Source organism: Lithobates pipiens, unplaced genomic scaffold (genome assembly GCF_037356315.1).
Source record: "Lithobates pipiens isolate NorthernLeopardFrog02 unplaced genomic scaffold, aLitPip1_a1.2 Scaffold_1, whole genome shotgun sequence".
Lineage (NCBI taxonomy): Eukaryota > Metazoa > Chordata > Amphibia > Anura > Ranidae > Lithobates > Lithobates pipiens.
Window position 1 is genome coordinate 152569350 of NW_027507685.1, and position 288358 is coordinate 152857707.

At 44.2% G+C, this 288358-nt stretch overlaps 2 protein-coding genes across 6 annotated transcripts; one reads left to right on the top strand and one right to left on the bottom strand.

Annotated features, from left to right (window-relative positions):
* Window positions 1–20216: 20216 nt before the first annotated feature.
* Window positions 20217–81441, top strand: ZDHHC12 (zDHHC palmitoyltransferase 12). Of its 2 annotated transcripts, XM_077478681.1 has the most exons (5): window positions 20217–20385; window positions 35726–35859; window positions 49880–49966; window positions 72996–73162; window positions 80661–81441. In XM_077478681.1, the coding sequence occupies exons 1-5, from the start codon at window positions 20289–20291 to the stop codon at window positions 80974–80976; spliced, it is 801 nt and encodes a 266-aa protein (XP_077334807.1). In that variant the 5' UTR covers window positions 20217–20288; the 3' UTR covers window positions 80977–81441. The 2 variants fall into 2 exon arrangements, with proteins under 2 accessions (XP_077334807.1, XP_077334809.1); XM_077478683.1 differs by lacking the exon at window positions 49880–49966.
* A 2833-nt stretch (window positions 81442–84274) lies between these two features.
* Window positions 84275–173431, bottom strand: PKN3 (protein kinase N3). Of its 4 annotated transcripts, none has more exons than XM_077478684.1 (21): window positions 173280–173431; window positions 156181–156472; window positions 149289–149443; window positions 141287–141556; window positions 140539–140749; window positions 140269–140448; window positions 137639–137748; window positions 137396–137539; window positions 136894–136969; window positions 133564–133723; window positions 131466–131604; window positions 126213–126280; window positions 123914–123980; window positions 123654–123745; window positions 122335–122511; window positions 122186–122248; window positions 108773–108849; window positions 104577–104719; window positions 101375–101482; window positions 90169–90249; window positions 84275–87590 (listed from the first exon to the last, which is right to left on the bottom strand). In XM_077478684.1, exons 2-21 carry the CDS (start codon window positions 156458–156460, stop codon window positions 87378–87380), a joined length of 2814 nt encoding a protein of 937 aa, XP_077334810.1. In that variant the 5' UTR covers window positions 156461–156472; window positions 173280–173431; the 3' UTR covers window positions 84275–87377. The 4 variants fall into 4 exon arrangements, with proteins under 4 accessions (XP_077334810.1, XP_077334812.1, XP_077334811.1 ...); XM_077478686.1 differs by lacking the exon at window positions 173280–173431 and adding an exon at window positions 163410–163429; XM_077478685.1 differs by lacking the exon at window positions 173280–173431 and adding an exon at window positions 156603–156789.
* Window positions 173432–288358: the final 114927 nt, after the last annotated feature.

The following is a 288358-nucleotide window of genomic DNA, read 5'->3' on the forward strand; positions in this document are numbered from 1 at the left end:
GCTGGAGGGGGCCATATGGGAGGATCTGTACATCTGTCCATTAAATTGTGCTACTTAGCAATGCTAAACGGGAGCAGTGAGCTTGTTAGACAAATTTATGCCTGATTCACACATATTGCTGGTGCATTTTGCGTGTTTCAATGCATGTTTTTGATCCATTGAAATCTATGAAACCAAAAACCAGACAAAAGTCCCTGGCCCTTTCCATAAAATGCACAGATGTGAACGACATCCATAGGAAACCATGTTAAATGGACTGTAGTGTGTTTCTGCAAAACTGAAACCGCACTAAAAAATACATAAGTGTAAACCAGACCTCTCTACAAGATTGCATTGCCATCGGGTGCTGTTTAAGGGCTCCTTCATTTTGATAGGCAATTAAGCCCATCCTCCATGCAGATCCATGCACCCACTCTTGTCCGCATGTCAAACTTTGCCCATCCGAATGAGCCCTAATAATGGCATCGGACCAATAATTGCTAAGCCAGCTCTGACTTAAAGTGGAGTTCCGACTAAAAAAATAAAAATAAATATTAACAGTCAGCAGATACAAATACTGCAGCTGCTGACTTTTAATAATCGGACACTCACCTGTCCCAAGGTCCATCAATGTGGGGGAACAAAGCCCTGCTCGCCTCCCCCTCCTCTCTGTGGCGCCGGCATTGTCACTGTGGGCTCCCAGCTGTGGCTTAGCAGCTGGGCACGCACTGCACATGCGCAATCCATGCTATGACTGGCTGGGCAAACATCTGGGACCAGTGACGTGTTCCAGATGATTACTAAAAGGGAGGGGGGAGAGGTGAACTTACTTCTGGTGCCACAGTGCCCTGGGAGGAAATGGGAGCTGGAACCCTCTAAAACACAGATGTCAAACACAAGACCGTGGGCCGAATCCAGCCCTCCAGGCCATTTCATGTGGCCCTCGCAACTCTCCTGCAGCTGCAGGAGAGCTCCAGCCCTCCTCTGGTTCTCCTCCAGACCCCTACTTTCTACTTTCAAGCAATGCATCCAGCTTCTTCCCAGAAGCAGAATAAGGAAAGGAGGTGTATTGTGATGTTAGGGAAAATAGGGGACTCAACTTCTGATGGTGGGTTGGCTCTTCACACCTAATGCAAGGGGAGGGGATGCGCTGGACATCTAAACTAACAGATACAACCGGCCTTTTGAGGACAATCGTAATGCTGATGCCAATCACGATGAAATTGAGTTTGACACCCCTGCTCTAAAAAGAGCCTTTCCGTGCCCCCCCCCCCCCCCAAAAAAAAAATGACATGCCAAATGTGGCATGTCAGGGTGTCATCTTCCCTTGAAGCAGAAGTTCAATTTTTGGGTGGAACTCCGCTTTAAAGCAAGTGGCAATAACTGAGGATGACAGCACTTTACAACACTCTACTACGCAGTAGCTCCACACAATATAACTGAGGGGGTGAAACCAGGACCATCTTAATAGCATTATAGGCTCCTGGGCCCATATCAGCCTGCCCCAATTTACGCACCTACTCTCAAGAATTAAAGTATAAATAGTTGATTGATTTAAACATACTATTTATTAGTGCTTTCAATAAAATAGATTTGAAACAATAAGAAAACTTGCTATAAATCAAAGATTAATCAACACAAAGAGCACAGTTCAGGAGGAGGCAGAAGTACGGGGGAGCTGGAGGGCACAATACTGGGATCAGGAGGGCATAACACAGTTTATGGGATGCTGCCCGAGATGCAGCCATCCCGGGACAGCTTAGTAAAAAGCATGACTGTACGGGCAAATCCAGGACAGTTGGCAAGTATGATGTAATGCAAGATTATCATAGGGCCCCCATGCATCTGGGGCCCCTGGGTAGTGCCCAGGGATGCCCATGCATTGAGACAGCCCTGGGTGAAACCACCATTCACTACAGTTCTTTAGATTTCTGCGGAAGCTTATTGTTTCTAAAGTGTGCTCCCCTCCAGTGTTCATCATCCATTAAAGCTCCCTTTCAACTACCCGATGCCAAAATGTCTTTGGATGACAGCACTGTTCACTATTTAGTGCTACGGTTCTGGCACTGAGGATTATGGGAATGGGATAATAGGAGAGTAATATTAGTGTTTACAATGCAGGTTCAGTCACTTTTTTTTAGTTGTGCACAGAGTGGGCTAGTGTTGGAACCCCTGTCAGGTTTTTATTGCTTGTTAGAAGGCTAATGTTTGGTAGATTAATTATGGTATTAAAGTTAATTTGTTCAGTATACTTATCTGTTCTGTGTAACCATATTACACAGAAAGGATCCTCTTCTGCCAGTCTCGCCAGTGCTCTTGGCTTGTCCCTTCCCCCAGTGCCTGCATAGCAAGCTGGTTGCCTAAGGAGGCACTCGTGTGTGTGTGTGCGCTCCTGAGCCAGGCTGTGTGCGTCTATAAACACACACAGCACAGATAAGCCACACTTCTCACCTCCTCACAGGAGTTTGACTGGCAGCAGCAGGATCCTATGGGGTTGCTGCCATCTATGTCTCCTGCAGGTAGTGAGGGGAGTGGTGAGAGGAGTAAGGTGAGGGGGAGGGGTGCTAGGACAGCTAGTGGGGTGTTTTTACTTTTATACAAATAATTATTTCTTCTCTTTATGGGAAGGCATATAGGCATGTAAAGTTTAACGCTGCCCCAGCCAGGAAGGTTAATGTTAATTGTATTTCCCGGTTCTTTTCTTGGCAGGTTTTCCTGTGTCTGGTTCACCGATTCTGTGTATTATAAAAGGGGCAGGGGTCCATACCCAGGGGGCTTGAGGAGTTTCTTGAACGTCTGCAGTTGCTGTTGGTTCCTGGTTACTTTTTTTGGTTACTTTTCTGTTTACTGATGCTAAACAAGTCCTTGTCAGCATATTCCCCAGATTTTGAGATGGGAACAAGGGACACCTATTAGCAAAAGTATGCAGGCATATGACACACCCTCTGCCAAGTCCCCTGAAAGGAGAATTATACCAAAAAAGACTGGTTAAACCCCTAATGCCCCGTACACACAATCCGACTATCTGGCTGACCGTGTGTGGGCTCCGGCGGACGTTTTTCCCCCAAAAGTCCGGCAGACTTAGAAAGAAGTTTTGACTCAAAATTGTCCGCCGGACTCAGTCCAATCCAGCCGTCTGTGTGCTAGTCCGCCAGACTTTTGAATGAATGAATGAAATACTTGTATAGCGCACAATGCGAACTGAATCGCCTCTATTTTGAAATGAACGCACTTGCCCGCACACGGAGAAAAGTCCATTGATTTTGAATGCAGCTCCAGGTAGACGGGACTAGCGAAGGAGGTCAATGTTGCTGCCTCCATCGGCGAGATTGACACCTCATTGGCCCCGTCACCGCCTCTTCTTCCGACTTCGGGAGTCTTGTCCCCCTCTGTGGTTCTTCTTGCCAGGCCTCCGCTTCCTTCTTCCAGCTCTTTTACTAGCGGTGGCCCGGTCTTCTGTCATCGCCGCCACCTTCTCTTCACTTCTTCCTTGAGATGTTGACTCGACGCTGTCTCTGGCCGCAATGACAGGGACGCATTGTGCGGCGACTTATATAGGGACAATGGGCAGGGTCACCGGGTGATGTCACATGGTGACCCCGCCCCTTATGATGTCACAGTCTCAGCATCCTCCTCCCAAAGCACCCCCCCATGTTGAGGGCACGCGGCCTGGTGCGGCCCGGGGGGGGGAGCGCTCGCTCATCCTCACACCCTTTCCTGACCGGCCGGGCTGCGTGCTCGGATAAGGGTCTGATATGGACCTTGGAGGGGACCCCCATGCATTTTTTTCGGCGTAGGGCTTCCCCTTTAATTCCATACCAGGTGACGGGGCCAGCGAGGTGTCAATCTTGACTTCCTTAGCTAGTCCCGTCTACCTGGAGCCGCGTTAAAAATGAATAGACTTTACTCAGTGTGTGGGCAAGTCCGTTCATTTCAATAGTGCGGCGGGTTGTCCGCCGCATCTAGTCCGCCGGAAATGTCCGGTCGTGTGTGGGCAGATCCGCTCATTCGGAAAGTCCGGTGGACCTCCGCTTCAAAGTTCGGAGGTTTTTCCGCCGGACTAAGTCCACCGGATAGTCCGATTGTGTGTACGTGGCATAAATGTTACTATTCCTTTATACTTGCTTTTGAAATTTACAAACGCAGCAATTTAGAAAGTGAATGAAAGGTTTAGGACTGAGAAACACCTTTTGTAAGATAATCAGTGCATTTTATATACAACTATATAGATCAGACCAAATTGAGGGACAAATGAGGAGGAAAGAGGGTTTCAGATCGGGGTTAGTCCCTCGAAATAAGGGGCAGTTGGGAGCTATGTTGTCAAAGCATGGTGGTCTTCAACTCCCATGACCATACAAGTTAAACGGAAAATAGTCTGCTTCCTATGGACTCTGATCACAAATTTGAGGAAATCTGGACTTCATAATTAGTCTACTATTTTCCTGATTATTTGTATCACACCTTGTTACCTCAGATATACTGTAATTAAACGTACTTAGGCGATGATCCTGCCAGAATCCACACCCCAGCTCTCCCGTTCCTTCTCTACTATTTTCCCTCACTCTTTGGATGTAACAAGCTAACCTTTTTTCCTTAACATCTTGCTTGGTCCCTTTCTCCTACTCTATCCCTGTCTTTATACATGTAGTGTCAGATTCAGACGCATGCACCCAACAATATTACTCAAACATTTCCTTTACCTTAAAAGTACTCCGTAGTCCCAAGAGCTTGTGCTTAAATATTGCTATTACTACTATTCCAACCATGGAGTTTTTTTCCCCCCCAAAGGCTCTAGGAAACCTATTGATACCTCTGGGAATAACTGCTTGAGTCCATGGTTAAAATGCATATCTCTGTAGTTAATGGATATAGATCCACAGTTGACCTTAACTGCTGATATGCGAATTGTTGACTGAATTCCTGTATTTATTCTGTATCAATCTTTTTATTAAGATTTTAGGTAACAGCAAAAACATTACAAGGTAGCTAAATCAAGTGCAAAAGGGAACTGTCATCATAATCAATATATCGGACAATATATGTCCACAAGGTTTAGGAGTATGTCTGTGGAAATGTCTGACCATTCTTCCAGAAGCGCATTTGTGAGTTCAGGCACTGGTGTGGATGAGAAAGCCTTGCTCAAAGTAAACATGTTAACTCCCCTTCCTGTTACAACACGACTGCGCACCAGTGCACAAAGCAAGGTCCATAAAGACATAGATGACGAGGTTGGGGTGGAGGAACTTGACTGGCCTGCACAGAGTCCTGACCTCAACTCGATAGAATTGGAGTGGAGGCCACCTGTGCAATTTGCTCCAGAGCCGCTCCAGAGATGTGTTAACAGGCTCCATTGAGAGCCGGTCACAATTTCCTGACATGCGGGGAAACCTGTATCCAATTTGCAATAGTGTGAACCCAGCCTAAGGCTGGGATGCCATTAAAGTTCATGTGTGTGTAAATGCAGGCATCCCAATACTTTTTGGTAATATAGTGTGTGTTCGGACATGTTCTAAGAAAAGGCCTTGCATTACACCAACATTTTCAGGCCCAGCAAAGAGGTCAAGCAGGACTACACCCACCCACCCTACCACCTGGGCAGGTGATGATAACCATAATAATGCAAAATTAACTATAACAAATATAGTAGCCACAATGCCACCAAACTGTAGGCTTGTACTGTATCTACTGTATCATGAGATCATAAAAAAAGATGTATTGAAATCAGCATCATATCCTTTAAAGTGGTTGTAAACCCACTTTGAAAAACAAAACAAAAACTAACACCTGCAAGATAAAGGCATAATGAGCTAGTATGCATAGCATACTAGCCCATTATGTAATACTCACCTGAGATCGAAGCCCTCGCTGTGGTGCCCTTACACAGTACCGGCCGGCAACATCACTTCCGGTTCTCGCAACTCCGGCACTGTAAATTGGCCAGAGCCGCAATGACATCACTCCCGCCAGGTAATGGCACATTCACTTCAGTTTATGTCAGTGCGCATGTGCCGATGACGTTGGCACATGCAAATACAGGGGATATCTCCTAGATCGTGCAGGTTTAGAAGCTATGCTGGGTAGCTACAGGTAAGCCTTATTTTAGGCTTACCTGTAGCGAAAAGTGGTCTGTAAGGGTTTACAAACACTTTAAGGAAACTTGTCGCATATAAAACCTAGACAGAAACCTTAAATCTGGAATAGAGGTCCAACTAGAGAACCAAAATTGCCCCAGAGTAAAGGGATAGGAAAAGGGAACACAGGAAAGGAAATCCTGTATTTTTCCTATTATTACCATTTATTTTTATACATATTTATATTGTTACTTTTTCTTTTATTATTATTATTATTATTATTATTATTTTTTATTCTATTTTAACTGAAGGCCTTCAATAAAAAATGCACTGAAACAAAATCCAGATCCCTTTATTTATTGAGAACCCCTCCCTAGTAACAAAAAGGTTTAGGAAACATAAAAAAAGGAAAAAAGGTAATATACTTACTTAACCACTTAACAACCGGCCCATAGCCGAATGACAGCTACAGGGCGGTTGTTTAACTCTGGGAGACCGTCATATGACGTCCTCCCAGAATTTCGCTCTCGCACGCCCCCTGGGGCGCGCACTCGAGAGCATCCGTGACCACCGTTTACCACGTGATCGCTCCGTCAAATGACGGAGTGATCACTTGTAAACAAACCGGCGTCATGTTATGATCGGTACAGCGGAGGGGGAAGAGATCGGTGTCAGCAGCGCTGTGGGCTGCATCTGCAGTGCTCACATCGCTGCTCACCGAAAATTAACCCCATCATACCCTGCCATTACTCTGCAATACTCTGCTGCAATACTCTGCTGAAATACTCTGCAATACCCTGCAACACCCGCCAACACCCTGCAACACTCTGCAATACCCTGCAACACCCGCCAATACCCTGCAACACTCTGCAATGCTCTGCAACACCCGCCAATACCCTGCAACACTCTGCAATGTTCTTCAACACCCTGCAACACTCTGCAATGCTCTGCAACACCCGCCAATACCCTGCAACACTCTGCAATGCCCTGCAACACCCGCCAATACTCTGCAACACCCGCCAATACTCTGCAACACCCGCCAATGCCCTGCAACACTCTGCAATGCTCTGCAACACCCGCCAATGCTCTGCAACACCCGCCAATACCCTGCAATACCCTGCAACACTCTGCAATACCCTGCAACACTCTGCAACACCCGCCAATACGCTGCAACACTCTGCAATGCTCTGCAACACCCGCCAATACCCTGCAATGCTCTGCAACGCAATACTCTGCAACGCCATACTCTGAGATACCCAGTCATACTCTGAGATACCCAGCCATACCCAGCCATAGTCGGTGATACCCTGCAATAAACAGCCATAGACATTCCCCCCCACCCTCCCGCCACCCTCCCGCCACCCTCCCGTGCTTCTACCGACTCGCCAATACGATCAAAGCCAAAATCTTTTTTTTTTTTTAGGCTTCCCAGCTTAGAGGTGATATGTGGGGTCTTATTGACCCCACATCTCACTGTAAAGAGGACCTGTCATGCCATATTCCTATTACAAGGGATGTTTACATTCCTTGTAATAGGAATAAAAGTGATCAAAAAATTTATTTTTGGGGAAAAAAATGTCAAACTAAAATAAATAAAGTAAAATGAACAATAAATGTTTTTTTTTTTTTTTTAAAGCGCCCCTGTCCCCATGTGCTTGCATGCAGAAGCGAATGCATACGTAAGTCCCGCCCACATATGAAAACGGTGTTCAAACCACACATGTGAGGTATCGCTGCGAACGTTAGAGCGAGATCAATAATTCTAGCCCTAGACCTCCTCTGTAACTCAAAACATATAACCAGTAAAAAAAAATTAAATCATCGCCTATGGGGATTTTTAAGTAGCGACGTTTGGCGCCATTCCACGAGAGTGTGCAATTTTGAAGAGTGACATGTTAGGTATCTATTTACTCAGCGTAACTTCATCTTTCACATTATGCAAAAATTGGGCTAACTTTACTGTGTTTTTTTTTTTTAAGCACAAAACAGTTTTTTTTCCAAAAAAAAGCATTCGAAAAATTGCTGCGCAAATACCGTGCAAGATAAAAAGTTGCAACGACCACCATTGTATTCTCCAGGGTGTTTGCTAAAAAAAATATATAATGTTTTGGGATTCTATGTAATTTTCTAGCAAATAAATGATGATTTTTACATGTAGGCGAGAAATGTCAGAATTGTCCTGGGTGCTCCAGAACGCCTGATGGCGCTCCTTGCATGTTGGGCCTCTGTACGTGGCCACACTGTGTAAAAGTCTCACACATGTGGTATCGCCGTACTCGGGAGTAATAGCAGAATGTGTTTTGGGGTGTAATTTGTGGTATGCATATGCTGTGTGTGAGAAATAAACTGATAATATGACAATTTTGTTTAAAAAAAAAAAAAAAAAAAGTCAAAAAAATCTTGATTTTGCAAAGAAATGTGGGAAAAAATGACAACTTAAAAAAACTCATCATGCCTCTTACTAAATACATTGGAATGTCTTCTTTCCAAAAAGGGGTCATTTGGGGGGTATTTGTACTTTTCTGGCATGTTAGGGTCTCAAGAATTGAAATAGGCCGTCAGTATTTCAGGTGTGATCAATTTTCAGATATTGGCACCATAGCTTGTGGACTCTATAACTTTCACAAAGACCAAATAATATCCACCAATTTGTACTTATTTTTACCAAAGATATGCAGTAGTATAAATTTTGGCCAAAATTTATGAAGAAAAAATTACTCAATCTGCTAAATTTTATAACAGAAACAAAGAAAAAAATCATTTTTTTTACAGAATTTTGTGTATTTTTTCTTTTATAGCACAAAAAATAAAAAACCGAGCGGTGATTAAATACCACCAAAAGAAAGCTCTATTTGTGTGAAAAAAAGGACAAAAATTTCATATAGGTCCAGTGTTGCATGACTGAGTAATTGTCATTCAAAATGTGAGAGCACCGAAAGCTGAAAATTGGTCTGGTTATTAAGGGTGTTTAAGTGCCCAGTGGTCAAGTGGTTAACTTTTATCCCCAATTCCACCTGTGCTCCTAGGTAAGGGTGGGCCATCTTTCCTTCAAAATCCTGGGGAATGCTGAGTAGCCAAAATGTAAATATGCTCTGGGCTATAAAGCCTTTTTTGAGATTGGAAGGATGGTGATGTCTTCCCTTGCAGTACAGAAACTGGGAAGTACATAAGTATATTTACAATTTTTTTTTATCATTTTTACTTTTTTTGGTGCAGCATGTTGGCATAGGAAAGAGTAAATAAGACAAACTTCCTTCTAGTGCAAGGTCCACTTTATTTTTTTCTCTGTTCTAATTTTTGACTCATAAAAAAAGTGTGCCTACTTATATTTTAAATGAGAACTAGTAACCAGTATGTACAGTACATTTCTCTATTTGTCCAGGAGGAGGTGGACAAACATTTCTTTTGGAAGTTGCACTGAGGAAAACTTAAGGTGTTATAGTTATAACTAAGGAGGAGTCTAAGACGTTTCTTTCACCACTTCTTCCCTCTCCCTAGAGCTGAGATTCCTAGAATTCCTAGGAGGAAGCACAGTCTGGCACCTCCTGCCCTCCCACACCTACAGGCCAAGAGCACACAAAGGTGAGGCATAACAAATTTATCAACACCAGTAACTGGGGTGAACAAAGTGCACAAGAACCAGTGCTGCAACTATTGCTATTCCAGATATCTACTGTATGAGACACGACACAAAGCTTTATTTTACATTGTAAAATTACATTGTACGTCCAGGGACATATTGCAGCAGAGAGTACTTGAGTTAAAGAACGATTTACGCAGTTCAAGAAGCAAAGTGGTATGTGTAATGGGCAATGGTCATAATGAAAAACAACTCAAATTACTGCAATAAAAGATTGTGGTCAAAAACAGTGGTTACTCAAACCCAACTGAGTGGGGTTGACGCAGGTAAATTTGGATAAATTATTATATACAAATTTATTAAGTATCTTTACTAGGTATCACAAATATTGCCTCCTCACTGCCAAGAATACCTATTTTATCTCTCTTATTGACACCTTATAATCCCATCTCCGTCAACTCTTCTCTACCTTCGACTCTCTACTTCGTCTTCCATTGTCTCCACCCACCAGTTCATTCTCTGCCCAGGAGATTGACAATCACTTCAAACAGAAGATTGATAGAATTTGTGAGGAGATCTCTACTGTTCCGTTAACCTCCACCCTACACTTCATGCCTACAGGTACAATAATTACTTCCCTCCTTCAGCCCCACCACTATAGACGAGTTTGCTAAACTACTTGCTAACATTTCATCTTACCATCTGCCCTCTGGACCCTGTTCCCTCGCAATTGCTACGTTCACCCTCTGGCTCAATTCTACACTCTTTAACCCACATATTTAATCTCTCCCTCTCTTCTGGCATCTCCCCCAACTCTCTAAAACATGCACTTCTCAGCCCCCTACTTCAAAAGCCCTCACTGGATCCATCCAATCTTAACAATCTATGCCCCATTTCCTTGCTCCCCTTTCATCCAAACTCCTTGAAAGTCTGGTCTACAACCAACAGAGCATCCACCTTGCTGATAGTAACCTTCTTGATCCCCTTCAGTGTGGATTTCGTCCTCGTCACTCCATAAAAACTGCTCTCCTAAAACTAGCAATCTATCTACTACTACTGGACACTCCTGGATCTCTCTGCTGCTTTTGACCATTAAAAAAGGCCATGCCTTTGGTCTCTGTGACTGTACTCTTCGCTGGTTTACTGCCTACTTATTCAACCACGCCTTTAGCGTTACTTACAATTCCACTTCCTCCTCTCCTCTTCCTTTCTCTGTCGGGGTCCCCCAAGGTTTTGTTCTTGGACATCTCCTATTTTAAATTGACACCTCCCCCCTAGGTCAGCTCATAGCCTGCCGTGGCTTCCAATACCACCTCTACACTGACGACACCCAAATCTATTTCTCTACCCCTCAGCTCACTCCTTCAGTCTCCTCACGTATCACTATCAGATATATCAGTCTGGATGTCACACCACTTCCTCAAACGTAATCTATCCAAATGGAACTTATAATTTTTTCTCCCCCATCTGCACCTTCCCCTGATCGCTGTCAAAATCGATAGAACAACTATAAGCCCATCCCGCACACCAAGGTCCTAGGTGCCTAGGTGTAGTCCTGGACTCTGAACTCTCCCTTAAGCCCCACGTCCAATCACTGTCCAAATCTTGCAACCTCAACGTCCGCAACTCCAAAATACGCCCCTTTTCTACCCAATGACACAACAAAGCTCTTAATTCAGCTCTTAATTCACTCCCTGGTATCACGTACCTTACAGCGGAGTCAGACTGTTGAGGGTGGCCTCTCGCACGGTTCCGGTCTCCACGCCCCTGGAAGTGGGAACAGGGAGCGTGAAGACAACGAAAGGGTGCAGGTGCCTGCAGGTGGAAGTTGAAGACCTGGAGACGCTGGGTCCTCACGGAAGAAGAGGTGTAGACTGGTCACGGAGGTAGGCAGCGGAAGTTCAGCAGGTATGCAGGAAGCACTGCGTGTCTATAACAGGCAAGGTCGGCAACTGGCGGGCAATGCGGTACAGGAACAAGAGGCAGGTGCGTAGTCAAGGACAAGCAAGGGTCTGGTAACGTGCTAGCAAATGAGGTACAGAATCAGGAAGCAAGCCAAAGTCGAAAGTCCAAGCCGAGGTCAGTGGTAGTCCAGGAGATCGTAACAAGGGGTATCCAAGGAATGGGTATCAGGAACAAGGATCACAGGAACAAGGTTACAGGAACAGCGATCAGGTCTCTCAGTTAGTAGCTGAAGACGATCCAGCACTGGTGTCAGGCCAGGATCCTGTTTATATAGAGGGAAGTGAGCCAGGATTGGTGGAAGTGGCCGTCCGTGCGTGAATACGTACATACGTTCAGTTTGCGCGGATGCCTCCGCGTGTTCGGATTGGTGTACGTCCACATGTTCGGATTAGCGTGCGTCCGTTCGTCCCGGAACTCGTACGCCTCTGATGGGGACACCGCACATGGCGCCTAGAACGAAGAGGAACTGCTGCTATACGGGGACGGGCATACATACGGTGAGTTCCCTGACACCTGGTCATCTCTCGCCTTGACTACTGCAACTCCCTCCTCATTAGTTTACCTCTACATAGTCTATCTCCCCTTCAATCCATCATGAATGCTGCTGCCAGACTTAACCCCTTTACCAGTCACTATGTGTCAGCTACCCAACAAATTCAATTCAAAATACTAACAACTATTTACATAGCCATCCACAATTCTGCCCCCAGCTACATCACTGACATAGTCTCAAAATACCAATCTAATTGTTCTCTTCGTTCTTCTCAAGACCTCCCGCTCTCTAGCTCCCTCATCACCTCCTCCAATGCTCATCTCCAGGACTTTTCCAGAGCCTCTCCAATCCTATGGAACTCCTTACCCCAATTTGTCCTACTCTATTAGCTTTTAGACGATCCCTGAAAACCCTCCTCTTCAGAGAAGCCTATCCTACCCACACCTAAAAACTGTATTTTCTTTTTCTCCATCTGATCATCCCCCCACATCTATTACCTTTTGTTCCTCCTGAACCTCCCTTGTAGATTTTAAGCTCTAATCAGCAGGGCTCTCTGATCCCTCCTGTATTGAATTGTATTATAACTGTACTGTCTGCCCCAATGTTGTAAAGCACTGCACAAACTGGTTGCATTCTTCAATCTTTCTGGCACCCAGTTCTGGACTTCATCCATCACATTACGAGGTATACCTTAGCTGGTAACATGGCAGCAGTACTTCTCCATCTAATCCCCCATGTCCTGCAAAAGATACTAGAAGTCCATGCTGCTCCAGCTACTAAATGCAGCTAAAGCATGTATTCCTAGCTCCTGGAAGAGTTCATCCTCACTAATGCTGAGACATACGTTTGCTAGAGTGAATGAAATTAAAGAGATGGAGGACCTTAAAGCAGCTCTCAAAGACACAAAATTGCATTATTGGAATGACTCTATTCTCCTCTAGATACCAACACTTACTTGTCTAAAATCGACTAGAGACATTAGGTCGCTAGCCTGGATTCTGGCCTTGTAACAAATCAGGTTTGGACTGGAATGATGGACTAGGGAATGTTACTGACATTCTTGATTCTCAGTTTAGCCCGCCCTACCTTTTTCCTTCTCTTTTTCCCCTCTTCCCCCCTTTTTGAGCGTTTCCCTCAAAGAAAGTCCCATACCTCTCTCTTTGTTCTTCTCCATTTAGTTCCTAATTGCCTTCAGTCTGGGGTACCCCCTATGACATCCGATGTTTGCCTTCTCTCTGTGGTTAAAATATTGGAAAAGCAGGGTAGCATCATACTATTGTATGTTATGCCACATTGTATATGACCTGATATTTCACCCATTCAGTCACTTTCTTTCTATATAAATGCTATTTTTCTTAAGATGTTTGTTTGCACTTTGGCCTACGTACATGATGGCTTTTGGCCTTAACAGATGTAACAGATGTAAATTTCAATGTGTCTGTTATGACGCATACCCCTTAAAATAAAGAATTATTTAAAAAAAACACAATCAATATGATAATTATAAAATGAATACCCTTCATTACACCAACAGTTATTAAGACCAAGTTTTTTTGGTCCTGCCCAATAGTTTATACATTCTGGTCCAAAGTTGACTCATACTTAGCCACTATATTGGGCTTACCTAATATCTTACATCCTAAAAACAGTTTGCTAGGCATTTTTGGTGAATTGACTGTTTCTGAAAATGTGAAACATCTATTACGTATACTGTTTTTATTTGCCAAGAAGACTATACCCCTGTCCTGGAAAGGAGCCTAATTTAACCACTTAGCTTCAAGTGATGAATGATAGTTTACCTTTGTATACGCTTACTTTTGAACTTGAGAAGGAACCACATTTCTGATAAATTGTGTCATTAATGGATATCTAGCCCCCTTACCCTAATATCTCTAGATCTAGGAAATTAGTATGATCCCCTTTATTTATATTTCATTACTTTCGATATTGTAATGGCACCCTTTGCTTCACTATTGCCATACATGTAATGTAATTCAATGTAAACCACCGTTTTCTTTGTTATTGCTTTTTATACTGAGACACGGGAGGCATGGTCTGGTTGCGGTTGTAACCTGTTTATTATCTGTTGTTTTCTGTATAATACTTGAGACAAGAATTTGTTTTGCAGGAACGGAAGTCTATTGTTTTTAAAGTGAGTTTCCTGGATAAAGGCCACCTCCGTGTGGGATTTCCTAAGGTCTTGTAGGAGAATTCGTCTTTTCTCTTGGGTATTTAAGCCCTTAGCATTAAGGGATGTCACCTTGACGGAGCTTACCGCCATGTCTCCAAGGGAAGGCGGAAAGAAAGAGGGAAAGGAGGGAACGGAGGGGGATAGGGAATACCTCGCCAGGGGGGTGGGGGGGGAGAGGCCGAGGTGCGAGGGGGGGAGGAAGAGGAGGGGGGAGGGGGTTGGAAGAGGAAGTGGGGAGGGAGGGTAAAAGGCTACAGCGACCTCTGGGCTCACACCCCACAGAGAGTGGGGGATGCATGGGTGGCTAGGAAGGAAGGGGTGAGGGGAGAAACTAAGTGTTCAAGTCAAAAGCTTGAAATGTGGGCACCCCACGAATGGGAGACCACATGGGCCTAGGTGGAGTGAGGGAGGACAACAACCGGCAAGCAGAAGCCCAGGCCGCCGCCCCCGGCATCTAGAAATTGAGCCAAGTAGGCGCACAGTTTCCTGAAAAGAAATAATAACGTATAACGGAAACATTAAAATAACAGCAGCACAACATATGACCTTGCAGAACTGTATCGGGTAAACATATTCTAGGCATTTTGTGAGCACGACAGTTCCCACCTCCCCACAACACCCAACACGGATTCGGCTTGCCAAGTTCACCTCAAGGGTGGTGCTCCTCCAGGCATGTCTCCCGCTACCAAAAGGTTGCTCTAATGCATTCTCCCAGCTCCCCTCAGAACCCTCCCCTAGTCCATCCCCCCTCGATCCATGAGTTCAATAGAGAGTCTCCTAGCGGGTATAGCTCGCTCGTTCCCAGCGGAGTCCAAGGAGGCACACAGGGACTCAGTCAGGAAGGGCATCTCGGCCCTGCTCCCCACCACAGGCACAGTATCCAAGATTCCCCCCCCACCCAGCCCCGGACTAAAGCTCAGGGCCCAGAACTATAAACAAGGCAGTAGCGTTTGACATAGGGGGCAAAGCAACTCCTCCCACCCCCCTCAGAGAAAGGGAATCCCCATAAACAAACCCATGGATAGTAATGGGTAACGCATGCATACAGCAGGATCTATAGTTCACCACATGTGGTAACGGAAGTCCGCGTGGGGAGGGTGGGGTGTGCAGCCTTGCCCCTCAGGGGACGAGTTCCCTCCCATGTCATGGGCAAGGTAATCCCGGGGGGGGTGTAGGGAAGGCAAAGAATCAGATAGAGGAGGCAGCAGCAAGCCCTCCTAGGGAGACGTTCGGGCAGGGGGGCCCAGGACAGGGGCGCTCACAGGGAGAGCTGTGGTACCAGGTCACAGCCGTCATTGTTCTGAGTGGGAGGATCAATCGGTTGAGGGACCCCAGACAGCAGCAAACAGAGCGGGAGAGACAGATATGTAAAATAAAAAGTCAAAGCGGCAAACCAGGGACAAAGAAAGGTGTGTGGGGAAGGAGCCAAAGCACTCACGCCTCCCGGTGTCCCTCTCCTTGAAAGCGTGCGGGAACGACGACCTGACCGTGGGGTGCGTTGTGGACGTGGGTCGGACATTCTCCCTGTGCTCTGTCGTCCCTGGAATCTCAGCAGATAGCCCAGCCAATTCGGAATAGGGATCCGATCCGCTTCCAGGAAGGTAAAAAGAGCAGGTAGGGCCTCTGGAGGAGTGTGAACGACTTCTGCGCCTTGATGAGTCACCAAAAGTGGGAACCCCCAGCGATAAGTGGCATTACAGCTCCGTGCAAGTTCCAGGAGGGGTCTCAGCAGGGCCCGGCGGTATAGGGTGGGTTTGGAAATATCAGGTAAGATTTTAACAGTTGCTCCATCAAATTCAATGTCGCCAGCTTCCCAGGCTCCATGGGATATTGCCTCCTTATGGATGTAGTGATGTAGCCTGCATATAACATCCCTTGGTCTCGACAGGTCAGCAGATCTTAGGGCTAGGGCTCTATGAACCCGGTCGATTTTGAGCCGCTCCAGGATGTGTGGGCCTGCCACCCGCTTAAAGATGTCTGTCACCATCGCTTGGAGGTCCGCCGGACCCGTTGCCTCTGGCAGGCCCCGCAACCGCAGGTTGTTTCTTCTGCTGCGGTCCTCACCCTCCTCAATACGGAGCTGCAGGTCTATCGCCGCTCCCTCCTGCACGCTCTGCCGTTCCTCCAGGGACTGTACCTGCAGTTCAAGGGCTGCTAGGGAGGATTCACCAGTTGCCACTCTGGAATTAAGAGCCACCACATCTTGCCTGACCGCACTCGGCTCCTTCCTATGGGTGGCCTCTACTTTACCCACCAGAGCCTCTATGTCCGCCTTGGTTGGCAGGGACAGCAGGATCTCCCTGTGCTCTCCGGGTCTAATTGAGGAACCGCCAGAGAGCCAGAATATAACACCGGGCTGCGGGAGCCCCTGGGAGATGCAGAGCTCCCTGACTCATCCTGGAGCTGTAGGGTAAGGTCACGTGGCACCGCCATGTTAGGCTCCTGTGAGGCGGTCCGAGAGGCACAAAAAGCTGGTGTAGATCTCTCGCAGCGGGGGTTTTCAAGGCCGGGCTGGGTCTCTGAGTGCCCCGTTTGTTCAGCCGCTTTCTGGAAGTGTGCATCATGTAAAATTGATGAAGAATGCCGGGGATGGGGGGTCAACGGCTGGGAGCTCCAGCAAAACACGTCCTTACCCGGCCAAGTCGTGACCACGCCCCTGAATAGCTGGTTTTTAAGGAGCAGGCTAGAAAGCCAGCCGCCGCGTTCTTAAAAACTGATGAGACATCAGCTGTCAGTAGGCTTCCCAGCTGAAAGCTGAATGCAATAAAAAAAAAAATCAGGAGAAAAATGGCATGGGGTTCCTCCCACAATCCATAGTAGGCTCTTCGGGTCTGGTATGGATTTTGAGGGCAAACCCCCCAAAGCACCTTGTCCTCAGGTTGATGAGGAAAAGGGCCTCTTCCCCACAACCCTGGCCAGTGGTTGTGGGAGTCTGCGTGCGGAGGGCTTATCAGAATCTGGAAGTCCCCTTTAACGAGATCCCAGCCCTCCTCTATGTGAATGAGTATTGGGGAACATAGTACCCTTACTCATTCACCAAAAAAAAAAGGTTTAGTGTAAAAAATAGCAGTAGGCGGTGTAGCAGAAGAAATTATGAGAAATCACAGCACATCCAGTCAGTTTGGAGGCTTGGGCAGAGCTGATACAGTCTGTACAGGCTCAACCTGCAGCAACAGTAGGGTTGCAACCTGTCTGGGATTCATCTGGACAGTCCAGGTTTTGAATCATGTATCCGGGACACATTATTCAGACCAGACTGTGGCCCCCCCAAGTAACCAAGATAGTTGCACACAAATCTGTTGCTGTTCGGGAGCTGCGGGCAACTGTGGGGGCAGGTTTGGCATCACTGGGGGGGGGCAGGGCGATGTCAATGAGCAATTTAGACACACACTGTTCACTGCAGCACTCTATGTGCACCGCATTACTACTCTCCTCACTAAAGTGTTTGGGCTCGGCTTGAAGAAAAGGAGGTAATCCAAAAAACCTAGCTTGTTAGTGGGCCCTGAGGATCTGGAGTGCGTGTGCTCAGCGTCATATACAGAGGTTGTCTTTGAGAAATAGATATATATGTGCTGCCAGCATTGCTGCAAAGGTTGAAAGGGTGGGGGGGGGGGGGGGGTCAGCCTGTCAGTGCTCAGACCATACGCCGCACACTGCATCAAATTGGTCTGCGCGGCTGTCACCCCAGAAGGAAGCCTCTTCTAAAGATGATGCACAAGAAAGCTCTCAAACAGTTTGGTGAAGACAGGCAGACTAAGGACATTGATTACTGGAACCATGTCCTGTGGTCTGAGGAGTCCAAGATAAACTTATTTGGTGCAGATGGTGTCAAGCATGTGTGGTGGCAACCAGGTGAGGAGTACAAAGACAAGTGTGTCTTGCCTTCAGTCAAGCATGGTGGTGGGAGCGTCATGGTCTGGGGCTGCTTGAGTGCTGCCGGCACTGGGGGCTACAGTTCATTGAGGGAACTATGATTGCCAACATGTACTGTGACATTCTGAAGCAGAGAATGATCCCCTCCCTTTGGAGACTAGGCCGCAGGGCAGTATTTCAAGATAACGACCCCAAACACGACCCCAAGATGACCACTGCCTTGCTAAAGAAGCTGAGGGTAAATGTATTGAGCATCTGTAGGGCATCTGTAGGGCATCCTCAAACGGAAGGTGGAGTAGCGTAAGGTCTCTAACATCCACCAGCTCTATGATGTCATCGTGGAAGAGTGGAAGAGGACTCCAGTGGCAACTTGTGAAGCTCTGGTGAACTTCATGCCCAAGAGGGTTAAGGCAGTGCTGGAAAATAATGGTGGCCACACAAAATATTGACACTATTGGCCCAATTTGGACATTTTCACTTAAGGGTGAACTTTTGTTGCCAGCAGTTTAGACATTGATGGCTGTGTGTTGAGTTATTTTGAGGGGACAGCAAGTTTACATTGTTATACAAGCTGTACACTCACTACTTTACTTTATATTGTAGCAAAGTGTCATTGCTTTAGAGTTGTCAGATGAAAAGACAGAATAAAATATTTACAAAAATGTGAGGGGTGTACTCACTTTTGTGAGATACTTTTCGTGTGTGTGTGTGTGTGTGTGTGTATATATATATATATATATATATATATATATATATATATATATATATATATATATATATATATATATATATATTATAAAGGTGAGAGTTCTGTGAACACTGAGGTGTCATATGGAGATTGGATTAACTGCACAGCTTTTTTTTTGTTTAATAAATGTTTATTAAAGATAAACAACAAACATATACTGTTAAATCCACATACAGCACCCAGTCCCATAATCTGCACAGCTTTTACACCTGGGGGTGTGGGGCTTTTAATCACTGAAGCATTACCTGTCACGACTGTGGATTGTTGGTTTATTATTATTTACATCACATCTATCATGGAGAATTGAGGCTGAGACGGACACAGCCTTTTTTATTGTGTGATTCTTCTTTTATGACACCAATGGTTATACTAATACAGACCTCAAAATTTCCACTCGCCTGCACGCATACAAATTGCTGTTCTGTCAGCGGGAAAGATATTGATCTTGTGTTCCTAATAAGCAGGAACATGGATCTCTGCCTTCCCATAGTACAAGCACCTCACAGAATTTAGTAAAACGCACAGAGATAACCCTTTGCTCGCCCCTGATGTTAACCCATTCCCAGCCAATGTCATTAGTACAATGACAGTGCCTATTTTTTTTTTTTAGCACTGATCACTGTATTGGTGTGACTCGTCCCCAAAAAGTGTCATCGTCCGAATGTCCGCTGCAATATCGCAGTCCTGTTATAAGTTGCTGATCGCCACCACTAATGGAAAATGTTTTAAATGAAATAAATTCCATCCATTTGTCTCAGCAGCTCCCTGTCATAGAGGCTGCAGAAATAATGAATTAATAATGTGCACAATCGGTATGGATTGGGTCATATCTGTGCGGTGAGTTTTGCACGTCATGTATTAGGCCTGTTTTAGGCACACTACCATTGAACTCCATTAGATCACGTGCTTTGATGAATGCACCTGAGAGCCTTGCATGCCTAAATACACATGTAGAATGTGCCTGTAATGTGAGGCGCCTGTAATGTGAGGTGCCAAAAATTCAACACAGAGTCGTTAGCTAGCCCTATATACACATTTGTATTTAGAACTGAGGTATTACAGCTCATTTCTATGTTATTACTTCACTGTCTCCAACACTACTATTCTTTATTACTGGGAAAACAGCTCTTCCTCAGTCATTACTGAGGAAGGAGCACAGGTTCATAGAGAAAGCTTCCCATTCTCACAGCCTGTCCATATAATCAAAAGCACTTTCTGACCGCAACTGTCCAATCACATATCAGAATGAGCTGGCCAATTGCAGCCTACGTTGAGCCGGCCAATCACAGCCTACGTTGAGCTGACCAACTTGCCTTTCATAACCATTGCAGTGAGCTTCCGCGTTCCACGGCGGTGTCCGGGTTTCCGGGTGGGGAAGGGGAAGAAAAATGGAGCATGGTGTGCCGGGCACCGGCTGCCTGGTGAGGACGGGACACTCGCTGCTCACCTGGGGGGTAACACTGGTGCTGTTTCTGCACGACACTGGCAAGTATCCGGCGGGGCCAGGGACTGTGACACCGCCTGTTATTAGCATGCCTCCTGTATGTGAGCAGTTGCTAGGATACAAAGGGGTTTATTTACTAAAGGTGAAGAGTGCAGATGTGCATAGAAACCAATCAGCTTCCAGGTTTTATTGCTAAACCACTTGCTGACCAGACCCTTTCTGCAACTTTTTGTTTGTTTTTGCTGGAAAGTTTCTTATCCCCAGGGAATAAAATGGCGATCTTTGCAACATTTTATGTCACAGTATTTGCGCAGGGGTCTTTCAAATGTTATTTTTGGGGAAAGAATACACTTTAACCACTTCCCACCCGCCGTATTGTAAAATGACCGGCCGCAGCAGAGATCAGTTATCCTGACTGGGCGCCTTATGACATCCAGCAGGATAAGCCGCGCACTCACTGAAATGCAGTGTGGCACACCACATCTCTGATCTTGCCTGAACTGTGCCTGATCACATGGTAACCAGGAAGTGCCGTTTATCGGCTTTTCCTCTATTTGTGCTGACAAAGCGTGGCTAGAGGAGAACGGATCAGTAGCTCTCCTGACATGGGGGGGGGGGGGGGGGGGGGTCCTGCACTGCTAATTAGTGCATCGATTATCAGTGCAGATCCTTCAAGGATGACCATTAGGGATATCAATCAGTGCCCATCAATAATGCCTATTAGTGCCACATTTTCGTGCCTCATCAGTGCTGCCATATCAGTGCCCATCCTTTTTTTTTTTGTTTCCAAAACGTTCGGTTTAGCAAAAAATAAAAATCCCAGTGGTCATCAAATACCATTTGTTGGAATGACAAAAATGTTAATTTGGGTACAGTGTTGCGTGACCACGCAATTTTCATTCAAAATGTTACAGCGCTGAAAGCTGAAAATTGTCCTGGGCAGGAAGGGGGTGAAAGTGCCCAGTATTGAAGTGGTTAATTAATAAAAAATAAATTAAAGTTAGCCTAATTTCTTTTGTATAACATAAAATATGATGTTACGCTGAGTAAATAGATACCTAACATGTCATGCTTTAACTCTGTGCACACTCGTGGAATAGCGACATACTACGGTACTTAAAAAAATCTCTATGGCCAACATTTTTACAGGTTACCAGATTAGAGTTACAAAGGAGGTTTAGTGCGAGCATTATTGCTCTCACTCTAATGATCACGGTGATACCTCACATGTGTGGTTTAAACAGCGTTTAGATATATGGGCATGACTTACATATGTGTTTACTTTTGCACGTGAGCACAGAGGAATGGGCGCTTTAAAAATGTAATTCAATTATTTTATTTTTACACCGTCCTTTTACTTTTTTTTTTAATCACTTTTATTCCTGTTACAAGGAATGTAAACATCCCTTGTTATAGAAATAAGCGTGGCAGGTCCTCTTTATTAACCACTTTAAGACTGGCTCACGCTGATATATGTCGGCAGAATGGCACGGCTGGGCAAAGTAACGTACCTGTACGTGCCTGCTGCAAGCTCTGGGACCGTGCGACCCGCGGACTCTATGTCCGCCGGGTTCCCTGTGATTGTGTCACGGAGCTGAAGAACGTGGAGATGCCAGTGTAAACACAGCATCTCCCCGTTCTGCCTAGTGACAGGACACTGATCGTCTGCTCCCTCTCATCGGGAGCAGCGATCAGTGTCGTGTCACTGCTAGCCCCTCCCCCAGACAGTTAAAATCACTCCCTAGGATACACTTAACCCCTTCCCCGCCCCCTAGTGGTTAACCCATTTACTGCCAGTGACATTTTTACAGTTATCAATGCAATTTTATAGCATTGATTGCTGGATTAATGCCAATGGTCCCAAAAATGTGTCAAAATTGTTCGATGTGTCCGCCATAATGTCGCAGTCATGATAAAAATCGCTGATTGGCCACCATTACTAGAATTTTTTTTTTTTATAAAAATGCCATAAAACTATCCCCTATTTTGTAGACGCTATAACTTTTGTGCAAACCAATCAATAAACGCTTATTGCGATTTTTATTTACTAAAAATATGTAGAAGAATACGTATCGGCCTAATCTGAGGAAAATAAATGTTTTATATATTTTTTGGGGATATTTATTATATCAAAAAATATTAATTAAATTTTTTCAAAATTTTCGCACAATTTTTGTTTATAGCGCAAAAAATAAAAACTGCAGAGGTGATCAAATACCACCAAAAGAAAGCTCTATTTGTGGGAAAAAAGCACATCAATTTTGTTTGGGAGCAACGTTACACGCGCAATTGACGCAGTGCCGAAACGCAAAAAGTTGCCTGGTCATTTGGCAGCCAAATGGTCCGGGGCTGAAGTGGTTAAGAGATCTGGGGTCAAAAAGATCTTTAAAAGAAAAAACACTTGACACTTTGATTTAAAAATGAATAAAAAATAAATATAAAAAAAATCTCCTCTCTCTCTCTCTCTCTCTCTCTCTCGATATCTCTCTCTCTCTCTCGATATCTCTCTCTCTCTCTCGATATCTCTCTCTCTCTCGATATCTCTCTCTCTCTCGATATCTCTCTCTCTCTCGATATCTCTCTCTCTCTCTCTCTCTCGATATCTCTCTCTCTCTCTCGATATCTCTCTCTCTCTCTCGATATCTCTCTCTCTCTCTCTCGATATCTCTCTCTCTCTCTCTCGATATGTATCTCTCTCTCTCTCTCTCTCTCTCTCGATATGTATCTCTCTCTCTCTCGATATGTATCTCTCTCTCTCTCTCTCTCTCTCGATATGTATCTCTCTCTCTCTCTCTCTCTCGATATGTATCTCTCTCTCTCTCTCTCTCTCGATATGTATCTCTCTCTCTCTCTCTCTCTCGATATGTATCTCTCTCTCTCTCTCTCTCCATATGTATCTCTCTCTCGATATGTATCTCTCTCTCTCTCTCTCTCGATATCTCTCTCTCTCTCTCTCTCTCTCTCTCTCTCGATATGTATCTCTCTCTCTCTCTCGATATGTATATCTCTCTCTCTCTCGATATGTATGTATATCTCTCTCTCTTTCTCGATATGTATATCTCTCTCTCTCTCTTTCTCGCTATGTATGTATCTCTCTCTCTCTCTCTCGATATGTATCTCTCTCTCTCTCTCTCTCTCTCTCTCGATATGTATGTATATATCTCTCTCTCTCGATATATATGTATATCTCTCTCTCTCTCGATATGTATGTATATCTCTCTCTCTCTCGATATGTATGTATATCTCTCTCTCTCTCGATATGTATGTATATCTCTCTCTCTCTCTCAATATGTATCTCTCTCTCTCTCTCGATTATATATCTATATCTCAAAAATTACTCTGCCTGATTACAAGCCAAACAGTAACAGCGCTCCTAAAAACTCAATACAATATATATATATATATATATATATACATACACACACAATCTGTTCAGCGCTGGGTTCAGGGATACTTGGCGCAATTTCTAAAAATGTTTTGTCCTGCCTATCCACCCCTTCGGATCACTTCCGGGTTTACTGACTGCTTCCGTAAACCTGGAAAATGACCAGAAGTCGGCGGGAGGGGGGCACCTCTAAAAGTGATCGTGTGGCGAATCTGCTGCCAGGATCACTTTTATCAGATACTGAATCGCCCACAGAAAATTGTCAAAGTAATGATGTAAATATACTGTGAGCTGTTGGCAATTTGGTAACTGAACAAGCGTAAGTTAGAAGCTGATTGGCTACCATGTACAGCTAAACCAAATTCGGAGTGCTCCAGTTTTAGTATTTTTATTTTTATATAATCTTTATTGTTTCCAGAGACGGCTTAGCTAGAAGGGCTTATTTTTTGCTTAATGAGCTCAACATTGAAGCCCCCTCCACCCCCATGAGTGGGATTCTAGTGTTGTGGAACTGACTATGATTTGTAATGTAGGTGGACAATCCTTCCACTCCCACTGCAGACCAAGAGAAACTTCAAGACAGATGGCCACCCTCGTCATCCTTCCCTTATGGCCTGGCTGTCATGGACATACGTTTTAACGTGTGGACTGTGCCTTCACGTGGAGTCTGTAGGCATAGTGCAGCTGGAAATGATGGTGGGCAGACTGATCTACTTAAAACTGAGCTAAACTCACCTTTCCTTCCAACAGTCCCTGTCCCACCATGTTCTGCTGGGCGTTGGCCTTCGCAGGGACTGTGTTTGGGATGTAAGTTGAGCAGCACATGCTTTACTCAGTTTACATGCCAGAGAAGACAGCAGTGAGCAGGCAGGTAGGTGTATTTTACTGCAGGGGAGAAACTAGGGGAGATTTACTCAGAATCTTGTGCAGCTGTGCATAGTAACCAATCGGATTCTAACTTCAGCTTGTTCAGTTAGGCCCCTTTCACACAAGGTGGACTCTGTAATGCGTATCCACCTGCTCAGCAGAGGATCTCTCTGCTGGTCCCTGCTAAGCAGGCGGATGACAGGTCCCTATCCGATCCGCTATGCAGAATGGACACAGCCCTGCTGTTCTCTATAGGGCAGTCAGATGGAATGCCCCTCCGTTTCCGTCCAACTGACATCCGATCTGCCCGACAGATGGGGAATGGATCCCCCATCCATCTGTTTTTGGTGGATCAGATCGGGTGCCTGGCGGGTGACATCTGCCACTCTGTAGAGAACAATAGCTGGACCGATCAGGTCCACCTGAAAAACTGACAGGCAGACCTGATCAGAAGACCGCCTGTGTGAAATCAGCCTAAAGCTTTGATAATAAAGTCTAGACGCTGATTGGTTTCTATGTGCAGCTGCACCTGATTCTGTGAGCCCCAGGTATAGTAAATTTCCCCATTGCATGTCTCTTCTGCAATAAAGAGCCTGCCTGCTCACAGTTTGGGAAAGTGAATTCTAGTTCCGCTTTAATGCATTATCTAGCTCCCACCCGCCATGTTTTTTTTCCCTCTTACCTGTATTCCTATGTTTTTTTCAAAACACATACCTGCGCAGTGAGCCATCATTGTCTTGCTGCGATTTGCTGTTTGGTGGGTGGCATACACTGGGCCCACACTGCCATCCATATCCACTTCAGCTGGCTGCCTTTTCTAGGTGCAGACAGCCAGTTACCAATGATATGCTGGGCCTACCCTCTGGCCATTCTGTGTGCCCCTATTTTGCAACCTCCTGGAAGATGTGATACAAGTTTCCCAGGAGGCTGCTGGACCAGGGACACGTCATTCTGGCCTAGTTCAGAAAGGCTGCAGGGGTTGCAGTGTTTAAACAGAACTAACCATTTTGGGTTAAGTTCCACTTTATCTCTGCTGCCGTAATGATCCCATTGTGGTTTAGACTACGTCAGCCATAGTGTGCCCTGTGGCTCCTTACACAGCCAGTACTTGGAATGAAGATTAGACCCTGGGATGACATCAGAAGCTTAGATAAAAACATGGTAATAAAAAAAAAATAGCATGGGGTAATAATTTATGGGGATGGTTTTGGAGTTGGCCATTGAAGAAGGCCTGTACTGAGGAATAATGAAAGCTGCCAGTCCTGAGCTCCTTTTCAGCTGATGAGAGAAATCCGAGTACAGGCTTCTGATCAGCATGAAACAACTGATTCAGCAATGACAGCCAGGCATCTAGCAAGATGATTTCAAGAAGGAGGGATCAGCAGTGGCAGCCTTTATACAAACTTAATACAGGTTTCTTTAATTGCCTTGTCTACCCAACTGAGAATTCCCTTTGCTGCTTGCTAAGTTGTCTCTGGAAACAATTCCAATTGGTAGCTGATTACTTAGAATTTAACAATAGTTGAGGCCTCAATGATCTGGTCTAGCTATTAGACATTCTCACTAATTTGTGGGGTAGATGAGGGTTTGCATTTGGGATGCTGCTCAATAAAATGGAGTAGTTCAGTACCTTTATTTTTTTATGTTAATAAAAGTGAAAGTGTTGGAAAAAAAATTACCAGAAGTTGGCCTCCCTCACACATTTTACTAACGCCACAAAACTGTGTGGTGTCAAACAAAGGGGCTTAGTTGACATTCAGAAGGAGCCAAACAGCAGCCATCCTGTATTCTGTAAAGGAATATATAGAACCACAAAGGAATTTTAAGGTGCCAGACACAAACAATATACTACATCATGATCCATATCAAATTTTATTTGGAACATTTTTAAAATACTTTTTGTAAAAAGGAAATATAAGAATGAAGATGACATGCGATTCAGGTTTATGGTACAGCCATTATTGCTCAACATGTTTCACCAGAAGATGGCTTCTTCAGGAACTTTAATTGCTGTACGGAATATGCACCGTGAAGGGTGAAGATTGGGTCTGTTGGTTTTACCACAGAAAACCCTGTGGCGGGAAAGGCAAGTGGAGTTTTCTAAGGAATTTAAAAAAATTTCTTATGAAATGTGTCCTTTAAAGTAAATGTTGCCCCAGGCAAAGATCAGCGCCATAAAGGAACTGATTTAGGTGGTCGATGCAAGATCAGTTGTTCTATTAAACTTGAGGTTGTTGGGAAAGATGGTGGCTTTATTCGAGGCCGTTCCTTATGCTCTGTTTCATTCAAGACTGCTGCGAAATATTATCCTATTGGCTTGGAACAAAGGGTTCAAGCTCTAGATTCCCAATGTGTTTGATTCCAAAGCCTATGGCTACATCACCCTGAAGGCGCCCAACCTGTCTGATCTTGAAGGCTAAACAGGGTTGGGCCTGGTTAGCACCCGAATGGACCACCTGGAAATACCAGGTACTGTAGGCTGGGTACGCCGGAGCCTCAGTTTATGGTTAATATCCAAAAATCTGCAAAGGTGAAAAAATCCTTCCTTCAGTTACCACGGAAGTGGCCCAGATCAGAAATGACCTTGCCCATTATCATTCTAGAAATTCAGGCAGAGCAATGGCCTATATTAATCACCAAGGGGGCACAAGATGTTGTGCGGCCCAGAGAAAGGTGAATCATATCCTATCTTGGACAGAAAACAATGGACTTTGCCTATCGGCGGTCTTTATTCTAGGAATAGAAAATTGGCATGCGGACTACTTGAGTCGCTAGCAGTTCCTGGGAAAATGGTTCCTTCACCCCAATATCTTCCTGTGAATATATCAAAGATCTAGACAGATCTGTTTACGTCCCAAGTTCAACAAAGAAATCGACAACGTTGTGTCAAAAACAAAGGATCTGCTAGCATGCAGGCCTTGCTATTCCCGTGGAATCGGTTCTCACTGATTTATGCATTCCCTCCTATTCTGCCTGCGTCCACAACTTCTTTGCAGGATCAAGCAGGAAGGGAAGTCAGTGATTTTTGTGGCCTCCAGTGGGACCCAGGAAATCTTGGTATGCAGGGATTGTGAAGATGACAGTAGGGGACCCATAGACCCTACAGCCATGGCCAGACCTTCTTTCACAAGGTCCAGTATTCCATCCTACTTTACAAATGCTAAATTTAATAGTTTGGCTACTGAGACCCACACTCTGAAGAAACGTGGGCTGTCAGGATCCGTGGTTTCTATCTTGATTAATGCAAGGGAGCCGGCCTCCATAATGATATATATTATGGACTCTGGGAAGCATATGTCTCCTGGTGTGAAACCAGGGGTTGCACCCCAGGAAATCGGTAAAAGGTAGAATCCTTGACTTTCTACAGATGGGGTGAGAAATAAAGCTGGCCTTAAGTGCTTTCTAAGGACAGGTCTCTGCCTTATCGGTAGTATTTTAATGACCACTTGCTTTGCTTTCTTTGGTTCGTAACTTTATTCAGGGGGTAACATGGCTTAATCCCCGGTTAGGTCACCCCTGATGGTGGCATTACAAAGCAGCCTTTTTTTATTTATTTTTTGGACCAATACGATATATACCCTTGGTCTTTTTTGACATGGAAACTATTTTATCTGGTAACCATATCTGCTGCAAGAAGGATTGGTTGCTTTTTATTGTAAAGAGTCATATTATTGTTCACAAGGATAAGGTAGTATGGCGTCCTCATCCTAACTTTTTTTTTTTTTTTTTTTTTTTTTTTTAGAACCCTGTTCTATGGAAGAAAATCACTACATTCTCTTGATGTGGTGAGAGCAGTCTACTTAAAGACAACTGCTCAGATTCCGAAAACTGATATTTTGTTCGTATTGCCTGAAGGTCCTAAAAGAGGACAGGCAGCATGGGAATCTACTATTCTAAATGGATTAGACAAGTAATCGTTCTAGCTTATGGTTTAAAGAGGTAGTTTCTACCCTCTCAAATCAAAGCGCACTCCTCCAGGGCTGTTAGTGCTTCGTGGGCAGTGCATCACCAAGCCTCCATGGCTCAAATCTGCAAGGCCCCAACTTGGTCTTCAATCCATACATTTATCAGATGGATGTAAAAAGACAGGAGGATGTCGCCTTTGGGAGCCGGTATACTGCAGGCAGCATAAGTCCTCTGATCTCATGGTGCCCTAATTTTGTGGTCTCCCTCCCCTCAGTTGGCATTGCTCTGGGACATCCCACATAGTAATTACTATGGCTCTGTGTCCTGTGATGTACAATTAAAGAAAATAGGATTTTATATAACAACTTGCCTGTAAAATCCTTTTCTTCTGAAGTACATCACAGGACAGAGGTCCCGCCCCTCTTTCTGGTATACACGTGTATTGCTTTGCTACAAAAATTAGATGCTTCTGGTATGAGAGGGGTTATATAGGGAGGCAACTTCCTGTTTAGGGTGTGCCAGTGTCCAGCACCTGAAGGTGGACTATAACCCACATAGTAGTTACTATGGCACTGTGTCCCATGATGTACTTCAAAAGAAGGATATTACAGGTAAGCTGTTATAAAAATTCTATTTTATTTTTTCTTGCATGTATTTTCAGAAGGCTACTGAAAAGTCAAGATCCTCACATAGTTCTAAGAGAAAGTGACAAAGTGCGCCTCTTGTAGGGACACCCTAGGGCAGTGATGGCAAACCTTTTTGAGCCCGAGTGCCCAAACTGCAAACCAAAACGACTTATTTTTTTCAAAGTGCCAACACTGCAATTAAACCTGACTAACAAGGTTTTAGTTTAGAAAAAACTATTCGCACAGTCGTTTCACAATGACACTAATAATGAGCCCCCCCCCCCCTTTTTTAAGATAGAGCAGTGCTGCTCTAAGAGTAGTAAGTTAGTTAAAAAGGCTTTATGCAGAGTATGGGCAGGGTATGGGCAGGGTGCTGCATAGTATTGGCAGAGTATGGGCAGGGTACTGCAAAGTATTGGCATAGTATTGGCAGAGTATGGGCGGGGTACTGCAGAGTATTGGCAGAGTATGGGCGGGGTACTGCAGAGTATTGCATAGTATTGGCAGAGTATGGGCGGGGTACTGCAGAGTATTGCATAGTATTGGCAGAGTATGGGCGGGGTACTGCAGAGTATTGCATAGTATTGGCAGAGTATTGCATAGTATTGGCAGAGTATGGGCAGGGTGCTGCAGAGCATTGCATAGTATTGGCAGAGTATGGGCAGGGTGCTGCAGAGCATTGCATAGTATTGGCAGAGTATGGGGAGGGTACTGCAGAGTATTGCATAGTATTGGCAGAGTATGGGCAGGGTACTGCAGAGTATTGCATAGTATTGGCAGAGTATTGCATAGTATTGGCAGAGTACTGCAGAGTATTGGCAGAGTATGGGCAGGGTGCTGCAGAGCATTGCATAGTATTGGCAGAGTATTGGCAGAGTATGGGCAGGGTACTGCAGAGTATTGGCAGAGTATGGGCAGGGTACTGCAGAGTATTGCATAATATTGGCAGAGTACTGCATAGTATTGGCAGAGTATGGGCAGGGTGCTGCAGAGCATTGCATAGTATTGCATAGTATTGGCAGAGTATGGGCAGGGTACTGCAGGGTACTGCATAGTATTGGCAGAGTATGGGCAGGGGTACTGCAGAGTATGGGCAGGGGTACTGCAGAGTACTGCATAGTATTGGCAGAGTATGGGCAGGGTGCTGCAGAGCATTGCATAGTATTGGGAGAGTATGGGCAGGGTACTGCAGAGTATTGCATAGTATTGGCAGAGTATGGGCAGGGTACTGCAGAGTATTGCATAGTATTGGCAGAGTATTGCATAGTATTGGCAGAGTATGGGCAGGGTACTGCAGAGTATTGCATAGTATTGGCAGAGTATGGGCAGGGTACTGCAGAGTATTGCATAGTATTGGCAGAGTATGGGCAGGGTACTGCATAGTATTGGCAGAGTATGGGCAGGGGTACTGCAGAGTATTGCATAGTATTGGCAGAGTATGGGCAGGGTACTGCAGAGTATTGCATAGTATTGGCAGAGTATGGGCAGGGTACTGCAGAGTATTGCATAGTATTGGCAGAGTATGGGCAGGGTACTGCATAGTATTGGCAGAGTATGGGCAGGGGTACTGCAGAGTATTGCATAGTATTGGCAGGGTACTGCAGAGTATTGCATAGTATGGGCAGGGTACTGCAGAGTATGGGCAGGGTATGGGCACAGCATTGCATCTCACTCCCTCTTCCCCTCGCACTGTAGGGCACACGGGAGAAAGATTCTGTGAGGGTGTCCATGGACGCTCTCCCAGAATAAGCCGACCGTGCTGTAGCCATCTTTTGGCTATGGCCCGGTCAGCAATTGGTTATAAAACTCACATTTGAGTTGTTGAAATCAGTGAGGGGTCAGGCTCCAGTCGCTCCGGTGGTGTCCGTGTGTCAGGAGATTTCCCACGCAGGCACGTCAACAGGTGCGTCAGATGTTTGAGAACGGGGGGGCGTGGCTTCAGCGTTCGGAGCATGCACCATGCCCACTCGGACACGTCACCGCTATCCCAAGAGGACTGTGGGAAATGTAGTTCAGGGGAGCGGACGATTTCACGATGACAGTGTAATTGTCACGGCGTGCCCACAGAGACGGCTTGGCGTGCAAGGATTGTATAGATGCTTTAGTCAGAGAAAGGGCATTAGAGCAGGAAGCGGGGTTAACGGCTTCAGTGAAAGAACTTTTTTCCACCTTTCAGTCTTTTAAATCTTTGAAGGTTTTCAGCTTCCTACTAATCCTTCACCTGCATCCCAAAGTACAACCCCCTCCACAAGCACAGGGCTCTGTATCTTCCCAACCGGCTGCCACTGCCACGGCAGATGGATCTACTAGTTCCATGAGGAACTAGAGGGAGAGAACCGAGATGGGGAGTCCAGGAAACCCTCAAGATATAAACTGTTCCTGGAACAGGTAGAGGACCTCTTGGGGGCAATTTATACCACTCTTGGAATTCAGGTGGACAAGAAACCCCTGACACTCCACGACCAGAGATGCACAGGGGCTTGCAGAACAGAAAAATAAGGTTTTCCCAGTCCATGAGTTCCAGGATCCTGAACTGAAACCTTTTTTTCTCCAGATCCTTGAAAAGAAGGTTCCTGTTTTCAGAAGATCCATCGTCCATCTGCAATATGAACCCCAAACTGGATGCCTTCTCCCAGATGTCCAGACATACAGATCTGGTTTTCGATAACATGGGAGCTCTGGCAGATACTATGGGCAAGAGAATAGATTCCCTGCTAAAAAAGACCTGGGAATCAACTATAGGAAATTTGAAGCCGAAAATTGCTGTCACAGTAGTGGCCTGTAACCTGGAGCATTGGCTTTCCCAAATTCAGGCTCATATTGAAGCAGAAACTGCCAAGGAAACTATATTATCTTTTCCTACTATTTTGTGAAGAGTGGCATATATAGTGGATGCATCCGCAGAGTCTGTCCACATGTTGGCCAGAATCGCGGCGCTAGCCAACTCGGCCAGAAGAGCCCTCTGGCTAAAAATGTGGCCCGGCGATAGTGCCTCGAAGGTTAAACTGTGCGGAATCCCACTGACGGGAGATCTACTTTTTGGCCCAGGTCTGGAAGCTGTGCTAGACCGCACAGTGGACAAGAAGAAATCCTTCCCGGGTTAAACGTAAACCCCAAGTTCAAACAAAGGGGTTTTGTTCACACAAATGAAGGGTCGGCCCCCAAGCCGGAGAGGGAAAAAAAACTTGGGGCCAAAGGGGCAAGGGCAGGGGAGGTGCGATTTATTTATTTATTTTGTCCTGAATAGCCCTGAAAAAGCCAATGACCCGCCAAACTGGATGGGAGGAAGACGGGGCCTTCCCACAGTGGGAGGCGGTTTTCCCCCAGTCAATTTTATCCTGGGGTTCGTAGGGAGGGGGTACCGCCTAGAATTTACAAGACCACCCCCATGAAGTCTCCTCGTCACACACCTTCCCAGATGTGGTGAAGGCTGAGGTCCTACTGGGGGCACTAAAGGATCTAGAGGAATAGAATGTGATCTGCAGAGTTCCAAAAGGGGAGGGGGGGCTTTTATTCACATAGTTTTGTAGTGAAAAACCCCTCATGAAAATAGATTGATCCTTAACTTAAAACCCCTGAACCAGTCGATTTCCTACAAGAGGTTCCAAGAAAATTTCAGAGAACACCTCTCTGATCTTGGTGGCACCACATTGGCCCAAAAGGGCTTGGTTCTTGATCTTCAGACAGTTAGCAATAGAACCTCCTTGCTTCCTACTAATTCGGGAGGATCTTCTTTCACGGGGCCCGGTCCTCTGTCCCCAAGTACACAGATGGAACTTAGGAGGGTTTTTCAGAAAGGCTGATGTCCACTCTCCTCAATAGCAGAAAGGGGGCGCACTGGATCTACAGAAAGGTCTGGGTCCGCTTTAATGAGTGGTGCATAGGAAACTCCAAGGTGTAGAGCCCCATAGCAGTTTTGGAGTTCTAGCAGTGCGGGGCAGATAAAGGGTTAGCCATTAGTACCCTTAAGAGCCAGATATCAGCCATATTTGGAAAAACCTCTGGCCGCCAAACCCTTGGGTGGTCAGATTTTTCAGAGCTCTAGCAAGACAGAGACGAGTTCAAGGCCCCCACCCTTCCCCAAGTGGGACCTATCTTTGGACTTACAGGCCCTAACTGAGCCACCATTTCAGCCTTTAGAAATTTGTTCACTAAAGGTTCTTTCAAAACAGTATTTTTGGTTGCAGTGACAACTGCCAGGAGTGTCAGCGAAATAGAGGCTTTATCAGTCAGATCCCCTTTGTGTTGTTTTTTCGGATCGGGTAGTTTTTAAAACCGATCTGGCATTCTTGCGTAAAGTGGCCTCGAGGTATCCTAGAAGCAAAGAAGACCTACTTTCTTCTATAATCCCTCAGTAGAAAGAATTTTTAAATTTCATACCTTTTTTTTTTAATGTAAGGAGATGTATCCTGCAGTACTTAGAGCTGACGAAAACAGTAAGGAAGTCAGACTCTGTTTTGTTTTCTGGGGCAAGAAAGGGGTATAAAGCATCTTGATGCACCATTGCCAGATAGCTCAAGGTAACCACTGGCCAGGTCTATAAGTTAGCAGGAAAAAAGTTCCTGTTGGTATAAAAGCACACTCTACTAGGGCTATGGCGGCTTCTCAAGCAGAAAGGGCTGAAGCGACGCCACAGCAAATTTGCAAAGCAGCAATGTGGTCCAGTTTTGCCACCTGTGTAAAACATTACAGGGTAGTCCTGGTGTCGGCGAATGAGCAAGCCTTTGAGCGAAAGGGTGGGAATACGGCCTGCAAAACCTAAGTAGTAAGTGCTCGTCTATCCTCTCATTACCTGAACGTAGGCACAAGTAATATGTGATGGTATGTTATTAATGTGATCTTGTGTCTTCCCAGCTGGCCGGAGGTGCCCTTAGAAAAACTGAAGTCCGGCAGGGGGAAGTGAAAATTTATTGGCTGGCGCAGTGTTTCCTAAGGAAGGGGTAGAGCCAAGGTCTCTTATTGTAGCTGTCCTGAAATACTACTGGAAAAGAAGTTACGGATAAGCCTAACTTAAATTTTTCTGTTTACAGTGAATATTCTGTACAGTAATGTAAAAAGTCTCCTGAAGAAGCCATCTTTTGGCAAAACATGTTGAGCAATAATGGCTGTACCACATACCTGGATCACATGTGATCTTCATTCCTTTTTACAACGTATTTTATAAACGTTCCAAATAAAATTTGATATGGATTTTAAATCATGATGTAGTACCGTGTTTCCCCGAAAATAACCTGGCCTTAGAATAAATTTTGGCTGCAAAAAAACACACTAGGGTTTATTTTCAGGGGATGTCGTATGTATGTTCTAAAAAACCTGGTATGAAATTTTTTTTTATATATATATATATATATATATATATATATATATATATATATATATATATATATATATAAATTTTTAAAGTTCCTGTGTCCTACCTTCTCTATCCCCCTCCCCCTGTCAGTATTTTGACATCATTTTAATCCTCAAAAAAAATCTTCATTAGAGTCCATATAAAATTATGTAATTTGTTTTATAAAAAAAATATATATTTTTTTTCCTATGTATAGGATGCAGTATGTCTCCCTTTGTGACTGTATTATGGAAAATACCTTATTTACAGTGCCCCTGGGCGCTCACGTGACCTGTCTGAGCTCCTCTCCTCCGCTCCGAGATCCCGAGGGAGCCACAGACATCAGCTGGTAGAAGAGCCGAGATCTCCAGTGACATCAGCCCACTCCGAACACTGAAGAGGGAGGGGCCGCTCACATCAGCCAAGCGGAGAAGACCTCTGGTAGGTCAGCGGCGCTGTAAATACAGTATTTTACATAATACAGTTACAAAAGGAGACACACTGCACCATTTACCGTTAAATTGTAATCTGTTATGTAAAACAATTTTTTTACATGAACTTTACTAGGGCTTATTTTCGGGGTAGGGCTTAGTTTGCAGCCCTCCCTGATAATCATGCTAGGTCTTATTTTCAGGGGAAACACTGTATATATTGTTTGTGTCGGGCAGCTTAAAAGTCCCCAAATTTGTTTCTTCTATACATTTTGTAACTTTTTGGGATGTGGTGCCTTGCTCCTTAGATATCTGGCTGACAAACCCCTTTTTTCACCATTCTGTACGGGAATACATGCAAAATCCAGGCATGCTGGCTGTGCAATACTGACCAAGGTATGGTACAGAAAAAAAAGACACATTATTCCCACTCGCCTTCAGTGTACAGGGAATACTTTGCACTGACCAACAATGGAAGAAAACACTGCACTGTCCTGGAAAGTAAGGGGATCTGTGTTAATTTCCTTTCTGGTGATTACTAGTACTTGATTCAATATAATTTAGTGAATGTTACTGAAAAATAATTCTGTCAAATCAAGGAGGGGGATGTTAAAAAATGGCCCACTTTGGTGTCATACACTCTAGGTATGCCATATTGACATCTAATGTATGAAGTGTTGCAGTTATCATTTTTAGCATGGGTTCTCTGAGACCTGAAAAAATTCAGGGATTCATATGGTGTTAAGAAGGTTGTAGATAATGAGAATTACCTTTTATCCAGTACTGTTTAGTAGTTGATGCCTAAAACTTGCTTGTCATGTCTGTCTATTTCAGATCTTTATAACCAGGAGAATAAATGGATACACCTAAAGCCTCTTCTCTTCATCTTAACAGTCCTGTGTTCTGTGGGGCTATATTTTGCTGTATCACTCATGGACCCGGGTTATGTACTCTCTGACAGCGAGAAGGTGATGGTTCCAGTCTTTCAGAACAATGTTTGTCTTGGTGAAAAATGTTTGAGGGATAACATTTCTGTTGTGTAAAGTAGCCGATCAGCTTCTCTTCATAATCCTGATCTGCTCTGGAAATGAGAAATGAAGAAGCTCATTCGTAATTCCTTTAGATCCCTTTAGATCAGGTCCCCAAACTTTTTAACCACTTCAATACAGGGCACTTAAACACCTTCCTGCCCAGACTAATTTTGAGCTTTCAGTGCTGTCGCACTTTGAATGACAATTGCGCGGTCATGCTACACTGTACCCAAATGTAATTTTTTTCCCCACAAATAAAGCTTTCTTTTGGTGGCATTTTGATCACCTCTACAGTTTTTATTTTTTGCTAAACAAATAAAAAAAGACCGAAAATTTTGAAAAAAAAAATGTTTTTTTTTTTTGTTTCAGTTTCAAAACTTTGTAAATAAGTTTCTTCCTTCACTGATGGGGCTGCACTGATGGGCACTAATAAGGCGGCACCGATGAGGTGGCACCAATGAAGTGGCACTGATGAGGTGGCATTGATGGACACTGATATGTGGCACTGTTAGATGGCACTGATGGGCACTAATAGGTGGCACAAATTGGCACTGATAGCTGGCAGGGATTGGCATGGATAGGCGGCACTGATGGGCATGGATAGACGGCACAGATGGGCATGGACAGGCACTGATAGGTGGCACGGATGGGCGCTGATAGGCGGCATTGTATTATACTGTACTGATGGATGCCAATCAGTGATGCCCATTGTGGGCACTGACTGGCATCCCTGGTGGTCTAGGGTGGCATACCTGGTGCTGGGCATCCCTGGTCTGGTGGCGTCCCTGGTGGTCCAGTGTGGGCATCCTCAGGGGGGCTGCGCTGATAATCGATCAGCACAGACCCCCCCCCTGTCAGAAGAGCAGCCGATCGACTCTCCTCTACTCACGTCTGACAGATGCAAGTGAGGAAAAGCCGATCACTGGCTCTTCCTATGTACACTATGATCAGCCGTGATTGGACACGTCACGATGCGTGCCCCCAAATCCTGATCACGTCATATGACGTCCGGTCAGGATTTTGAAACCACTATGCCACCGTGTTTCAGCTATAGGGCGGCAAGGGGTTAACAAAGGGCCAGTTTACTATCCTTCACACTTTATGGGAGCCAGACTGTGGCCAGCGGAAAAGGTCCCGACGTCAATAGGATGTCAATTGTTTCACTGAAAGTAATTTTGCCCCGATGGCCTTGTCAGAGCTGAGGTTAGCCTCATAGTGCCATAGGAAAGGCTCTCTGTCTCCCTTTTTTCTCCTTTTTCTTCACTCCTCATTCCCTCTTTCTTCCAACTTACTATCTCTTTTGGATAGTTTGGGGAGCGGTGTTGGGTCACTGGTTGGCCCCCATAGGTCCCACTACCAGTTTGAGGGCTGTGTATGCAAACACAAAGACCAGCTACTGTAATTGATTCATGGCTGAGATGACCACTTGTCTTTGATCAGAGCATCCTCCAGCCATGCAGCTGCTCTTAAGAATCCTGGCCATAGCCCAAAATAGTGTAATTCCGGTTCTTTAATGACCACTGGTGTATGTTACTAATGTTATTATGTACTTTTCTATTTTGTATTGTACGGTCTTATATCTTTACAGTTTATAACCTTAATAAAAATGATAGGAAAAGAAAGTAATTTCGCTGCATTATTGGTGTAAATAGGAGGTATTGTGCCCCATCGTTGATGTCATTGGACCCATCGTTTGTATCATTGGGAGGAATTCTACCCCATCGTTGGTGTCTATGGAAGTAATTGCATCCTCTTCATTGGTGTCAGCGGGGGGGATTATGCCCTATTGGTATGAGAGGATGTAATGGTGTCCCAAGGGCCAGATAAAAGCAAGCAGCAGGCTGCATCTTGCCCCAGTTTAGAGACCACTGGCCTAGAACATGAAGTGTGTTGAAGGAGTTGTAAAGGCAGAAGGTTTAAGAAACATAAGGATAAAAATATCCTTCTGTGTTTAGCAGTAGGGATGGCCGAACGGTTTGCCCAGCGGTCGTTTCGCGGCGAATTTCGGCTGTTCGTGGCCCGCCCGATCGGCGGACTAGTGCCGCCATTCGCGCGGTGGACTTCCGGACTTTTACTGTGTAAAAGAACTTTGACCTATGATGACACATCCATCATGGGGTACAGGACAGCCAAGTGAGACATTACAGCACATGGACACTTGGATATTCCCCCTAACTTATAAATAGACCCGATCCGGTGGCCATTTTAGATTCTTTCGTATGCCACTATAGGGAGAGGTTGCTGTGTGGAGCAGGGAGAGACTGCAGTGACCCAAATCGCTAGCTATTTGGTCCACAAAAGTTCTTTTCAGGACTGGTATAAGTGTTGGGTGTAGTTCAGGATATAGGTTTGAGGCACTGCTGTGCTAGTGATTGTTGCAGCAGCCTGTCTTTTGTCAGTGTAGAGAGAGGGACAGGACGCTGTGTGCTGCAGGGACAGTCAGTTTAATCATAAGCTGTTACTATTAGGTCCACAAAAGTGCTATTCAAGTTATTGTTCCAGCAGCCTCTGTTTTGTCAGTTTAAATAGGGACAGGCAGGAAGCTGTGTGTGAGGCAGTGAGGGACAGTCAGTTTAATCAGTAGCTGTTACTATTAGGTCCACAAAGGTTCTTTTCAGGACTGGTATGGTAATAAGCTTGTACACGTATAATATTCTTTCTTCCAAATATAGAAAGAATATTATACTTGACTGCTGCCCTTCTGCTGCAGCAGTCCTTCATCAGTATAGGGACTGAGGTACAGTCTGCTAATCATTCCCAACCTCCTTTTCATTGTACAAAGGTCCTTATAAGGACTGGTAAGGTATAGGGTACTACAGTACATGGGGTTGGGTGAGGTACAGTCTGCTATTCCTTAAGGACTGGTATAGGTCCACAATTTATATAGGGTTGAGGTGCACTACTGCTGACTGCTGCCCTTCTGCTGCAGTAGTCCTTTATCAGTATAAGGACTGAGGTACAGTCTGCTAATCATTCACAACCTACTAGTTCCACAAAGGTCCTTATAAGGACTGGTAAGGTCTAGGGTACTACAGTATATAGGGTTGAGTGAGGTACAGTCTGCTAATCCTTAAGGACTGGTATATCACGGTGCTGGTGTCAGTGCTTTATGTCACGCTGCTGATGTCAGTGCTCTCTATCACGGTGCAGGTGTCAGTGCTCTATATCATGGTGCTGGTGATCATCTCCTGCACCCTCTTCTTTGCCTACCCTGACCTTCCCTCGCCTCCATTGTCTCAGGAGTCCTGAATTGTCAGAATTTCACATAATAAAAGAATGCTTGTAGTTGTCGATCCCAGATTCACCTCATACATGTGTTATGTCATTGGCCATGTGGTGGGACTATGTGTGCACAGCTAGTAATTATTTTGTGGCTGCAAATATGACCTGTAGGTTTGTAAAGTTCACCATCCCTGTGCTGTGCTGACTTCCTCCTGGGGCTGCTTATTATGAGGGGCTCCCACCATCCCTGTGCTATGCTGACTTCCTCCTGGGGCTGATTATTATGAGGGGCTCCCACCGTCCCTGTGCTGTGCTGACTTCCTCCTGGGGCTGCTTATTATGAGGGGCTCTCACCATCCCTGTGCTATGCTGACTTCCTCCTGGGGCTGTACCTCTGCTGTGCATATTATGAGGGGCTCCCACCATCCCTGTGCTATGCTCATTATGAGGCGCTCCCACCATCCCTGTGCTATGCTGACTTCCTCCTGGGGCTGCTTATGGTGCAGATGTCAGTGCTGTATATCACGGTGCTGATGTCAGTGCTCTCTATCACGGTGCTGGTGTCAGATCACTCTATCACGTTACAGGTGTCATTGCTTTATGTCACGCTGCTGATGTCAGTGCTCTCTATCACGCAGCTGGTGTCAGATCACTCTATCATGGTGCAGGTGTCATTGCTGTATGTCACGCTGCTGATGTCAGTGCTGTATATCACGGTGCTGGTGTCAGTGCTGTATGTCACGCTGCTGGTGATCATCTCCTGCACCCTCTTCTTTGCCTACCCTGACCTTCCCTCTCCTCCTCCATTGCCTTCATGCGCTCCACAGTCCTGAATTGTCACAATTTCACATATAAAAAAAGAATGCTTGTAGTTGTCGATCCCAGATTCACCTCATACATGTGTTATGTCATTGGCCATGTGGTGGGACTATGTTTGCACAGCTAGTAATTATTTTGTGGCTGCAAATTTGACCTGTAGGTTTGCAAAGTTCGCCTCCCATGAAGTCAATGGGGCCCGCCGCGAACGTTACGGTTCGCAAACTATCGGCCGCGTTTGCGGTCCGCGTTCGCGAAACGTCCCGTCGGAAGTTCGTCCATCACTATTTAGCAGCTTTCCCAGCACCCTCTCTCTCCAGCAATGTCCACAAGTGGCTTAGCCGACCATGACTCTCCTCCTGATTGGCTGAGACATAGCAGTGGTGCCATTGGCTCCTGTGGCTGTCAATCAAAGTCAGCCAATCAGGGGAGGGAGGAGGTGGGAACGGGTTGGGGCTCCGTGTCTAAATGGACACACAAAGCTGTGACTCGGCTCGGGTGCCCTCATAGCAAGCTGCTTGCTGTGGGGGCACTCGACAGGAGGGAGGGACCAGGAGCCGCGAAAAGGGACCCAAAAAGAGGCGGATCCAGGCTGCTCTGTGCAAAACTAACAGAGCAGGTAAGTATATCATGTTTGTTATTTAAGAAAAAAAAGAGACTTTACAATCACTTTATAGGAGAAGTAGGGCCAAAGCTCTTTTGGTCCTACTTCTCTTGTCATTCGGACTTCTGTGACAAGCATTCAGTCAACAGCAATCGAAATCACACTGTTGGTTGACATCACTCAACCGATCCAGGCTCTGGAGGGATCCCAACTTTAATGTTGGGATTCGTTGAGATGCCTGGAGCCAGCTGGTCCCATTTCCTGCACAGCCTGGTGCTGCAATGAGCAGAGAGCCAGTGACTGACTGACTGTGACCAGCTCTCTACTCAACGAAGACCAAGAACTGAGCGATCAGCTGTGTTTGATCGCTTAGTTCACCGTGAAGAGGCAACAGAAGACAGATGCAGCATCGGATCGATGCTGCATCCACCTAGGTGAGTATAAATTTTTTTATTTTTTTTATCCTGAACTGTTGTTTTAAGGGCAGGATCGCAAGGTAAAGATGATGAAGGAAAAAAGCAAACAGAAAAGAGAACTAATGCAGCCACCACATCCAAGGGTTGGTAAGCTGCCATATAATACATGCTTTAACCACTTCAGCCCCGGAAGGTTTTAACCTCTTAATGACCAGCCATTTTGCACGATACGGCACTGCGTTACTGTATCCACTTCAATACAGGGCACTTTCGCCCCCTTCCTTCCCAGCCCAATTTTCAGCTTTCATCGCTCTAGCGCTTTCAGTGACAATTGCGCGGTCATGCTACACTGTACCCAAATGAAATTTTTATCATTTTGTTCGCACAAATAGAGCTTTATTTTGGTGGTATTTATTCACGACTCCATTTTTTATTTTTTGCGATATAAGCGCAAAAAAGCGTAAATTTGGAAAAAAAACAATATTTTCTTTTTTCTATTTTAAAAGAAATCCAATAAAATCAAATTTTGTCATAAATTTAAGCCAAAATGTATTCTGCTACAGGTTTTTGGTAAAAAAAATTCCGTTAAGTGTATAATAATTGGTTTGTGTGATCGCGGACATATGTACGCAAATGACCATGTACATATGTGTGCAGGTGATCAAGAACATATGTGTGCAGATAATCATTGGGACATGTGATTTTAGTGGGACATATGTGGGGGACATGTTTTTATTATTAGGGACATGTGTATTTATTATTTGGGGACATGTATGTTTTGGGGACATGTGTGGGGACATTGTGTTTATACTGTATGGTGTGTTTACACTAGACTGGTGATCAGTGAGTAAAAAGCTGTAAAAAACAGCTCATACTCACTGATCATCAGCCGGCTGCAGCGATCTGCTCTCCTCTCCTCAGCGATGACTTCTGTGTGAGGAGAGGAGGAGCCGATTGCCTAGCAACCGGCTGTTTGTTTACATCACATGACGGCCGTGATTGAACACGGCCGTCATGTGATCAGGAGGGCCAATCACAGAGCCCTCCTGCCGATCTGAGATGCGCCGTGTCTGGGTGACACGGGCGCATCGGGATCGCACCACTGCGCGGGATCGCGCGCGATCCCGCTCCTTCTGATGGACGTTCCTGAACGTCCTATCAGAAGTAGACGGCTTCCACCCGGCCGTATATGTGCATTGGCCGGGTGGGAAGTGGTTAACTGACACTGTACCCAAATAAAATGTATGTCCTTTTTTTCCCACAAATAGAGTTTTCTTTTGGTGGTATTTAATCCCCTCTGTGATTATTTTTTTGCGCTATAAACAAAAAAAGACAGACAAAAATATATATATATATATATATATATATTTCTTTCTTTTCTGCTATAATGCATATCCCCAAAAAAAAAAAAAAAAAAAAAAAAATTCTTCATCAATTTAGGCCAATATGTATTCTGCTACATATTTTTGGTTAAAAAAAACTCAATAAGCATATATTGATTTGGTTTCCGCAAAAGTTATACGGATTACAGTATAGATATATGGACTTTTAATGTATTTTTTTTTATTTTTTTTATGTTTTTAATGGTGGCAAACAGCGATTTTTAGCAGGACTTCTACATTGTGGTGGACAAATATGACACTTTTTGGGGACTAATCCAGTGATCAGTGCTAAAAAAAAATGCAATGATTACTGTATGACACTGACAGGAAAGGGGTTAACATCAGGGGCGATCAAAGGTTTAAGTGTGTTTTCTTACTGTGTGGGGGAAGTGCTGACAGGAACAACATAGAGATCTCTGTTCCTGATTAGTAGGAACAGCAGATCTCCATGTTGTCCCCTGTCCGCATGGGGATCTGCCTTGTTTACATGGGCAGATCCCCGCTCTGCCTCTCTGTACCGTGATCGCAGATGGCCGGCAGACATCGAGTCTGCTGGACACGAGCACCGGCTCCTCCTCCATGAAGCTGGTGCACACCCACACTATCTATTGCAGGAAACAACGTACAGGTACGCTGTTTTCGGGCAATGGAGACGCCCCGGCCACTGTAAATTCGGTGGTTGGTCTTTAAGTAGTTAAAGTGGTTGAATTTTGTTCTTGTGGCTTGCTTCCTTGTCTGTGGTAGATGGCCTTAGTTGATGTCTTTGATATGCTGGAGAGTAAGGGTCGGTTCACACTGGGACGACTTGTCGCGTCTCGTTCTGTACAATGGAACAGTTCTAATCGAAGCTACACAAGTCGCTCCCACTTAGAAAAAGGTTCCTGTATGACTTTGGGGGCGACTTGAGGCGACTTGCATTGACTTCTATAGAGAAGTCGTTTTGCAAGTCGCCGCAGCTGTCGTGTGCAGGTTGCCTGAGGCAGTCACGCTGCAAGTCGTGCTGCCTCAGTGTGAACCGACACGAAGACTCCATTCACACAGGGGCAACTTTGGATCCGACTTCAAGTCGCCCCCATGTAAGTGAATGAGAGCCGTCTTAATGCACACTACTGAAGTTGCTCCGACTTCAGAAAAGGTTCCTGTACTACTTTAATCCGACTTCTAGGCGACTTTTACCCATTGATTTCAATGGAAGTCGCCTCCAAGTCGGATCTCCATCTATATTGAAGCAACAATGTCGCCTCTCTCACAGAATAATCAGCTCTCGAGGGGGAACTCCACGCCAAATTTTAAATTAAAAAAACGGCATGATTTCCCCCTCCAGGAGCATACCAGGCCCTTAGGTCTGGTGTGGGTTATAAGGGGAACCCCCTACGCCTGCGGGCCCCCCCCAACCCAAAGCACCTTGTCCCCATGTTGATGAGGACAAGGGCCTCTTCCTGACAACCCTGGCCGTTGGTTGTCAGGGTCTGCAGGCGGGGGGCTTATCGGAATCCAGGAGCCCCCTTTTAATAAGGGGGCCCCCAGATCCCAGCCCCCCACCCTATGTGAATGAGTAAGGGGTACATCGTACCCTTACCCATTCACCTGGGGGAAAAAAGTGTCAATAAAAAAAAAAAAACCAACACAGGATTTTAAAGTAATTTTATTAATCAGCTCCGGGGGTCTTTTCCGACTTCGGGGGTCTTCTTCCGACTTCTCCGCTCTGTTTGGACTCTTCTCCCGCTCTCCAGCGTCATCTCCCGCTCTTCTGCCGGCTCCTCTGCTATCATCTTCCAGCTCTTTTACTAGCGGAGGAGCCCAGTCTCCGCCGTCCTTCTTCTCTCATCTTTCTTCTTCTGATGTTGACACAACACTCTGTTCCGCTGTAATGGCATGTGCGGAGACTTGTATAGGTATGGGGGCTCGGTCACCGGGCGATGTCACACGGTGACTTGCCGTCATAAGGGGCGGGGTCACTGTGACATCACCCGGTGACCACGCCCCATACCTATATAAGTCGCAGCGCACGTCGCACGCTGAATTTCAGCAGGAGAGAGCATAGTGTCAACATCGAAAGAGGGAAGGACGGACGGAGGAGACCGGGCTCCTCCACTAGTAAAAGAGCTGGAAGAAGATAGTGGAGGAGTCGGCAGAAGAGGCTGGACACCAGGAAAAGAGGCCGAAAAGAGCGGAGAATTCGGAAGAAGACCCCCAAAGTCCGCACTTGTTTTACCGCTCTGCGATCCTGGCTTTTCTCTAACTCATCATGATCCGGACGGCCTCTCACCTTCTCCACCCTGGCAAGGATGTAATGGGGGCACTGTGAGGCTGCTATTTGGCGCACAGTGATGCTGCAATTTGGGGCAAAGGGGGGCTGAATTTGGGGCACATTGATGCAGCTGCAATTTGGGACACAGTGATGCTGCTGCAATGTGGGGCGCGGTGAGGCTGCAATGTTGGGCACAGGTCACGCTGCAATGTTGGGCACAGGTCACGCTGCAACGTTGGGCACAGGTCACGCTGCAATGATGGGCACAGGTGAGCCTGCATTGAGAGGCTGTGCTGAGGGGAACTGATAAAGTTGTTGTCAAATATATATTTTTGTAACTTAATTCTGCATAAAACATTTAAGTGTTATTTCATGAGATAATTTATCATGCCATGATTAGGGGTAGGGTAAGGGTTGGGTGGGGCAACTGATGGTGAGTAACCCTTGAGACCTGGCTAGTAGCTCAGGACTTGAAATTTTGAGCCCCTTTATATATTATATATTATATATTATATATTATATATTATATATATATATATATATATATATATATATATATATATATATATATATATATATATATATATGTGTTTTTTTTTTTTTAGCAAAGACCCTAGAGAATACAATGGTGGTTGTTGCAACTTTTTATCACACACAGTATTTGCGCAGCAATTTTTCGAACGCATTTAAAAAAAAACAAAAAAAAACAGTTTTGTGCTTAAAAAACAAAACAGTAAACTTTGCCCAATGTTTTTGCATAATGTGAAAGATGAAGTTACGCTGAGTAAATAGATACCTAACATGTCACCCTTCAAAATTGCACACGCTCGTGGAATGGCGCCAAACGTCGCTACTTCAAAATCCCCATAGGCAACACTTTAAATGTATTTTTTTTTTTACTGGTTTCATGTTTTGAGTTACAGAGGAGGTCTAGGGCCAAAATGATTGCTCTCGCTCTAACGTTCGCAACGATACCTCACATGTGTGGTTTGAACACCGTTTTCATATGTGGGCGGGACTTACGTATGCGTTCGCTTCGGCATGCGAGCACATGGGGACAGGGATGCTTTAAAAAAAAATTTTTCTTTTTTATTGTTCATTTTACTTTATTTTAGTTTGACATTTTTTTCCCCCAAAAATACATTTTTTAATCACTTTTATTCCTATTACAAGGAATGTAAACATCCCTTGTAATAGGAATGGACATGACAGGTCCTCTTTACAGCGAGATATGGGGTCAATAAGACCCCACATCTCACCTCTAGGTGAGCAGCGATGTGGGCACTGCAGATGCAGCCCACAGCGCTGCTGACACCGATCTCTTCCCCCCTCCGCTGTGCCGGTCACGGATGCTCTCGAGTGCTGAATTCTGGGAGGCCATTAATTAACGGCCTCTCAGAGTTAGACAACAGCCCTGTAGCTGTTAATCGGCTATGGGCCGGTTGTTAAGTGGTTAATTATGCTGTAATAAAATGTATACTTTTTTTTTTAATTTTTTTTTTTTATTGATCCCCCCTCTCATTATGTGCCCACAAAGTCCAACACATTTTTGAGATGTGTGTGTGTGTGTGTGTGTATATGTATGTATATATATATATATATATATATATATATATATATATATATATATATATATATATAATATAATTTAGGATGTTGTCATGGTGAGGGTCTTCCCTTCCTAATATTCTAATACAAATACTGGTTTCAGCACTCCTATCACCTTTGCTGGTGGTGGTGTGTGTATGGCAGTGGTTACATAAATGCGATGCTTGTGAGTTTGAATACTGAGGTGGTCATCTGCTTGTTTTTATTATTTAAGTTGCAGAAAGTCATAGCAACCAATTTGATTTCAGACTAGGTACTGGGTTGCTGGGGAGTTACTGCACTTTGTAGGCAGCAGTTGAGATGATGTGCTGTGGTTGAAGGCAATGGAGTCTTGTAAGTGCACTTAGGAGGCGAAGTGGGAGACTAGTCTAGGTCTGATGGTAACAATTTAGTAAAATGTTTTTATATACTGTAGTAATGCACTAGTGGTGTGGTATTCGATGATGATATTAAAGCTCTAGTTCTGAGAACCACTAGCCATCAGAGGAAATGCCCTTGTATGTATGCCACTGAGATAGCAAATAAATGGATGTAAGTTTGAATCTTCAGGTGGCTACCTTTTTCAGATTTAGTTAATAAAGTTGCAGAACCCTTATGCAACCAATCAGCTTTGAGATGAGGTGTCCTTCCATATTGGTTGCCATTTGTTATTGCACTTTGTAGGCAGCAGTTAAGATGGTGCCCTGTGGTTCGTGGCAATGGACTCTTGAAGGTACAGTTTTAGCTGATGGGAATTTCCTCTAGGCTGAGTGAGAGATTTATCTAGGTCTGATGGTAGCAGTTTAGTAAATTGTGTGAATATTTATCCACTAATCATATGGTATTCCATTACATTAACCACTACAATACAGGGAACTTTCGCCCCCTTCCTTCCCAGCCCAGTTTTCAGCTTTCATCGCTCTCGCACTTTCAATGACAATTGTGCGGTCATGCTACACTGTACCCAAATGAAATTTTTATCATTTTGTTCGCACAAATAGAGCTTTATTTTGGTGGTATTTATTCACGACTCCGTTTTTTATTTTTTGCGATATAAGCGCAAAAAAAGCGGAAATTTGGAAAAAAAACAATATTTTCTTTTTTCTATTTTAAAAGAAATCCAATAAAATCAAATTTTGTCATAAATTTAAGCCAAAATTTATTCTGCTAAATGTTTTTGGTAAAAAAAAATTCTGTTAAGTGTATAATAATTGGTTTGTGTGATCACGGACATATGTACGCAAATGATCATGTACAGATGTGTGCAGGTGATCATTGGAACATGTGATTTTAGTGGGACATATGTGGGGGACATGTGTTTTTTTTTTATTTGGGGACATGTCTTTTTATTATTTGGGGACATGTGTGGTGACATGTGTATTGTAGTGACGTGTGTTTACACTGTGTGGTGATGTGTGTATTACACTAGACTGGTGATCAGTTAGTAAAAAGCTGTAAAAACAGCTCATACTCACTAATCACCAGCCGGCTGCAGCGATCTGCTCTCCTCTCCTCAGCAATGACTTCTGTGTGAGGAGAAGAGGAGCCGATTGCCTAGCAACCGGCTGTTTACATCACATGACAGCCGTGATTGGACACGGCTGTCATGTGATCAGGAGGGCCAATCACAGAGCCCTCCTGCCGATCCAAGATGCGCCGTGTCCGGGTGACACAAGCCGGGCACGATCCCCCTCCTTCTGAAGGACGTTCCTGAACGTCCTATCAGAAGTAGAGAGCTCCTACCCGGCCGTATATGTACATTGGCCGAGTGGGAAGTGGTTAAAGGTCTAGTTTTGAGTCCCAGCCACCATCGGAAGCAGCGGCCTTGTATGTAACACACCAGACTAGCAAATAAAATGTTTGCAAGTTCAAATCCCCAGGTGAACACCTTTTCAGATTCATTCGTTAAAATTGCAAAAAACCTAAAGCAACCAATCAACTTTCAGGGGACTTAGCCTTTCTTATTAATTGCTATGGATTTTTGCACTTCTGGGCATATCCTGGACCACCAGGATATGCCCAGCAACAGGTATGCCCCCTAGACCACCATTGATGCCAGCCAGTGCCCACAATGGGCATCACTGATTGGCATGCATTATTGTTTGGCACTGGCATCCATCCCTACAAAACTTTAAATTACAATGCCGCCTATCAGTGCCTGTCCGTGCCGCCTATCAGTGCCTGTCCGTGCCGCCTATCAGTGCCTGTCCGTGCCGCCTATCAGTGCCTGTCCGTGCCGCCTATCAGTGCCTGTCCGTGCCGCCTATCAGTGCCTGTCCGTGCCGCCTATCAGTGCCTGTCCGTGCCGCCTATCAGTGCCTGTCCGTGCCGCCTATCAGTGCCTGTCCGTGCCGCCTATCCATGCCCGTCCGTGCCGCCTATCCATGCCGCCCATCTGACAATCCGTGCCACCTATCAGTGTCTATCTGTGTCGCATATCAGTAGAATAAGGTGCCACCTTATTAGTGCCCATCACTGCAGCCCCGTCAGTGCCCATCAGTGAAGGAGAAAACTTACTTATTTACAAAGTTTTGTAACTGAAACAAAAAAAACATGTTTTTTTTTCAAGATTTTCGGTCTTTTTTTATTTGTTTAGCAGAAAATAAAAATCCCAGAGGCTATCAAATACCACCAAAATAAAGCTCTATTTGTGGGAACAAAATGATAAAAATTTAGTTTGGGTACAGTGTAGCATGACCGCGCAATTGTCATTCAAAGTGTGACATCGCTGAAAGCTCAAAATTGGTCTGGGCAGGAAGGTGTATAAGTGCCCTGTATTGAAGGGGTTAAGCCACTGATCATCTGGTATGTCATGGTGTCGGTGGGAGGAGCGGTGCCCTGGTGTCGGTGGGAGGAGCAGCCCCACTGTTGGTGTCGGAGGCAAAAATAATGCCTCAAGGGCTGGATAAAGGCAAGCAAAAGGCCACAGTTTGGAGACCACTGTTTTATATTATGAATACACTATTTTAATGAACCTGTGACCCTCCAGTCTTAGAAATGGCCAGTCCTACTATTCCTGGTTATGTTACTAGTTGCTCCTCTGTACAACGCAATCTGTAGGGTGTTAAAGCATGAGAGTAGCAAGCAATGCCCTCAATTACAAGAACCAGTTATGATAATTTAGCCATCTCTGCTCTTTTTAGAGCCCCTTCACACTGGGGGGGGGTGTGTCGGCGGTAAAGCGGCGGTAAAAATATCATTTTAGCGGCGCTATTCGGCTGCTAGTGGGGGGTGGTTTTAAACACCCCGGCAGTCGAAAAAGGGTTAAAACCGCCCACAAAGCGCTGCTGCAGCGGGGATTTGGTGGCCCTGCCCCATTGTTTTCAATGGGCAGGGGCGCTTTTGGAGTGGTGGGCTTTCACACTGGAGACAGGAGAGGCTCTTTACAGGCGCTAATCGGGTGCTATTTTTTATTGCTGTAGTACCTGTAAAGCGCCTCAGTGTGAAAGGGGTCTAAAGAGTATTAAGGAGAACCTTAATTGAAAAATGATTTGCCTTCTAGGAAGAGAAAGCAGAAAAGTATTCTATATATGAGAATCCAGCAACTGACAGTTTTCAAACAACATATTGGAGAACAGGCAGGCACATCCCTGTTTGTATCCCTACTTGTAACATCTGCTGTTTATATCACCCAGCACTATTAACAGTCTAAATAAACTGATTTTTTTTTTTTTTAAAGACTTTTCCAGAATTTGCGGAGCAGGAGACGAGTAAAATGATTTCCAGCACGGTTCCAATGAGGCGGTGTGGATACTGCTTGTTAAAAGTATGTCTGTGAGTAATGCATTCTTCTGACATTGCATGGATATTTTACAGCTAAGGCCTGGATTTGTTGGACTGTATGGTAATGCTTTATTTATTAATAGAATTCCTAATAGCTTGGATTCCAGCATACTTTCATAACTGTCAGACATGCATATTTTTAAAGTAAAGGTTTTTCCACTATCAGCCATAACCAAGGAAAATCCCTTTTCTTCAAATAGCCCAGCCGCCTACCTTAATGATATAAGAGTATGGTGATGGCCTATTCACTATTATTAAAGGTACTTGTATAGCACCATCAATTTACACAGACCTTTACACGTATATTGCACATTTACATCAGTCCCTGCCCTCAAGGAGCTTACAATTTAGGGGCCCTTAGGCCTCATGCACATGAGACGCAGGTGAAAACGCGCGTTTTGCAGCGTTTGCATACCGCGTTTAGCCGCGTTTGGGTTTATAAGCGTTTATAAAGATAACATCATGTAGACCCTCCCCAAGCTCTCAAAGTATGTTTTTTTAACAATTTCTGCTATTTTGATCAGAGTGAGCAGCAGCAGCATAGAGAGCAGTTGTACACTTGCATTTGCCTCTCTTTCTGTGGTATATATTTTGAAATGGATCCCATATTGAATATATGTCAGGAAATGCTCCTGATGTTGCTCTTGATGAGACAGCAACGTCGTCGCAAATTTCATGAGAGGTCCAGAGTCAGAGCTCGTCGATATTGGACCCATCCGTTGATGGGACAGCGAATGTCCGTTGAATATTTCACAAACATGTATGTGCAGCTGCGTACCTACCCCGACAAATTTTTTAATTTTAGCCGGATGTCCATTGTCACATTTGATCTGCTCTTAGAAAAATTACAACCTGGTCTGACATTCATAGACACCAATATGAGAAACAGTGTGTCACCAGAGGAACGTCTGTTGGTAACGATCAGGTATGTGTATATATTTATAAAATATATTTATCTATAGATGTACAGATTAATTTTTTTCTCTGTCCTTTATTTTTAAAAAAATGTCTATTTATAGCAAATTATCCAATTTTTTTAAATATCTAAAATTTTCTTGTGGCAATTTTTTAACATGTTTTCATTATTTCTAATATAAAACAATATTAAAATAGTTAATAATTAATAATCTTAAATTAATATTAATCTTAATTTTTTCTAGTTACAAATTGTTTTATTTAAAAGAAAATCTATGTTAATTAGATTTTTTTTATAATTGTTTTAAATTTATTTGGCCAATTTTTTAATATGTTTTTATCGTGAAATATGTACTGATTAATATATTTTAATACTTTGCTGCTGTATATGGTAGTATAATAGTTTTTAATGCCTTATTAAAATATCCAGAATCCTAACACTAACCACTAACCCTAACTCCTAGCACTAACCCTACCCCTAACAGCTAACCCTATCCCTTACACTAACCCTAACCCTAAACAACCCTAACCCTAATCCAACCCTTAATCCTAAACAATAACCCTAACGGATAACCACTTACCATAACACCCAACCCTAATGACCAAATTACATTTCCGCAGATGGTCACAGTTGACTTTGAGGCCATGTATCTCTGATGCAGAAAAGATGCATGACATTTTGCGATCCAAATTTGGGGCCCCCTATCTCGGGGTCACTTGGTGACAGGATCCTCAAATTTGGATATGTTGTAGTGCTAGATACAGTGTCTACATAACAAATTCCTGGCAATAAGTGGCCCCAAGATATGGGCCCCCAAAGTCGGGCCACAAAATTTCATTCTCAGATCATATTTCTGAGTTTTTTAGGTCCAAAAAATTGGGTTCCTTTAAAAACGCATATAAATGCAAACGCGGCTAAACGCGGGTGCCGCGTTTAGACACGTTTAGCCATGTTTTGCGTCTGAAACGTGGAAATTTTTGCGTCTGAACCCATTTTTTTGCTTCTGGAAAAACGAGGTTAAACGCAACTGCATAAAAACTGCAAAAAACTAGACTGCGTGCATGGACACATAGGACAACATTGAATGAGTTCAGGGGCAGTTGAAAAAAGTGTCCACCTGCATCTGAACACGCGTTTAACTGCGTCTCGTGTGCATGAGGCCTAACTCACATTCATACATACACATACTAGGGCCAATTAGAAGCCAATTAACCACTTTCAGACCGGACCATTTTGCTGGCTTAAGACCAGACCACTTTTTGCGATTCGGCACTGCGTCTCTTTAACCACTTGCTTACTGGGCACTTAAATCCCCCTCAGTCCCAGAGCAATTTTCAGCTTTCAGCGCTGATGCACTTTGAATGACAATTGCGCGGTCATACAACACTGTACCCAAATGAAATTTTTATCATTTTTTTTTCCTACAAATAGAGCTTTCTTTTGGTGGTATTTAATTACAGCTCGGAGTTTTATTTTTTGCTAAACAAACAAAAAAAGATGCAAAAAAAAAATCATGTTTAAAAGTTTGTTATAAAATTTTGCAAACTGGTCATTTTTCTCCTTCATTGAAGTGCGCTGATGAGGCGGCACTGATAGGCTGCACTGGTGGGCACTGATAGGCTGCACTGGTGGGCACTGATAGGCTGCACTGGTGGGCACTGATAGGCTGCACTGGTGGGCACTGATAGGCTGCACTGGTGGGCACTGATAGGCATAGTTAAGGCGGCACAAATAGGCACAGATAAGGTGGCACTGATGGGCAAAGATGGGCACATAAGATGGCATGGATGGGGGGCACGGATGGGTGGCACGGATGGGCACTGATAGGTACCACTGATAGATGGGACTGATGGGCACTGATAGGTGGCACTGATAGGTGGCTCTGATAGGTGGCACTGCTGGGCACTGATGGGCGGCACTGCTGGGCACTGGTAGATGACACTGATGGGCACGGATATGTGGCACGGGTGCAGCACCTTTGTTAAGGCAGATTGTGGGCACTGCTGGGTGGCACTGTGGGCACTGCTGGGTGGCACTGACGGGGGGCACTTACTTTTTTTATTGTTGCACTGGCAGGGGGCAGGTGGGCACTGACAGGGTTGCAGGTGGGCACTAGCAGTGCTGGCCATGATCGGGACTCATGTCCCGATCACGGCCGCCGGTGATCGGCTTTTTTTTTTTCTCCTCGCGCTGACAGCGCGAGGGGGAATAATAGCCGATTACCGGCTCCGTTATATCACATGATCAGCTGTCATTGGCTGACAGCTGATCACGTGATAAGGGGTCGGGATTGACCCCTTGCACGGATCAGTGATCAGGCGAGTCTCGTAGACTCGCCGATCACAGAGCGCGCCGCACGCGCCCCTCAAAAGGCGCGCAGGCCGCTCGTGCACGGGACTACGTCAATAGACGTAGTCCCGGAAAAGGAGATCCGCGCTGTAGCCGTCAATTGACTATAGCGCGGATCCCAAGTGGTTAACTGACAATTGCGCGGTTGTACGATGTGGCTCCCAAACAAAATTGACGTCCTTTTTTCCCCACAAATAGAGCTTTTTTTTGTTGGTATTTGATCACCCCTGCGTTTTTATTTTTTGCGCTATAAACAAAAATAGAGCGACAATTTTGAAAAAAAACACATTATTTGTTACTTTTTGCTATAATAAATAACGTTTTCCTCAGTTTAGGCCGATATGTATTCTTCTACATATTTGTGGTAAAAAAAATCGCAATAAGCGATTAATTGGTTTGCGCAAAATGTATAGCTTTTACAAAATAGGGGATAGTTTATGCATTTTTATTAATAATTTATTTTTTACTAGTAATGGTGGCGATCAGCGATTTTTATTTTATTTTTTATTTTATTTATTTTTTATTGTGACTGCGACATTATGGTGGACACATCGGACATTTTTGACACATTTTTGGGACCATTGTCATTTATACACAATCACTGCTATACAAATGCACTGATTCCTGTGTAAATGACCCTGGCAGTGAAGGGATTAACCAGGGGGTGGCAGTGTAGGGATTAATTATGTCCTAGGGGCGTGTTACTAACTGTGGGGGGCTGGGCTGGGTGCTAGTGAACACTGATCTCTGCTCCAATCACAGGGAGCAGAGATCAGTGTCACTTGTTGCTAGGCGGAACGGGGAGATGCTGTTTACATTGGCATCTCCCCATTCAGCCTCCTTGTGAGACGATCACGGGTATCCCCGCTGCGATCGAGTCCACGGGACCCTCGGCCGGACTCGCGGGGGTCCCGACCGATGCACGCGGCGGCGCGCACGCGATGGCAGGGCGGTAATTACAAATGTGTAATTACTCATATGTCTGGGTGCCATCTAGGATTTACAGCCGAACAATACTGCATCTGATCTAGACCCGTTCTTAACGATTAATGATTTTACCTATAATGTGTGCTTTTACAATGTACTATGGGTTTTTTCATATGTATAATAAGGAGTCACACCCTTTATTAATTCATTTTGTTTTTTAATGTGCATCCATAATCATGATATGATGATGATTTTGTGTATTATTGATTATAGTTTAAGACAAATCATGATCGATCTGTGTATGAGGGTTTCTGGCCATAGACTGGTGATTTTTTTTTCTCCTCATCCTGTTTCTCATTATTCATTATTAAAGTGGTTGTAAACCCTTACAAACCACTTTGACCTACAGGTAAGCCTAGATTAAGGCTTACCTGTAGGTCCAAGCAATATCTCCTAGACCTATATGGTTTAGGAGATATTTGCCCGAAAACGGGCACCGCTGTCTACGGCGCATGCGCCGTAGACAGCGGCGCGCAGGCGCACTGAGCGCGGCATTTCCAAGAATGGAGCTGCCGCGCATGTCGACTCCCGTGCGCATGCGCGGGAGTGATGTCATCGCGGCTTCGCCGAATGACAGCGGCGGAGCTGCGAGACGCCACCAGCAAGATGGATGCGGCGGACTACAGGGGACAGCGGCGACTTCGCTGGCTCCTGTGTCAGGTAAGTGACACATAATGGGCTACTATGCGATGCACAGTAGTCCATTATGCTTTGCCTTTGCAGGGAATGAAAGAGGAAGTAAACCCATCAGGGTTTACTTCCTCTTTAATTGGGTGTGGGGTTCACATGTGTGGAGACTCCAGGTTAATGAATTACTGGTGGCTATAATCATTAAGCCTTAATTACACTATCACATGATGACACTCATTTAATATATATATGCTTTTTGTTTAGAGCAATAACTAGCTATGAATAAGCGCTAATTTCAGCGTGAAACGCGTAATTTTTTTGGTCTATTTTCTTTATCCCTTTGCTGTTGTGACCTGTATGATGTGAAGATTTTTTTGAGTGGAAACAATAAAGGCACAATTTATTTTACTTCATCTGGAGTGCGGCTATCCAGAGTTTTTCTGTTCCTTTCCATTTGCAATTAGCCTGCACCTGGGACCCCTATCATTTTGGAGGAGGAGTGGCCAGTTTCTCGGTAGATCAGCCTGGAGCGGTGGATTTTCTCTCTCCCAGAACAGAGCCGGCTGTACTGGCTTATTAGCAGCCCTGGATAATTGGACTAAAGTGTCTGAGTCTAGGGAAGGAGTGTTTAAAGTTTCTTTGGAGGATGTAAGGTAAATAAACTTGCTTGAGCTGTGTCTAGGACCAAGATACTCAACAAGGAATCAGTTCCAGTGTTGACCTTTGAAAGTTCAGGAACCAAAAAAAAAACCTTTGCAAGGCATTTGCTGACTAAGGATGCCCTGGGAGTGCAGCAAAGCCACCAACACCTTGGTGAACAGGTGAGGAGTAAACAGGCAAGGAGTAGGTAACCTTTGAGAGGCAGAGATCTAGCTGAACAACATGAAAGTTTAAAGATCACTGGGATTCGGTGCCCCCTTTTTTTTTTCTCCCAAGAGATTAACTAGTGGGGCCTAACTAAATGGTGACAAAAAATATAAAACAAATGTCACTGTAAAAATATATAAACTTAGCCTACTTTCAAAGTAGAGGTGTACGATTCTGGCTAAAATGAGAATCACAATTTTTTTGCTTAGAATAAAGATCACAATTCTCTCACAATTTTTGTGGCGTAATATCATCTTTCACATTATACAAAAAATTGGGCTAACTTTACTGTTTATTTTTATTTTTTTATTCATTAAAGTGTATTTTTTCAAAATTTCAAATTGCGTTTGAAAGACCGCTGCGCAAATACATGTGACATAAAATATTGCAACAACCACTGTTTTATTCTCTAGGGTCTCTGCTAAGAAAAAATATATATCTATAATGTTTCGGGGTTCTAAGTAATTTTCTAGCAAAAAATACAGATTTTACCTTGTAAGCAACAAGTGTCATAAAAAGGTTTAGTCTTTAAGTGGTTAAACTGCCCTCATTTACAGACCAAAGTTCATCCCTTTTTTGATATAAAAGAACTAAATGTTACAATGTTTTGATATATCTCTGCCTGAGGAATGTTGTGATAAACCTGGCAGGCTGCCTGTTGTTCTTTTTTTTTTTTTTTTCTTTAACAATTAATCATGTAGCTCTACTTAAAAGCGGACAGTGTCAATTAGTAGAGCAGTAGACTGTGTCTGTAGGGCAGTGGATGTCATCAGTCAGTAGGGGAGCAGTCGCGTTTTTTGCACCCCTAATCCCTGGTGAGGCAGTAGCCAAAGGTCTACATATGCGGCAGCAGGAACTATACCCCTGTTGCATTCAGTGGGCGCTAACGCGCAGCAATCTCGACCCATTGAAGTAAGTAGAGCCACTACTGCATGTTTTGTGGGGTCCAATGCGCTATTGCAGCTGGTGAGGAGGTGATAAAATGCTTCCTCACTGCCTGCTTTAACCCCTTGAACAAGATTGCAGTGCTTGTATAGTTGCCTCAGTCACTTGAGTGGGTCATGCTTGGTGGGTGCTACACCCACCAAGCCTGACAGGGCATATCATTTCCGCTGCAGCTGTGTGTGCACCCTTCCTGCCCCAAGCCCCCTAAAATAGTAACACAGACTTCACATAGTTTTAGATGCTGTTCTGGTCATTTCAGTATCGTGTAAGACATTCAGACCTGAAGCAGGAGATGGAGAGGACACTTTCAGTGCACCTCAGGGCTCTTCTGTCTTGCAGCACCTGCGGGCACCGCTCTGGCTAGCAGAGTTTTGAGGCGGCATGCAGTAGGTATCACTCCAACCTTGTACTGCAGCTAGAACTACAGAAAAGGCCATGGCTGATGCAACCGCTTGCTCAGCCAGCAACCACCTTCTCCCTCCATGGCCAGCTCCTGCTTAGGTGCAAATGACAGTAGTCCCACTGTGTTTGATGTTGTGGGGACAGCGTGTCAGCAAGCCAAAGGACAATCTACCAGTCACCTGGATGCGATCGACTGGTAGCTTGCGCTCGACAGGTTTCTGACCCCCCGCAGTAGGCCGAATGCCGAAGCCACAGACTGGAATTTAGAGACCAAAAGCTAAACAAAGGAACCTCTGATGCTCTGGAAAATTAGGATATTCAAGTACACATCTTTTATGTCCAGAGGCCAAAAGGTGATGGAAAGAGTCAATCACAGACCTGGTGGAATCCATGCAAAGTTTCTGGACCTGGATGTAGACATTTGGACCTTTGAGACCCCAGTTTGGACAAATGCCCCTTTTGACTTGGAAACTGTGAACAGGTTGGAGTAGAACCATTCCATCACAGGTACTGGGGCGATGACCTCTTACTCCCAAAGACTCACAAGGGCTGCATGGAGGTCTGCTAATGTGTGCAGTGAAGCAGGCCAGTGAATATATAGGAACTGTGGCCTTTTGAAAGTGGGGGTAGCCCTTCATGTTGAAAAAAACTTGTCAAAGGGCTTAAAGGACTTGGAAGTCCAGGAATTGCAGGCTGCCAGACTTGGCATTGGCTGTCGAGTTTGAGGCCTGGGAGAAAAGGAAACTATTTTTGGGCTTCAAGGAAGTCCTTTACCGACTGAGCTCTAGGCTTTTTCTGCTGGGGTAGATGGGTATTTTTGCTCCGATGACATCCTGGATAAGGGTGTCCATGGCAGCTCTGAAGATGTTCTGCCTCTAGAAGAGCATGCAAAGCAGGTGCTTTTCACATGCTAGTTCTGAGTCCAATAGTAACTTCATCTTTCAATGACAGGAGACTGGTATGTAAAATGGGATGGGAGACTTCTAGCAACACGTTCAAATAGTAGTTCAAGTCTGCAAGCATACATTCCATAAGCAAAGGATCAGCTTGAATAGCAAATGGATCTCTTCCGATCACCTTAGCCCAGTCAGTTAGAGTTTGGCTGACTACTGATGTAGCCAGGGCAGGTTTTAAAGCAGGGCCATCCTGGAAAACCAAAGTTTATGAAAGGGCCTCCAATCGATTGTCAATGGGGTCTTTGAAAACAGGTGCATCCTCTATAGCAGAGGTCTCAAACTGGTGGCCCTCCAGCTGTTGAAAAACTACAAGTCCCATGAGGCATTGCAAGGCTGACAGTTAAGAGCAAGACTTCCAAAGGCAATGGCATGATGGGACTTGTAGTTTCTCAAAATCTGGAGGGCCACCAGTTTGAGACCCCTGCTCTATAGGAATGGTTAAGACAGGACACTACTGAATCCACAGCGGCCTCTAGTTGCTTGGCCATGTGGCCTTTGAAAACAGGCATCTGCTACAGGAATAGTTAATATGGGATACTGCTTATTTCACAACAGTTTATTATTTTTTTCCCAAGTCCGTCTTTCAGGACAGCCACCGTAGAGAGACCCTGGCTCCTCCCCTCTTAGGAAACACCACCTTCAATTCCACAATGTAAGTCTCATCCTCCCACCGTCCCCTCAGTTATGGTGTTTCCTCCAGTGGGGAGACAATGCTAAGGAACCTTAGCTAAACAGTCGGGGAGGCTGAGGCTATGTTACCTAGAGTGGAGGAGACAGTGGTCTCTCTGCCTCCGCTTGGCAGTCTGATCGTCTATCTGACTCCACTCGGCAGTCCGGTCAGCTAGGGAGCTGAATGTTCGTACTGACCGTTTCCGCGCACTCCAAGCTTCGCTTGGGGAAGCAAGAAGCTTGGGGAGGTCCATCCGTTTGTTTGGGGCGCTGCAGCAGGATGTTCTAGGTCCCCCTGTGTTTGCAGTCGGCATGGAGCTGAAGGCCGGACTGGATGACGGGCAACGTCATTTCCGGTGGGGGCGGACATCTTCGCTGGATCCGCATCTTCCGATTCCGGATGCGGCTCATGAAAGGGGACTGAGCGTTCGGCTGGTGCAGCCTCTCTCTAAGCTGTACAGACCGCTGTCGGAGGCACGTTCGTACCATGCTTCCTCAGCAGGAGAATGTCCGAAGCAGAGGCTTCAAGAGCGGCTCCTGGGGACAACAGCACCAGCCACTCAAAGGTAAGGGGAACCCTGGGGAGGTGTTCCCTTACTTAGTAACCAGTAGCTCCACTGATGTTTTTCCCCCTTGGTGGTCGGGGGAAGGGGAGTGTGTCTGGGACCCTGGTGGTGGTTGGTCCTGGGGGGGGGGGCGGGCACTCCCGGTGGTCCTCTAAGTATCGCTGGTGTTCTTTAAGCTTATGCTGCCCTCTTTCATTTCTGTGTCTTTCAGAAAGCCACGAGCAAGTCCCCCCATGGTTCTAAGAAGAAGTGTCCTTCGTGTAGAGCCTCTATGGGGGATTCCTGGGCCAAAGCACTCTGTAGGGAGTGTATTGAGGGGCTAGGCAGCAGAACAGGGTGCAGATCTGGCGGTATCTGCAAAGGAACTCTCTAGTACTTTTCAGTCCTTCGAGGTGCTTTTTTATAGTTTCCAGTGGCCTCAGCCGCAGAGCACTCCTCCACCAGCACATCGGAGTGTACCACCTAGCCCAATGGAAGTTCCTCCTGCTAGTGGGGAGAATCCAGGGGGTTCCAGAGAGGAAGTTGAGGAAGAGGTTGACAGTGCTGTTTTAGATTCCCAAGGGGAATCGGATGGAGAGGGGTTGGATGGGGAATCCAAAAGAACCTCACGGTACAAACTTTCCCTTGAAGTAGAGGAGCTCTTAGGAGCTATTCATACCACTTTAGGCATACAAGAGAAAAGGAAGGCATTGTCACTCCACGATCAGATGTACAAGGGCCTGAGGGAACAGAAAAAGTGGGTGTTCCCGGTTCATGATGTCTTGATCAATGCCATCAAGAAGGAATGGCAGGATCCCGAAAGGAAACCTTTCTTTTCTTTTTTTTTTTTTTTTTTTTTTTTTTTAAATAAATTCTTTATTTTTTCATCTTTTCTTTCCATAGATTTCACATTACATTTTGTTATATATCTACAACTTCTTTAACAGCTATGTCTTATAATATTTCAATCCATACCTCAATTCCACGTCATCCTCCCCGATCCCTCACCCTTCCCTCCCAGAAAAATAAATAGATAAACAAACTAAAAAAAAACAAAAAAAAAAGAGTTTTCACTATAATCCCCCCTCCCCCCCACAACCCGTTTGCTCTATCATATTTCAAATGTTTTACATCATACTTTCTCTATAATTTAGATACCAAATCTTCTTCTGATATTTCTCATCTTGATCTCTCATTGTCATTGTTAAATTTTCCATTTGTTGGATTTCTGCAATTCTCTGAAACCACTGTGCTCTATCTGGAGGGCTGCTTTTTTTCCACAGAACCGGAATACATGCCCTTGCTGCTATCAATAAGTGTCTCAGCAAAGAATTTTTGAATCTTTCTATTGCCATTGGGATATCCAGCAACAGAAAAGTTGCCGGTTTATCTCCCAGGTCAATTCCTGTAATCCTTACAATAATATCAGCTACCATCTCCCAGAACACTCTAATTTTTGGACATTCCCAAAATATATGTAGTAGTGTTCCCTCCGCTCCATGACATCTCCAACATGTCTCTGATATCTGGGGGTAAATTTGATGTAACACTTTTGGTGTTCTATACCACCTAGTGAGGATCTTATATCCCCCTTCTTGATATCTGCTTGCCATCGAGGCCTTTTTATTAAACAGCAACATCTTATCCTTTTGTTCTGGGGAAAACGTAGTCTCTAAGTCTCTTTCCCAAACCTGCAGAAAGGGCAATTCTTGTGGAGTCTCCTGTTCTATTAACATACTATAAAAATAAGACATCAAATGTCTCAGTTCCTCTCCTTTCAAACAGATCTCTTCAAACTCAGTCAATGCCCTTATTTCTACGTATACTTTTGATTTAGATCTTTTCTGGTGCGTTGAAACGAAGGTTTCCTTTTTGCGGAAGAGGATGCTCTGGAACAAATCTCCCAGGTTAGATGCTGCCTTTTCTCAGGTGTCCAGATCTACCGATCTGGCCTTTGAGGACATGGGGGTACTTTCAGACCCTATGGATCGAAGGATGGATTCACTTTTGAAGAAAGCCTGGGACTCATCACAGGGAAATCTTAAGCCTGCCATGGCAGCCACAGTGGTGGCTCGCAATATGGAGTATTGGCTTACCCAGATTAAAGCACACATTGAAGCAGGGACGGCAAAGGAGACTATTTTATCCTCCGTTCCCATGCTGCTTAAGGGAGTGGCATACATTACGCATGCTTCGGCTGAATCTGTGCGAATGTCTGCAAGGTCTATGGCCCTGACCAACTCTGCTAGGAGGGCCTTATGGCTGAAGACATGGCAGGGGGACAGTGCATCCAAAATAAAACTCTGTGGGATCCCTTTAACAGGGGACTTGCTATTTGGGCCTGGTCTTGAGGCCGTGTTAGATTGCACGGCAGATAAGAAAAAGGCCTTTCCCATTAAAAGGAAGTATGGGGAGGAGTCTAAAAGAAAGGCTCGTCCTCAGAAAAAATTTGAAGCCCCTAAAACTGATCGGCAGAAGAAGAGTTGGGGGCTGAAAGGCAAAGGGGGGGTGATTTTTTTGCCCTCCTGAACAGCCCAAAAAGTCCAAATGACAAGGTCCCGGTGGGAGGAAGGTTGGGGGCCTTCCTCCCACAGTGGGAGATGATCACCTCCAATCAGTTGGTGCTGGGGATCATCAGAAGAGGTTACCGATTTGGAGTTTTCAGAGTCCCCCCTCTAAGACTCCTTGTTACCGAGCTGCCAAAGTTTACAGAAAAATCCTCTGCTCTTCTTTCCTCTCTACAGGAGTTAGAGAGGAACAGCAGGTGGTGGTACGGGTCCCAGCAGGAGAGACAGGCAAAGGCTTCTATTCTCACATCTTTGTGGTTCGCAAACCTTTGGGAAAGTTCAGGGTCATCCTGAACCTGAAGCTTCTGAATGTCTGTCACCTACAGGGGGTTTTGGATGGATTTAGTTTACTCTGTGAAAACATTTCTTCCACCAGACTGTTTCATGGCATTGATAGATTTAAAAGATGCATATCTGCATATTCCCATCGCAGAGAACCACCAGCGTTTCCTCAGATTGGCAGTAAAAACCTCGGTAGGAGTGCTACACCTCCAGTTCAAAGCACTTTCCTTTGGGCTTTCCTCTTCCCCCCCGTATCTTCACCAAAGTTATGGTAGAAGTTCTGGCATTTCTGCGACTCTGGAATCTCGATCTTCTCTTGTTTGCCCCTTCTCCGGTGCAGTTGATGTTGATTCTGGATCTGCAGGTAGCAAAAAACATTTTAGAGAGCCTGTGGTGGCTTCTGAACCTGGAAAAGTCCAACTTGGTTCCATCCCAAAGGGTCACTTTCCTGGGGTATGTGTTGGACTCTACAGAACAAAAGGTCTTCCTTCCCTTGGAGAAAATCCAAAAGGTAGACAAAGCATTGTTTCTCCAAGGCAGCTGTCAGGTCTCAGTGAGGAAGATCATGTCGGCATTGGGCTTGCTGACATTCACTTTTTGTATTATTTTCAGGGGCCAGGAAGGTTTCCAGAGCCTCTAGACGTACAATAGCCAGATGGTTAAGGTTGGCCATTGGGCAGGCTTACCTGATAGAAGGTTTAGAACCCCCATTTGGGATCAGGGCACACTCAACCAGGCCAGTGGCGATTTCTCAGGCAGAGTGGGCTGGTGCTTCTCTAGAACAGATTTGTAGAGCTGTGACGTGGTCCAGTTTTTCTACGTTCATGAAGCACTACTGATTGGATCTTCTGTCAGCCAAGGACCAAGCCTTTGGTCGTAAGGTGCTGCAGGCAGTAGTCCCACCCTAAGGTAAGGTGCTCGCTTATCCTCTCTACGGTGGCTGTCCAGAAAGATGGACTTGGGGGAAAAACTGAGTTACTTACCGGTAACATCCTTTTCCAGGAGTCCTTCAGGACAGCACCGGTACCCACCCAGGATTTTGGATATCTTTGGGAACTCATCGCATGAGACCGTCAGGTAAGATAAAAAGTTTGTTTGTTTGACGTGTTCTTGTGTCTCCCCAGTTGGCCGGAGGTACTCTGGAAGAACTGAGGGGACAGCGGGAGGATGAGACTTAAATTGTGGAATTGAAGGCGGTGTTTCCTAAGAGGGGAGGAGCCAGGGTCTCTACGGTGGCTGTCCTGAAAGACTCCTGGAAAAGGATGTTACCGGTAAGTAACCCAGTTTTTTAAGCAAATTCTTCCTCAGGTGGATACAGAATTGCTAGTTGCTTGGGAGGCGGTGAATAGTTTATTAGGGTTCTTCCAGTCTCTGCACAGGTGACAGGAAAGAACAGGTGCATTGCAAAGTTCTCTGCAGTCTTGGGGAGCCTAGAAGCTCCTAGGCTGGAAACCGTACTGGTAGACACTACAGACTGGTTCTAAAGTTATAAAGTAGTGCAAACTGCGTCAAGAGTCATTGTGATGTCTTTAAGTTTGGGAGCAATGGTTGATGTCTGAGATTCCTCAGGTGTAGCCGTCTGCTAAGGACTTTAAAGACTCAGCATCTGAGGTGCTAGGGTCTTGGACTGATCCGATCAGGATTCTGCAGGCAAAGTTGTAGAAGCATGCATTTGACCTCTGAAGGCATAGTCGGGAATCAAAGCTGCAATCTGGCTATGAAATCCTGCATGACTCTAGTAAAAGTCCTCCCAGAACAAAGCTAAGGAAGGGATCATGTCCGAGAGCTAAGGAAAAATCAGAGCACATATATAGACATAGTCCTCAAGGCACCCCAACAGGTCATGCTTTCAGGATTTCCTTCAGATGAAACGGCTGTGGTAGTTACTAAGGCAAAAAACTGATCAACTCACCTGTGCAAAATAATGGAAAGCCTGAAAACATGACCTGTTGGGCCCCTCGAGGACTGGAGTTAAGAAACACTGGGCTACACATACACAAATACATTTTTATTGAGACTCTTCCATTCACGCTATCCTGAGGTATAAAGGAAAAAAAATGATATATTAATTCATTTTAGTTTATAGTGATTTTATTATATATATATATATATATATATATATATATATATATATATATATATATATATATATATATATATATAATTTTTTTTTTTTTTTTTTTTTTTTTTTTTTTTTATTACTATTAATGCCACTATATGCATTAAGTGGTTATAGTTTATGTGTATATTGGACGTATGATATGATTGATTGACCACTGGCCACTTAAACACCCTTAATAACCAGACTAATTTTCAGCTTTCGGTGCTCTCACATTTTGAATGACAATTACTTATGCAACACTGTACCCATATGAAATTTTTGTTCTTTTTTCACACAAATAGAGATCTCATTTGGTGGTATTTAATCACCACTGGGTTTTTAATTTTTTGTGCTATAAAAGAAAAAAGACCAAAAATTCAGTAAAAAAAAATATTTTTCTTCGTTTCTGTTATAAAATTTAGCAGATTAGTAATTTTTCTTCATAAATTTTGGCCAAAATTTATACCACTACATATCTTTGGTAAAAATACCGTATATACTCGAGTATAGGCCGACCCGAATATAAGCCGAGGCCCCCAATTTACCCCCAAAAAACTGGAAAACTTATTGACTCGTGTATAAGCCGAGGGTGAGACATGGCTGTCCATCCCTGTGTGTCCGTCCATCCCTGTGTGTGTGTCCGTCCATCCATCCCTGTGTGTGTGTCCATCCATCCATCCATCCATCCATCCATCCCTGTGTGTGTGTCCGTCCATCCATCCCTGTGTGTGTATCCATCCATCCATCCCTGTGTGTGTGTGTGTATTCATCCATCCATCCATCCCTGTGTGTGTGTGTATCCATCCATCCATCCCTGTGTGTGTGTGTGTGTGTGTGTGTGTGTCCGTGCAGCCTTGTGTGTGTGTCCAGCCTACCTGTGTCCCAAGCCTCCGTCCCGAGCCGCCGTCGTCCCGAGCCTCCTCTGTCCCGTGCCTCCTCTGTCCCGTGCCTCCTCTGTCCCGTGCCTCCTCTGTCCCGTGCCTCCTCTGTCCCGTGCCTCCTCTGTCCCGTGCCTCCTCTGTCCCGTGCCTCCTCTGTCCCGTGCCTCCTCTGTCCCGTGCCTCCTCTGTCCCGTGCCTCCTCTGTCCCGTGCCTCCTCTGTCCCGTGCCTCCTCCGTTCCGTGCCTCCTCCGTCCCGTGTCGTGCCGATGGATCGCCGCTCTTCTCGGCGGCCATTCTACAATTCAAAAGCCGCGCCTCCGTCCTCCGCCTGTGATAGGCGGAACACTCAATTTCCCAGCAGCCTGTGTTCCGCCTATCACGGACATCCTCTCATACTCGTCCGTAGTATGAGAATGAACGGATGTCCGTGATAGGCGGAACACTGACTGCTGGGAAATTCAGTGTTCCGCCTATCACAGGCGGAGGCGGAGAAGGAGGCGCGGCTTTTGAATTTTAATGTCCGCCGTCTGTCTGCTCGATACGCTGATCGAGCAGTCAGACAGCGGTGACTCGAGTATAAGCCGAGGGGGCACTTTCAGCCTCAAAAAAGAGGCTGAAAATCTCGGCTTATACTCGAGTATATACGGTAAGTACAATTTGGTGGATATTATTTGGTCTTTGTGAAAGTTATAGAGTCCACAAGCTATGGTGCCAATATCTGAAAATTAATCACACCTGAAGTACTGACGGGCTATTTCAATTCTTGAGACCCTAACATGCCATAAAAGTACAAATACCCCCCAAATGACCCTTTTTTTGGAAAGCAGACATTCCAAGGTATTTAGTAAGAGGCATGATGAGTTTTTTGAAGTTGTCATTTTTTCCCACAATTATTTGCAAAATCAAGATTTTTTTTACTTTTTTTTTTTTTTCACAAAATTGTCATATTATCAGTTTATTTCTCACACACAGCATATGCATACCACAAATTACACCCCAAAACACATTCTGCTATTACTCCCGAGTATGGCAATTCCACGTGTGTGAGACTTTTACACAGCGTGGCCACATACAGTGGCCCAACATGCAGGGAGCGCCATCAGGCATTCTGGAGCACCCAGGACAATTCTGACATTTCTCTCCTACATGTAAAAATCATAATTTATTTGCTAGAAAATTACATAGAACCCCAAAATATTATATATGTTTTTTTTTAGCAAACACCCTGGAGAATACAATGGTGGTCGTTGCAATTTTTCAAACGCTTTTTTTTTGTAAAAAAAAGTTTTGTGCTTAAAACCCCCCCCCCCCCCCCCCAAAACGTAAAGTTAGCCCAATTTTTACATAATGTGAAAGATGAAGTTACGCCGAGTAAATAGATACCTAACATGTCACTCTTCAAAATTGCACATGCTCGTGGAATGGCGCCAAACGTCGCTACTTAAAAATCCCCATAGGCGACACTTTAATTTTTTTTACTGGTTACATGTTTTGAGTTACAGAGGAGGTCTAGGGCTAGAAGTATTGCTCTCGCTCTAACGTTCGCATCGATACTTCACATGTGTGGTTTGAACACCGTTTTCATATGTGGGCGGGACTTGCGTATGCGTTCGCTTCTGCATGTGAGCACATGGGGACAGGGGCGCTTTAATTTTTTTATTTTAGTTTGACATTTTTTTTCCCCAAAAATAAATGTTTTGATCACTTTTATTCCTATTACAAGGAATGTAAACATCCCTTGTAATAGGAATACGGCATGGCAGGTCCTCTTTACAGTGAGATATGGGGTCAATAAGACCCCACATCTCACCTCTAAGCTGGGAAGCCTGAAATAAAAAAAATAAAATAAAAAAATAAATTCTGGCTTTGATCGTATTGGCGAGTCGGCAGAAGCACCGGAGGGCGGCGGGACAGGGGTAATGTCTATGGCTGGGTATTGCAGGGTATCACTGGGTATTGCAGGGTATCTCCGAGTATGGCTGGGTATCTCCGGGTATTGCGGAGTATTGGCGGGTACTGCAGAGTATTGGCAGGGAATTGAGGGGTTACATTTCGGTGAGCAGCGATGTGGGCACTGCAGATGCAGCCCACAGTGCTGCTGACACCGATCTCTTCCCCCTCCGCTGTTCCGATCGGTACAGAGAGGGGGAGGGAGGAACCGGCGTCGTAACATTTGACGGAGTGATCACGTGGTAAACGAGAGCGGAATTCTGGGAGGACGTCATATGATGGCCTCTCAGAGTTAACCGCCCTGTAGCCGTCATTCGGCTATGTGCCGGTTGTTAAGTGGTTAATGCATATACTGTATTATCAGCAATGCTTATTTACTACTGGGTTGGAGTAATAAGCTTGTTTTAGTCTTGTTTACTTGTACGATTAATTTGGGTCTATGTAATTTATTGCCATTTAATTATGTGTATATAGTATGATGATGATTTAGTATCTCTAATGATTAATATTAATTTAAATGAGTTTTAGATGGCTATTGGACACTTGGACTCATTAGTAAGGAAATGTACTGAGTACTGGTAATATGTTTGAGATCCGATCGCTTTAGTAGTATTGTCTGTTTTCTTGTGTGTGAGGATATCGCCGCTAGCGTGCACCACTGTGAGTTGAAGTGACCAGCACACAAAAGGTTAACAAGCTGAGCAAAGGATCGACAAATAGCCGGGACGTTGCACCGTGGGGTCACGCACACAAAGTTGTAATGACGAAACGCGTCTGAGCATGACCAGAAGTGATGCATGCGTGTCAGTCTCAGAGAGACAACCAGGAGGAATCAGCGTGGCTGTGTAACCTACCCTGGCGGTCTCCTGTATCAGCAGACTGGTGACTAAGATTTGCATTTTATGCTCATTGATTTTAACCTGTAAGTGCAATCTAGAGGAGGGTGAGTTTTGCATTAAAAGTGTTAAACAGGATCACGCTATGTGGAATCTTTCTTTTCTATGATTCTCTATTCATGGAGTGATTTGCAGCCCTAACCAGACCTATATTTTGTATGACTTCCTTCTGATTATTTCAAGGCTTGTGATTTACTGTTTTTCTGGTGAGTTTGAACCCCTCGGAGTGTGACTCATGCGGTGTGGATCTGGGTGTAAGGGGCATGCTCAAAATATCTACTAGGACCACCGTCTTTCTTCAGAACTGTATTCACCAAGTCTCATTCTTCTATCTCTTCTGTGATCAAACATATAAATGCCAGTCATGTTTTAAATGGACTGACAGAAGCGCTGCTATAGTATTGGATTTGTACAGTGCTTCAGGACTGGAATCTTTGCAATTTTTTACAATATACTGCATGGATCGATGAGTGTTACTGCAGATATTGTATTCTGACAGCTGGCGCCTGTCAGAATACTCGCATAATAGCTGTATCTGAATTACTGTACCTGCTATTCAGTTGATACATTTCTACCTGTTGTTTTTTTTTTTTTTTTTTTATCGGTTGAAGGATGTTGTGTTGGACGGTAGTTGCCAGGGCTGGTTCATCAGGAAGCAGATGATATTCTATGTGTGTGGCCATTTTTAAGCAGTCAGTGCCAGCCCCTTTAGAAAATGCACTGCAGGCAGCACCAGAACCGATAGTGGATGGTGAACTTGAGGCACCCGGGGCAGCGAGGTTGATCCCCCCCCCGCCCCCCCCCCCCCCCGTGTCTCTAGGATCTGACATTTTTCAGCATATGGTAGGAGAAATATAGTTTAGGGTACAAAGCCAGGTTTTAAATACTCCTGAACCAGCTGCTGGTAAGAGAAAAGGTCTAAGGCAGCTCAGCTGGAGGTGACCAGGAGAGATGAACTGAGGATTAATCCACCTGTCGCAGTCAGGGACAATGGAAGGAAGGTGCTGCTGCTACACTGAATGCTGGGAAGGAGAGTGCGGAGAGCGCTAACACGACACTCCAACCAGCAATCAAAGGAAAGCAGGGATTTCAAATGGCATCCAGGGGCCCTTGTAATGAGCTAGCTCCCAATGCTTTGTCCTTACAGCCTACTAAAAACAGTCTTCTGAGACAGGGTCATGCTTGGAGGTGTACTACGGCTCTGGAGCCAGAAAGCAATCCATGGATAACGAACACCGTAATCTTGAGTATGAAAAGCACCACAATGGAGAGCCCAGTGCTTGAAGGTCAAATTCTACTTTGGTCCCACAGTGGCGCAGTCTGAGGGGAGTCCAGGTATGGCTTCCGCTGATTAGATAGTTGTGTATAAAGACTAGCTCAGCAGCTCCAATAGGAATCTTGACTAAAGCGAAAATCTTGATTGTTGAAAAAAGTCTAATCTTTTTGCTAGCTATTTTTTTCCAGAGCAAAGCAAAGGAGTCCATCTTTCGAGGGAAATGAGCAAAAAACTGAAGCTTTTAGGGAGTGGGAGGATTTTTTTTTTTGCCAGTTTCCATCTTTGTTCTTGTATCCATTTGAAAAGGAACAACATTGTTACCAGCACATGTGAATGCACAACACCTATTGGCCTCAAACTGCAGCCTGGTAAAATTGTCCAGCCAGAAATTCAGAGACCGTTGGGTCATTCCCCAGCTTACAGGGGAATATGGAAACTGCGATAACAAAATTGAAAAAATAAATAAAATGACAGCTGCTAGAAAAAAAAGGGAATATATCCAATCCTCCAAAGCAATAAACATAAAATATGCTGCGCTGTAATGATTAATAAACGTGAGTTACATAAACATAAGAGTTGTTCTGTGTTAAACAAAAAAAAGTCTAATGTTCCCACTCAGTGCAAAAGAGAGTGTCCGACCACCTTACGGATTGAAGGCTTACCAGAAATTGTGGCTACACGATTAAGTGCAGCAAAGACGCTCTGATGCCACTCGTGGAGTATGATGAATCCTCTCATTTTGTTCTCATCTCTGAAACTCCAGATAGGCCGTAAAAAGGAAAAAATAAAAAAATATATTGTTACCACTCTGATAAATTACACCTAGGTGAGTAACACTCTATGCATAAAATATAAGTGCAACCCCAATCACCAGCCTGTACCATCTTTCTCCCCAATGCAGTGCGCACTCACCAAACGGAAGATCATAAGATGCATCAAAGGTGAAAAACAGGGATGTCCACAGGTTTCAGTGCAAGGATTTCCTCTCATAATATCTCGCTTCTCAGGGTAGAGCTCCATTCATATGTCCCAAAATACCAAAGGCCATAAACAAAATATATGCCTCATAGTGTAATATTTATTAAAATAGGCAGGACACGTAAAATGGCATAAAAACAATCATGCCGCTAGACTCACATAAAACACCGCTACACGGACTTCCACTGTGGCACTGACATCTTACCTTTCACGATTCACATTTTCTAGAAGACCGAAACATGTCATTACCTGGCCAGAGCCATTTTATTATAGAACCAGGAAGTGGTGTGAATAAAAAATACGATGCTTGGTAAGGGATAACACACTTTTCTTGGAAATCAGAAAATCAATTCCGATCCCATGCTATTTAAACATGTAAATAAAATTTGTTGCGCTAAAAGCATAAATAAACTATTAAAAAATGTAGCAGCTAACACAAATATTGCTGGAAACAATATAAACACAAATATAAATTATGATATAGCGCTCTTGAAAAAATAATAATAAAAAGAACGTATGGAAAATATAAAGTTCAATTCGTTATTTAACAACTTCCAATGAGGTATTCTTGAGTGTAATAATTGGATTCATATGTAGAAAAAAGGGATGATCATATTCCAATTCATATGCAAAATAGGGGAAACCGTCACCAACACCCAAAATCACTGACTCTTACCATCAGTCTGCAAATCTAAACGCATGTCAGAATGGATCAAAGAAGATCTTGTATCCCGGTTTACCTTTATCGACACGAATGTAATCCTCTCAAAGAAAATCATCCAATGGGAAAATCTCTTTTTCCTGCTTAGTTAACACTCCACTTCCCAGGAGTTCCTCAAGTTGTTAAGTTTCAGACAAATAATTCTCCCAATAACCATAGAAGATATAAAAAGAGTGGTCTCATTGCGCAGATTTAATGATAGGCCAATAACTTTTTATTAAATAAAAAGATGTTCAACTCACATTTATGATGAGGTAAAAAGGCATCAAGTAACATTCAGCAGCAAGCAATAAAAAGGATAAAGACCACTCCCGTGCTCCTTCTAGTGTCACAAGTCTGAAGTACGCCCGACGTTTCACCACCAACGTGCATCCTCAGGGGCGCACATTGGTGGCAAAACGTCGAAACGTCGAAACGAAACGTCGGGCGTACTTTGAACAAAATGTTAAAAAAATGACTTTTGTGCAAAAAGAAGTTTGTTTAAAAGAAGTTTGTTTAAAGGATTTCTTCAACAGAAGTAACTTGTGCTCAGTGCCTGGTGTGTTTTAGATCTCAACCGGTGCGTTTTTCTGTGCCTAAAGCAAATTGCCGCACTCACCAGCTCCCCTGCCCCTGCAGGGGTTAACTTGCATTCACAGTGTGAGCCCCTGTGTCGCTGTGTGGAGCTGGTCCGGTTGGTATTCAATTTCTTGTTTCCTCGTTTTTATAAAAAATATAAAACATCCATAGTGCAATATTGTTTTTTTAAAATTAGAGCCACCCTTTCTGGGCTAAGAAAAAGGTGGTCCTGGAGGGGTCAAAGACGGAGGAGCTGACCCATAGTAGGCTGACATGGGGATGTTCAGGAAATTACACGTTCCGCTCTTCTAGAAAATGACATCGGACAGGAAGTTGGATGTTTTACATTTCCTGTTTTGGACTACATAAGTATGGCCGCTATTGCACGTTAGAGGCCCCTGTGGATGCATTTTCATGCGAATCATGAACAGTAGGATTTCAGAGCCAGAAAGTCGTGACGCCACAGCGGAAGTCTGTGTGGCAGTATTTTATGTGAGTCTAGCAGCATGATATATTGTTTTATGCTATTTTACCTGTTCATTGTATGTCCTTTTAATACATTTTACACTATGAAGCATATCTTTGGTTTATGGCCTTTGGTATTTTGGGACATATGAATGGAGCTCTTCCCCATAAAGTGAGATATTATGAGAGGAAATCCTTGCACTGAAACCTGTGGACATCCCTGTTTTCACCTTTGACGCTTCTTATGATCTTGTGTTTGGTGAGTGCGCACTGCGTTGGGGAGAAGGCTGGTAGAGGCTGGTGATCGGCAGTTGCACTTATATTTTATGCATGGAGTGTTACTCATCTGGGTGTAATTTATCAGAGTGGTAACAATATTACACTATATTCGCTTTTTTCTGTTTTCCAGCCTATCGGGAGTTCCAGAGGTAAGGATCAAAGGAGAGGATTCATCATACTCCATATGAGCGGCATCATCAAAGCGTCTTTGCTGCACTTGTGTAGCCACAAGTTCTGGTAAGCCTTCAATCCTTATGGTGGTCGGACACCTTCTTTTGCACTTACTGAGTGGGAACATTGGACTTTTTTTGTTTAACACATAAGGACTCTTTTAATTTTATGTAACTTACGTTTATTAATTATTACAGCAATGCATATTTTATGTTTATTGCTCTGGAGGATTGGATATATTGCGTTTTTTGCTAGAAGCTTTAATTTTATTTTATTTTTCAATTTTGTTATCACAGTTTCCAAATTCCCCTGTAAGCTGTGGAATGACCCAACAGTCTCTGAATTTCTGTGTATGGTTTGCCTAAGGCTGGGCATATTTACCAGGCTGCAGTTTCTGAGGCCAATAGGTGTCATGCATTCACATGTGCTGATAACAATGTTGCTGCTTTTTCACATTCCAGTTAGATGCTGGGGGCAGTAAGGTGATCAAGCTGTGGTGTTATCACAGCAGAGAAAATTCAGGGCACATGGCTGGCTGTGCTTTGTGGTAGCGCTGTATAAAATTCTGAATGGAATAGACAGAAAAAAAACAAAAAACACTTTAATCTGTTCTTTTACAGCGTCCAATGAGGGCCAGACATTGTAAATCATGTAATCGCTGTGTGAGAAGGTATGATCACCATTGTCCCTGGATTGAGAACTGTGTTGGAGAGAAGAACCATCGAGTCTTTATGTTATATCTGGTTGTCCAGCTTGTTGTTCTTCTATGGGCCTTCCGCTTAGCTTGGTAAGTAGATATTCCTGTTACTTCTACTAGTAGAAACACTTAGGTTGCTGTTGCTACTCTCCTCCTTAACCACTTCCCGCCCAGCCAATAGCAAAATGACGGTTGGGCGGTGGTTCAGTTATCCTGACTGGGCGTCATGACTTCCATCAGGATAAGCCACGATCGCGCCCGGGGTCAGTCTGACACACTGCAACACCGATCTCAGTAAAGAGCCTCTGACAGAGTGTAAACGGGAACAGCCGTTATCGTCTTTTCACTCGCGTCTGACAGATGCTTGTAGAAGAGAGACGATTGGCACCTCTCCTTACAGTGGGGGGTCTGTGCTCATTGTTTATCAGTGCAGACCCCCATAGGTGCCCACCCAGGACCACCAGGGATATGCTAATCAGTGCCCATCAGCAGTGCAATCTATCAGTGCAGCATATCAATGCTGCCTCATCAGTGACAGAGAAAACATGCTTATTTACTAAATTTTATAACAGAAACAAAGGAAAACTTTTTTCTTTATCGTACATCACGGGACACAGAGCACCATAGTAATTAATATGTGGGTTATAGACCCCCTTCAGGTAATGGACACTGGCACACATTAAACAGGAAGTTGCCTCCCTATATAACCCCTCCCACACCGGGAACACCTCAGTTTGTTCGCCAGTGTCTAAGGTGTTGGTCACAAGTGAAGATGTATTCTGAGGAGCTCCAGGAGAGATCCTTGCTGGATTTAAATAGTCTCCATAGACCGGATCCATCCAAAGTGCCACTGAGGCCAAAGTGGATGGTACCTGAGCCGTGTATCCGAAGCACAAGGTTTTGCCTGTAATGCCTCTTTGTAGGGCTGGACCCCGGGCCCCAGGGCTTTGGTCATGCTACATTATCTAAAGTTTTTCCTGGTGGGGTGCTTTTACAGGTCCAAGGGAGTGGAACCCAGATAAAAGGACCCGGTCCTTGAAGGTTTGCTAAACGCAGCCCGCCGTTATGGGTGAAGTTTGGATCTGTCTGACTTCAGCAGTATCCTGCAGCGAGGATAAGGTAAGGGAAGAAGCATAGGAACCAAAAAAGTCCACCTATGATTTTTCTTCCTTAAGGAAAAAATGTTTGCCCTAAATCCTCCACTAGAGGGAGTATATGCACATACCTTATCTGTTGTCTTCACTTCAGCTCAGTGTAAACCCGTGTGGCAGCAGCAGCTTGCACAGTGGGGATTCCTCTTGCAGGTAAGAAATCTGCCATCATGCATTTCTCCCCCCTGGTGGGACCTTGAGGTGTTAGGTAGGGATCAACAATTGTAATACCCCCCCCACCGGAGGTCCCGGTTTTGGCTCCAGAAGTTTTACTCCCCTGCCAGCTGTCTTTGGGCTCTCACCAAGGGTTTCTGCGGTTCAAGGTAGAACAGCAGCATTTTTAATCTGTGGCTACAGCACCCCCGGTGTTTACAAGAGTTCTGACCCCACCTCTAGCCAGGTTAAGGGCACAGGGCATAACAGTCTTGGCATACCTAGATGATCTATTGCTAATAGACCAGTCGGTGGCTCATTTGGATCAAATCGTGGGCATTACAATCAAATACCTGAAAAATCTGGTTTGAATTCTCAAATTGGAGAAGTCTTCCTTAAAACCACTGTGAAAAGGCTGGAGTATTTGGGTCTGATTATAGACACAGCCCAGAGAAAGGTGTTCTTGCCTCAGGCAAAGATCAGTGCCATAAGAGAGCTGGTGCAGATGGTCAGGTCGAAAAGAGTATGTAAGATTAATACTGTTGCGCACAACCTTGCCAGAAGAACTAAATCAAATTTTCTAGAAAGCTGCTCACATATAAAAGTGTTCTCTACACTCAAGCATAAAAATACAGGGGGGGGGGGGGGGGGGTTTATTGTGGCACTAACTATAATACAGCTACATGTGTATACCCTAAAACAATATAAATAATTCAAATTACAAAAATAGTAATACAGTGCATACAAATGTGCAAACAGTGCCAAACAATAAAGTGCATTTGAGAAAGTCACGTGATATGTGACGCAACGCGTCAGGGAGGAGTCTAGGTGTAGATCGTCACTTCCGGTCGCAGCCGAGACTGGAAGCACCAGTATTTACATCTGTATTTCTACTTTTCAATGTAAGTGTGGATATTTCTTATTAATAAAGTGGATTAACTTTACAACACATTGGCGGCCCCCTTATTCTCTTATATATGAAACCGGAGTGTGGATATTGGAGGAACTGAGTTTATGTCCCGGAGGTGTACTTATAAGAGGTGGAAGATTGTGTACCAACCACCCCCTAAGCGGTATCCGGTCCATAGGGACCTTTATTAGAGGTGAGAGGCTGGGGGAAATAAGGGGTGCACGTTAAGCACTGAAGCCTGGAAGACAGGGTGTAGATTGCACTTTATTGCTCACATTGCACGATTATCATCAGCTGTTTGGACGGATTGCACATATTTTTTGAGTGGACTATTTTTGCATTTGCACTTTTCACCGGATATTTTTTATTGATTTAATTTTGATCTTTGAAGATGTGTTTCTATTTAGCATGATCAAATTTTGCTATATGCACTATTTGCATGCATTGATTGTTTGCTGTTATTTAGCATATTGACATACATCTTCTTGCACTTTAGGCTGGGTTCACACTGCTGCGGGGGGAGATCCGGATGTGATTCGCACAGCAAATCACATCCGATCTCCGTAGCGATGCGAGTACAGCCATACAGATAGTATGGCTGAATTCGCAGCGCTCCCGCAGCAAACTCGCACGGGACCCTTTTTTGGGTCCGCAACAGAATCGGATCGCATGGGGGTTCACACCATGCGATCCGATTCCTGTGCGAGTCGGCAGATCGCACTGCGATATGCGGACGGATCTGGGGGTGTCATTAACATAACATTGACACTCCCAGCCGTCCGCATAGGGCAGTGTGAACTGCCGGCGGGAGGTGTGCGATGCGGGAAAACGCAGCGGATTCGCGGCGTTCCCGCATCGCAGCGGTGTGAACCCGGCCTTAATACGGATACTTCTATGCACTTTGTTTGGCACTGTTTGCACATTTGTATGCACTGTATTACTATTTTTGTAATTTGAATTATTTATATTGTTTTAGGGTATACAGATGTAGCTGTATTATAGTTAGTGCCACATAAAACACCCCCCCAGGTCGAAAAGAGATCCCTCCATTCGCCTTTGCATGAGGTTGTTAGGAAAGATGGTGGCTAGATTTGAAGCAGTTCCCTATGCCAAGTTCCATTTGAGACTGTTACAAAACAGTATTGTTTCTGCTTAGAACAAACCAGTTTATGCTCGAGATTTGCCAATGCGGCTGTCCCCAAAGGTGTCCCAGAGCCTCAGTTGGTGCTCGGTATCCGGGAATCTGCAGAGGGAAAAGCCTCCATACCAGTTACCTAGAAAGTGGTAACGACAGATGCTAACCTTTCAGGTTGAGGAGCAGTACTGGAAAAAACAACTGTCCAGGGACAGTGGTCCAGAACCGAAAAAGCCTTACACATAGGAAGCCTCAACATCCTAGAGATTTGGGCAGCGCGTCTGGATCTGAACATTCAGGTTACGGGATTGTCCTGTCAGGATCCAATTCGACAATGCCACAGCTGTGGCCTATATCAATCCCCAAGGGGCACTATCTGTCTTACTTTAAAGACTGCTTACTTTGCATTCTTTGGTCCATGGTTTTTATATAAGGGGTTATACGGCTTATTCTGCCATTTAGACTTTTGTCAGTATTGCAAAAACAGCCCTTTGAACCGTTACTGCATACTCCCTTGGTCTTTCTGACAAGGGCAATAGTGTTTCGGGTTGCTTTTTCCAAAACCAGGTTCTAGGGTAGGGTACCGACTAGCTTGCCTTTATGTAGTGAGAGCGGTCAAGGTCTATTTAAAGACAACTGCTCAGGTCTAAAAGACTGATGTTTTATTATGCTGCCAGAGGATCCTAGGAAGGGACAGGCAGCGTTGAAATCCACTATTGCTAAGTGGATTTGGCAAGTTATTATTCAGGCCTAATGGTTAAAAGGTGAAATTTCACCTTTTCATGTAAAAGTACACTCTACTAGAGCGGTTAGTGCTTCTGGGGCAGTGCATCACAAGCCTCCATGGCTCAGATCTGCAAGGCCGCAACTTGGTCTCCAGTCCATACATTCACCAGATTTTATCTAGTGGATGTAAAAAAGGGCCTTTTGGGTGCAGTGTGCTGCAGGCATCAGTATAGGTCCTGAAGTCTATTGGCTCACTACGGGTTGTCTCCCTCCCCTTAAATAGCATTGCTATGGGACGTCCCACATAATAATTACTATGGTGCTCTGTGTCCCCTGATGTATGATTTACCTGTAAAATCCTTTTCTTGGAATATATCATGGGACACAGAGGTCCCGCCCCTCTTCTTTTGGGGTATATGTATTTTGCTTTGCTACAAAAGCTGAGGTGTTCCCGGTGTGGGAGGGGTTATATAGGGAGGCAACTTCCTGTTTAGGGTGTGCCAGTATCCATCACCTGAAGGTATTCTATAACCCATATAGTAATTAGTATGGTGCTCTGTGTCCCGTGATGTACACCAAAAAAAGGATTTTACAGGTAAGCCGTTATAAAAATACTATTTATAAAAAAAAAAAAAAACGCAGAGGTGATCAAATACCATCAAAACCAAGCTCTATTTGTGGGAAGAAAATTATAAAAATGTAGTTGGGGTACAGTGTAGCATGACTGCGCAATTGATTAAAAAGTGACAGCTCTGAAAATTGTCTTGGTCAGGAAGTGGGGAAGGTGCCAGTTATTGAAGTAGTTAACCACTTCAATACCAGGCACTTCCCCCCGTTCCTGCCCAGGCCAATTTTCAGCGCTGTCACACTTTGAATGTCAATTGTGCAGTCATGCTACACTGTACCCAAACTACATTTTTATAATTTTCTTCCCACAAATAGAGCTTTATTTTGATGGTATTTGATCACCTCAGCGGTTTTTATTTTTTGCTAAACAAATGAATAAAGATCGAAATTAAAAAAAAGTTTCTTCTGTCTCTGTTATAAAATTTGTTGTTTTCTCCTTCACTGACTGACACTCATGATGAGGCACAAATATGCAGCACTGACTGGCATCATTTGGCAGCTGTCATGGGCACTTCTGATGGGGGCTGCACTGATTATCAGTGCAGCCCTCCCCTCTGGCAGGAGAGCCGCCGATTGGCTCTCCATCAGCAAGAACTGAGGAAAGCCAATTAATGGCACTTCCTGGTTACCGCTGTGATCAGGTTTGATTGGTCACAGCTTCCCATGTGGTTAAGAGCCTCCGTCAGAGGCTCTTTAACAGGATCTGAGATGCGGTGTGTCGGAGCGACACACAGCACCACTGGTCACCGCGCTGCATACCCCATTCTGCTGGACGTCATATGAGTCATTGTGGAGTGGATAAAGTGGAACTTTTGTCATAAAATTAATTCCTTCTAGATCACTTCATGCTGGCCCATTTTGCAGGTATTGTGTAAAACATTAAAAATCCAGTAATGCACGGATTCACTCTGCTCTACCCATGCTCAGTTGCTCTCCATTTTTAGGAAAATTGGATGCCAAGGTTGTAGATGCCGATCTGCTTACAACCCAAAGATTTACTGCTGCTCAGAGCTTCAGAAAAATGGCAGCCTCCAGCAAGAAGAAACCGGAGTCATGCTGGAGGCAATTTGCAACGCACACCATTTATTAATGTGGAATGTATTTTTCTTGTCAAAGAGCATTATTTTTTATCACGTTGTTATGGGTAAAGTTCCACTGTGATACAGTTTGAGGGGGTAATGTAACAGGTCCTCTTTTAAATCTTGAAAGTACCCTCTCTAAAGAGATTTAAAACGTTTCCCCTGTAGATCAGTGTTTTGGCATGTGTTCTACTTTAAATGATTCCAGACTGTTAGTAAAAAAATATATGCAAAGTCTGACCCCAGAAATTTCTGTTATTGACACTCAAAGGTCTGTATGCAGCAGAAAGGTTGCTACTCTTAAGGAGTGCTATAGCTGTACAGTACAACCAAATGTGCCAATGCACAGGGCATCAGCACATTCAGATCATGTGTAGAGTGGGGGTGCCAAACAGAGGAACTGCCTTCTGTGCATGGCCCACAGTCCATGATTGACACACAGCAGCTCTTCACTCCTATGATGCATGGTACACCTACCCTGACAGCAGCTTCTCACCCCTGTGGTACATGGTACACCTATAAAATGGGGTGATAGAGGGAAGAGTCCCACTGAAAGGAGACACGGGCAGACCATGCTGCTTAATAAGGGATAATTTTATTACAAAAATGTTTTTGTTTAATACAAAAAAAGCTAAAGCCAGGCTTTTTTTGTTGTAATAAAACGATCCCTTATTATGCAGCTTGGTCCGCCTGTGTCTGCTTTCAGTGAAACTCTTCCCTCTGTATCATCCCATTTTATAGTGATTTTACCCAGGCACGGAGACCGCACCGTATATGGGCGAGTCTGCAATCTTAGGGATACCACATGGGCATGTTAATCACTACCCAGTGTGGTGGTAACAAATAAATAGTGAGTGTTGGTCTTTAAAACTCTATTTTTACATTTTACACCTACCCTGACAGCAGCTCCTCACCCCTGTTGTACATGGTACACTGGGTGGGCGTTACGCCTCTTTAATGAATTTGCATTGATTTAAGCATGCATAGAGCACTTTGCACATGCTGAAATCAATGCAAACTCATTAAACAGTCCACATTCAGTGAAGATTCATGTACTGCAAAGTTTGCAGTACATGAACTTTCACTGAATGTGAACTGTTTATTATGTTTGCAGCATGGATCACTTTATTGCAATATCATGATCTGTATATTATTTTCCATACTGAGCACTTTAAATTTAATTGGCTGCTTGGCACATGCACATTACAAATATAATAGTAACTTAATCAATTTTACCTGCTATCCTGGCCAACGCCGGGGGTTCCCCTTGTGCTCCTATCGTCAGAAAGACCCCAGGTCAGGGAGAAGATGCAGTGTAGGAAAGCCGTGTGGAGGAGGGTAGGCGGAGCATTAGGCTCTGCCAGTCAAATTACATGCAGCTGGTCTGGCCAGTCACCAGTTGCTTTTGCCATAATATTTACAAGTGCTGCGCTACAGCAAGCCGGGCACTGGGGGCTGTATTTGTGTTTGAGGCATCTGCGGGACTAAAGGTCGGGGGGGGGGGTCTTTTTTTTTTTTTTTTTTCCCGCCACCCCTCGCAAAGTGCTGCCCTAGGCCTAGGCCTTGTCAGTCTAGGCCAAGATACAGCTCTGGGTACACCTATACTGACAGCAGCTGCTCACCCCTGTGCCACATGGTACACCTATCCTGACAGCTCATTGCACTAAGCTTTGGTTTTCAATGAAAAAAAAAATGAATAAGATTGCTTTTTCATGAAAAAGTGGCAAAATGCTGTTCCATTAGACAGAGTATAAGCAATTTCTCCTTGAGGGTTTTGTTTTAATGATGTGATTATTTTTTGCTATAGGTCTGGTTTCCACTCTGAAGCCACTTGGAGTGAATGGCTGCGTATTAATATCTTCTTGCTCCTGGCTTTCATCCTGATCAGTATTGTCACAGTAGTGGTGTGCCTGCTGATTGTATGCCAGCTCTACCTCATTTCCTGCAATTACACCACATGGGAATTCATGTCTTTTTATCGCATTTCCTACCTCAAGCAGTGCGTCTTGGACTCCAACCCTTTTGACAGGGGAATAGTGCCGAATTTGTGGAACTTCTTTTGCACCCATGGTCCTGTGACCTGGGAACGGGTATATTTGAGGAATGCTTACAACACAGTATGAAACCCCTCGTGACTTTGGACAAAACATGGACTACTGTTTGCCAAACAAGCAAAAGGATCAGACCTCATACCTGTATTGTTTTGCAGAACAATTGTTACTGCATTTTATTTACAGAGAATCTCAGAGGCACTGAAGTCTTCACTTATCTTCAGAATAATGCGCATTCTGCAGACTACGTTGTCCACTTTAAACGTCTGTCAGCTGGGATTACAAATCATTGGATAAAACCAACAGCTTGCCCTGGAGTTGGATCGCCTGACTGAAGTACCAGGGACTATTAGGCAAGACAAAGGTTATGGAGGGAGATTTACTAAAGCGGGTGCACAGAGAATCTGGTGCAGCTGTGCACATTAGCATTTATTGTCAACTTGTCCTCTGGAAGATTTAACAGTACTGAGTTACTGTAACTGACAATTGTGTGGTCATGCAACACTGTACACAAATAAAATGTCATTGTTTTCTATACAGCTTTCTTTTGGTATTTGATCACCGCTGTTTTTTTTTGCGCTATAAACAAAAAAAAGCCAGACAGGCAAAAAAAAAAAAAAATCAAATTTCTTCATAAATTTAGGCCAATATGTATTCTGCTACATATTTTTTGTTTTAAAAAAAATGAATCCCAAGAAGTGTATATTGATTGGTTTGCGCAAAAGTTATAGCTTCTACAAAATATATACTGGGGTTTTGTTTTGTTTTGTTTTTTTATACGAGTAACTATGGCATTCAGTGACTTTTAGCAGGACTGTGATAGTGTCAGTTAGTGCCAGATTGTCCATCATACTATGTGGGAACTTGTGACACTAATACAGTGTCAAGTGCTAAAAAAAAAAAAAAATGATATACTGTCATAGCTGGGAAGGGGACATGGCTGGTAATGACACTGGCTGGGAAGGGGTTAAATGTGTCCCTAACCTGTGATTTTGTGTTAACTTTGTGGTGCTTTCACTAAGGGATGTGATGTGCTTCGCAGGGAAACAAAATCCAGCACATCCCTACTGACAGGACAAAGCTCTGTCCTTTCCTCCTCCTCACTGATCAGCGTGTCTCAGCAGTCATCCATTGGCCGACAGCCGCTGATCAGCGTGTGCTGTGACTAATAACAGCAGAAGCGATATGCCTCCTACCCGGAAGAGCAGAAGCGCGTGTGTGTGTATTACATAGTCATTTCATAGTAGGCGAGGTTGGGAAAAAATAAATAAAAGTCCAGCTTATGTGTGTGATTATATGCCAGTATTACATTGTATATCCTTTTATGTTGTGGTAATTCAGGTGCTTGTCTAATAGTATTTTTTTTTAAACTATCAATGTTCCCCACTGAGACCACGTCCTTGTCGCTCTCATAGTAAAGAGCCCTCTACGCCGTTTAAAGTTATACCTCTCTTCTAATTTTAGTGAATGGTTGCGTGTCTGATTAACCGTGTCAGCCCTGGAAGATTTGGCTGCTGAATGACCAGGCCATTTTTTGGGATTCGCCACTATGGTGCTTTAACGTTGTTATGCGGTGTTACACCCAAACAAAATTGACGTCCTTTTTTCCCCACAAATAGAGCTTTCTTTTGGTGGTATTTGATTACAAAAAACACTATTTTGTACTTTTTGCTATAATAAATATGCCCATTTGTTTTTGTTTTTTTTAAAAGCAATTTTTTTCTCAGTTTAGTCCAATATGTATTCTACATAGAAGTGGCCGCAAGGCCAAGTGATGTTGCATAACGTCGTTTCACCCAGCTGTGCCATTCTGCCGCAGTAAAACGGCGGTGGCTGGTCGACAAGTGCTTAATCACTTCAGCCCCAGAAGATTTGGCTGCTCAATGACCAGGCCAATATTTTTGCAGTACGGCACTGCATCGCTTTAACTGACAATTACGCAGTCGTGCAATCCTCCCAAACAAAATCAACAGCCTTTTTCCCCCACAAATGGAGCTTTCTTTTGGTGGTATTTGATCACCTCTGCTGTATTTATTTTTTGCGCTATAAACAAAAAAAGAGCAACAATTTTGAAAAAAAAAAAAAACACTTATTTTGCTATAATGAATATCCCAAAAAGTTTTACTCAGTTTAGGCTGATATATATTGGTAAAAAAAAATTGCAATAAGCGTATATTGAATTTTTTTATTTTTTTTGTGTGTAAAAGTTATAGCATCTACAAAATAGGGGATAGATTTATGGTATTTATTATTTTTTTCTCTTTACTGGGAATGGCGGCGATCAGCCATTTTTATTCGGACTGCGATATTGCGGTGGACAAGTTTTTGGGACCATTGACAATTACACAACAATCGGTGTGTTAAAAATGCACCGATTACTGTATAAATGTCAGTCAGGGAAGGGGTTAACTGCATTCCCTAGGTGTGCTCGGTGGGGTGGGGTGGGGTGGGGAGATCGGTGTTCATACTATTATTTATTTTACTTAATTTTTTCACTGTTTTTTTTTTTTAAATCAGGATCACTTTTATTCCTATTACAAGGAATGTAAACATCCCTTGTAATAGAAAAAAAGTATTACAGGTCCTCTTAAATATGAGATCTGGGGTCAAAAAGTCCTCAGATCTCATATTTGAAAAAAATGACACTGAGAAGAGGAGGATTGGGATTTCTCTGTACAAAACCATTGCACAGCAGGTAAGCATGGCAATTTTTTTTAATAACAAATTTGCCTTTACAAAACACTTTATGGAAGTCCAGCCAATTCCTAACTAAGCTTAAATCAGCTCTAAACCATATTCGATTGACACTGTGAAAGGAAGAGATCTATACTTGCCTATAGATCTATACTTATCTATTCTGAGAGTGACCAGTGATATGATCAGCTGTTGGCAGTGGCTTCAGTTTAGAGGAGGAACAGCGAACAATAGATGCCCCATAGTAAACGCCTATGGGTGACATCAGCGCTCAGGTTCTGCAGCCATTGTTGCCGATCTCTCCTCTTCACTGAATCCGCCTGCTGGGGAGATTGTGACTGGACCACTTTCAGAATAGGCAAGTATACATCTTCCTTTCACAGGGTAGATGGAATAGGGTTTAAAAAAAAAAAAAGGGGGGGGGGGGAGAGAGAGAGAGAGAGAGAGAGAGAAACATACCCTTCAGATAGACCAGTGGTTCTCAACTCCTGTCCTCAGGGCCCACTAACAGGCCAGGTTTACACGATAACTCAAATACATCACAGGTGATGGCATCTGCTGCTCAGTGATTGCAGTATTTTAATCTGGCCTGGTAGTGGGTCCTGAGGACAGAGGTTGAGATAGATGATAAATGTCTGTTTTCTTAACATACAGCACCAGAGACATTTCGTACATCTTTTAGCAGAAAATGTAACATTTTATTTTGTCATTTATAATTACATTTTTACTGTACAGTCACCTTCCTTTATAATAGTGAAAACACATTCTCACCGGATCAGAACATAAAAAAATTAAACGAACAAAGACAAACATAAGACCTATACTTTCTGCTACCCAACACATTGTGCCGATTTAATCCCAGAGAGCTTCAACATATTTAGAATATTGGGTTTAGCTGAAAAGTAAAAATTTCTTAAGCAGATAAAATTATAGTACAAGTAATCAAAATTTACTTCTACATAAAGACTTTCCTGTGTCTAGAACAGGGTTATCTTAGAGATGTCATTAAAGTGCTAAACACATTTCCTCCCCCCCTGAAAGTGTATTCATGATGATAATCAAGTACTCACCATGAGCTTATACAAAACTTTTTTTTTGGAGTAAAGGTTGCCCATCTCCTGAAATTTTCTTTGAAAACTGCTACGACACATTCTATAGCTTAGAGCACTGCTCAAAGTGCCGATTATATAGCCTCCAGTTATCCTGCTATTGAGGGGTGCCGGTATCCAGGACATTTATCCATAAGTTAGCAGAATCTGTGTGGTGCAGACACCAAACTCACGGCAGCCCAAAGTGTAGTTTTGGACTCCTCCCAACCTATCCCCCCCGACACATTTAACCCCACCCCTGGGGTTAGTCATAGAGAGGCCTAACCTCAGGGCAAAATGCAACAGTGTGTGTGGCTTGGGAGGAGCTGAGGCAATCCTCGCACCACACAGATTTAAAACAGAGCTGTCTACCATAACAAGATCTCTGAAAGTGAAAATCCAGCCAGAACATTTTTTATTTTCAGTTTTGAATAGAATGGGGAAAGAGAAGGAACTCTTGGCCTTCACAGCTGGCTAAGGCCTTGTTGGGAAGGTCGTCTCATACTTCCTAATGACCATGTTATTTCTCAATGTCTGTCTATGACAATCCTCTAGAGGGCACAGATTGCAATGATGAGGCTTCCTACCTTTCCATAAAATATATTTTTGCTGCTCTGAGTCCCCTTTGAGAACACTGGGACAGAAGTAGGGAAACGTCCTATACAGAGTCACACAGTGTAGTAAAACCTAACCGTTTCAATTCTTCCCTAGTCTTATCCAAAACTGGAGGTAGAAATAAGTAAGCATCTAGAAAATGTTTTATAGTAAATAAACCTGCCATTAAAGAAATTTGAGGGAATGCCATTGCTGATCTCCTGTAAGATACATGGTTGTTATGCTGACTTCAATTAGTCACTGGCCCAAAACAAGCATGCAGATTGGTAAAGTCAGATCTTTATCTACACACTCCAGGTAAGTGACAAAGAATTGAATCTAACGAATCAGAGTAATAGGCAGGTGTTCCACCAGTTTAGGCAACCCATCGGAATTAGTAACGGAAGTGACATTTCATCGCCGCTGTCTTGCTACACCCTGCACAGGAAGTCACTTCCGTTACCAATTCTGACGGGACACAGGCAACTAGCACTACTGGAAGGAGGGTTCAGCAATGACAGCCTCCATGTTTATCTTATGTCTGGTTTCCTTCCTTCCACTCTGCCATATTGGATGGAGGGTGACAGGCTTAGAATGTGAAGCGGTTACCAATCACCTGACTAATATATAAGCCTATATTTAGCTACCCAAATAAAATAGAAAAGTGTAAAGGTTATAAGTAAATATCACATTCACTATGCATTAAAATGAGAAGAATAGCAAATATTGTGATTTCCCAATTGGAGAGGAAGAAAACGAGCAAAGTTCATCAAAAGTCCATAAACAATCCTCAGTTGCGATCCTTTATCAGAACACCACGGTGGTTACACTCACAATTTTGTAATTGCACAGAGTTAGGCAGGCACCAGCACCATCAGAAGGTCATGAATGGCCTTGCATTACTTTCAGTGCAGTTTTTTTTTTTAATAAGGCTCCATTCACACCAATGCGTTTTTTTCATGCTTTTTGCAGAAACGCAGGACATTTTTTAACATGGTTTCCAATATAACATGTTCGGGTCAATGCATTTTTGTAAAGTCTGACTTTTTTTTTAAAATGCAAAACGCCACTTTTTTTGGTTCAATAGACTTCAGTGGAGAAGCTGCAGCAAAGCATGAAGTGTGATTTTGCATTTTTTTTTTTTTTTAATCTGCCCAAAAACAAAATTAAGCAAAATAAATAAAAAAAGTAAATTGCCGCAAAAACCTGCAGAAACACACAAAAGCAAACTGCATAGGTGTAAATTGGAGTCTAAGGCCTGATTCACACCTATGCAGGTTTCAGTTTGCAAATTGCAGGTGCATTTTGGGGTTTTCAATACATGTTTTTGGTTCCATAGGCTTCAATGGATCAAAAGCAAGTCCCTGGCTCTTTCTATAAAATAAAGATGGCGCTTTGTACAAGTGTATTCAGTGCATGGACATAGTCGAGCAGAAATAATAAATACAACCTCTATGCATTAGAAGACTTTTCTCACATATGTGTGTTTATTGCTGATGTGCTTATTATTGAAGACTACACACGTCTTCCTATATTGTTAGGTAAATAATTGGCACCATTGTAGATTTGAAAGAAAATATGTGAAAAGAGAAGTACGGGAGCTGCAGGAGCTGACCTGAAAATGCCTGGTCTTAATGCTAAACCACTAGTTTGAAAACTGAGTGGCGGACAGGGAACACATTTCCTTTAGGAAAGCATGGATTTTGCTGCAGCAGCTTTATAAACATCTCGATGAATAGCGTTTCTTCAGCAGGCGTCACACTATATAGCACAGAGAGAGACGGTCACTGTTGAAAAATCCTAATAAAATATTTACGGTGCACTAGAGCGCTCTTCAACCAGCGAGGACAAGTAATATTATGCTAAGACATCCCAGAGCAGAGGTAGACCGGGTGTAAGTGCCACAATTTCCAGGCTGTATGAAATTCTCCTAGGGACACAATTGTGCTTTGCTGAGATCAGCATATTCATGTGAACAGATGCATTACATGTAAAATCCAAGACAAGAAAACACTGAAAGCCAAGGACAAAGCTTCAGAACTCCGAGCAATTTTACTTAACTATCGCTGGCCTCTCAATGTATTTAGTCACCCTTTTCTATCGTTCAAGAATTAGGTCAGAGACATAGTCAAAGTCTTGGAAGAGGATCTGATCGATGGCGGTCATAGGGCGTGGATCCTCAGATGGGGTCAGTATGGGTTTCTGTCCAGTGAATTCTTCATCAAAATTCTTCACATCGTAAGGGTCCTTTAGGGATGGGACGAAGGGTGGCTGCAGCTTTCGTGCATAAAGTGCTTCCCAATCCAGCTCCTGCAATATGTAGTTACATAGTTAGTCGGGTTGAAAAAAAAAAAAAAAACACAAGTCCATCTAGAATAGATCAACCAAAAAATAAATAAATAAATACAATCCCATATACACAATCCTTCAGCCACAGTTGAAAAAAATGTCTTCCTGATCCCCCGAGAGGCAATCCGATATTCCCTGCATCAACATTACCTATAAAAAGGTTAGTACCAAGTTATATTATGTACAGTAGTGGTCCCATGTCATAACAAAAAAAAAAAAATGTAAACTGGCTTATTTAAAAAAAAAAAATAACATGTCATACTTACCTGCTCCATGAAGAGGTTTTGCAAAGCAGCCACAATCTTCCACTGCCAGCACTCCAGGCTCCTGCCTCCAGGAGCAAGTTACTTGCTATAGGGAGGGGGGGGGGCTTGCTCCCTCTCTCCTCATTGGCTCACGGGCTGGGATTGACAGGATTGGGAGCCAATGGCTCCTGCAGCTGTCTCAGTTAAAGAGGAGGGAGTTCCCAGAGAGACGAGCTCTCATGCACATTGTTGGATCACAAAGGGGCAGAGTTAAGTAGAATGGGAGACTGCTGCACACAGGTTTTTACCTTCATGCATAGAATGCAGATGTTGGCACTAAGGCCAGTTTCACACGGCTTCAGCTTGTATAAGAACAGTGTGAACAGCAAGTTTTGACAAAGCATTTGCAGAGCTTTCAGCAAGCTTTTTTTGAAGCTTTTACATTACGATTCAGTTCCAGTTTGTAAATGTTCAACACAAATCCTAATAGTGCTGAGCGCCACTTAAAATATAAGCTGCTAGCAGGCTTCAGCACTAGAGGCTTGTTGAAAGCCTGCTAGAAGCTTGTTTAAAGCGGAAATCAACACTACCATTAGGATCTGTGTTCAACATTTATAAACTTTAACTTTATAAAAGCTTCAAAGCTTGCTGAAAGCTCTGAAAATGCTTTTTCAAAGCTTGGTGTTCACACTGCTCTTATATAATCTGAAGTCCGTGTGAAAAAGGCCTAAAGCCTCGTACACACGATTTCTGGCAGGGAATTGTGTGATGACAGACTGTTTGCCTATAATCTGACCATTAGTACGCTCCATCAGACAATTGTTGTCCAACTTTCCGCCAACAAATGTTGGATGGCAGTCTAAAAATTTCAGGCGGACTACGGCCTGTTGTCAGATTTTCCTATAGTGCGTACACAAGTCCGTCACACAAAAGTACAACCACGCATGCTCAGAATCAATGCTCACCAAACACGACATTAGCAGAAGGTGCCCAAATTGTGGCACTCAAGGACTGAAATTAAATGCAGTACATAACTACGTTCATGTATGTTGGCCGACAATTGTGTACCGTTTGTATACAAAACAAGTTCCTGGCACACACCCCTCGGACAAAAGTCAACGCTTTGTCTGCCGAAAAGGTCGATTGTGTGTACGAGGTTTATGGCTGCTTTTTTACACTGCTCTGTTGTAGTAAAAACTAATATGCATTTTTGCTGCATTTCTGTTGAATTTTGCACGTGCGAAAAAAAAAAAAAAAAAAAGAAGGACCAAAAACAACATGATGAGTTTTCTATTTCAATGGGAAGTTGCATTTTTGTTTTTTTCTTACTGCACCAAAAATACAGTATGCAGGATTTTTAAAAACGTAACTCACTGGTGTGAAGGGTTCCACAGGATTTAATGGTCCTGCAATTTTCTTCTGCTTTTGGTAAGGCAAAAAAAAAAAAAAAAAAACAGAATAAAAACTGATCAGTGTGAAAGGATCCGTGGCTGAATGAGTAGAGTGACTTAAAAGGATAAACCAAGTAGAAGCAGATAATGTCTAGAGGTGAGTTCAGAACTGGACCCAAATGATGTAGTGGAAGTATGCCAACCATTTACAGTGAGTAATAAGAAGCACACTCTTATGCCCGATTTGACCGTGTATTTCAGTATTCTGCCATGTAGCTACTTAAGAGTGCGCTGATGATGGTAGTAAGCGTGATAACAAGAACTTCTACAAAGTGCTCTTATCAAAAACAGAACAAACAATAGTACCATTTGTACTATTGCCAGACTGTGGGTGGGTTGTCCTGCTACATATGCACATGGCACGTCTCACTCAAAGGATGCACGAAACAAGAAATACTGTAGAGGCCCTCTAGGATTAAACCTTATACCTGCAGCTGGCTGTTGGTTCTCTTGGAATAACGTTCAATTAAAGAAAAATGCTGCAGGAGTGTGGCCCATATCTGCCATTTCTTCTTATTGAGCACACAGAATTTCCAGCATACCAGGACTTGTGGGATCTAGTCCACTTTTGGGGCAGTTGCATACTGCATGTGCTAGTTCTGTCTGTTCAGTTGAAGGAGAAGATGTTCCAGGCCCCAGAGACACAGAGGCCAAGTCTACATCAACTCATTCCTTGCCAGTCTATAACCAAGTGTAGCCACCGTGCTGCCTCAACAGTGGCATCTATTAATAATAGAACACTTAATCTCATGCCAATATAAATCCTCTCATCACATACTTGCCACATAAAAGATTGCAGATATATGAACTTACATACTTGGAGAAGAAGACATTTAGTAATACCTGATAGAAAGGCTGGACCTTTATCTCTTCTGCATCCCCAACTCCGGCCCCCAAGCGGCGCTCCGGTGCTTTCCGCAGCAACTAGATATGTAAAATAAAGAAGGTAAAGTATGATTTGCTGTCTATCATTCTATTCTGCACAGGTTCCAAAAGTTTTCTGTGATCTTATCAGAGAGCCTCTTACATCACCGTGGGGGCCCATAGCATCTCATCATAAACTAAAACAGTGATAGGCAATCAGCAGACCTCCAGATGCTATGGAATATACACTATATTACCAAAAGTATTGGGATGCCTGCTCCAACACACAAACTTTAATGGCATCCCAGTCTTAGTCCGTAGGGTTCTATATTGGGTTGGCCCAACCTTTGCAGCTATAACAGCTTCAACTCTTCTGGGAAGGCTGTCCACAAGGTTTAGGAGTGAGTCTGTGGGAACGTTTGAGCATTCTTCCAGAAGCACATTTGTGAGGTCAGGCACTGATGTTGAATGAGAAGGCCTGGCTCGTAGTCTCTGCTCTAATTCATTACAAAGGTGTTCTATCATATAGAGGTCAGGATTCTGTGCAGGACAGTCAAGTTCCTCCACCCCAAACTCACTTATCCATGTCTTTATGGACCTTGCTTTGTGCACTGGTCCAAATCATTTGGTGGAGGGGGGATTATGGTGGGGGCTTGTTTTTGAGGGGTTGGGTTTGGCCCCTTAGTTCCAGTGAAGGCAACGCTTAAGGAGTTAGCATAACAAAACATTTTGATCAACTTCATGCTCCCAACTTTGTGGGAACAGTTTGGGGATGGCTCCTTCCTGTTCCAACATGATTGCGCACCAGTGCACAAAGCAAGGTCCATAAAGACATGGATGAGCGGGTTTGGGGTGGAGGAACATGACTGGCCCACACAGAGTCCTAACCTGCTGCCTCTACATCTAAAGCCTCATACACACGCTTAGATTTTCGGAAGACCGTCTGATTTTTGTGGCATGCTAGTCTCATGTGGAAAGTGAAGAGGTTACTAACAATACATACATTTTCATACGACAGAATACAACGTCAGAAGTGACGTAATGTGTTGAATAGTTTTGTATGTATTCTTTCATTTCCGAGCATGTGTAGTCTTGCCCTTACGTTTTTTTTTTGTACAAAAACTGTACTAATTAAAAGGAAAAAAAGGATTTTTCTAACAGCTTACCAGTAAAATCCTTTTCTTTGATGTACATCAGGGGACACAGAGCCATAGTACTTATTATGTGGGTTATAGGGCTATTGATAGGTGATGGACACTGGCACGCTTTAAGGCATGAAGGGTCCTCCCTATATAACCCCTCCCACTACTGGGAGTCCTCAGTTTTGTAGCCAAACAATATAAATGTATACCAAGAATGGAGGGACCTCTGTGTCCCCTGATGTACATGAAAGAAAAGGATTTTCTTACAAAAGTTTTATTAACAAATATAAAACATAACAAGAATATCCAAATGGTTGCTGGTTACAATAGATATCCATAAAAGAGAGGAGAAAAAAATAAAAATAAATTCCCAACAGCGGAATATGACATGTTTTAGCATGGTGTACAGCAACATGAGTACTAGAAAACGATGCAAAACAAACGCACCCAGAATGAACAATCACATATAAGTAAATCAAAAGGACGTTAATGAAAATATAGTGCAATCTGTCAGGTTTGACTATTACCAACCATCATAACCAGCAAGACAAATGTGGGTCCTTCCCAACCCAAGTCGAAGGAAGGAAAGCACATATAGACAAGAGAAAAGAAGAAGTAGGTTAGAAGCAAAAGTCAGAAGGAGGGTAGAGAAGATGGATAGGAAAGACCAAAAGAAAAAGAGGGGAGAGAGTCCGTTCCACTAAGGGAGGGGGGGGGGGGCGCGCACAGAGCCCTTAGATTGACATCAAGCGACTATCAAACCTGGAGGTCGGGTTACAAGATATCCAGGAACTCCAGGTTCTAAGAAATTTGTTGTGTGTGTCAGAGGTTAAAGACGTTAGTTTCTCGTTAACCATGATGTCATTCATGCGATTCTTAACTGCTTCAAAACTGAGTACAGGAGTTTTCCAAGAGCGGGCAATGGTCAATTTTGTTGCATTAAAAAGATGTTGGGCTAATTGGCGCTCTGAGCAAAGAAGCTCTTGGATAGGTTTACAAAGCAGGGCTTCATATGGATCTCTTTTCAGGTTGGTATGAAACATATTTCGTAGCAGCGCGTAGACCCTAACCCAGAGACTACAAACTTTTGGGCATGTCCACCAAATATGTGCCATAGACCCTGTTATCGGGCAGCCCCTAAAACAATGAGGAGAATAAGAGGGGATAAATCTCGCTAGTCTGTCGGGCGTGTAATACCACCTATAAAAAACTTTATATGCATTTTCAAGAATAAGGACATTCCTTGAACTTTTCATGAGAGTTAATGTCATAGTCTGCCAGTCCTCCGGGTCCAGCCGCCTCGCTAGGTCCTTCTCCCATTGGAGATAATATTTGCTTACGGGGGTTTGCTGATAGAAATGATAGAAGAGTATAGTAGGGATATAGTCCCCGGGGAGTGAGGAGTAGCCCTGCATATCTTTTCAAAGGAGGTCAGAGTGTACGGAGTAGGCTGGGCCCGAAGGAGTTGCTGAAAAAAGTGCTTAATTTGTATGTAACTATAATGTTCCCGCAAGGGAATGTCATGGGAGGAACGAAGCGTTTCAAAGGAGATCATTTTCACGGGGGTAAGCAGTGAATAAACATCTGTAAAGCCCCTATCCGCCCACCAAGAAAACTGACCCGGATTGTCGCAACTAGGGGGGGAACATTGGGCAGTGCGCAAGACGTAGTAAAGGCAAATGGGGGGGGATACAAGATTCGCTGAATATTTTATCGAGTCCCAGAGGCGTAGCGAATGGACCATACACGGTCCAAGCCCCTTTGGGCGCTTCGCGGGAGGAAGCCATGGTATGGACGAAATGGGTGTAGGGTGTGAGTCAACCAGGTCAATAGTGGCCCACAGTGGCATTTGGTAGTTATCGTGGAGGCGAGTGATTGGGGCTATATTCGCCGCCAGATAATACGCCCGAAGATTAGGGACCGACAGGCCCCCCTCAATCCGTCTGGCGTATAATGTCTGTTTGTTAATTCGAGGACGAGAGGACCCCCATATAAATTTCAGAAGCTTACGCTGATAGATTCGCAGTATGTGGGGGGCAATTGGGATGGGCAGAACCCTAAAAAAATATAATAACTTAGGGAGATAGGTCATACGGACCGCTGTAATTCTGCCAAACCAGGAGATCGGGCAGTGGGACCAGGAGGACAGCAATGCATCTAGTTTGCGGAAAAGAGAAGGAAAATTGGCCTGGTACAAACCGTCATACTTAGGGGTGATATGAATTCCCAGATAGGGTAATGAAGGAAAAGGGAAATTTGCTTTTATAGAGGATAATTCTAGAGATGAGAGATTTACCGACATAGCTTTGGACTTAGTAGGGTTAACTCTTAGACCCGAAAGGGACGCAAAAGTCTCCAAGAGAGAAAACAAGTTAGGTAGGGAAAGTCTGGGTGAAGTCAAAGTCAACAGAATATCATCCGCAAATAGCGAAATTTTATGTGGAAAACCCGCCACTTCGATGCCCTTGATGTCAGGATGTGAACGGATCGACTCCGCTAGAGGTTCCATGGCCAAAACAAATAATAGGGGCGAAAGTGGGCAGCCCTGACGAGTGCCCCTTCGAATAGGGAATTTGGGTGATTCAAACCCATAGTATTTAATTTTGGCTTGGGGGGCGTCGTACAGTGCTGCCAACCAACGCAGAAATGAAGCTCCAAAACCAAAATGGCGGAGCACGGTCATAAGATACGGCCAGGATAGCGTGTCAAAAGCTTTGTTCACATCTAGCGACAAAAGCATAGAATGTAATGATCGGCTATGGGCAATATGCTGCAGTTGAATAATTCTCCGGATCGCGTCCCCAGCCTGTCGCATCGGAACAAAGCCTACTTGGTCCTTTTTAATTAGGCGGGGAAGGAAAGAATTAAGACGATTAGCTAATATTTTTGTAAGAATTTTCATGTCTATATTAATTAGGGAAATAGGACGGAAGTTCGCCCAGGAGGTATGGTCACGATCAGGCTTCGGTAACATCACTATATTGGCTGTGAGCAATTCCGGGGAAAGGTTCTGCCCATTCTTAACGGAGTTGTACATAGCCGTCAATGGGGCTGCCACCACATCAACTAGCTTCCTATAGTAAAGGGCCGTAAAGCCATCCGGGCCAGGGCGCTTCCCAATTTTTAGATCTTTAATACATTGCCTAACCTCGGATTCACGAATATCACGGTCCATAAGGTCTTTCTGGGCGCTTGTTAAGGAGGGGAGTGTAATTCGCTGGAGAAATTCCTTCCTATCTTGCTCCGATCCAGAGTCCTGGGCGGAGTACAGAACAGAAAGTCTATGGCGGAACTCATCCAGTATACGCACCGGGTTACTCGTGAGTTGGTTATGTCTAGTGCGCAAAGCTATAGGAGCTGGTTTAGAATCAAATGTCCGTAATCTCCTAGCCAGCATCGCAGTGGGTTTATTTGCTCTGACGTACCAGCGTTGACGAGACCAGCGCAAGGTGCGTTCAGCTTGATCAGTCAGACAAAGGTCTAATTCCATGCGAGCCTGGTCCAGGAGCTTACGGTTAGCACGGGAAGGGGTAGTTTTAAAAATAACAGAAGCAGAGTCCAGGCGGGACTCTGCAACTTTCGTCTTTCTTTCTTGCGTTTCGATGCTAACTGAATAATACGGCCCCTTAGGACAGCTTTGTAGGCTTCTCATAGGGTCACTGGGGAAGAAACCGAGGCAGAATTAAGGCGAAAGTACTCAAATAACGAGTCATTCATGACCCAGGGGGAAGGTTGCGGATTATGCATTAAAGACCGACAAACTACTAACAGGGGATCATGGTCTGTCCAGGGAGCTGCTAAGATAGATACCGACTCCACTAAAGGAAGATGTTTTCTATACATGATGACATGATCAATTCTGGAGTGTGAATGGTGCGGATGGGAATAGTAGGTATAATCCCTGCTTGATGGATGGCATTCTCGCCAGAGGTCTACTAAATCATGGGAGCGTAAAGAACGGGAAAACGCTTTAGCTGCCGAGGAGGGGGCCAGCTTGTCCGAAGGACATTTATCTAAGGTTGGATTTAGGGCGACATTGGAATCTCCCGCTAGCAATAGGGTCCCTCTCTGGTGCAATGTCAACAGAGCACAGATATGGGAGAGGAAAGGGCCTGGGTTAGAGTTGGGGGCATAATAAGTCAAAATAGTAACCTCGGTGTCCTGAATATTCCGAAAGAAAAGGATTTTACAGGTAAGACGTTATAAAAATCATGTTTTCTTTTATCAGGGGACACAGAGCCATAGTACTTACTATGTGGGATGTCCCATAGCAATGGCAACTGAAGGGAGGGAGACGCAACAAAAGTAAGGCAAAAAGGAGGCCAGAGGACTCATACTGGAGTTTGCAGTATACTGCGCCCAAAGGCAATATCCTCATGACCTTTAATATTGGTTTGATAAAATCCGATAAACGTATGAACCGAAGACCAAGTCACAGCCTTACAGATCTGAGCCATAGAGGCCTGATGATGCACCACCCAAGAGGCACTAATCGCCCTGGATGAGTGTGCTCTAACATGAGAAGGAAGAATTGTCTTCTTTAAGCTGAAGCTTGAACAATCACTTGACAAATCCATTTGGAAAATAATGGATTTTGACGCTGCCTGGCCACATTTTGGACCCTCTGGCAGTACAAACAAAACGTGTTTTGCGAACCTGAGCGATCTCCTTTAAATAGACTCTGATCGCTCTTACTACATTAAGGGAATGTAGTGGCTTCTCTTCCCTAGATTGAGGCTCTGGGGAGAAAGAAGGAAGAATAATATCTTGGTTTAAATGAAACCCTGTTACCACTTTTGGTAGGAATTCAGGATGAGGACATAAAACCACCTCATCCTTATGCATGATCAAATATGGCTCTTTACAAGACAGAGCCGCTAGTTCTGATACTCTTCTAGCAGAAGGAATGGCAACCAGAAAGATTATCTTTCTTGTCAAATGAAAAGGGAATTTCTTGTAAAGGCTCAAACAGCTGATTCAGCAAAGCCGATAAGACCAAATTTAAATCCAAAGGATTTAGAGGTGCCTTGATAGGGGGATTAATTAAGCTATGCAGCAAGATTGGGAAGCAAGAGGCCATTGAAAAAACACTTTATAGAAGTCAAGGCCAGCTTCATTTCAGATCCCATTTGCAGGAAATCAGGGATCCCGCCTATGACATACTTCCTGGGGTGACAACCCCTGGATCCACACCAAGAAACATATGCCTTCCAGACTCTATACTAAATGATTCTGGAAGCCGGCTTCCTGGCATTAAAGTAGACACTACCGAAGGAGATCACTTACGATCCTTTATAAAGTGGGATTCAACAGTCAAACCTGTTAAAAATTTTTGTCCTTTAAGGTAGGATGGAATACCGGACCTTGTGCGAGAAGGTCTGGCTATAATGGCAGAGTCCGAAGGACTCCTACTGCCATCTTTATGCTCTTGGTAAACCAAGATCTTCTGGGACCTGCTGGGGCCGCCAGAACCACCTACTTTCGTTCCTGCTTGATCCTGCGGTGAAGGCGTGGAAGTAGCAGAAATGGAGGAAATGCATAGATCAGTATAAAAACAATCCCATGGAAAGACTAATGCGTCTGTTCCGCCTGCCAGCAGATCCCTTGTTCTCTACACAAAGTTGTCGACTTTGTTGTTTAATCTGGACAAGAATAGGTCCATGTCCGGAATATCCCATCTCTGACGTATCGCTAGGAAGATGTCGAGGTGAAGAGACCATTCTCCCAGAAATAATTGTTGGCGACTCAAGTAGTCCGCCTGCCAATTCTCTATTCCTGGAATGAAAATTGCAGATAGGCAAGGAATGTTGTGTTCTGCCCAAGCTAGAACATTATTAACCTCTTTTTGGGTTGCACAACTTCTCGCGTCTCCGGCCCCACAGTCGTGGCCTCGTCGGACTGAATCCTGACAGGACAGTCCCGTAATCTGACCGTCCAAGATTATAGGGCCAGACATACTGCCTGAATCTTCCAAAATGTTGATAGGCAAGGTCCTCTAACCTGGACCATCTCCCCTGGACAGAATCTTCTTCCAGAGCTGCTCCCCAGCCTAGAAGGCTGGCATCTGTTATTACCACTTTCCAGGATACAGGTAGAAAAGATTTTCCCTTTTGCTGGATACCCACCACCAATTTAGGCTCTGACTTACGTCTAGAGCCAAGCGCATTTGTAAAAAAAAAAAAAAGCCTGAATCTTTTTGTTCCAGACCGACAGGATGGTGTTTTGAAGCAGTCTTTAGTGAAAACTGCGCGTAAGGGACGGCCTCGAAGGAGGCCACCATTTCCCCTAACAATCTCATGCACAGTCGAATGGAAGGATTTTTCTTTGTTTTGATAAGTTGAATTAGTCCTACAATGGAAATGATTCTTATCTGAGGTAAGAATACCTTCTTCTGTATGGTATCTATAACCAGCCCCAAGTACTGTATCCAAACCAGAGATTCCAGGTAGTCTACAGCTGTGATGAGACTGGTTTAGACCTGAGACTGAATGATCTATTAAAAGGATATTGTCTAAATTGGCTAGGACCGTTTGTGCCTTGAGCTCTTAATCTGGCCAAAGGAGGTGCCAGAATCTTTGAAAACACTGTGGTGCTGTGGCTAAACCAAATGGCAGGGCCACAACTGAAAAATTATGATTTTCTAGTTCAAAGTGCAGAAATTTCTGGTGAACGGGAAATATTGGCACGTGGAGATATGCATCTTTGATATCGACTGAAGCCAAAAACTCCCCTCCTTGCAGGATGGACACAACTGATCATATTGACTCCATGCAAAAGGATCAGATTTATAAGTGTAGATTCAGACCTTTGACCTCTCCGTTTGGTTTTGGAACCGTAAAAAGGTTTGAATCAAAACCTGTGCCCTGTTTCACGAAGGAAACCTCTATTATCACCGACTGGAATAATAGATGATCCAGAGCCAGAAAGAGATGACTTTTTCTCTGGATCCTTGGGAACATTTGACCTAAGAAAAAATGAGGAGACAGAAACTCTCAGAACTCTAGTTGTAACCTAGAGGAAACTGCAGAAGCCACCCATCTGTCTTGACATTGTTCCTCTGAGAATTGCAGGAGCCTACCCCCCCACCCGAGCGAGCAGGGTGCCCCTTCATGAAGAGGCTTTAGCATCCTGCTTTGTGGGCTTTCTGCCCCAAGATCTCTTCTGACCCTGGTGCTGTCCTTGGGGTCTTCCTCTTGAACCTGACGGTTGAGGTCGTCGAGACTGCCTAGAGGCTGATGCCTCTGGCACAGGAGAGGCAGCATGCTTACAGGAGAAATATTTGAACAACTTCTTTACTGGTAAAACAGAGCTTTTCCCATTAGAGATCCTTTGGATGTATTTTATCCAGATAGTTTCCAAATAGCCGTTCACCATGAAAAGGGGAATCTGGCTAGGAGCTTTTTACAGGGTGCTTCGGCTGACCAATTTTTTCAGCCATAGAACTCTGTGAGACTGCACTAGTCCAAGAATAAGCCGTGAGGCTTAAATGATAGAATCTTTCATAGCATCTACTGTGAAACATAGTGCGTCTGATACACCAGCTCATTGCTGGGCCCGCTGATCAGGCAGAACTTTAAGTATCTTCACAAACTGTTCTTTAATGGACTGAGATACACCAATTGCCGCAAGAACTGACTGCGCTACTGAACTTGCAAAAGACATAGCTTTTAGAAAGAAGTTCCAATTTTTTATCCATTGGATCTTTTAACATCAGCACATTATCCACCGGACAAGTGAGATTCTTGCTTACTGAGGCGATTGCAGCATCAATTGCTGGAACACCCATTTTTTTTTTTATATAAATCCTCTTCCATAGGATAAAGTGTGTAGAATTTTTAGGAGGATAATATTGTTTGTTTATCTCGATGTTCCCATTCAGAATACATAAGCATTTTTTAGCCATGCATGAATAGGAAAAACATCCCCAGATGGGGGAGGTTCTAATGAACCCAAAATTAGAGGTGGGTTCCTCAAGAGCCTGCGCTGCAGGCAGCAAAAAAAGTTGAACTAACCAATTTAGTAAGGAAGCGCACAAGCAACCCATCTTGTGATGTTACTCCTATATTAGGATCCTCGGAAGAGGATTAATAAGCATCTTCCAAATATTTGGAAACATCTACCTGATCCCCACCCTCCTGCACCTCAATAAGAGGGTCCTGAGCACTAGATGGGAATCTGCTATGTTTGGCCCCACTATGGAGAGATATCATAGCATCAATGCTCTTTCCAAATTACAAATGGTAGAAGAGAAAACCTCTTGTGTGATATATACAGGGACTGAAGTGTCTAGTGCAGCTGCAACAACAGTTCTCCATGACGGTTCAATCTGACCAGCCGCATCCCTCTCCGAGGATGACATTCTTTTGGAAATGGATTTAGTTTATTGTGAAACCATTGACCCCTTTAGAACCCTTAGAGGAATTCCTGGTACCATTACCACTCATAACCTGAAGCATAAAGCAGAGGCACTACCAGCAAATGTATGTATACTGCTAGGTTATAGTCCAGTGCTAATAGCTGCTATTAATCCTAGCCTGGTAAAGTATAATGTGACAAAGGGAAATGCCTGCATCACTGACCTGAAACAAGCCATCCTCCTGCTTTGTCCCTCCACAACCAGCAGCAGATGCACATACAGTGCTTTAACAACTTCCTGCACGTGTGCCCGGCGTCTGATGCCGCTTCCTTTCAAAGGAAAGTGTTTTCCCATGCGAGCGACGTCCTGTGAAACGGCAGATATGGCTGGGGAGGGGGGTAAATCCTCCGCTGAGTGGCCAGCGTGGTCTGTCTCCCCCCCCCCTTTTTTAAAAAACTGCTTTGGCATATCAATCCCCCGAAGGGGAGAAAAAACCCAACATTGGGGACGCAGGAGGCGAACCAGACCCCCCCCCCCTTTTCTAATCCGAGGATCTGCTTGTGGCCGGAGAGAAATTAAGGCATCCGCGCTGTTTCCAGCATCAGGTCGGTGAATGCTCAATACAGCCCCCAGTGGTGACACATAGGCATGACAGCATTATACATAGAAGGAGACATTCCTGAGCAAATCTCCCTTTCCTTACAGCAGGGTTATCTGAGATAAAACCCAATCTTCCCCCTTCACGGTGGGCTCCGAAACCTTCAGGAACAGGGGAACCTCAGGTTACCCACAATCCTGTACCTGCGACAGCACCCTGCCAGTAAAAAACGTTATGGCCTTACTATCAAAAAGTACTAGATCCCAGGGTCCAGCTCTCTAAAAGAGAAGCGTTCACAAAACCGAATTTCTTCGGACACGAGACCTGGGTACCATCCATTTAGCCCATGAAAAGGACATCAGAATGGATCTGATCAGCATGGCTAGCCCCAGCAAGGAAGCTTCCAGTGGAGCACAGCACATCTTTACTCCTGACCAACACCTTAGACACTGGCGAAAAAACTGAGGACTCCCAGTAGTGGGAGGGGTTATATAGGGAGTACACCTCTTGCCTTAGGACGTGCCAGTGTCCATCACCTATCAGTGGCCCTATAACCCACATAGTGAGTACTATGGCTTCGTGTCCCCTGATGTAAGAAAATAAATCAGATGTTGAGTTCACATCCGACAAAAATGTTATAGTCTACACATCAAGCTTTTGTCTGAAAAAAAGTGAAATTGTCTGTCAAAAGCACCATACTAATGATCCGAAAATCAGCAGACAGCTCATCATATGCCTTAAGTGTCTGCCTTGGACTTAAGTTTAATAGGACTATCCTTGCATTGTATGGTTGCTGTCTATTTTATCCATAGTACATAGGACATTTTCTATACCCATCAGTCAATCACTCCTATATGCATCACCCTCCCAAGCGCATTACATATCCATTGTTTACAGTAAATGGGAACCCCTCTTCTCTCTTCAGAGTCCTTTCTGGTACTCATAGCAATCTTTACCAAAACTAGACCAACCAAACTTTTATAACCTTTGCACTAGAAAACAGAAAAAATAAAATAAAAAAATCTGGCATTTCCAGTCACAGCAGGTTGGTAGGTGCACTCCAATTTTCAATTGGAGGTCATAACTTACCTTCCGTATAAGCTTTATGGCTTCACTAGAGAGGAAGCGTGGATATCGCACTTCTTCATTCACAATGCTGTCGAAAACCTCCTCTTCATCGTCACCAGGGAATGGACACTGGAAGAAGAGACTGTTAGAGGATTCTGTTGGGTTTGTTATTTCAAGTCTAGTGAATTAAAGGTGGAGGAGCACTGCAACTCCCATTTGTGTCTCTTTAACAACCATTTCTAGCAGGCAATTTTTTTTTGAGTTGTTTTTGTCCATGTTAAAATCTGAATTTTTTTGTTGTTGCTAAAAAAAAAAAAAAAAATACTTAAAAATACCAAACAAGGTCAGTATATACTCTGAAAGCAAATTCCCTGTGGAATAAAAATGTGGCAGTTGCAATGTTTACGTTGCAATTATTTATTAATTGCGTGATTTCGGGGGGGGGGGGCACAATGACATTTTAGCACACACAAACCTAAATATAGTACCCAATTGTCTGGTAAAATATAAAATATCAGGTTGTGTTAACTTCTCTGGATTCCAAACATGTCAAACTGAAAAAATTGTGCACACGCATGAAATCGTGAAAAACTTTCTATTGGAGACATTTTAAACCTTTTGCTGCCAGAGACATTTGTTTTGCACACATTTTTTTTTTAAAAATAGATTTTTTGGACTCACGGTAAAATCCTTTTCTCTGTAATTCACCGACTGACACAGCTCCTTTCTTAGACCATTGGGTTGTATACCTTTCCCTTTAGGAGACACTAGGTGTCTCCTAAAGGGAAAGGTATACAACCCAATGGTCTAGGAGAGGAACTGTGTCGGTCGGTGAATATAAGAGAAAAATCTATTTAGGCCTGAAGATTACTTAAAACCCCAAAAGATTATACAAATGCAGGTGGTTCCATTTTTTTTTAAATCACACAATATTAGCACAACGGTTTATCAAGTGCAAATTTCACTACATTAAAGTTAACTTTAGGCACACAAAAGCAATATATTACCCACTTTTTGGTAAAAAAAATAAATAAAGGATGAGGTTGCGTAGCTATCCAACATGTAAAGCCTTAAATTTGGGTCTGCCTGTAAAACAACAAACTTCAATACCCTAAACTTTCCATAGGTGTTGCTTTATAAGCTCGTATATTAACCATGCATAATAAGCTTTGAATTATTGCTCTTACTCTGGCATGTAATGTGCAGTGCAATCTACATTTGTGTGTGTAGCTGCCCCCGACACGCGATTACATTTTTGTGTGTGTGTTTTTATCACATTGATGACAAAAAGTCTCCTATGAGATACAGTACTATCAGTGGTCTTTTAGATCCCTGGTGTCCCACCTGTCCTCCACTGAACCTAAAAGCTTCTTTCTTGGCCACTGTGGCAGTGACAGCAGAATTGGAATTGAGACTTTACATGCCACTTTAAAATTTTTAGTAGGTAGGGAGCTCAGTGGACTCTACCTGGCAGCCCTCACCATGCTGGTCTTAAGCCCACTGCTGGGAGGCAGAGGGGGACGAATGGTCCTGGAGTGCATGGAATCATTCAGAAGCTTATTGCTTATATCTGACAGTTATTGTAAAACTCCCCCACTGCTGCCAACATATGCCATACATCAGCGGCAATAAAAAGGTTTAGGGCAGGTTATCAGTTTCAAGTTAACTCTTAATTATGGCCCTAGCATTATTGCCTTCACTCTGATGTTTGCAGTGATATCTCACATGTGTGGCACAAATTATGTGTGGGCTACACAAGCATTTAAGATTTATTTGGAAGTAGTACAGTTAGGAGTGGCAAAAATGCACAGGGTTAGCTGCATTTTTGCTGCCCACCAACATCCCTTCCCACCTCAAAACTGCAATAGGCAATGGACAAGCACGTTGAACACTACACATTCAAGTAAATGGGGAAGCGCCGCGAACACTCTGCAATCGTGTGGAATGCACGCAGTTGTGGTGCAATTGGCAAAAAATGGGGTTAAACAGGCGGTGTGGAGGCTTTGCATCGCTTCCTCACTGCCTGTCAGTAGCCACTGAAGTGTGACCCCAATGCAGATCAGGCTTCAGAGGAAAGGGAAATTTAAAGCGGGAGTCCGCCGGGACTCTGCGTTTTTTTTTTTTTTTTTTAAAGTCAGCAGCTACAAATACTGCAGCTGCTGACTTTTAAAATAGTGACACTTACCTGTCCAGCGTGCCCGCAATGTCGGCACCCGAAGCCGATCTCTAGATCGACACTCGAGTGCTGCCGCCGCCATCTTGGGTATGGGAATCAGGAAATGGAGCCTTTCGGCTTCATTTCCCGGTTCCCTACTGCGCATGCGCGAGCCGCGCTGCGCAATGAGGACGGTCCCCGCTGCCTCTGGGATCTGTGTGTTTCCCAGCAGGCAGCGGGGCACTTGCGGAAGGGGGCGGGCACTTGCGGAAAGGGGCGTAATGTATGCCCCTTTCCGCAGAGAGCTAGCCCGGAAGTGGGTGCAGTTACCTGGATTATCCAGGTAACTGCACCCCCCTCCCCCCTGAAAGGTGCCAATTGTGGCGCCGGAGGGGGGGGGGAGGAATCCGATGAGTGGAAGGTCCATTTTAGGGTGGACCTCCGCTTTAAATGCATGTCTAAATCTACCCTTACATTTGTGTATGTATGGGGGCAACCGGGTGCTTTTAGGCATATTTTTACTTAGTCTATTTTTTTACTTTAATTATTTTCCATTTAACTCTATTGCTGTCACAAAGGGGGCAGCACCTTCATGGCTGTTTAAAAGTGATCGGGCAGCTCACTTTTACCTGAAAGCTGATCACCACCCATAAAAATCAATGCCAAGTTCACCGCTGCAGAAGCAGCCATAGGCTTGTTTGAACTTCTTGAATACCAGAATGATTAAAAACATACCTTGTTAAACAAGGAATTAAACAGAATGCATGTTATTTTTAATAGCCAAGAAATTAGATGGATGTATATAACCTTGCTAATCTGTAGTTAATATTTTAGAAACATTGTTTATCTTTGTAGTTTGGAATTACACATGTACATAGTGGCAGCCATATTTGCTCATTACATATTCAAACTGTGCTTCTTGCTTAATAGGGCTGCACAGTTGTCGTGCAGTTTATGGGTCAGGACAAACTTGACTTATCACAGAAATCAAATCTACCAGGAAAAGCAGTTTGTCCTTCATCTGTTGGCTTGTTAAAAAAACAGAACTTCTTTATTAAAAGATCTCACCTCTCCTACCAGCATCTCATAGATGAGCACGCCTAGCCCCCACCAGTCCACTGCATAAGTGTAAGTAGTATCAGTGAGCACTTCTGGTGCCAGGAACTCCGGGGTACCGCAGAATGTACTGGTTCTGTCCCCATATCCCATACCTAGAAGACAAATGGAAACAAGTGAATATGCAGCTTAATTTTAATTTTTCAGAGCTCAATAGCTTAACCTAAACACACACACACACACACACACACGAAGTGGGAAAAACAGCAACTCATTCTATATTGAATGTAAAAGTGTGTAAACCAATTATGCTGTGTATGTGAATGAATAATTATGAAAAACATATAATTATATTATGTATGTAAATCAAATTTTTATACATATATGTGAAAGGGGCCTAAGTGAAAATGTCCAAATTGGGCCCAATTAGCCACTTTCCCTTTCCACTGTCATGTGACTCAGCGTTACAAGGTCTCGGGTGTAAATGGGGAGGTGTGTTAAATTTGGTGTCATCTTTCTCACTCTTTCATACTGGTCACTGGAAGTTCAACATGGCAACTCATGGCAAAGAACTCCAAGGATCAGAATTTTTTATTTTTTTTCCTCTACATAAAGATGGCTTAGGCTATAAGATGATTGCCAAGACCCTGAAACTGAGCTGCAGCACGGTGGCCAAGACCATACAGCAGTTTAACAGGACAGGTTCCGCACAGAACAGGCCTCGTCATGGTCGACCAAAGAAGTTGAGCGCACATGCTCAGCGCCATAGCCAGAGGTTGTCTTTTGGGAAATAGACGTATGAGTGCTACCAGCATTGCTGCAGAGGTTGAAGGGATGGGGGGTCAGCCTGTCAGTGCTCAGACCATACGCCGTACACTGCATCAAATTGGTCTGCATGGCTGTCGTCCCAGAAGGAAGCCTCTTCTAAAAGATGATGCACAAGAAAGCCTACAAACAGTTTGCTGAAGACAAGCAGACTAAGGACATGGATTACTGGAAACATGTCCTGTGGTCTGATAAGACCAAGATAAACGTTTTTGGTTCAAATGGTGTCAAGCGTGTGTTGCGGCAACCAGGTGAGGAGTACAAAGACAAGTGTGTCTTGCCTACACTCAAGTATGGTGGTGGGAGTGTCATAGTTTGGGGCCGCATGAGTGCTTCCGGCATTGGGGAGCTACAGTTCATTGAAGGAACCATGAATGCCAACATGTACTGTGTCATACTGAATCAGAGCATGATCCCCTCCCTTTGGAGACTGAGCTGCAGGGTAGTATTCAAACATAACCCCAAACACACCTCCAAGATGATCACTGCCTTGCTAAATAAGCTGAGGGTAAAGGTGATGGACTGGCCAAGCATGTCTCCAGACCTAAACCCTATTAAGCATCTGTGGGGCATTCTCAAAAGGAAGGCGGAGGAGTGCAAGGTCTCTAACATCCACCAGCTCTGTGATGTCATCATGGAGGAGTGGAAGAGGACTCCAGTGGCAGCCTGTGAAGCTCTGGTGAACTCCATGCCCAAGAGGGTTAAGACAGTGCTAGAAAATAATGGTGGCCACACAAAATATTGATATTTTGGGCCCAATGTGGACATTTTCACTTAGGGGTGTACTCACTTTTTTGCCAGCAGTTTAGACATTAATGGCTGTGTGTTGAGTTATTTTGAGGGACCTGCAAATTTACACAAGCTGTACACTCACTACTTTACATTGTAGCAAAGTGTAATATCTTCAGGGTTGTCGCATTAAAAGATATAATAAAATATTTCCAAAAATGTGAGCGGTGTAGTCACTTTTGTAAGCTTGTGTGTGTGTGTATTATACACACACACACACACACACACACACACTATATTAACTATCTAAAAACAGATTTAAATACAATAAATGTGAAACAAAAATACTGAATTAAATTAACCCACAGTAATTATTGTTTCCCTTTATTCCTGTGCTCAAAAGTAGGTTTGGATTTACAAGAAATATGTGAGATTTAAAAAAAAAAAAAAAAAAAAAATCAATCACACCTAGATGGATGTAGCACCAGTCCAATGCTGCATCTGTCCCCTGCTGCCTCTAAAGCCTCGTAGACACACACTTAGATTATCCCATTTGTGTGGCATGCTAGTCTCATGTTGAAAGTGAAGAGGTTACTGATAATACAAAAATTTTCGTACGACAGAATACGTCGTCGGAAGCGATGTAATGTGTTCAATTTCTTTCGTACGAAAACCATACCGATCAAACGGAAGTCAGATGATGAGTTTACATCCAACAAAAATGTTGGACGAAAAAGCAAAAATCGGCTGTTGAAAGCACCGTGCTAACGATCCGAAAAATCATCAGACAGCTCGTTGATTTCATATTGAGTGTATGGGCCTTTAGAGAGAACTGAGTGATAAAACGCCGTTGATTGCTCAGGTTTCAGACTTTAGTGAGCAGAGAGCAGTGACTGTCAGTCGCCAGCTCCCTGCTCTGCCTCTACAGCACTCACTGGAGTGCCAGGCAGTGAAGGGGGTGGGAGCGCTTGGCTCAGGCTCTCAGTGCGCCCAGAGGCTGAGCCAGCTGCTGGTCAGGAATCTGGGTAAATCTCTCCAGAGTCTGGACCAGCTGAGTGACATAAGTCACATAAGTTGACTGCAGACTTTTAGCGGGGCTCAAATGAGGAAAACTGCGGGGCCTGCATCCATTTAGATGTGAATTCCTACTGGAAGTATCTCACCAAAAATTACATTTTCGTTACAGGAGATGCCTGAAATCTGACTTGTATCTTACGGCAGACTTCTTGGAAACTCAGTGAGCTAAATTACACATGTAGGAAATTAGGTTTATGGGGGCATTCTGTGCACAGAACACCTCCAAGTAGCCATATTGCATTGCATTTCCAGAAAATTACAGAGCTGCAGATTGTTGGATTAAAAAAAAAAAAAAAAAAAAAAAAAAAAAAAGACCTTTCCTTTTCAAACTTTTATTGCTGTAAACGGGGATAACAGAAATATGACAATGTGTACAGATAGTTTTGAAATACAGCATACTACCCTTTGAGCACCTACTGCTAATGTGTTTGGTGAGCATTGATTCCAAGCATGCGCGTTTGTACTTTGGGCTTTTGTCTGACTGACTAGTGTATACACGATCGTAAAATCTAACAGACCATTTGTCTGTGTAAAATGTATAAGCCTGCCATCCAACATTTATCAGTGGAAAATAGAGAGTACAAACAAAAAGGATTTTAGACCAACAGTCTGTCAACACATAATTCCCGGCGGAAAATCTGATCATGTGTATGAGGCTTTAGTCTCGGCTTCCCTAGTTTAGTGCTGTTACTTCACCTGCGATTGCACCGTGCCTCTGGACTAAATGCAAAAACCCCACAGCAGGGGTTCCTGCGATTAGCTGCAGGAGGTAGCCCCACTGAAAGCAATGAGAAGCTGCAGACTCCTGCAGCTAATCACAGGCACTCGCATGTAAATCACACATGCAAGTGATAATGCATGAGAGATTACATGCGAGTGGCCATGATTATCTGCAGTAGCCGTCCACCGCCCCTTGCTTCCAATGGAGCTGCTTTCTGCATCTAATCACAGGAACCCCCCTATATGGAGATCTGTGCATGGCAGAATCAGCCAGTCAGTGTTCTGCCTTACCACGGCTGTAACCAGGAAATGGTTGGCAACAATCAAACATGTAATAACACAAAAACTGATTAAAGGGGTTGTAAACCCTTGCCATGTTTCACCTTAATGCATTCTATGCATTAAGGTGAAAAATCTCCTGTGCTGCAGCGACCCCGAGCCCCCCTTATATACATGCCTGAGCCCCGTAATTTCCATGACAGGAATGAGCACACCAGCTCGGGCCAGTGTCTCGTGTCCTGATTGGATAGATTGACAGCAGCAGGAGCCAATGGCTGCGCTGCCATCAATCAAATCAAACGACGCAGGGGATGGAGTGGCTGGGCAGAGTCCTGCTCTGTGTCTACTCATGCAGCAGCAGTACACGAGAGCGCACCCGCACGGGTGTCCCATTGGAGAGCGATTCTCTGGCAGGACACTCAAGAAGAGGAGGAGCCAGGGGCGCCGCTGAGGGACCCCAGAAGAGGAGGATCAGGGCCACTCTGCAGAGCGGAGGCAAGTATGACGTTTGTATTTTTTAAAAACTGAACCTTTACAACCCCTTTAAAGCAGCATAAAAAGAAGCATCACATCCTCACCTTCTTTACAGAGTCCAAAATCTGCAATCTTCACAAACCCTCTGGCATCCATCAGCAGGTTATCCAGCTTCAAGTCTCTACAAGGATAAAGAGATTAGTGAGATAGCCAACATTATAGTAGGTATAAAACACTCATTCTGCATTCTGTATATCCAGCTGTATTTATTGCAACTGGAGGAGATATAAAGTGCAACTCCAACCAAACATTCTCTATAGATTGAGAAAAACTGTCAAAAAGAAGTTTATGGTCTGCACAATGACATGCTTCACCAACAAAACTTTCCAAGGAACAAGTGCACATTCCTGCAATTTCCTGGGGCACAAATAGGTTCATATTTATATTTTTTTTTCTTGCCCAGCTCTAGTGCCATAGAAAATGACAGGCCCCCCCAATAAAGCACATAGATTGCCCGTCTGACCTCATCCCTGGGAGTAAGGGGCAAAGGTGACAGCTTCACCAACAATGGCTTCTAAATAAGCCACTGTGCCCCATGTGACTGGCCAATTTATACTACTTTTAACCAGTGTAGCTCTCTTACCTGTATCGTAAGGACCAGAGCAATTTTTACATTTTTTGCAATTGGCCCATTTATTCAGCAATAACCTCGTCAACTTTTTTTTTTTTTTTTTAAAGAAAAAAAAAAAAAAAAAGTTTATTTTGGTGATCGTTTTGCAACACTTTTTATGCAATCCAGAGACGAGAAGGATTTTTGACTTACCGGTAAAATCTGTTTTCTGGAGTACAATAAATAAAAAAAAAAAAAAAAAAAGATACAGGTTTCTTTAAAAGAGCAGTATGGTCAAAGTTTTTTTGGCCATACTTCACTAGCGGGTCTCAGGTGAACATTTACTTACAGTATGTACTTCTGTGACCCAGAGTCAGCTGATAGTGGGCTATTGCCCACCATCAACTTATGGGGCAGAGCAAATTCAGGCAACCCGCTACTTGATTGACAGCTGGCTTTGCCTTTAGGCAGAGCTGAGTGAAGCGAAGAAGCATACTTTTCCTTTAAATTATAACTGGGTTATATGCAGCTAATGTCAGGTGACTAGACACTGGCCCAAAAAAAAAAAAAAAGGCTGCAGGGACCTCCCCCCATTATAACCCCTCCTACTCCCTTTTAGTCTTAAAGGGGTCCTAAACCCTTGTGTTTTTTCTCAGGATTCATTAAGGTGAAAAAATCTTCTGGTAGTGACTGGCCCCCTAGCCTCCCCTTTTACTTACCCAAGCCCCTTCATTCACCCGGCAGAGACGTGCTCTCCCTCTTGCCACAAGGTCCTGGCTCTTGATTGGATAGATTGATAGCAGCAAAGCCATTGGCTCCCACTGTTGTCAATCAAATCCAATGATGCGGGTGCTGGGGGGGGGGGGGGGGCGTGGCCGAGTCCGGCATTCCTGTCTATGGATGCAAATGCTGGACTCAGGAGCGCATCCGCAAGGTAACCTCTCTCCCTCCCCCCTCACCCCCAGGAGAGAGCTTCTCCTAGGGGGCTATATGATGTGAGGAGAAGTCGCAAGAGCTGCAGGGGGACCCCAGAAAACTAGGTATAGGGCCGCTCTGTGCAAAAACGAGCTGCACAGTGGAGGCAAGTATGATATTTTTGCCATTTAAAAAAAAATAAAAAAAGCAGCCTTTACAATCACTTAAAAGCAGCACATACACTATTCTTTTTTTTTTCCCCAACCAGCTGCTTGGAGAAAAAAAAAAAAAATGATCCAATCCCCCCATCCACACATTTGCTGCGGATGGGGAAATCACTCCGGCTGAGGTATTTAATTCAGACAACAGGAAGACTTCCCTGTCATCAAAATACACAGCCGGCAGCGCTGATCATGTGAAAATTTTCCAGCAGGCTGGTTGTACAGAAGTCAATTAGTAGATTGACTTCTATACAACCAGCCTGCCAAAAGGTGGATTGAAATTTTTCTGGTCCCTGCTGAACTAGCCAAATTTCAATCAATGTATGCCAGCTTTAGTTTTGTAGCAATCAAAGAACAAAAAGTAAGGGTCCTGTGTACTTTCCTCCAAAAATGGATTTTACTGCCAAGTCAAAAATCCTATTTTCTTCATCCTCAGCACAGGACAGAGGCTTCTTTAATCATTATGACTGGAGTGTCCAGAAGTAGTCCAACTGAGGGGTGGGAAACACAGCACACAGGTCAGGAAGGGCTCAAACTCAGAGCAGCTTACAGCACCTTCCACCCAAAACTAACATCACAGGAGGCTAGAACATCCACCTAGTAGAACTTATGTGAACAGAAGCCCAGGCAGCCTCCTTGGAAATCTGAGAAACAGATGCCCTATACTGAAAAGGGTATACTGAGGGGTGGAAAGGAGTAGATCCCATGGCATCACTAGAACATCCACTGCAAAGGCTCAAGGGTTCCTGGACCTGGAAACAAACCAGTCCAGTTTAATGTTTAATCTGGACGCCAAGAGGTACACATCTGGTATCCCCCCACCTTTGGCAAAGGGCTTGAAAGACCTCTAGATGAAGAGGTCATTCTCCCACAGCAAGAAGCTGGCAATTGAGAAAGTCTGCCTTGGGGGTCAGAATCAAGAACCAAGTCTGTTAAGTTACAACAATCTGGAATTGAACTTGGTGTACCGTGCAACCATGAAGGAAGCAACCATTAGACCCAAGATTGTCATGCAGGCACAAAAAGTTTTTTTTCAGGCCCAGGGGGCCCTGACATGCAAATTACTGGACAGAAATTTGACCAGGAATAGAAAAAGTAGACAAGAACATGTCTTAGCATCACACCCCCAGGTACTCCAACCAGCGAGATGGGTTCAGTGATGACTTTGGGATGTTGAGCACCGAACTAAAGCTCTGCAGAATCTGTACTAAAATGTTGGATGTTGCTGGACAGGGATAAGAGGACTGATCATTTAGCAGGACATTGTCCAGATACTCCTCAACATGAATTCCTTGGGAATGTGGCACAGCCAAAACCAGGGTAAGCATGTTGGAGAAAACCCAGGGGATTGTGCACATTCCAAAGTGACAAGCAACAAATTGGTAATGCCGATTTGCCCACTGCAAAAACACAGACAGCAGTGGAGAGGTGAAAAAAAAGGGAATGTGAAGAGAAGCATTCCAGATGTCTACTGATGCCAGAAAATCCCTGGGAGGAGGGAGGCAATGTCCAACCTGAAATGTTCCATGCAAAACTTTCCAACACATAGAAACAACCCAAAAGTTTTTATATCCAGGATGGGCTAAACTCCTCAATTTGGCTTTATGGTAATGCAGTTAGAGTAAAAATCCTGAAAGCATTCTTCTGTTAGTACAAGGGTAATAACCCCTGAATACAAGAGCTGCTACAAAGCAGCAAGCAGATCCACCCGCCATGAAGGAGACAAGTTGGAGAGCAAAGTATGGGGGCAAAGTGCGAAACTGTAGTTTGTACCCCCTGACAAGGACACACTGGACCTGGGAGTTCCGAGAGATTCTGGGACCAAAAGGCCGAAAAACATCCCCCCCACTTTGAGAAGTTACTGTGAGCTTTGGCTGGTCTGGAAGGCAATGTCCTTTTACAAAAGTATGTATCCGTCTTAGACTTAGCATTGAAAGACAGAGGGGCGAAAGGAACCATTCCTAAATCCAATGATCAACTTGATGTACTTATCCAAAGAGGGACCAGGATTTGCCTTCAAAGTGTAACCGTTAAAGGCATTTGTTCAAAAGGAACAGCATGCAAGCCGGGGAATCCTGTGCATGCCCACAGAGAGAAGGCTCTTTCCAGGAAATTTGGCACAGTATATCCAGACAACAATGGTCTGACAGGCTGCCATAGACACAACCATGAGTTGTATTGCAGAGCTCACTGGTAGTGGCAGAAGGACCGGTATGTACTATACATGCTCTATGTACTTTTATGAAGTTAGTTTGGCTGTGTGTACCATGCATAAAGCCCACAACTGGTTAAAGAACTTGTGGCCAGACTATTAACAATAAAGTACTTACATATTCTTAGCAAGCAGTAAATAAACTTCAAATCTATCCCTCACTGGTTTCTGTAGCCATCGGCACTGGGGAGCAGTGGCGTAGCTAGCACATATGGAACCCGGGGCTGGTAATTTTTTTGCACTGTCTCCCGACTGGTTCACTGGCTGCGATTGACAGTAGTGGGAGCCAATGTCTCCCGCTGCTACCAAAAGCCAGTCAGGAGTGTGAGTCCTCAGAGAGCCAAGGCTCTCGTGGACATCACTGGATCAAGAGGGTACTCTGGTAAGTATTCCCCTTTTTTTCCCCTTTATGCATAGAATGCATGACGGGGAAAAAAAAAAAAAAAAAAAAAAAACACAACTTGTGCCTTTGCAAATCATTTTAACAAAGAATACGTTGGTCTTAGAATGCAGTAGTCAGGAGTAAAAAAACATAGGCTGTAAAACACAGTGAGGGGAATTGATCAAAACTGCTGCAGTTAGAATCTGGAACAGCTGCACATGGCAACAAATCAGCTTCTATGTTCAGCTTTGAAAATGAAAGCTATGAGCTGATTGGTTGCCATGCACAGCTGTTGCATATTACATCTATTCCAGTTTTGATAAATTCCCCTAAGGGCTCATTCAGACAGGCACCGAGACAAGTCCTGTATGCTGATCCACTTTTTGCTGCATCTGCCAGAGAGCTTCACCTATAGAAGTGGGTGCACAGATCCGAATGTGCGTTCGGATACATGCACCCCTTCCTGTCTGCATGTGAACTTTGTCCCATGCAGCTGCTGCATCCCAATTGACTGACTGGACTGCCTGCACAGAACACAAAGTATCCCTACGTGGTACAAGACCATTACACTAGGCATGGACATATATGCTCCATGAGAAGAGAAGAAGAAGGAGAAGAAGGAGAAGAAGGAGGAGACCTAATTATCATCTGAATCTGATAAACAGATCATTAAAAGAGCGGTGTGGGATTTTATTTATTTTTTAAATCATACTTACCTAGGTGGATGCTGCATCTGTCCCCCGTCCACTCTAAGGCTGAGAACCGAGTAATCAATCACTGCTGATCACTCGGTTCTCAGTGCTCCCTGAGCAGAGAGCTGGTGACTATCAATCTCGTGCTCTCTGCTCTGCCCACTCTAGACTCCCTGAACCACTGGGCTGTGGAGGGTGCGGGAGTGACAGGCTCAGGCTCTCATCGGCTCACTAAGCTGGGAGCCAGTCCAAACATGAGGGCAGATCCTGACCATATGGTTGCGATCTTTCCCCAGCCTGGACCGGCTCTGTGACATCACCCAACAGCCTGCTGTGAGCTGAAAATGGGTCACAGGAGTGCAAAAGCATCCACAGAAGTACAAGCAATACATATACCGCAAGACCTGTCTCTCTGCTCCTGTTTGGCATTACTTGGAACAATTGATGAATGTCTCCATTTATGTTGTGAACTCACACTCCAGAGCACAGGCAGGCTCTTCCTCAGCCCAGGCTTTAGATCCAGACTTTCTTTCCACCTGAAGCCATATGTTGTGTACAACCCACCCACCCCCCCCCCCTTAGTCCAGGGCCTCCTCTGCACGCCCCCCCCCCTAGTCCAGGGCCTCCTCTGCACCCCCCCCCTAGTCCAGGGCCTCCTCTGCACGCCCCCCCCCCCCTAGTCCAGGGCCTCCTCTGCACGCCCCCCCCTTAGTCCAGGGTCTCCTCTGCACCCACCCCCCTTAGTCGTCCAGGGCCACACACACACACACACACACACCCCCCCACACCCCCCCCCTTAGTCCAGGGCCACACACACCCCCCCCCCCCTCCCTTAGTCCAGGGCCACACACACACACACACACACACACACACACACACCCTCCCTTAGTCCAGGGCCACACACCAATCCTTTGCCACACCCCCTCCCCTTCCTAGTCCAGGGCCTTCTGCACACAAACCCCTCTCCTTGTCCTAATAAATGCCTTCCAATTCCAGGAAGGCTCTCCTATGCTGAAGCATCACTCTGGAATGCCTTTCTACAGCACGGTCGGGCTGGAGGAGCAGAGTTATTCAAAGCTAGTGACAAAAAAGGGAAAGGGGGGGGGGGGGGAGGTAAGGGAAAGGACACGGACCTTGTGGCCAGAGTGTCAACTGACCAGGTCAATGGTAGGAGTTCCAAATCATCAAAAGTGAGGATGGAGTTCACCAAAAAGGACCAATAAAGGATTCAGAATGGGCAGGAGGTGAGGAAAGATATCCTCAAAGGGGGGGGGGGGGGGGGGGTGTCCGTACCCTCAAGAGGAGAGGAGAGGTGGAACACAGTGGCGTACGCCTAAGATACGCTTTATTGAAAAATTGCACGCAAATAAATAATTGGTAAACATTCACAATAAAATAGCAAAAAAATAAAAAATAAAAGTTTAAAAATGACAACATTGTCCTTCTAAACACACACTCCAGGGATGCCAGCCACAAACAATACAAGACACTAAACAGGTTAGTGAAGATGACACATGAGAAAGGGGTCTGGAGGGGTCCTGGGAAACCTGCAGGGCACTTGCAATTAAATGCTATGTGCCTAACTTTAGGACATCCAGGCCTACTACATGTCCTGTGTCACCACAATGTTTCGGCCTTGCTGGGGAGCAATTAATTCTCAAAGTTTACAACAGAGGCACGTACTGTGGGGTTGTAGTCACTTCCTCAATAGTTTACAGCACCTAAAGAAACTACGACAGGTGCACACCAAATAGTGCTCCCACAATCAACTTCTGTGTTCACAGTACAGCCCACACATCCTTTCCCCTCTGAAAAGAACTAACTTCAAAAAGAGCCTTTATGTGCAGGTGTGCCCTGTTGTTTCTTTGGATTTCCATAGTTTGCTGAAATAAGCCATATGGGAGCCACCACCAGAAGGGGGAGAGAAGCTTAGAACACTTGAACATTTTCTAGAAGGTTGCCAAGTCACTGCTGAGATGGGAAAATGGGGGAGAGAAGCTGTGACTCCAGTGCTTCTGTGAACTTGTATGGTAGCCATACACTAGACGAAAAAGCGTTTGAAAATCTGTCATTTGAACAGTTTGTTCGTTTTTCATCTAGTTAACCCCTTCACATCTAAGGGTAAACCAAATCTTAATGCCCAAGCCCAATTTTGCAACTTTGACACGTATTTGTAAAACCGTACATATCACAACTACTTTGTGCATCCAGGTGGATTATACCTTCCAGGTATAATACCTTCCAGGACAAATAGGTGGTAAATGGTAATGGATCTTCTGATTTTTTTTTTTTTTTTTATTATCTACGGAAAACTGGCCCAAAAAAAGAAACTGATTCATTTATGTCCACTGAACGAATTTGTTGGAAATTCAGTTAGATGATGGCAAGATCATTTGTTTTCAGTGCGCGTTAGATTTTTCAACTAGTGTATGGCTAGCAAAAGGGTGAATTGCTTCACAATACCTGCTGCTACAAAGGTCAGCGAGGGCTTGTTTTAACCACTTGAAGACTAGGCTTTTTCTGGCACCTTTTTGTTCAAGTTTAAATCAGTATTTTTTTGCTAGAAAATTACTTAGAACCCCCAAACATTCTAAATTTTTTTTTTAGCAGAGACCCTAAGGAATAAAATGGCAATCTTTGCAATTTTTTATGTCACATGGTATTTGCGCAGTGTTTTTTCCAGACACAATTTTTTGGGAAAATACATTTTAATGAAATAAATAAAAAAATTATTATTTTTTTCTTATTTTTACACTGTCCCTTTAATTTTTTATTAATCACTTTTATTCCTATTACAAGGAAAAGTAAACATCCCTTATAATAGAAATAAGGATGACAGGTCCTTTTTATGAAGAGATCTGGAGTCAAAAAGACCCTAGATCTCTTCTTTACCTTTCAAAGCAAAAAGATCAAAAAAATAAATAAATAGGATTTTTGTACTCAACGTAAAAGCCTTTTCTCTGATGTTGACAGACGCAGCATCTTAAATCTTGACCTTAGGGTTATATCAACACCTTTAGGAGAGGACTAGGCAGAACACATAAGAAACAAACAGCACCGCCCCGGGGGCAGTCCTACTGGCTATAATCCCTCACTCAAAGCAGTACAAACCTAAATAGGAGGAGTGGGTGCTGTGTCAGTCAATGAAAATCATTACAAAAATACTATTTTCTCTTTCATTCATTGACGGACACAGCACCTTAATCTTGACCTTAGGGACGCCCCCAACAGTGCCAAAAACGAGGGGTGGGAACAGAAAGAAAAAAAAACTCCACCCATAACAAAAAACTCCCCATCAAGGAAGTCGCAACCTCAAACGCCCGCCTGCAAAACCTTGCGGCCAAAGCATGCATCCGAAGATACGCCCACATCGACCTTGTAAAATTTGGGAAATTGTGTACAGACGACCAGGTCACCGCCTTACTCACCTGAGAAATGGACGCTTGATGTCGGAAAGCCCAGGAAGCCCAATTGTCCTGGTAAAATGCACCGTAACAGGAAAGGGAGAAGCCCGCCCCCTTAGGGCATAAGCCTGCACCACGATCTGTCTGATCCACCGAGAAATGGTGGCCGACGAGACCACCAGGCCCTTCCTCGGACCAGCCACCGATACAGAGTCCTACCTCCAGAAAGGAGCCGTAGCAAAGATACACTCGCAGAGCCCGGACCACATCCAAAAACAGTGTAAAGAGACTTCCTTGGGAATGCGATGGCCGAGGACATAAGGATGGAAGCACAATGTTCTCATTAAGATGAAAGGCCGACACAACCTTTGGAAGAAAATGCGGCTACGGAAGCAGCACCGCCTTATCCTTGTGGAGTAATTTCCTCGCATGACAAGGACGCCAACTCAGAAACCCGCCTTGCAGCTGTATTAGCCACTAGAAAGCCTACTTTCTGAGAGTGTGTCAATAAGGGGATTTCCCTGTTTTCAAACGGCGGTTTCTGAAGCACCGAAAAGCACAAGATTCAAATCCCACGGGGGTAGCGGCTGACGTACTGGAGGGACCACATGCCGAACCCCCTGAACAAACATGCGCACCAAAGAACGAGTCTCCAAGGGTCTCTGAAAAAAAAAAAAAAAAAAAAAAAAAAAGACAGCCAAGGCTGAAATCTGCCCCTTAATGGGGCTTAATGCAAGTTTCTGATCCACTCCTCACTGCAAAAACAGCAGGATTCTGGAAACTGAATAAGCACGCAGACGCCACCCCAACTCCTCACACATGGAGATGTAGGCCTTCCATGTGCGATGATAAATCTTCCAGGAAGAAGACTTTTGCGCCCTTAGCATAGTGGAAATTACCGAAGCCGACAGCCCTCAGTACCCGACTTTCAACAGCCATGCAGTTAAAACCAGCGACTGTAAAGCAGGGTGAAGTATCGCACCTTGAGACAGAAGGTCCTCCTGCATCGGCAGCCTCCAAGGAACATCCGTCACCATTTGTACTAGGTCGGCGTACCAAGGACGGCGAGGCCAGTCTGGAGCAATCAGAATCACCGTAATCCCCTCGGCCTCCACTCTGCATAGCAGATGAGGGAGGAGTCAGAGGGGCAAAGGCATAAATCAGCCGCTAATGCCCCCATGGGGCCATCAACACGTCTGATGCGCCCGCCCAGGGATCCATTGACCTGGCCATAAACCTCTGCACCTTCCTATTGAACCGCAAGACTAGAAGATCCACATTCGGCATGCCCCATCTTAGGCAAACGTGCCAAAACACTTTCAGATGCAGTGACCATTCCCCCTGGTCCAGCAACTGACGACTGAGGTAGTCCGCCTGCCAGTTTTCTACGCCTGGATTGTATACGGCTGACAGAGCCGGCACATGCCGCTCTGCCCACTTTAGAATGTGAGAGACCTTCAGCGCTGCAGCTGAGCTCCTTGTCCAATTGGATCCGGACTGGACTCCCCTGCAGTCTCTGCGACCATGTGGAGAGGCACCGCCTGATCGCCCGCAGCTCCAACACATTGATCGGTAGGTGGGATTCTTCCTGCGTCCAACAACCCTGGGCCGACTGGATTCCCCAAACTGCCCCTCAGCTGATCAGACTGGTGTTCGTCGTGATCACGGTCCAATGAAGGAATGACTTCCCGGACCAAGAACCAGGGACTTCAATCACCAGAGAAGCAAAGCCCTGACTAGCTGACCCGAATTTGACAATCCAGGCATGTCGGAGATTTGTCCCGTTTGGACAGAATCTCCTTCTACAAGATTCGAATGTCGAATTGAGCATATGCTACCGCCTTGAAAGTGGCTACCATGAGGCCCAGAACTCGCATGAAAAAAACACAGCGATGACCACCTGCGGGACATCAGTAACCGCACCACGGATTGAAGATTCTGCCGTTTGTCCGAAGGGAGAAAGACCCTCGCCTCTGAGGAGTCCAGAACCAACCCCAAGTACTCCAGGCGCTGAGTCAGCACCAACACCGACTTCTGGAGATTCAACGCCCAGCCAAACGCCTGAAGAGTCTGTATGGTGATCGCCGCATCCTCCCTTAATTCTGCGGCAGAAGCTGCTTTCAGGAGGAAGTCGTCCAGGTAACCCACGATCGCGATCCCTCGTCTCAGCAATGCCAGAATTGGTGCCAGCACCTTGCTGAAGACCCTTGGAGCCGTTGCTAGGCCAAGGAGAAGAGCTACAAATTGGTAGTGCTCGTCCCCAACCGCAAATCGCAGAAACCTCTGGTGTCTGACGCATATGGGGACATGCAAGCATGCGTCCTTGATGTCCAAAGACGCCAAGAAATCCCCTTGATGAAGTGCAGCGACCACGGAACGAACCGATTCAATCCTGAACCTCCGCACCTTCACGAAGCAATTGAGGGCCTTGAGATCCAGTACCGGCGGACCCCTTCCTTCTTCGGGATTACAAACAGCTTGGAGTAGAATCCCTGAAACCTTTCCAACGTCGGTACAGGTACTATCACCCCACGCAGTAGCAAATCCCGTACTGCCCCAAACAGGGCCTCCCGACGAGCCAGAAGAATATGAACCCAGAGACCACCTAGAGGACCCCCCCAGCCAGGTACATTCTCCGCACTCCCTATGCCCAGACACACAGTGGCCCCTTAGAATGGGGAGGAGGGAAAGCAGCAGGGAGAGAAGAAATGGAGAGAGAGACCCAAACAGATGAAACCATACTTGCCCCTCCTGCAGGGACTGCTGGACGCAATCCACAGACAGACCCATCACCCAAGCAGTATGGGGTGGCTGTCGGCCATGGCACACTGTGACTCGGACAGCAGTAGCCCAATCATATGTGTGCCCCAGAGCATATAGCTCACCGGCCACCCCTGGACCAGAACGGGGGCCTTTCGCGGCTGATCCAGCGCGGAGCTACGGTCTGCATGTGCTCGATGGCCAGGCTGGGGAGACTACCAGGATCTATATTATCCAGCCTGTCACGCAGCCCGGCTGTTGATTGTAGATCACAGGAAGCAAAACGAAAAAATTTCCAAGACCACTGGTTCCCAGAGGGAGGCAGGTCCTTCACCTAAACTAGGCAGAAAAAAAACTGAGCTGCTGGGAGCAGAGTGAGGGGTTATAGCCAGTAGGAACCCCCTCCCGGGTGGTGCGGTGTTTGTTTTTTGTGTGTTCTGCCTAGTCCTCTCCTAAAGGTGGTGATATAACCCTAAGGGCAAGATTAAGGTGCTTTGTCCGTCAATGAATGAAAGAGATATGACTTCCACCCTGAACCGGAAGTGATGCTGTACCGGTCCTCCAAGACCATAGAAACTATCAAAGCGGATCTACTCTTTGATCGCCTCTGTGATCAGGGGGCTGCACCGTCGGATAGTTTCTCAGGTGAGCCAGCGGAAATGGTAAGCCCGTGAAATACGGCCAAGCGGTTGACGTCCCCTCCCGTGGTTCTGAAAGCGTTCCAGTGGCTCACGAGCCGCTCTGAATGCTTTCAAAAGAAAGTCAGCCACCAGCTGAAAAAAAACACTAGGATTATGGCTGATATCTTTAGCCATAATCCCGGTAAACCACTTACAAACAGCAACGTATATACAAAGCTCCAAGTCCATTTATAACCCCTGGGGCTTCTGAAAAAAAACTCCACAAATCTTAAAGCTGAACCATAAATACACCTCTGGCAGGCAGAAAAGTTCAGATTTTATGAATAGTTCAACTGTTTTGCAATTCCGATCCGCTCTTTTTATTCGGGCACTCCTGCCAGACAGAAGGGTCAGGTTCCTGATCTCCACTGCAGTAGTACAGCTTGGTCATAACACACCCCCAGCCTGCTGGTTGCACAGTGTCATAACAGTAATGCAGTGACAAGTGAACATTTCTTTGCTCCTGCTCTCTCTTCCTGATGTTTACAGTCAGCCCATGTACATAAACCACCACTTCTGGCGAGTAGCCTCAGGCATGTTCCCTCAGACAATGCACCTTTCCTCTGCTTGTGTGACTTTTTCCAACAGACGGGCCCCTTTACTAACCATGGTGCCAGCTCATGCACTTCCGAGTACCCCGGTTCACCATATCTAGTATACTTGCCAACTCTTTTGAGAACACTATGAGCATATATTATGAGTGGTGTTGCTTGTTGTCGATGGGCAAAGTACAATGTTTACATGCTTTCTGTAAACTTTTGACATGCGACAAGAGTCGCTTTATTTTTGTTGGATAAAGATCACATTAAAAATAAACAGCCTCTGGGGACAGAAGTGAAATCAGCTTCAAAATCTAAAAAGGGTCTTATAAAGGTTTATATTCATAGCAGCCAAAATCATAATAGCAAAGGCAAGGAAACGGGCGGTGGGGCCATTCGGCCAGCTCCAATACAAGCTCTCTTGGATTATGTTTAATGAACGCATGACAGCATCTCTGAATGACAAAATGGAACCCCTGGATTCAGTACTTAGCAGAAGGCTCTAGGGCGGTGCAGGTGTAGGAGGTCCGGAGGGGGGCAGAGATGGGGGCACTAATGTCTCTTTCTTTCTCTCTCTTTATCTGACTAAAAACTATAACTTACTATTCTTTCCCTTCCTTTCGATTATATCCTTATGGGTAAAGACATCCTTATTGGTACCCGAAAGGGACCTGACAGAATAAGGCAGGTTATTTTACAGACATGTAAACATGATTTATGAGAATAGATGCAGACCCCACTAGAGAATTACAAATGTGATAGCAATAATATCAAAAGCATTAAGACAGATAATAAAATTGGCTCCATATCTTTGAAAGTTTTAATTGCGTTAAAGATTGATGTTATGTTTATAACTACAAAATGGTTTGAACATGTAATATTTTTGTATTGCTATGGAAAATGTGAAAATTTGAAATAAAAACTATTGAAACAAAAAAAAAAAAAAACAAACAGCCTCATTGGCTCGCTATGCTGCCCTTACACTCACACACTGATTGCTTCTGTACAGGGGACTACAGGAGGCCAGTATCAAGACAAAATTAGGTACATATGTTAATTGTATTATATAATACAGTACATTGAAGGATTTTTTAATGAATACCTGTAAATTATTTTTTTCTCGTGCAGAAACTGGAGGCCAAGAATCACGCAGGCGGAATAAAATCTGCCAAAAGAATGACAGGCATGTCAAGCATGATAGTCATGTGACACAAGTCGCCATGCCCTCTGCACCCCACCCCCAAAACACACCTGGTTGCTGGCTGCGAGAAGACGTTGGCATGTATGTGCATCATCAGGTCCCCGCCAGGCATGTATTCCATCACAAAGCAGGTGTGTTCTGGAGTCTGGAAGCAGGCAAACAAGTTCACCAGGAAGGGGTGTCCAGAAGAATTTACCACCTCGAAGATGCGCTTCTCACACTGCAGACTGCAATGGAAAAAAAAAATAGCAATAAGGAGGACAAAAAAGACAAACATTCTACCAAACTTCTGGGAGGACAGATATGTTTTCCAAAGCCATCTATTGCAGGAGCATTTTAACTCTTCCAGGTATGCTGGGTAAATGAAAACCGATTGGTTGCTATGGACAACAGGTTTGTAATGTGAGCCGGATGTATATTGCTGGTTTCCCATGTTCCTCCTGCGATGGCTGCACTGGCACCTTTCTCCCAGGCCTCCAATCATCTCCTTTGCCACAGCTCTGAGCTCCTCTTTCCCATGAGCCACAATTTCTCTTCTGAAGCAGTATCATCTGTACAGGTAAGTGCTCCTGCTCTTTCTGTAGTCTCTCCTTCCCTCCTAGGCTCTGAGCTTCTCTAGCTTTCCCTCGCAGGCCAATCTGTAGCAGTGTCTCTGCTTACTGTCCTGCAGCCTTCGCCTATTTTTGACTTGGCGTTGACCGCCTCCCACTAATGCTTGTATTAAAAACATGCATTTTTATGCTTTCACACAGGAAGCCCACTTACTGCACAATAGAAGTGCACCACAACACTATAGTGCAGGTAATGTTTTGTACATTGTTAAAACCATTTACAATTGGATAAACATGATACATTTGTACCCCAAAACAAATGCATGTGTTATATCAAAGTTTTATCGGTCATAATTCCTGTGCATAAACGAGCATCATTGGTGGTTTCAACATGTTCCGCTCTTGTGCTTCATCAGGAAACTACTTATGAATGCAAACTGTACCAAAAATAAATTAAATATAATAATTGTTGTTATATCTATTTTATGTACATTTTCTTAAAACAGTCAATGTTATGCACAGGAATGACAGATAAAAAACGCACTACATGCAATTTGCTATGGGGTACAAATGTATCATGTTTATCAAATTGTCATTGGTTTTAACAATGTCTGAGTTGTTAAAAGTGGTTTTATGTAATACATGTTATTTGTGTTGTAAAGTTTCACACTAAAAAGTCCCATTTATTATTGTTTGTGTTTTAATCACAGTTGCATACATATTAGACAAATGTCAGGTTATATAGATTTGGTTTCATTATAAAACAGCTAAAACATACATCCCCCCTCTGCTTATAGTAGAATGGACTAGAACTTGACCTTTCAAACTCGTCTCGGCTTACGATATCACGCTTTTTCAGTGCTTTGATCGCATACAACTTTTCAGTTTCCTTATATTCAGCCAAAAGAACCTTTAAAAAGTAAAAAAAATAAAAATGAATTCAAAACCTTTCCCTGATGTGTGGAGTAAATTTAGAACTATGTAAATGAATATGAAAACAATGAGAAGTACACATATAACAAGACTAGCGCAATGCAAAAATATTCTGCTTTGCATGATCCGTTTACATAAAATGTACCTTCCCAAAGTGTCCCCTTCCCAGCACTGAGACACAGGTGAAGTCATCCAGACTGAGGACATGTTTTCTGTAAAAATAAGAAAATTTGTGATATTACAGAGCAAGTCCCAGAAACAATTAGTGAGCAACTAATGCTATCAAACACATCAACTGTGCTAATGCTAGAAAATGTACTGAATATGCATTAAACTGATTACTCTAATTCTGTGCAAGCAGAATACAGAGACGGCCTCACAGTGAGATACTTAAGCCTTTGCTGTGTACCTCTTGTCTAGGTTTTCTGGATTATCAATCGCATTCATAAATGTCAATCACTGAGCGAATATCTGAGGGGCAGTACATTACAGCAAAAAGGTGCACTGAGCTGTCCACGAACACTGATCCCCCACGACTGCATGTATTTAAAACCCAACATCCACCAAATCACATATAGTAGAATTTAAATTAATTCCAAGGCCACTTTTACACGGGCGCCTCTATGGGGTGGAATCGCTCTGCTAATCGACGCTAAGCAAGCGGGTGACAGGTCAGTCTGCTGGACTTTGCAGAGCAGAGATGTCCTTCTCTCCTCTATGGGGAAATTGGGTGAAAACAGACCGCCTGTCTGTTTTAATCTGATCCGCCAGGCGAAAAGGGAAAAATAGGGCCACCATCCATCTGGATTTTGTGGACAGGATCGTATCGGATAGTGATGGATTTCAGCGGACGTGTCACCGCTGACATCCGCCCCTCTACAGGGGAGGCTGGAGGGTCCAATCAGGTCCGTCTGAAAAATCGACAGACAGACCTGATCAGACAGCCCGTGTAAAAGGGCCCTAAAAGGATTTTTTTTTTTTTTTTAAATAACAAACATGCAATGGTTTTGTATAGAGCAGACCCAAGCCTCTTTTTTGGGATCCCCCAACAGCAGTCCTGGCTTCTCCTCTCTGCTGAGTTCTCCCAATAGCAATCCTTGCTATGGGGGCACACAAGCAGGCTCGCTCCTGAGCCACACTGTGTGCTCATTTACACACAGCTCAGCCCTGCTCTCTCCTCATTGGCTCACTGCCTGTGATGGGGGCTGAGGTGAATATAAGAGGGGGCTGAGGGGAGCTGCACCCAGAAGGGATTTTACCTTAATGCATAAAATGCATTAAGGTAAAAAACCTTGAGCCTTTAGAACCACTTTAATACCACTATAACACCAATTACCCCCCCTAGCCCCACGCGGTTAAACACCTCAACAAAATATTTGGAATCGGGTCAAACAGGCACATTCCCTGGCTGTAGGTCCTACCATATAGCTGACCACTGTGCTTGGCGTAAGCACTGCCATTACTCCTTTCACCAGCAGACTAAAAACAAAAAAGGCGGAGCACCCAAAAAAAAAACTGATATAATGGCGGCGTCAAACAGTCTATACCCATACCACCTGTGCAAATAATTCTGATAGGGAATTCTGTGCATGTTTTCATCAAATGAAAAGAGAATTGACCTGGGTTGTATTAATAGAGACCTGTACTTAAAAGAATGGGTTGTCAATGCTAATCCCTTTCTGAAAATGCTAGTTTTCCTGGTGAGTTTCAGCATTAGTATTCAAAGCTCATGCAGAGCAAAAAAACAAAACTGAATCCAAATCTGCATACTTGTTCCAAGGTAGTTTTCTTTAGTATTGAAGCCACTGGATCATACTGACAGCCTAGGAACTAGTATTTAAAGAAGTAAAAGAATGGCAGAACCCATACTTCTCCAGTGTCAGTTTCTTTTCCGAGTCTAGAATTTTTTGTGTATTCTTGAGGTGTATGGGTAGTCTTGTAGGCCATTATGTCTAAGCCCTTGTACACACGGTCGGAGATTCCGTCGGAGTAATTCCGACTGATTAATTCCGGAAGAGGTCCGGAAGTGATGTTGCATACATACGGTCGGACAAAGTTGTCGGAAAATTCGATTGTACATAACGTGATGACGTTATTTCATTACAACGGGACTACGTTCAGGCTAGTAGCCAATAGCTTTGGTCTAGGAATTTGATCTGAGCATGCGTGGCACTTTGTCCGTCTGAGTAGGCTACACATGATCGGAGTATGTCCGATGGGAGCATTTTGTCGGAAAATTTTACCGGCAAGTTGGAAAAGTTGGTCCATCAGATATTCCGACGGAAACAGTCCGAAGCAGACCACACACAGTCGGAATATCCGACAAAATGGTCCGATAGGACACATTCCGTCGGAATCTCCGACCGTGTGTACAAGGACTTAAGGATAGTCAAGTAATGGAAATATTCCCAGCTTTATCCCCATCACACGTGCATTAAGCTTACCTGTGAAGTTTCGGGAGTTCCGAAGTGGCCTGGGTGTTACTCTCCTCAGAATGAATGCGCTTCACAGACTGAAACAGAACAAAGGCATTAAAAAAATGACTGTTTGTGGCTCATCAATGGATACAAATGCATACACAGCTGACCCTATAAGTACAGAGGGAAGGAGACGTGTCTGTACTTCAGTCAGTCATTCTTCTAGCCCAGACACGTCAGAATAGCGTTTATGGGCTGCATATGGCTCCAGCTCTTTGCGCCACATGCTCTATCAGCCAATGATCCACTGCCACAGTGGATTGAGATAGATCCCTTTTAGGGGTATTTAACCATTCTGCAATGGTATAACAAATGGCAGGGAATGCCAACGAGGATTGAGTTTTAAAGAGAGTTTATAATTTCCGATCGGTAGGATCCTTAAGTACAGGAAGGCTCTCCACTACACTCGTGGCTTCCCTGCTAAGGTAGGCCATGGACGGATCTACACTGAAGGTAGATCGCTGTTTGAAAAAATCCTTTTCAAATGGTAACAAGTTTAGCAAGCATTTGGCAGGTGTCAAGGGAATGTCAGGGTGTTTCTGAACCCCACAGCAGAAGACCTTGCACAGCAGGCACAATGAAATGGTCTTTGCAGCTACAGGAACTCTAAATGACCCAATACTGGAAATAGCAGGCTTATCCTCCAGTTTCAAAGCAGTGAACACTTCAGTAAGAGTTAGGATTAATTATGTCTAAAGGCTTCAACTCCTCATGAATAATGTCATCAGAGATTGGAGTGACTCAATCAGCTATAGTCAAATGCAACCAACTAAGACTGTGGACAGATCAGCCAAAGAAACTGCAAGTGAAGGTTCAGGAGAAAAACTAAATCCTTTGCAGTCACAGCCAAGATCAAACTGGGTACACTTGGGCCACAAAGTTAGCTGTGACTGTAGTAAAGACCGCAGCTGATAAGGCAGGGCCCCCCTGATAACTAGTTAAACTCAGTAAGCAGGATTGCAGGTTGCAGATGTCAGCACCTTCAAAAAAGCACAGATCAAATGTCCCCGAAGCCTTAATGGAGTGTGATCCGTGGACAGCCATTGCAGCAGGACAGTTCCCTCCTTGTCTGGAAAGACACGTTGCAACCACACAGTGATAAGGCAACTTAAGAGAGTAACACAGTAGTGTACAAAGGGTGGCACAGCAGTGTAGCGGTTAGCACTCTCACCTAGCAGTAAGAAGGGTCGCTGGTTTGAATCCCAACCACGACACTACCTGCCTGGAGTTTGCATGTTCTCCCTGTGCCTGCGTGGGTTTCCTCCAGGTACTCTGGTTTCCTCCCACACTCCAAAGACATGCAAGTAGGTCAATTGGCTTCTGTCCAAAATTGGCCCTAGTATATGAATGGGGACCTTGGATTGTGGGCTCCTTGAGGGTAGGGACCGATGTGAGCGGAGTGTGCACTGTACAGTGATAGGGACAATTGTAGACACTCAGGTTGAACTGGATGGACTGGTGTCTTTATTCAACCTTACTATGCAACACTCCCTTCTGGGTGATCAATGTACCTTGCAAGAATTTTAACAAAGCTTTGATGCAGATTCCTACTGGTTTTCACTCTGAAGATTTTTAGTTTTTCTTAGACCATGTCTTTTGCAGGACTCATTCTAAAATTTGAGAATGACTAGTTCTTTACAAACAGCTGATGCACTTTCATGAAAAGTGTCTGCATTCCTTCAGATGTGAACAGCACTTAAAAAAGGAGAAGCCCAGCCTAAGCTCACTTGGCTTGGTTTCTCCCAAGGGTCACAGGAGTGCAATTCGTTTTACACTCCTGTGACCAGTTTTCAGCAGAGAGAGGACTAAAGTCCGCGCTCTACAGACGTCACAGGAACCAGTCCAGGCACCGCTTCATCCTGACAATGGAAGTCTGGATCCGCCAGGTGCCTGGACTGAAGCCTGTCTCAGCGAGCCAATGAGAGCCCCGAGACGGCTGCTCCATGCCTGCCTACAGCTCAGCAATCCTGTGAGTGCGGAGGGAGTGGAGAGATGCTGATTGACAGCAGCTCTCTGCACGGGGAGCTGTGAGAAACAAGCCATCAGCGATGTACGATCACTCGGTTCTCAGTTTAGAGGCGCCGGGGGACAGATGCAGCATCGGACTGATGTTGCATCCACCTAGGTAAGTATGATGGGGGAAAAAATCCCAAACCCATACTTCTCTTTTAAGCAATATCTCACCAAAAATGTACATTTTTGTTGCAGAGGATGTCTAAAACAGTGCAGAGTTCTTTACGAGAGCAGGAAATGCTTTGTAGAAAAATGTATAAAGCTGCAGTTTGAAAAGGAAAGGCTATTTTAACAACATTAAAAGTACAACATGGTTCATGTATCAATATATAGATCTCTTTTTCATCATCATTTTGCTATTTTGTTCCCACGAAAGCAGGAGTTCCCCTTTAAGTTTAGGATACAAGGCAAGGCTGCAGGTATTCACACCTCCCAGACAGCTGGCAGAACATAAGGATTGGATAGCCAGAGGTGACCAAGTCACTAAGTGGGCAGTAAGAAGGAACAAAGGATCAGTGAGGTAGTGGGACGATGCTTCCCTGATACTTTAAAAGGTGTGGAAGTGTGCACGCAACACTCAACCCATCACATGGTTCCCTGCTCAGACCCTCAGCAATAACTTCTTTCAGGCCGCTCTGCCTACTTCAGAGAGGACAAGTATTGAGGTATGCCAGTGGCTCCTGACCTGGGAAGTGCTTCATGGCTAACTTACCAGAACAGGGTCTGGAAAATGCTGCATGCAAAAGCCAGCACTCAAAGGTCACATCCAGACTAGGCCTGCAACATTCAGTCCAATCAAATCTGGACTTGGTACTCCAAAAGCTACGCCGAGGACAGACATGACAGATAATTGCAATCAATGACCAGCCTTTGCAGGGATGTAGAGAAGAGACTTGATTAAAGAAAAATCCTGAAAACTGAAGAAAAAAAAAAAAGTGCTGGCAAGAATTAGGTTAGTCTTGACAGCAGAACTGAAAAAGACATCCATCTCCCTAGAATTCTATCAAAAATCTAGGGTATCAACTGTATAACTCAGAAAGTGAAGGATTTCCATCAAAGCACAATAACGAAAATTAGATTTTTATACTCGCCATAAAAACCTTCTCTTGAGGGACACAGGAATTCAGATATCATTTAGTTATAATGGCAGGATTGGACACCGGCAAACAAAAAAAATTCAATGTCATCCCCAGTATAATATCCTCTCCTCTACCCAGCATGCCTCTGTAGCAAGCAGTACCAAAAGCATATACAGAAGCACAGGGGCCTGGGACCGGTGTCTCCCAATAAACTCCTTAAAAAAAAAAAAAAAAAAAAAAAAAAAAGAAGAAGGATTTGAAGGCAAATACAAAACCCCCATTTTTAATTCTCGTCCATTGAAAGATACAGAAATTCAGATGCTGTCAGGATGTCCAAAAGTTGTTCAACTGATAAGTGGAAAAGCAGCAACAATTTGCGAAAAGGCCCAAGGGAAAAAACTTAGGACTGCCTGCTGACCAGAAGCCGCCTGGAGGACAAAATCTAGACTGGATGTGGCCAAGCTCGAAGCAAATAGGGAAACCTACCAACACGACCAAAAGGTAGGACACTAAAAATCAACCCAATGCTTTAGGGCCTACATACTCTAGAAGAACATGTCACAGAAGGGTACCTGGGATCAAACAGGTCTAGAAGGTCTATATTAAAGACCCAAGCCCTTTACACCATGATCCTCTAAAACCAAAAAGGGACGTAAACTCCATGACCAAAAAAGTTGTCTGGCCAGCCACCAACCTTGGCAGATTTTTATTTTTTTAATAACTGGTTAGACAAAGCTGGACAACAAAAAAAAAAAAAAAAAGAGCTATGTCCAAGTGTTAACCATGTGTCTCCAGAGCTTTGGGTGAAATAAAACCTCCAGACCTAGGTCCATTTTTTGTTTACCTGGGCTTTTTATTTCAGTTGATTGCTAGAGGCTTTATGTCTCTTTCACACACCCTGCTGTAAATGTCTGCTGCTGGGTGAAAAGACTGACAGCTGACAGAACACAAAAAAGGTATCAGAGCTGCCTGTTTATTTTATGGAAGCTTCTTAGGAAAAGAATGTTCTAAGATTGTTTGATCATTTTCCTAATCATTAGTGGGCCAATTGACATTAGTTTTGAATTGTAATGATGGGAAATTGGGAATATTTAAAGAAAAAGATGGAAAAAAATTCTCAAACTAGTTAATTACAGTGTATGTGGGTTTTGTTCGGTAAAGTAAATTTATTCCAAAATCAAATGTTAAAAGAAAACCATTTTTTTCAATGACATTTGAAAGTTTGGAGAATTTCTGTATAAAAAACCCTAAGACTTTTCCTAAAAATTGTCATTCAAAATTGTATCTATGGCCAGCTTTAACCTATGCTGAGTTTCAAATCTTAAAACTGAGCTGCAGGACTGCATGCGCCATAACGTGCAAGACTCTATACTCAGAGTGCCAATGAATCCCACCCCCTGGTTTATTTGTAAATCCTGACTTGCTAGTTTAGGTAATGTAGGAATGCTACCTCCCGCTTTCTGCAATGGAGTATATGGTGACTGAGCAAGTACTGCCATGTGAGGCTCCAATTACTCCAACTTTCAGAAACCCAGCCTTTGCATGGGCTCTTCTTTCGGTTGTATGAAAAAGTACAATGACCTGTATGAAAAAGCCAAATCATGATCCGGCAGTTTATTTCATGGACTCTCCTGTGCGATGTTCGTTTAGAAATGTGAACATGAGCAGATGCTTACTTTTAAAGGCCAGATATAAGATACAATGGACTTTATGTAAAGGAATAATAAAAAATAAAAAACACAATTATAGCCATGCTGATTCTTCCACCTGTTTATGCATGTTGTGAAACTGATTGACATTACTGAAGGCAATTCTCTTTTTTTCACAAGGTGCTGAGCTAAGAGAAATATGGACACACCCATTGCTGATAACCTTTTGAAAATGCCAGTTGCTTGGCTCTTGCACTCAAGCTCTGCCTTCAAAACTTTGGACCTCTCACTCAAAACATGCATGTGGCAAGTAACGTCTGAGCTCCTTAGAAGAATGTTTTTGTCCAGGTAAGTGACTCAAAGTACTGAAAACAGCCAGGCAATTAATATTTTCAGAACAAGATAATCAAATGGTAGCCTACAATTATTTCTTATTAAATGTGTTGTTTAATAATGATGGTGTCACTGACACTACTCACCTTTGCTGGAAGTTTGGGTGAAGAGTCCATAGGTGCCCCTACCTTTTCTGACTGCAGCGGTAAGTAGATTCGGGGAGGTTTGGGTGGAGGCTTGAAGGAGGATTCATCAGTGAATACTAACTTTTTTATGGGAATATTACTGAAAGGGAACAAAAAAATAAATAAATAAAAGGTATTTAGGAGCAAGAGAAAAAAAAATGTCCTTTCACCATGGTCTAGTGCAGGGATATGCAATTAGCGGACCTCCAGTTGTTGCAGAACTACAAGTCCCATGAGGCATAGCAAGACTGACAGCCACAAGCATGACACCCAGAGGCAGAGGAATGATGGGACTTGTAGTTTTGCAACAGCATGAGGCCTGCTAATTGCATATCCCTGGTCTAGTGCATTTTACCAGTCCCACCATCCTAAACTGGCTCAGCACCAACAAGCAAGAGAGTGCAGTGGGGTAGATATCTCTGCTGGAGTCTGCAGCCAATAGAAAGCTAGATGATTTTGTCAGGCTCCTTATGAAGGGTTCAAATAAATGCAGAGGTAATAAAAGGCGACGTATAGCAAATTCTGTACATATTTTTCTCCTTTTGTGGTATAAAGCCTAAAGGAGGACCCTTGGATGGGCATGCTATCATCTCTGATGTATATGCTATGCGTTACCTGTATTGTTACCTTGTGACGAAAAGAAAATCTTGGAAAAAAATAAAAAAATCTTAAAGAAGGGATCCAACAGGTACCAAAAGCTTGTACCTTTAAAAATGTAATTTAGCCAAAGGGTAGTAGAAGCTCCAAACGTGCATTATAATTGCAAAACAAAATATTTTGTATTTTCATATGCAGCCAGCAGGGGGAGCTCTCAGTTCCCTTTTGTGTGTTTTCTAGTCTCTGCTTAATTCCCGTTGTAAAAAGTCTGCTTACAGAGTCTAATAGCTCAAGCTTAAATTTAAATGATTTAAAGTTGTGACTTCTCCCACTTCCATATGTGAAGTATTAGAGACAGAGTCCCTGAAAGGAAACAAAACGTTTGCTGCGATCTCTTTAGAAAACTCACACAATGCTCTTTGAAACCTGTGTGATGAGTGCACCTAAGCTTTAATGGCTTAGTCAGGGGGCACGGTTGAGTAATGAAGAGGGAAGTGTGTCACTGCTGGAGACATGGGCCGACGCGCTCTACGCGAGTGCAGTGGTCCTGATCTCCAGTGTGGTGCAAGCAGAGGACGGCTTAGTACAGGTAAACACTAGGACAAAAGAATGATTATCTATTTTTTTATGCAACCTGATTGCATAAAAATAAAAACACCCCTTTATTAGGTACACTTGTTCAGTTGCTTGGCAACACAAATTGCTAATCAGCCAAATCACACGGCAGCAACTCAATGTATTTAGGCATCTAGACGTGGTGAAGAAGATTTGCTGAAGTTCAAACCGAGCATCAGAATGGGGAAGAAAGTGTACTTAAGTGACTTTGAACATGGCATGGGTGTTGGTGCCTGAGCATTTCAAAAACTGCTGATCTACTGGGATTTTCATGCACAACCATCTCTAGGGTTTACAGAGAATGGTCTGAAAATATCCAGTGAGCGGCAGTTGCGTTGACGAAAATGCCTTGTTGATGTCAGAGGAGAAACCCAAATACCCACTCGTTACAACCAAGGTATTCGGAATACCATCTCTGAATGCACAACACATCGAACCTTGAAGCAGATGGGCTACAGCAGCAGACGACCACACCGGTTGTCAGATAAGAACAGGAAACTGAGGCTACAATTCGCACAGGCTCACCAGTATTTGACAATAGATTATTGGAAAAATGTTGCTTGCTCTGACGAGTCTCGATTTCAGCTGCGACTGCATCAATGGCTCAGGCTGGTGGTGGTGGTGTAATGGTGTACCACGGCCTACCCGAGTATTGTTGCCGCCTTGGAGGAACCAAACCCCTGTCACTTATACTGGTTAGTGTAATATGCCTTGTAGGAAGTGTGCCCCGGGAACTAAGTACAAAGCCAAAAAGTGGCAACAGATCCCGGAAATAAAAAAAAATAAAAAAACACAAAAACACACACACAAAAACACACACACTGGTGAAAGCACATTGGGAACCTACCTATAGTTTGCAGAATTTGCATGAATCTCTGTAGGGGTAGAGACAGGAAGGGGCGGGCTTAGTGTCGATATGGTGCCGCATGGTGGTAGAATGCTCATCATTAGGCGGCCCCATGTAGCAAAGTTGATGTTCATTTGGGTGGCGCGAAGGAAATCCTTTCCTAGAAAAACAAGAGGATAAAATTACTGAATCTGCTTTTTTCTTTTTTTTTTTATTAAACACGTGATACCTACCTGCTATGTGCAATGCTATTGCACATAGAGCCCCCAAACCTTTTCCCTCCCTTGCTCACAAAATTTGATTGACAGTAGAAGGAGCCAATGGCTCCAGACATTTCTTCTGTGAGCAGAGGGAGGGGAGAGAGCTACTGTCCCCAAATCTATACTCCTATGGGGTAAACTACAGGGTGGCTTGGGAGTTCCTAATGTCTTTAAATATTACCAAGCGGCCCAACGGACACTTTACCATGCTACTGCTGAAGTTCCTTTGTGGGTGGGTTTGGAAGCTGTAGATTTAATCCCGGTATCCGTTTCCAATATCCTTTGGAATCAAGGGTCTATAACTAATCCCGTCACACAACAATCCCTTACTAGCTTGTCCCTCTTTGAGGGTATTTGTCATTCCGACCCACATGACCCAGGCTTTATTACTAAACTTTAATCTCATCTTAACTCACCCCCCCCCCCCCCTACCTTCCTATGCTTTCAAATGGGCCTCGGACTTTAGGGTACAGTTGGAGCAAGAGGTTTGGTAATGACATTTGGGCAGCAACTAAATCGTCATCACAAAATATACTGGCAGTAGAGACCAACTATAGGGTCTTACTCCAATGGTATTTGGTCCCCGCAAGAATTAAAAAATTTCTACCTGGTAACCCCTTTGTGTGCCATCGTGGTGGAGAGCCAGGTATATATGTTCATATATGGTGGACTTGTCCGATCGCGCGGCTGTTTTGGGCTGAAATCTTCAAAGTAGCCTCATCATTGCTTAAGCAAGTTTTAGAACCAGACCCAGCTGTAGCTCTCCAAAACCACTGTGCTTTTGATCTTACTAGAGCACAGACTAATCTACTACAGCAACTTATGACTCTCTCTAAACAAACCATAGCAAGGGCCTGGAAGACCACGACTACTACTGTGTACTCAAGACCAAAAATAGAATGACCCAAGCTACGATTCATAGCAAAACGGAGGTTGCAATACTAGAAAAGATCCCCAAGCATCGTAAAGTCTGGCAACCATGGGTGGACCACTTTCTACCACCTAGTGAGTGGCTGACCTCCCTTTTCCTTTTTCTCTTCTCTCCTCTTTCCTTTCTCTCCCCTTTTCTTTCTCTGAAAAGTGATAGACCTCCAAGCTGGGATTTATAAGGCAATTTGAAGAAAAATTTAGTTTTAATTGATTTTCACAAAAGATTATAAGCAAGTACCAATAATTTAAAGAATTTTAGAAAAGTGTTCAGCACATATACAAAGTGCTACAATAATAAAAACATTGCATGATATATTGTGAATAATCCTGAAGCGGCATTTCCCCAACTATTTTCTGTTCCACCCTTCAATATATTTCAGATGGTAGAGGGATTATCCAAAGTGTTTTGAAATTAGCTTAAAGTGGGGTACCCCCTAAAAAAAAAAAAAAAGTCAGCAGCTACAAATACTGCAGCTGCTGACTTTTAATAAATCGGACACTTGCCTGTCCCAGGGTCTAGCGATGCGGGGGAATGAAGCCCCCCCTCGTTCCCCGCTCCGCTCGCGGCACCGTCATGCGTACTGTGGGAACCCAGCTGTGGCTTCACAGCCGGGCACCCACTGCAGGCCGCCGTGATACGCCGTACAGTCACCTGGGACACATGACAGGTCCCAGGTGAATGTGCGGCGCGAGAGGAAGTGATGTCACCAGCCCAGGCAAGGAAGAAGGCGGACTACGAGGGACCCCATAGCAACAGGTATTTAGAGGCGAGTAAAAATGTTTTTTTTGCCAATTATTTATTTTTTATTTCTTTAAAGAATTTTAAGCAACTTTTTATTTTTTGAAGGCAACACCACTTTAAGCCAATAATCTTCTTCAGGGTTTATACCACTTTTGAAATATAAAATATATTTTCATTATAGAATCCATATATATGAATTCCATATGTAACACATTATTCAGCATCCTGACCACTTGCCGACCAGCCGCCGCAGTTTTACTGTGGCAGAATGGCACAGCTGGGGGAAACACTATGTTATGTCGCTTCGCCCTGTGGCAACTAGGGGAGCAGCTATTAAGCACTCAAATTAGGTTCATATGCATATCACCCAGTTTATTTATCTTTACTTTTTTTGCAGTCTGAATACCTCCAATTCCCTTTCTTTGATGCCATACCTTTTGGATAGCATCCAGCAGTCCTGTACAATGTGAAGGGCAATGTATACAGATAATTCACTTTCCCTCCTGGTTTGAAGGAATGCCTCTATCAATGATACATTCTACATAAATATAAGTGTCCTTGCAAATGTATTAAGATGCTGAATTTATGTGTTACATATGGAAGTCATATATATATGGATTCTATAATGAAAATATTTTATAATTTCTGAAGTGGCATAAATCCCTGAAGAAGGATTATTGGCTTATGCTCATTTCAAAACGCGTGGGATATCCCCTCTACCGATTACCATCTGAAATATATTGAAGGTGGAACTGCAAGTAGTTGGGATATACCACTTCAGGATTATTCACAATATATCAATGTTTTTATTATTGTAACACTTTGTTTAGATGATTGGCACTTTATATATCTTTTTTATGAAAATCAATTAAAACTCAATATATTTTTCTTCAAATTGCCTTAAAAATCCCAACTTGGAGGTCTATCATTTTCTTACAATAAAGGAATGACGGCAATTACACACCTGGTAACATGAGTCTTTATATTATCCCTTGTCTCCTTTTTCATTATTTCTTTTATAAGCACCAGGGGTTTTCCCCTCTGTCCATTTTGTGCCTCACATACTGAATCACCTGACGGAATTATATTTCCAGTCTCATGGACTTTTGAAACGTGTGTTTACAGATAACATGATCCTCCTTTCCCATTATATTTAGAACCATTTGTTCTCATGTAACAAAGCATTGTTTCGTTCTCATCTGTATAGCTGTGATGTTATTCATGAACTTTGTATATTTTTTGTTATTACCAGCGCTCCAAGTGCTACTAATGCTACGTACGCGATGTATTCTCTGCAATAAAGAAATATAAAAAAAAAAAAAAAAAAAAAAAAAAGAGAGACTACAACTTATACAGCTGTTCATCTCAAACAGCATAAAAAAGGCATAGCACACTTACCTTTCTGTTTGGGAAATATACGCTTCTGTCGCTGTACTTTGCCTCTCCTCTCAATCACAGGATTACAGAACATAATCTAAAAGAAATATAAATCATTAACATGCAAACATTTTTATTTTATTAAATCTATGTTGAAACCAGTATGGTAATCGCCATGGCTGAGCTTTCCTACTGAACATTTTAGTTGCCTGGCTGTCACGTTTCAATACTGCCTGAGATACTGGCTTGAAACAAGCAGACAAACCAGGAGATACGACTTCACTAGCTGTATGCTTATTATAGATTAGTGACTAAAAGCACTAAAGTTATTAGATCAACAAAGCAGCCAGGTACCTGGCATTTCCAAAAAGGTTCCAGGTTTCTTTTATATTGCAAAGACAACACATTCTGTGGAGCAATCTAACCTTACATTTAGTTGGACCCACCACTGGAGGTCATCAATGAAGTGTAATGGACTGCTCTCTGCAACAAATAGGACACCACGTGTGCAGTCCAGTCTTACCTCAGCAAACAGCATTCCTTGGGGTTCCATCTGCAGACACACCCCATGGCGTTCATTGTCCAGGAAGTCCTCCAAGCGAACAAAGCGAATGGCACACAGTTCTCGCCAATCTCTCCAGTGAATGGAAACCTCAATTTCTCGTGACTATAAAAAAAAAAAGGTAACAATGGCTGGTGTAAGCACAGGAACGCAATTGACAACACAAAGATCATAGCATAGAACACGAGTAAATAAAAATCTCACCCTCTCCAGGTCAATGCTAAATCTCTGATCCCAGCACTGATTGTGTACAGAACCCCAACCAGTGTGTCCTACCGGCTTGTTATCAACCTTCAGAAAGCACATCACTTCTCCTGAGAAAAAAAAAAAAAAAGACAAAATGTTACCCACACAATACCTTTACATACATGTATCCCACTTTTTTTTTTTTTTTTTATCTTGCATACCTTTATTACACACACAACAGAATATCACAACTTGACCACCCCTAGTATAAGGGGCAAGCAAGCCCCCCCCAGAAGACACCGAACCCTAAATTGGATTACCCAAAGTGTAGAATCTTCAAACCACGGAAGAGCCGCAGAACCGGTTCCGCTCCCCTCATACCTACCCCTACGAGGGAGAGAGAGGGAGGGAGGGAGGGGGAGAGGGAGGGGGAGAGGGAGAGGGAGAGGGAGAGGGAGAGGGAGAGGGAGAGGGAGAGAGAGAACCCATTCCACACCCCCCGTTCCGCTGCCCTTACCCCTCTATCCCTTGCCACACCCACTTCACCCCTCCTTTACTAACCCCCCCCCTTGTGATCTTTCTGAAGACCACTAGGCCCAACTAGAAGCTGGACACACTATCCAGACTCATATAGGCTAGGTTAAATTTTTACCCCTTACAACGACTGAGGTGAGAATGACAATAAACCTTGAGGAAGAGGAAGAGGAAGAAGAGGAAGAGGAAGAAGAAATCTTATGTGTCCATGCCATGCACACGATTTTAGTCTAGAAGCGTTTTTGAAGGTTCAGCTTCTAGGAGCAGAGAAAAAAAAATAAAAATAAATAAAAAGTCTTTTTCGTCCACCGTTTTTCTTTCTTTTTTTAGCTTGTAGTGTGCTTAGAGCTGCAACCAGGAGCAGCAGCTTTCCCTATGCCAAGTGCCAAATTACCTTTATTTGCCTCTAGAAGCTGGGGGGGGGGGGGGAACGCTCAAAAGCTGCTGCTAGGAGTGTTTTTATAAGCTACAGTTGTGTACAAGGAGCATGCAAAAGTTCCACATGGAACTCTAGCCAATTCCCACTGTCTGCTTCCAGTGACCTGGTCACTCCCAGCTGCCCAACTTCCATTAGCATCCGCTCTTTAAGTTTGCAAGTCACTGTCCGTGTATTCATCGCTACATGGATACAACACGTTTGTACATAGACACAAAAGGGGCAGTCCTGCTACTGTGCATGACCCCATGCTATACTCTTAGTAGTTCTGGAGGCGTCTACTTTGTATCCTCGGAGAAAACTGGCACCTGCAATTTGAAACCTGGCACCCTTATAATTATGGGGTCATATCACTGGAATCTTCCTCGGCCTGGTCGGGTGAGGCCAAATCCCCCTCCCTGGTTATTAGGGACCTTCATGTCCTGTCAAGACTTTGTCTCACCCAAATCCCTGCAGGTGCCAACCACATAACAGATTGCTCCAGTGCCCTCCCCTGCAGAGTCTATGACTCTCATGAGCACCTGCTGCTTGAGTTTGTGATTACCTACGGCCTTGCCTTGGGCCTAGTTGCAGCACTACTACACAGACACAACTCCTATTCTGTCATTGGGGCCCCTACTGTAGCTCAAGATATTTTGGCCAAAATAACCCAATTCCTTGTGGATACTGACTGCAGCCGCTCTAAGCGAAACTGGAAAAGGACTCTCCTTAACTCGATCCAGTTCAACCAATGAATTGGGCAGAGATCATTGCCTAGACTTATTTTCCCGTTTTGGGTTCCTTCTGAGGGTTAGCCCCAGCATTTTCTGTTGACCAGATCTGGTTGTGGTTCTTTCCTCCCTAATCAGAAACTTCTTGTTTTTCCACCTGTTTTGATGGGTCCTGGTTGATCAGTTTCTTGCTGGTTCAGGGTTCCCTTCCATTTGAAGCCATTCACCTCTGGTGGTGTCCTCCTCTATCCTATTCTGGATCAATAGATTGATTCTCCATTCTCTCCCTTTGGTCATGTTGGCAGGTTAACCAATCTGGTAGGGAGTTCCATCTCATCCAATTCAGATTTGGGTGTTAATCATTCAGGCATCTCCTAGGCTGCAGAAAGTCCAATGACCTCTTAGTGGGGCCTGTTCTAGGTTATTGCTCTGTTGACCACCCCTTATTTGGACTGTTTTTGGACATATAGACTATTACTGAATGCCTATGTGCCTCAATGGTCAAGAAATAAAATATACATTTTAATGCTTAGTGTAAAATCCTTTTCTTGGAGTCCATTGAGGGATAGGTCCTTTACCCCTGTATTTCTGCTGTTAATGCTTTTGGCAAGTGGGTTGGCTTACAATTTTGCTATTTGCCAGTATCCTATGCTTCTGTAAGTGGCAACAAAACCCATTTGTATATGAATTGCTATGTTCCTAAATGGAATCCAAGAAAACAATCGTACGGTAATTTCAATATTCTATTTCAACTACACACGCGTCACACTGACATAATGCTGCGGCCACAACCGAAAAAACAAACAATGAGGCTGGCTGCAACCAAAACCAAAGGCCAACCACCTTCCTCCAAAGCCGTTTCTTTGCCCTGCATTACAAAGCAGAGGTTTGCTTTATTTGCACAGCCTAGCAACAGCTTGTTTTATTGAAGAAAATAAATAAATATATATCTTTGAGCAACAACGTACCACAGAGCTCATCTGTCCGCTGATAGCGCCCCGAACCTCCTCGTCCATAACCACTTCCCCCAGTTTTGTGGCGTATAAAGTGCTTTGTGTCAGGGCTACCATGATTTGTGGCAGCACGATGGCGTCCTGGGACATTTTCTAGTAAGCCTTGACAGCCCAAAATGTGCATCTCCAAGGTCCCTGTAGGAGAGAGTTTGACAGAAATGTTAAAAAATAAACTCCTGTTTAAAACTGGTCACCTTTGCACCTCTCCAGCTACAGCTGAGATACCTGTGAGTGCAGTGGCCTTGATAAGGGATGTTAGGGGCTGACCAAAACCCTGGTCTTTCCCACATATTCCCCCTGATGATGGAAAACACTGTAGATCCTGCTTGATTAGCTCCTGTTTTGGGTGTCCTAGGGGCAGCTCAGAAAGGCAGCACTCCATCGATAACCGTAGAAGGTCAATCTTCTGGCAAGATTCACGCAACCTGGACTGAGCCTGGGAAAAAAGAAGCATCATCCTTTATATTTAAATTGCAGTTTAGTAATTAAATTGGAATTAGCATCAGATATTTTTTCCAGGTGCTACCTCTAAAGCTTGGCAAACATAGATCGAAATTCAGCCAATTCAACAGGGACTGGCCGAATTTCAATCCATGTATGGGCAGGCCGATTGATCGACCAGTACAATCAGCCTGTCGGATTTTTGGCATGCGGTTCCTGCTGGCGGCTATAGCCGCTATCAGTAATCATTCTGTTCTGCCAGCCGGGAAGGCTCCCTCCATTTGTAAAGTTACTGAAATTTAAAAAGGATACTAAATAGTATAGAACTACATCCTGTCACTTTGCTGCCTCCTTTCATCTGAAGTAGCAACACATGGATTTTCACACAAATAAAATAAGATATACCAACATTATTAAAAGTTAAGGATTTTTTCAATAAGTACAGGGCAAGGAACAAAATTTGTTATTTTTGATTGGAGTTTTTCTACAAATACAAAAGGTGAGCCCTAAGCACTGCACAGCCCCACCTCACCTCAGCTAGAGCCTTGCGGTCTTGCACTCGGCGGCCACCTAGCAACTTGACCACGTTCTTAGCACCTTCAGCTACAGCTGCTTCCACACGCAAGCGACGCCTTAGCTCCTCCACACGTAGCTCCAGGGGTGAAAGGGTCTCTGAAGAGTCACTGAGGTCAGTCATGGACCCTGGTGATTGGGTCAGTTTCACTATCTGCATGCGAAGCAATTCAGTTTTTATCCGGGTGTCCTGAAGCATCTGCTGCGCCGTAGCCATCAGCTTCCTATCCTTTAAAAGATTGCAAAGACGTTAAAAGGGTTTTCTGTTTACTTAGAGGTTCCTCCTAAACTATAAATGCTTTTTGGCCTGCCTGACAGCCATAGTGGAAAACCAAAATTCGATCAGTGCTTGCAGCCAATGGCTGCAGCACTGCTCAGTGTATTCTGATTGGGGGGGGGGGGTTAAGTCCCCGCTGTCAGAATGCAAACACACAGGAGGAGAGATCCCTGCACAAACATCGCTTTTGTTGATGCAGGGATCAGGGTGTGTTTTTTTTTTTTTTTTTCCCCAACCAGCTGGTTAAAAAAACGGGGGAAAAAAACCCCATACATCACACATACAACACCTCAATACTGTATAACCAGTTTAAAAAAAAAAAAAAAAACAACAAAACTAGCAATGCAAATGCTGGAATGTCCTCCACCACGCCATTTTATTCTGACAGCGGAGACCCCCTGCCCCAATCCTGTCCCCATTGGCTGTAAGAGCTGATCGAAACTATTTTTTCCAGCAGGACTGTTCAAAAGCCGGTCATTAGACAGAGGAACACACAGAGTGACATTTGTCCGGTTCCTGCTGAACCAGCCAATTTTTGATTTGAATTTAAAAATAAAGTTCTATACCACAAAAATTGTTAAATCGGCTCAGGGGTGCTATGAATTTTTTTTTTTAGATCTTTTTGGTGTGCCGCAAAACAAAAAAGTTTGAGAAACACTGTCCTAAAGTGTAATCACTATCTAAAAAAACAAAAAAACAAAAAATAAATAAATAAATAAATAAAAAGGAAAAAAGGAAGGAGGACACAACATTTTTTAAATAAAGTCTGCTAGTTTGTAGCTTTCCTTGTGTGCTATCTCAGCAACCATTATGTCCACGACACTGATAAAGATACGTTGGAATGATGATTTGCTTTTCAGTGGTAACGCCCAATGGCTTTATCTATGGCACTTACAAGTTCCTGTTTTAGAAAACAATCAGCCCATTAGAGCAGTGCATCTATTTTAAGAATAGCACAATGTGTTTGCCATGTTATCCACTGCCAAAGAGCAATACAGGGGCCCTGGCAGAGCAAGGTTCTGGGCCTGTTGATTCAGCAATAACTAATAAATAATACTAAAGTAATACATTCATTTTATGCCAGGTCAAATGAGGCTCGTTTGACACTATTGTCCAGCAAAATTATTTTCATGAATGATTATAGTCAGTATTGCTCAATCTTTTTACTTTGGTAGGAACCTTTGAAATAATTTTCAGGTCTCCAGTCTGCACATGATTACTTTGCATAGTAGCTGTCCAATTGACTAAATATTAATAAAACCCTTTGTAAAAGAAATCATTTTCATTTCTCAGGGAGCCCCTGCTAAAAATTTTACCAATGGCTCATGGAACGTGTACAAACAATAGGTCATAGAAGGGTTTTTAATATATTAATAATCTGGATTACTTTGTGTATTTGACACCCAGGGTAGATCATAAACAGAATCATTTTCAGTAATACTGTGCCACACTCACGTGCATTGCCCGTTTTTGTAGGGGCATGTGCAGAGCGGCCCTACTCCTTTAAATGAGTTGCGCTGGAAGGGTGCAATGCCTGCTAAGAGCAACAAAGGGGTATAATTCCCGCTGTGGCTGTAAAGCAAAGCATCACGGCTGTGGCAAGCATACACCCCCAGCCACTGCCTTTGAAGTGAAAACAAGAGCATTTGGTGGGTATAAATGTGGCTTAACCACAGGATTTTACTGCCCTTAACTGCTCATGTGAACAAGTCTTTAGTGTGCAGTATAGAAGCAACTCCCTACATTGGGGGTTAGTAGAAAAATGCCCCTTTCGATTGGTGGTCAGTGTGGGTGGAAAAATCATTTTGTTCATTGCTTAAAAGTGTTTGTTAAAAACCCTTCAAAAAAATAAATAAAAATCCTGTTCCTTTAAAGCACGTTTTACATGCTTTAAAATTACATGCGGTGTAATTTGGCCCCTTCTATCACCTGAAATACCTGGCTGATCCTGCCTCGTTCAGCCCTCTGTAAATTGACCACAGTTTATTATGGCTGCTGAGTCCTGACACTGTGGTCAGTTTACCTTCCTCCATGCCCCGCTCTCTCCTCTGTGCCCTCCCTGCCTGTCAGCTCCTGTGTTAGTGCCCGCCCCTCCCCTCCTGCTGCTAAAATAACTTTTATTGTCCTATATAATCCTTAATTTCCCAATGACAGGTGCACCTGTCCGGTTTATAAGGAAAAAAAAAAAGTCTTCGTTACCCAATTTCAGAGCGTCTCCCGACACTCACGTCTCTCTCCATCTAACAGCTGCAGAGAACAGGCCGAGATTCTACCGTTGACATCAGACAGGATGGGAGGAGGAGAGAGAGTGAGCTGGCCAGTCACGTGAGCGTCGGGAGACGCTCTGAAATCCGATAAAGAAGGATTATTATATATCTATGAATAGCTGCTGGGTCCCGCCCACCCCTGGGTCCCGCCCACTTCTGACATCACGCTGAATGTGTCAGCTCCTCTCTCTTCGTACAGTTTCACACAGTGCAGCACTGCAGGGAGCATTCAGTTTCACAGTTACACTATTGGCTGTGAAACCTGCCAGTGCTACCTGCCAGTGCCATCTGCCAATACCAGTTAGAGTGCCATCCAGTGCCAGTTAGTGCCACCTGCCAGTGCCAACCAGTGCAATCCAGTGCCACTTGCCAATCAGTGCAATCCAGTGCCACCTGCCAATGCCAGTTATTGCCACCTGCCAGTGCCACCTGCCAGTTACCAATCTATGCCACCCATTGCCACCTGCCAATGCCAGTTAATGCCATCTGCCAGTGCCACCTGCCCCTAGTGCCACCTGCCAGTGCCAATCAGTGCCATCCAGTGGCACCTGCCAATGCATCTGTCAGTGCCACGTGCCATCCAGCACCACCTGTCAGTGCCAGTTATTGCCACATGCCAAAGCCATCTGCCAGAGGCATGGCACCAGTGTCAATGTTTAACAGAACAGTAGCACTGATATCCACAGCAAGCCAGAAGTACATTGAGAGCTGTACTATCCAGAAGAACTAAAACAAAGCAGAGGTAAAGAGCTGCTATCAAATCCTAATTCAGTGACACTGGAGAAGGGGGAGAAGGGAAAGAAGGAGTTAATCAGGGCTCTTTGGGATTGAGTAAATACATACCAGACACAAGTGTTTTTAAAGGGGGCACTAAACCCAGGACCCTGCATTCACTATATCTGGTCTCCCACAATACACAGAACATAGAAGTGCAATTATTTTAGTAAACATAAACTTCCTTTTCTAATCAGCAGTATATAGCAGTCTTGGGACTTCTATCTATGAATGTGCTATAAGGATGCATGACCCCTGCCCCTGTGCCGATCACATGCGCACCCCCCCCCCCCCCCCAAAAAAAATAAAAGAAAACAAACAAACCTGGAAATACACACCAAACTTAGCATGTGCAGCCTGACTCCATAAACTGTCTTATCTGGAGATGTTTTGGGACAATGCAAGAAGGGGAGGATCAGAGAAGACAGGATAAAACAGCCTTTTTACACAATTCAGAGGATTAACCCCTTAGGTTCCACAGCGAATATAACAAGCATGCTTTACTGCATATACAGACTGATGTTACTATTGTGGGTTTAACAAACAGGAACGATTTTTATAAAATAAAAATAAAAAATAAATAAAGGTTTGCTTTACTTGTGAGGTTGCTTTTACTGTTGTGCAGACCAGAGAAAACACTTTTGATGTGCACAAAAGAGAACTAGTTTAAATACACTGTAACAATGTTGAAATGTTTTCACACTTGTTCTTTTTCTACATACATTCTACTGCATAAAAATTAAAATTCGAGCAAACACCCCATTCTCACCCATGTGGCTGGTTCGCGCATACAATTTAGTGCTTTTTAACATTACAAGGCCAATTAACACCTCCACACAGATTGCTACAAAATTTTGTGATGAGGTTAGGCTAAATAAATACACACTTAAGTGGAGATTTGGGATATACCGACACTCGCCAAGAGGCGCACAATAAATATTTGTTACAGTATCTCAGAAAAGTGAGTACATCTCTTACATTTTTGTAAATAATTTAGTCTATCTTTTCAAGTGACAACACTGAAGAAATGACACTTTGCTACAATGTAAAGTAGTGAGTGTACAGCTTGTATAACAGTGTAAATTTGCTGTCCCCTCAAAATAACAACACACAGCCATTAATGTCCAACAACAACAAAAGTGAGTACACCCCTAAGCGAAAATCTCCAAATTGGGCCCAATTAGCCATTTTCCCTCCCTGATGTCATGTGACTCATTAGTGTTACAAGGTCTCAGGTGTGAATGCTGAGCAGGTTTGTTAAATTTGGGGTTATCACTCTCACTCCCTCCCTCATACTGGTCACTGGAAGTTCAACATGGCACCAATGGTAAAGCTGAGGATCTGAAAAAAAGAATTGTTTCTCTACATAAAGATGGCCTAGGCCAGTGATGGCAAACCTTGGCACCCCAGATGTTTTGGAACTACATTTCCCATGATGCTCCACTACACTGCAGAGTGCATGAGTATCATGGGAAATGTAGTTTCAAAACATCTGGGGTGCCAAGGTTTGTCAAGGTTATAGCCTAGGCTATAAGAAGATTGCCAAGACTCTGAAACTGAGCTGCTGAACAAGACCATACAGCGGTTTAACAGGACAGGTTCCACTCCGAACAGGCCTCGCCATGGTCAACCAAAGAAGTTGAGTGCACATACTCAGTGTCATATCCAGAGGTTGTCTTTGGGAAATAGCCGTATGAGTGCTGCCAGCATTGTTGCAGAGGTTAAAGGGTGGGGGGGTCAGCCTGTCAGTGCTCAGACCATACGCCGCATACTGCTTCAAATTGGTCTGCATGGCTGTCTTCCCAGAAGGAAGCCTCTTCTAAAGATGATGCACAAGAAACCCCACAAACAGTTTGCTGAAGACAAGCAGACTAAGGACATGGATTACTGGAACCATGTCCTGTGGTCCGATGAGATCAAGATAAAATTATTTGGTTCAGATGGTGTCAAGTGTTCGGTGGCAACCAGGTGAGGAATGCAAAGACAAATGTGTCTTGCCTTCAGTCAAGCATGGTGGTGGGAGTGTCATGGTCTGGGGCTGCAGGAGTGCTGCAGGCACTGGGGAGCTACAGTTCATTGAGGAAACCATGAATGGCAACATGATGATGTAATGTGACATACTGAAGCAGAGCATGATCCTCTCACTTCAGTAATTGGGCTGCAGGGCAGTATTCCAAAATGTTAACAACCCCAAACGCACCTCCAAGATGACCACTGCCTTGCTAAAGAAGCTGAGGGTAAAGGTGATGGACTGGCAAAGCATGTCTCCAGACCTAAACCCTTTGTTTGGGGCATCCTCAAATGGAAGGTGGAGGAGCGCAAAGTCACCAACATCCACCAGCTCTGAAATGTCACCATGGAGGCGTAGAAGAGGACTCCAGTGGCAACCTGTGACGTTCTGGTGAACTCCATGCCCAAGAGGGTTAAGGCAGTACTGGAAAATAATGGTGGCCACAAAAAATATTGACACTTTGGGCCCAATTTGGACATTTTCACTTAGGGGTGTACTCACTTTTGTTGCCAGCTGTATACTCACATCAGGACTTCAGTTTTTAAGGGAAGTTCTGCTTTAAAGTCAAACATTAGGGACACTACAGTAGAATTACTGAGGGGTACAATACATTGGTATTACCGAGGGGCACTACATTTTAGAGGTCTACCCATTATCGGTGTGGCTGATATTCACTTTTTTTGAAGCAACGGTAACAAAACTTACCGATATTGCTTGAGGCTGGGTTCACATATGAGCATGCAGTGGCTTACGGCAGGAATCCAGTGCGTCCTTCACTGTTTTAGGTCCGATTTGAGCCCGAATTTGGACCTAAAAAAATAAATAAAAATGGACCAAAAGGCACATAGGGCTCCTGTGAAAATCGCGACGGAGCCGCTGCGGAGATGTGTGAACCGGCTCCATAGAGAGCCAGTCACAATCTCCTGCTGTGACGAATTGGATGTGGGGGAAACCCACATCCAATTCACACTAGTGTGAACCCTGCCTCAAGGGATTGTACCGGGGTGATGCCTACAGCTGCATGCAATCACTCCGGTAACCATTGTTTAGTGCGGATGGGATGGCTTTCTTGTGATAACGACCGATGCGGCTCAGCAGCCGCTTAGCTGTTATTACGAGCAGTGGGAGGGGGCGTCCCACTGACGCTCGCCCAGGCTCTCCCGTCACACTGGGGTACCCAGCCTGGAGGTCTGCAGGCTGGCCGAAGTCCCCAACAAAGCCAATGCTTTATTTGCGTCTCTGATATAGTAACCTGAAAGTGATGTCATGACATCACTTCCGGATTACAGGTGCCATAAAAAAAAAAAAAAAAAAAAAAAAAAAAAAAAGTATTCAAAAATGCAGATCTTGACGTTTTGAATACTTTCAAGTGCAGAGGAGGGGCTTGGAGTCTTAGACTGAAGATCCCTCCATAAAGAGTACCTGTCACTAGGGATGTTTACAGTCATTGTGACAGCAAGAAAGGGGATATAAAAACAAACAAACAAAAAAAAAAATTTTTTAACCACTTCGCGCCCGCGCTATAGCCAAAAGACGGCTACAGTGCGGACGCTATCTGCCAGGAGGCCGTCCCTAACTTTCACAAAGACCAAATAATATCCACTAATTTGGGTTATTTTTACCAAAGATATGTAGCAGTATAAATTGTGGCCAAAATTTATGAAGAAAAATTAATAATTTGCAAAATCTTATCACAGAAACAAAGAAAAATTTGTTTTTTTTTTCACAATTTCCGGTCTTTTTTCATTTATAGCGCAAAAAATAAAAAAACCCAGAGGTGATCAAATACCACCAAAAGAAAGCTCTATTTGTGGAAAAAAAAAAAAAAAAATTCATTTGGGTACAGTGTTGCATGACTGAGTAATTGTCATTCAAATTGTGAGAGCATCGAAAGCTGAAAATTGGTCTGGGCAGGAGGGGTGTTTAAGTGCCCAGTAGGCAAGTGGTTAAAATGGACAGTGTAAAAATAAACAAACATTTTAAATGTACAGAATATCGGCCATCGGCACGAAAGGCAGCTGAGAAATCAGTGTATCGGCCCTGAAAAAATATCGGTTACTTTATTGGAATGACCGAGGGGCACCGCTACAGTGCTATGACTGGGGAACACTACATTATACATTTTTTTTTTTTATTACTTTATGCTTCTGGGCTAGATCTTAAATTATTTTACCAGAAACACATGAAATGAAAGCAAAATACAAAGTCATTTTAGTGTTGATAAATATCTGAATTTGACGTATTCGTCTCATGCAGTCCCTGTACAGAAGAACTCAGACTGGGGGTTGGGAGAACTAGTACAAGGAGCCAATCGCTTGTCCTGCAGTGCAAGGATCATGCTGATAGTCTGTTGCATTTCCTTTTACTGTCCAATCACAGACACGTGCGAGTCAGAGCTGTGTGATTATTAGGTCTGGATGGACATAAATATAACTCCTCTGGCAGGTAACTGCTCTCACGTGTATTTCATCTTTAGATGTTAGCCTAGAGTTCAGCTTTAAGCTCATTTACCACCAAGAAACCGTCTCCAACTCATAAGTATTGTAGATCAAATAGATTCATTTAAGAATATACAGTGCTGGTGGATATCAAACAAAATATTTCCACAAATGTGGTCAGTCTTTGTACTCACTTTAAAAGTTCCGGTGGAGAACATCTGAATGATATTCTCTGCTCCTTGCTTCACCTTGTGTTCAATATGTAACTGTCTCTTTAAGGCTTCCACCCTTCGCTGCTTTGGGTCTTGGCTCTGATCGAACATACAGAAGTCTGGAGACACCATGCCATCTACAAGCACACACAAACACGGTTCATTTTCTGTTTAAAGGAAATATATTAAGAAAGAAATACTGAGTCCTTCATTGCTGGCCTCCATCTGAAAATGCTAGTTGCCTGGCTGTCTCTGGTGGTGATACATGAGTCACCATTCTGAAAAAAGCATCCTGCAAATACAGATAATCATTTTTGGTATTTTTCGTGCGTTAATAAAGCTTGAGAGCCAGGAAACAAACTTTTTTGGGGGGTGGGGTTAGATTACGCCAAGTTTACAAACTTTGCACCTGGGCTGTACTGATGTGCAGCGGTTTGAACCCTCTTTTTTCTTATAGGAGTATTTGTAAAGAGCATCGATGAGCTCTTCCTTCTCCTTGACAGTGAGTCCCGAGACTTTTGGATATGCCCCAAGTTCATGCATGGTTTTAGGTAAAGGGCCTAATTCACATGGGAACCCAGGGGCAGTAAAACCAAGTAGTCCAGCCTTGGTTTTAATGCCCCCCCCCCCCAACCCGAATGCCTGGCTGAAGGTCAACATGCAGCCGCTCACATTCCACAGCAAACAGAAAGCAGCAACCACGTGTAATACATGCAATTGTGGTGCAGTAGTGTGGCATTTAACGGGTTAGATCAGGCGGTCACGTGTCCTCTAAAACGCGATCCACACTGATCACTCTTCACAGGTCATCTCAGGCTTTATTCACACCTCAGCATTTTGGAGCTTGAAGCTCCAAAACGCTGGAGGGGGAAAAAAAAATCATTTATTCTCTATGGAGGTGGTTCACATTTCCACTCCAAGTCACCTGAAGCCAAACACCTGAAGCTCAAAAAAATTCTGGAGTTTTTTTTTGTAGATCGAATTAGACAGATTTGAGCGTTTTTGGCATGTTTTTATTCTCATAGAAATTTTTTGGCGATTTTCTGTTTAAAATGAAAAAAAAAAAAAAACATTTAATAGTAATATATGAACGAATAAATGTAAAATACACAAGTGACTAAAAATCATCATAAACTAAAATTAATATGTAATACATTAATAATTAACCTCTAACCTTAAAAAAAAATGAAATTTATTAATAATAATAAAACAATAAACACCCAAACTCGAAAAAAAAAAAATATATTATTAAGAATCATAATTTGTGTTAGGGTGTTTATTGCTTTATTTTTATTTTTTAAGGGTATGGGTTAAAGTTGAGCATTATTTATTTATTGTTACTTAGTATTCATTTGTTTAAATTATTTTTTATGATTTTTGTCTATTTATTTATTATTATTCGAATAATAAATAAAATAATAAAATAACCCTAAACGCTAAACTACTAATCCTAAGAGCCCATTCACACAGGGGCAACTCCTGATCCGACTTCAGGTCGCCCCTAGTCGCCTCAGGTCGGACAACATTTAAAAAGCAATGTAAGTGAATGAGAGCCGTCTTAATGCACACTACTGAAGTCGCTCCGACTTCAGAAAAGGTTCCTGTACTACTTCTATCCGACTTGTAGGCGACCGGTACCCATTGATTTCAATGGAGATCGCCTCCAAGTCGGATCTCCGTCTATACGGAGGCGACTTTGACAGAATTATCAGCTCTCAAGAGGGAACTCCACGGCAAATTTCTGAAAAAAATTTGGCGTGGGTTCCCCCTCCGAGAGCATACCAGGCCCTTAGGTCTGATATGGATTCCAAGGGGAACCCCCTACGCCGAAAAAACGGCGTGGGGGTCCCCCCCAGATCCACACCAGACCCTTATCCGAGCACGCTACCCGGCCGGCCAGGAAAGGGGGTGGGGACGAGCGGGCGCCCCCCCCCCTCCTGAGCCGTACCAGGCCGCATGCCCTCAACATGGGGGGGTGCCTTGCGGGAGGGGGGGCGTGCGGCCCCCCCACCCCAAAGCACCTTGTCCCCATGTCGATGAGGACAAGGGCCTCTTCCCGACAACCCTGGCCGTTGGTTGTCGGGGTCTGCGGGCGGGGGGGCTTATCGGAATCCGGGAGCCCCCTTTAATAAGGGGGCCCCCGGATACCGGCCCCCCACCCTATGTGAATGAGTATGGGGTACAATGTACCCCTACCCATTCACCTGTGGAAAAAAAGTACAAAAAAAAAAACACAACAACACAGGGAAAAAATATTTTATTGCACAGCTCCGGGGGTCTTCTCGCCGGACTCCTCCGCTATCTTCTTGTAGCTCTTTTGCTAGCGGAGGAGTCCGGCTTTCTTCCTCCCCGCCGCCGGCCTCTTCTCCCGACTTCGGGGGTCTTGTCCCCCTCTTCGGTTCTTCTGCCGGGCCACCGCGCCTTCTTATAGCTCTTTTGCAGGCGGTGGCCCGGTCTTCTGTCGCCGCCGCCGCCTTCCGTTCTTCTTCTTCTTCTTCTTCTTCTCCAGGAGATGTTGACACGACGCTCTCTCCGGCCACAATGCCAGGGACGCGCTTCGCTGCCACTTATATAGGGACAATGGGGCGGTGTCACATGGGTTGATGTCACATGGGTTGGTCACATGGGTTGATGTCACATGGTAAGGGGGCGGGGTCACCATGTGACATCAACCCATGTGACCAACCCATGTGACATCAACCCATGTGACACCTCCCCATTGTCCCTATATAAGTGGCAGCGGAGCGCGTCCCTGGCATTGTGGCCGGAGAGAGCGTCGTGTCAACATCTCCTGGAGAAGAAGAAGAAGAAGAAGAACGGAAGGCGGCGGCGGCGGCGACAGAAGACCGGGCCATCGCCTGCAAAAGAGCTATAAGAAGGCGCGGTGGCCCGGCAGAAGAACCGAAGAGGGGGACAAGACCCCCGAAGTCGGGAGAAGAGGCCGGCGGCGGGGAGGAAGAAAGCCGGACTCCTCCGCTAGCAAAAGAGCTACAAGAAGATAGCGGAGGAGTCCGGCGAGAAGACCCCCGAAGACGGAAGACCCCCGGAGCTGTGCAATAAAAATTTTTTTCCCTGTGTTGTGTTTTTTTTTGTACTTTTTTTCCACAGGTGAATGGGTAGGGGTACATTGTACCCCATACTCATTCACATAGGGTGGGGGGCCGGTATCCGGGGGCCCCCTTATTAAAGGGGGCTCCCGGATTCCGATAAGCCCCCCGCCCGCAGACCCCGACAACCAACGGCCAGGGTTGTCGGGAAGAGGCCCTTGTCCTCATCGACATGGGGACAAGGTGCTTTGGGGTGGGGGGGCCGCACGCCCCCCTCCCCCAAGGCACCCCCCCATGTTGAGGGCACGCGGCCTGGTACAGCTCAGGAGGGGGGGGGGGCCGCCCGCTCGTCCCCACCCCCTTTCCTGGCCGGCCGGGTAGTGTGCTCGGATAAGGGTCTGGTGTGGATCTGGGGGGGACCCCCACGCCGTTTTTTCGGCGTAGGGGGTTCCCCTTGGAATCCATACCAGACCTAAGGGCCTGGCATGCTCTCGGAGGGGGAACCCACGCCAAATTTTTTTCAGAAATTTGCCGTGGAGTTCCCCCTTGAGCTCATTCTCTGCTTGGCCTCGGCAAAAGTCGCCTGGCCTGGGGCGACTTGTAAGACGTCCCAAGTCGCGCTTGAAGTCATCACAAGTCGTTTTGAAGTCGTCCCAAGTCGCGCTGTGATCTTAACTCAAGTCGTGTCCAAGTTGCCTGACTCAAGTCGCCTACAAGTCGTGTTGCCCCTGTGTGAATGGGCTCTAACCCTAACCTAAACTGAACTCGAACCCCTTACCCGAATAAAAAAACATAATATTATTATGAATAATAATAGCGAATGGAAAAAGCTAAAAAAGCTGAAATACCTAGCAACAAATGATGCAGATATTTCTCTATTGGCTAATAAAAAAAAAATGCCAAAGCCCAAAAATAGCCGCATACAAAATACATACAAGTAGTGCATAAAAAACCCCACGCACAAAAACGCCGGAAAAGCGCTAAAAGGAGCTACGCTCAGGTGTAAATGCAGCCTCATGACATCTGCCATCTGTGTCTTATGTTGTAAGGAGTTGTGGTCCATCTTTTCTCATAAATGCAGCCTTGTGCCTGAAAGAACCCAAAGAGTTTACTTGCCGACTTACACTAGGCTCACATAGTAGCGTTCTTGCGTGCTGCGTTTGCGTGGGCACGGCAGTCCATTCATTTCAATGGGCTGCTGTGCCTACGTTTCCTGCTGAAAAAGGTGCATGCATCTTTTTCAAAACGTGGCCCGCAGGAAAATCGCATGGCGGTTCCTGCACACCAGTACAAGCACTGCAATTTTATGTGCGTGGGGGTGCCATTCAGAATGCAGGTATCTCCGAGATTCCCACAGCTACACGCATAGGTGTGAGCCTAGTGTCAATCAGTGCTGGTACCACCTTCACTGCCAAGTCATGGACCTGAAAGAAAAACGGTCCTAAGATAAACACTGAGGCAACCATTTCCGACATCTCCTCTTGAAAGTGCCAATTGTCCAACTGCCATTGGGAACCGCCCTCAATTTCTGAGTCACAAATTCAGAACAAGTATGAAGATCTGCACTTGTGCCTTTTCTGTATACTTGTTCCTTGTCAATAGGGATGAGCTCAGGCATGTTCACATGGTCCACGTGCAGAGCCCACCAGGAAGTTGGCGCAGTGCTGCGCTAATCACAGCCAGTGAGACATTTCTCGATCACTGCAGCCGCGCATCGGGGCAATGTCACACTGCCTGTGATTAACGCAGCGCTGCGCCGAATTCCTGGCGCGCTGTGCACGTGGATCATACGAACACGCCTGAGCTCATCCTTACTTGTTAATACTTCAGAATATATTTAAACCAGAAGGCCAAAAAAGCAGCCAGCCAGCAATTTCAAGAGGAAGGCAGCTACTGTGGCCGTACGGTTCCCTCATGAGAGGTTAGAGTAATCGTAAAGGTTTTTCTTCCCCCCCCCCCCCCCTTTTTAAATAACAAACATGCTATACTTACCTGCATTAAAGTAAAAATAAATAAATAAATAATTAGGTTTTAGAATTTTAGAACCACTTTAAAGTGTTAGTAAAGTCCATTATAAAATGTTTTTATTAATAAAATTTTTTTTAGGCCCCCCCAGGATCCAGCAAGCCCCCGGTGCTTCCATCTTCCCTCGCTCTTCCTTCTGGGTCCCATGCCGTCGGCCATCCAATAGGCCAGACCACAATGACACCGCTCGCGCACATGTGCACGGGAGTCACATTACCGCGGCACAGATCGGGGCCAAAAATGTTTGCTGAGCTGCGCATGCGTGGCTCAGTGAACATGACAGCTGACAGGCAGAAGGATGCATTGATGACAGAAGAGACAAATAGGATCTCTTCTGTCCTAAATACCCTGCCTGTCAGCCAGTTGATTACACATCAGCTTTACTTCCACTTTAAGGCTAGGCTTACACCTGACCACACTTGAGCGGTGGTTGGGGGAAATACCAGCGGTTTCTTTACCCACAACCACCCCCAACGCAATCGCGCTGCTCTGTAGAGACAGGCAGGACTGCTATTTATTCTTGATGGCACCCCTAAACATCTCAACTCACAGCGGGTTTGCATGTGCGGAAACCACAAAAGCACCACGTGTTTTCCCTGTTGGCGCGTTTCGAAAAAGGTGCATGCACTTTCTTTTTTTTCGGAAAAGGCATGCATAGTAGCCCATTCAAATGCATAGGCTGCTTCTCCAACACAAACACAGGCTACAAACTCTCCAAAGTGGGAACCTAGGCTAACTGATGTAGAACTGTTAGTTTCCAGTCAGTCCCCTCTGCCCTCAGCTGTCCTGATATCGGTGACAACGTCACACAACCACTTGGCAAAATGTTCCTGACTGGGTCTGAAGATGTGCTCGGCACTCATTATTCCTATGGAGTTTATACTCAGAAGATTGGAAGTGCAGAGTACATATGCAGGCCTAGCCAGGAACACCAACAAGTGGCTGTGCGATGAAGTCAGCAATATCTCCCTGGATCGCTAACAGGTGAGTAGAAACCAAAGGTGCAGTCATACATGGAAAAAGCATGTAGTCAGTGAAGTCCAAGCTGCTTTCCTGTAGGCTTGTCACTGGTCAGATTCGCACTAGGTAGTGAAGTCAGAATCAGGACGGCAGCCCAGTAGGGGTCATCCTGGTTCTGACTTCAACACCGAGAAAGCAGCTGACCAGGAAAAGCCTTAAACATTGACAGGTCCTAAAGCAGGGGCAGGCAACTTTCAGCCCTTCAGCTGTTGAGGAACTACAAGTCCCTTTATGCCCATAGGGGATATGCTTGTGGATGGCAGACTTGCAGTGTCTCATAGAACTTGTAGTTCCACAACAACTGGGGGCCAAAGTTTACCTACCTCTGTCCTAAAGGGATGATGTCCCAGATATCAATGTAGGTAGCCCTCTGCTCCATTCTCTCTCCTGGGTTGTATTCTGGTTCCTGGGTAGCAACATCAGTCACTGTAGGTCCGGCCTTGCTACCCAAGAGCAGGGATGCAGCAATGAAGTCAGAGAACAACAGCTTCCATCTGAGGCGTCTCACACAGGTTTCCTTTAGGATGAAAGCAGAGCCTCTTTGAAGGACACCTGTAGTGATAAGAATAATTGGACAGCCCTTCTGAGAATACTAGATGCCTGTCTGTCTCTGGCTTCAGAATTGTTGCTGGCCCAAAACGAGTTTATAGATTGGAAAGTAGGAGTGAAATAAGGATTCCCAATTTATGACCCAAGATTAGCCCGACATCCAGGCACCTGGCATTCTCAGAACGATAGGTCGGCAATGGCAGTGTACAGGCTTCTGTTCACCCACAACCCACCGCCGGTGCCTGCTTTGGCATCCTTCTCCATAATGATGATCCTCCCGTTAAGATCCTGCAGTTGGTGGTGCAGCTCCTGTAAGCGGCGGTTGGAGGTCTTCAGCTGGCTCTCTACATGGCTCTGATGTTTCTTGTCTGTGGACACCTTGCGCAGGTTCTCTGCCCCCTCTTTAATCTTCAGCTCCCTTTGGATCTCCCTCTTCAGCTGCTCTCTGGAGTCCTCCAGCTGCTGTTGAAAGCCGGGATCCAGCAGCTGTGGCCCCCCGTTCTTGAACTCCATCCTGAGACTGGCCTGCAAAAAGAGAGCGTAAAGGGTTAAGTCCAAGCTGCCAGCACCTAGAAAGATAACTTGTGAAACATGACTCAGGGAAGTAGAGGCTGTGGAGAGACACCTACACCACCCTGGGGAAAAGTATACATACACCGCCTGGATAGTCAGGAAATTAAAGTGCAACTTTAGAGTCCTCCCGATTCATTGTCCTAGCTGGAGGAGAACACAAGATGGGACATTGCAGCCGGAGAGAAGGGAAAAGGAAAAAACAGAAAACTTAGCAGACAGGTCGTCATTTCCTGGAATTTCTTCCTGTTACTGGGCACCGCTGACTCAAACACTCCGGGACAGCATCCAGCCACTATGCGACATACAAAGCGCCACTGTCCAACGCTACCTCCACCTTAATACAACCACACCTTACATATTAACTCTTCCTAATAAACAGCCATAAAAGAGAAAGGTTCACATAGAAGAAAATCATTTAGATTTTTGAGGTGCCTTAACTTGCGTAATGTTGCAAATAATGCAAGGGGAGAGCCAGCCGGGAAAAAAAAACACATTTTTTTTTTTAAAAGTCAGCAGCTACAAACATTGTAGCTGCTGACTTTTAATAAGCACACTTACTTACCTGTCCTGGGTGCCCGCGATGTCAGCCGCCCGAGGCCGACCAACCCTCAGCTCCCGGCACCGCCATTCCAACTAAGGGAAACAGGCAGTGGAGCCTTGCGGCTTCACTGCCTATTTCCTACTCCGCATGCGCGAGTCGAGCAACGCTTTGTGAATGGGGCACACTGTGTTCTAGGACACACACAGTTCCCAGAACACACCGCGCCCCATTCACTAGAAGACAGCGTGAGGAGGAGAAGACCGATTATCACCGCGGAATAGGAAGAGGCATATTAGGATGATCTGCCTAGCAACAGGCATTTCTGGTAAATTAAAAAATCCTCCAATTTTCTAGGATTATTTTTAGGCAAATTTTTTGAGTGGCCCTCCACTTTAAGTATTCCTAAAAAAATAAAAATCAATCTATGCATACATCCAGCCAACCGCATAAGTACCCAAATCGGTCTTGATGCCCCCTGTTAGATCTACCTAAGCAGTACATAAACTGGGAGAGGGAGGGGCAGCACCAGCAGCCCATCAGGTTATGAAGCATGCACATGCTGACAGAAGGAGAGAGCAGAGTGAACAGAGCAGATGATTTGTGCATTTCTGCTCCTTCATTGTCCAATCAGCAGGCTGTGGGCGAGAGGGCAGAACCTGTATTTCTTAAAGGAAAACTGCAAGCAATTTGTTTTTCTTCTTTTAAATAAAACTGAGCCCCATCAAAAAAAATAAACAAAGGATCACCTTCAATGTTGAGCTGTTCCCTTTACAACAAGGTATCCTTACACCTCCAAGTTGAAGGTTATCCTATGAATTCAGGGTGTCATGGGCCTACCCCTTTGGAGATATCATGGCATCCTTCATTCACTGTGTAATGAATCAAAGAACAGTGCTGGCATCAGGTTAGAATTACTGCTGCATTATGAAGGCCTGCCCACAGCTAGGAGAAGACTCAAAAAGGCAAGTATACAGCTTAAAAAAAAAAAAAAGGAAATAAAAAACCCTAGCAGAGAACATGGTTTCACCCTCCTGGCTGTACTGTCTGGCAGAGGTCTATAAATGTGAATTTCAACTGTGCAATTAAGCTGTTTGCCCAGAGTTTAGCTCTAAGGGTTGGTTCACACTGAGGCAGCATGCCTTGCAGTGTGACTGCCTCAGGCGACCTGCATCCAACTTCAGCTGTGGATTGCAAAATTACTTCTGTATAGGAAGTCAATGCAAGTTGCCTGAAGTCGCCCCAAAAGTAGTACAGGAACCTTTTTCTAAGTCGGAGCGACTTGTATCGCTCCTATTAGAATGGTTCCATTGTACAGAATGGAGCACGACTGACTTAGCCGCCTGACAAGTTGCCCCAGTGTGAACCGAGTCTTAAGATTCAGCAGATTGTAATAAGCAGCTTTCTATGGGGGCAGCCGAGCAGAGGCTCCGTGTGTCCATTCAGACACGGAGACCCAACCCGGCCCCGCCCCCTCTCTCCCCAGATTGACAGCCGTGGGAGCCAATGGCGCTGCTGCTGTGCCTCAGCCAATTAGGAGGAGAGTCCCAGATGGCTAAGACACTTGTGGACATTGCTGGAGAGAGATGGGGCTCAGGTAAGTAATTAGGGGTGTTGGGGAGGCTGCTGCACACAGAAGGTTTTTATCTTAATGCATTGAATTAAATAATGATTGTGTTTACTGTGTTTTTCTCCCTCCTTGTAACATGTACGCTCCTGAACCTCTCCTTTTCCCTCCTCACTTACATTTGTTTGGAGCAAGCAGTGCATGTTGAGGACATGTACACTGCTCTATGAATACTACAAATCCTATAGTTCATCAGAAAAAAAGAAGGGAATTTTTAAGGAGGCGGCGAACAACAGGTGGGTTTTTTTGAGTTTAATGTCACTTTAACCACTTGACCACTGGGCACTTAAACTCCCCTCCTGCCCAGACCAAATTTTCACACTTTGAATGACAATTACTCAGTCATGTAACACTGTACCCAAATGAATTTTTTTGTCCTTTTTTTCCCCACAAATAGAGCTTTCTTTTGGTGATATTTGATCACCTCTGGGGTTTTTATTTTTTTGCGCTATACATGAAAAAAGACCGAAAATTTGGGGGGGAAAAAAACGCGTTTTTCTTTGTTTCTGTGATAACATTTTGCAAATTATTAATTTTTCTTCATAAATTTTTGCCACAATTTATACTGCTACATATCTTTGGTAAAAATAACCCAAATTAGTGGATATTATTTGATCTTTGTGAATGTTAGAGAGTCTACAAACTATGGTGCAAATCATACAAAATTGATTACATCTGGTGGCCCATCTCATTTCTTGTGACCCGAACAAGCCAGGAACATACAAATACCCCCCAAATGACCCCTTTTTTGAAAGTAGACATTCCAAGGTATTTCGTAAGATGCATGGTGAGCTTTTTGATGTTGTCATTTTTTCCCACAATTCTTTGCAAAATGAAGATTTTTTTATTTTATTTAATTTTTTTCCACAAAATTGTCATTATAATAGGTTATTTCTCTCACGTGGCACATGTATACCACAAATAATGCCCCAAAATAAATTCTGCTACTCCTCCTGAATATTACGATACCACATGTGTGGGACTTTTCCACAGCCTGGCCACTTAGAGAGGCCCAACATGCAGGGAGCGCCATCACATGTTCTAGGAGCATAAATTACACATCTAACTTGTTGACTACCTATTACACTTTTGAAGGCCCTGGAGCACCAGGACAATGACACGTGACACCGACGTGGCACTGATAACAGATGCCACTGATGACAGATGCCACTGATGCGTGGCACTGATAGCACGTGACACTGATGACAGATGCCACTGATACGTGGCACTGATGGCACGTGGCAGTGGGGACAGGTGAGCACTTTATTTTCGTTTTGTTTTTTTATTATTTGCTTTTTTTTTTCCACTAAAGCTCTGCATCTCTGCAGAGGTTCATCTCACCCTCCTCACACGCGGTCTCTACGCGAGGAGGGAGAGCCGGTGACGAGAGATGATCTCATATGTTTACATATGAGATCATCTCTCATTGGACACGCCGATCACGCTGTAAACGGCCGCTGTGATTGGCTGTGTCCAAGGGACACGGCCAGCACAGAACTTCCCCCGATGCGTGCCCGCGGCGGCATGCAGAGGGGAAGTAAATAGGAGGATGTCCAGGGACGCCCTCCCAGCAGATAGCGTCCGCACTGTAGCCGTCTTTTGGCTATAGCACGGGCGCGAAGTGGTTAACCACTTGCCACAGTAAAATATACAAGTACAGCGAGGGAAAAAAGTATTTGATCCCCTGCTGATTTAGTACATTTGCCCACTGACAAAAGAAATGATCAGTCTATAATTTTAATGCTAGGTTTATTTTAACCGTGAGAGACAGAACAACAACAAAAACATCCAGAAAAACACATTTCAAAAAAGTTATAAATTGATTTGCATTTTAACCACTTGCCGACCGCTGTCAGCACATATACATCGGCAGAATGGCACAGCTGGGCAAATTAATGTACCCTACGTTACTTTAAATTTCCAACCCGGCGCGTGTGCCGCCCCCAAGCTCCGTGACCGCAGACTCCATCGCCGCTGGGATACCCACGATCGTGTCACGGAGATGAAGAACGGGGAGATGCCGATGTAAACAGCATCTTCCCATTCCACCTAGTGGCAGGACACTGATTGTCTGCTCCCTGTCATCGGGAGCAGTGATCAATGTGGTTTCACTGCTAGCCCATCCCCCAGACAGTTAGAATCACTGCCCAGGACACACTTAACCCCTCCCTGCCCCCCTAGTGGTTAACCCTTTCACTGCCAGTGACATTTTTACAGTAATCAATGCAATTTTATAGCATTGATCGCTGTATTAATGCCAATGGTCCCAAAAATGTGTCAAAATAATATCGCAGTCACAAAATTTTTTTAATATAATATCGCGGCCATTACTAGCAAAAATAAAAAATTAATTATTAAATAAAAATGCCATAAAACTATCCCCTATTTTGTAGACGCTGTAACATTTGCGCAAACCAATCAATAACACACTTATTTTTTTTTTTTTTACCAGAAATATGTAGAAGAATACATATCAGCCTAAACTGAGGGAAAAAAAATTGTATATATTTTTGGGGGATATTTATTATAGCAAAAATTAAAAAAAATAAATAAAAAAAAAAAAATCATTTTTTTTCTAAATGGTCAGTTATTTTTTTGTTTATAGCGCAAAAAAATTAAAACCGCAGAGGTGATCAAATGCCACCAAAAGAAAGCTCTATTTGTGGGGGAAAAAAAACGCAGTGCCGAACCACAAAAAGTGCTCTGGTCAGGAAGGGGGTAAGTCCTTCCGGGGCTGAAGTGGTATAATTGCAATAAGTATTGGGGGGGACACCACGCTGTTTTCTTTAAATTTTCTTGTGGAGTTCTCCGTAAAATCTATACCAGACCCAAAGGGCCTGGTATGGATTGGGGGGGGGGGGACCCATGGCATTTTTTTCTAAATTTTTTTATACTGCCGGCAATGTTTTTCTTTTTTTATTCAGCTGTCAGCGGGGAAGCCCATTGACAGCTGATGACTCATCTTTTAAGGACACTGTGGCCAGCTTCCCGGCCCCGCTCCTTTACCAGCTTTCACTGTTTTCCCCCGATTGGGCAAAGCTTTGCCCAATCAGGACTCGGAATGCACTGTGCAGCGTCAACATCCTGCCGAGTGCCCCACAAATTTAGGTGTTCGCCGAACAGGCAATTTTCAGTCCAAACTTTTGCTTGGGCTAAACAGTTCGCCCAACACTAGTGGGGATTAGCGGACAAATTCCCCGCTGAGCAGGCAGACTTCAAATGGAGCCCACTCTCTTTGTAAGGGTCTAAATGTAGGAAGGGAAGCTCTCAGGTGGGGGGGGGGGGGGGGGTATCATCCAAATCCAAGCAATACTGCCAAATCAGCGAGCTGTCAAAAAGCATGCCACCAGCAGAGATCTCCTTCTAGGACTCCAATATTACTACCGTTCCTGGGATGTGGGTGGGTGCAACACTTGACAGGCCTCAACCAAGGGGGCATGGCCCCAGAAAAACACATTGTGCCCACCCACATCTCTGCACCAATAGTAGTATTGGAGGGTTAGAGGGAGGACGTGAGACATGGCATTTTTTTTGCCGGGTTCAGCCCTGCATCACCTGGCTCGGGCAGCCTGTGTTGCTTGCATTTGGATGGTTACCCCCTACCTCGGAGCTGCACTTCCCTTTCTACATGTAAAGGGTAGATGTTTATTTGTAAATAAATGTGGTTAAAATTCATTAATCCAGCACCCTGCCTACTTTGTTTCTCTCTACAAGTGGTTGTGGTTCCTTCGCAGATCTGGCGACAACCATCAGCTGCAGATTATAGCCCTGCTTATCAAGGCCAGAATTTGGACTCGCTATACGCTTTGGTCCGCAAGTGTGAACTTGTGAGCATTTGAGGCAATAAAATTTCAGCAGCTGTAGATCTACCTGCAACTTTTTGCTGCCTCGTCACATTGAAATTTGTGTTTCTTTGGACTTTTGGTGCCTTGTATAAAGCGATTGTTGGGAGCATCAAGTACAATGACCGGTGTGTACATATTGGTCTGCAATTTACGGTTTCAGTATGTTGTTTACAATCCAGTACCAGCTTCAAAAGCATCAGATTAAACAGATCTGGGTTTGATGGAATGCTTTTGAGGGCAGACGAAAGACAGCTGGGGTCTAATAGCCCCCAGATCTCTCAGTAAAGAGTACCTGGCACTGCCCATGCTACCACAAGGGATGTTGTTCATTCCTTATGATAGAAATAAAGTTTATGTAGAACCCATATGCAAACGTAAACGGTGATGGCACCACACAATCGCCTATGGAGATTTTTAGGTCTCATAGTTTGTTGACGCCATTCCACAGGTGTTCGCCATTTTAAAGCAGAACATGTTGGGTATCTCTTCACTCAGTAGAACATCACCTTTTATATTTTAGCAAAAAAAATGGGTATTATATTGGTGTTTGTGTTCACGAAAAGTCATTAAAGTATTTTTTCCTAACAATTATTTACATTTGATACCGCTGTACAAATATTTTGAGACTTAAAAAAAAAAAAAAATGTAACAACCACCATTAGTTTCTCCAGGGCTTTTGCTTTCAGACATTATATCATGTTTGGGGGTTCCAAGTAATTATCTGGTTTAAAAAAAAAAATAATATGCTAAATTTTTCCACATATGTGAGAAATGTCAGAACTGGTTTGGGCATCAAGTGCTTAAAAAGGAGTTCTGACCCCCGTGAAAAACAAAAATGAAAAGTCAGCAGCTACAAACTTTTATTATTAGGACACTTACCTGTCCAGGGTTCCCATGATGTCGGCAGCCGATTTTCAGATCAGCTCTTGAGTGCTGCTGCCGCCATTCAAGGTAAGGGAAACTGTCAGTAAAGCATATATATATATATATACACACACACATACACACACTTTTTTGATATGTACGTTAAAGTGGGGTTTCACAAGTCTGATCATTGGCGGACAGCAGGCTGAGTTCCCAGTAAAATAGAGAACTGACCACACCGTGCTAGCAAGCACACCTGGGATTTCACATAAAGGAAGCAATACAAAGAGAACAGGATACTTTTTCATACAAGTACATGGTACAGAAGGCACATATCAGGAATATTCTTTAATATTCTGGTAAAGCTTTGCTGCAGACATGTATACAGTTAATGTATGTTCTCAAACATTCTTGTACACATTTTAAGGCAGCCCGATTTTTTTTTTTTTGTTATACTTCAACCAGCGGGTTGAACAAAGAAAGATTTCATTATCTACACATTCAATGTGGATGGGAGAATCCTGCCTGCAGAGCCTTCTCCGCCATCAGATCAGCACTGCCGGCTTTAGATAAACTTCTGTGTACACATAGATCAAAATGTGGTTGCCCCCCACTGACCCAGCTGAATTTCGATCTATGTATGCCCAGTTTTAGTTAATTTGAATGTTGTATCTATGGAGCAGGTTTACACAAGTCCGTTAAGCACTATTTTTATACAACCCTGTATCAAAGCCTGGTGATATAGAGCCTCACCCATGTCACCATTTTATTGCACTGACAGGCTCCCTATTTATCCAGCATAGAAAATAGCTGCACACTCTATGCAGCTGACAGATACAATTTATAATATGTGGAGTTACAGAGCATTCTTGGCATATTTCACTAAACAAGGTAGTGTGAAATTCCTGCTGTCTGTATCCAGCCATCTCTCCATCCCTCGTAAAGCGGTTCTATATATAATATGATGATAGAAGGTCGGAAGAACCTGCCGAGGAAGCGCAAGCTCCAAAACAGGTTGAGTCACCTGACAAAAGATATTTAAAGTTCTCCGTATTAAGGAGAGGACGCCGCCACCGCCGCCAGCTCAGACTAATAAACCCAGATCTGGAAACTGGATCCAACAAGGAGATATAATAAGAAAAAATAATTAGGAACTGTATTCAATTATATCCTAGAGCCCTGGGGGAAGAGGGACGTTTTCTGGGCTATGGTGGTATGTGCTCTGCTAGGCTACTGAAAGGCTCAGGACAAAACCTGTATTGCTCATATACCGCCGACCACCAACAAGCAGATGAACCATCAAAGACACAACTGGACCACATAACGCAGGGCTAGACAACCTCATCACTTTAGTTGTTGTGGAACTACAAGTTCCATACAGAAGTTGTAAAGTTGACAGCTGCAGGCATGATCCCCAGAGCCATGATATTACTCAGATCTGGAGTTTGATGTGCAAGAATCCAGAATGAAGAAGATTATTCCAAGTATTACTGGGGTATGGCAGCCAGCGCGTTTTGGGGGTCCGGCCTTCATTGGGGCCAAAATGTGACACTAAGCTGGAAACAAGTAAAATACAATTTTATTTTATTTCCACCTTTTAGCCCTAATGAAGGGGTAATGTAGGCCCCCCAAAATGTGTGGGCTGCTATACCCCATTAATACTTGGATTAAATGCCACACCAGACAGTAAGAATCCAGCGTGACACCTCAATCCATGGACCAGAATTTTGCATACACAACCCAGGCTTACTGTAGTAACCGCTTGGTTTGCAGACGCTACCTACCTACCAATCAGATTTCCCGCAGGGCTACATCACCGGTGACATCAATTTGTACACAAGGCTATAACCTTGCTCTAGGTTTCAGCACCATCTACCTACCCCTGGGGCATTATGGGAGTTATAAGGTCATCACAACTGGAGTGTTCCAGGTCATCTATTCCTGCTATACAGCACATGCACAATGAAAGGCCTCACTCTCTTCTAGGGCTGCAACTAACGATTATTTTCATAATCGATTAGTTGGCCGTTTATTTTTTCGATTAATCGGATAATAACCTTTAAAAAAAAAAAGTGTGGTGTATAATTTAATATGTAAACTTTAATAAAAAAAGGCAATTTATTCTTAACAATCTCTATGCAGTGGTAAATATAAATAACCAACTATATGGTTAGGGAGCAAAATCTCTAATCCACTCTGAGAATAACAGACAGAAGAGATATACTGTATATACTATTGGAGGTTGAATCTGGTAAATATCATCAGACTCAAAGATCACATTTTTTATTTAGATCCCTTTCACACTGGGGCGTATGTAATGTGCCCTGCCCCCTGTAATGTTCCCTGCCCTCATGTATTATGCCCTGCCTCCTTGAAACGTGCCATACTCCCACGTAATGTGCCCTGCTCCCACATAATATGGCTTGCCTCCATGACAAAGTTTACTTTTAATGTAATAGTAATGCCTTCTATTACCTCCAGTCTATCAGCCTCCACCTCCTCTGGGCTCAGATGCTGATCTTCCCTGCACAGTCTTTAAAGTTTTTTTTTTTTTAAACAACAAACATGTTTTACTTGCCTGCTGTGTAATGGTTTTGCACAGAGCAACCCCGATTCTTCTCTTCTGAGGCCCCCCACTGATGCTTCTGGCTCCTCCTGCCTTCACAGTGCCCCAAAAGCAAGCTGCAAAATTATAGTATAGCGTGCCCCCTATAGTAAGGTAAAAAAACGTCTGCCTTTAGAGCCACTCACTTCCTGCCCAGGACTACATGTTCCATTGGGCATTGCTCCTCACACATTCACAAGTTCTCAGGCACTTACTGACATGTATGGACGGTGTACTGAGCTGTATGTGTGCTGCGCTGTATTTCCTGATATGTAAACAAATAATGCATTCTGTGGACTGGCCAATTAATCGACTATGAAAATAGTTGACAACTAATTTTCATAATCGATTCGTTGTCGATTAATCGATTAGTTGTTTCAGCCCTACTCTCTTCTATAGAATATTGAAAATAGGGAGGCAGACAGCTAATTATTTGGTTGAAAATTTTTTTTTTTTAAAACAATATATTTTTTTTTATATAATAATAATAATAATAATAGCTAGAGATCTAGATAGATAAATAATCTAGATAGATACATAGATCTCTTTAGCCAGTTTTCTAATTTAGATACACCTACTAGACTCCATAGCCAGGTCCTGATCATTTACAGCCACAGCAATACAGCTTGGTCAAAAACAAACTGGAAGTGAAGGTAAAACAGCTCACAAGTTAGGTGATCTCTGTTTTTTTACATTCACAGCACTGTGCAATGAAGTAACACATGATTGGTTGACAGCATCAGCCCTTCCTCTCCCAGTCTGACTGCTGATGCTCAGGGAATAACATATTAAAAAACCCTTTACACCTGAACGACCAACACATGGTCACTGAGATTTTCCAGCATGCTCACACATTTTTCCTATTACTGGGTAATTTAACTTTACAAACACCAGTTGTTGTAGGCAATGCTTGGATCTGTCACATGCCGCTTGTCAATAGCATGGCATGGGTCCTTAGGCCTGTGGCAGCCACTGTGGATATCAAACCTTCAATCTCCAATATTAGTGAGCCGTCTAGGTCCAGATTGACAAGTTACATTAGTGCTTTACAGTTTACAAGGATGTCATTTTAGTACAACAAATTATATATCCATAAATGAGTAATGCTGTGAAGGTGAGATGGGCGGTTGTCACATGTATAGTCTACAATTGTACACATGTACTCCACACACACACACACACACACGACCTGAGAACAATGCACAGGTCTTATATAACCTCTGATCAGTCTCTCTGACGTAAACATGACTTTTTTTAGCGATTTGAACACAGGTGCATTGTAGTCGTGGGAACAAGTCTCACAGCTGTTTAATAATCAGTAATACAGGGGGGAGGGAAGTACTCCCACCCAAATGTCACATTGGGGGCAGCAGCTGTTTGGTTTGCCAGCGCAGGGATGCGATCTGACGCTTTAAAGTTGGGAAAAAAAACAAGCAGTACGAAAACGCACAGCACACAACCCCCCTAGCCTGCAGCGTAAAAATTCTTTGGCTAGTGAAAACCTAGTCTAAGGGCCCGTTCACACCATATCACACAGAAAAACTCACCACGATGCATTGAAAATGTATGTGCATAGATGTGCATACGTATTTCTTGCACATTGGGATGCTTTTTAACAGTACTGGCACCTGGCAGGGTTGAAATACTAAGAATTTTTTTTCTCACTTTACTGAGTAAATACTTTACTTTGAGTTTCATTTATCTATGCTGTATATTAAAAATCGAAGCGCAGGCATTATTGTGTATTTTTTATTATTAAACAAAGCTCACGGCAAAGCACATCTACACAGTGCTGTGGTGTAAATACAGCACCGTTCTCTATGTGTGCTTACAGTGACCTATGTTGATCACAGGGTGGATATAAAATCAATGATTATTTATATATTGGAGTACAAATCTATCTAAAGATAGTTTATTCAGCAAGCATGAAATGGAGCTTAGTTATGTAGCATGAGGATGTATATTCTACAATATTTACATTTTTGGTAAACTCATTCAATGAATCTAAGCCGAGATAACATACACTGCATTGATGTATTCACGCAATGGGGGTTATTTACTAAAGGCAAATCCACATTGCACTGCAAGTGCACTTGAAATTAAAGTCGCTGTAGATTTGAGGGGGACATGCAAGGAAAATAAAAAACAGCATTTTAGCTTGCACATGATTGGATGATAAAATGAGCAGAGCTTCCCCTCATTTCAAATCCACCCCTTAGATTTAGAGCGACTGCACTTCCAAGTGCACTTGAAGTGCAAAGTGGATTTGCCTGTAGTAAATAACCCCCTATGCGTCACAGTAACCATGAGATAAACCAAAGCTCAGGAATATTCCTTTATCCCATTTTGCAAATCTATGTACACTATAAACTGTATGATTGAATTGGTTCCGATATCGCGGTTTTACTAACCTGATAGCTTATTATTCTAAATAGGAAACCTTCATTTTGTTCTCAAATATTAAAGATTCGAACTACCAGAAAGAATGAGTCCTTACATTTAAAGAGCACCTGTCATTTCAGGTCCATCACGGCAGTGCCTGTTAGCGGGCATCCACTCACCTGCTGCCACCACGTCCCTCATCTTGGCATCACTGCCACATCACTAGCCATCCCATTTAAGTAAACGGCACCATTGGTGAGTCAACACTCTGGAGGAGGAGCCGCTGCAGGACAGAGATGACAGTTGCTCTTTAAAAATTATGATTTAAATTGAGTTGATGTAAATCAAACCTTTTTTACTAGGGATTTAAAACTACTTGATTTAAATCAAATCCACCCTGGTTGATCCAGTGCAAAGTCACTGCACATGGCGTGAAAGGGCCCTAATCCTACGTTCCTGCCTATGTGTTTTTTTGTGTGTTTTGCAGTTTGCAGAAATGCACTGCAGTCCATTAAAAAAAAAAAATAAAAAAATTCCAAGCAAAAACATAAAATTGGGGAAAAAAAAAAAAAACAGCGTGGGGTCCCCCAATCCATACCAGGCCCTTTGGGTCTGGTATGGATTTTGAGGGTAACCGCACGGCAAAGTGTAAAAAATAAATAAATAAAAATGCCGTGGGGGGTCTCCCCCAAAATCCATACCAGACCCTTATCTGAGCATGCAGCCCAGCAGGTCAGGAAAGAGAGAGGCCACATGCCATTAATATGAGTGGTGCTGTGTTGGAGGCATGTGTCCTGGTTCGGGGGGGTTGGTTCTTGATTGCCCCCTCCCTTTCCTGACCTGCATACTTGGATAAGGGTCTGGTATGGATTTTGGGCATTTTATTTTTCTTTATTGGGCTTTTCTTTAACATCCATACCAGACCCGAAAGGGCACGCCGTCCCCCACCCACAAGTATTGTCAGCAATTCTTTTATATTCACCTGGCAGCGGGGAATACAGCTGACAGCTGATGACTCAGTTGTTAAGGACACGGTAGCTGGCTACTCCTCAACAACCTATTTACATTTTTTTTTTTTAAAACAAGGAAAAAAAAAAAAAAGGCATGCAAAAAACGCAGGTTTAAAAACGCAATGATGTGAACCTAGGGTAAGAGATGATTTCCTCTCACTTTGAGGATATTTCCTCTCACTTCCTGTCGTACCTCCAGGATGGGAGGTAAAGAGAAATCTCCACAAGAGAATAACAAAAATAAAAAATAGTTCTAACCCTTCCATGACAAAACTCCAGCATCTTCCTCTTACAAGCCAGACCCAACCTCAGCTCTGACACACAAGGTGCTACAGCAAGCAGCTCATGACAACCAATTGCATATATTTAGCTGACCTAATTACTGTTAATGATAATTGTAATTGCTTTTTTGTGGGTCAGTGTGCTTTAAAAGATCCCAATTGCAAAATGATAATCAAATCCGTAACAGGAGGTTAACTGGCACAAGTCCAGCTTCAGGAAAAAACGTTTTCCTTTTGTTTGGAGCAGGGGAGGAATACAAACACCAAAACGTTGTACTGCAGCCAATGCACCGCACTTCAGCCAGGCTACTGGCATTTTTTGGAGATGTCAGTATAATAATCTAAGGAGATCACAGGTGACTTTCCACACTTAGCAATGCACAGCAAAAGATGGGGGGGGCAAACATCCACCTTTTAAAGGAGGAGTGTACTTTTTTAAAATATTTATTACTAACAATTTTTTATTTTTTGGACATGAAGGGGTGGTTAGAACCCTTATGAGATTTTTTTTTTTTTTTTTTTTTGCTCTGCGGTTTCATTGGGGAGATTTCGCTTCACTTCCCATCCTGGGGAAACAGGAAGTTTGAGAACTTCCTGTTCTATTGACAACTATGATATTTTCCCCATTGCCCTCTCTCCCAAATATTACAAAATCAACAGGGAAAATCTTTCCAAGGGAGGGCCAATCGGAAGTACAAACCTCTCCGGGGTACTAGCTCTGTCCTACTAAAGCCAAAACTTTTGGCTTTAGATGCACCAATAGCCCAGTCGTGACTAATCCATTATTTAAGATAAGATTTAAGATCCAACTGGGTCAGGATGCCAATGTGTCCCCCTCTCATAGATAGTGGCAGAACTAATCAGCAGTGGGCCCCTGTGTGCCCCCCATTTAGCCATCTCCTGCTTTTCCTACCCTGGTAGGGCTACACGGGTCATTTTAATCTCTTGCTACAAAGATTCTACCTGAATAGACTACCGCTAAATGACAGCAAGAGATTTTTAGTAGCCAAATGTGACTAAAATCTTGAGATGTATCAAATGATTGCTAAACAAAATGTCTCCTATGGGATAGGAAACATAAGAATCACGTAGTATAGTCTCGAATGACCACACAATGCCCCATTCATCTGGAACGAATCACTCCAGGATATACGGTACATGCTACTTGTGTAGCTTACTCCATAGGCAGCCATTCATTCCAATAGTTCAGTGATCGCTGGCTACTCCTAGTGATCCGTTCCCATTGAAGGTCACCGGGATACAAACAGATCTCCTGTGTAGCTCAGGCCACTAAGGGGTTAAACTGACCCCAAGAATAAAAAAAATGGAATATATTACAGCATACCAGTCCTGAGGTGTGGTGGCCGCATTTGTTTTCTTTTTTTTAGACCAAGAACATTTTCATCAAGTACAGAATATATCCAGTGATATTGCCAACAATGCTGTGCCCTTGTCAATTCCTGTTAGCGGAAAAGAAAGCACAAATCTTTTCTTTCTGGAACTACGCATCTCATCAGTCCCAGATAATGGAGAAGAATAAGAGCAGACATATTGGAAACCCAGGCTGGGTTACAGCCATGGCTCCTTCCATTGATACAGTGGAGAAGTGAATGCAGCCTCCCAGTGACAGGGGCAAATTACACAAGTGTGTATCTGCAGGACTACAAGATGGAAATAAGGGACCAAAAACACAGCCACCTGTAACTTTACAAAGCTGAAGTCAGGTGGGTGACTCTTCTGCTGGCAATTTTTAGAAACCACCAGCAGCAGGGTCACTAAAAAGGCAGCTTGTCTGTCCCCATGGCAAGGCTTCCTCTGTTACCATGGGATGGCGCTCCCATCGCTAGTGATTAGAATTCAGCAATGTTCAGGCCAGCAACAGAGTGACACATTGATGCATCTGGCTATAGGGGGCGCAATTCCATACAGACAAATCGGAAGCCTCTTTAGTGTTCCTACAGCTTGCAATTTGATTCTAGTAGTAGAATCGCCCATCTGACATCAGCCCAGTGACTGCTACACTGCAATACCTTACATTTTGGGATTATAATTGCCTTGTAGCCCTAAGAGTAGTGACAGCGGGAGGGCGACCAGCACCCACCCAACCCACATCTTCTGCAAATGGGTCACCAAGGCTTTAATGTACAATCTTCATACACAAGACGTTCCTCTGGATGTACAAGGATAGAAATGGGAACATTACAAATAACCCCTAAAACACACATGTACACAAATCACAATAGAGATCCTATGGGGCAAATGTTCCGTACCTCCAGAGATTGTCCCTCCCCCAGGCAGCAGGTACACCCCTATACACATATGACAGATCAGTACACCTCCTATATACACATATAATAGACACCCCCCCCCCCATATCCCATTGGCCTGTCCACAATCCAAACACAATAGCCATGTACACCACATCCCCATATATTCCCTCAACCTACAGACATATAATAGTAGACCTGTTCATTCCCCATACGTATAACAGGCCTATACGCCTCCTATATACAGTACACACCCCATACATGTATAATAAAAACTCAACCTCCTTACACATGATAGACATGTACATCTCATATACATATTATAAACCACCACATACACTTATAACAGATCTGTACGCCTCCTATCAACATATAATAGACCCCCCATCCCCAAACACATACCATAGATCTTTATATCCCATACACATATCATAAACATGTCCAACACCCCCCCCCCCCCCCAATACACAATAGACGTACACCCCGTAGACATCATCCTCCTATCATAGACCTGTACACACCCCATATACAGGAGATCATACACCTGTACACACTTCATATACAGGAGATCATACACCTGTACCCCCCCCCATACACAGATCACTGACCTGTACACACCCCATATACAGATCATACACCCGGGCTGTACACCCCATATACAGGAGATCACACACCTGTACACACCCCATATACAGATCATACAGCCAGGCAGTACACCACATATGCAGGAGATCATACACAGATCACTGACCTGTATGCACCCCATATACAGGAGATCATACACACCCCATATACAGATCATACACCCGGGCTGTACACTCCATATACAGATCATACACCTGTACACTCCATATACAGATCATACACCTGTACACTCCATATACAGGAGATCATACACCCCATATACACAGGAGATCATACACCTGTACACACCCCATATACAGATCATACACCCGGGCTGAACACCCCATATACAGGAGATCATACACCCGTACCCCCCCCATACACAGATCACTGGACCTGTACACACCCCATATACAGGAGATCATACACCCGGGCTGTACACCCCATATACAGGAGATCATACACCCGGGCTGTACACCCCATATACAGGAGATCATACCCCGTACACCCCATATACAGAAGATCATACACTCCATATACATATCACTGACCTGTACACAACCCATATACATTATTATACACCCCATATACAGAGACCATACACTTGTGCACACTCCATATACAGATCATACACCTGTGCTGTACACCCCATATACAAGAGATCATACAACTGTACACACCCCATATACAGAGACCATACACCTGTACACACCCACCTGCTCTCTGTGCGGCTCACATGTCTCCAGGGCTCAGTGTACACTGCAGACCTCCCCGGTACAAGGCGGACCCCGCACTCCTCTCCCCGGATCTCCTCCAGCCGCTCTTCTTGCACTTACTTTAATCTTCCCGGGAAAAGCTGCTCCACCCAGCGGGGAGCACCGTGTACTGCACTCCTTAACGGCTGGACAAGCGCCCCCAGCGAGGAGAGATTGTCAACACCGAGCAAAAGAACAATTTGAACTTAGCAGCAATGGAGAAGTAAAGCATTGCTGCTGCATTAATTTGCAAAGGGAAATTCTGCCACCTTGTGGACATATAGCAAAATGCAGAGTTAAAGTGTATATAAAGTCACAATGAATAATAGTGTAAGCTCACCTTTTCACAAAAAATGGTGGTGTCAGTGGCGGCTGGTGCTCAAAATTTGGGGGGGGGGGGCGCAAAAACAAACTGAAAACCCCCCCCCCATAAATTACAGCCTCACTGTACCATCAAACGCAGCCACTGTGCCCATCATTTTTCGCCACTGTGTCATCAAACGCAACCACTGTGCCCATCAATTGCCACCACTGTGCCCATCAAACGCTGTCACTGTGCCCATCAATTGCTGCCACTGTGCCAGCAAATGTGTCCACTGTGCCATCAAATGCTCCCACAGTGCCAAATGCTGCCACTGTGCCCATCAAATGCAGCTACTGTGATCATCGAATGCTGCCACTGTGCCCCCCCGTCTGCCCGGCACTTACCTTGTCTCGGTGGGGCAGAGGGTGATGGCCACGGGCAGCAAGCACTGTGCTCCACGCTCCAACATGTCTTCTCCTGTCCTCTCCTCCCTGATAGGCGTCCAATCACAGCGTCTGTCGTTTCAGCCAATCAGGTGGCGGGTAAAAGACGCGAGCACCTGATTAGTGGAGAGGCAGTTCAGTGTTAAGAAAGCAAATATTCATGCTTTCCTAACACACCTGAGTGAACTGCGAGTGACAAGCATGGCACTCACTGTTTACCTTTTTTGACGCCTATTAGAGCCTATGGCTCTAATCAGATATTGCAAAAAAATACTCAGCCGCGGTAATTCAGGCGCCCAGGGCCTGAAAAGCGTCTGGGCACCTGAATAGGAGGTGGCAGCGATGGCCATGGATAGATTCATACAATGCATGAATCTATCTATTGGTGATAGCGGGGTGGCTGGAGGGAGGGGGCGGCACCCGTGCGACCTTAGGGACGCACCGCCAATGGGTGGTGTGTATCCTCACACAGTATGAACTCTTTTATCATTATCTTCATACCCAAATGTACTTAGTGATCCATGCTGTAGACTGTATATGCTGGTTACTTGCATTACACCCCTTGTGTAACTTCAGACCAGGCAACATTTCAAAAGCTTTACTGAGGAATAAATTAACTGGACAGTTCAACATAATGTGCAGTCTTTTGCTAACATTCTTAGTCGCTAACTCAGGCTGGTGGCTGCCCCAGCCTACTTGTGTAGAAAAGAGTCTATTCTTGGCGGAGTCTATTCTTGGCAGAGTCCATAGTGGTAATGTCCAGGATTGACATCTTTAGGACAGATTACAAGTCCCAGCAGCTCCTTTAGCAGGGTAGAAGTACATTACTTGTCGTGCCAAACTCAGCAGACCAACAGGATGGAGTCCGGCAGTGGTACAGACAGTTTCTCAGCTCTTAGTCCCCTTTTATATTGCACAGAACCAGTGGGTCAGATCCAGGAAAGCCTGACAAGAAAAGAATCAAGAAACACATTTTACCCCAACCTTCCCAACTCGGGCAATGTTAGACTCTCCCTGCATACATGTAGATTGTTGGCTTTCACTGCCCAGGCAGGTAGTGCAGGAGTCAGACTACTTGAAAGCCCTGGTCTTCATCCCATTCTTTGCTTATGGATGCCAAAACAGATCAGAGTGATTCTGATTGGTCAAAGCAGTCACATGTCAGCACATGACCTATAAGATTTGTTCTGACCTATCCCAAAAAAAGACCACAGCTTTAAAATCTCCTGACTCACACTTTACACTTTCAATTTGTCTATTGAATGTAGCGTTGTGAGCATTTTGTTATACTGTATGTATTTTGAAAAGTAAAAAAAAAACAAAAAAAAAAACAGCATGTTCATCCAGCCAAAAATCAGATGTGTGCGTTTGTCCTCTGCTTAAAGAGTAAACCAAGTAAACTTAAAGAGAAACCTCCTCCCCCTGGTAGCTCTATCCCCACTTTTCTAGCTGTCTTGGGTATGTACCAATGCCGCAAACCAATATGCAAAACCTGCCAGTTTGTGAGACATGGCCAGAAGGATTTTGTTGTAAAAGGAAAAACATACCCTATCAAGGGTTTTCACACATGCTCCAGACCATGTGGTATACTGTCTAACATGTCCTTGCAGCCTGTTTTATGTAGGGAGAACCATTAGGCTACTTCGCAAGCATTTCGGCGAGCATCGCCGTTTCATCTCCGGTGGATTAGACAATCACAGTGTTCCTAGGCATTTCCTCAAGTATCATCAAAAATCTACAGATGGTTTAAGGGTCTGGGTCATTGAGACAATGCCAAAGAACCTCCCCTCAGCCGAACGTTTTAGAACACTCTGTCATAGAGAAATGTTTTGGATTTTTACTTTAAATGTTCTTGCCCCTGGAGGGTTGAACGAGGACTTTGAAACTAGTGCCATTCTCTAGATTCCTCCTTTCCTAATATATTTGTGCAAGATTTTTTAGTAGTATATAATTTTCTATTAGTATATTATTTTAAATATGGTAAATATTTTTTAATAATTTTAACCATTTCGGTATATATATATATATATATATATATATATATATATATATATATATATATTTTTTTTTTTTTTTTTTTTTAATATATATATTTAGCTAATATATTTATACATATTTTTTACCCTAGATATTTTTCAAAATATTTTCTCTTTGCCCCTTTATTCCCTTTCTTCTTTTGCCCCTCCCTTTTTTTCCCTACTCCCTCCCCTTCAGTCTTATATATATGCCTAGTCTTAGGCATTATTGAAGACTGTGTAAAAATATTGATTCTCATTTTCATTTTATGTTTATTTTTAAATGTCGCTTATTGGTTGTTGTTCTGTATGAAATCATATATTTTATTTTTATTTTTTTGTTTGGATAGGGATTTTGTTTCTGTTTCTCCTCCTGTCCTATACCTTTATATTGTGATAACGCTCCATTTACATATCCCCGCCCCGGTAGTATAAATTAGTCCCATACAAACACAGTCATCAGGTTGATAAAGGAACCAATGAGATGTTCCGAAACGCGTCCCTCTTTGATGACTGCTTCCTGTTTTGCTTCCTGTTTGTGGTCCACGCTGGTTGCTGGTTATTGTCTCCTGCCGCTGATGTCACTTCCAGGATCCTCGTGTTTTGAGACTGTGATTGCGGGTTGGCCTGTCAGTTCTCTTGGAGCTCCCTGCTGTTTTTCCTGTTGGCATCCCCTGGACCTCCCTGCTACTGGACACACACAGCCTAAAGAACTGGTATATGCCAGTGACCACTGCATTCATGCCGGACCACCTACATGGATATTAATGATATGCTCTGCCAGTCTACATATCTTGTAAGTGTTTTTAACCCTTTTTGGGGAAATTAAATAACTTTTAATTCTACACTTAGAGGCGCCTTTTCTTTGTTTTTCTGTTTACTATTCAGAGATTGCTTCTCTCCATAAGTCCAGCCCTAAGTGTGGAAGATACCCCATTATAGACTTTCTGGTTCATAAAGACATCTGTTTTTTTGCTTGGTCCTGGAGTTCAGAGCGCCGTTACAAACTGTATCTGGATTATTATGCGTTTGTCCTCTGCAGACACTTAGCATTGTTTCCATGGACTACAAAACACCTCCTCTTATGTTGTGGTGAGGTTAAGGTGTGTTATATCTTTGTAACACACTCCCTTCCTAGGGTGACAATGTGGCTCCTTCTAGATACAGTATGGTTTTCACTTTTCAACCTAGAACAGGAAATGCTGCATTGACAGGGTCACCAGATAAAAATAGACAAAGTGCAGAAAAAAGAAAATGAATGCAGACACCACATCTAAGGAAAAGATGTTCAACTTTTTGTTTTTGGGTTTAAATACACTTTAACTGTGACTCCTGTTAGTTGTAGCAGTGTTGTGTCAGATTATCTATATTGATCATTGAAAGTTTAAAGTTGATGCAAACCCCAGGAGGACCGGTAAAATCTACAGTAGCAGCTTCTTCAAGGGTCATTGCTACACATGACAGCCCCCTCTGCTCATCGTAGATCAGAGTCACAAGTTGTCATGTTGCAGACAAGCTGGCTGCCATCACCACAGCAACAAATTACGCTAAGTGTCCTGGTCCTAGAGTGTCATTGGTTATGTTATGACATGCCTGTACCACAGCAACTCATGACACTGATATAGAGCAAACTGGGTCCTGTGCTTGCAGCACACTGGGGCATCCCAGATGATGCTTTTATTGTTTTGTCAGCACGCAGCCTTTTCACCCAGCAGCAGGTTCTCACAGCAGAAAGAGTGAGAGGTACTCCTAAGCATCAGTCAGCTCACACATATAAATTGCAGAGTAAATATGAGACTAATAAAAGAGGTCTAGCTACCGGTTAAAGTGGTTGTAAACCTCAGACATGAAATCTGAACAAAGCACACCTATCTCCATTGTTTACTTATCTCTCTCCAAAGCTCTAAGTGTAGTTTCACTTTGGTGCTTCCTTCCTCTGTTATCAGCATGAGTCACTTCTGAGAAGTTTTCCTGACACATGAGATAAAATTTGTAATGGGAAGGGAGCTTAGCACAGAGCTTGTCTATTCAGAACACGGCTCTATATCCTTCCTTCGTTCCAGTGCAGTGTGTGGAGGGGGGTGTGTCCCTTTTCTCCAATCAGCTCTCACACACTGTAACTGCAGCTCTCTGTCCCCTCCTCTGCGATACTGACAAATGCAGAAGGATTTTATCACAATTCTGCACTTTTGAATGGATGTACAGAAGAGAAGACCGCAGATAAACAAGTAAAATGGCGCTTTACCATGTGACCAGTGGAGTGGTTGTGGGGAAGAAGTGGGGTGGGGAGGGGGGAGGAAAGGTGAGGGGAGGGGAGGAAAAAGGGGGGGAGGGGGAAGGAGGGGAGAGAAACCAAAGGGTTCCCCCCCTTCCGTTTCTTCTCCTCTCCCTTCCCCACCCCACTTCTTCACCCTACCCTACCCCACTAATACCACCCCCCCACCTTTTTCCACCCCCTCCCCTTTTTCTCCTTGGATTGTGACTTTTTGTATTAGCTTTGTGTATTATAAAATACTATATATATTTTTTTTTTATTCAGACTCATACCTGCATACATCCCCCTTGTCTGCCGTGGGGGGGGGCTTCCAGTTCAGACTAGTGATTTTACACATAGGCCATCCTTGCAGCCTGGTGAGCAATTCGTCAATAATAATTTATTTTCATCTTGTTGTATAACTTGCTGAATTTTATTATGTGCATGTTTGAATATTATGTATTCGATCTATGCCTTATTCCATTATCTACTTTACAGAATAAAGAAGCGGTTACCCGTGAAACTTGTCTTGTATAGGCAGTGCTCCGTGCCATACTCCTGGCTTTATTTTCAGTCTGAGAGTGGCTATGCATGATGTCCCAGGGGACAGTGAGATGAAGGGATGGGGCAGTGTGGGATAATGAATGCCAGATGCAAAGCAATGGCGTAAACAGTATAAATATAAAAGTGAGACAGTACAGCAAAGCCCCATACACACGATCCGACTTTCTGATGGGAAATGTTCCATAACAGGCTGTAAATCCAACCGTGTGTATGCTCCATCAGACAATTGTTGTCGAACATTCCACCAACAAATGTTGGCTAGCAAATTTATCGTGGACAAATGTGTATTGTCAGATTTTCCGAGCGTGTGTTCACAAGTCCAATGGACAAAAGTCCAAAGTACCAACACGCATGCTTGGAAGCAAGGACAAGCCAGAAGCGGTCGGTCTTGTAAACTAGCGTTGATAATGGAGAATTAACGTTCGTGGCGTGGCAAATTATGAAATCTCCAAATGCAGCGCACAATTCTCTTCTTCTTTAATGGGATAATAATGAAGCTGCTTTGCTGGTGATACTGATGGAGTTATTGCAAACAAATTTTCAAAGGCTTTTTTTTTTCTAGTGATATCAAGAATAATATTATTATGCATTTTTTTTTTTTTTTTTTTTTTTAACCACAACATCATTATCCCGTAGTTTTTAAGATCAAAGATACAACTATGTTGGTGTCCCTTGTCAATTTTACATTGTATTTTTTAAAATGTAACTGCCTACTCCAAAACTGTCATTTGAAGTAAAACACATAGCCAAATATTATTCTCCACAATTTATTTATTGTGCATTAAAAAAATAAAATTAGACATGCTATCTGCCAATAGAACTTAACTAAAAAGTGCATTCAAAAATCTAGAAAATATACCAAATCAATTCATTATTCAACCAAAAAAATAATGTCAAAGCAGTAACTCCAAGGCCAATAATAATTAACACGTTATCTCATCCGATTCCGCAAAATGTCTGGTTGATGAACGGCCGTTCAGAAACAAACTGAAAAGCAAGAATCAACACTCACCAAACTTCTACTAACACGAAATTAGCAGAAGGAGCCCAAAGGGTGGCGCTAAAGAGCTGAAAAACCACGTAGTATATCACTATGTTCATAATTGTTGGCCAACAATTGTGTGGCTGTGTGTATGCAAGACAAGTATGGGCCAACGCCCTTCGGACAAAATTCCAGAGTTTTGTTGGCTAACAATCCGATCGTGTGTACAAAGCTTTACAATAAAATAAAACACAAGAGGGTTAAAAGGGCCATCTATTTACAGATACACAATTTTATTCAGAATAACAAAAAAAGAGAACAGATGACTAGACCCCTATCGAAAATGGAGCAGATATGCTATAACCAATCACAAATAAGAGGGGTTACCTCACTCTCTTATAGTTGGCTCTCACAGCCAAACAAGGACTCCTCTGACAAGTACAAAACGATCTGGTAGGAGGAACTTAATACAAACTTCTCAGATGAACAATGGGAAAAAAGTATGTGTTTTTACTCACAAATGTTCTCTGAGTACTCGCACACAAAAAATATCATTTAAAATTCGTACACAAAGGAACATTACCCCAGTTAAAATTAAACATTGGTCCATCCAAGAGTCATATGTCTGCTGCAGATGTAACAAACACAAAAAAACTCTCCTATGCCTGCCCCGCCGGTGTTGTGCCATATAGTGTCCGGCCATCACATAGCGCCCGCCCCGTACGGAGCAGACGAAGTTGAACGGTGCCTGCGCCGTGAGTGGAGGTGGTGGCCCCACCATCCAAGCGGACATAGGGTTGTGAATATTAGAGGGCCCCTCACGGGCGAGCTTTGCTCGCCACGCTTCGGGCTCGGCCTCGCTGTGCTCGGCTCTTTTATATCCCTACTCTATGTCCACTTGGATAGTGGGGATGGAACCTGGACTCACGGCGCAGGCGCCGTTCATCCTCGGCAGTTTTCGGAATCTGTGTTGCTGTGTACTGCGCATGCGCAGTACATAGCGGACACTATCGGATGAGGGACGTTATATGACAAGACACCGGCCTTTCCCTTGTCATTCTCCGTGCCCTGCTGTCCATTGCGTACAGTGTTGTATTCCATCTACCCACGCAGGCGCGATGTGTCCAGGCGGGCGCATGCGCAGTGACAACCTGGCCAGACTGAATTACGTCACATCAGCCTGATGCCGATTTGCGGACTACAGATGGGACATACGTATATAAAGCACGCCCGCTGGCATGCTTTACCTGACATTATCCACACTAGCTATGTTTCTGGACGCTGTGAACAATATTAGAGATTCCTAGTAAGTTATGGCTATCCCTCTCCCTACATTACTTGGCGCTTCGTCTACTACCCTACACTTCTTAATTGTGGCTAAGTATTTATATTTTGACCCTTCTAGGTTATCTTGGTGGGCATCATCGATTATTTATGCAAACATCTTTAACTTTATTCAATGACCTGTGGCTGGGCTGGCTTTCCAACTTAAGCTACTGCTGCCTGTATGAAAAATCTGCTTTTTTTTACATTTCTGTATTTTCAGGCAGTCTTTATTTTTCTGGCCCCAGCATATGATATTATTTAGAATCTTCTCTATATTCAGCCCATTGGTTTGATGTTGAGTCTACCCTTTTGGGATGCTGTGTGTCCTCCCAATCAGGGATCAATAAACAACCACCAGACTGATTTTTACTTCGTTGTTCCTAGTAAGTATAGGTGTTGTACCCTACTATTTACATTTTTGTATTTTTTTTTTTCTACAATCCCCTCCCCCCCTTTTCTTTCCCCCCCCCCCCCTTTTGTCTCTTTATATACATTTTCTTATTATTTTATGCACGCCCCCATAGTGCAATAAGACTGTTCCCCCTTGCCTGTACAACGATTATGCCTGGCTATCCAGGATACAAACTTGTGATATTATATATGTGTATGTATATTATCCTTATTTTTTCTGTTAATATCATCTATATATATATATATAGTTATTCTCTTTCACCTTTTGTTAGCCAGTCCTGTTAAAATGGTTTGTTTTCAGGGAGTGACATCATCGCTGCTCCAGCCACTCACAATGCCGGAGCAGTGATACCCGGAAGAAGATGGACGCTTAGTGCTACAGGACATTGATGACTTCGCTGGCTCCTGTGTCAGGTAAGTGACACATAATGGGCTACTAGGCGATGCCTAGTAGCCCATTATGCTTTACCTTTTGCAGGGGGACAAAGAGGAAGTAAACCCATCAGGGGTTTACTCCCTGTTTAAGCTCTGGAAGAAGTGTGGTTACACATGAAACATGTCAAGCCTATTACCACTATTGAATCATTTTTGATGTTGCACAATTCTGTCTTTATACTAATTTCTGGATTATGGAATGCTCAAGAGACGTCTTCCCTATTACCAAGTATATTATGGTTATGTCACAGTAGCGGTAACATCTCTAGATGATTATAATGACTGTCTATGGTTTTTAATGTTATGTTAAATATCTTTTTGATATACATGTGAATAAAATTATCTTTTTAACAAATTTGTTGTAATCGTGCCTATAAAGTCCATAGTCCCTAATTCAAAAGTGGCACAGAGAGAATAAGACATAGGCGCCTCCGAGTAAGGACTTTAACATTTAATGAAAAAGGTGCATTAAAAATTCACATTTGAGGTATCTGTATATAGGCACAATAGGGTCCAGTGAACTTCACTATCACTGTCTAGGCTGTCTGCAGCAAACACGTCTCACAGGTCCAGGTGGGACCGGCGTCCTGACCAGCAGGAATCTGCGCTCAGGCAGAAAAAAAACGAGGCTTGGCGCGCAGCTGGGGACCACAGGAGAGGACTGAAGGGCACAATGGCGTCATGGACGTACTCACAACGCGTTTCGGAGCATGCGCACTGGGGAAAGGTTTACAGTGCGTGCTCCTTTGGCTGTTTCAGAGGCGCTGCCTTCTTCTTTAGGTCCTGAAGGAGGCCACGCCTCCGAAACATGTTATACAGCGAGTGTTATACAGCAAACACAGCATGACACAATGAGGATACGGAGTTTGCTCTGACACATCCCCCCATCCATATCACTCGTTTTTGGGAGGCTATCCATTCATTCAGGTCAGGAGAAGAGACCACTTTGCTGTACATGCAACCCTCTGCTCCATGTTTGTGAGTGTAACCCTTCTAACCTGAATTTTCATTTTTGCCATTAAACAGTATTACACTAGGGCAGGTTTGCACTCTCTTCTCTTTGTACCAATGTATGTGTGTGTGGATTTTTGGGGTGGCGGTGGGTATTATATTTTGAACATGTGGTTTTTTTAATATTATGTTGGAATGCTTTGTAAGAATGACTGTTAAGTATGTTTTCTATAATCTTGCAGATAAAAATGTGATGTAGAAATGGGAAGGAATACCGCACTAGCTTGTACACCCTAACAGTAGCAGCTCAACAATGTGAGATATACACAAAAAAGCAAAACAAAATACAGAAAAAAGCTGTGCAAATAAAACTAAAATTAAATGGTAATCGAATGCAAAAACATAAGAAAATATATTAATGTGTGACCAAAAACTAGGTGAAAATTAAACCGTTCAAATAAGAGAAAAATCCAATAAATCCAAGTGAAGAGTGAGTAAAAATCCTTGATAAATGGATCACTTGACGTAATGTTCATTCTGACACATCACCTATCCATAGCACTCGTTTTTGGGAGGCTAGCCATTCATCCAGGCCAGGAGAGGAGAAATCCACTTTGCTGTACATGCGACCCTCTACCCCAATTTTGTGAGTGTAACCCTTTTAACTTCAATTTGCTTTTTTTTTGCCATTAAACAGTATTACACTAGGGCAGCCTTGCGTGCTCTTCTCTTTGTACATTTCAGAACAAGTCTGCCACCCTGTGGATTTTTGAGAAAGCTACAGCACCTTGAGCTAAGATAACCTTTTTTATACAGACTGTTATCATTTGTGTGTTGCTCATGGGAACAGCGCTTGTTTGGTGTTTTTTGTGTGTTTTGAGTACACATACATTGTTGCCCATGTTCTGCTGGAAGCTGCATTTCTGTGTACATGATTAAGCAATGAGATCAAAGAGTAGAAGGTCAGCACATGCTCCCAAACCATGTTTGCATGGTCAGACAGGAACAATAAAAACACACAACATTGACAGCATGGCCACATAAACCCACTTTTGATTGTAAAAATGCACAAGAATTTCAGCAAACAGCAATCAAGTTGGACGTTTGTCAATAGGCACAATATGATTCCTTCTCTCCCACAAATCACAGCAAAAAAACGGTCCTTCTTAGGCCAAATTAACCCCCCTTACTGCAGCCCTTTATATAAGGTAGGTTGTATTGTTGGCACGCTGACACGCGGCCAATAGATGTACACACCCACCAATATCTTTTAATCTGTCTCTTCATGTATGGCTAAAGTGATTGCACCTGATGAACAGGAACACATAATACTATTTGCAACTGTGTTAGCACTTGGCTACATGCATCAAATCTCCAACTACAGGCCAAAGATCAAAGTCCATTTGTATGCATATAAACAAAGCAATGGGTTTCTAAGCATGTATATCTGTGAAATGTAAACGCTACAATTTTAAATGTCCAAGTCCCTGGGCATGATTAGTGCTAACAAACATTAACATCAGTCCTTAGCTGCAATGAACTTCCAATATAAATTCCAAAACTAACTTTCTTACATTAGAGGCTATTTTGACAGGAGACAAATAAAATGCCAGCACGTTTTTTGGATTGTAGTGAGAAACCCACACAGGGAGAGCATATAAACTTTGACACAAGCATTAGCATGTTGGGGATTTGAACCAGCAACCCCAGTGCTGCTAGATAGAATTGCTACCCACTTAGCCAGCAGGCAGCCTCACACATGTTCTCTGCATCTATGTGGTGTGAGCCAGCCCTAAGTCCATAGCCATGCTCAGTGTCACAAGCAATATACAATATATTGGCCTAAGTGTTGGGACGACCTTTAAACGCACATCAATTGTAATGGCATCCCAGTCTTAGTACGTAGGGTTCATTATTGAGTTGGCCTGCCCTTTGCAGCTATAACAGCTTCAACTCTTCTGGGAATGCTGTCCACACGGTTAGGAATGCGTCTATGGGAATGTTTGACCATTCTTTCAAGTGCATTTGTGAGGTCAGGCACTGATGTTGGACAGGAAGGCCTGGTTTAGTCTCTGGTCTAATTCATCCTCAAGGTGTTCTGTTGTGTTGAGGTAAGGACTCTGTCCAGGCCAGTCAAGTTTCTCCACCCCAAACTCACTCATCCATATCTTTATGGACCTTGTTTTGTACACTGGTCAAAATCATTTGTTGGAGGGGATATTATGATTTGGGGTTGTTTTTCAGGGTTTGGGTTTGGTAAGGCATCAGCATACCAAGACTTTTTGAACAATTTCATGCTCCCAACTTTGTGAGAACAATTTGGGGATAGCCCCTTCCTGTTCCAACATGACTGCATAAAGTAAAGTCCATAAAGACATGGATGAGGGAGTTTGGGGTGGAGGAACTTGATTTATTTTGTGATATTTGGTGTTTTTTGTGGATCAGTGTAGAATAGCGATATTACCCTCACATTTTTGGGAATTACATTTAGATTTCTGATGTTGGTACACATATCACATTTTTGGGCTAAAATTATGATTATTTGGAAATAATAAAAAGCACAAAAAATCGTGACTCATTTTAAATTTGCATTAGCAATGGTATTGTTTGTGGTTTGTAAAGACACCTGTGTGAGTTTGGGTATAGATTGTTGTGAGATGAAGAGTAACAAGTGAAAGTGACAAAGAAAAATATATTTTATCAAAACATTCCACATTCTAGCATTCTTAAAAACAAAATATTTTAAGTAGAAGAAACAATGTTGCAAATGAGAATTTATTTCAGAGAAAGATACATTTTTCATCTCAACATTAAGGCCCCTTTCACACCGTCGGACTGTTCAGGTCCGCCTGTCAGTTTTGACGGCGGACCTGAACGGGCGCTCCATGCTAGTCTATGTCAGCGGTGACATGTCCGCTGACATCCGACCCAGTCCGATCTGCTAAAAGCAGACGGATGGCCCTACGTTCGCATCCATCACTGGTGGATCGGATCGGGTGAGATCTAATGAAAATGGACATGCTGTCCGTTTTCATCCGATCTCTCCTTAGAAACCAGAGGCTGTGCGACAAGCCCCTCCCTGCTCAGTGAGCAGAGAGGGACCTGTCATCTGCCGGCTTAGTGGAGATCAACAGAGAGATCACCCACTGAGCTGGCGGACAGAGGCGTACTCTGTGGAAGCGGATCCACCTTGTGAGAATGAGGCCTAAAAGGATTTATTTGGGGAAGTTACAATTGTACCATTAGAATAAATGGGTAAAACTTGCATTGGACTATAATAGCGCAGATTTTCACTTCACAAAAATGCTCTTTTACTCAGTGCTCCTTTTCATATTTACTATATCTCTAGTCTGCTGGTACTGACAAATAACCTCCCCAAAATTTATCACAACCACCCCTAGGAAGAAGTCGGTATGACGAAACATGTCAGGGGCGTGACCACATGGACATAGATTTCATTGATCTCGAACGGTACCGATCGAAGTGGTTCAGAAACGGTCGGAGCAGGTCATAACTGGTTGGAGTGGAGGTTCGACTGCTTGGTACTCGTATACCTGCCCAACAAACCGTGATCACTGAGTGGGTGAGAGTTGAGGCACACTTCGGATCCGCCGCGACCGTAGTGCACCATCACAAGTTGTTTACACACAGTTTGCGGTGAGAGATTTTATTTTGCTGGCACCAAGTTTTAAAACATGTGAGTGGAAACATTGTGTGAAATCACACTGGAAACAAGTGTGATTGTGGAATTTTTTTTATTTTAATAAATCAGTTTACAGTATCACGCTATGTGGAGCACTTTTTTTGTTTATTTTTCACATATGGATATGCTTGGCTGGAAGTAATCGTGGTACGTACCCAGGTGGGGTGTACTTGCTCTTTTTGCCAAACACGAAAGTGGGAGGCAACATCAGCTGGTGAGTGCGTTTTCATTGGGAGAGGAATCACAGACACATTGGTGTGGTGGAAGATTGAAGGACTGGATGTATTAAAGAGGAAGTAAACCCTGATGGGTTTACTTCCTCTTTTTTTCCCTGCAAAGGTAAAGCATAATGGACTACTATGCATCGCATAGTAGCTCATTATGTGTCACTTACCTGACACAGGAGCCAGCGAAGTCGCCGCTGATCCCTGTAGTCCGCCGCATCCATGTTGCTGGTGGCGTCTCGCAGCTCCGACGAATCACAGCGGCGAAGCCGCGATGACGTCACTCCCGCGCATGCGCACGGGAGTCGCGTCTCGCAGCTCCGCCGCTGCCACTCGGCGAAGCCGCGATGACGTCACTCCCGCGCATGCGCACGGGAGTCGACAAATTAGGCAAATCCATTCATGGATTTGCCGCATTTAGTGCGCCTGCGCGCCGCTGTCTACGGCGCATGCGCCGTAGACAGCGGTGCCCATTTTCGGGCAAATATCTCCTAAACCATATAGGTTTAGGAGATATTGCTTGGACCTACAGGTAAGCCTTAATCTAGGCTTACCTGTAGGTCCAAGTTGTTTGGAAGGGTTTACTTCCTCTTTAATATTCACTTCTATTGTTTTTCTGCACTTTATCAATGGACTTTATTTATATAGCACGTCATCACAGGGTGTCATATGTATAATGTTGATTTATATATTTTTTAGATCACTTATTAATGATATTTAGCGCTACCTAAATTATTTCCTATTATTTGCAGTACAGTATTTAGGTATAATTTTGTTTTGGTATTTACTATAGCGCCTTGTAAAAAAAAAAAAGACACTGGAGCTAAAATAAGAGCTATTTGCAGGTCTGAGCATGCTCAGTTGTGTTGGCACCTAGTTGTACAGAGACGGGGGAATTTATCTCTTCTCAGACTTTTAAAGATATTTCAGTGTAGAAATCACTTTTTCACAAAGTTTAAAAGCAGATTATCTGTAAATAATACAATATTTCCATGTGCAACTCTCCAAGTTTTAGCAGAGTTATGCCCTGTACACACGGTCGGACATTCCGACGACAAAATCCATCGGATTTTTTTCAGACGGATTTTGGCCCAAACTTCTCTTGCATACACACGAGTATGTCGGAAAATCCGATCATTCGGAATGCAGTGACGCACAACACGTACGACGAGACTATAAAGAGGACAGTAGCCAATAGCTTTTGTCTAGTAATTTATTCTGAGCATGCATGGCACTTTGTCCATCGGAATTGTCTACACACGATCAGAATTTAAACAATCGGATTTTGTTGTCAGTAAATCTTAGATCCTGTTCTCAAACTTTGTGTGTCAGAAATTCTGACGGAAAAATTCAGATGGAGCGCACACACGATCGAATTTTCCGACAACAAGATCTGATCGCACATTTTCCGTTGGAAAGTCCAACTGTGTGTACAGGGCATAAGGGTTTGGGCGCTATTTGTTTCAGGGAATAATAGTAAATTTGATTTTGAGAGTATTTTTTTCACCAACGCTATAGTGACTGTACTATACTACTAAGCCCATTGCCCACTGACCCCCCCTACAACCACCGACCAGGATTGTGGGAAAGAGGCCCTTGTCCCCATCAACATGGGGACAGGCTGGCTTGGGGTGGGGTGGGGGGGGCAGAGCCCCTTGCCCCAAAGCTCCCTCCCCATATTGAGGGCATGTGGCTTGGTATGGTTCAGGCATACCGGGCTGCATGCTAGGATAAGGGTCTGTTATGGAATTTTGGGAAGGACCCCATGCCCTCTTTTTTTTTTTTTTTTTTTTTCATTTTGGCATGGGGTTCCCTTTAAACTCCATGCCAGACTGGAAGGGCCTGGTATGGAAATGAGGGTGACCCACCGGTGTTTTTTTCAGAATTTTTAATTACGGGGATTCTTTTGTTTACATTTCAGCTGTCAGTGGGGAAGCCCGCCGACAGTTGATGAGTCATCCGTTGTTAACCACTACAATACAGGGCACTTTCACCCCCTTCCTTCCCAGCCCAATTTTCAGCTTTCATCGCTCTCGCGCTTTCAGTGACAATTGCGCGGTCATGCTACACTGTACCCAAATGAAATTGTTATCATTTTGTTCGCACAAATAGAGCTTTATTTTGGTGTTATTTATTCACGACTCCGTTTTTTATTTTTTGCGATATAAGCGCAAAAAAAGCGGAAATTTGGAAAAAAAACAATATTTTCTTTTTTCTATTTGAAAAGAAATCCAATAAAATCAAATTTTGTCATAAATTTAAGCCAAAATGTATTCTGCTACAGGTTTTTGGTAAAAAAAATTCCGTTAACTGTATAATAATTGGTTTGTGTGATCACGGACATATGTACGCAAATGATCATGTACATATGTGTGCAGGTGATCACGTACATATGTGTGCAGATAATCATTGGGACATGTGATTTTAGTGGGACATATGTGGGGGACATGTTTTTATTATTAGGGACATGTGTTTTTATTATTTGGGGACATGTGTGGTTTGGGGACATATGTGGGGACTGTGTTTGTACTGTGTGGTGTGTTGTGTGTTGACACTAGACTGATGATCAGTGAGTAAAAAGCAGCCCATACTCACTGATCATCAGCCGGCTGCAGCGTTCTGCTCTCCTCTCCTCAGCGATGACTTCCGTGTGAGGAGAGGAGAGCCGATTGCCTAGCAACCGGCTGTTTGTTTACATCACATGACGGCCGTGATTGGACACGGCCGTCATGTGATCAGGAGGGCCAATCACAGAGCCCTCCTGCCGATCTCAGATGTGCCGTGTCCGGGTGACACGAGCACATTGGGATCGCGCCGCTGCGCGGGCGATCCCGCTACTTCTGAATGACGTTCAGGAACGTCCTATCAGGAGTAGACGGCTCCCACCCGGCCGTATATATGCATTGGCCGGGTGGGAAGTGGTTAAGGACACCGTAGCCGGTTTCCCGGCCTGCTCCTTAACAACCAGCAATTTTTTACATAGAATTTGAATCGGTTGATAATTTTTCAATTGCTCTGCAAATTTGGAATGCTTTCAGTGAAAGACAGCTAGCTTTAAGTTCTTGCGCAGCGTTCATTTGACTTTACAAGCTAGACATGCAGCCAGCAAGTTCTGCAAAGTTTGGGACAAAAGACATCAATTCTTTTTTCTTTAGCAGCTTTTCTTTGATTGTCAGTGTTTCTTTTCGTGTGTTTTCATGTTTTCATTTATTCTGCTAGTTATATCCCATTGTGTGAGGAAGGGCCAGAAAAATTGCAAATTGTTATCAGATACTTAGTGCCATTTTCCTTTCCTTGCCTTGCCTCATGTCAGCACAGGACAGCTCAGAAGAGGTGGACCCGTGGGTTCCAGAGGATGAGTTAATTTGGAAGTCCCTCTCTCTCTCCCCCCCCCCCCCCCCCCTCATTTGTCCCTCATTTTGGTCTGATCTATATATTTGTATATAAAATGCACTACTTATCTATCATAAAAGTGTTTTGCAGTGCTAAACCCTTCATCCAATGTCTAATATGCTGCATTTGTAAATTCCAAAAGCCAAAAGAAAGGAATAGTAGTGGTAAAAAAGCACTTGTGGGTTTAACCAATGATTTGTTTTGTGCAATTCTCCTTTAAGGGGGGTATGGCAGGGTGTGTGTCTTATGCCTACATGCTTTGCTAATAAGTGTCCCTCATTCCCATCTCCGAAAGTTGGGAGGTATGGGTACATGACACACAGGAGTAAATGGGCCAGACTAGTGACTCCTCTCCTTCTCTCCCTCTTCTTACAAAGGATTGTGTAGGAAACTCGAATCAAAGACAGGGAGTCTGAAAGGAAAAATATTTTTTCTTTTGTTTGATAAAATTTAAATATTGAATTTTAAAATTTAGCAGGCCTATATACAGACAGGAGGTGGTGCTCTAGTATCATTTTCACATGTTTAGCTGTGTAGCCTTAAAGCGGAGTGCCATCAAAGGTAGAAAATATATAGATATAAAACATTTTAAAAACCAAAAGGCAAAGATTGATAAATTTAAAATTGACCAAAAATCACTATAGTTCCTCTGTATCCTAAAATGATCCCTCAAATACCTCCCACTTGTTGCGAACAGTAAAGAGCAAATTATCTTGTAGGGGAGCTTATATATCTTTTCAAGCTTTGATACGCACCAACCACAGGAAAGCTCAATATTACCAATGGAGCATGTACCTAATTTTGGCAGACACTGGCCTTTTATGTGATAGCATTGCTTAGTCTTCTGCTTCTGGTAGAACATAATACCATTTCTACACAAGCTCAGGAGAATTGCTCCAAACTGGCAATGTGTAATTATTCTGCTTGTGTTATGTCAGGTTTGTCTTTAAATATCCTAGTGGGTATTACAACTGGCAGACAAACACCATCTCACACAAGCTGATGTAAAGACTAATTTATTACAAAACACAACACAGCTCAACTGCTGTTTCCCAGCCATTTTAAAAAGAAACTTGTACTATGGAGTTATGGAGGTTGCAATTGCTGATCTCATCTTCTAAAAAATACAAGTTCTCTGGCTGTCATACTACTCCAGTGGCTTCAGTACATACAGTATAGCTGACCCAAAAAAAAGCCTATGCAGAAGACCAGCTGTGACTCTGACCTTGCTGATCAGCATGTGTGCTCTAGGGCAGTGTTTCAAAGTGTTAAGTCAACATGTATTTTTTTTAAAGGGAGCTCAGCAATGGCAGCCTACATCATTCTCTCAATTTGATTGAAGTAAACCTGTATTGACAGCTACCACAGAGAAGGAATGGCAGGGCTTTGCACTTTGACATCATTACATTTATGATTGCCACAGTCATGGAGGTTAATGATGCAATGCCTCCTACATGATCGAACGAGAGTTTCCTCAGGGCTGGGATAGCACTTACTCTTGTGTGTGACTGTTATTTTATTATGTCTTCATAAATGGTTTTTACGCTACGTTGGTTTACTCTTCTTTGGGTTTTTCCTACTCTATCTGAGATGAGCATTGGGCAGCAATGATTTAAGCATATAAAGTAAACGTGATATGAGCAATAGACCTGCTTCATGAAAAGAGGTCATTACCTACTGGTGAGTTTATTTAACTATTTTGGGGAGAAGGAAGGTTAATTAAGATTGAAGCATTGACTGGGAATTGTGTGATGTTTGAAGCAAAACACTTGGAGCATGCTCAAGAGTTTTTTTGGGAAATGGTCACATTGGATGAACTGCGGAGTAATCACACTTTATATTATGAATTATATTTATTGATTAACTGCAGTTTACAATACGGAATTAATTTAGGTATACAGTATATGGAATTTTTGCACTTATAGAACCTTTACTTTTATTTATTTTTATTATATACATTATTCTTTGATTTATTTTCTGTGTTGTCACGTAGGGGTAAGTGCTGTACTGTTATATTAAACATAGAATAGAATATATAAAGTACCTGAAATAGAGTTTGGGAGACAGTCTTCTGAGGATGTGATGTTGTAGATGGGGCAACAGTACTCTTACATATGTAAGCAGCTTGTCCAGATCCTTTGTAGAAAGATGCAGATATCATTTTAGATCTTTTTTTTTTTCACACTTTAAGCCATCACATGCAGCTATGGGAATACAATACATGTCATTTCCACAAATGTCTAAGCCCTTGTACACACGGTCGGGCATTCCGACGGAAAATGTCCGATCGGACTGTGTTGTCGGATAATCCGACTGTGTGTGGGCTCCATCGGACTGTTTCCGTCTGAATATTTGACAGACAAAGTTTTAGAGCTGGGCTATAAAACTTTCCGACAACATGATCCGATCGGACTTTGACCGATTGTGTGTAGAGAATTCCTATCGGACAAAGTGCCACGCATGCTCAGATCAAATTCCTAGACCAAAGCTATTGGCTACTAGCCTGAACATAGTCCCGTTGTAACGAAATAACGTCATCACGTTATGTATGATCAGATTTTCCGACAACTTTGTCCGACCGTGTGTATGCAACACAAGTTTCGGACAAAATCCGACGGATTTTGTTGTCGGAATGTCCGACCATGTGTACAAGGGCTAAGAGTTTCCAGCTGTCTTATTCTGTTAATGATCTAATCAGAAGTGTTTTCAAACGATGAAACTGCTTCTTTTTTTCTTACATGACAGCATAAATTTATTTCATTTTTTCATTATTACAGTTTTCACATTAAAAAGTGCCAAAGGGTGGTTAAGCGACAACAATTTTGTATGGAAGGATGGATTCACTTAAGTATTAGGAAACTATTGCGGGATTATGCACATGTGCATACTTCTGCCCATGGCTCTGTGCATAGGGTAACTGCCAGATGTGCATAAGTGAGTAGGTGTAGTCTATTTTCTCCACTGCAAGTGTCGCTCAACTAAAGCGGCATTTCAGTCATAGGGGAAGTCAAGAGAAGCATGGTTCCTTTTTGGTTTCGTGGGTCACTGCAGAAGTTATCTGATTGGATGCTACCATCCCATGTGCGTCTGGCAGTCATCTTGGGCCAGGCAAAGCTGATTTAAGCCTCTGACTACCAGGCTTAGTGTGCATTCTGCATGTGGGTAGTGTAGGGACAGGTCTTCTGTCTGACAGGAATGGAAATAGCTGTAGAGGTTCACAACGAGCAGGCAAAGAGCAAGGACACGCTATCCTTACTGGAAGCCTTCCCATTTGGGTGCAGAGCAGCCAAGCCACATTCTTGCCATCCAGACTAATGCTGTCTGAGCATCTGAGACCTGCTTCTACCCTGTTCTTTGCAACATTCTGTGAGTGCACCTGACCGTGTTGTCTCCTCACCAGGTAGTTGTTTGGACTTTAAATACAATACAGTTCTGTCATTACATCTGGTCTCTGAGTGTTTACTGCTGCCACACCACACTGCACCTGCCCACAAGCATGCACATGCACAAAAATGAGTGTGCACATTCTGCACTGGTATTGGTGCTCACTGCCTAAAGGCCTATATAAACTAGAGCACTGGAGCCTATATAAACTAGAGCTTATTCTGGATTACCTGTGAATTGACCTTATGATTCTGCTTTTCCATCAGTGGCGGCTCATCCATTAGGGGCGCAGCCCCCCCCCCCCAATCCATGTGCCTGGCCCCTAATCTGCATGTGGATTATAACAGTTTTTCTTTTTTAAGCACATGATTAGAGCCAGAGGCTCTAATTGGCTTCAAAAAGGGGTGGGCTTGTGGCACAGAGCACTGCGCTCTGAGCCCACCCAGTTGTGTTTTATATTATAAATAATATTCCCTAATATGTCTTTCTGCTTCTCCTCCCGGGCAATCAGGAAGCGGGTCCTGAGACCCCGAATGGCCAGGGAGTCCTAGGACTCCCAGCCAATCCGGTCTCAGGACCAACTTCCTGTTCACCCAGGAGGAGAAGCAACACCTGTTCGGTTGGGAGAAGAAGCAACGGCCAGGCTCTTCCCCCATCAAGCTAGAGAGAGGAGCAGCATCAGCCTCCTAAGGTCAGGCTACCGATCTCCGTCTATCACCCGCGTGGGAGGGAGCACTGATTACCGCTGTCAGTTTCCCCAGGGGGGCACTGATCACCACTTGTCTCCTTCCCGTGGGGGGGGGGGGCATTGATTGCTGCCATCTGTCTCCTGTCTCCTGCGGGGGGGGGGGGGGGTTGTTTGCTGCCCCACCCAAGATATGGAGCACCAGCCACCACTGCTTTCCATGTATAACACCGCTTGCCCCTGAACTGAACTTTTGCCTCATCATTGTGACCTTGGCCTTTCATTTGGACCCTGCTTACTGCCTTCTGCCTTGTACTGTATTTGCCAGGCTGTTACTGACTTAAGCTTGTTCCTGGACTCTGCTTTCCCTTGCTGATCTGGCACTATGCTCCTCAGTTGTTTCTAAGCTTGGTTTGTGCCCCGACTCTGGCGTGTTCATCATTGGTGAGAGCTTCACCCTAGTTCCTGTCACCTGCTCTGGTACCTTGGCATTCCTGTCCTTGATTCCTGCTCTGTGGTCCTCAGTCCTCCACCCATCTGGCAGCAACACAGATCTGGTACTTCCTTCATCTCCGGCACTCGTGTCCTCACATTTTCTGTCACCACTTTTTAGGAGTATTGAGCAGGAGGTGCTAGAGGAGCCCCCTTATCTACTCTAGTCTCCAAGTATGAGATACTCTTGTTTGCACACAAATGTCCCAGGGGGTATTGGTGAATTACGTATTGAGCAGTCTGAGGAAGAAAGATTTGGTGGAGAGCCAGGGCATTCAGACTCTCAGGAATTTATCATGAGTCAGAAAGGATGGTTGAAAGTTTCTCATGTACCATAATCCTTTTCATTCTATGTTTGAAGTTTTTGAAAGGTCTGTTTTTTGTATTTTTGTTTTTTTTAATAGTCTGTTTTTTCCAGGAATGTGCAATGATTTACTTGGCCACTAAAACAAAATCTGTTATTTTTTTTATTGAAAATTAGCCAACTGATTATGGTTTCAGTTATTACTTTTGTGAATAAACTGCTTATTGTTAAAGGTTCTATCCACCCAACATATTTTAGTTTTTGTCGATGCTACAGAGTTAAACCACCAAAAGTCTTTTATGCCACTTGGCGACTCTATTGGTGAGATCTCTGAGCAGAGGTTCTGGGTCTACACATTGGCTGCAGTCATTATAAGGGTTTCCTTTTTCCCTACCGGAGATTGACTTTTTTATGATGAAAGATGCAGTATTAGGAGCTGGAACACCCAGCTGGACAATAATTAAATAGGTGACAGCTCACAGTTGAATGAATGAAATACTTGTATAGCGCACAATGCGAATTGAATCGCCTCTAGGCGTTGTGGCGAGCTTTGATCATCTGCTAAAAGAGGAAGGTCTTGAGTTTTTTCCTAAAAGCCAGGTGATTTTCTTCCAGGCGGATGTTGATTGGTAGAGCATTCCATAGCCGAGGCCCTTGGACAGCGAATCTCCGATCACCCTTGGATTTATACCGGGCTTTGGGCACGAGGAGGAGGTTTTTGTTGGCTGATCGAAGACTGCGGTTTGGTGTGTAATGATTTATTTTCTCCATTAGGTATTGCGGAGCTTCTCTATGCACGCATTTGTGGGTGAGGCACAGGGTCTTGAACGTGATCCGATTTTTTACGGTTAGCCAATGTAAGCTCCTCAGTGAAGGAGAAATGGATTCCCAGGGTTTTTTTCCTGTTATCAGCCTTGCCGCCGTGTTTTGGATCAGTTGTAATCGCGCAAGTTGATATTGTGGTAATCCTATGTAAAGCGAGTTTGCGTAGTCCAGTCGTGAATTAATGATTGTTCCAACTACCACTGCTTTGTCATTCTTTGGGATAAAAGGGATGAGTCTGCGAAGCATGCGCAGCAGATGGTGAGATCGACTGACTACAGATCCTATTTGCGCATCCATTGACATTTGTGCGTCTAAAATAACCCCGAGACTCTTCGCTTTGGTCTTTGGGGAGATAGTCTGCCCAAAGACGGTTGGTGGAGACCAGGAGGTTTTGGTTGTGGGCTTATGATTTGGGTGTAAGATAAGAAGCTCTGTCTTTGATTCGTTCAGCTGGAGGGAGTTGGTGGTCATCCAGTCCTCTATTGATTTGAGGCAGTTTTCAAGTTGTTGTTGGTGATCTTTTTTTCCATTGATCCGGAAATAAAGTTGCGTGTCGTCAGCGTAAGAGTGGAAGCAGAGATCTGAGCATCTGATGATTTGAAGGAGTGGGCGAATGTAAACGTTGAAGAGAACGGGTGACAACGGAGAGCCTTGAGGGACTCCGCAGGTGACTGCCTGAGATTCGGAGAGGAATTTTCCTAGTTTAACTGTCTGTGACCGATTTCCTAGGAAGGATGCGAACCATTGGAGATCTATGTCTTGGACTCCGGCTACTTCTGTGAGGCGGACGAGTAGAGTATTGTGATCTACTGTATCAAACGCTGCACTTAGGTCTAGCAGTACTAGGAGACACGGCTCTCCGTCATCTGCTGCTTCGAGGGCGTCATCCCAAATCTTGAGAAGAGCTGTTTCTGTTCCATGACCCGGGCAGAAGCCTGATTGCAGCGGGTCCAGGAGTTTGTGAGTATCCAGGTGAAGTTGTAGCTGATGTACTACAGCTTTCTCCATGATCTTAGAAATGGTGTTGAGGCTTGTAATTGGCCTACGGTTGTTTGGATCCTGAGGGTCCAGGTTTGGTTTCTTGAGTAGAGGTTTGACGATGCCTTGTTTGAGGATGCTGGGAACAATCCCTTCGTGGAATGATCGGTTTATGAGGTGGGTTATGGTTGGAGCCATGATGTCGGAGCATTCTTTCAGTAGTTTTGTGGGGATGATGTCAATAGGTGAGGTACTGTCACGCAGTTTATTAATGATGATTTTTGCAGTGTCTACGGTAATTGGGGAGAGTGAAAATTTTGGCAGTTGCGGTATGTTGGTGCAGACATCCTCTTTATGTATTTGCTGGCTGAGGTTGGATGTTTTCTTCTGACAAATTGTTTCCCTGATGGTTTTGACTTTATCGATGAAAAAATCAGACAGTTTGTCACAGTAATCCTGGGATTCGCTTTCTGGGGGTTCTAGGCACACCGGATTCATTGATTGATTAACCAGTTTAAACAGTTCCCGTGGTTGGTTTGCGGCCGTTGAGATTGTATATGAGAAGTGGTCCTTTTTGGCTTTGAAGATTGCTTTCCGATAATTCTCTGTGAGACCTTTGTAGTTAAATAGGTTTTCCTCGGTGGGATTTCTTCTCCATGTCCTTTCCGCTCTTCTGCGTTCTTGCTTTAGTACCGAGAGGGAGCTATTAAACCATCCAGCATTTTTCTTCCTGATGAGTGCCCTGCGTTTTGGTGCTACCGAGTCTGCTGATTGCAGTAATGCCTTGTTCAGGGAGTTGAGTGTTTCCTCCGTAGAGTGGTTTATAGACATGTGCAGAGTAAAATATTTCATTTCGGAATTTCGTTTTCGTCCGAAAACTTAATTTATTTAGTTACTCTCGAAATTCGTTTTTATTTATTTCGTTTTTCGTTCAAAAATTGCATTCGTCCGAAAATCCACATGAATTACGGTCGAATCTGTCTTTGAAGGCTTATGGTGTCTGTCGAATGTATAAAGAAGATTCGACGGAGCTAGTATATAGCATACTTTAGAACCCTATTAAAGTCTATGGGACTCCAACGTTCAAAATCTAAAGTGCTAATTTTAAAGGCTAATTTGCAAGTTACTGTCCTAAAAAGTGTTTGGGGACCCGGGTCCTGCCCCAGGGGACATGTATCAATGCAAAAAAAAGTTTTAAAAACGGCCGTTTTTTCGGGAGCAGTTATTTTAATAATGATTAAAGTGAAACAATAAAAGTGTAATATTCCTTTAAATTTCGTAGGGGGGGGGGGGGGTTGTCTATAGTATGCCTGTGAAGGGGCTCATGTTTCTGGTGCTTAGAACTCTCCCTGCACAAAGTGTCATTTATGCAGGAAAAAAAGTCCTTTAAAATCACTCGCAGCTATTATGAATTGTCGGCTCCCGTAATACAGAGAACACTCATTGAAAGTCATTGATAAATAAATAAAGCGTGGGGGTCCCCCAAATTCAATTACCAGGCCCTTCAGGTCTGGTATGGATATTAAGGGGAACCCTGCCTCAAATTTAAGAAAAAATTTGACGTGGGGTTCCCCCTAAATATCCATAACCAGACCCTTCAGGTCTCGTATGGATATTAAGGGGAACCCCGCGACAAATTTTAAAAAAAATTGACGTGGGGTTCCCACTAAAAATCCATACCAGACTCTTTATCTGAGCACGCAACCTGGCAGGCCGCAGGAAAAGAGGGGGGGACGAGAGAGCGCCCCCCCCCCCTCCCTCCTGAACCATACCAGGCCACATGCCCTCAACATTGGAAGGATGCTTTGGGGGTCTGTGACATGTTGATGAGGACAAGGGCCTCATCCCCACAACCCTGGCTGGTGGTTGTGGAGGTCTGCGGGCGGGGGGCTTATCAGAATCTGGAAGCCCCCTTTAACAAGGGGACCCCCAGATCCCGGCCCCCCCGTTTGAAATGGTAAGGGGGTACAAAAGTACCCCTACCATTTCACAAAGAAAGTGTAAAAAAATGGTTAAATAAAACAAACACACTTTTGAAAAATTCCTTTATTAAAAATAAAAATAAAAAGATTCCAGCGGCGGTAATCCACTCTTGCTATCCAGCGACGGACGGTCATCTCTCCAGCGCAGCGAATCCTCCATCCTTCTTCTGTCTCCGTGGAGGAGACACTGCAGGCAATCCGGCGGCTGACGTTTCTTATATACGGAGGGCGGGGCCACCCGTTACCTGACCCCGCCCCCCTCTGACGCAAGGGGAAACCCGGGGTTCCCCGTGACGTATGGGTGACCCCCCTCTGATGTAACGGAAACCTGCCTGTGTTACATCAGAGGGGTGCGGGGTCACCCATACGTCACAGGGAACCCCGGGTTTCCCCTTGCGTCAGAGGGGGGCGGGGTCAGGTGACGGGTGGCCCCGCCCTCCGTATATAAGAAACGTCAGCCGCCGGAATGCCTGCAGTGTCTCCTCCACGGAGACAGAAGAAGGATGGATTCGCTGCGCTGGATGAGATGAGCCATCGCTGGAGAGATGACCGTCCGTCGCTGGATAGCAAGAGTGGATTACCGCCGCTGGAATCTTTTTTTTATTTTTAATAAAGGAATTTTTCAAAAGTGTGTTTGTTTTATTTAACCATTTTTTACACTTTCTTTGTGAAATGGTAGGGGTACTTTTGTACCCCCTTACCATTTCAAACAGGGGGGGGGCGGGATCTGGGGGTCCCCTTGTTAAAGGGGGCTTCCAGATTCTGATAAGCCCCCCGCCCGCAGACCTCCACAACCATCGGCCAGGGTTGTGGGGATGAGGCCCTTGTCCTCATCAACATGGGGACAAGGTGCTTTGAGGGGTCACAGACCCCCAAAGCATCCTCCCAATGTTGAGGGCATGTGGCCTGGAATGGTTCAGGAGGGAGGGGGGGCCGCTCTCTCGTCCCCCCCTCTTTTCCTGCGGCCTGCCAGGTTGCGTGTTCGGATAAAGGGTCTGGTATGGATTTTTAGGGGGAACCCCACGTCAATTTTTTTTCTTAAATTTGAGGCAGGGTTCCCCTTAATATCCATACCAGACCTGAAGGGCCTGGTAATTGAATTTGGGGGACCCCCACGCTTTTTTATTTATTTATTTATTTATTTTTTTATCAATGACTTTCAATGAGTGTTCTCTGTATTACGGGAGCCGACAATTCATAATAGCTGCGAGTGATTTTAAAGGACTTTTTTTCCTGCATAAATGACACTTTGTGCAGGGACAGTTCTAAGCACGGGAAACATGTGCCCCTTCACAGGCATACTATAGACAACCCCCCCCCCCCCCCCCCTACGAAATTTAAAGGAATATTACACTTTTATTGTTTCACTTTATTCATTATTAAAATCACTGCTCCCGAAAAAACGGCCGTTTTTAAAACTTTTTTTTGCATTGATCCATGTCCCCTGGGGCAGGACCCGGGTCCCCAAACACTTTTTAGGACAGTAACTTGCAGAATCTTTTCTCTCTGTCAAATCTTTTTTCTCTGTCGAATATTTTCTCTATATAATCTTGGACTAATAGAGGTAAGGTTAGGCACATTCGACCACAGGTTCTATAGACACAGATTGTTGTCAGAGTCATGTCGAATCTCCTATTCTATATCGAACTGTTGTAACAATGAAAACGAAAATAAAGCATTTATTTATGTCGGATCTTTCGTTTTTCGGATTTTGTGCTTTCGTTATCGTTTGTCAAAACGAAAATAGCTGAAATTCGGACGAAAACGAATGTACATGTCTAGTGGTTTAAGGTTATTGTAGATATCTTTTTGGACAGAGTGGTTTTGAAGGCTTCGGAGTACAGTTTTTTTTTTTATGCGATCTGGTCCAGTGCGTTGTTACAGGTTTCCGTTTTGCGTTGGTGATGTTGGTAGCAATTTTGAATTTGATGGCGTGGTGATCCGTCCATGGCAGAGTTATGTTGTCGAGTATGTTGACGTCGATGTTCTGTTTGAAAATGAGGTCCAGGGTGTGTCCTGACCCATGCGTGGGAGTCTTTTTATCAGTTGCTGTAGACCCAGTTCTTCTAGTTGATTGATGCAGGCAGTCGCGATGGGGTCTTTAGGCTCGTTTGCCCAAAGGTTGAAATCTCAGAGTGCCAGGAAATTTTTGAATTTTAGGGTGTGCATTGCAAAGGATTCCGTGAGGGGTGAAAGAAGATTGGACTTTGGTCCCGGTGGTCTGTAGCACAGTAGAATATGAGTGGTGTCATGGGGTGTTGGTTGAAGATGTAGCGTCAGGGTTTCCATAAAAGGCACTGGGTTCTGAGATGATGGTTTAGTGAGATCCAGGTGACCTTTAAAGATCACTGTTAGGCCTCCTCCTTTTTTCCCTATCCGGTGTTCGGTTAGGATCCTGTAGTTTTCCGGCACCAATTCGGTGAGGATGGTGTTGCAGTCGGAGGTTAACCAGCTTTCGGTGATGAAGAGGCAGTCTACATTGTTCTCGATGATGAAGTCGTGTACTTCCAGTCTATGTTTGACTGCAGACCTGGCGTTAATCAAGGCGCAATCTAATTGTAGTGGTCGAGTAGATGTCTTCCTGTGGTTGGGAGCTGCTTGTCGTCCGGTTTTTAATAGTTGTTCTCTTTGAAGTATTTTTTGTATGGAAGATGGCAATGTGGTGTTGATGTTCCTTAGTCTGTGCAGAACTTCAGCTGAGTATTTGAAGTAGCACATGGTTTGTGGATGCTGTTGATGGTACTATGGGCCTAAGATGATGATCCTGATCAGGGTATTGATCCTGAGGTGGGGCTAGGTATCAGACTTGCCGCCATGCTTGAGGCTATTAGCGCGCAAGTTGATCAGGGGATGCCTATATGGATGCGGAAGGAGTTGTTGTATTCGGTTGCTTTACTTAAGGTGAAGGTCTCCGCTCAGAAAAGAAGTCTGGCTGTGATCTGGAATAGTCGTCCTAGGATAGCATAAAAAATGGAAAGGAGGCCGGAGGTAGGGGTATGCTAACCTATGGTTGTTCCTGATTGTTCCAGAGGAAGGTGAAAAACCCCCTGACAGTAGCAGCCAAACGCACCAGTGGGGCAAAAATTCCTTCCTGACCCCCCGTAGGCAGTCGGACGGAGTCCCTGGAACAATCACTGGGGGGGGGGGGGAGGGGAGTGGAGGTGCGAGCTTACCTGGCTGCGGTGGTCCCCGTTAAACACTCTGGTTCCGGTGAATCTGGCTTGCTGTCAGCCTGACGTTTCTGGAAAGCTGTCTGGTTGCCCCTTGCAGTGGGATCTTTAAAATGGAGGGGAGGATGGAGTTAGAGAATCTGAAATGTATAAGAATCCAGAAACTGGCCCACCAGGCTCCACCCATAACTAAAATATCACTTTTCAGTGGAATCAGCCCTAATTCTTATTTTTAGGAGCAAAACCCTATGCAATCTTCCATGTAAATTGTTATTTACATACAGAATATGCCATAAACATTGATAATACCAATGCATGAAGTAAATTCTGCTGATTTTAATTAGCAAAAACAAATATATATATTATGTTTTTGTACTTGGAGAGCTTTCATTTGGTATTTTTATTTAACCACTTCCCGACCGCCGCACGACGATGTACGTCGACAGAATGGCACGGGCAGGCATATTGGCGTACATGTACGTCCCTGCCTTCCCGCGGGTCGGGGGCCCGCCCGGTGCCCGCGGTGGTCGGTATTCGTTCGGGAGCGATCCCGGACGAGGGGACGGCCATTCATTCATGGCCACCCCCTCGCGATCGCTCCCGACGAATGAAAATGCTCCGTGACATCACATCCTCTCCTGTAATGTAAACACAGGAGAGGAAGTGATGTAATCTCTCCTCCGTGTCGGTATTTTTCGTTCCGACACCGAGGAGAGAGGATCGGTGAGTTGCACCAACACGACACTACACAGTAGAACATGCCAGGCACACTCACACCCCCCCCCCCGATCACCCCCCCAATTACCCCTGCCCCCCAGTCACAGTGACACCAATGTCATTTTATTTTTTTTTTCCATTGGTGTCATTTGTGACTGTAATAACTGTTAGGGCAGTTAGGGTTAGCCCCCTTTAGTTCTAATGTACCCCCCTAAACCCCCAATAAAGGTTTAACCCCGTGATCACCCCCCGTCGCCAGTGTCACTAAGGCTGGGTTCACATTGCAGCGGTTTATGAGAACGAATGTGATTCGCACTGCAGTGCAAATCACATCCAATCTCTGTGCGATTCGAGTTCAGCCATTCGCCGCACCCGTCACACCCGCCGCACGCGCCGCAAATTCGCACGGGACCCTTTTTTTGGTCCGCAGCAGAATCGAATCGCATGGGTGTTCACACCATGCGATCCGAGTTTGCAGATCGCACTGCGATATGCGAACTGATCTGGGGGTGTCATTAACATTTCACTGACACTCCCAGCAGTTCGCATAGGGCAGTGTGAACTGCCGCCGGGAGGCATGCGATGCGGGAACCCGCCACGGATTCGTGGCGTTCCCGCATCACTCCAGTGTGAACCCAGCCTAATAAGCGATAGTTTTTCTGATCGCTGTATTAGTGTCACAGGTGACGCTAGTTAGGCAGGTAGGTATTTAGGTTCGCCGCAGCTTTTTATAGCGCCAGGGACCCCCATATACTACCGCATAAAGCCCCCTGATTGCCCCCTAGTTAACCCTTTCACCAGTGATCACCATATAACTGTTACAGGTGACGCTGGTTGGTTAGTTATTTTTTTATAGTTTCAGGGCACCCGCCATTTATTACCTAGTCTCACTAGTGTACCCCTAAATTTAGGGGTGTCTACTTTCCAAAATGGGGTCATTTGGGGGGGGGTTTGTGCCATCTTGGCATTTTATGGCCTTCAAAACTGTAACGCCCTTAGAAAGCCTGAAGGCGGTGCTTGGTTTTCGGGGCCCCGTATGCGGCTAGGCTCCCAAAAAGTCCCACATATGTGGTATCCCCGTACTCAGGAGAAGCAGCAGAATTTATTTTGGGGTGTCATTTCACATATGCCCATGGCATGCGTGAGCAATATATCATTTAGTGACAACTTTGTGAAAAAAAAAAAAAGTTTTTAATTTTCCCGCAACTTGTGGCAAAATATAAAATATTCCATGGACTCAACATGCCTCTCAGCAAATAGCTTGGGGTGTCTACTTTCTAAAATGGGGTCATTTGTGGGGGTTTTGTGCCATCTTGGCATTTTATGGCCTTCAAAACTGTAATAGGTAGTGAGAAGTGAAATCAAAAATTTACGCCCTTAGAAAGCCTGAAGGCGGTGCTTGGTTTTCGGGGCCCCGTACGTGGCTAGGCTCCCAAAAAGTCCCACATATGTGGTATCCCCGTACTCAGGAGAAACAGCAGAATTTATTTTGGGGTGTCATTTCACATATGCCCATAGCATGCGTGAGCAATATATCATTTAGTGACAACTTTGTGTAAAAAAAATAAAAAATTTTTTTTTTTGTCATTATTCAATCGCTTGAGGCAAAAAAATAAAATATTCAATGGGCTCAACATGCCACTTATCAATTTCCTTAGGGGGTCTACTTTCCAAAATGGGGTCATTTGGGGGGGTTTTGTACTGCCCTGCCATTTTAGCACCTCAAGAAATGAGATAGGCAGTCGTAAACTAAAAGCTGCGTAAATTCCAGAAAACGTACCTTAGTTTGTAGATGTGACAACTTTTGCGCAAACCAATAAATATACAGTTATTGACTTTTTTTTTACCAAAGACATGTGGCTGAATACATTTTGGCCTAAATGTATGACTAAAATTGAGTTTATTGGATTTTTCTAATAACAAAAAGTAGAAAATATCATTTTTTTTCAAAATTTGCGGTCTTTTTACGTTTATATCGCAAAAAATAAAAATCGCAGAGGCAATCAAATACCATCAAAAGAAAGCTCTATTTGTGGGAAGAAAAGGGCGCAAATTTTGTTTGGGTACAACATTGCATGACCGCGCAATTACCAGTTAAAGCAGCGCAGTGCCAAATTGTAAAAAGACCTCTGGTCATTTACCAGCAAAATGGTCCGGTCTGAAAGTGGTTAAAGTGCTCCTCTAGGTATTATTTTTTTTTTTTTCCTTTTTTGATAGGATGGGAAGGGTGAGACCTCATGTCAAGTTGTTATTGTTTGAATTTCCATTGGAGAGATTGGCCCCTGCATTTGTGCTGGTGAATATGGTAACCAAAGCATAAAGTTAGAGGAAATCCAACATTTTAGAGTTATCCCCAGAACAAGAGGTGAGTAAAGATATATATATATATATATATATATATATATATATATATATATATATATATATATATATATATATATATATATATATATATATATATATATATATATATATATATATATATATATATATATATATATATATATATATATATATATATAATTATTTTATTTATATATATTTTTTTTTTTTAAATCGGAACACTTGTTCTGGGGACAACAATATCCAAGTTCAGGTTTATCATTCCAGTTAGGAGAACTTTTTCCACTTGAAGACTGTAAAAAACAGTAAAAAAGTTTGCATAAGGCTTCATTCACACTAATCTATGTCATTGGTCATATTTACAGGCTTTTCTTTTAAGAGTGTTTGTACAAGTGTTTTTGCGTTTCTTCTTTTAACTATTTTTAGCAAATGGAAAACACACTACACTCATGTGTAAACAGGCACAGTTGAAAATCATCGGATTTTGGGTGTTGAGCTATCTGCAGCTGCGTGCTTCAAGCTACAAAATGCTCAGGTGTGAATGGGGCCTTAATCGTTAGCGTAACATTAAAATAAGATTAACTTCGTTTTTCATGGGTCTATGGTAACTGAAATTGACATGTCGTATAGTTCCAAGAGTATTTGATACTAGAGGTCGACCGATATGGGTTTTTCTCTGGCCGATGCCGATGCCGATATTTAGAAATCATGGCGGCCGATAGCCGATATATGATGCCGATTTTTTTGGGCCGATATGTTAGGCCGATTTTATTTTATTTATTTATTTTTAATCCCCCTTGATCTAACACACCTTTCCCACTGGGGCGTTTTAAGGCGCTTTTGGGCTAAAAATAGCGCCTGTAAAGTGCCTGTAAAATGGCTCCCCTGCAGTCTGTGTGAAAGACAGAGTGCTTTCACACTGAGGCGATGCACTGGCAGGATCTTAAAAAAAAGTCCTGCAAGCAGCACGTTTGGAGTGGTGTATACTGCTCATCCACCACTCCTGCCCATTGATATGAATGGGCACCACTGCCGAAGCGCATGCAATGCGATTTGGCAGCGGTGCTTCATGGGCGCATTTAACCTCTTCCTTGGCCGCTAGCTGGGTTATATGTGCCCCACTAGCAGCCAAATAGCACCGCTAAAATGATGGTAAAGAGCCGCTAAAACTTGCGTTTTACCATCAACGCCTGCCCGCTCCAGTGTGAAAGCGGCCTTCATACGTGATACAGAAAATTTCTTACACTTAAACATTTATTAAACAAAACAAACCTCCAATCAGTTTACTTGTATGTATGATTAAGATTAAAAAAAATATATATATATATATATATATATATATATATATATATATATATATATAATTAAATAAAAACAGGTAGTCAAAACTTTTGGACAAAAAAAAAAAAAATGGGCTAACTTTACTGTTTTTATTTTATTTTTATTTTTTAAATGGTGTATTTTTTTCCCAAAAAAATGCATTTGAAAGACCTCTGTGCAAATGCCGTGTGACATAAAATATTGCAACAACCGCTATTTTATTCCCTAGGATCTCTGCTAAAAAAATATATATAATTTTTGGGGGGTCTAAGTGATTTTCTGGCAGAAAATACAGGATTTTTACTTGTAAGCAACAAGTGTCAGAAAAGATTTAGTCTTTAAATGGTTAAACTGAGAACTTCTACACACAGAGATGACTTAATTCATTCAAGTGTAAACATTGTATCTTTCTGTTCTTTTCTTGGCAGCCTGCCCAGAGTGGAGGAAAGGGTTGCTATGACGACTCAGTCAACTTAGACCATTCTATACAGAAGTCATTTCAAAGTCCCGCTGTAGTTCTAAATCGGCTTTTTATCAGCACAAATCGGCCGATGCCGATTATTTAAAAAACGGCAAATATCGGCCGATATATCGGTCGACCTCTATTTGATACTCACAGAATAGGTACATATTTCATGTATAGGGGTTGAGTTACTAAAGGCAGTTAGATTCACTTCACAAGGAAATGTTCTATTAGGTTAGTGGATGTGGTTAAATTTCACTTTGCAAGGAATACCCAATCATTTGCAAGGAAAATGTAGGAGAAAAAAAAAATGTTGCTTGCATTTCATTGGACAATGGAAGTCAGCAGAGTTTCAGCTCATTCACTAAACTCTGGGAAAAATTCCCTTGGAAAGTGAACAATCTATCTGCCTATAAATCCTGTCTGTAAATCAGCCATGTAGTGTCTGATATTGGCTAATGTCACACTAGCAATAATGTAGCACCTAAAAAATAATTTCTCTTCATTAGCGTTTCTGTTGCTAAGCAAGAGTCAAACAATTAATAGCCCATGTTGTCAAAATTCCAAGCAATATGTAGCTCTGTCACTAAGGGCACTTTCACACTGCCAGTGCCCGGGCTTCGGCCATAAAGTGCCGCCATTTTTAGCGGTGCTTTACCGTTGTTTCTGTGGCGCTTTTCAGCTGCTAGCGGGCCGCTTTTAACAACCAATAACGGCTGTAAAAGGGTTAAAGGCACCTACAAAGTGCCACAAAGCTTTGCCGGCACTTCAGCGGCGCTGTCCATTGAGTTCAATGGCCAGGGGCATTTTAGGAGATGTGTATACACAGCTCCTAAAGCGCCTCAAACATGCGGCCTGCAGGACTTTTTTTAGCCTCTTATCAGTGCATCACTCCAGCGGGAAAGCACTCAGGCTTTCACACTGGAGTGAGAGGAGAGGCGCTTTTCAGGTGCTATTTTTAGCGCTATAGCTCCTCAGTGTGAAAGCAGCCTTAATGATTCACTTTTTGTAACATTATTATTATTATTATTCAGGATTTATATAACAACAGTTTACGCAGCACATTTGAAGCTAGCAACAGTCGCCAGTTTAAGTAGCTACTTAATGGGTTATAGGCCACCTTCAGGTGATGGACACTGGTTATACCTATTACAGGAAGTTCACTCCCTATATAAACCCTCCTCCTTCCAGGAGCACATCAGTTTTTGTAGCAATGCAATATACTTAAATCCCAAAAAAGAGGGAAGGGACCTGTTTTCCATGATGTACTCCAAGAAAAGGATTTTACAGGTAAGCTGTTATAAAAATCCTATTTTCTTTATCGTACATCATGGGACACAGAGGCTTAAGTACCGGTAATTACTTAATGGGACGTACCATAGCAATGCTACTTGAGGTGAGGGAGAAACAACCCGGAGGGTACCACCAGACTTGAGGACCTATACTGCTGCCTGCAGAACACTGCGCCCAAAGGCGATATCCTCATACCTCCTTACATCAACCTGATAAAATTTTGTGAATGTATGCACTGAAGACCAAGTTGCGGCCTTAGCCTTGAGCAATGGAGGCCTGATGATGCACTGCCCAAGAAGCACTATCCGCCCTGGCAGAGTTTGCTTTAACTTGAAAAGGGGAATCTTAACCCTTAAATCATAAATTTGAATAATCACTTGCCGAATCCACTTAGACACAGGGGATTTTGACGCTGCCTGTCCTTTCTTAGGACTTTCTGTCAGAATAAATAAGACATGAGTCTTACGAATCTGAGCAGTTGCCTTTAAATAGATTTTCACTGTTCTCACCACATCAAGAAAACGTAGTGACTTTTCTTCCCTGGAACATGGTTTTGGAAAAAAGGATGGCAGGACAACATCTTGGTTCATCTGAAACCTGAAACTACTTTTGGCAAAAAGTCTGGACGAGGGCGTAACACCACTCTGTCCTCATGAAAAATCAAATATGGCTCTTTATAAGAAAAAGCAGCCAATTCCAAAACCCTCCTTGCTGAGGATATAGCAACCAAAAATACCAAGGGAGGTTTGACAGACGGATTAAGCCTCGTTACCCCTTGTATAAAACCCTGGACTAAAGAATTTGTAGCAAGTGGTCTTTGAAATAAGACCGATAAAGCTGAGACTTGGCCTTTATTAGTAGTCAAGGCCAATTTCATTTCTACCCCTAATTGTAGAAAGGCAAGAATTCTGCCTATGATATATCTCAGAGGGTGCCAACCCTTGGATTCACACCAGGAAACATAAGCCCTCCAGACATTATAATATATAGTTCTGGAAGCTGTATTCCTTGCATTAATCAGGGTAGAGATAACTGACCCGGAAAGCCTACATTTCTTTAGAATGTGGGTTTCAATAACCAAGCCATTAAATTTAGAGACTGTAAGGAATGATGGAATATTGGTCCCTGTGAGAGCAGATCTGGCCGTAGTGGGAGGGACCATGGGCCCTCCACTGCTATCTTTATGATTTCTGCATACCATGACCTTCTGGGCCATGCTGGTGCCAGCAGAATTACCGTCTTTCTTTCCAGCTTGATCCTGCAAAGAAGTCGAGGCAGCAACTGAATAGGGGGATTGCATAGATCAGTAAGAACTGATCCCATGGGGTCACCAACGTATCTGTTGACTAACTTCATGTTGAAGCTGGACGCTAGAAGATCTACGTCTGGAGTCCCCCATCTTTGGCAAACAGCCCTAAATATGTCGGGATGAAGAGACCATTCCCCTGGGAATAACTGCCGGCAACTCAAGTAGTCCGCTCTGCCAATTTTCTACTCCCGGAATGAAGACTACCGATAGGCACAGAACATTCCTTTCTGCCCAAGTTAGAATATGGTTCATCACTCTCTGCGCTGAGAGACTCTTGGTGCCCCCTTGGTGATTGATATAGGCCACAGCTGTGGCATTGCCAGATTGGATCCTGACAGGACGATCCTGACAGGACAATCTTGTAACCTGAAAGTTTAGGCCTTTAGCACCAGACGCACTGCCCGAATCTCTAGACAATATAAATGGGCAAGGTTCTTGACCACTGTGTCTGGACAGTTGTCTTTTCCAGTACTGCTCCCCAGCCCAAAAGGCTGGCATCCGTCGTTACCATTTTCCAGATGAGTGGTCTGAAGGGTTTTCTTTTCAACAGATTCTGGGTTAGTAACCACCAAGTGAGGCTTTGGGACACTCTTGGGGACAGCTGCATTGGCAAGTCTAAAGCTTGAATTGTCTTGTCCCAAGCAGACAGGATACTGTTTTGCAACTGTCTTTAATGAAACTGGGCAAAGGGTTCCTAGCAACCTCATGCAAAATGGGGGATCACCTTTTGACCTGACCATCCGCACCAGCTCTCTTATGGAGTTAATCTTGGCCGGAGGCAAGAACACATTTTGCTGGGCTGTGTGCATGATCAGACCCAAGTACTCCAGCCTTTTTGCGGTATTAAGGAAGATTTCTCTAGGTTGAGAATCCCACCCAAACTTTCTAGATAGTTGGTTGTAGTGCGTACACTTTGCTCCAAACGAGCCACCGACTGATCTATTAGTAATAGATAGTCTTGGTATGCTAGGACTTTTATGCCCTTAACCTGGCTAGAGGTGGGGCCAGCACTTTTGTGAACACCTGGGGTGCTGTGACTAGCCCAAAGGGCAGGGCTACAAACTGAAAATGCTGCTGTTCTAACTCAAACCACAGAAACTTTTGGTGAGCTGGAAATATAGGGACATGCAGATATGCATCCCTGATGTCGATTGATGCCAGAAGTTCTCCTCTTAGAAGGATAGAAATTACTGACCTGATCATCTCCATGTGAAAGGAGTGGATCTTCAAGAATTGAATTGATTTCGATTTTTTTTTTTTTTAGATCTGGAATGGGTCTGACATCCCCATTTGGTTTTGGTACCATAAAAGATTTGAAAACCCCAGACCTTGATCTTTTGTGGAGATCTGTATGATCACCCCTTGAGATAGTAATCGCTCTAGTGCCTGAAACAGAAATCGTGTTTATTTTTTATTTTTTTTTTTTTTTTATAATCAGTTTTTATTAATGAAAAGAAGCATGTACAACTTATCAAAAACAAATCGTCAAAGGAACAACACGATCAACCGTTACAGAAACAAACACGTGAGATAGCAGGTAGAATACAGAGGGCTCCCCCCCGAAGATGAGTCAGTAATAACATACCACCAGTAAAGTTCTGGGGTCCCTCTGGTACCAGCAATATGCTCAGGTGCTTAACTGATACTCCAAAGATATTATATCAAAAGAAAGCATATCCCTCTTTCCGGTTTTACGAAAGGAAATATGTTAAGCTCTGAAAGGGAGAAAAGCTCTGAAGGAGAGAGAACGAAAGTCTAGAGTGTAGAGAGAGAAGCCAGAGAGGTAGCTAGGAGGGGGGGGGGGGGGGTGGGGGAGAAGGGAGGGAGGAGAAGGGAGGGAGGGCGGGGGGGGGGGGGAGGAGGGAAGGTGAGAAGGACAGGAAAAGGGTGAAGAGTAGGAAAGGAGAGAGGGGTGGGGGGGTGTAGAAAAAAAGAGGGAAGGGGGGAGGCTGTTCGCCTCAGCAGGGTCTATCTTCAGCATTGGTCATAGAAATTAAGATTAAAGTTTAAGGTAGCATTACATTATATAGGTTGAGACACAATATCCGCATATACAGAGATGTACTTAAAGGCAACCCAGCAGGCCCATATTTTTTTGGCCAAGTCAGACTTGCCTCTCAAAGTGTCAAGTCTTCCATATGATACAGGTAATCGACCTTGAGTAGCCAACAGCAGAGTGTCGGAATCGTCCTCTGCTACCAATACCGTGGGCTAAGGGTTTTCGCGGCATTGAGGAGATGGGGTGTAATAGAATTTGTATACGAGCCTGCTGGTTCACCTGTACAATGAAGCAAGACATACCACGGATCATTAGGCACTTCCCGATGTGAGCATGAGTGGCTCGTTCACCACATTCCCTCCAACGCAGCGGAGAGATCTGAGGGAAAGTCTTATGCAGAGTCATGGGCATGTAATGCCACCTGGTTAACAACTTGTAAGCCATCTCTGATGTTTTTGAGGAGCCTGAAACAGTATGTGCCATAGTAAGGATAGTGGATGTTTTGGTAGGGGCGAGTTCCTTATTGAGGTCCAACTCCCAATTACGCATAAAAGTAGGGGTCTTGTTGGACTCCAGAGACAGTAACGCATGGTAGAAATAAGAAATGGGTTTCACTGTGGGCTGGTTATCGGAGAAAGCGGATTCCAAGGGTGTGAGTTCGGTAATGGAGCGTAGAGGCTTAGGAAGGGAGTGGACAAACGCCGCCAGTTGGCAATGTTTCCAGCGGTCCATGTATGAAATAGGTAAGTCACCCATGATGGCAGAGAGTGGGAGAACACCAGAGGGACCAGTGAGCTGATGCAGGAGAGTCTAAGGCCGCGTACACACGGTCGGAGAATCCGTCGGAATGCGTCCTATCGGGGCTGTGTCGTCAGATAATCCGACTGTGTGTGGTATGCATCGGACTGATTCCGTCCGAATCTCAGTCGGACCCAATTTTCCAACATGTTGGAAATATTTCCCGACCAACTGGGCCGATCGGACCTAATCCGATCATGTGTAGAGCATTTTGATCGGACCAAGTGCCACGCATGCTCACATTCAAATGCCGACACGGAAGCGCTCGTTCAGGTAAAACTACTGCTCGTAAGCGATATAGCACATTCGTCACGCTGCAATGTTAAAAATTCATTCATCAAGCGCATTCTCTTGTTCTTTACAATGCTGCAAGAACCAACTTCTTTTGATGCTCATAGTCGCACACTTCTCCCGAACGGATTTCATTACTCTTTTTTTAACCATTTCAGCAATACAATTTTAGTTTGCATCACATCTACACAATTTTAGATTTGGTTTATTCTTTTTTGATGGTTTTGGGGGGGGGGGGGATTCCCTAAAAATCTCCTTTTAACCACTTGCCGACTGCCGCACGACGATATACGTCGACAGAATGGCACGGGCAGGCATATGGGCGTATATATAGGTCCCTGCCTTCCCCCGGTGCCTGCGGCGGTCGGTATTCGTTCGGGAGCGATCCGGGATGAGGGGGCGGCCATTCATTCACTCTGCCTGTAAACACAGGCAGAGGAAGTGATGTAATCTCTCCTCCGTGTCGGTATTTTTCGTTCCGGCACCGAGGAGAGAGGATCGGTGAGTTGCACCAACACGACACTACACAGTAGAACATGCCAGGCACACTCACGCCCCCCCCCAGTCACAGTGACACCAATTGCATTTTTTTTTTTTTTTTTTTGCATTGGTGTCATTTGTGACTGTAATAACTGTTAGGGCAGTTAGGGTTAGCCCCCTTTAGTTCTAAGGTACCCCCCTAACCCCCCCAATAAAGGTTTAACCCCGTGATCACCCCCCGTCGCCAGTGTCACTAAGGCTGGGTTCACATTGCAGCGGTTTATGAGAACGGATGTGATTTGCACCGCACTGCAGTGCAAATCACATCCGATCTCTGTGCGATTCGAGTTCAGCCATACAGATAGTATGGCTGAATTTGCGTCGCACCCGCCGCAAACTCGCACGGGACCCTTTTTTTGGTCCGCTGCAGAATCGGATCACATGGGTGTTCACACCATGCGATCCGAGTTTGCAGATCGCACTGCGATATGCGAACTGATCTGGGGGTGTCATTAACATTTCACTGACACTCCCAGCAGTTCGCATAGGGCAGTGTGAACTGCCGCCGGGAGGCATGCGATGCGGGAACCCGCCGCGGATTCGTGGCGTTCCCGCATCGCTCCAGTGTGAACCCAGCCTAATAAGCGATCGTTTTTCTGATCGCTGTATTAGTGTCACAGGTGACGCTAGTTAGGCAGGTAGGTATTTAGGTTCGCCGCAGCTTTTTATAGCGCCAGGGACCCCCATATACTACCACATAAAGCCCCCTGATTGCCCCCTAGTTAACCCTTTCACCAGTGATCACCATATAACTGTCACAGGTGACGCTGGTTGGTTAGTTATTTTTTTTTATAGTTTCAGGGCACCCGCCATTTATTACCTAATAAAGGTTTAACCCCCTGATCACCCGGCGGGTGATATAAGTTTGAGGGTCAGATAAGGTCTGCGTCGCCCCAGGCAGCGTCAGGTTAGTGCCAGTACCGCTAACACCCACGCACAAAGCATACACCTCCCTTAGTAATATAGTATCTGATCAGATCTATATTAGCGTCGCCAGCAGTTTAGGTTTCCCAAAACGCATTGTTAGCGGGATCAGCCCAGATACCTGCTAGCACCTGCGTTTAGCCCCTCCGCCAAGCCCAGACCAGCCCACCCAAGTGCAGTATCGATCGATCACTGTCACTTACAAAACACAACACGCATAACTGCAGCGTTCGCAGAGTCAGGCCTGATCCCTGCGATCGCTAACAGTTTTTCTTGTAGCGTTTTGATACAGTCGCTGACAGCCTAGGTGCTTTTTTACCTGTGAGTCTCACTAGTGTACCCCTAAATTTAGGGGTGTCTACTTTCCAAAATGGGGTCATTTGGGGGGGGGTTTGTGCCATCTTGGCATTTTATGGCCTTCAAAACTGTAATAGCTAGTGAGGAGTGAAGTCAAATATTTACGCCCTTAGAAAGCCTGAAGGCGGTGCTTGGTTTTCGGGGCCCCGTACGCGGCTAGGCTCCCAAAAAGTCCCACATATGTGGTATCCCCGTACTCAGGAGAAGCAGCAGAACTTATTTTGGGGTGTCATTTCACATATGCCCATAGCATGTGTGAGCAATATATAATTTAGTGACAACTTTGTGAAAAAAAAAAAAAGTTTGTAATTTTCCCGCAACTTGTGCCAAATATAAAATATTCCATGGACTCAACATGCCTCTCAGCAAATAGCTTGGGGTGTCTACTTTCTAAAATGGGGTCATTTGTGGGGGTTTTGTGCCACCTTGGCATTTTATGGCCTTCAAAACTGTAATAGGTAGTGAGGAGTGAAGTCAAATATTTACGCCCTTAGAAAACCTGAAGGCGGTTCTTGGCTTTCGGGGCCCCGTACGCGGCTAGGCTCCCAAAAAATCCCACACATGTGGTATCCCCGTACTCAGGAGAAGCAGCAGAATTTATTTTGGGGTGTCATTTTACATATGCCCATGGCATGTGTGAGCAATATATCATTAAGTGACAACTTTGTGAAAAAAAAAATGAAAAAAAATTAAAGTTGTAATTTTTCCCGCAACTTGTGGCAAAATATAAAATATTCCATGGACTCAACATGCCTCTCAGCAAATAGCTTGGGGTGTCTACTTTCTAAAATGGGGTCATTTGTGGGGTTTTGTGCCATCTTGGCATTTTATGGCCTTCAAAACTGTAATAGGTAGTGAGGAGTGAAGTCAAATATTTACGCCCTTAGAAAGCCTGAAGGCGGTGCTTGGTTTTCGGGGCCCCGTACGCGGCTAGGCTCCCAAAAAGTCCCACATATGTGGTATCCCCGTACTCAGGAGAAGCAGCAGAATTTATTTTGGAGTGTCATTTCACATATGCCCATAGCATGTGTGAGCAATATATCATTTAGTGACAACTTTGTGTCATTATTCAATCGCTTGAGGCAAAAAAATAAAATATTCAATGGGCTCAACATGCCTCTTATCAATTTCCTTAGGGGGTCTACTTTCCAAAATGGGGTCATTTGGGGAGGTTTTGTACTGCCCTGCCATTTTAGCACCTCAAGAAATGAGATAGGCAGTCGTAAACTAAAAGCTGCGTAAATTCCAGAAAACGTACCTTAGTTTGTAGATGTGACAACTTTTGCGCAAACCAATAAATATACAGTTATTGACTTTTTTTTTACCAAAGACATGTGGCTGAATACATTTTGGCCTAAATGTATGACTAAAATTGAGTTTATTGGATTTTTCTAATAACAAAAAGTAGAAAATATCATTTTTTTTCAAAATTTGCAGTCTTTTTACGTTTATATCGCAAAAAATAAAAATCGCAGAGGCAATCAAATACCATCAAAAGAAAGCTCTATTTGTGGGAAGAAAAGGACGCAAATTTTGTTTGGGTACAACATTGCATGACCGCGCAATTACCAGCAGCGCAGTGCCAAATTGTAAAAAGACCTCTGGTCATTGACCAGCAAAATGGTTCGGTCTGAAAGTGGTTAAAGACACTTTGCTCATTTCTCCTTATATATTTTTTTTTTGTGTAAACTTACAACAACATTATTCTATTTTTAGATTTTCTTTTTTAATCTACAGGAGGTTGTTTAGTGTTAACACCCCTTGTTATTTATTTCCCTTTGTTTTTTGGAAATGTACCTGCCTGCTCACAAATAAACTGTACTTTTGGAAGGAAAACACATTCGCAAGTATTTCATCCAAACAAAAAATACCTTTATTTCGGTGTCAGTAACAGACAGGCATGTACTGGCCATTGGGACTACCGGGAGTTTCCCGGTGGGCCGATGGCTCAGTGGGCCACTCTGATGTAAGGGGGCTGGTAATGGGACCCTCTGATGTAAGGGGGCTGGTGATGGGACACTCTGATGTTTCTTATATAAGAAGAACACCCGTCACCTGACCCCGCCCCCTCTGACGCAAGGGGAAACCCGGGGTTCCCCGTGACGTATGAGTGACCCCGCCCCCTCTGATGTAACGGAAACCTGCCTGTGTTACATCAGAGGGGGGCGGGGTCAGGTGACGGGTGGCCCCGCCCTCCGTATATAAGAAACGTCAGGCCCCCGGAATCCTTGCAGTGTCTCCTCCGCGGAGACAGAAGAAGGATGTATTCGCTGCGCTGGATGAGATGAGCCATCGCTGGAGAGATGACCGTCCGTCGCTGGATAGCAAGAGTGGATTACCACCGCTGGAATCTTTTTTTTAATTTTTTTTATTTTTAATAAAGATATTTTTCAAAAGTGTGTTTGTCTTATTTTACACTTTCTTTGTGAAATGGTAGGGGTACTTTTGTACCCCCTTACCATTTCAAACAGGGGGGGGGCGGGATCTGGGGGTCCCCTTGTTAAAGGGGGCTTCCAGATTCTGATAAGCCCCCCGCCCGCAGACCTCCACAACCACCGGCCACGGTTGTGGGGATGAGGCCCTTGTCCTCATCAACATGGGGACAAGGTGCTTTGAGGGGTCACAGACCCCCAAAGCATCCTCCCAATGTTGAGGGCATGTGGCCTGGTACGGTTCAGGAGGGAGGGGGGCCGCTCTCTCGTCCCCCCCCCCTCTTTTCCTGCAGCCTGCCAGGTTGCGTGCTCGGATAAAGGGTCTGGTATGGATTTTTAGGGGGACCCCACGTCAATTTTTTTTTAAATTTGAGGCAGGGTTCCCCTTAATATCCATACCAGACCTGAAGGGCCTGGTAATTGAATTTGGGGGACCCCCACGCTTTTTTATTTATTTATTTTTTTATCAATGACTTTCAATGAGTGTTCTCTGTATTACGGGAGCCGACAATTCATAATAGCTGCGAGTGATTTTAAAGGACTTTTTTTCCTGCATAAATGACACTTTGTGCAGGGACAGTTCTAAGCACCAGAAACATGAGCCCCTTCACAGGCATACTATAGACAACCCCCCCCCCCCCCCTACGAAATTTAAAGAAATATTACACTTTTATTGTTTCACTTTATTCATTATTAAAATCACTGCTCCCGAAAAAACGGCCGTTTTTAAAACTTTTTTTTGCATTGATCCATGTCACCTGGGGCAGGACCCGGGTCCCCAAACACTTTTTAGGACAGTAACTTGCAGAATCTTTTCTCTCTGTCAAATCTTTTTTCTCTGTCGAATATTTTCTCTATATAATCTTGGACTAATAGAGGTAAGGTTAGGCACATTCGACCACAGGTTCTATAGACAGATTGCTATTGTCAGAGTCATGTCGAATCTCCTATTCTATATCGAACTGTTGTAACAATGAAAACAAAAATAAAGCATTTATTTATGTGGGATCTTTCGTTTTTCGGATTTTGTGCTTTTGTTATCGTTTGTCAAAACGAAAACGAAAATAGCTGAAATTCGGACGAAAATGCATTCGGACGAAAACGAATGCACATGTCTAGGTACAACAGGCTGCATCTTCTGGCAGACCAGACTGAACCCAGGTCATCACACTCTGGTCTTCCTTCCACGCTTCCTTCCAGGCTGTGGCTGTGGTGCTGGAGGTGTGGCAGGAGGAGGAGGAGGAGGAGCAGGGGCATGGGCCAAACGACACAAGTGTGTTTCTGGTGTCATTTGGCCCAACAGACCCGTGTTGAGGGTTTGGAGAATAACCTGCTCACACAAGATCTGTTGCCCCTGCTCCATTTTCTCAAGCTTACATGCAACCAAGGTGGCAAAGGCCTCTTGGTAGGTGGGTTTGGCTTGGAGTGCCGCAGAAGCCTCACCAATCAGCCTCAGGGCCGACTCCTCAACATTCCCCTCCTTTCTCAGCCTTCTGCGTGGAAGGCGGAGGAGAGGGACCTGGCATTTGGTGAGGCTCCTTTGGCTGCCCACCGCCTGGCTGCCGCTTACCCCCGCCTCCTCCTGGCTGCCACTTTCCACAGCCACCTCCTGGCTGCTGCATTCCACACCCTCCTGGTCCTGGCTGAGTTCTTCCTGTGTATGAAAAAGGGACATAGTTTGAGTTTTTGGTTCATCAAACACACACAATTTTCACATCAACACTGTTGCAAATTGTTAACCAATAGAAAAGACTATCATTCTGAGCCCAGCATTTTTCTTTCTTGTCCCAAAGGTTTTGGCCACTACTGTCTATTGATATGTGAAACACTTTCAAAACTCACCAATTAGGGAGTAGAAATCAAGTTAACATCATTCATTTTGACTCCACAAATATGTACAACAATACTATACCTGGCTCAAGCTGGGCTCCTCCAGTTCTTCCTGAGTGGAAGGCCCAGGTTGGGCATCGGAAGACTCATCAGGTGTGGAATGGAGCATAGGACGTGTGGAATGAAGAATAGAGAGGGATTCTCTGGCCTCAGCCTAGTCTGCCAGAAAATTCATCCTGTCATAATACCACAGGGTGGGGACATAAACCTCAGCTGCTGAAGCTCCAGATTTCATGGACTTCAGCACCTTATTCCTCTCCTTCAGATATGTACTCCTGAGGTTCCCAATTTTCTTTTTGATATATTTGCCATCTGCCCTGGGGACCACCGGCTTCACAAACTCAACCAGTTCCAACAGTGCTGCCTTCCTCTTTGGTCTGTTACTATACAGAGGGTGCGTGTTTTGCCACAGGATTGGCATGTCTCGGTATTTATGGATTGAACAGAGGGAGGAAGCTATAGTCATTAAACCCGTCCATAATGTCTGCAAGACACAACACAAGACAAACCCTAATGTCAGGCTAAACTCCACTAATGCAGGCCTCAATCTAGAAGCAGTGTAGCCTAGTGATGTGCTAAGTTCAAAATTTTACCTTCGTTTGCGCGTTCGTCGCCTCAGCTTCTCCCTCTGTTCACAGATCGTTACGTTTTATATACAGTGCGCATGCGTGCAACTCCGCCCGCCCCTGACGTTCTTTCCAGACTATTCCCCACCCCTTCGCTTCCAGCGCAGTGGGGAGAGCACATGGCGGAGAGAACACAGGTGCGCACTAATAATTACACTAACGAGGAGGAGGGTGAGGAAAGCCCGGAGCCTGAAATGTCCCGATCCAGGAAGACAAGATTTAAGGCCGCAAATATGTCTTTTGGAGAGATGTTGGAGATGGTCGACATATTGAACAGGACCGACTATGATGGAAAGTATGGACCTTACCCAAACCCAAATATCAGAAAGGCCAAGATCATGAATAAAGTTGTGAAGATTCTTCTGCCTAATTTTGGGGTACACCGATCCATGGATCAACTGAGAAAACGCTGGTCAGACCTGAAACTGAGGGAGCACGAGCAGTACATAAGGATCAGGCGTGTTCTTGACAAAAGTAAGTAGTTGTCGTATGTTCATATGATTATTATTGCTTGCATACTGCTCCATGTGCTTTGAGTTCATGTTGTGCATTTTAAAATGGCCACTTTCAAGTTCATGGTTTCATTCGTTCGTAGGAAACATCGTTCTTCCGGTAAGTATTCTAGCTGAACACAGTGTCCCCAATAATGTTATGACCTTGAAGCTCGGCCAAAAAAAACAATTGAACAACACTTCCAAACAATGTTTCATATTGTTAATTCTTCCCTCTGTGTGCTAATTCTTTATTTTTTCAAAATCTCATAGGGGAGAGAAGACTCGGCAAGTATGAGGACACCAGGGACCCCAACCCTCACAAAGAAGGACAACTTCCAAAAGCACAAACAGAGGAGCAGGAGGAGGAGGAGGAGGAGGAGGGAGAGATCGTGCAGGTTGGGCAAATTGTCACCACAACAGGTGAATGTCGGAGAACACAGCTTCCGGTAAGCTCATCAATGTATGTCACCATATTTATATGACATGTATTTTTTTTTTTGTAGGTGATGTGGAAGAAGATTTCCGTTTTACCAGTGAAAGTGCCCAGATCGGGGAGATAATGGGGTGCAATCGGGATTGGGAACATATCCTGCAAAACATCAGTGATGTTCATTGAAATTTGAAAAACATCATTGATGTTTTGGGGAGAGTGTGAAACACCCCAAACTAGATAGGGTCTTATTTTTGGAATTTTACTAACAAAATGTTGTATTTCTCAAAATTCAAAATTTGGAAGATGCACAGAGTGTGTAAACATGCATTATCTCCCTTCATGGGGGATCAATGTACGTGTTTTGTGTAAAGTGTCTGAGATGAAGGGGTTGCAGCCCCAAAGCATGTACATTGATCCCCCATGATGGGAGATAGCACATGTTGACACACTGTGTGCATCTTCCAAATTTAGATTTTTCAGGGGTGACACCCCATGTGATGAAGGCAAGATCAGACCAGTTTGTACATACTCATGTCTGATATTGTCTTCACTTTTCAAAGTTGAACTTTGTAAGTTCCTGTGTTCTGTATTTTACAGTTAGATGCATGCCTGTTTACACAAAAACAACAATTAAACTAAATTTTTATTAAACTCAGTTTGGGAAACACACAATTTCTTGGTTGGTTGTAAAAACCTTTTCAAAACGCACATGTGAATGTGGTTGGATTAAACAGTTAAATTAGCAACAATGTGTGGCTTCCTTTTTCATGGCAACAAAAATGTATTTGGAGTACAATTTAAGTTTGTGCTGAGAAGGAGTGTGATTTATTAAAAGGCAACTCCACTTTGCACTCCCAGTGCAGTTTCAGGTGTACTTTTGCAGTGCACTTGTAGTGCATAGTGGATGTGCCTTTACTAAAAAAAACACCCACAGTGATGTGTAAATTTTGACAATCATGCCATTTTCCTGCCATGGTGCTGAAAATGAGCACGATTTTGGTCAGTAATGCACTACATACATTAGTTACCAAAAAAGAAGGTGTGTGTGTGTAGCAGACCCACAACATAATAAGATTATCTGAAGAAGAGACTGTCCCCTCATCTCGCTCTGAACTTGGGTTTGCACTGTTGGTGAAAAAGGCACAACTTGATAAAACCTAATTATACCTAGGAGACACATAAAACCAAGCCAAGCAGTAAATGAAGGAGTTTCAGATAAAAATGTATTTTTAAAATGCCGCTCAGACATTGCCTGGCATATCAATGGCCCCCCTACCCACAAAGTAGTCCATGTATTGTGTTCTAACCTCACGGGCGCTTTGGGGGGGCAAGCCAGGATGAGCATGTTGAAGTCCCGTGAGGTTATCTGCATTGTCCATCAAGTCTGCTTCTTGTTGGCCAACTGAGACCGCATAGTTCGCAGAAACTTTTTTCAAATAATTGTGAAGAACACAGCACGCCAGCACTATGTGATTCAGTTTGTATTCCGCCATGTGAATAGGCGTAAGAAAAAGGCGGAACCGGCTGGCCAGTATACCAAAAGTGTTCTCCACCACTCTTAGGGCTCTGGACAGGCGGAAATTAAAAATCCTCTGGTCTGGGGTGAGGGTCCTCATGGGGAAAGGCCGCATCAGATGGTTCGCCAGGGCAAACGCCTCATCCGCGACGAAGACGAACGGGAGTCCTTCCTGATTCTCCTCTGGGGGTGGCAAGCCCAGACTGCCACTCTGGAGACGCCAGTAAAACTCCGCCCGTGAGAACACTCCACCATCCAACATCCGTCCATTTTGCCCCACGTCCACATACAAAAACTCATATGTCGCGGACACCACCGCCAACATCACGATACTATGAAACCCCTTATAATTATAATAGTACGACCCCGAGTTGGGTGGTGGGACGATGCGGACGTGCTTCCCATCTATTGCTCCTCCACAATTGGGAAAGTCCCAACGACTGGCAAAGTGGGAGGCCACAGTCTGCCATTCCTGTGGCGTTGAAGGACACTGTGGAGTGAAACAAGAACAAAAATTTGTAATTTGACCAATCGACATTCCAAGCAGATTACACACAAACATTTTGTGACTAAATTAGTCACACAATTTTGGGAACTGAGTATTTAAAGCCTAAAGTCTAATGTCCCCTTATGAGAGTAACAGGTAACCCTCTCCACTTGATTGAGAGCTGAATGGCCAAATAATGTGTGATACTTTGGGAAGCCCCTCAGTTACACTATTGGCAGCCCACGGGACAGGTAAGAAGTGTCAGAATAACAAACATTTACCAAAATGTAAGCACTTTTTAACATTCTGATATTACATATCTAGATAATTAATAGGTTAAAACCAAAAAAAAAAAACAATTTGAAAGTATTGAGGCAGGCCCTTGCACTACATGCTTAGGTGAATTCATCCATAAATGTGAGCATCAAAAAGGTAGGTATAGTGTGTATTGAGTTTGGTTAAGTCAGCAGATAGAGGATTGCTATCAGCTGAGCTAGCAGTTGGGGGGAGGGGGGTTCCTAATGAGTTTGGCACAACCCCCCCCCCCCAAAAAAAAAACACTCTGCATGAATTGAAGCACACACATCACATTTGTAGACATTTTAGTGGGTGTTTAGGGTAAAGCAATAATATGGAGCTGACAAAAGACATTGTTAAGTGACTAGACTATATACCGTATATACTCGAGTATAAGCCGAGATTTTCAGCCTCTTTTTTGAGGCTGAAAGTGCCCCCCTCGGCTTATACTCGAGTCATCGCTGTCTGCCCGCTCGATCAGCGTGTCGAGCAGACAGACAGCGGCCATTCTAGAATTCAAAAGCCGCGCCTCCGGCTCCGCCTTCGCCTGTGATAGGCGGAACACTGAATTTCCCAGCAGCCTGTGTTCCGCCTATCACGGGCATCGTCTCATCCTCGTACTACGGACGAGGATGAGACGATGCCCGTGATAGGCGGAACACAGGCTGCTGGGAAATTGAGTGTTCCGCCTATCACGGACATCCGATAGGCGGAACAGCAGTCAGTGGGAAATTGAGTGTTCCGCCTATCACCGACGGAGGCGCGGCTTTTGAATCCTAGAATGGCCGCCGACGAAGACCTGAAGGACGGAGGCTCGGCTCGGGACGGGACAGGCCGGGACGGGCCGGGATGGGACGCAGGCTGGACGGGACGCAGGCTGGACGGGACGCAGGCTGGACGGACACAGGCAGGCTGCACGGACACAGGCAGGCTGCACGGACACACACACACACACACACACACACGGATGCATGGACACACACACACACACACACACACACACACGGATGCATGGACACACACACACACACACACGGATGCATGGACACACACACAGGGATGGATGGACCCACAGGGATGGACGGACACACAGGGATGGACAGGCATGTCTCACCCTCGGCTTATACACGAGTCAATAATTTTTTCCAGTTTTTTGGGGGTAAATTGGGGGCCTCGGCTTATATTCGGGTCGGCCTATACTCGAGTATATACGGTAGTTTTATGGGCCAAGAAGAGCATGGTGGGGAAGTTAGTAAAGCAAATATGCCTGAGGACAAAGGGGCAGAGTATATGAATTAGAGCATATTGTAATGATGGAAATTAGGGAATGAGGAAAGAAATGCAAGACATTAGCAATCATGAAATATATAGAATGTGATGTTAAAGGATAAAACTTACCTTCATATAGTCCTTCTGCAGGACCTGAATGATGGCAGAAAAGGTCTCTGGAATAATGATCCCCAAAGCCTGGGGGGAGATGCCTGTAGAGAACTTGAGGTCCTGAAGGCTTCTCCCTGTCGCCAAGTAGCGCAACGTGGCGATGAGCCTCTGCTCCGGAGTGATGGCTTGCCGCATGCATGTATCCTGCCTGGTGATATAAGGGGTCAGCAAAGCCAGCAGACGGTGACAAACGGGGTCCGTCATCCGGAGATAATTCCTGAAATCATCAGGATTATTCTCCTGGATCTCACGGAGCAAAGGCATGTGCGAGAACTGGTCACGCTGGCGCAACCAATTCTTGGTCCACAAACGCCTCCCCTCCCTGTTCATGGACCGGGCTTGTGTCAAAGTAACAACCCCAACACGAAGCCCCTGCACAGCAGAAACTCTACGACAAGTACGTAGAGGAAACATGGTTTGAAAACAGTCGGCTGGTCAGAACGGACACCAGAAAGCACAGATAAACAGCAAAGCCTGAAAGAACGACCTGAATAGCAGAAGCAAGCAGACAATAAGAAATTACTTTCAAAGCGTACTATACCAAGATATAGTCCACAATGATCAACAAATACTTACTGACTGCACGCACTGATTATCAGATACGCAAAGACAAGCACAAACTGAAGAGCTGTAGCGATCTGAATCACAAATCTGCAAAGCGTTAATCGTCTCTCACCAAACTTCTACTAACAAGCGATAGACACGAGATCAGCAGAAGGAGCTCAAAGGGTGCCGGACATGGAGCTGAACTTCCTTTTTCTAGTCCCGCCGTACCCTGCTTACGTCACCGCGTTTTTGGCAACCACTAAATCAGACAACTTGGCCCGACCGTGTGTATGCAACAGTTTCGGACACAATCCGTCGGACTAAATCCGACGGACAAAATCCGACAGATTTGGTTGGCAAAATCTCCGACCGTGTGTACGTGGGCTTAGACTCCAAGCTCCAAGGGGAGTGTAGGTGAGGTCCTATGTTCCCAGGTGGGAAGTAGTTATGTCCCGACAAAGACATCAAGGGTGAGTTGTAGGGCCATCCCTGGTTTTTGCACAGAGAATCCCATAGTGCGAGAGAGGAAGTTGTCAGTGGTGACGAGTTAATAGACAAAGTCTTATAGTTCTTCGGTATCCACATTTGGGTGGAGAGGTCAGTCTCACATAGTTCCGTTTCCAGAGCGACCCACAGTTTAGTATTCATACAATATTTCCAATCTGACAGTCTGGCCAATACGATGGAGTGGAAATACAGCCGGAAATCCAGCATTGCCAGGCCCCCAGCACTCTGTAGTCGCAAGAGTAAGGACCGTGGGAGCCTGGGTTTCTTCCTGTTCCAGACATACCTATACACCATAGAGTTCAATATAGTAAAGAAACCCACTGGTATCCCAAATGGAATCATTTGCAGCATAAAGAGCACCCTAGGCAGCAAGTTCATTTTAACCAACCCAATTCTCCCCAACCATGAGTGATCTAGCTGAGACCATTTCTGGATGTCCGACCGGAGTGTGTTGAGGAGTGGTAGAAAATTGGCACGGAAGAGGGCTAATGGGTTGGGCGTTAGGTAAATACCTAAATATTTCATGTGCCGCACCTGCCAGGTAAAGGGGAAATTCTGTTTCAGGAGTGATGCGTTGCGTGTGGGGACCATTACATTTAATATTTCAGATTTAGACATTCATTTTGAAATTAGAGACCTTACCATAAGCCGAGAATTCAGATATGAGGTTAGGGAGAGAAATCAGGGGTTGTTGCACATAAAACAATATATCGTCTGCATATGCCGCGTATTTGTGTTCCGACCTGCCAACTGTGATGCCATGTATGTTCGGATTATGTAAGGGCTGTAGGGATAGCGCAAATAATATGGGGGAAAGCGGGCAGCCCTGAGGCGTGCCATTATGTAAGGTGAAGGGGTCACTGAGGGTGCCATTAATTCTCAATTGGGCTGTGGGTTGATGGTAGAGAGCTGAGATTTGAGACCTAAGGGAAGAGCCAATGCCGAGGTGAGACAACGTCGCCATAAGGAACTCCCAGTCCACCCTGTCAAACGCTTTTTCAGCATCCATGGAAAGTAACAGGGTGGGCTGGGAGAAGCGCCGTACGTACATCATCAGGGAGAAGGTGCACAACGAATTATCACGCGCCTCCCTCCCTGGTATGAAACCAGTTTGGTGTTTCGATATCCACCTCGGGACTAGAGGGAGTAGTCTATTCGCAATCGCTTTAGCATAGATTTTGGCATCTATATTCAGCAACGATATAGGACTGTAACTTGCACAGTCGGCAGGATCTTTTCCCGCTCTAGGGATAACCGTAATATGGGCATGGGTAGTTTCCGGGCGGAGAGCTCCGCCGTTGAGGGTCACATTGGCATATTTTGTCAGATGGGGGAATAATTTATCAGCATAGGAGCGTTTAATATGACACCGTAAAGCCATCGGGTCCAGGTGCCTTGCCCTTCGCCATACCTTTCAGGGCCCTCAGCAACTCCGCTGATGTAAATTCCCCCTCCAAAGAGGCCAGGGCCTCCGGTGGGAGCTGTGGAAGGTTAGCTCGGGCCAAGTAATCCTGTATAAGTTTCTCCTTAGCATTTCCGTCAACATCACTTTGTCGGACGTGATAGAGATGCTGGTAGAACTCCCTGAATTCCTTAGCAATATGTGGGGTAGTAAATGCCATAGATCCCCCAGTGGTCCTAATTTTAGGAATAAACGCTGCAGCTTTCCGCTGTCTAATGGAATTGGCTAACAATCTACTGGGTCTGTCCCCCCACTCGTAAAAATGTTGGGACACCAACCTAGATCTATTCTTCTGATCCAGGTGTAGGAGAGTCTTTAGGGATTCTCTTTTTTTTCAGTGAGGGTATGAAAGATGGCCGCAGAGAGGCTCTGTTTGTGGAGCCGCTCTAACCCCTTGATATCCTGTATCAACGTATTTTGTTGAGCTAGCCGTTCCCTCTTCTTCCTGGTGCCCATTTCAATGAGTTTACCCCGAATAAAAACTTTGTGAGCCTCCCACAAAATGCCCGGGGAAATCTCAGTGCACACATTGGTTTTAAAATAAAAATCTAGTTCCTCTCCTATTACCTTCCTATCCATTTCCTCGGAAATTAGGGTTTCTGTTAGAAAAGTTTTAAATGTTTATTGTGTGACTATTAGAAAAACAATATTCCTGAGACTGATTTTTAAAAACTTACTTCTGAGCACATTATTGTATTAACTTGTTGTATTGTTTTGTCTTAATTAACTCCATAGTAAGTTGTAGGATGATTCGATTTAAATAAATATGATAGCCTAAGAATGTACGGGAAAACATGAATATCAAAATAAAGTACCATCGTGTACCATGACAACGTTATTTATGTTTCTTCAGCCAATAGAAGCATAGAGGTGGTATTCTTGTAGGAATAAGGGGGGGAGACACATTCTTTTGGGAGACATTTTTCTTCAGCTTCTGTCCTGTAAGCATGTCTCCCTGTTGTGGGCCACATCAGAAATAAATTGTCTGCTTCTCAATACATCTGGAGTTTTGACTGATCACAAGTGAAGATTCCTAACATTTTTGGTCATTCGCAGCCGGAAACAACACACTGGTTTTCAGATCAGATGGCCCCGACAAAACGTCGGTGAGTATTGGACTTTGAAGCTCACTGAACCATTACGACCCCCCCATTCAATGTTATTTGGTGAAAAAGGGGCGGGGCCTATGGTCTGAATTCCACTGTCTGTTTCCGAACTTAGTGTGATCCAGTCCAGGTGTTTGAGAGGTAAGATAATTTAAATTATTCTTAATACTTTCTAAAAGTCTCTTTTTTTCTCTTTCTGTTTGATTTTGGTTCAATGTGTTGTAATTGCCGACATTGGTATTGATCGTATAATATCTAGGTGATCCAGTGCTCGTAGAGACACTTGGGGACGTTGTCTAAGGTAAAAAATTACATCGCCCGCTGTCCGGACAGTTAAAAAAAAGATTTGAGGTATACCGAACGTTGGAGGTTGAGTGCCCGACGATTTAAGCGCTATTTAGTTAAGTGATCTAAAAAGATCACAAGGCTAATTTTATTTTCCTTTCTCTGTGTGTTCACTTTCTCTTTTCTCATGTTTAACTTTTCTGTTGATGTTGCAAGCTCATTGAATAACGGTACTGCTGAGATACGTTTTAATTATTTTCTAATTCTCCCTATAGTGTGGGGAGTGTTGATGTTTATATTCTTCTTATATTCCTTTTGTTACCGTGAACCGAGAGTCACTATTCCAGTGTTTTATAGGTTAATGAGAGACCAGACAGACACTGACAATGGGAAGTAACCTTTGTAAGAGAATATCTTATGCTTGTTTATGCTGTTGCTGTGTCCCTGAGGTGCCATTAGAAGGAGATAAGAAATGTATGCATAGCAATGACCCAAAGTCTGTTCAATATTGTGCTAAGTGGGAGAGGAAGTTTGGATTTAATGGTAAATTAACTGTGAAAGGGTGTCAGGAGTTGGTGGATAAGCTTAAATTGTTAGGACCTAAAGATCAAAAAAGGTATGGGTTGGAAATGGCTGAGTATTGGCTTCAGCATACTAGAATTAGAGTAGAAGGAAGGAGAACAAAAGAAAAAATGCCAAGCCCAATTGTCCCTAGTGGACAAAGAGGATGATCTCATCTGCTATACCCAGAGACCACCTCCTTATAATGGTCCTCCGCTTTAGGTGCAAGCAACTGCCCAGAGTAACACCTTCCCTGTGACATCCACCCCTGTCAAAAGAACTGCCTCTGAACAAAACCCCAACTCCACTTCCTCAATCTCTCCAGACAGTAGTTCAGATGGAGATGAACAGATCGATCCTTGAAACATTAACTGACGCCATAACTCATGCACTAGGTGCCCCAGCAGGAGCCAAGAGACTAAGTAAACCTCCTATTAGGTATGGTGTGGAGGGCGGTGAGGAATACCCCTTGATAGAGGTCCCAAACCCAAGGGGAGGACAGAATGATGCACTGGGCCAGCCATATCCCTTGACTATGACTGTTTTTCGACCATGGACTGACAGTGATATACAAAAGGCTACAGAACACATAAAACATCCAAAATTAGGTCCAGCTGAATTCATTGAAAACATAGAGGGATTACGGAACAGTTATAAATTAAATGGGGTGGAAGTAGAGAGAGCCCTGAGGAGAGTATTAGGATCAGATTGGGCCTCGGTAAAGGGGGACTGGGACCCCTGCGCCCCAGCAAATGCACAGGGACGGGGGGGATCCATTGCCTCCAGAAAGCCCAGACTTAGGAAACAGGTTGACTGCCTTACTGAACAGATGCCAGCTTAGATGGGTACAACGGACTGATTGGCAAAAAATAAATATGACAATACAAGAAGACAAAGAAAGTGTCAGTGACTACCTAAATAAATTATGAGAGATTTTTAGAGTGTTCTCCGGGCTCCCCGAAGCTGAGGATGTGAATAGTGCATATCAGCAACAGCTAAAGATTGCTTTTTTAAATGGATTGAAACCGGATCATAAGTATTACATTGTTAAAAACGTGGTTACTTACCGAACTGCATCAGTTTTAGATGTTTTACAATATGCTAAGCATTCTGAGAAGTATTTGAAAACAAAGGCAAAAAAGAATGTGAAAGTAAAGGTTTTTGTGCAAGGTGATGAAGGAGAGGAGGATGCAGAAGAGTACACTGCTGAGGCAGAACCAGAGGGGTCTCATAGAGGGAGAGGCACAGGTGGTTTTAGAGGAAGGAACAGTTTTAGAGGAAAAGGAAGGGGTAGAGGACAATGGAGGAATAAAGAATGGGTGGAAAGAAGGGAATGTGGGGATTGTGGAAAAAAGGGACATTTGGCTAGGGACTGCCCTGAGGGGCCAGGCCCTCACAAATTGGATTGACTAAAAACAGTATGTGTGAGCCACCTGGAAAAGATAGGGTACGTTGAAAGCTTACCACAGGTCGAGTTAATGGTAGAGAGAAAATGTGTACAGTTTTTAGTGGATTCTGGCGCCTCTAGGACCTTAATTCACCCTGCAGATGTGCCCCATATTGATAAATCTACAAAATCTATTTTGGTACAAGGAGTAAGTGAAAAATTGGTGAGGGAGTCACTGTCTGAGTATGTCACCATTGAGGAACCAGAGACAGGGGTCAAGATCACAACCAGGGTGATCTTGTCTACTGTCTGCCCTGTGAATCTCTTGGGTAGAGACCTAATGTCAGCCTTGCGCATGTCAGTCAATGCACAAAATAATGGGTTTGCAGTCCAGGTAAGACAGGGACCCATTAACCCAATAGAAGATACACACTACTATTACTCCTTAGATGTGTATATGAAAGACAAGGAGACAGTTGATACTGTTGACAAAATAATTATGCTGAAACTGTGATGGAAGGTAGGACAGTGGATTTACAGACACCAAATAGAGCTCACTGCACAATGTATTTTAAGAGAACACCAGGGCCTGATAGGTATTATGCCTCCAGATTTTTCTTAAAGAAGGAAGTTACCCTGCAATTAACCAATGTTTACTGGAGTGTTGAGGGATTCTGTGTATCGGCATGTTGTATACCCCCCGAGGAACAGGTTCTGTTTAGGGAAATTGCCCCACATCTATCCTTAGCTAAACCTAAAAGCCGAGATTGGAAAGATGTAGGAGAGTTTGTGAAGGAATGTCAAGACTTAAGAGATTGGCCTCCAGTGGGCCTACCTGATTTATACAAAAGTAAGTTGACAGGTTATTTCTGTCACAAACCCTTGGGACACGAAATCATTACAACACCCTCAGCACACATGTGGGCTGCAGGAACTGAATGATACTTGGCACAAGAGGATCACCTGTTATATGGGCTTCCAGAGACACTGTGGACTAGAGGTCCAGCAGATGTAGGACTCATGAAAGGAGTCCAACCAGTAACCATCACTCCAAAATCACACCACAGACCTCACCTAAGACAATACCCCCTTAAGAAGGAAGCAGAGGAGGGTATAGCCCCTGTAGTAGATGAACTTTTAAAAACTGGGGTGATTATTCCATGTCCTGACAGCCCTTGCAATACTCCTCTTTTCCCTGTTAAGAAGGCTCCGCCTTCTACAGGCTGGAGAATGATACAAGATCTCCAAGCTGTTAACCAGGCAGTTATACCAAGAGTACCTGTGGTACCAGATCCACACACATCACTGAATGATTTAGATCCAGGGAATGAATTATTTTCTGTGATTGATATAAGTAATGCCTTCTTTAGTATTCCGCTGCACCCTGACCATCAATTTTGGTTTGCTTTCACCTACCAGGGAAAAAGGTACACCTTCACCAGACTGCCCCAGGGCTATTTTGAGTCCCCTACCATCTTTTCACAAGCAATGTCCTCAAACTTGGCTCAGTTTGTACCCCCAGGGGGAAGCCAGCTCCTCCTCTATGTAGACGATATCTTAGTGGCGTCTTCCACAGAGGAGGTTTGTAGGGCTGATACAATGGCTCTGTTATATTTTCTCCATGATCAAGGGCATAAGGTAAATAGAGCTAAACTCCAGTTGTGGCAACAGCAGGTCAAATACTTGGGGTACAACATCTCAAAAGAAGGTCGGCGCCTGGACGAGGAGAGAATACGAGCACTCCTCCAGCTGCCAAAACCAAAGACAAAGAAACAAATTATGTCCTTTCTGGGAATGACAAATTTCTGTAGAGCCTGGATTCCTGGGTATTCAATACTGACGGCCCCATTGCTACAGGCAATATATGGGAGCCCAATGGCCCCCCAGGATGCTATAAAATGGAGTGAGGAAACAGAGAGCACAACAATGGAAAAACAGGGGGATGGTCACCTCCAGTGGTAAACCAATTTCACATACGGACTTCATTTTAGAACTCCTAGATGCAATACAGTTACCAAAAAAGCTTGCAATCTGTAAATGTCAAGCACACACAAAATATGCAGACCCTATCTCAAAGGGAAATAAAAGGGCAGATGAAGCTGCCAAAATAGCGGCACAAAAAACACATAAAATAATGACAGAACAGGAAATCATAGAGATAGATCATACAGTCCTTACTGATATGCAGCAAAATGCCCCCCCCTGGGGAAAAACAATATTGGAAAACAAAGGGTTGCCAATAATTGATGACATTTACACATCACCTGAAGGGAAACCGGTATTACCAAAATCTTTATTTAGGTATGCAGCAGTATTGACACATAGAGTAACGCATGTATCAAACAGGGGGGTGACTGAGATGTTAAATAAAGTGTGTACAGCCTATGGATTCACAAACTACTCAAAAGCTTTTTGCTCTCAATGTCTTATATGTGCAAGACACAATGCTCAGGGAGGTATAAGACCACAGAAAGGGAAGTTCCCTACACCGCAATATCCATTCCAACACATTTGCATGGATTTTATTGAATTAGACAAATGTTAAGGGAAGAAATATTGTTTGGTAATTATACACGCCCTGACTAAATGGGTGGAGATATTCCTGACAGGAAGTGCAGATGCACAGACTGTAGCCAAAGCATTACTAAGAGATATTATTCCTAGATTTGGAATCCCTGAAAGGATTTACAGCGATAATGGACCCCATTTTGTAAATAAAACTATACAACATTTGACAGAAGTGATGGGTATCCAAATAAAAAACAATTGCGCCTACCACCCCCAATCAGCTGGATTGGTGGAGAGACACAATGGAATCTTAAAAAATAAGCTGAGAAAAGCTATGGAAGAAACTGGTAAAAATTGGATGTACTGCTTACCATAGGCGGTGACTAGTATGCATATTACACCCACAAAAGAAGGTTTGAGACCATTTGAAATAATATATGGAAGGCCATATAGAATACCCTTATTGCCAAATGAAACACCAGCTGAAGAATCTGAACTTACTCTATCAGAATATATGTCTAATCTGTTGAAACAGAAGCAAATTAATGAAGTCTGTTCTATTCCAGAAGGTCCAATCCAAGGAGAAGAGAAAATCCATATTGGAGACTGGGTCCTGGTAAAAATAATAAAGAGAAAGCATTGGCACTCACCAAAGTGGGTGGGACAGTATCAAGTTCTTCCCATCACTCCCACGGCTATAAGGATAGCAGAGAGGTCTACCTGGATTCACCAGTCCCATTGTAAAAAGGTTTTACAGGCAGAGTAGGGCCAGTTGGCTACAAGAGGTCCAGAAAATCCGGCTACAAAGGGAGGTCTCACACAAGGTGGGACTTGTCTCAAACCGGTGAAGTCTCCCTCCCCTTCCAACTCCCCTATCCTATCCGCTGGAACTCTGTAGCTGGTTAGGATGAAAGGGACAGTAATTATCCTTGGGTTACTGGTGACTCTAGGAGAGGCATCCATAAGAGGGGGTAGGCGCTACGGAAGAGTAGAGGAACCTTTGGATTGGGAAAGAACAGGAAAAGCATTAAATCTAACCTTTATAGAGGGAATAACTAGCACTATACTGGTAGACTTCTGTTATATTGCAGATTGTGGGGATACTACTGGGGCTAGAGGACTTCTATGGGCAGATAAATATATCTGCTGGCTCTGGAATAGGGCAGGATGTCAAGCATGGGATCAGGCCCTGTGGACTACAGCGCATCAAGATTGGGGGTATAATCAACCAGGGGCTAAAAAGAGTGGAATAAAGGAGAGACTCATAATCACAAAAGCGGCCAACTCCCCCTGCACAAATAGTAAGAACTGTAACCAACTATTAATAACATTAAAGGAGCCGAGGAAGGAAGATCAGCGGTTGTATTCCATGGGAGCATGGGTGTCAGGAACTGACCCCTCAGGAACATTTTTCCTTGAGGTATTACCACTTAATAAAACTAGACAACAGGAAAAGGTAGACTCAGAAGGGAAAGAAGAAGGCCATACTAAAATAGAAGTTCTGAGTAAAACTATAAGATTCACTAACCTAACAATAGAAGATGCCATAGCTTTGGAGACGGGCTACCAAGAAAAAAAATGAGTGGTTAGAATGGTTGAGGTACACGGTTAAAACTCTGAAAAAGGAAAACTGTTTAGTTTGTGCAGGAGCCAGACCACATTTAGCAACAGTTCCTTTTCCTCTAGATCACAATACAGATCCAGAAAGTTTAAAATGTATGTTGCAATTGTATAATAAGAGCTATAAACCTGAAACAAATTCTACTTGTCACACATTGAGTTTGTTGTTTCCCCCAGTACAGAGACCTCAGATACCTCCAGCAGTTACCGCTTATCTGGGCAACTTTACTTGTTTTGCACTCCCAGGGAACCGTAGCGCGGTGGATCTTGGGTCACTACCCGATGACTACTGTGTGGAGAGGATTAACATGGACAACGGTGACTGGGTTGAACATGACATTCAGAGAGCTGATGTCTGGTGGATGTGTGGGGATAAGAAACTGCGAGCTAGACTACCGGCCAATGCCCGAGGGGATTGCGCTATGGTCCAGCTGGCTATGCCCCTAAAAATCCTGTCAGAATACCCGTGGACTAAGAGTCACCGACAGTATCGTAGGGACACCTCTCCCTTGGGGTCATTTGACTCTCAGATCTACATAGATGAGATTGGGGTTCCTCGCGGGGTGCCGGATGAGTTTAAAGCCAGGAATCAGGTGACAGCTGGGTTTGAGTCTCTTCTCTGGTGGGTGACTATAAATAAAAATGTTGACTGGATTAATTATATATATTATAACCAACGATTTGTAAACTATACTAGGGATGCTGTGAAGGGCCTAGCAGAACAGTTAGCCCCCACATCTCTAATGGCCTGGCAGAACCGAATGGCTTTAGATATGGTCCTAGCTGAAAGAGGAGGGGTATGCAAAATGTTTGGTAGCATGTGTTGTACCTTTATCCCTAACAATACAGGTCCTGGAGGGACCGTGACCAGAGCCTTGGAAGGACTGACTGCGCTATTGAATGAATTGGCGGAAAACTCAGGTATTAATGATCTATTCACAACCTGGCTTGAAGGATGGTTCGGTAAATGGACTGGATTTATCACATCATGTTTGATCTCAATCGCTGTGGCTTTGGCTGTTTTGGTCACTTGCGGATGCTGCTGCATTCCCTGTATTCGAGGAGTGTCACAAAAACTCATTGAAACTGCAGTCTCAAGAACAATGTATCAAACCCTCTCTACCTCTGAGGAGACCTATGTGGACATTGAAGCTCAACTTAATGACATACAATCCGAAAGTGTATAACACAGGGACTATCATTGAAATGTGTTGAGATAAAATAGTCACACAAAGAGGAGGGAATGTTAGAAAAGTTTTAAATGTTTATTGTGTGACTATTAGAAAAACAATATTCCTGAGACTGATTTTTAAAAACTTACTTCTGAGCACATTATTGTATTAACTTGTTGTATTGTTTTGTCTTAATTAACTCCATAGTAAGTTGTAGGATGATTAGATTTAACTAAATATGATAGCCTAAGAATGTACGGGAAAACATGAATATCAAAATAAAGTACCATTGTGTACCATGACAATGTTATTTATGTTTCCTCAGCCAATAGAAGCATAGAGGTGGTATTCTTGTAGGAATAAGGGGGGGGAGACACATTCTTTTGGGAGACATTTTTCTTCAGCTTCTGTCCTGTAAGCATGTCTCCCTGTTGTGGGCCACATCAGAAATAAATTGTCTGCTTCTCAATACATCTGGAGTTTTGACTGATCACAAGAGAAGATTCCTAACAGTTTCATTCAGCCTCCAGTTGGCAGATTTAAGGGGCAGTGAGTCTACTTTAAGAGTAATCGAAGTCGGTGCATGGTCTGACAGGGGAGACATTTCTATGTTCGATCGTACTAGAAGTGGCAAATGTTGGTGGTCAATAAAACATAGATCGATTTGCGAGTACGTACGGTGTACTGCGGAGTAGTGAGTATAGTCTCGCTCGCGTGGGTGCGTGATCCTCCAGGTATCCATCAACTGCGACTCATGGAGTTGTGTGCGGATGTATCTCAGTTTTTTATATGACAAGGTCAAGCCCCCTCTGGAAGTGTCCAGAGTGGGTTCCAGTACCACATTGAAATCACCCGCCAGGACCACACATCCACTAGCGAAGTCCCTCAATTTGGAAAGTGTCGATGCAATAAAGGTCGCCTGGTCCCTATTGGGAGAATAAAGAGTAGCTAGGGTGCATGGCATGCTGCCCAGGGTGCCCTGTAAAAACAAGAAGCGGCCAGCCGGGTCACTTAACAGATTCCAGTGTGAACACGGTACCCCTCCGAAACCCAATGGCAACTCCCTTAGCTTTGGAAATATTCGAAAGGCTGTAATACCAAGTAGGGTATTTAGGGGAGTACAACTTAACCGAAGTTGAGTTAGTGAGGTGGGTCTCTTGGAGAAAAACTACATCCCCTCGCAAACGGCTCAATTCCCGGTACAAATTGTGTCTCTTCCCAGGGGCATGTAGGCCCCTAACATTAAATGAAATAAGGTTCACCGTAGCCATGGGGTCTCAGATAGAGGAACCACGTCCCACCTACATACATTGCGACAGTACCGAGGTGAACAGAGCCATCCAGGAAAGAAGGGACAGGAGTGGGTAAGGGCGGGGAAGGGGGAGGAATGGAAGGCCAGAGAGAGAGAAGAAAGAAGGAAAAGCGCCAGAAGAAGAACAGAACAGCATAGATGAGAGTAAGAGAGAGAGCAGCTTAGCAATAAATCTAATTGCACACAGAAAACTGCAGTACAAGGGCGGGTCGCTCGCCCGGCCCGGAGCCCCCGCATATGCTCCACATAGCAAAGTAAGGGCACCGGGGTCCTGCGCCAGACGGCCCCTGCCGTGGAGGGGGGTGGCGGTATCCGAACAGTCGGATGTTAACCACACCATAGGGGGTCAGGGACACATGACGACAGTCCGGCATCGGCACCTCGTGGGGCCTCACAGTGCTATAACATTTCTGGTAAAAGAAAAACTTAAAAGAAAAAAAAAACAGTAAAAAAATAGATGACATAAGCAACATAAAGGGTCTAAGTAACATCCGTAGATCACGCTAGAGGGTCAGTGAGCAGTAACAGATATGGGTCCAAGTGTAGGCTCGCGGGTACGCCAAAGAGCAACCCAACATTATGCACATAGAACACAGTGCACAAGGCCACATTTCGGGCTTGCTCAGAAGTCCAAGGCATCAAAGGTATTGAGCACTGAACATCTACAGAAAAAGTATGGGCAGCAACGGGGGATGCCTCCCTGAGTAAACAAGGTAGGGCCAAATATAAACAGAACTGTATAGGGGTATACTTGCGGGAGTCCTTCACCGGCCGGAGAAGCAGATCAGGGTGAATGCCAGAAACCACGCAAAGTCCATATCATGGGTGCACCTGATTCCCCTGTGCCGCGACTTGGTGTTTACGACCCACTCTCTGCCACTGTCGGTCGGAGCCATTCGGTAAAGGTGGGACGACATCTTGCCAGCCAGGGAGGTCCAGAACGGCAACATTCAGGTCAGCACAAAATTGTGCTAAGTCCTCCGGGAACCGGAGGATTGAAGTTTTACCATTCACAGCGGCAATTAGTGCTGCAGGGAAGCCCCATCTGTATTTGATGGATGCCGCTTGCAGAAGTTCTGTAAGAGGGCGTAAGGCCCTACGCCTGTCCAATGTCTCCTTCGCCAGATCTGGGAAGTGGGTGAGAGAGACACCATCGAAATCAAACGGCGTGGCGTCCCTGGCCCTCTTCATAATCAGCTCTTTGTCCGGATAGTGGTGGACTCTACAAATGATGTCTCGCGGAGCATCAGTAGCTGGATTACGGGGGCGGAGGGCTCGGTGGACCCGGTCGATTTTCAAAGGTGCATCCGCTGCTCGGCCAAGGAGGCTGTTGAAAATGCCTCTGACAGAGGGCAAGAGGTCATCCTCTCCGGTTGCTTCGGGTAGGCCGCGGATCCGAATGTTGTTACGCCTGTACCGGTTCTCCTGGTCCTCGATCTTGTAGAGGGCCGTCCGGTGGGCGATTGCAAGCTGGCGGGTGGTCGTCTGAAGAGTTCTTATGGCGGACGCGTGCCAGTCTAAGCGCTGTTCCGTCTCTTCCACTCGTATCAGAACCTGCGACAGGTCAGAGTGGACCGCCGAGACCTCCTTTCTAATCACCCGCTCCAGGTTCAGTAATATTGAGGCTAGGTCAGCTTTGGTTGGGAGATCGCTCACCCTGGTAGCTGCTCTGGTAGATCCGGTCAGGTCTCCTTCACCCTCCGATTCGGCCGAGGTGTCAGGCGAGCGTGGTCTAAGCTCCGGCCTAGCTGAAGAGGCGGGGCTTTGCGCAAGCAGCGTGCTGCGTGGTGAGCGGCCTAGGCCGTCTTGTTCCTCAGCGTCCTCGGGTTCCGTGGATAAAAAACGCTTAATCATTCCCGTAGCCACTCCCTTCTTAGGCAGGGACTTGCCTGTCTTCCTCCCCATGCTCAAGCTGAGCAAATGTGAGGGGATCATGATTAAAAAGATCGAAATTGCCGTGCCGATGCTGGAGCTCCCGCGAAGCACGTCTGCTCTAGTGCATCGCCAGGCCACGCCCCGAAACAGAAATCGTTTTATCTCTGGATCTTTGGGTACGCTTGACCTCAGGAAGCGAGATGGTGGAAAGTCGTGAAATTCCAGCTTGTACCCCAGTGTTACCGTGGAGATGGCCCATCTGTCCTGAATTTCCTCTTTTTAGACTTTTGAAAACTGCATAAGTCTTACCCCTACCTTGGTGAGGGGGGGGGGGGGGGGTTGCCGCTTCATGATGAGGCTTTAGGATTCTACTTTGCAGGTTTCTGACTCCAGGACTTCTTTTGAGCCTGGGTCTGACCCTGAGGTTTTCCTCTAGAGTCTGACAGTGGAGGCAGTCGCCACTGCCTAGAGGCGGAATCCCCTGGCGCAGGGGAAAGAGCCCGTTTAAATTAATGGTGTTTATACTTTCTTTTGACTGGCAAAAGAATACTTTTCCCACTACAAATTGTTTGGATATATTTGTCCAAGTCTTCTCGAAATAGTCGCTCCCCATGAAAAGGGAACCCAGTTTGGTTAAAAAATTGGTCAGCTGAAGCACCATGTAAAAACCTCAGGATTCTATTCATATGCATAAGCATAAGGCAGGGCGTCTGGTGAATAGAATCTTTAATGGCATCTATGGCAAAGCATAATGGTTTTTGGTAGTTCAGCCAATTCCTGAGCTTGTTGTGCAGGAATCTCTTTAAGGGCCTGTCTAAATTGGTCCTTTAGGTATTGACAGATGCCTATTGCAGGCTGAGTAACGGCACCTGCCAAGGAGAAAGCAGATTTTAACAGGGATTCCAACGTTTTACCTGTTGGATCCTTAAGCATTTATGTATTGTCACTTTATCACACTGGAAATCACAGCGTCAACTGCTGGTACTTTCTATCTAACTATTTTGTTAAAACTAAAATCAAATATAATAATGAAAATACCCAAGCACAACGTGGGAAATAGTATGACCCCTAATTAGAGTGCTCGTATAAATCAAGCTGTGTATAAACAATAAACATAAAATTGGATATCAAAGTGCTAAGTGCATCTTATAACTGTAAAACACATTTGCATCAAAAGTGCTAAGTGCATATAGTAAACAAAAAGCAATTGGGACACGCACAATAAACTAACTGAGTGAACACAATCCAGTAAAAGTATCAAATATAAATATAAAGTGACTTCGTGCTTGTAAAGTGCATAAGGAATCTTCCTCCACACAGGTGATTCCACGTGTTAGTGTACACACTGGGTAATTACCTCCCCGCTATATAAAATACAGCGTGTATGCAGCCTCCTCAAAGATACACCAGGAATGGGGGGGGCTTCAAGGAACCACTCTCAGATCTCCGTCCATGTAAACTCCATCAGTGTACTCCAGTATGGCTCCTTGCTGCAGTGCTTTCTTTACCTTGGATCCTTTTGCATGTGTGGTTTGGCTATGCTTACCTTTGGAGGATGCGATTAAAGCCGCTAATCTTCCTTCCAGACCCTGCAGGGTGGAGGAAGGACATCTTCAATCACATATACAGGGGCTGAGATGTGAGAAGCAGTTGCACCATCAGTTTGTTCCAATGGCTCACCCTGGCTTGCCATAATTGGTAATTCAGGCAAGGATGACAACATGGAAATGCGACTCAAGATCCTAGTGCCTGGGGGTGAAACCTTTAGTACCTTTGTGGTGTCTTTTTTAGCAGGCATAGTCCTAAGTAATAACAGCACTATAAAATTGCACTTAATCGCTGAATATAGATATGACAATAAAGCTGCTATAAAATTCAGCCTAGTGATGGGAAAAAAGGTGTCCTTCCTGTAACAGGAATGCGTTTTCAACCCTCCTGTGCCCTGTGCTCTTCTGTGTCTGGGTATGGGAGGCAATGACATGTTTAGTAGCAGGCAAACACCAACAGTAACAGCATAACAACAGTGCAATAGTAGCAGTAACAGCGGGACCTCCACACTCCCCGCAGCGGGAGGGGGGGGGGGTAATGTATAGAATACATAGGGGGCGTGTCCGGATGTAGTGGGGGAAAGACGTCCTGCTGCGGGACTCCGCCGATCCTGACAAAATCCACTGTCATCCTGCATCAAATCCAGCCTGGAGAGCCTCCAAACTCTCCATACCAGCAGCCAGGCATCTCTCACACCAGGACGTCTCCACGCAGCAGGGACCCTCTGCCATTTTGAGGTCTACGGAGCCTCCGACATCGGCGGGCCGCAATCGGCTGACCGGGATGCAGCAAATCCGGGCAAATCAGTGGCAGCTGTCCCTGGGAGCTTGCTGGGCTGTGTGGGGCCCCCCATAGGCCATCAGAGGATACGTAGCGGCCGATTCCGGGAGCCCACTGCCCACCGCCATCATGCGGCCTACTGTCCCAGGATCAGCCTCCAAGTCAGGTACTGTGCCTTAGCTGGGCAACCTTGCCCTCCCCGGACCATCATCTGTGCCCCAGCCACACTGAGCTGCCTTCCCTGTGCCACCTGCTGTGCCCCAGTAGTGCTGAGCTGCCCTCCACGTACCACCACCTGGGCCCCAGTAGTGCTGGGCTGCCTTTCTTGTGTCACCATCTGTGTCCCAGCAATACTGAACTGCCTCCCTGTGCTACCATCTGTGCCCCAGCAATACTGAACTGCCTTTCTGTGCCCCGGCAATACTGAACTGCCTTCCTGTGCCACCACCTGTGCCCCAGTAATACTGAACTGCCTTGCGGTGCCACCGTCTGTGCCCCAGTAGAGTTTATTGGATCAACAACGAGACGGTTCATGGTAGGGTCTCTCCCTCCCTGCCGGACTACTGGGTGCACAATGTGGGGTCATCCTCCCTGGAGATGACATGGGACGCTTTCAAGGCTCAAAGCAGGGGGCAGTATATCTCAGCTGTGGTGGCGGTTAGGGCGTATCTTGGGGACAAGGTCTCTGACCTGCAGCACAAAGTTGAGAAGGCTCTGAATCAATATTCTGCCTCGGCAACAGTCCCCAACTTCGAGCACTTCTCATCGCTTAGGCGAGAACTAAATCTCCATATTTCAGACACCACCAGGCTTGGTATACAAAATAGCAGACAGGAATATTTTGAACATGGAGACAAGAATAGCAAATTACTAGCGATGTTGGCACAGCAGGATAGACCCTTAGCGGTTATATCACAAATCCTCACGGGAAGATATGTCTGCTTTCACCAAGTTTTACACCTCTCTGCACGTTTCCTCACTCCCTGACAGATTTGACCCTGCACCTGTGACCTCTTTGTTGGACACGCTGGCACTGCGGTGGCTCTCTGACGCGGAGAGACAACTCCTGGTCTCAGAGATTACACCGGAGGAGGTTGCGATGGCCATCCGGTCTTCCATCTGGACTTCCTATTGAATATTATAGAGCCCACGTAAAACTACTTGCCCCCAGGCTAGCTCAGATTTTTTTCAGTCTGTCTCCAACAGGACCCCTTACCATCCTATGAGGGAAGCCCATATCGTTCTCATTCCAAAACCTCATAAGGACCCTAAGCTGTGCGCCTCCTACAGGCCGATAGCATTCCTAAACTGTGACCTAAAAATATTAACCAAATTACTGGCCACTAGACTCAATAAAGTTATAAAATCTCTGATTGACTCTGATCAAACAGGCTTTATGCCAGGTAGGTCCACAGACATCAACATACGTAGATTGTTCTCTACTATTCATGCCCCCCCATACTAATCAAGGTACTAGAACCATTGCCACCATTGATATAGAGAAGACATTTGACACGGTGGAGTGGGTATATTTGTGGGAGGTGCTTAGAAGAATGGGTTTCCCACTGAAGTTTATTGCCTGGTGCGCACACTGTATACCTGTCCCTTGGCATGCATAGAATTGAATGGTTCCTTTCTCCTCCGTTCCACCTGCAGAGGGGCACCAGACAGTGATGCCCTCAGGGGCTCGGCCGAGGTCTTAGGGTGGGCTGACTGGAGGAGAGAGTGGCCCTTTACCCGGATGACCTACTGCTATTTTTAAACGATGCTGATGACTCCCTGCGGGGCGCAGTCAGAGTCATGAATGCCTTCTCCACCTTCACCGGGTTGAGGGTGAATTGGCACAATTCCCAGCTTTTTCCAGTGGATGAAGGGGCCAGATCCTCATCACCCTCCTCTATCTTGCTTCAATGGGTCGATAAGTTCACCTATTTAGGTATCATCGTCTCAAGAGAGATCGGGGACCTGTCCTAGCAGTAATTAAGTCCAAATTGAGGGCGTGGGGGCAATCTCCCCCTTTCCTTCATTGGGCGCATCAACCTTCTTAAAATGAAAGTCCTCCCCAAACTTATGTACATCTTTAGAAATTCCCCACAATGGCTGACCAAAACCTTCTTTACCTCTCTTAAATAACTCTTCCTCTCCTTTCTTTGGGGGTCAAAGTCACCTAGATTCAAATACACCACTCTGACCAGGCCTGTGGACAGTGGGGGGCTGGCTCTCCCTGATTGCCACAAATATTTCTTGGCCACTCAGCTTGTAACCGCCCATTGGTGGTTTCACCCGGATCTGACCTATTCTGCGATGGTGCTGGAGGCGGCTATAGTGGGGTCTCTGGAGGCCTTGAAGGGGTTGCTATTCAGGGGGCCAAAAAAACACCTAGCTGCCTCACCCTTCTATGCGCACCACTATGCAGGCGTGGAGGGTGTGAGAGGTGCTGGGGGCACCCCAGCCAAACTCCTGGTCTCCTCACACCTCCCTGTGGCTGAACCTAACCTGTCGCAGTTTAATACCATCCTGGACCCACAGGCTTGGGCCAAATACAAGATACTGACCCTTGAACATGTTATCACCAACGGAGAGCTCACTCCCTTTCATGTATTGCATACCAATTTTAATGTACCGCCATGGGCCCATTTCAGGTATCTCCAGGTAGCTCATGCTTACAGGTGTCATTTCTTAGGCCAAACAATTATACTGGAATATTCGAAACTTGAATCCACCCTTCGGGAGAAGCCCACGTCTCAAATCTATGGGTCCCTGCTGGTTGCTGCCATCCCCGAGCTGTCCTCCCTCCGCAGGAAATGGGTGGGGGACATACCGGGGCTGGATGAGGATGATTGGAGGGAGATTTGGGATTTTCCATTCTCCCCTCTGGTTTCAGCCAGGGACAAACTGGTCCAATATAAAATTGTACATAGAGCTCACTACACGCACCATAGGCTGCACCAGATGTCACCGGCACATTCTCCGGCGTGCTGGCGCTGCTCCTACCAGCCGGGGGGCTTCTTTCACATTTTCTGGGCTTGCCCTGCAATTGTACATTATTGGAAAGAAGTACTCCAAGTGATCGCTAAGATCACAAAGATTAGTGTCCTGTATGATCCTAAACATTGTCTGTTGGGACTGGTGGAACAAATGTCGATGCTCAGAGCTAAAAAAAAATACTCATATCCCTGTTATTGTACTATGCACGAGAAATAGAAAACCACCGCTCCACCAAGAAATTGCTCGTTCTTCAGGGAGGTAGAGGTCCCAGGTGCAGGCTGATTGCACAAACCAAGTAGATAAAGGATGAACAAACTCTGGACAGCCGCAATCCGGGTCAGATGAAAAGTAAAAAGTGCCTTTATTTCTTCAAACTAAAAAAACTCACATCACACAAATAACAGCAGCAAAGGGAAAAATAAAAAACAAAATTGCTAACGTTAGTTTTAGCGTGAAACGTGTTAGAAATTTTGTTTTTTATTTTTCCATTTTCTGCTGTTATTTGTGTGATGTGAGGTTTTTTAGTTCGAAGAAATAAAGGCACTTTTTACTTTTCATCTGACCCGGAGTGCGGCTGACCAGAGTTTGTTCATCCTTTATCTATTGTACTATGCACATAAGGCCATCACAATGAACTAGAAGCACACATCTCCCCCCCTCTGTCAGATTTTGGAAGACCCTAGTGAATGCCAGTTTACCCCTTTATAAAGCCACCTACTCGGGCATGGGTTGCCCACATGAATTCAAAAAGGTGTGGGCCTGTTGGTTAGACGATAGCACCACGGCAACCTATGCAGTAACCAACCCCTAGATTAGCATTATGGTTATAATATGGCAGTAAATTGACCCACTTACTCCCTTGTCACATTATCTTGTTGCCATAATACTGAACACCGTCTCCTAAACCAAACCGCTCCCCTCATTGGGGAATAGATTAGTAAGATTGTTTATGTTTTATGGTCTGCCCTATTGCGGTATGTTGCTGCATCAGAGGCAGTTTGTGTACATTATATGATGTGCCCTGTTGTGGTCTGTTGCTGCATCAGAGGATATGCCCCTGCGTGGGCAATGTTTGGCCCCTGTGTGGGCAATTTTGTATGCTAATGGAAAACTCAATAAAAAAAGATTTTGCAAAAAAATAAAAAAATTCATAGATATTTTTAATACCCAAGTTTCTTCCCTTCCCTTACCTTATCCCCGCCACAGGATTTGCTGAATTGACAAATCATGATTAACAATCCAACCTTCACCCATCATGGCGGGCTGCGTTTAGCAAACCTTCAAGGACCGGGTCCCTAGATATCGGGGTTCCAACTCCTTTAGACCTGTAAAGCACGCCACCAGGAAAGCTAGATAATGTAGCAAGACCAAAGCCCTGGGTTCCTGCCCTACAAAGAGGCGCTACAGGCAAAAACCTTGTGCTTCGGATATGAGGCCCCACTGACACTTTGGATGGATCTGGTCTGTGGAGGCTATTTAAATCCAGCATGGATCCCTCCTGGAGCTCTTCAGAGCACATCTTCACTCGTGACCAACACCTTAGACACTGGTGAAAAAAACTGTTGTAGCCATCACTACAGTACCATTAACTTCTATAATGATTGTCAGTTTCCCCAGCAGCCCCTAAGGTTTGACATATGCATACTCCAAGCTGGACCAATGTAAGTATGCTATAGAGATCATACCTGGAGTTGAGCTTTAATGTGTTGTATATGCAGTTACAGTCTATTTCTAGCCACAAAAGGAAGTGAGAGAATATCTTTTCAGAGTGAGAAGGATTCACTCCTCAAATAGTTGTCACTTCACAGGTGTCTGCCTTTGGGAGACTCCTCCTGTATTCCTGTTGCTGTGATGACTGTAAAGCCGACCAAAGAGGGTTCCAATCTCGGCTGGTTCAGAAGGAACAATCTATAAGCAGGCTGATTGTACCCAAGTTGATTCATTAATCGACTTTGGCAAAACTAGCATGTCGGATTTTCAGCATGTGATTATTGCCAGCACAAATCAAAGTGTTCTCCCGGCCGGGAAAGCTCGGCATGCCCACCCATCAGAACACCATAGCTCTGCAGAAGGGATTCCCCCATCAACACTGACTGTGTTGAGGAGTGGTTACAGGTATATTTCTGTCACTTCCTGCCACAGAGACAATGACCACTAGGCTAAATGAAGCAAGTGGTTCTCCCAAGTATGGATGCAGAGAGTAGATCTATGGTGGTGAACCGGATCTGCACCTAATTGCATGGATAAGGGGCTGACTTGGAGCAGTGTTTGTACATTACTAAACAGTAGATCTAAGCCTTCCACTCTTTGTCTAAAGCAAAAGTTTTGATTGGAGATTAAAGTGGAGGTCCACCCTAAAGTGGAGCTTCCGCTCATTGGAACCCTCCCCCCCTCCGGCGCCACAATTGGCACCTTTCAGGGGGGAGGGAGGTGCAGATACCTGTACAGTACAGGTATCTGCACCCACTTCCAGCATAGATATCTGCAGAAAGTACGCCCCTTTCCGAAAGTCCCCCGCTGTCTGCTGGGAAACACACGGGAGGGGACCATCCTTATTGCGCAGCGCGACTCGCGCATGCGCAGTAGAGAACCGGGAAATGAAGCCGCAAGGCTCCACTTCCTGATTCCCATACCCAAGATGGCGGCGGCAGCACCCGAGAGACGATCGAGAGATCAGCTTCGGGTCCCGACATCGCGGGCGCGCTGGGCGGGTAAGTGTCATTATTTTAAAAGTCAGCAGCTGCAGTATTTGTAGCTGCTGGTTTTTTAAAAAAAACAAAAAAACGGCGGACTCCCGCTTTAATTTTAAGCTCCAATCCCATCTTCACATTGTGGTACTGCATGTTTTACCACGTTACTGCAATGCTCAATCCACAGAACAGTGGCTTACATAATATAAGACAGAGAGTCACTTACCCTGACATGCAGTCCCACAGCAGTTGGTGCTCTAATCCTCTTCTGCGCTGGACTGTGGGCAGGGACCCGCCTCTATCATCATGTCCAATGCAGAATCAACTGTGGCAGCTACAAGACCATTCAGACACTGACAAGAAGGGTGGCTTCCAGGGACCAGTCATCATTCCAGGAGGTTTTATTTCATCCTCCTCATCCCCAATACAAAATAAAGCATTAGTAACTGTATCAGCTGGGGGTGAGGGGGGGGGGGCATATTTAAGGATTTGAAGTGATGCATATGCTTTAGAGCAACGAATTATCTCAATGGGCCCAAAAGGTAAAATGTATTTTCAGTTATATGCGTGTGATTGTAGTAGAGCTTGGCTGTCTGATCACTTTGCTAGGGAAGTTGCACTCTTCAAGAGAATTTGTCCCAGAACTTAGTGAATAAGGTGAAGATCTGCCAACTTCCTGTACCTAATCATATGCAAACAAAAATGTGTTTTTTTCCCTTGCACACGATTGGGTATTATTTGCATTTTGAGAAAACACATTCACTTGGCTTTGGGACCAGATAGAGCTGTCTATTTCCCTTAAGTTAAATCAGCCCCTATGTTCATTGCTTGAATTCAGTCGTTCCATTCAAGGTAGCAAGCATCCCTGGCCTTGGACCCTCACATTCTTCTACCTGAGATTCAGAACCTTAGGGCCAGGTGCTACATTTCATCCCAGCTGGAAACATCTAGCAGCCTGGACACTGGAAGGTAAAGACTGAAGCAGGCTATACATGCAGTTTTTTTTTTTTTCATTCAACTAGCAAGCTTATGCTGATTTTCCAGCAGGACTGTTCGATAGATGGCATTTTAACAACCAGCTTCTGTTGAACAGATGGGGCTACATACTTACCGAAGTATGCAACCGGCCACATTTTGAAACTTGTATACCCAGTGTAACATGCCTAGGCTACACATCTTTGGTTGTAGAGACCCTATTGAAAGCTAGGACACCTATACCAAGCATCATGTATACTAGAGTACAGAATTAGTTCCTAGACTTTGCAAGTTCTAAGGATTTTGACCCTCTCTTGATGTAAACTGGATTTTCTTCAGGCAGGACTTGACATGAGTTTGGGTGTCAGCACTTTCAGTGTTGAAGTCTTGACCTTATCTGCACTTTCTGGGACATGATGGATGTCTCATCAACTTCTGAATCAATTCTTAAAAGCTTGTGTGAGAACCTCCAAGAGGATTGTACATTTCCCCTTTGAGTTTACAAATAGTGCTGGACTTGTTGCCTCATTCTCCATTTATGCTAGATCAAGCTTCCTCAGTATGGACAAAAACATTGACAGTAACTCTGAAAGCAGTTACCTATTAATCTCAAGGCCCACTCTACCATTTTAACTTCATGGGCAGAATTTAGATGTGTATCCCTAGAGTTAATCTGCAAGGGAGCAACATGTTCCAAGTACAACACATTCCTAAACCATCATTCTAGCAGAACTGACCAAAGTGTTGATTAGGAGTAACTAAGGGCTACATAGCTAGTCTGGTTGAAAAAAGGAACAAGTCCATCTAGTTCAACCAATAAAAAGGGAAAACAAAAAACAAAAACATTTTTTACAACTCTTTATACACAATCCCATATTCACAGTTGTTCCAGAGGAAAGCAGAGAAAACCCCCATCAAAACAAGATCCAATTTGCTCCATCAGGAGAAAAAAATCCTTCTTGATCCCTCAAAAGGCAATCGGATGTTCCCTGGATCAACTTTACCTATAAATGTTAGTGCCCAATTATGTACATTTAAGAAAGAATGCAGGCATTTTTTTTTTTTAAAGAAACCTACTGAGCTGTACAGAACCAGATCTTGAGGGAGCCTATTTCACAGCTCTTGTGAAGAATTCTTTCCGTATCTGGAGATTAAATCACCTTTCCTCCAGACACAAGGAGTGCTCCCTTGTCCTCTGTGATGACCTTAAAGGGGATGTAAAGGTAAATGTTTTTTCACCTTAATGCATTGTATGCATTAAGGTGAAAAAACATCTAACAGTGCCTGTGCCCCCAGCCCCGTTTTACTCACCTCAACCCTCGAAAGTCCCGAGCTCGTCCCCTGACGTCCTTTCCACCGTTCAGCCTGGCCGCTGATTGGCTGGAGTGGATGGATGGAAAGCAGCGCAGCCATTGGCTCGCGCTGCTGTCAATCACATCCACTGACGCGGAGTGCCGGGGCCGTGTGTTACAGCGAGCGGCTATAGCCGCCGGCTGTATCACGGGAGCGCGCCCGCAGATGCTTCTCACCATGCGAGGCAGCTCGCATGAACGTGAGAAGCATCTGCGGGAGGAAGCCGAGACAGCCGCCGAGGGACCCCAGAAGAGCAGGTTTGGGGCCACTCTGTGCAAAACGAGCTGCACAGTGGAGGTAAGTATAACATGTTTGTTATTTTAAATAAAAAAAATAAAAATAAAACTTTACAATCCCTTTAAAGTGGCTGTAAAGCCCTAAGGTTTTTCACCATATGCATTAAGGTGAAAAACCATCTGTGCTGCAGCTCCTACCCCAGACACCGCTTTTTCTTACCTGAGCCCAATCAAATCCAGCCGTTGTCTCTCTCCTCATTGGACAGATTGATAGAGCCATTGGCTCTTGCTGCTGTCAATCAAATCCTACGACACGGGAGCAGGGGGCAGAGCCAAAAGTTCTGCTGTCTGTGCCAATGGATGCAGCAGCGGAACTCGGGAGAGCCCGCAAGGGTGCCCCCAGGTTAAGTGTCTTTCACTGGGGACAACCAATGAAGAGGAGGGGCTTGGAGCGCCTGCGGGGGGACCCCAGTAGAAGAAGCTCAGGGCTGCTGTGTGAAACTATTGCACAGAGCAAGTAAGTATAGGCATGTTTGTTATTTAAAGAGGTTCTGCACCTTTAAAAAAAATATTAAAAGCCAGCAGCTACAAATATTGCAGCTGCTGACTTAATAAATTCACACTTACCTGTCCCAGGGTCCAGCGATGTCGGCGGCAGATGACGAGCAATAGCTCGTCTCTCTGCCTCCCCCGCCGCCATCCTCTGTCAGGGAATCGGGAAGTGAAGCGTTGCGGCTTCACTGCCCGGTTCCCTACTGCGCATGTGCGAGTTGCGCTGCGCGTCTCTGCTGGTCCCCGCTGTGTCCTGGGAACTGTGCGTTTCCCAGAACACAACGGGGGGGCGGGGCATCTGTGGCGGTCTGTCCCGGGAGTGGGTGCAGATACCTGGATTATCCAGGTAACTGCACCCCAAACCCCCTGAAAGGTGCCGATTGTGGCACCGGAGGGGGGAAGGGATCAGATGAGCGGAACTTCCACTTTAGGGTGAAGGGTAAAGAAAAAAGAAAAAAAGGTTTACAGTCACTTTAAAGTGAATAACTCAACACCAAGTTCACTATATGGACCACTTATGTATTTGTACATGTTGATCATATGCCCCCTTAATCTCCTCTTCTCAAGAGAATAAATTATGTTCCTCTAATCTTCAGCTGAGCTCCTCCATGCCTCTTATCAGTTTGGCTGCTCTTTTCTGCACTGTCTCCAGTTCCCCGATGTCCTTTTTGTGAACTAGTGCCCAAAACTGAACTGCATATTTCAGAATATAGAAATATACTTTGTTTATATTTTTTCATTTTAACATGTAAGGTTTCTTTAACTGATGTCATATGCAGATCAAAGGTCGCACCTTTGATCTACATATGAATGGACATAAATTGTTACACTTACACTGTATTACTGAAAGACACTTGGAAACAATCTGCAACTGTAATTTCACACTGGGGCCATTGCATTTTTGACAACCACGCCTGCTACGTAAAGCATAGCCATTTCTGACTGTCATTTTGATGAATACTGGCAGAGACAGTGGAAGCAAAGGTAGAGGAGCTGGACTAAGGCGTTATATACTAGAAAAGCTATTTGGGATGTATCACCTACATTTAAATCCCAAAGTGGTTAAGAACTGCTAAGCCAAAATATAAGACATACAAGGAGTGCAGTGTAAAGGAAGTTGTCTGACTTATTTTGTGAATAGGAGCAACCAAGTGCAACACCACAAACCTGGAAGCTGAGTGTATAATGGTTGATGCACTTGTGACTACCCATTGCGTACAAACTATAAATATAACAAAGTAAAAAGAGAAAAACGTATATACAATACTGTGCAAAGGTTTTAGGCAGATGTGAAAAAATAGGATTTTTATAACAGCTTACCTGTAAAATTCTTTTCTTGGAGTACATCATAGGACACAGAGCCTTAAGTATTTACTTAGTGGGTTATAGCCAGGGGAGGGCTGGCAGGCTTAGGCCAGGGGGGCAAATCCAGTCAAGTGGCCCATTGAACCACCAAATCAGCTCACTGAGGGCTCCATTCAAAGCAGAAGAACCAAAATGCAATGCAGGCCCATTAGGGGCACCAGGGTGCCGCCCCCTCTCTCCTCTCCACCCCCTATATGTATTGTGCTGCAATTCCCCTGCTGCCTGACCCACCACTAAGATGGGGTAAGTGGCAGGCATGCAGCCGGCGGGTGTCCTCCCAGATCAGTCCGCACCACTGACCGGGGGTCTAGGAGGTGGCTGTGTGTGTCTGTGCTGCTGGCCAATGCGTGCCGGGGGGGGGGGGGGATTGGTTGGGCTAGTCCACTGGTGGGGGGGGGGTTAGATAAGTTCGCTGGTGGGGGGGAGGGTGTTAGATAAGTCCGCTGGTGGGGGGGAGGGTGTTAGATAAGTTTGCTGGTGGGGGGGAGGGTGTTAGATAAGTCCGCTGGTGGGGGGGAGGGTGTTAGATAAGTAGGCTGGTGGGGGGGAGGGTGTTAGATAAGTCCGCTGGTGGGGGGGAGGGTGTTAGATAAGTCCGCTGGTGGGGGGGAGGGTGTTAGATAAGTCCGCTGGTGGGGAGAGGGTGCTAGAAAAAAAAACAAAAGCAGCCACTGCCAAAATTTAAAATTGTCATGATGGCTATGCTATTAGAGGTGCGCATCTTCACTGGCCTCACGATTCGATTTGATTACGATTATCATGTCAACGATTCGATTCCGCGATGCATCATGGTTACTGTGCGCGGTTTTCTTTTTTTTCCATTCAAACAGGTAATATTTATTGAACATTAGTGCAAGAGTACAGTCATAAAGGTACATATCAAACAGTAAAGAGGTGTTACATCATAGCCATAACAGTAAAGGAAATACAGTTCTCCAAACCAGTAGTCACCATACATCACAGACAAAGAACAAAGGATCCCAATAGTAACATGTTATTCATCTTAACAGAACATCAAATTCCCTCATCACACGTGGCAACCTCCTGCAACCATTTATCCCAGATTCTATGGTATTTAGCTGGACAACCCCTGTTTTTATACAAAAAATTTTTATATGGGAGAGTAAAATTAACTTCCCGCTTCCAGTCCTCAATTCGGGGTGGAAGGGGCGTGCGCGGTTTTCTTAAAAAAAAATTCAAGCAGTCAGGAGAACAATTTTCTTATTTTATATGTTCTTAAAAAAAACCACAACACTCCGTGCATGCAGCAAAGTCTAATCACAGCAGACAACTTTCCAAGTTCCAGTTCCAGCCCCCCCCACCAAAAAAAAAAATATATATACACTACAGGAGATGGTCAGAGACTGCAGATATGATACAGGAGTTGATCAGAGACTGCAGACATAGTACAGGAGTTGATCAGAGACTGCAGACATACTACAGTAGATGATCAGAGACTGCAGACATACTACAGGAGATGATCAGAGACTGCAGACATAGTACAGGAGATGATCAGAGACTGCAGACATGGTACAGGAGATGATCAGAAACTGCAGACATGGTACAGGAGATGATCAGAGACTGCAGACATGGTACAGGATATGATCAGAGACGGCAGACATGGTACAGGAGATGATCAGAGACTGCAGACACGGTACAGGAGATGATCAGAGACTGCAGACACGGTACAGGAGATGATCAGAGACTGCAGACACGGTACAGGAGATGATCAGAGACTGCAGACACGGTACAGGAGATGATCAGAGACTGCAGACATAATACAGGAGGTGATCAGAGACTGCAGACATAATACAGGAGGTGATCAGAGACTGCAGACATAATACAGGAGGTGAACAGAGACTGCAGACATAATACAGGAGATGATCAGAGACTGCAGACATACTACAGGAGATGATCAGAGACTGCAGACATAATACAGGAGGTGATCAGAGACTGCAGACATAATACAGGAGGTGATCAGAGACTGCAGACATAATGCGCCAAGTAGCCAGCGCTAGGTCCTAATGCGCTGTTGCCATGGAGACAGAGACCAGTGCTATCAAATTTCAGTGCCAGGAAAGCAACCCTGGTTGTTCACCCACTGGTCCACTGTCGGAGGATTCCCCCATCCACCTGGAATGTGTAGATGGGGGAATTGGATCATATTTTTTTTCCAGTGTAATGGCAAAAAAAAGTGATCAATATATGGACTGCATAAGTGGCTTAGTGGTAAGTGGATGTTGGAAGAACAGAGCGGGGGAGGGAGACAGATAGGGGAGAGAAAGGGACAGTTCAGTTATCAATGTGTAATGAAAAATGCAGAGCTCACTTATTCAGGGAGGAGGCTGGAAGTTCACACAGCTTGGAATGTGTAGCTGCTGCTGTTCATATCTCCCGCGCACCCTCCTCTCTCCTCTCCTCTTCACAGCTGTACATCGGGATAGGAGAGTGGGCGGGCCAGGCAGACACAGGGAGAGAGAGAGGAGGAGGGGCAGCTGTATGCAGTACAACTACATTGGTCCGTTGCTGGGAGGGGGGGAGTGAAATTCGCTGGGCTGTGTGTGAGACACACCGCTCAGCTGCAGCCACCAGCCCCTAAATGTACAGATTGATAATTCTGTTCTACGGACGGGACAAATCAGTCAGTTTTTTCTCTAACTGTCAAGGATAATGGGAGGCTGGAAACACTGCATTGTCCCTCCCACAGTGCCAGATCAGACAGACAGCTACATAAGCCCAGCAGGTCACGTGCAACGTGACGTTCTTGACACCGGGCGTCCCCCCCCCCCCTGACGTGCCACACACCTGGCCTGCCTCTGAGACTCCTGGGAGGTGGGAGTTATAGTTTGCTGCGCTCACACTTCCAGGAGCTTTAGCGCAGCTGGACTACAACTCCCACAATGCAGCGCAGGCTGGGCAGCAGCATCGAGCCAGCCAATCAGTGGCCGACGCTATTAACACTGTGTGACTCAGGCCGCCCGTCACAGCCTGAAAAAAAAAATGAACAGCCAGCCAGCGCAGCGGCCGTTTTAAAGATAATGTAGGCGCCGGCCTGGGGGGAAATTTCCACCCTGCCCCAGCCCGCCCCTGGTTATAGCTACCTTCAGGTATTGATACTGGCACAGGCACACCCAATACAGGAAGTTGACTCCCCTATATCGCCTCTCCTCCTTCCAGGAGTACCTCAGTTTTTGTAGTTTTTGCCAAGCAATATACTTAAACCCTATAAAAGAAAAGTGGTGGGACCTCTGTGTCCTATGATGTACTCTCAAGAAAAGGATTTTACAGGTAAGCTGTTATAAAAATCATATTTTATTTATCATACATCATAGGACACAGAGCCTTAAGTATTTACCGTATTTTTCGCTCCATAAGACGCACCTGACCATAAGACACACCTAGGTTTTAGAGGTTGAAAACAAGAAAAAAAATATTCTGAACCAAATAGTGTACTAAAATATTTTCCAGTGCCCATGAAATGCAGAGTGCCCATTACCATAGAAAGTATTGGCAGGGTATCGCAGAGTATTGAGGGATGGCTGTGACAGCACTTGTCACAGAGCAGCGCTGTGGGCACTACAGATGCAGCCCACAGCGCTGCTGCCATCCGATCTCTCCCCTCCACTGTACAGACCTGTACACAGAGGGGAGAGAGGAACCGGCATTGTGATGTCACAATGCCGGTTTGTTTACAAGTGATTGCTCCGTCATTTGACGGAGCAATCACATTGCAAACGATGGGTGCACCAATATGGCCACCGTTCTGGAGCTAGGCCGAAGCCGCAGCCTTTCCTGAGGCTGTGGAGCGCTGTGGGGGGGCGGTGCCAAGTGTATATTCGCACCATAAGACGCAGGCACATTTTCCCCCATATTTCTGGAGGGAAAAAGTGCGTCTTATAGTCCGAAAAATACGGTACTTAGTGGGACATCCCATAGCAATGCCACTTAAGGGGAGGGAGACACAACCTGTAGGGCACCCCCAGACCTTGAGGACTTATACTGCTGCCTGCAGCACACTGCGCCAAAGGCGATATCCTCATTCCTTCTTACATCCAATTAGTAAAATTTTGTGACTGTATGGACCGAAGACCAAGTTGCAGGTCTGAACAAAGGAGGCCTGGTGACGCACTGCCAAAGAAGCAATAACCGGTCTGGTAGAGTGCACCTTAACAAAGGGGGAATCTTACCCCTTAACCCTTTCATGACTACGCCTATTTTTGACATTTGGTGTTTACAAGTTAAAATCTGTATTTTTTGCTAGAAAACCCCAAAACACTATACATATTTTTTTAGCAGAGAATCTAGAGAATAAAATGGTGATTGTTGCAATATTTTATGTCGCACGGTATTTGTGCAGCGGTGTTTTAAACGCAACTTTTGGGGAAAAGGGACACTTTCATGAATTAAAAAAAACTAAACAGTAAAGTTAGCCCAATTTTTTTGTATAATGTGAAAGATGATGTTACGCAGAGTAAATATATACCAAACACGTCACACTTTATAACTGAACACACTAGTGGAATGACAACAAACTACGGTGCCTAAAAATCTCCATAGGCGACGCTTTACATTTTCTTTTACGGTTACCAGGTTAGAGTTACAGAGGAGGTCTAGTGTTAGAATTATTGCTCTCGCTCGGGCGATCGCGGCATTACCTCACATGTGTGGTTTGAATACCGTTTACATATGCAGGTGCGACTTCCGTATGCGTTTTCTTTGGTGCGTGAGCTCGCGGCGACGGAGGTGCTTTAAAAATAGGATTTTTGTACTCACCGTAAAATCTTTTAGTTCCGCCCAGGGGGCAATCCCTAGGCTACAATCCCCACAGTCTGCCCTAGCAGCCTCAGTACGTCAACAAGCAGTATAACGTAAAGAGAAAAAAAAAGGAGGGGCGGGTGCTGTGTCGGTCGGTGAATTACAGAGCAAAGGATTTTACGGTGAGTACAAAAATCCTATTTCTCTTATATTCACTGACCGACAAAGCTCCTCTCTAACAAAATGGGACATCCCCAAGCAGTGCCAAACGAGGGGGGGGGGGGAACAGCATAAAAACTTCATCCACTGTGGCAAGTGGGAACTAGTGAAACTAAACCCATAAAAAAACAGCAGTGTGTGGAAAAACCCTTACCAACTAACCGGGTATCCTCAACAGGAGTGATCCCCAAGACCGCAACCAACTGCGGAAGTAATGCAACAGTGCATTAACATAACAATACTGCGTTTTTTCGAAAAAAACAGGAAAAAATATTGATTGCATATTCAATTGCAACTACACGGCCGCCTGCAAAACTTTGCAGCCAAAACAGGCATGCGCCGATGCACTGACGTCTACCTTGAAGAACTTGGTAAACGTATGGACAGACAACCAGGTCGCCGCCTTACACACCTGAGCAACCGACTCTTGGTGTCAGAAGGCCCAAGACGTTCCGATTGCCCTTGTGGAGTGGGCCGTGACCGGAAAGGGGGGCACCTGACCCTTCAAGGCGTAGGCTTGTACTACAATCTGTCTGATCCACCTGGAAATGGTGGCAGACGAGACCTCGCCCTTCTTTGGACCAGCCACCGAAACAAACAGTGAGTCTGACTTCCGAAAGGGACCCGTGGCAGCCAAATACATCTTCAGGGCCCTAACCACATCAGAGACTTACACATTAACAGCGCTCTAAAATTAAATGTGTATCATACATATATATATATATATATATATACACTATACTTAAGTGAAAGACAGAGTCCAAAGGATGAAAAGCTCTTAAATAGGGGTGTTGTGATCCAAAGGCCCTTAGGTTTGATAGGAGAATCTTCACAAAGAATACACAGCACACCATGCATATAAGAAACAACCTCGTGCTCCTTGTGATCCCCCTTTGCTAATGCTCTTACCCCTAAGGGGTTAATCTTCGGCATTGTGAAAAGGTTTCACTGAGAAATACTCTTGCACTGCAATCATCAGCCCGTCACAGGTATCTCCACCCAGGAACTTTTGCTTATACCAGGATTCCACTTGGCTCAGACTATTGAGCTGGCCAACATAAGTGCATGGGCTAGATGTACAGGAGGATGGTGCAAGATAAACGGTAGCACAATGGGAAAACCTCCCAGAGTGATGCAGAAGCCACTGTATATGTATGTGGGCATAGATGATAGTTAAATCTGTGAGATCCCAGAGTGGCACTCCAATCCCATTTCGGTCACGGGTAGTGCTCCCTCTGGGCAGTGGCTTCACCCTGGAGGGGAAGCTGCTTTGAAGACGTGGAGGAGAGGCAGGGTGAAGCCACAGCCCAGAGGGAGCACTACCCATGACCTAAATGGGATTGGAGTGCCACTCTGGGTGCTGAGCGATCTGAAACACGTGTCCAGATTACACAGAAAGCCTCCCAGCACTCTGTGATGACAAAACAGGAAGCTGTGTGCACAGGAGCTGCTGCTAGAGCACAAAAAACGTGGTCCGGCTTCAAGAAAATGGCCACCAGTGTTCTGAATAGGGAATCGCCGGGAAAATGGCAACCTGAAGCATGCTGTCCCTTGCCCACACTGAAAATGTCCGCCAGCCAGCACTATGAGAGGCAGAAAGAAAACATGTGGCAGACACAGCACTGCACCAACACAGGGGCAAATCTCACAGGCACCCTTCGGGATTAAAGCACACAGGACCCTGGCACACCAGCACAGCCAGAACCCAGGTGAAAGCCCATGGCACACACACACACCGCTCAGTACATGTACAGCCCCCCCCCCTCCCGTAAGGGGGGGAAAGGAGGGGAGTTAGGGACAGGGGAGAGAAGAGAGGTGGTGAGGGGGCCCCCGAATCGACCTCCCAGGGAATGCCCAGCTGCTCAACCCTGGCAAGATAGGGAGAGCTGTACTTACCAGTCCTAAAGAGCTGGGAGACATTCCATTGTAGCCAACTCCTGATCAGTACAGGGAAGTCTACTGGCCCGGCATACTGTGACGCAGACATCAGTAGTCCAGTCATATGTATGCCCCGGAGCATAAAAGCTCACCGACCACCTCTGGAGCTGAGGTATGTCGTGGCCTGCCGAGCCATAGCTGCGACCTGCACACGCTCGATGGCCGTACTGGGGAGACTACAAGGATAAGTGAACCAGCCTGACACCCAGCCGGCTGTTGATAGAAGATCACAGGATCATTCATCTTGCGCAAAAAACCAAGCTTCTGCATCAAAAAAACATGGACCTATGGGCCCGCAGGGTTCCTAGGTGTAATCTCCTTCACTAGGCAAAATAAAACTGAGGCTGCTAGGGCAGACTGTGGGGATTTAGCCTAGGGACCACCCCCTGAGCGGAACTAAAAGTTCTGAAGTGTTGTATTACAACTTTGCCTAGTAATCTCCAGTGATAGGGCTAACAACCCATTTTGTTACAGAGAGGAGCTGTGTCGGTCAGTGAATATAAGAAAAACATTTTTTTTCTTCTTTCTTTTATTTAAAAAAAAATAATAATTTTGATCACTTTTGTTGCTGTCACAAGGAATGTAAACATCCCCCGTGACAGTAATAGGTGGTGACAGGTACTCTTTATGGAGGGGTGGGGGTTCTAAAAGACCTCCCATCTCTCCTTTGCACTTCAAAGTATTCAGATCGCCATTTTTGGCGATTCTGAATACTGTATATTTTTTTAAAACCAGCGCTATTGCCAGCCGAGTAAACGGGAACTGACGTCATGACGTCGCTACCGTTTTTACGATCAGGACACTGGAATAAAGCCGCTTACGGCTTCATTCCAGTCTGTCCCTAGCCGCCAGAAGCGGCGGTTTGTTGATCGGCAGCCGGTAGCCCCTCCCGCATAACAGCTGTGCGGCTTTTAGCCGCATCGGTTGTTATAGCTGAAAAGCCGATCACCAGCTCTAAAAAATGGTACCGGATGATGCCTGCAGCTGCGGGCATCATCCCAGTATGGCCCCCAAAAGCCGAGTACGCACATCTGCGTATGCTCGGCAGCAAGGGGTTAAATCAGAAGTTTGAATTATAACTTAGCAACAGTGGATTTCGACGCTGCCTGTCCTTTTTTAGGAACTTCTGGCAGAATAAATAAGACATCAGTCTTACAAATCTAGCAGTTTTCTTTAGAAAGATTTTCACTGCTCTCACTACATCAAGACAATGTAGTGATTTGTAGTGATTTTTCTTCCCTGGAACATGGTTTTGGGAAAAACTATGTCAGGATAATATCTTCATTCAGATGAAAGCCTGAAACCGCTTTTGGCAAAAAGCCTGGACGAGGGTGTAACACCACTCTGTCCTCATGAATAATCAAATATGGCTCTTTACAAGAAAGAGCAGCCAATTCTGAAACCCTCCTTGCTGAGGATATAGCAACGAAAAATATCAGCTTCCTAGTCAGAAGGACTAAGGGAACATGCTGTAATGGTTCAAATGGCGGTTTTTGTAACACTGATAAAACTAATATAGTTAAAGTATCCCCGTGCTATCATCAAGGGCATAAACTATCACTAAGGATAGGTTGCAGCAAACCACCGGCAGGGGTATAAACCCTACCCCCCAAATAATAACAGTATAAAAAATCAAATAAATGGTGTTGCGCTACCTTACGAGATTAAACTATACTATAGTCTCTTGTGCAAAAATGTATATTAACAGTTGTGCTAAATGGTAGACTAACAGGGATACAGTTTCTACCTATTAGGTAGGTGTAGCATACCCTAAACTAACCAGTTATATATTGCACAGTGTATACAAAATAGTTCAAAATATATAAAGTGCCTCAAACAAATACAATCGTGAATAATCAAATAAGTGAAATAAAGTGTCCAGTGCTTAAATAAAGTAGCAGCAATAAATATCAAGGTGTCTTGTGCATAAAAATAGCTCAAAAATAATTCAATCAAAAGGGCTGTGTAGAATTCCAAACGTGGCACACACCGTGCAGGCTCAACAGAACAAAAAAAAAGAGAGCAAAAATAAAACAGCTCATAAATAAAGTCTATATATGTGAACTTGGGGTGAATAAAGTGACCAGTGATTTATTCAGTGCTTCTCCAAATAGGTGCCAAAAAACGTGTCTCTAGTCCTTATTTCCAGTGTTTCACGGCACATCAGGTGGAGTGGCCCCTTACCTTACTGCTGTAAGGTAAACAGCAGGACAACCAAAGAAAAAGATCCAGGGATTATATCCCTATTCCTGGCAGGTAAGTGCTGGCCCCCACGACTGATGTTTTGTATCTCTATAGCTTCCACATAGGTCTCACTGCTCAATGTTATTCCACAAGTATCTCATAGGAAAGAGAGAAGTATGCTCCAATAGTGAAGTACGTATAGGAATTTATTTACACAAATATATTAAACAGGTACTCACAAAACGGGAAACAGAAACAGCTTTAGAAACAAACAGACGAGCGTTCCACTCGTAATATGGACGTCACTTCCGGTATCCTAGTTCCGACGCGTATCGTCACCAATCACGTGACTTTCTCAGGGAATGGGATACAAGTTCACGGAAGTGTCTTTTATACTGGTGTGTGTAGCGGCCATTATTCCGGAGTCTCCCATAGACTCCCATTACCGCGGCCATTTTTTAGTGGATCAAGCTCCACCCGCGGCCATTTTACAATTACTCAGGTACACCCGCGGCCATTTTTTATATGACCAGTCGTCAGCCATTTTCCCATAGGCATCCCTCAATCTGAAGTTCATATGGGCAATTTCTTGGACTGGGCTACACCCGCGGCCATTTTTCGTGTGTCTGGATAATATAGCGTTTGTTTACCAGAGGTGACTCATACATTTAGATTTAAATTGCCCCTGTATATATAATGTTTATTATTTTGGCTAACAATAAACATTATTTAGGATCCAGCACAGGGGGGAGGGGAAGGAAGAAAGGGAAGGAAAACAAAGGGATTTTACCAGGAAAGAGTTAGTACCTAGCAGGTATTCACTACTTTAATTGAAGCTGTCAGCTAATACCTTAATATCGCACGTTAATTGCATAGTCCACTATTAAAAAAAAAAATATATATATATATATATATATTTAATATCTAAATAACACACATAAAAACGCATAATCAAATATTTAAAACATGGACAATAAAAACCTTAAAAGTTAAAAATTTTAAAATCTAAAACCTAGAATTAAGCTGGGCTCCCTCTCACTAGTATTAAATTCCCCTCAAGAAATAGGGGCAGACCTTTAGTCACATTCACATAGCTGGTGTGGGTTACCCATTACACTTACTCAGCAGCCTATAACCGATACCATATAACCATAAAACAATTTTTTAATAAAAATATATATATATTATCCCAGAGATTTAGATCTATATATAAAAATTAAAATAGGTATTTTTTTAAAAGACAAAATTAAATTGTCCAAACACGGGGTCAGCTATACCGGACACCGGAAGTGATGTTCAGGGGAACACACATTTTATACAATGCACAGATCAAAATAAAATATGTACTGCAAGATCATTCGGTTAGGTCCAATATCAGAGATTAAAAATAATTCCTAAATATCATATTCGAGTAGCTGAAGTTAAATCACACCGGCTACTAAAAATCACTGATAAAACAGTTTAAATCAAAGTCTATGTTCAAACCTTGGGGGTGTAAATGTATCTAAAATAAAGATCCACTTAGATTCCGCTTGGCTAAGTGTCCTAACTTTATGGCCCCCGCCTCCAATGCTTTTTGTATGGTTCTATACCCCAAAAGGTAAGGTGAGTGGGGTCCTTGTTATGATGGGTACAGAAATGTCTGGACACACTATGTTTGTCAAAGCCACTAATAATATTTTTTACATGCTCCTTTATTCTTACTCTTAGAGGTCTTTTTGTTCGCCCAACATATTGTAAACCACAACTACATTGGAGGGCATATATAGCTCCTTTGATGTTGCAGCATATGAAAGCCTTAATTTCATACAGATTTCCAGTGTTTGTAGAAGTAAAATTAAATTTCTTTTCAACAGGTGTTTTCGTTCTTGTGCACGCATAGCAGCGTTTGCACGGGAAGAATCCCTTTCTCGTAAAGAAGGTTAGGCCGTTATATGGGGGATCAGGGATATTCTTTACAATCTTGTCCCTTAGAGTTGGTGCCCTCTTATAAATAAATTGTGGATATTGGGGTAATATATCCTGGAGGTGGATGTCTGACCGTAGTATATGCCAATGCTTTTTTATCATTTTCTCAATCCTCTTGTGTTGTATGTTATAATTCAATATTATTGGTACTCCATTGATTTTATTGCTGGCAGGTGGTTTATCCTTTATTAGCATTGTTCTATCCATCTTCTCTGTTTCTGCAATCTTGGTCTGGATGTCTTCACTTTTATATCCTTTGTTGGTGAATCTATGTCCTATTTTCTCCGCTTGTATCAGGAAGTCTTTTGGATGGGAGCAATTTCTTCGTAAACGGATCAGTTGTCCTTTTGGAATGTTGCACAACCAATTCCGATGGTGGCAGCTGTCTATCGGCAAATAACTATTTCTATCCACATTTTTGAAATGTGTTTTGGTATATAGTACTTTATCTTCTTGTCCAATCTCTAGATCTAGGAACGAGATTGTCTTATCACTTATCTCCCAAACTAGGTTGATGTTCCTATCATTTTTATTCAATCTTTCTAGAAAGGTGATCAATTTATTTTTCTCTCCTTTTCACAGTATTAGTATGTCATCAATATACCTCTTAAAGGTCACTAGTTCTTCTGGGGGATTCTTAAAGACCGCCTCCTCTTCCCATTGGGACATGAACAAGCATGCCACACTAGGTGCAAATTTTGCCCCCATTGCTACTCCTACTTTTTGGTGGTAATAGCTTCGATCATACCAAAAGTAGCTGTTTTTCAAACAGAAATCTAGGCATTTGATCAGATACTTTCTTTGGAAGCATGGCAGAGTGGAGAATTTTCTTAAGCCCCATTTTGTGGCTTCACATGCCTGATAGTGCTGAATGATTGTATACAAAGAGGACACATCAGCAGTTGCCAATATCCACGGCATCTCACCTTTAGGGGTCTCTTCTATCAGTTGTAATACTTGCTTGGTGTCTCTCAAGTATGCTCTTGTTTGTTTTACTACTGGTTGTAGATAATTGTCTAGGTATTGTCCTATTCTTGAAGTCAGGGAATCAATCGCATTGACTATGGGTCTCGGTGGGGGATTTGTATTATCCTTGTGTATCTTGGGTACTGAATAGATGACTGGAGTCCTACATGACTCAGGGATCAAGAATTTTGCTTCCTTTTTATTTAAGATATTTTTCTTCAGGCCTAAATGTACAATCTGTTCCAATTCCTTCCTGCACCTAAATACCGGATTACTCGGTAATATTGTATATGTATCCCTGTCTCCCAGGAGGTTCTTCATCGTCTCTTTATACTGTATTTTTGAGAGAACTACAATACCTCCCCCCTTGTCTGCCAGGCGAATGACAATGTCTTTTCTCTTTATCAATTTACTTATACCACTTTTTATGAACTTCGGTCCTTCTGATTTTTTGATTTACAATTCCTTTAGATCCTGCAGTACAGCTTTTTTAAAAACATCTATATGCTTATTATTATTAATAGGTGGATTAAAAACAGATCTGTTCCTTAGTAGACTATGGACGGCTTCTTGATTTTCTATAGGTAATAGTTTTTTAATAGGATTGCTGGCTATGTATTTCTTGATGTTCAGAGTTCTCACATATTTTTGCATCTGTATGTAGGTCTCAAACTTGTCCAAATTTTTTGTTGGTGCGTATTTCAGACCCTTGTCCAATACTCCAATCTCTTCATGGGACAGGGGTTTACCACTTAGGTTAAAAATCCCCTCGCCCTTCAGTTTCTTCTTGATCTGTGTTCTCTTTCCTCTCTTCTTCCTGGACTTGTCCTTGGACCTCTCGGTTCCAGTGCCCACTTTGGGGGATGGTTTTCCATCCCTCTCTCTAAAAAAGCTCTATTCTGATATGGGTCTGGATAATAATTTTGTATTCCTCCATCTCTCTCATCATCATGGTAGTCTCTTAATGGAGCATAATAATTATACAGTGGTACAGAGTTATGATAATTTTTGCGGCTTTCCCTATATGGGGGGCGCCAGTTGTCCCTTTGTCCATTTCCATCATTAATGCGATTTTCCCTTTGTGGGGGTCCCCAATTGTCTTTGTTCATTTCCATAATTATATTGTGGACTTCTCCCTCGTGGTGCATGATGGCCTCTATTCTCTCGGATCATAAGTTGGACTATTCCCATTGCTATTACCATTATATGGTTTCTTATTATGCTTCCAATATGGCTTTTTGCCTTTATTTTGTGGAGTGTTATACGGGTAATACGGTCTTTGATCATATCTATGCGGAGTAGAGTAATTGTGATCATTTTGTGCTTCATTAATTCTTGGGTGTCTTGGGGAATATTTTTGTTGGTCATTCGGATATGGTCTCCCTTGAGTTTTAACATGTTGTGGAATTTTTTCGGGTGTCGAGAATGTAGAGATGGGGTCAGGGTGGCCTCATCTTTTTTAAAATCATTAATATCTGTAGTGTATTTTTTACTTTTCCTAGTTTGGACCTCCTTATCTTTCCTACCTAGATCCTTATTTAATTGTGCGGTTAAAGAAATAAATTCTGATTTCTCCTTATGGGTCTCTAATTCCCCTTTAATTTCTCCTATTGGCTGGTCAATCTTACCTAGCTTCCTTTGCTTTCTTTTTAATAGGAATTCCAGGAGTTCTAGACCTTTCTCATTAAAAAATTTAAACCATTCATCCATAGAGTCTTGGTCTAGGAGTCCATCATTAGGTGGTACGTCCCATCTGAGATGTCTGGGTACTATTTTATCCTTTAGATATTGTTCAAAGGTGATCACATCCCACCAGAGACTCACCTTTTTCTCCATGTTGTGACTCAATTTCTGCATTAGGCTTTCTAAATCGCCATTTTTGTGGGAATTGGAATCAGAGCTATTAAAGACTTCCTCTAAATTAATTTTTCTTTTTTCCATAAAGGAAAATACTTCCATGATTGCAGCAGGGATATGTGGGATATTTAATAGAGTAGAATATAGTTAAAGTATCCCCGCGCTATCATCAAGGGCATAAACTATCACTAAGGATAGGTTGCAGCAAACCACCGACAGGGGTATAAACCCTACCCCCCAAATAATAACAGTATAAAAAAATCAAATAAATGGTGTTGCGCTACCTTACGAGATTAAACTATACTATAGTCTCTTGTGCAAAAATGTATATTAACAGTTGTGCTAAATGATAGACTAACAGGGATACAGTTAGGTAGGTGTAGCATAGTTAGTTATGCCCTTGATGATAGCGCGGGGATACTTTAACTATATTCTACTCTATTAAATATCCCACATATCCCTGCTGCAATCATGGAAGTATTTTCCTTTATGGAAAAAAGAAAAATTAATTTAGAGGAAGTCTTTAATAGCTCTGATTCCAATTCCCACAAAAATGGCGATTTAGAAAGCCGAAAAAGGTGAGTCTCTGGTGGGATGTGATCACCTTTGAGCAATATCTAAAGGATACAATAGTACCCAGATGTCTCAGATGGGACGTACCACCTAATGGACTCCTAGACCAAGACTCTATGCATGAATGGTTTAAATTTTTTAATGAGAAAGGTCTAGAACTCCTGGAATTCCTATTAAAAAGAAAGCAAAGGAAACTAGGTAAGATTGACCAGACAATAGGAGAAATTAAAGGGGAATTAGAGACCCATAAGGAGAAATCTGAATTTATTTCTTTAACCACACAATTAAATAAGGATCTAGGTAGGAAAGATAAGGAGGTCCAAACTAGGAAAAGTAAAAAATACACTAGCGATATTAATGATTTTAAAAAAGATGAGGTATTTAAATGGCAGAGTCAATCAGGCCACCCTGACCCCATCTCTACATTCTCGACACCTGAAAAAATTCCACAACAGGTTAAAACTCAAGGGAGACCATATCCGAATGACCAACAAAAATATTCCCCAAGACACCCAAGAATTAATGAAGCACAAAATGATCACAATTACTCTACTCCGCATAGATATGATCAAAGACCGTATTACCCGTATAACACTCCACAAAATAAAGGCAAAAAGCCATATTGGAAGCATAATAAGAAACCATATAATGGTAATAGCAATGGGAATAGTCCAACTTATGATCCGAGAGAGAATAGAGGCCATCATGCACCACGAGGGAGAAGTCCACAATATAATTATGGAAATGAACAAAGACAATTGGGGACCCCCACAAAGGGAAAATCGCATTAATGATGGAAATGGACAAAGGGACAACTGGCGCCCCCCATATAGGGAAAGCCGCAAAAATTATCATAACTCTGTACCACTGTATAATTATTATGCTCCATTAAGAGACTACCATGATGATGAGAGAGATGGAGGAATACAAAATTATTATCCAGACCCATATCAGAATAGAGGTTTTTTAGAGAGAGGGATGGAAAACCATCCCCCAAAGTGGGCACTGGAACCGAGAGGTCCAAGGACAAGTCCAGGAAGAAGAGAGGAAAGAGAGCTGGAAAGAAAACACAGATCAAGAAGAAACTGAAGGGCGAGGGGATTTTTAACCTAAGTGGTAAACCCCTGTCCCATGAAGAGATTGGAGTATTGGACAAGGGTCTGAAATACGCACCAACAAAAAATTTGGACAAGTTTGAGACCTACATACAGATGCAAAAATATGTGAGAACTCTGAACATCAAGAAATACATAGCCAGCAATCCTATTAAAAAACGATTACCTATAGAAAAACAAGAAGCCGTCCATAGTCTACTAAGGAACAGATCTGTTTTTAATCCACCTATTAATAATAATAAGCATATAGATGTTTTTAAAAAAGCTGTACTGCAGGATCTAAAGGAATTGAAAATCAAAAAATCAGAAGGACCGAAGTTCATAAAAAGTGGTATAAGTAAATTGATAAAGAGAAAAGACATCGTCATTCACCTGGCAGACAAGGGGGGAGGTATTGTAGTTCTCTCAAAAATACAGTATAAAGAGACGATGAAGAACCTCCTGGGAGACAGGGATACATATACAATATTACAGAGTAACCCGGTATTTAGGTGCAGGAAGGAATTGGAACAGATTGTACATTTAGGCCTGAAGAAAAATATCTTAAATAAAAAGGAAGCAAAATTCTTGATCCCTGAGTCATGTAGGACTCCAGTCATCTATTCAGTACCCAAGATACACAAGGATAATACAAATCCCCCACAGAGACCCATAGTCAATGGGATTGATTCCCTGACTTCAAGAATAGGACAATACCTAGACAATTATCTACAACCAGTAGTAAAACAAACAAGAGCATACTTGAGAGACACCAAGCAAGTATTACAACTGATAGAAGAGACCCCTAAAGGTGAGATGCCGTGGATATTGGCAACTGCTGATGTGTCCTCTTTGTATACAATCATTCATTACTACCAGGCATGTGAAGCCACAAAATGGGGCTTAAGAAAATTCTCCACTCTGCCATGCTTCCAAAGAAAGTATCTGATCAAATGCCTGGATTTCTGTTTGAAAAACAGCTACTTTGGTATGAATGAAGCTATTACCACCAAAAAGTAGTAGCGATGGGGGCAAAATTTGCACCTAGTGTGGCATGCTTGTTCATGTCCCAATGGGAAGAGGAGGCGGTCTTTAAGAATCCCCCAGAAGAACTAGTGACCTTTAAGAGGTATATTGATGACATACTAATACTATGGAAAGGAGAGAAAAATAAATTGATCACCTTTCTAGAAAGATTGAATAAAAATGATAGGAACATCAACCTAGTTTGGGAGATAAGTGATAAGACAATCTCGTTCCTAGATCTAGAGATTGGACAAGAAGATAAAGTACTATATACCAAAACACATTTAAAAAATGTGGATAGAAATAGTTATTTGCTGATAGACAGCTGCCACCATCGGAATTGGTTGTGCAACATTCCAAAAGGACAACTGATCCGTTTACCAAGAAATTGCTCCCATCCAAAAGACTTCCTGATACAAGTGGAGAAAATAGGACATAGATTCACCAACAAAGGATATAAAAGTGAAGACATCCAGACAAAGATTGCAGAAATAGAGAAGATGGATAGAACAATGCTAATAAAGGATAAACCACCTGCCAGCAATAAAATCAATGGAGTACCAATAATATTGAATTATAACATACAACACAAGAGGATTGAGAAAATGATAAAAAAGCATTGGCATATACTACGGTCAGACATCCACCTCCAGGAGATATTACCCCAATATCCACAATTTATTTATAAGAGGGCACCAACTCTAAGGGACAAGATTGTAAAGAATATCTCTGATCCCCCATATAACGGCCTAACCTTCTTTACGAGAAAGGGATTCTTCCCGTGCAAACGCTGCTATGCGTGCACAAGAACGAAAACACCTGTTAAAAGAAATTAAATTTTACTTCTACAAGCACTGGAAATCTGTACGAAATTAAGGATTTCATATGCTGCAACACCAAAGGAGCTGTATATGCCCTCCAATGTAGTTGTGGTTTACAATATGTTGGGCGAACAAAAAGACCTCTAAGAGTAAGGATAAAGGAGCATGTAAAAAATATTATTAGTGGCTTTGACAAACATAGTGTGTCCAGACATTTCTGTACCCATCATAACAAGGACCCCACTCACCTTACCTTTTGGGGTATAGAACCATACAAAAAGCATTGGAGGCGGGGGCCATAAACTTAGGACACTTAGCCAAGCGGAATCTAAGTGGATCTTTATTTTAGATACATTTACACCCCAAGGTTTGAACATAGACTTTGATTTAAACTATTTTATCAGTGATTTTTAGTAGCCGGTGTGATTTAACTTCAGCTACACGAATATGATATTTAGGAATTATTTTTAATCTCTGATATTGGACCTAACCGAATGATCTTGCAGTACATATTTTATTTTGATCTGTGCATTGTATAAAATGTGTGTTCCCCTGAACATCACTTCCGGTGTCCGGTATAGCTGACCCCGTGTTTGGACAATTTAATTTTGTCTTTTAAAAAAAATACCTATTTTAATTTTTATATATAGATCTAAATCTCTGGGATAATATATATATATTTTTATATATTTTTTATATTTTTATTAAAAAATTGTTTTATGGTTATATGGTATCGGTTATAGGCTGCTGAGTAAGTGTAATGGGTAACCCACACCAGCTATGTGACTAAAGGTCTGCCCCTATTTCTTGAGGGGAATTTAATACTAGTGAGAGGGAGCCCAGCTTAAATTCTAGGTTTTAGATTTTAAAATTTTTAACTTTTTTATTGTCCATGTTTTAAATATTTGATTATGCGTTTTTTATGTGCGTTATTTAGATATTAAATATATATATTTATTTTTTTAATAGTGGACTATGCAATTAACGTGCGATATTAACCACTTCAGCCCCAGACCAATTAACAGCCTAAGGACCAGAGGTCTTTTTACAATTTCGCACTGCACTGCTTTAACTGGTAATTGCGCGGTCATGCAATGTTGTACCCAAACGAAATTTGCGTCCTTTTCTTCCCACAAATAGAGCTTTCTTTTGATGCTATTTGATTGCCTCTGCGATTTTTATTTTATGCGATATAAATGGAAAAAGACCGAAAATTTTGAGAAAAAATTATATTTTCTACTTTTTGTTATAAGAAAAATCGAATAAACTCAATTTTAGTCATACATTTAGGGCAAAATTTATTCAGCCACATGTCTTTAGTTAAAAAAATGTCAATAAGCGTATATTTATTGGTTTGCGCAAAAGTTATAGCGTCTACAAACTAGAGTACATTTTCTGGAATTTACACAGCTTTTAATTTACGACTGCCTATCTCATTTCTTGAGGTGCTAAAATGGCAGGGCAGTACAAACCCCCCCCCCCCCCAAATGACCCAATTTTGGAAATTAGACACCCCAAGGAAGTTGTGGAGAGGCATGTTGAGCCCATTGAATATTTTTTTTTTGTCCCAAGTGATTGAATAATGACACAAAAAAAAAAAAAAAAAGTTTACAAAAAGTTGTCACTAAATGATATATTGCTCACACATGCCATAGTTATATGTGGAATTGCACCCCAAAATATATTCCGCTTCTTCTCCTGAGTACGGGGATACCACATATGTGGGACTTTTTGGGAGTCTAGCCGCGTACGGCACCCCGAAAACCAATCACTGCCTTCAGGATTTCTAAGGGTGCAAATTTTTGATTTCACTCCTCACTACCTATCACAGTTTCGAAGGCCATAAAATGCCAAATTAACACAAAACCCCCCCAAATGACCCCATTTTGGAAAGTAGACACCCCAAGGAAGTTGTGGAGAGGCATGTTGAGCCCATTGAATATTTTTTTTTTTGCCCAAGTGATTGAATAATGACAAAAAAAAGTTTACAAAAAGTTGTCACTAAATGATTTATTGCTCACACATGCCATAATTATATGTGGAATTGCACCCCAAAATATATTCTGCTTCTTCTCCTGAGTACGGAGATACCACATATGTGGGACTTTTTGGGAGTCTAGCTGCGTACGGCACCCCGAAAACCAATCACTGCCTTCAGGGTTTCTAAGGGTGCAAATTTTTGATTTCACTCCTCACTACCTATCACAGTTTCGAAGGCCATAAAATGCCAAAATAGCACAAAACCCCCCCAAATGACCCCATTTTGGAAAGTAGACACCCCAGGCTATTTACTGAGAGGCATGTTGAGTCCATGAAATATTTTATATTTTGCCACAAGTTGCAGGAATATTACAAATTTTTTTTTTTTTTGCACAAAGTTGTCACTAAAAGATATATTGCTCACACATGCTATGGGCATAAGTCAAATTACACCCCAAAATAAATTCTGCTGCTTCTCCCGAGTACGGGGATACCACATGTGGGGGACTTTTTGGGAGCCTAGCCACGTACGGGACCCCAAAAACCAAGCACTGCCTTCCGGATTTAAATATAAAATGCTACCAAAAAAAAAACTGTTAGCGATCGCAGGGATCAGGCCTGACTCTGCGATCGCTGCAGTTATGTGTTTAGTGTTTTGTAAGTGACAGTGATCGATCGATACTGCACTTGGGTGGGCTGGGCAGAGGGGCAAAACGCAGGTGCCAGCAGGTATCTGGGCTGATCCTGCTAACAATGCGTTTTTTTGGAACCCTAAACTGCTGGGGATGCTAGTATAGATCTGATCAGATATTGATCTGTTCAGATTCTATACCACTACGGGAGGTTTATGCTTTGCACGTGGGTGTTAGCGGTACTGGCACTAACCTAGCGCTGCCGGGGGCGACGCAGACCCTGACCCTAAAACCTAATTGATATCACCCGCCGGGTGATCAGGGGGTTAAACCTTTATTGGGTAATAAATAGTGGGTGCCCTGATGCTATAAAAAGCAAACTAACCAGAGTCACCCGTAACACTTATACGGTGATCACTGGTGAAAGGGTTAACTAGGGGCAATCAGGGGGTTCAAATTTTTATTAGGTAGTATATGGGGGTCCCTGGCGCTATATAAAAACCTGACGGGGAACCTAAATAACTAACTGGCTAACCAGCGTCACCAGTGACACTTATTCTGTGATCGCTGGTGAAAGGGTTAACTAGGGGCAATCAGGGGGTTAAAACCATTATTGGGTAGTATATGGGGGTACCTAGCGCTATAAAAACCTGGCGGTGAACCTAAAAAAAATAACTAGCTACCTAGCGACACTAGTGACACTAATGCAGCGATCAGAAAAATGATCGCTTAGTGACACTGGCAAAAGGGGGTGAAGGGGTTAACTAGGGGCAATCAGGGGGTTAAAACCATTATTGGGTAGTATATCGGGGTACCTAGCACTATACAAACCTGGCGGTGAACCTAAAAAAATAACTAGCTACCTAGCGACACTATTGCAGCCATCAGAAAAATTATCGCTTAGTGACACTGGCAAAAGGGGGTGAAAGGGTTAACTAGGGGCAATCAGGGGGTTAAAACCATTATTGGGTAGTATATCGGGGTACCTAGCGCTATAAAAACCTGGCGGTGAACCTAAAAAAATAACTAGCTACCTAGCAACACTAATGCAGCGATCAGAAAAATGATCGCTTAGTGACACTGGCAAAAAGGGGTGAAAGGGTTAACTCTAGGGGCAATCAGGGGGTTAAATCTTTATTGGGGGGTGGTAGGGGGCTACCCTGGACCTAACACTAACTGCCCTGACAGTTTTTACTTTTACAACTGACACTGAATGCAGTGATCAGTAAATAAATGATCACTGCAATCAGTGACACTGTGACTGGGGGAGGGGGATCGGGGGGCGATCAGGGGGCGATCGGGGGGGGGGGGTGTGTACCTATGTGTACCTATGTGTTAGAGTAGTGTTTGGTGCACTTACTTTTAGTCTTCTCCTCGTAGTCCGGTCAAAAAGACCGCCCCGAGGAGAATGACATCACTTCCTCCCTGCCTGTGTATACAATACACAGTGGGAGGAAGCTTCTCATTCGCCAGGAGCGATCGAGAGGGGGTGGCCAGAAACCAACGGCCATCCCCTCATCCCGGATCGCTCCTGAAGCAAAACGGACCGCCGTATACCAGCGGGAGGGGGTCCGATCGGACCCCCCACCCGCTGGAAGACAAGCACGTACATGTACGTGCTTGTGCCTGTACGTGCCATTGCAATGACGTACATTGGCAATACGGCGGTCCTTAAGTGGTTAAGGTATTAGCTGACAGTACCTAGCAGATATTCACTACTTTAATTGAAGCTAACTCTTTCCTGGTAAAATCCCTTTGTTTCCCTTCCCTTTCTCCCTTCCCCTCCCCCCTGTGCTGGATCCTAAATAATGTTTATTGTTAGCCAAAATAATAAACATTATATATACAGTGGCAATCTAAATGTATGAGTCACCTCTGGTAAACAAACGCTATATTATCCAGACACACGAAAAATGGCCGTGGGTGTAGCCCAGTCCAAGAAATTGCCCATATGAACTTCAGATTGAGGGATGCCTATGGGAAAATGGCTGACGGCTGGTCATATAAAAAATGGCCACGGGTGTACCTGAGTAATTGTAAAATGGCCACGGGTGGAGCTTGATCCACTAAAAAATGGCCGCGGTAATGGGAGTCTATAAGAGACTCCGGAATAATGGCCGCTACACACACCAGTATAAAAGACACTTCCGTGAACTTGTATCCCATTCCCTGAGGAAGTCACGTGATTGGTGACGATACGCGTCGGAACTAGGATACCGGAAGTGACGTCCATATTACGAGTGGAACGCTCGTCTGTTTGTTTCTAAAGCGGTTTCTGTTTCCCGTTTTGTGAGTACCTGTTTAATATATTTGTGTAAATAAATTCCTATAGGTACTTCACTATTGGAGCATACTTCTCTCTTTCCTATGAGATACTTGTGGAATAACATTGAGCAGTGAGACCTATGTGGAAGCTATAGAGATACAAAACATCAGTCGTGGGGGCCAGCACTTACCTGCCAGGAATAGGGATATAATCCCTGGATCTTTTTATTTGGTTGTCCTGCTGTTTACCTTACAGCAGTAAGGTAAGGGGCCACTCCACCTGATGTGCCGTGAAACACTGGAAATAAGGACTAGAGACACGTTTTTTGGCACCTATTTGGAGAAGCACTGAATAAATCATTGGTCACTTTATTCACCCCAAGTTCCCATATAGACTTTATTTATGAGCTGTTTTGTTTTTGCTCTCTTTTTTTTGTTTTGTTGAGCCTGCACGGTGTGTGCCACATTTGAAATTCTACACAGCCCTTTTGATTGAATTATTTTTTAGCTATTTTTATGCACAAGACACCTTGATATTTATTGCTGCTACTTTATTTAAGCACTGGACACTTTATTTCACTTATTTGATTATTCACGATTGTATTTGTTTGAGGCACTTTATATATTTTGAACTATTTTGTATACACTGTGCAATATATAACTGGTTAGTTTAGGGTATGCTACACCTACCTAATAGGTAGAAACTGTATCCCTGTTAGTCTACCATTTAGCACAACTGTTAATATACATTTTTGCACAAGAGACTATAGTATAGTTTAATCTCGTAAGGTAGCGCAACACCATTTATTTGATTTTTTATACTGATAAAACTAAATTCAAGTCCCAAGGGGTTAAAGGTGATTTAACTGGCGTATTAATCCGCATCAGCCCTTGCATAAAACCCCGGACTAAAGAATGAGTAGCAAGCAGTCTTTGAAATAAAACCGATAATGCTGAGACTTGGCCCTTAATAGTACTTAGGGCCAACTTAATCTCTACGCCCAATTGTAGAAAGGCAAGGATTCGGCCTATAACATATCTTCAAAGGTGCCAACCTTTGGATTCATACCAGGAAACGTAAGCTTTCCAAACTATAATATACAGCTCTGGAAACCGGTTTCTTTGCATTGATTAAAGTTGAGATAACAGACCTGGAAAGCCAACGCTTCTTCAGAATGTGGGTTTCAATAGCCAAGCCATTAAATTTAGCATTCATAAAGTAGGATGGAATATCGGCCCCTGCGATAGCAGGTCTGGCCTTAATGGGAGAGGCCAAGGACCCTCCACTGCCATCTTTATGATCTCTGCATACCATGACCTTCTGGGCCATGCTGGTGCTACCGGAATTTCCGGCTTTCTTTCCAGCTTGAGCCTGCAAAGAAGTCGAGGCAGCAACTGAATCGGAGGAAAAGTGTAGATCAGTGAAAACTGATGCCACGGGGTTACCAGCGCATCTGTTCCGTATGAGAGTGGATCCCTTGTTCTGGACACAAAGTTGACTAACTTCATGTTGAATCTGGATGCTAGAAGATCTATGTCCGGATTCCCCCATCTTTGGCAAACAGCCCGAAACACTTTGGGACGAAGAGATCATTCCCCTGGGAGTAACTGCTGGCGACGTAGATAGTCTGCCTGGCAATTTTCTACTCCCGGAATGAAAACTGAAAAAAGCTAATTCTGGCTTCGTAACCACCAACTGAGGCTTTGACACTCTTGGGCACAGCCACATTGGCAAGTCCAAAGCTTGGATCGTCTTGTTCCAAGCAGAGGGGATTCTGTTTTGCAACAGTCATCAATGGAACTGAGCATAGGGGACTGCTTCAAATGAAGCTACCATCTTTCCTAACAACCTCATGCAAAGGCGAATTGAAGGATTTACTTCTGACCTGACTATCCTTACCAGCTCTTGTATGGAACTGATGTTTGCTGGAGGCAAGAACACCTTTTTTTGGGCTGTATCTATGAACAGGCCTAAGTACTCCAGTCTTCTTACTGGTTTTAAGGAAGAGGTCTTCTCTAGGTTGAGGATCCAACCGACTCTCTAGGTAACTCTCTGGTTGTAATGTGTACGCTTTTCCTTAAGTGAGTCACTGACTGGTCTATTAAAAATAGATCGTCTAGGTACGCCGACACTGATATGCCCTGTGCCCTCAAACTGGCTAGAGGTGGGGCCATTATTTTTGAGAATACCTGTGGTGCTGTTGCTAGCCCGAAGGGCAAGGCCGCGAACTGAAAGTGCCATTGTTCCACTTCGAATCGCAGAAACCTTTGGTGAGCGGGAAATATAGGGACATGCAGATATGCAATGGGCAATGGATGCCATAAGTTCTCCGCCTTGTAGGATGGAGACCACTGACATGATCGACTCCATTTCGAAATGAGTGAATTTTTAGGAACCGATTTAGATTTTTTAGATCCAGAATGGGCCCGGGGCCGACATCTCCATTCGGTTTTGGTAATGTAAACAGGTTTGAATAGAAACCTAAACCTTGTTCTTCTGTGGGGATCTCTATGATTACCCCTTGAGTCAATCGGTCTAATGCTTGAAACAGGGATTCTTTTCCCTGGATCCTTGGAAACGTTTGATCTCAGAAAGTGAGATGGTGGAAACTCCTGAAACTCTAGTTTGTATTCTAGAGTCACTGTGGAGAGAGCCCATCTGTCCCGAGTTTCTCTCTGCCAAACTTCTGCGAAATGCAGAAGTCTTCCCCCCACCTTGGTGAGGGGAGACACCTCTTCATGAAGAGGTCTAAGTATTCTGCTTTGTAGTCTTGCAGCTCCATGTCTTCCTTTGAGCCTGGGCCTGACCCTGCAATTTTCCTCTGGAATCTGATGGTGGAAGCTGTCGCTACTGCCTAGAGGCGGATGCAGGAGAGAAAGTCAGTTTAAATGAAGGACTTTATACTTTCTTTTGACTGACAAAAGAGTACTTTTTCCACTGGAAATTGTCTGGATGTATTTATACAAATGATCGCCAAATAGTTGCTCCCCATGAAATGGGAAACTAGACATTAGGTTTTTGCAGGGTGTTACGGCAGACCAACCATTTAGCCAAAGGATCCTACGCATGTGTACTAGCACAAGTGCAAGGCGTGACAACTGGTGAATAGAATCCTTTATAGCATCTATGGCAAAACATAATGCTTTGGTAAAATCGCCCAACTCACTGGCCTGTTGTGCAGGGAGCTCGTTAAGGGCTTCTGTGAGCTGGCGTTTTAAGGACTGACAGATGCCTATAGCTGCAGTTGCAGGCTGAGCAACAGTACCTGTTAACCAACAGAACCTGCTAAAAAAAAAAAAAAAAAAAAAATTTAACGGGAATTCCAACTTTTTATCTGTTGGATCCTTTAGCATTTGTGTATTGTCCACTGGACAAGTTAAACTTTTATTCACACTGGAAATTGCAGTATCTACTACTGGAACTTTCCATTTTTTTGTGAATTTTCCTCCATAGGATAGATAACTGAGAATCTCTTTGGAGGGAGAAAATGCTGATCCGGTGATCCCATTTGGTATAGATAAGCTTCTCTAGTAATGTGTGGACTGGAAATGCATGCACTGGTTGTGAAGGTTTCAAGGAACCCAAAGAAGAAACCAGACTTTCAGCTGACTGATAGGGGTAGCATGAAAGTGGAGCGAACCATCTCCGTAAGGATTTGTACCTCAGATTGTGAAGCTGAAACTTCAACTGCTCTTTCCTCTGCAGAGGAATAAATCGGTTGGTTTTTCCTGATCGTTTAAGGGTAATACCTCATCCTGTCCCCACTGTTCCCCTGGTAAGAGGTTTGAAGTGGAAGAGAGGGATCTAGCACGCTTCTTATCCCCTTTAATGGAGGATGCGAATAAAGCCGCTAATCTTCCTTCTAAGCCCTGCAGGGCACAGGAAAATGCATCTTCAGTCATGTATACAGGGGCTGAAGTGTGAGAAGCAGTTGCACCACCAATTGCTTTAAATGACTCACCCTGGCTTGCCATGTCAGGTAGCTCCGGAGAGGATGACAATGTGGAGGCATGTCTGCAGTTCCCAGTGCCTGGGGGTGGTTTTGGTGCCTTACTAGTAAGCCTTGAAGCCATAGCGCAAAGCACAAAAAGCAAAAGGTACTCCAAGAACTGTTCCATTTATTTGGACAATAGTAGGAAAAACAGTGGTAGCATAGAATGATCTAATGCTAAACAATATGTTTTTTCCTGTACTGCAAATGCCTGTGTAAACCGCTCATGTGCACCAGTGCTTCTGCGTCTTGCGGCAGCCTTGCTACAGCTGCTCTGATAGACACTGTCTGTTTCCCAGAGTATCAGCTTTAAGCTTTGTCAGGTGTGAGCATTATTGTCTATGTGCCACTCCCTTTCCTGTGCTTTAGCAAGAGTCACCTCAGAGGGGAGGCAGAGGAGGGAAGGGGATTTACACAGCCATTTTATCAGCTTTTCAGATTTATGCTTGTTTAAACATAACATGTATCCCTATCCATTCAGTTTACCCACTTAGGGGAAAATTACATTGGCTGTATGTTTAAGGTTGTTGTCCTGCTGCAGAATACATTTGGGGCCAATGACACGCCTCCCTGATAGCACGGCATGATGGATAACTATCTGCCTGTATTTCTCAGCACTGATGACACCATTGATGCTGACCAAATCTCTAACTCCATTTTCAGAAAAGCACTAGTTAAAGCTTGTAGGAGGAGGTTTCTGACTGTGCTAAGAGACTACAAGACCCCTGACCCTCTGTCTGGACAGTGCCAATTGGCCCTGTGCTGATCACACGCACTCACCCAAGAAAAAACAAAAAACTCTAGCAAAACATACCAAACTGAGCATTGTGCAGCCCCACTCCATAGTCTGTTATCAGAATCTGTTAATCGGGGACAGTGGAAGGGGAGGATCTGTGCATATAGGATCAAACAGCCTTTTTACACAATGCAGAGGCTTAACCACTTAGGTTTCACAGTATACACATAGTATAACAAGCATGCTTTATTGCATATACAGACTGATTTCTAGTCTATTTAAATCCCCCCCCTCCCAAAAACAAAAAACCCACACGTGCTCCACCACCAATGATGACCTTTTATAAACTCTTTACTCCAGCGATAAGTGCACCTCCATACACCAGGTGAAAGACCTGCTCACCTCAAGCAATAATCAGGCTGTTAAAGTGGAAGTAAACCCATGGATTTAAACAATAAAAAAAAAAAGGCATTCCGGGAATGCTAACTACACATTGGTTGTGCTCTCAGCCAAACTATCAAACCATCCAATGGCTGGTGTCATAACGAATCACATGTGCAGCACCATAGCAGTTGAAGATTAAACAGAGGCAAAGATGGCAGCTTCCTTGGCTGAAAACGATAGGGGAGTTTACTTCCACATTAATCATTCAGATCCCCTGGGCTGATCTCCTTTCCTTTTTCCAAGGATCCCACACAAAAATCCAAACGACTGATTACATGTAAAAGAAAAGCAAATACGTGGTCCTTTGCCATATAACACTTATTAAAAGCCCCCAATAAAATCCACTTGCAAAAAGACATGTAAAAGCACTTGTAGAGAGTAGTGAGTCAGCTGATGTAATATATACAACAGCAGCTGTGGCGTGACATCACAGGCTCGGCTCCTTTCTCCTAGACGTGTAGCGCCTTCTCATTGGGTTTCTTCAGTAGGTACAGTCAGCAGTGTGCTGACTGATATTAATAGCCAAGTGCTTTTGCCTTTCTTTTCATTAAGTTAAGCAACTACTTCTGTAGCTTGAGAGCATGCTTGAAGAATCCCAATATCCATGGCATGGAACCAGTTATCCTTGGTGGTCCTGGAAATGGGAGAAACTAATTTTCGTTCTCATAGGATGTCGAAGCCACCTAGTATGGGTATAAACACTACCCATGCTAAGAAAAATGCCAACAAGGACCCCTCATGGCAAAAAGGCCTAGATCCCAGCAAAGCCTCATGACTGAGGAAAAAAGAACCATTAGAGATGCTACTGGACATTTACTCAAAACTGGACTGAAAGAAATCCCAGTTGGGAGCAGCAAACTGCCAAAGGGTCCTAATTCTGGAAATTTTCCTGCCGAGTATGTAACTCTTAGAGAGAATGACACCAGGGCTCAATCCTTACTCCAACTGGACTGGAGGGTGATCCCATCTGGAGCTGTAAGGCCGCGTACACACGCGGGGACTGTTCGCTCAAGTTTGTCCGCTGAACAGTGTTTCGGCGGACAGTCCGCTCGTGTGTGGGCTTTCAGCGGACAGTTTCAGCGGACAGTCTGACAAACAAAGTTTTTCGGAAATTACGAAAAACTGTCCGCTGAAACTTGGTTTGAGCGGACAGTCCGCCCGTGTGTAGGCTTGTTCGTCAAACTAAGTCTCGCGCATGCTCAGAAAGAATTTACACGCCGAAGGTTGCATTGCAGTGTATAGGACGTCGTTTTCTAGTCCCGTCGTACGTGCCGTTCACGTCATCGCGCACGGTTTCAGCGGACTGTTCGTTCGTCGTGTGTGGGCAAGTCCGTCCATGCTAATTTTGAGCGGACTGTCCGCTGAAACTGTTTGACGGACAAAGTTGAGCGAACAGTCCCCGCGTGTGTACGCGGCCTAAGTAACCAAATGAATCCTTCCTAGCCTAAAGCTTTGATCTTGGAAAATTTCCAAGCGGAAGAGATAGCTCTTAGAGTACATGTCTTCATAGCTCAGTCTTTACCCAAGCTGGACTTAAGAGATCTCATCTGAAGCTGGCAAGGAAGTCCAGAGCAAGTAGTAAATGCCACCTAGTCTTGGCTCTCCTTCAAGTTTCAGATGCAGCCCCACCCCCTATCAAAGTACTGGATGAATAAGGGATAGTCTACTCATGAGATATCGGATAGGACATGGACTGCAGAGATCAGCCCTCTAAGCCCTTGTACACACGGTCAGAGAATCTGTCGGAATGAGTCTTATCGGACCGTGTCGTCAGATAATCCGACTGTGTGTGGTATGCATCGGACTGATTCCGTCCGAATCTCCGTCCGACCCAATTTTCCAACATGTTGGAAATATTTCCTGACCAACTGGGCCGGACGGACCTAATCCGATCATGTGTAGAGCATTTTCATCGGACCAAGTGCCACGCATGCTCAGATCAAATTCCTACATCAAAGCTATTGGCTACTAGCCTGAATGTAGTCCCATCGTAACGAAATTATGTCATCACGTTCTGAAAGATCGGATTTTTCGCCAACTTGGCCCGACCGTGTGTATGCAACAGTTTCCGACACAATCCGTCGGACTAAATCCGACGGGCAAAATCCGACGGATTTGGTTGGCAAAATCTCCGACCGTGTGTACGTGGGCTAAGAGCTTTTGCTTCAGTCCTCTCGATTCAGGGGCATTCTGGACTTTAACTGATTCTAAATAAAACAAAGGAATCTAAACTTAACAAGCCTTTTGCAAATCCTTTTGTAGGATTTAGATATTAGCTTAGAGAAACAACAGCCAAGCCTGATCAGTCTCTTGCTGGATGAGAAACCAGAAGAGATGAACAAGGGTGTAGTATCGTACTCTGCGACAGGAGCTCTCATCCGAGAGAGAAAGGTCTTCAATCAGATAGCCTGGTATCATCAAAGGCAGGAACCAAGGCCTGTTTGGCAAAATACTGCAATAACTGCCACGGTCTTTAGCAATAGACCCCAAAAAACAGTACATGGATCAGACTGGAGAGAAAGCATATGGCTTGTGAGACCTTTCCAAATCTGTCACAGCATCTGCATCTAGGGCTTGGCCCAGGCCGCCAGGGAAAGCTTTCCAGCTTGCAATAGTAAGAAGAAGCTAGCAGATCTAACTCGGACATCTTGTCCGGGGATGAAATCCACTTGAAGGCACCACTTGTTGCCCAATTGGGCCACAGAATATGGCTTCTTCCCATAAGTTCTGAATGTAGACTCAAATGAGATGATAGATATATTCTACTCCCCCCAGATCACAGTCATCTCTAAAGCCCCATACACACTATCAGATTTTCTGCTGATTTTTTCCTTTAGTTTTACCAAAACCACATAATATGAGCTCAAACCTTAGGAGTTTCAATTTGTATGCAATCAGGTAGGCCCTTGCACTACATGATATTGGTAAATCTGAAGACAAAATTCAGCAGAAAATCTGATAGTGTGCATGGGGCTGAACTCTTCTCAGTGGACTGACCCTGCAGGTTCGGACCTGGCCCCCGATGTAGGACACCAATGTGATGTTCTTCAGCCTCAGACTAAAAAGCCTGTGCCTACTGTGCAAAGTGCTCTCATTGGCCCGGAGGAGGGGGGCTGAGCTTTGCCACGGTGCAGTTTTCAGAAGTGGGGAAGGGGACCTGTTCCATCCTTAAAAGGTGGCAAATGTGGCGGGGGGGTGTAGACGAATAAGTGGAAGTCCACTTTTGGGTGGGACTCCGCTGACCTCAATTCCTAAAGAAATGTTCAATAAAACTGTTCTGACATTTTGGAAATTATTCTCGTGTTCATTGAGACATTGATTAAAATCGTATTGCTCAGGTACTCATTTATGCTGATCACTGAATATTTACAGATTGGGCTGCAGTATATAGGTTTAGTTCTGTGTCCTTTATATCCAATGATGCCAAAAAAATCCCTCTGCTGGAGGAAGACCACCGACTAGATAGATTACATTTGGAATTTTTGCACACAATGAAACCTATTAAGTTTGATGTGATCCAATAGTGGATAAACAGCAATTTGGCTTTAGTACCGTAAAGCGGTTCAAATGGAAAACTGCAAAACTTCACTCTTTGGGACAAAAGCTCCCTGTGCCAGTAATTGCGAGCCTGGGCAAAGAAGAAATTGGCAGATCAGACCACCACAATCCAAGATAAAGGGGAGTCGGTGGAGAAGTATCATGCTAGACTCAAAGGCCTTCGATGATCTGGGCTTCTCCCACTATGAAATGGCGCGCGCGCGCGCGCACACACACACACGCGTGCGCGTTATCTGCTTTTGTCTCAGGACTCAGAGAGGATATCAGAAAAAGCCTGATGGTGGCCCGACCTGAATATCGCTCAATGAAAATGTCCGATTTACTGCTGGTGGCCAGAGGGATAGAAAACCAAAAGGGGAAAAAAACCAACGCCCCTCATGGTAACAAGACGAAGATCCTGCCTACACTCGTCCATCACCACTGCCCAATACCAGGGAAAAGATCATCTGTTAAAACTGTGGGAAGCGGGGTCACACCAAAAGAGCATGCAGAGCCCCAAGACATCCGAGACAAGACAGGGATCCCCGTGAAGAGCAACGTGGACATGAACCTCCACCACCACGCCCCAACTCACGCTAGGAAATGGGCAAACCCATGTCACCCCTTATGACAGTGTCCTCTACATGTCCCTTGAATCTACTAGGAGCTGATGTGCTGTCGAGACGACAGGCGTCAATCATTTTCACACCTGAAGGGGAGGGGGGGTAAAGTTACATACTCACCTATCCTTGGAAGACTCATCTGCCTTAGGATGACACTTCATGGATCAATAACTCCAAGTCCAATACCGCAGGAAGTGCTTGACAGAATCCCTGCGTGCCTACGATCCACAGGACCGGAAGACAACTGTCACTTAAAGGTGCAACCAGTTTCAGTCAAGTTCAAAGAGGGCACATCATTGCCCCGGAAACCACAATACCCCCCTAAAGTTAGCCCAATCTGCAGCTATTTCGAAGCATGTCAAGGACCTCATGTTAAATGGAGCCCTGATACCCTGCGCATCTCCATGCAACATACCTCTGTTCTCTAGGAAGAAGAGAACCCCTAAAAGAGAACCAGCTACTTGCGGGGGTGTCCCTGACTGCAAAAGTACCTCACAGTGGTGGACCATGCAAACGCTCCATTCAGTGTCCACCCTCACCCCTCCTTCTGGCACCTTTTGCATTCACCCACGAAAAAACAGCAACATACCTAGACAGTTATGCCAAAAGGGGCACAGAACTCTCCAAGCTAGTTTGCAAAAGCTACGGCTATAATCCTTGACACATAACAAGAGGATCACCTGGAAGTGATTCTCCTCCAATATGTTGATGACCTTCTACACTGTGCAGCTGACTTACCCACTGTTGAAGTCACCTCAGAAAGCCAGTTGTGCTATCTTGCCAAATAGGGTTGCAAAGCCTCAAAGCCCAAATTGCAGTGGTGCTCAACATTGTAATTTTTCTTGGACACTGTCTTGTCCCATGGGACAAGACACCTCACTGAAGACAGGGTGAAAGCAATCTCTGACATCCCACTGCCAAAAGGCCATAAGCCCCTTCATTCCTTCCTTGGACTAATTTCCTATTGCAGAGCATGGATTCCAGAACTCTCCCTACTGATGCAACCTTTGTATCACGCCCTGAAATCAGACCCCTTCCAGATGTCTCCTGAAGCAATATCCAACTTTGAGGCCCTCAAGCACACCATCTCTCGCGCTAGGGTTCCCAGACTACGACAAAAATGTTCCAGATGTTCAGATACAAATGGCTTGGACATGCTACAGGTGTACTCATCCAATCACACGGCATCTGCCTACACCCTATAGGATATTATTCCTGTCGGCTGGATGCGATAGCAAGAGGAGGCCCATCGTGTTTGCAAGCTGTCTTTGCTGCACAAGCCTTGTTTGACAAAACTTCGGGCTTGGTCCTCGGACTCTGCCTCGTTCTGCTTGCTCCCCATGACATTGCTCCCATACTCAACCAAGATCCAGCCAAAACATCTGTCCACTGCCAGACACTTGAGACTCCTGTGTTCCTACCTTCTAGACAGCATTACTCTATTACGTTGTCAAACACTGATACCTACCACCCTTCTTCCACCTCGAGGGGGGAAAGGAGGAGAAGTCGAGTCTCGACTTGTCACCCCATGACTGCATCAAACTAATGCATCTCGAAGCCATGCATCTCCCCACCGTGAGTGAAATAGCCCTGCAGGATCCAGGTCACCACTGAAAAATCGGTTCTCCAAACTGAAACCTTACAACCGATGATATCTGCACAGGTGGCAGAGCTGCAAGCACTTACTACAGCATGTAAATTGGCAGAGGGAAAAAGAGCCAACATTCATATGGACTCAAGATATGCTTTCAGCGTTGCCCATGATTTTGGTGTCATCTGGAAGGACAGAGGGTTCCTGACAGCTGAAAGAACACCTGTGAAACATAGCTCAGCCATCAAGGACTTGATGGATGCCCTGCTTTTCCCAACCCAAGTGACTATTCTAAAAGTAAACAAACTCAACTCGAAGGAAGCTTGAAGCAATCTAGCCCATTCAGCTGCCAGACAGCCAGTGGTCCACGGGAAGTGGACAGCAAGGTGGTAGAAGAAGACCACCAAGTGCTTATCCTACAGACTCTCCCAGTGGACAGAGTTTATCTGAAATAATTACAGGAAGCAGCAAGTCCGGATGAGAAGGAAAGCTGGAAACGGAGAGGAGGAGCTCTCAGAGATGGACTATTCGAGTGCAACAGTAAGCCTTGTCTACCCAGGAGTATGTACCCAGCCATGGTGCAATGGGCAAATGGAGCTGCCCACTTGACAAAGACTTATGAACTTATGAGTTACTCCATTGACCAACAACTTCTGCAGATCATGCACTATCTGCAACAAATGTAACCCAGAACATACAGAAAAGGCACAGAAGAAGCACCTGGCAAAAGCCCTATACCCCCTTCCAGGGGATACAAATTGATAACTCCCAAATGCCAAAGGAGTGGCAGATTCGAATACGCCCTAGTGGAGGTGGACATGGCTGCCAGGACCACAACTAAGAAACTACTTAGCGAGATAGTATGTAGATTTGAGGTCCCAGAGGTGATAGAGAGCGATCAGGCCCAGCCTTCACAGCAAACCTTACAAAAGAGATTTGGGCAGCACTGGGGGTTCAGTTGGCTCTACACACCCCTTACCACCCTCAAAGTAGCAAGAAGGTAGAAAGGGACACTAAAAAAGCAGGATGTTAAAGATGGCCCAAAAGACTAACACAAGTCGGTCAGACAGTTTGCCCATTGCCCTGTTCAGTGTCAGACACACTCCCTTTGGGAAACATGCTCTATCCCCTTATGAAATTGTTTGGTTCAGCCCCCAGACTTGGCTGTTACTTTCCACAACAGTTACAGTTGCAATCTGATGTGTTGACTAATTATATAAGCGCATTATCACGAAAATTAACCCAAATGCATGTCCAGGTGTTTTTTTCCATTCCAGATCATGAATTAGATACAGGAACACACCAACTACTGCCTGGAGATTGGGGGCTGGTAAAGAAATTTGTGAGAAAACATTCTCTTGAACCCAGATATGATGGTCCATTCCAAGTTTTGCTGACCACAGCCACCTCAGTTGAATTGGCCGGGAAGAACACCTAAATACACGCTTTCCACTGCAAGAAAGCTGCAACCCCTGAAGACAATATTCCGTCCACTTCATGACGACCATGCTGCATATCCTTTTTCTGTTTGGTCTAGGGGGGAGGCCCAGGAGGTGGCCATCACAAAAAAATGATAACAATTATATTTTGGTATAACTCTTCAGGTACACGTGACCACCTTTATCTTTGATTACTGTGACATAGTACCTTGTCCATTTGACTCTCTTTCATGGCAATGCCATTGGTAGTGACATCCCTGATGGTAAGGATATATATATGTGTGTTTTACAGTTACTGGGAACAGAATTGTGGTTCCTGGGAGGGACAGTGGGTTGGAACATAGGACCAGATTAGAGGGTATCTGGACCGGTAAAAGTGCCATTGAAAAGGTCATTATGCCCCTCCATATCCTAGCAGAAGATACTCCCGATACATATACTGACCCAGCACAGTCAGAGGAGGAAGCGAGCAGTTCTCTCCGGAAGCTTTGACCCTCATGTGTAAACAGATGCTATAGGAGTTCCAAGGGGGGTCCCTGATGAATTCAAAGCCAGGGATCAGGTAAAAGCTGGTTTTGAGTCTTTGATCCCCATAATAACTGTCAACAAGAATGTAGATTGGATCAATTAGATATACTATAACCAACAAAGATTTGTGAATTACACTAAAGATGCCCTCCAGGGAATTGCTGACCAGTTAGCCCCACTTCCTACATGACAGTCCAGAACCGGATGGCCTTAGACATGGTGTTAGCTGAGAAATGAGGTGTCTGTCAAATGACAGAAAAAACAGGAACCTGTTGCACCTACATTCCTGATAATACCAGCCCAAATGGTAAAGTAACTTTAGCTATAAAGAAATTAAAAGATTTGTCATTGGAGTTGAAGAACTCAGGTATTACAGACCCATGGGATCAATATTTTAGCTGGATGAGTGGGTGGCAAAAAGTGCTCACCCAGATAGAGGTAACAGTATTAATAATCCTGGTTTTTAGCCATGATTGTATGCTGTATTCTACCTTTTGTAAAGAAGTTAATGAGTAAAGCTGTAGACATCAGCACACCTACATTTCTCCACCAAGAAAAAGAGCACCCTCTTATGATGGAGGATGACAAACCCTTCACTCCTCTACAGTCACTCCCTGTCCAAAATCTCACAATCATATAGGGATAGATAGCACCCGCTTGCCCTTCTCCAGCTGTATCGAGGGGGGTAGTGAACTAGTTGCTGCCTAACTCTATATAAAGCTTAAAAAGAGTTGCGGAGGAGAATGGGCCAGGTTAGTAGGACCTTTAGATGAGGGGCAGAAGAAAATAGCCATTTTTGGGGGGGGGACTGTGAAGGAATCTAACGTACATAATGATAATCAGAAAATGTCTATTTGTTTATGTGAATACATGTTCCTATGCTCCTTACTTATTATGTAGTATACAGATTGGCTCTCTGTTCGGAGTTGGAGTAAGATGGCGCCTGTACCCTACATCCCACGCGTTAGAAGAATGCATTTGAGATAAGAGAACCAGCTTCAACCGAACTTCAAGCATCAAGTTTCTCCATTTCTCTTGTATTTTAACCAATAAGACGTACCACTTAGACTGACATAGCAATGACGTGGGTAGGCATTCAACCTCTTAATTGCAACTCCGCTGACTAACACTTCAACCATAGATCCTGCACATATGCACAGATAAAATACCCAAACAAGTTGTTGAATGCCATCTTTCAATGCATCCACTAAGGACATGAGTGAAATCCTCCAGGTATCTACCCTAGTCATCTTTTCTCATCCATCAAGCCCAAATTTTAGGGCCTGACACGCACTTATGGCTCCAACTGACAGCTTGTTACCCCTATAAAGAACAACCTTGGGTGTTTGGTCTATGCATACATCAGATAAAAGTCTACATTACATTTTGTCAAATTATTGGTTACTTCTCCCTTATACAACACATCTTTAAGTGAGGATGAAAAGGGAAACGTTGAGGGTACCAAGACCCCAACCCAGTACCCTTTGGGGGTTCAACATTTTCAGGAGCAGCAATTTCAAGGTAGCGTAAATTACTTACACAAGGAAACAAATGTTCAAGGCTGACAAACTCTGGGTCTCTTCAGTAGACCCAGCAGGATGGTTCATCTTTTACCACCTCTGATCCAGGTTCTTCTGTGGTACCTACTCTAGCAACAAGGAGGGAGAACTTTTCAAAGTTGGTTTTCTAAACCAGAAAACTCCAAAGTTTGTGTTTTAACAGCTGAAGAAAATTCTTTCCTGAACTGAGGAAGGTGGTTTAAAAAGCCTGATAACTGGAGGAAATCAGATCTACTTGGAACTGACCCCTAGGAGTTTCATAGTAAGGTTGAATAAAGACACCACTCCATCCAGTTCAACTTGAGTGAGTGTCTACCCCTATCCCTGTACATTACACACTCACATTGGTCCCTACCCTCAAGGAGCCTACAATCTAGGGTCTGCATTCATATACTAGGGCCAATTGTTGGACAGAAGCCAATTAACCTACCTGCATGTCTTTGCAGTGCGGGAGGAAACTAGAGTACCCGGAGGAAACCTATGCAGGCACAGGGAGAAAATGCAAACTCCAGGCAGGTAGTGTCGCGGTTGGGATTTGAACCAGCGATCCTTTTTACTGCTAACCACTACACCACTGTGCCGCCCAAAGGAAGCTATAGCTATGTTCCTCCCTACCAGATACAGGAATTTAAGATCCTTCTCCTCCACCCCTTTACCATCACTGAGTAACAGCCTGCTGACAATAGGTGAA

Excerpts from the sequence above, each read along its gene's own strand:
- PKN3 (XM_077478684.1), bottom strand. The coding sequence starts at position 156,460 with ATGGAGTTCAAGAACGGGGGGCCACAGCTGCTGGATCCCGGCTTTCAA. Across the intron at positions 122,512-123,653 it reads AGCCGAGACGAGTTTGAAAG|TCTGCAGTGTGAGAAGCGCA; the intron begins GTCAAGTTCTAG and ends TTTCCATTGCAG. Across the intron at positions 87,591-90,168 it reads AGGTCCAGCCTTTCTATCAG|GAGCTGGATTGGGAAGCACT; the intron begins GTATTACTAAAT and ends TACATATTGCAG.
- ZDHHC12 (XM_077478681.1), top strand. The coding sequence starts at position 20,289 with ATGGAGCATGGTGTGCCGGGCACCGGCTGCCTGGTGAGGACGGGACAC. Across the intron at positions 35,860-49,879 it reads TACTCTCTGACAGCGAGAAG|ACTTTTCCAGAATTTGCGGA; the intron begins GTGATGGTTCCA and ends TTTTTTTTAAAG. Across the intron at positions 49,967-72,995 it reads GTGGATACTGCTTGTTAAAA|CGTCCAATGAGGGCCAGACA; the intron begins GTATGTCTGTGA and ends GTTCTTTTACAG.